The 277,395-nt window shown below is 39.4% G+C and overlaps 2 protein-coding genes, 1 long non-coding RNA gene, 2 other non-coding genes and 2 pseudogenes across 20 annotated transcripts; 2 read left to right on the top strand and 5 right to left on the bottom strand.

Annotated features, from left to right (window-relative positions):
- Nucleotides 1–9,568: 9,568 nt before the first annotated feature.
- Nucleotides 9,569–9,675, bottom strand: LOC138443046 (U6 spliceosomal RNA). Its single transcript, XR_011257972.1, has one exon. It is a non-coding gene; the product is annotated as a U6 spliceosomal RNA (small nuclear RNA).
- Nucleotides 9,676–14,271: 4,596 nt separating this feature from the next.
- On the top strand, nucleotides 14,272–14,342 carry TRNAG-GCC (transfer RNA glycine (anticodon GCC)). Its single transcript has one exon. It is a non-coding gene; the product is annotated as a tRNA-Gly (tRNA).
- An 18,909-nt stretch (nucleotides 14,343–33,251) lies between these two features.
- Nucleotides 33,252–85,079, bottom strand: RHOH (ras homolog family member H). 4 transcript variants are annotated; one of them, XM_069593984.1, is made up of 3 exons: nucleotides 84,738–85,079; nucleotides 37,918–38,044; nucleotides 33,252–37,618 (listed from the first exon to the last, which is right to left on the bottom strand). In XM_069593984.1, exon 3 carries the CDS (start codon nucleotides 37,400–37,402, stop codon nucleotides 36,827–36,829), a length of 576 nt encoding a protein of 191 aa, XP_069450085.1. In that variant the 5' UTR covers nucleotides 37,403–37,618; nucleotides 37,918–38,044; nucleotides 84,738–85,079; the 3' UTR covers nucleotides 33,252–36,826. The 4 variants fall into 4 exon arrangements, with proteins under 4 accessions (XP_069450085.1, XP_069450082.1, XP_069450084.1 ...); XM_069593981.1 differs by lacking the exon at nucleotides 84,738–85,079 and adding an exon at nucleotides 78,313–78,990; XM_069593983.1 differs by lacking the exon at nucleotides 84,738–85,079 and adding an exon at nucleotides 60,403–60,700.
- Nucleotides 85,080–126,477: 41,398 nt separating this feature from the next.
- Nucleotides 126,478–230,928, bottom strand: N4BP2 (NEDD4 binding protein 2). 11 transcript variants are annotated; one of them, XM_069593917.1, is made up of 21 exons: nucleotides 230,818–230,928; nucleotides 204,016–204,162; nucleotides 200,185–200,521; nucleotides 194,723–194,786; nucleotides 185,515–185,597; nucleotides 183,536–183,875; nucleotides 178,460–179,597; nucleotides 175,043–175,167; nucleotides 172,740–172,828; nucleotides 169,245–169,321; nucleotides 164,864–165,016; nucleotides 160,803–163,177; nucleotides 160,105–160,190; nucleotides 159,549–159,594; nucleotides 158,012–158,208; nucleotides 151,918–152,036; nucleotides 145,794–145,932; nucleotides 140,957–141,145; nucleotides 139,840–140,008; nucleotides 131,538–131,661; nucleotides 126,478–129,854 (listed from the first exon to the last, which is right to left on the bottom strand). In XM_069593917.1, exons 6-21 carry the CDS (start codon nucleotides 183,759–183,761, stop codon nucleotides 129,809–129,811), a joined length of 5,298 nt encoding a protein of 1,765 aa, XP_069450018.1. In that variant the 5' UTR covers nucleotides 183,762–183,875; nucleotides 185,515–185,597; nucleotides 194,723–194,786; nucleotides 200,185–200,521; nucleotides 204,016–204,162; nucleotides 230,818–230,928; the 3' UTR covers nucleotides 126,478–129,808. The 11 variants fall into 11 exon arrangements, with proteins under 11 accessions (XP_069450018.1, XP_069450023.1, XP_069450021.1 ...); XM_069593922.1 differs by lacking the exons at nucleotides 204,016–204,162; nucleotides 230,818–230,928 and adding an exon at nucleotides 180,992–181,084 and having other exon boundaries at nucleotides 200,185–200,555; XM_069593920.1 differs by lacking the exons at nucleotides 200,185–200,521; nucleotides 204,016–204,162; nucleotides 230,818–230,928 and adding exons at nucleotides 180,992–181,084; nucleotides 199,450–200,150.
- LOC138442506 (uncharacterized) lies at nucleotides 198,770–267,293 on the top strand. Of its 3 annotated transcripts, none has more exons than XR_011257755.1 (3): nucleotides 198,770–198,965; nucleotides 225,893–226,030; nucleotides 267,047–267,293. It is a non-coding gene; the product is annotated as an uncharacterized lncRNA (long non-coding RNA). The 3 variants fall into 3 exon arrangements; XR_011257754.1 differs by lacking the exons at nucleotides 198,770–198,965; nucleotides 267,047–267,293 and adding exons at nucleotides 198,968–199,071; nucleotides 226,200–227,009; XR_011257756.1 differs by lacking the exons at nucleotides 198,770–198,965; nucleotides 267,047–267,293 and adding exons at nucleotides 200,259–200,608; nucleotides 226,200–227,743.
- On the bottom strand, nucleotides 220,614–221,982 carry LOC138442830 (nucleosome assembly protein 1-like 1 pseudogene; annotated as a pseudogene).
- Nucleotides 267,294–267,434: 141 nt separating the features above from the next.
- Nucleotides 267,435–275,457, bottom strand: LOC138442829 (ATP-dependent RNA helicase DHX29 pseudogene; annotated as a pseudogene).
- Between the last annotated feature and the right edge of the window lie 1,938 nt (nucleotides 275,458–277,395).

The raw sequence follows: 277,395 nt of genomic DNA, 5'->3' as shown, positions 1-277,395 counted from the left end.
TCTGAAAAATTAAAAATATAATACTAGAAATAATCACAGCAAAAATATTATCAAATTTTATCTAGACAATATTATAGTAGATATTACAATACATCTAATTAAAGACTCTAAATCTGAGGTCTGTACTCATTTTGTGTATGTGTGTTTTGAAAGGGAGATTAACAAGTGTTAGATGTTAAAGAAATTCAGGCTTCAAGTGAAAAAATTTTTCCTGACAAAATCAGGAAAATTGAAAAAAATAAATAAAAAGGGACTAAGTTTCTCAGTCTGTGACTCAATGCTCTTTTATGCTGCGTCCATGTATCTTAAATCCCTAAAGTCCTCTTGGTGTGCCTTGGGAAATACCAACTAACAGGAAAGTGGAGAATGCTCATTTAGATGGAAAAACAATTTTGTACAATTGTCCCTTGGCCCCCAAAGAAAAGAAAGTCAATTTCATTGCTTTTCAGCCTCTGAAGGTTCTCCGTGCACACAATGGTTTATCTAGAGGGTGCAATCTTTCAAAAGTAAGACAAACCAGAGCCTGAAGCATGAGGGAACGCTGCTTTTTGGGCAGGTGTATCCGGTAGAGAAACAAACACCTCTCTGTGGTTAGGCCGCCTAGTGTTCTAGAGTTCAGCACATTCACAAATCAGCCTGCCAAGGAGGGGGCTGTACCGCTCTCATCGACAGCCTGGGGCCGGTGTGAGAACCTCCTAGCCTCTCTGGGTTGGGTAGGCCACGATGATAGGGAGCTGAGCCACACTGATGGGAGAGGGAGGCCCAAACCACCCTCCAAGCTCTGCATTGGTCCTTTTCCAGCCAGAGCCTCCAAGTTATTCACATAGACAGCAGAAGAAATCCTACTGCAACAGATTACAGCTTTCCTGCAGTTTAAACACATTTTAGAAAATCATAGCCCTACTCTTCAGACTTTAACCCAAAGAGAAGAGACCAAAATCTGACCACTTGGGATTGGAAAGTGCTTGAAACCCAGAAAGGAGGTGGAGAGGACTTGTCCCCAGCCCTTCTTTCTGATCCTGAGCTCCTGAATCAATTTCCATTATGCATAATTTGTATTTGGTTTATTACCTGGTTTGCAAACTTAATTAGATCTGGAAATAGAGATGGCTTGGAATGCCATAGTGGAGAAACCTGGGAGGCTTCCATTTATCATCACAAAGTCTCAGTATTCTGCCCACTTTGCAGATGGGAACATAGAGTCACAACTGAAATTTCAGAACTGAAATGAAGTCTGATAGTGAGTCAAAGGCTGATTCCTCAATCTGTACTTCCTTACACCTCTGGATCTTTAGCATATTATGCTTTTGTATAAGTTACCATCCAAGTAGAGGTAAGTAATAGAGGAGGAGGAGGAATAATTAACATTTTTGAGTGCTAAACACCTTATATACCTCATTCCATTTAATGCTAAAACCTCTGTGAGATGAATATATATATTTATATTTTTATATATATTTATATTTTTCATCCCCTATCTGCCAACAAGAAAATTGAAACACAAAAAGATTAATGGTCAAAGATCACCCAAAATGAGGTTTCAAGCCCAAGCATTAGAGCTCTGACCCCAGTGGTCACACTTATAACCACTATACTGCCTTTTGAGTCAGACATAACTGAGTTCAAATTCAGGCTCTATCTGATAGTAGCTGTGCAGATTTGGGGAATTCACTCAACCATTCTGACCACTGTTTTCTTTTCTGTAAAGTGAGGATTAAAATAGTACCTATCACTTAAAGCTGATAAGAAGAGTAGTTAAATGAGGTAATGCAGGCACCATGCTTTGCATGGTGCCCAGAACACAGGAAGAGCTCAATAAATGCTCAGCATTATTAGCAACGAAATCGTGGTCCAAAAAGGGTTCATCCACTTCCTATTTACTTCTCTGATGGCTGCCCTCCTTACAGTTGCTACCTACTGTTGACTTAAGCAGAGCCTTCCGTTTTACCTCAGTTACCCCATGCAGCTTTCTGGGGAGGGAAAGTTCACCAGAGGAACACTCATCCAGCCTCTGCAAAGAGCCTTTCCCCTTTGAAGCCGTTTGCAGAGAATCATGGTGGACCGCAGAAAGCACTTTCAGAACCATCAAGGGTTTTTAAAGGCAGTGACAAACCCCAGGAGATAGATGGCATCATAGAGCTGTTTGTCCTAAAAGGTAATACGCCTGGTGTGGGGGCCTCTGAGAATAGGTGGATGTGTGCTAAAGCTCTGTGTGTGCCCAGGATGTTCAGAGAATGAGCCCACTGTAAGAGTCAGCAGAGGAATGATCGTTCTCTGATGAAAACCATAAAGTCTGCAGAGTTACTACATATGATGGTTTTAGAAGATACAGATGTAGAGGATGGACTTGTGAACAGAGTCAGGGAAGGAGAGAACAAGAAGAATGAAGAAAGTGGCATCGACACATATACATTATGATGTGTAAGGTGGACGGCCGGCGAGAAGCCACTGTGCAGCGCAGGGAGCCCAGCCTGGTCCTCTGCGATGACCTGGAGGGACGGGATGGGGGAGGGGAAGGAGGCAAGGGCGGGGAGGGAGGGAATGTGTGTCTAATTATGGCTGATTCGCACTGTTGTATGGCAGAGACCAACGTAACATTGTGAAAGTTTAAAAAAATATTCTTTACAGTGGAAAAAAAAAAAACCATGTCTGTGTATTCTTTGGCACTCCTCATATAAAGAGTTAGAATTTAATTACCTTACCCTTGAATATGGGCTGTACTTAAGGACACTGTGATTTCTGAGGCTAGTTTATAAAAGGTGTTTTAGCTTGGTTCTCCCTCGGGGCGCTTCCTCTTCAAGCTCAGTGCCATGTTTTGAGGAAGCCCAGGTGGCAATGGAGAGGCCAAGAAAAGATCTTCCTGTCCTCAGCTTCAGTTGAAGCCCTAGACAACAGACGGTCTTTGAGATGCCTCCAAGTCCAGTCACCATCCGACTTCAAGTATGTGAGAGGCCCCAAGTGAAAACCAGCTCCTAAGCCCAGTATATTGTAATAAATAACTGAAATGCTACAATATAGTTCAGAAAGCTTTAACTGTGGGTCATGGTTAGCTACCATAAGCTTTACTTTTTCTTTCTTAGAAACTATTAGTTTAGCACTTATTCTCATAACGATAATAATTAATTTTTGTTGGATATTTATCGAGTATTTTTATGACCCACAGTAATTATTTTTATCAATTTTTTAAAATCTAACTTTAATAATAATAACTGGATACATTAGTCACGTTATGTGAGTTCTCCTGAGGGAAGTGCAGCTAGGTAGGCATTCCTCGGAATAAACCTGAGGACTATTCTTTAGCACCCTATGCCATCAAAAATGGGGAAGCTTTAGGGTTAACTGACCCTTGAAGTCCTCTTTGAAGCAGCACTGAAGCGAGCTGACAAGCAGAACCTTGATCCTTTGACAGTCCCAACATGTCAGGGTGTGAAATAACATAACGATGCAGAGGCTGTCTGCAAACCATCAGCCAACTGCCAAGTGTTTTCTAGGAGCTGACTTGGTCTTAACTCTTGTGCATGTAAAACTTCCAGCTCTCAGAATCTACCAAAAAAAAGTGGATATCTCTATAAATGTTAACACACACGCTTTTTTTTTTTTTTTTTTACACACAGTGTTTTAAACCCCATCTACACAAGGTACTGAGGAAATAAAGAAACAATGCCTGTTTTCAAGACTATATTGCCTAATAGGGAAAGTATTAGCTATTCTAATACTAGAATAGCTACACATGCAGGCCTCAGTGGGAACACAGGCAAAGCACATTAGCCCACTCTGGGATTCAGATCAGCTTCTTGGAAGTGGAGTTTCTTGAGCTAAGGCTTAAGGAATGACTCAGTTAACTCAGGATACTGTAACAAAATACCAGATTTTGGGTGTCTTCAACAGCAGACTTGTATGTCTCACAATTCTGTAAACTGCAAAGTCCGAGTTGAAAGTGCCTGCAGATTCAAACTCCGGTGAAAGCCCTATTTCCTGGCTCGTACAAGGCTGCCTTCTCAGGGTGTCTTCACACGGTGCAGGATTGGGGGCGCTCTCCTCTGTCCCTTCTAATAAGAGCACTATTCCCAGCACAGGGCTCCATCTTCTGGAGTTCATTAAGCCTAATTGCTTCCCAAAGGCCCCACTTCAATGTGAATACCATCACACTGGAGAGTATGGCTTCAACATATGATTTTAGGGGGAACACAAACATTCTGTCCATAGCAAGGGAAGTGTGAGTCCAGGCAGAGCAAGATGGGCATTCCGAGAGGCAGGAGCAGCATCAACAAAGAAGCAGAAGTGTGAAGTGACATGCAGGATGCAGTCAACTCTGAGCAGTTTGGTGTTATCAATCGCTCCAAACTCTCCCTCCCCTACCACACACAGAATCCTTTCTTCAAACAAAAAAATTGCATGTGGGAACCCAGCAGATAAAACAGATACAATCAGGGGCTGTAGGGGATACCTCTCCTGAGAGGGGGCTGATAGGGCACGTCTCACAAGGCCTAAGACTCCACAGGGAGGCGAAGTGGGGTGGGTGGTGGTGGTGGAGGCAGGCGCTGGAGTAGATCTAGAGATCTGTAGCACAGCGGCCCGGGCTCGGATGGCCTAACACACTCAGCCTTGTGGGAATGTGGTGGGGTACCACTGAGGAGGTTTTTCTAAGGAGTGTGTGCTCAGATTTGTGCTTGGGGAAAGGCAGTGGCAGCATAAGGAAGAAGTGCCTCAGTCTAGAGAAAATGTCATCAAGGCTTGAACTAGGACTGAGGCCATGCCAAGAGGGTAGGTCACTGGAGTCCTTCACTGATCCTACTTCTCAGAAGATAATTTTCCACTAGTAGGATTTTTCTTTAATATTCATTATTTGGCTGTGTCGGTCATAGTTGTGGCATGCGGGACCCTCATTGCACATGCGGGGTCTTTCACTGTGGTGTACAGACTCCAGTTGTGGCACACAGGCTCCAGAGTGTACAGGCTCAGTAGTTGCAGTACGCGGGCTTAGCTGCTCCACAGCATGTGGGATCTTAGTTTTCCGACTAGGGATCAAACTTTCGTCCCCAGTATTGTGAGGCAGATTCTCAATCACTGGACTACCAGGGAAGTCCCTCCACTAGTAGGTTTTATAGAGGGAGGCCTGGCTGCCTGAGGTGGATGTCAGCCCCTAGAGCCTGACATAGCCCTTCATTCCTACCAACTGCTCTCTAGCTGCCACTTACCCATGCAATCCCCACAGCCCAACTGAATTGATGCCTATTTTACAGGTAAAGGCTGAGACATTTGCGGCTGGTATGGTGAATTTTATGTGTCAGGGTGGCCAGGCTATCTAGTGGTACCTAGAAATTTGGTCAAACACTAGTTTGGATGTTCCACAATTGCATGAGCCAATTTCTTAAAATCTCTTTCCATTTTCCATTATATGTATACTACTGTTACTATTATTGATATATATACTATTGGTTTCTCAGAGGAACCCTGACAATTACAATGGCTTATCCCATCATCCAATTACCCCATTGTCCAGATAGAGGCAGGAATAAAATGCTGATTTGTAACAACTTATTAATTCAAGGTCATCACAATTTCTCCCGTGAAAATGAGTTCAAAAGGTGGAGAGGTCCTGCCCTTAACTGGCATTCCTGATAACTTCAGCAACCTGCTCAAAATCTTCAGTGATTCTCTGTAGTCTTCCAATAAAGCTCCAATTACATGGTCTAACGTTAGGAGTCTCTGTGTCCAGAATTCAGTCTCCATTCCCAATCCTACCTCTCATGACCTGATAAATTGATTATTATGCATTATATCCACCCCCACAAAAATAACACTGTTCATCCACACCCTTTGCCTTATAATTTGTAGTCCCCCCTGTGGGGAGAGTGAGAGATTCCTGATCCACTGAGCTGGGGCTTGTCCACATGACTTGCTTTGCCCAGTGAAATGTAATCAGACATGACATACCCATCCTAGCAGAAACTTGAAATGCTTGTGTGGTTTGGCAGAACCGAGGGCAGATGGTCTCTAGGAAGCTGGGGATGGAGAGTATAAAGTTCTCTCACAAAGATCATTTTACTTTTCAAGTAACAAAAGTAACAGCTGCCTCTTATGCAACTTTTTCTGCAAGTCTAGATTTTCTGCTCTGTTGCAGTGTGAAATTGTTTCATTTTAAGCAGTAAGCAGCCTCTTATTTTCATGAGGGTTTATTCAGTCACTTAGTATTTGGGATGTTTACCTGACAGACCAATGGATTTTTTTGGATCTTAACTCAGTTTTTGGGGGGTGGGGGGTGGGGGGTGGGGGAGGGAGATGTCTTTAAATGGTGCCTTGTTTTATTTTTACCATGTACCAGTGTAGGAAAAAAAATATCTTAACAGCTGGAACCAACTCCCAATTTGCATATAAAGTACCTCTGCTTAGGACAATAGCTTTATAGGTCCTTTGGGATGGAAAATGAGTCTCCCTCAGTCATGGGAGAACAGGTGAGTGGAAATAAAAGATGGCTAAAATGTTCTGCTTTAAAAACAAATAAGAAAGAGGGCAGAGCAGGGAGGCAGAGGCAGACAGCTGAAATTAAAGAAAGTGGAAAGAAAGAAAGAAAGAAGAGAAAGTTTAAGCAAAGGGCAAGAGGCTTGGTCGAAGCAGAGACCTCCAGTTATCTTCAAAACCCAGTTCTTCCCTCCTGGCATAGTAACAGAATCCCAGCTGCGCTCGTGACCACCCTACCTGGGACTACATCTCCCAGGTTCCATTGCAGCCAATGTGACCACGTGACTACATTCTAACCAATGAAATGAGAATGGAAGTGATGCGCGCATCTACTTGCCCTGGAGGAAATCCTTGGCCTCCGTTCACTCCTCTTCTCTGTCCCATGGGCTGTTTGTAGCTGTGGTTTGACCTGGCTTTGTCTATACCGAAGAGGATAGAGTCACTCCCAGGGGACGGCAAAGCAACAAGACAGAAGGGAAGCAAAGCAGACACAGCCTAGAGAGAAAGCGGAGTGTTTTTTGGTGGGAGAGTCAGCAGGGGTTGTGAGGGAAGGATCTTGTTTCAACAGCTTAGCCTAAATCTTAACTAATACGATGGCAAAATCACTAAGGGACTTTCAAAAAATGGAGCTAGCTATTATTCAGTTTCTTTAAATCTGCATTTTTCTGTGCTATAAACCCTCCATCTTTTGACCTTTGGCAAAATACGTTACAATGTGTGAGTAAGAGCCTTAGTAGAAATAGGGAAAGTATCTGGGTCCCGTAGTTGGGCTGACAGAGTACAGACAAGGAAGAGAACGCATGCAGGATGGCCCAGGGACCAGAAGAATTCCCCAGAAGCAGGAGCTCAAGCCAGACTGCCATGACAGTGCAAGCCCACCCGAATTCCCAACATCTCGGGGAGGGCCTGGGCATCACACAGGGTACGGAATGCAGTGATGATTCAATTCAACCTGGGACCTAGGGGTCAGGATAACTCCTACAAACACCTGGACTGAAACAGTAATTAATCCATAAGGCAGGAATATGTAGTGATTAACAGTACAGATTCTACAGTCAGACTGAATGAGCTTCAATTTCTCTTCTCCCAACTACAACTATGTGACTTTGGGGAAGTAACTTAAAATGCTAGCCTCAGTTTCCTTATCTGTAATTTGAGTATAATAAAAACAGTCTTCTCATAGAGTTATTATAGAGCATTAAAAGGAATAATGTACATAAAACACTCAGCAGAGTGTGTAAGATATGATGAAGGAACGATATTGACTGTCCTTTATTATTAATATTAATTTCATCATGATATTCATAAAGATCCTAGCTATTAATCAAGGCTTAGAGAAAAATCACTAACTTTGAGACTTCTCTGGCAAAGTCATAAGCTCAAATGTTTCTGACACAACCCAAGGACAGTGGGTGGAGCAGGGCATCACTCCAGCATGTAAGCTGTCTCAGGACCAAGTGTTTCCCATTGTTCAGCTGAGAAAACAAACAAGTTGAGAAGAGTGCCTGAGGTAGCAAGTTAGTGACAGGACTAACACTAAAACTGGGGTCTCACACTATCATTTGTGGTCTAAGGCATTTCAGCAAAGCCAGGCTGAACAAAATAAGAACACTGTTACCGGCAGGCTCAGGTGCTCTGGGACCTGTCCCCACACCTTGCTCCTCCTTACCATGGTGTCCGCACCTCAGTGAGCCACCACCATCACTCAGGAACTCAGGCAGGAAAGCCACAGTGGTTCTGTACTTCCTGTTTTCCCTCACCCCCTGCTTCTAATCAGCCCTGGGGTGGTGTCTATTTCAGCTCTGAAGTCACTCTCAAATCCATCCACTTTCTCTACCTTCACTTCCAGTGTACTTCAAATCACCTACAGTAGCCTCTTAATTGGCATCTGCCCTTGTTTCTTCATTTTCCTCTCCTCTTGGAAGTCATAGGGATTTTTTTAAAACCCAAATATCATTATCCCTGTCCTGCCTAATACCTTCTGTCGGCCTCCCATTGCCCCGGGGTGAGGTTCAGCCAGCCTACCTTGTTAGTGTCAGTTTAAAACACCCCACCCCGCGACCCCCGCTCTCAAAGCCCAAACCACACCAGACAGTTTTTTTGTTTCTAGAACAGAGTACAGAGCCCCCAGCCCTTGAATGCTATTTCCTCTGCTTAGGACACTGTTTCCTTCTCTACCTCCTTTCATCTACTAACTCATTCACTCAAAAACATTTTTTTATCAAGCTCCTACTATAGGTCAAAGCACTGTTCTAGGCCACAGAGATAAATAATCTTTTTTGTGCCATGATCTCTATTAGAACTCTGGTGATACCAATGGACCATTTTCTCAGGCTAATGCTTTTTTCTTTTTTTAGGATGATGAATTCTATATAAATATCACTTTATATCACTGTTTACTTAGTTCACTTGAACCTCACCACTTTGACTAGATAAGGTAGATATTATTGTACTTCCTCTTTTTCCCAACATATTACAAACAGTTGAAAAGATTACAGTGAACGTTGATAGGGGAGGCAGAATAATGGCTCCCCTAAAATGTCCATGGAATCTGTGTATATGCTATGTTATATAACAACTAACAACAAAAAACTTCCAAATAAAATGAAGGACTTTAGGGAGATTATCCCTATAGGGAGGTTATCCCTATAGGGAGAGTGCATTAGATTATCCAGGTAAGTCCAATGTAATCAAATGTGCCCTTAAAAGTGGAGAAAAAAAGGAAAGTGGGAGAGTTAGAGAAGATGGAAGGAGGAGTAGGAGAGATCTGAGGCTTAAGAGGGACTTGACCTGCCGTTGAGGGTTTTAAAGATGGAAGAAGAGAGCTGTTATATATGTTGAATTGTGTCCCAGGCTGTGTGCTTAGTGGCTAAGTTGTGTCCAGTTCTTTGTGACCCCATGGGCTGTAGCCCACCAAGTTCCTCTGTCCATGGGGGTTTTCCAGGCAAGAGTACTGGATTAGGTTGCCGTGCCCTCTTCCAGGGGATCTTCCCAACCCAGGGATCAAACCCATGTCTCTCGCATTGCAGGCAGATTCTTCAGCATCTGAGCCAACAGGAAGGACCAGGCTAACGCTTTTTATTTTATTTTTTATTTATTTATTTTTTAAAATATGGAACGCTTCACGAATTTGCGTGTCATCCTTGCGCAGGGGCCATGCTAATCTTCTCTGTATCATTCCAATTTTAGTATATGTGCTGCCGAAGTGAGCACTTTTTTTTTTTTTAAATAACGCTTTTTAAATTCATAGAACAAATAGAAGGGATTATAAAAGAAGCCAAATGTATTAAAATAGTTATTAAAATGTTTAAAAATTCTGATACAGTAACATATATGTTTCTTTATTATTGCGTTAAATAACAAGATCCAGCAGTGGGTCTAGAAAATGCTTTAACTTATTAGTGGTCAGCGTAAATGACATTTCAAGATATCTGTAAAAGGGCAGTGGTTGACAAAGTCTCAAGCACAGTTCAAGGACTGTGGTTTGTTGCCTACATTCACAACGAAAGGAAATGCTACATTTCAGTTAGGGGTTAGTGAAAATAAAGGTATAATTTTTGTTTTATTTAAATTCATAGACTCCAAATGCTAGGCACAGTTTCCAGAGGGTCCCCAAGTTTAGGTTCAACCCAGGGAATATAGTAAGAAAAATAGGAGCTTGCATTCTAATCAGGGGAAATTGATAATAAACACAATAACTTCAGATGATAATGAGTTATTTAAAGAAAATAAAATCATTCGGACTGTAATGAATTTAAAGAAAAAGTGACAGAGATTGAGCAGTAAGTAGGGTGGTTGATTGTGTGTGTATGTGTGTGTGTGTGCACTCAGCCTTGTCTGACTTTTTGCGACTCCCATTAAGGTGATTGGGAAAGGCCTCCCTTGGGCTTCCCTGGTGGCTCAGTGGTAAAGAATCCACCTATCAATGCAGGAGACGAGAGTTCAATCCCTGATCTGGGAAGACCCCACATGCTATTGAGCCTATGTTCTAGAGCCGGGGAACAACAACTACTGAGCCCACACACGGTAACTACTGAAGTCTATGCACCCTAGAGCTGGTGCTCCTCAGCAAGAGAAGCCACCACAATGAGAAGCCCCGCGCTATCCGCCCAGACAGCAGCCCCTTTACTCCACCGCTAGAGAAAAGTCCATACAGGAACAAAGACCCAGCACGGCCAAAAATAAATGAATTATATTTTTAAAAAAGAGAAAAGGCCTCTCGAGGAGGTGACTTCAGCTGAAAACCAAAGAAGGACCTGGAAGTCCTCATGAAAAGCCAGGGTTGAGGAGCAAAAAGAGGGGGACAGTAAGAGACAGGCCAGGCGTGGCAGTGGAGGGAGATGATGTCCAAACAGGCGCATATAAGTCTCAAAGGCCAGAGAGGGAGGTCCTTGAGCAACTGCTTCAGTCCTTCTGAAAACTGGGAAGCCATTGACACGGCATCTGGGGTTATTTTTGGCGCTCTTGCGGTAACAGGAGTGAAAGAACCTAATGAACAGCTCACTGGAATCTTCTCATGGCTCATATATAATCTCGTTTAACTCTTCAAGTGCACACTGTTCAGATGCTTAAGGTCATCAGCTTAACCTGGGATTCTGACGAAGCCCTTTCCCTTGATCACCACCTTTTTCTATCTCTTTTCTATGGAGAAAGCATAAATTCTTTCAAATCAAAGTCACCTCCTTCCCCCGTGGCTCCCAGGACATGCCTGTCTGCAATCTTTTCCCCTTTGCAGAACAGTGTCTCCTGGGAGGAGAAGTTAAAAATCTAAATGCAGAAGCTAAAAGCTGCAGGGCCTGGGGGAAGCCACTTAGCCCTAAGTTCCTAGATGTTAAAACCAGCATAACCATGGCAACCCACTCCCAGGGCCTTCATTAAAGAATCTGACAGTGAAAATCAGACTAAATCAATGTAAGGAGGAGAATGTTCTGTTCTCTCTAAGTGCAGCTGGTTCGCACCCTGAGGAGCTAAAAGCATTCTCCCCCGCCCCCTGCAGCAGGGCAGCCCACCACCCACTAGGGACTCCCCATCTGTAAGACAGAAATTTCAGAGAACACTCCTGTGCACTCCTGGGCCTGTCCCTTTCCCCAGAGAAGGTTCTCTTGCAGAAGATGTGTCCACCTTTCTAAAGAAGCCCCAATGCAGCCAGGTAGCATCTCCTGCACATTTTCAAGGAAGAGAGAAAAAGAGAGAATTGGGGCAGAGAGTGAGAGTTCAGTCAAACCTTCTCTATTTTCACTCTCATCCTTGTTTTTCTCTCTGCTTTTCCACTTCTCCAACTTGACCTCAGAGCCTTCCCTTGATGCCTCTCAGGATCACCCTCTGGTTGGTGCTTTGGCCTAAAGTATTTGTAATACAGGTTCTCCCTGCTCCATCCAGTTGTATCGGGGCAATTGGAGCCCTGCCTCCTCCACCTGTTGTCTCGAGGATGAGAAAAAACATCGGCAGCTCTGTGCCTGGTCAACTCACTAAGACTTGACTGGCCTGGGAAATATTCCAACTTCAAGTGGTACTGGGAGCATGGGAAGTACATTCCATGCACTGTGGACAGCCTTTGTCAGACCAAGTAGTACATTTTCTTACCTCCTTAATGTCTCTGTCACCAGCAAGACTGAGGATACCCCAGAAATGACAGAGATGAATTTTTCACTGAGTCTCCATATGGCCCTCTCACATGCTGAGTACATTACCTCATTTCAATTCAATTACATTATGAGATGGGCATTATCATTATCTTAGTCAATAAAAAATTATTATTTTATAGAACCACAATCGGATATTTTAAAAGTTTAATAACATCTTTAAAGTCATTTAGGGAGACTTCCCTGGTGGTCCAGAGGTTAAGACTTTGCCCTCTAATGCAGGAGATGAAGGTTTGATCCCTGGTCAGGGAACTAAGATCCCACATATCTCATGGCCAAAAAACTAAAAGCATAAAACAGGAGCAATACTGTAACAAATTCAATACAGGCTTTGAAAATGGTTCACATATAATAAGTCTAAAAAAAAAAAAAGACTTGATTTAAAAATAAATTCGTTTAGGGTTTTAATTAACTCAGGTCATCTGACTCCATGATTTTTACTTCCCCAGATATTGTCTCCTGGTCAGAGAATGGATCTAGAACATTACAGTACTGATTAAACCAAAGTCTACTCTGGGCCCAGAATTGACTTGTCAACATGAGGTGACATGGGAAGTGTTGTGTCATGGGGAGTCTTACGCATATACTGTAAATGGTCACAGATACCTCTGTGAATGGAAAGTATTAACTGCCCCTAAGGTAGCTGCAGGCACCTCATGGAAATGAGGGCTCTGACTGACTCATTCGCACTGCAGATACCTAATGGTGGCAGCAGCCTCCTTTTTTGATGTGGCTTCCTTCTCAAGCTCATCTTGCCGAACTGCTAGAGAGACATGAAATTCCTTCCATGGGACTGATTCCTTCTCATCTTGGCTGCAGCATGCTGGGAGGAGGAAGAACAGAGAATGAAGGAGAGTGAGCGGGTGAGCTTCTGGCTGCAGCTGGTAAGGAAAACGGGCTTCCCCAGCCGGCACAACCTGACAGTCTGCAGTCTCTTTTGATAGATGGAAAATATGCAAAGGGTTGGATCAGTACAGTTCAGTTGCTCAGTCGTGTCCGACTCTGCGACCTCATGAATCACAGCACACCAGGCCTCCCTGTCCATCACCAACTCCCGGAGTTCACTCAAACTCATGCCCATCGAGACGCTGATGCCATCCAGCCATCTCATCCTCTGTCGTCCCCTTCTCCTCCTGCCCCAAATCCCTCCCAGCATCAGAGTCTTTTCCAATGAGTCAACTCTTCACATGAGGTGGCCAAAGTACTTTAGCATCAGTCCTCAGGGTGCGGCATATATGAAAAGGCAGAGAGAGAGCCAGTTATATTAATCAATCTGTAGCATTTAATCTGTCAGTAAAGAATCTGCCTGCAATGTGGGAGACCTGGGTTCAATACCTGGGTTGGGAAGATTCCCTGGAGGAGGGCAAGGCAACCCACTCCAGTATTCTTGCCTGGAAAATCCCCATGGACAGAGAAGCCTGATGGGCTACAGTCCTTGGGTGCAAACCTTTGGACACGACTGAGTGATTAAGCACAGCTCAGCACAGCATTTAATCACATGAATTAAATGTTTGTTTACATATTGTCTCCCACTTTTGACAGGAAGACCCTTTAGGGAAGGGACTGTGTTTTCTTTATTTTTGTTTTTCAAAGCCTTAACTTGGAAGACATGGAAATTTTGCTGAATGAATATGGGCCCGGAGTCCAGACAGCCCTGGTTCAAATCTTCTCAGCCAAGTACTGCGGAAACAACTGCAAATTATTTACCTAAAGGTTGCAAACGGCCGACAAACCACATCCAACTCAGACATGATGTGTTTGGCCCACAGAGTGTTGACCCACCACTGTCTTGAAAGTTGTAAATTAGTTGGTAGTACATAAAACTCAGAAGATTTCCTATATAAAGATCTGGATTTCTAACTTCTGCTGAAAACTTGGAAGACAGCATGTGGTCGATTGGTTGCAAAGATGGCCCCGATTCTTCACCCCTCCCTTTGACCACACGGTTTGCAGCGTCACTTTACAGCACTTCCCATAAACAGTTGACATCTATGTCCCCACATTTTGCCTCCGGATCAAGCCTTGTGACTTGCCGTGGCCAACAGAATATGACAGAAATGAGTTATGGAGACATCTAATCCAAACACTCTGATCTCATGTGGACCCCTGAAATGCAAGATCCTCCCAATTCTTTTATTGAAATATGCCAGTAAGAATTTTGAGGCTTGCATTGGTGGTTCAGTGGAAGAATTCTTGCCTGCCATGTGGGAGGCCTGGGTTCGATTCCCAGCTGATGCATTGCACTGTGTTTTGGGGCTTCTCTGGTGGCTCAGTTGGTAAAGAAACTGCCTGCAGTGCAAGAGACCTCGGTTCAGTTCCTGGGTTGGGAAGATCCCCTGGAGAAGGAAATGGCTGCCCACTCCACTATTCTTGCCTGGAGAATCCCATGGACAGAGGGGCCTGGTGGGCTACAGTCCATGGGGGTGCAAAGAGTCAGACACCACTGAGTAACTATACACACAAGAATATGATCATTTTGCTGGAAATTTGCAGGCATCATTCTCCATAACTGTGAATGCACATCCTATTTTTAGTAAGGGAAAATGGATCTACGTATGCCATACCTGAGAATAACAGTCGTCACTTATTAATCTTCTCTAGTCCCATGAGAAGGAAACTTCCACTGCAGTGCCAGAGATCTTGGGCAGTCTAAAGTGTTATTTCCCAGGAATCTCCTGAGGTTCTTTGGCAACAGCTATCTTAAGCTAGCTATGCTTATTCCTTTTCGTAAATCCTAATGGCTCTTGGTTAATAATAAACTATCTTAAAATTGTCTAAAATAATAATATGACAGAAATGAGCATGCCAGTCCTAAGCCTGGACCTAAGAGGCCTTGGACATAGCTCTCTCTTTCTTGCAAACGTGCCAAGACCCCTGTGAACAAGCTCAGGCTCACTCACAGGAAAGTAAGAGATCATATCAAACAAACACGAGTTATCTCAGTTGTCCCAGCCAAGGCCCAAGACATGCAAGAGAGCCTATTCAAGATCAGCAAACAACTCACAGCTGATCCAAAAGATGACCTCGCATGCATGAGTGAATCCAGCCAAGACTAAAGAACTACCTACCTATTATTGAAGGTAAATAATAAATGCTTATTGTGCAAGTCACTGAGTCTGGGGGTAGTTTGTCAGGTAGCAATAGCTAACTGCCATACCTGGCCGTGAGGGGCCTGCTGGCCCCCATGACCATACTTAACTGGGGGGAGCAGCCCCCTTGAGAGGAGGCTGGAGTGCTGCGACTCCTCATTGCTCCTGCCATTGTACCCTCTTGTCTTTCTGACACAGAAGCTGAGTGAAAGTTGACACTAATTGTCATTCTTTTTTTGTTTTAATGAGTCATATGCTCTTTTATAGGTCTGTTTTCTCAAAGTACAGGACAACGAGAGTCATGGCATAATAACAGTAGGATTACTAAATTTTATTGTTGGTAACTGTATATTGTCACCCTATTTATTTAACTTATATGCAGAGTACTTCATGTGAAATGCCAGGCTGGATGAAGCACAAGCTGGAATCAAGACTGCCGGGAGAAATATCAATAACTTCAGATATGCAGATGATACCACCCTTATGGCAGAAAGTAAAGAGGAACTAAAGAACCTCTTGATGAAGGAGAAAGAGGAGAGTGAAAAAGCTTAAAACTCAACATTCAAAAACTAAGATCACGGCATCTGGTCCCACCACTTCATGGGATATAGATGGGGAAACAATGGGAACAGTGAAAGTCTATTTTCTTGGGTTCCAAAATCACTGCAGATGGTGACTGCAGCCATGAAATTAAAAGATATTTGCTCCTTGGAAGAAAAGCTATGACAAACCTAAAAAGCAGAGACACTTTGCTGACAAAGGTCTATACAGTCAAAGCTTTGGTTTTTCCAGTAGTCATATATGGATGTGAGAATTGGACCATAAAGAAGGCTGAAACCAAAGAATTGATGCTTTGGAACTGTGGTGTTGGAGAAGGCTCTTGAAAGCCCCTTGGATAGCAAGGATTTCAAACCAGTCCATCCTAAAGGAAATCAGTTCTGAATGTTCATTGGATGGACTGATGCTGACGCTGAAGCTCCAATACTTTGGCCACCTGATTTGAAGAGCCAACTCACTGAAAAAGACCCTGATGCTGGGAAGGATAAAAAGTAGAAGGAGAAGGGGATGACAGAGGATGAGATGGACATGAGTTTGAGCAAGCTCCGGGAGATGGTGGAAGACAGGGCAGCATGGCATGCTGCAGTCCATGGGGTCTCAAAGAGTTGGACACAACTGAGTGACTGAACAACAACAGCATTGTTGGTAACACTGATTGAACAGTTACATGTGCTGTAGTGCGTGACATCATTTAATCTCTGTACCACACTATGAAGTAGATGTTATTGTTCCCATTTTAAAGATGAAGAAACAGAGGTTGAGAGCTTAAGTGACTTAACTGTTTGAGTCACAAGAAGGCCTGACAAAGTCATGTCTTAAACATTCCCCTGATCACATTGTCTTTACCTGTGATGTTTAACAAGAATGGTCATCTTAAACTTTAAGTTGTTTGTGTTGACTAATTGAGAGGTCTTAACTCTGCAAGGAGATCCAACCAGTCCATTCTGAAGGAGATCAGCCCTGGGATTTCTTTGGAAGGAATGATGCTGAAGCTGAACTCCAGTACTTTGGCCACCTCATGCCAAATGAGTTGACTCTTTGGAAAAGACTCTGATGCTGGGAGGGATTGGGGGCAGGAGGAGAAGGGGACGACAAAGGATGAGATGGCTGGATGGCATCACTGACTCCATAGACGTGAGTCTGAGTGAACTCCGGGAGTTGGTGATGGACAGGGAGGCCTGGAGTGCTGCGATTCATGGGGTTGCAAGGAGTTGGACACGACTGAGCAACTGAACTGAATTGAACTGAACTCTCACTAGTAACATCTCATTATCATTCTTAAGTGGTTGTTTTTCTCATCATTCGGTTAATAGCAAACCAAGAGTTCTTATAACCATGACTATCAAAACAGATTGAGAGAGCTTTATATTCCAAGCAAAACTAGTGGAGGGAAAAGCGTCATCTTACACCCACTCCCTACGAGTACCTTAGTTTGAGCTCTTGATTGAAACTCTATAGGCTTCAGTTTTCTCTGTAAAATGAGATTAAAAACACATGCCTTGGGCTTCCCAGGTGACGCTAGTGATAAAGAACCCGCTCACCAAAGCAAGAGACTTAAGAGAGATGGGTTTGATCCCTGGGTCAGGAAGATCTCCTGTAGAAGGGCATGGCAACCCACTCCAGTGTTCTTGCCTGGAGAATCCCACGGCTAGAGGAGCCTGGTAGGTTACAGTCCACGAGGTCGCAAAGGGCTAGACATGACTGAAGTGACTTAGCACACACAGATGCCTTGGTGGATTCTTTAAGAAACAAGTTTAGCAGAACAGACAATGATTTGGTACATAAATGCTGGAGCTAGATTGACAAAGTTTAAATCCCAGATTTCCCACTTATTAACTAAATCCATGAGTAGTGCCTAGATAGATGCAAACTGTCTCTAATAGATGTTCAGTGAAATTACTTTAGTCCCTTTCTCCTGAAAGAATTATTTATAAACTTTACTTGGTTCTGGAAAATTATTATCAATTAAAGCTAATTTTAAAGCAGATTATTTATTTGGAAATATCCTAAGAACTGATAGGGACCAAAATAATGTGAATTTGTTGAGTACTAAACAACTTTGATAAGAATTATAAAATATTTATACCTTCTGATCAAGGTAAAAACACCTTCTGAAGATACTTCAGAAAAATAGCATAGGCAAAAACACTTTAGATATTTACAGCATCTACACATGCAATGGAATATTTAACCTTAAAATAAATATCACTGTGGGAAAACATGAAAATTTGTTCAGAAAATAGTGTTAAATGAAAAATATGCATGCACAAAATAATAAATACACATTAATTGCAATTCTACAAAAATACAGTACACATTGAAAACACTTGGAAGAGGATATTGAATAATACAAATAGTCCTTTCAGTTAAAATTTTAATAAAATTATCAAGTATACTCTAATTCTAAAGTTTGGAAAATACAGATCATTATGCTGCTGCTGTTGCTGCTAAGTCGCTTCAGTCATATCCGACTCTGTGCGACCCCATAGATGGCAGCCCACAAGGCTCTGCCATCCCTGGGATTCTCCAGGCAAGAACACTGGAGATCATTATGCTATCTCATCATAAAAAGTGTAAGTATTTTAGGCTATTACTCAAAGTGAATAATCACAATATGTTATTTTATTGGTATTTATCAATAAATGTAGTTGAATATTGATATGTTTTATTGGGAGACATAAGAAAAAGCTATTATAGATGCAAAATTTTTATTCTTTCAAAACCTGCAATCTGAACATTTACACTAGGACTCATTCTTTCATTCCTACTCCCAAACCACATTCATTCCTTCTTGTTGTTAAAAACCAAACAGAACAAAGCAAAATTCCAACACTATATTACAGACTATAACAGGGAAATAAAAGGTTCATCCTCACCAGTGACAATATGCTGTGTTCAGCTCACCGGGCAACAGTATTGCCCGGTGGCCTGAACACAGCATGATCCCTGTTCTCCGGGTTCCAAGTTGTCTGATGGAACATTCACACCCAGGGTGTCATGGTCACAGTCAGCTTTCAGCAAGCCCTCATCTGGTTGCATGTGGAAAGGAAGATCTCCCTCCTCCTGGGCACCAGTGAGGAGTAGAAGCCACTCCATCCATCAGACATTCCTCTAAAGGAGGGTTTAGATGCATCTGCAATGCAGAGACCTGGATTCGATCCCTGGGTTGGGAAGATCCCCTGGAGAAGGGAAAGGCTACCCACTCCAATATTCTGGCCTGGAGAATTTCATGGACTGCATAGTCCATGGGGTCGCAAAGAGTTGGACACTACTGAGCGACCCTCACTTTCACTTTCACAACGGAGGAAGGGAGCTACTGACTAAAGACAACGTAATTGATGAGCTGGTGGAACTCAGTTTTCTTCCTGAATCTTGTAGTTTGAGTATGGACTCTGGTTTTCCATGGTGTAAGATGGATGATTCTTTCTGCCCTTTCTTGCTTCATAGGTGATGGTGGTGATGATGATGCTGGTAAGAGCAGCTAATGAGAGCCTGCTATGTGCCAGACCCTATGTTAAGCTTTTAATCTTCATTTATCTCACTTCATCCTTGCAAAAACCCATGAGAATGGTATTGGTATTATCCCCAATTTTATATTTGAGAAAACAGGAATTTGGAGAAGCTACATAATTTGCCTTTGTTCACACAGCTAACAAATGGCCATGAAAGAACTTAAACTCAGATCCATCAGATGATGCTAAAACCTGGCCTTTGACCTTCCTACCATACGCTCTTGATGTAAATTTATGAAACATCTTAGGGAAGCATGTTAAAAATCCAAAAAGGCTAGAAGAGATATGTTAGAAGATTAGTGAAAGGACATTTTATGTTATTATTTTTGGTAGGTAGTATAGGTTCCAAAACAAACTTCATTTCTGAAACACTCTTTCCTACTTGTTGGGAAGAAAGACCAAAAAAAGTTTTGATTTTTTAAAACATTGGTCTTAACTCATAAAATTTACAGTCATGCTATATCAGCTCAGAGCACCAGAAGGGACTTTCAGGGTTACAGGAACGAGTCACCTCCTTTCATAACTGAAGACACTGCAGCTGGCACAACAGATGGTCATGACCACACAGCGCTTTAGTCCAGGCTTAATTTTACGAGGCCTCGGGTAATTCTCTCCTGGCCCCTTCCACAGAGCTTTAATCTCTGTTCAGATGATTCTTGGAAGCACTGAAAAAGTCACCTGCCCTCTCTCCGTCTCTGTCTCCCCCCACCTCCCCCGTCCCCCATCAACCGCATCCTCAGTCCCTCGGTCAGGTCATCTGTCGAGCTGTTTGCACTTGCTGGGCTGCCTGCCTTCACAGTGCTCCCCACGCAGGTGCAGGAAGGGCTGCAGGTGAGAGCTTTGATTCGGTGGCGAGAGGCTCCCCCAGACCTCAGCTATTCTCAGCTCGCCACATTCCAGGTAGTCTCATCACTCTGCTGCAGACAGTGGGTCTCCCCCACCCTCTGGCCACCAACAACTGCAGCTGAGATGTCTGCAGACCTGCATCTCCAAACTTTGCAAGGGTTCATGCAGTAGCAAAGGAATGAAATATAACTATACAAAATACAGAGATCTGTAGAAATACAGCTGATGAAGGCCCATTCTTTGACATTTCAGTGAGATCCAATCGAAAAATTCAGTTCGACCCAATTGAACACATTCTAATCAAGCTTTTGCCAATGCCTTTCAGATGAAATGGCTGTTGATAAGGTTACTATTACGTTAATAAATCCAACAGCCAGTTCTCAGTTCTCTTCCAGTTGAAACCCAGTAGAAATGGCAACCCACTCCAGTGTTCTTGCCTGGAGAATCCCAGGGACAGGGGAGCTTGGTGGGCTGCCGTCTATGGGGTCGCATAGAGTTGGACACGACTGAAGCAACTTAGCAGCAGCATCTGACACAGCTGAAGAAAGGGTAAGTGACCAGGTAATATTGTCACTTGGCTGAGAGGTTATCAATGCCCCAGTGACAAAGTTTTAGTAGTTAACATCAAAGCGGACCCATATTTTTTGTAGTTGTTGAACATTTGTTTGTGCTGAAGTGGTGTGGACATACCCCTCTGTGAAATAAGTTCAGTTCTTTTTATTAGCCTTTAGGAAGTACCACATCTTTCAAGTCACATAAATCTCTCAACAGAAATCTGTTAAAGTCTAAGAGGATGTAATATTAAAACTACTACTCACACACCTGCCATTTGGTGAGAGTCCGCTATGCATCAGGGGTTACATAGTCCAGTAGTTAAGATCACAGACTTCCTGGAACCTTCTGAAGCCTCACCACCTAGGTTCAACTTTTGGCTCTGAGGCTAACCGGCTTAGGGAACAAGAACATGTAAGACTACCTCGAGCAGTTGCCTAAGTTGTTCACTGCACAAAAGTACTGAGCCAATAAGTGAGTGGTAGCTGCAGTTATACCCACAGTCCTTTCGCCAAGCCCTGTGTCCAGTGTGAGGTTATGTCCACCTGAAGGAGGGGGCTCTGCTTGCAGAAGTGTGTGCCTGTGAGACCTCTAATATACACAAAGGTGTCAGATGGCCTAGCAGCAACCCTGAAATTGGGTTCTCAAGGAGGCAATTCTGAAATTGGGACCTCTGTGGTCAATTAATTTCACTGTGGGATAGGTTACATTTAGAGCCTCAGTGCCGAGAATACCACCTGGCGCACGGCACTCAACAATGTTTGCTGGGTGAATTAAACAATGAGAATTATTTCATGAAAAAGTTGTAAAAGTAACGAACAATAATCACTGTAGAAACCTCAAAAAAAAGTCAAAACTATTTTCTAATAATAGTAAGGACTGACAGACCTATTTCTCTCATTCTCTGCAAGTATTCAGAGTTCATCGATGTGGCTCAGATTTTACATTGCAACTCACTTTTAAGAAACTATGACATCAATTTTTGGAGTACTTTCAAAGAAAAAACATCCACAATGATCTAAAAAGCCTATTAAAGTGCTTCTCTTTGTTCACATGAAGCTGAATTTTCTTCATATACTGCATCCGAAACAACACATTACAAGTTGTGCCATATTGAATGCAGAAGCAGACTGAGACGCAGCTATCATAAAACTAACTTTATGAAGTTAGACACTAAAGCAAACTGCAAAAATGCAAAACAATGGTACACTTCTCATTAAAATTTGTGTTTAGGAAAATATTTTTGAGTCAAGAATGTTTCATTTACGTTAATGGTGAACAGATTTATCGTTACTTTAAGTGAATATATAAATATTTTGTCATTTATCCATTGTAATTTTAGTTTGGTTAACAGTAATAACTACAACTCACATCAACAAAAACTCTTTAGATTTTTCAGTGATTTTTAAGAGTGTAAAGTGATCCCAAGACAAAAAAAGAGAGTTTGAGAATTGCAGATTTAAAGCAAACTAGGTTATCAGAATCATCTAGAGAACTTGGTAAAAATACAGAATCTGGGCCCCACCCATCTAGATTCTAATTCTGTAGGGCTAGAATAGAGCTCTGAGAATTTGTATTTTACAAGAACTCTCCCAGTAATTCTGATTATCAGTCATTGGTAAAAACAATAAATATATTGAAAGTTTGAGAAAATACAGCCTCAGTGGAGGCGTGCACTACAATTGTCAGAGAAGGCTTGTTATCCAACAGATGTTTACCAAGCACATACTAACTTCCAGGCAATATTGAGATCGCTGGCCAGACACAAACCATGTCCTGAAGAAACTCACTGACCAATGGGAGAGGTGAAGAGGGAAGGCAAGAGTTCCTGTACACAGTCACGGGGTATGTGATGGGGGAAATGGGGTGCCGTGGGAATGCAGAAGCAGGGCACACCACATCAGAGGGCTGGCCTTAAATGATGGGAAGGTTCTGGAAAGCTGAGGGGAAAGGGGTAACAAGGACCTAAGTTAAGATAAAAACCCAGAGGCTGATGGTCATGATGTTCATGCAGCGGGCAGTACATTGGCCAATCCAGCTGAATTGCAGGACTAGCTAGAGAAGAGAGCAAGATAAGGCCAGGGAGGCTGGGTGGGCCAGACAACGGAGGAGTTTGACACCAATGAGCTGCTTGGAGTTTGGTGGAGATATAATGAAAGATATACTTTAGGATTGTAACTCTGGTGACATGTGGAGGATGAGGGGATGAAGAGTGATATTGCCTACTAGTTGGTGATTAGAATAATGTGATTCTGGGGGCCATTCAAGCCAGGTAAGACATTCAGTGGCAGTGTTCACGCTCAAGGTCTAAAAGAAATTAGATCATCTCCTGAAAATCAGACAGTGCGATAAAATAAATTTAATATACCCTCCCTGAACTTTCTACATCCTTTTCATGTGAATCATTTGATAGCAGCAGCTCTTGAAATTTTAGGCTCATTAGACTCCTTTGAGAATCTGATGAAAGCTTTCGACGCTCTCTCCACGGTGGGGGAGGCGGGGAATGAATTTAAGCAAAAAGTTATGTGTGACTAGACAGGATTTTCTCCAATCTCATGTTCCTTTACCCTCTTATCTTTTTCTTCTTCTCCTTTCTGAAAGAGGTGCTGTTCGATAAGAAGGGGAAAAAAAGATTCTTTCAGCAGAATAAGGCACCAGAGTTTTCCTGTAAGAGGCAGTATTAGTAGCATAAATGTTGAGGGTAGAAAGTTCACTTTGAAGTCCAGGAAGCCTCTTCCTGGGGAGCCAAAAGAAGCAAAACAAGGGGGAAACAGAGAAGGAGCCCAAGTTTGGTGAAAGAGGAGGGGGAGAACTCAGTTATACAGGGTTTGACCGATGCCTCATGGAGGAAGTACAGACTACACGATGAGCAGAGGGACCGCCTAGAAGTAAGGCTTTCTTTCTGGAAACGCACTGTGTCTTTACACCCGCCAGACATGGCAGCCGTAACCCAGGGCAGGTTTTACATCTTAAGTCAGTTTCTTGTAAGCCTCATCTTTCGCAGCATTTGGGAACCATCGTCCCCCCAGTCAGAGCTGCTGGTCACAGTCGCGTAGGCTGTTCACTGAACAAAACTCTAGGGAGAGGGGACAATGGAGACTGAAGGCCCACACGGACTGAGTTCGCCGAGCTCAGGGGCCATGTGCACCCAGAGCAGGCGCCATTTTCTAGTGCTCACACGGGTGCTCTGCCGGCTGGTTTCGCTGTACCACCTGCATAACGCGCTGTCTCTTCTGCTGCCTCCTCCTCTTCTATGGGGAGAGGGGACTACGGCAGAGACCGGTCAGTGTACAAGTCTCCACAGTATTATGTGGTCTGGGAACGTTGGCCAGACTCCTATCTCCCCTCCTCCCATTCCCTTGACTCCACCCTTTCATCTCACCCTCATGCCTTTTCCAGGGCCTCTTACACACAGACTCTACTCTCTCAGAAAAAATAAATTGAGGCTGAAGGAGAAACATTATTCACTACATGACAAGTGTGCTTCTTCTACCAAGAGCACAAAGAACAAAACAGACCTCCCTCCTCCCCTCAACCCAAACCTCGAGGAGCGAAGAGAAAAGCTGTGAAAAAGGACAGCCCATAAACGGTGCCTGAGTAACAGCCGCAGAATTGAAACCACAGGAGACCGCTGCCTTCTCCCACAGCTGTGGGGTGAGCCGGCTTGGCTGGCTTCCAGATCACACACCTGCTGTAAGTCTTTCAGCCAGAATTGGCCCCAAGCGGATTCGATTCGAGCTTAATGCCCTCCCCTTGACCTTAGGGGGAGATTTCAAGGTGTGGGAAATTGAGTTACCCCATCAGTCAGCAAGCCTGGCTGACTTTCCCCACTGCAGGCTGTTCCCTCCTGCCCCTGAGGGACTGGGCTTTTTGCTGCCCTGGGTAGTTCCTTTCCTGAGCCCCCTGGTAGAGTTTGTGCCTCTAGTCTCATTCCCACCAGAGCAAGCCAAGACCCAGAGCTTGACTTGGAGCAGAGGAGCAACTTGGTAGCACAGGCCTTTTGACTTCAAGGAGACCCAGAGTCCACAGTCATCATCTTAACTCAATACTGACCAGGGGAATTTTTGCAGAAACTTATGCCTGTGGCTGGCAATTTGTTATGTAAGTGAATATTGAAACGTCTCCAGTTAATAATGTTTGGGTAACAAAAGACATATTGATACATATTAATACGTCTCTGGTCAATAATGTGATAACAATGATGAACACTTACGGGGCACATGTTCCTTACCAAACACTTTCCATCCAACGCCTCACCTAATTCCCACAACCTGAGGTGCTATGCTCTCCATTTCATAGATGAAATGAAACTCAGAAATATTACAAAGCTTGCTCAAGGTCACAGGTTCCTGCCAACTCCACCAACCCATCAAAACTGTCTCCTCCTTCCTTAGATACAATCATGTGGCAAACTGCTGTCGGCTTTCTTCAAGGGAAGAAGTCTCTAGGAGTCCATTTCAAAGAGTCACACTTGATAGGAATGGCCAGATAATCAGACTAGAAAAGGGAAGAAAAGAATGTATGGCTAAATGTCAACCACACAGTTGTCTAACGGTCAACAGGCGATGGGGGAAGGAAGTGCGAGGGTGACTGGTTTCCCAGAACAAGTCTCAATCCCATTACAGTCTATCAGAAAGTTGTGTAGGTGTTTTATCAGGAGCATTGATTTTCTCCCAAGTAAGAGGTCACACACAGAAAGAATCTGTCCCAGACCAGGTCTAAGACAATTTTTCTTTCCAGTGATATTATGAAGGACATCACGTTATCTTTATGTACTCCAGGACTATTGAAATTTAATTATGTAAAAATAACATATGATCATGGTGTTACAGTAAACCTGAGAAAGTCAGGATCAACCTGTATGCCCGGCCTGTAACAGGTGCTTGATAAATGTTTATTGAGAGAATGAATGGGCAAATGAATGAACTTTTCCAAACAGAGAAGGGACAAGTGAACTGGATCAAAGTTACTCAAAGTTGTGATCCAAAGACCAAGCAGGGTAGGTCTGCAAACTCTTACTGGACCACAGTAAGATGAGCAGAGAAATCAAGAGTATGTATTTAGAAAGTTTTTTAGCAATTCGATAATGTCTATCGAATCTACAAATAAAAATAGGACTTGAATTTTGTCTTTTTTTACTTCATTTTTTCCTATTAAATCTTTGTCTTTTCTTCTTCTTCCACAAATTCATTGAACTTTTAAGCAGTATTGGTCGGCAATGATTGGAAATAAAGAAAAAGAAAAGGTCTTTTACCAAGGTGGTCTAATCAGAAGATCACAGACCCACTGGAAAGGCCAGATGATTTTCTTACATGACAAGTTCCATTCTGAAAACCTGGAAGAGTTGAGACCCTGAATCTGTCCTATACAAACCTCCAGCCAGTCAGCTTTAACAGCAGACTTACCCAAGGTGGCTGTTATTCTTTGGAGGGGAGGGAAATAGAGGTGTCCACTCTAGAGTCCTCATCAAACAGCTTCTCAAAGCTCAGAGGCTCAGTGGCTCTCAAGCTGTCCTCCCTACCCCACCCCCAAACTTCAGAATGAACCAGGGAGAATCAGAGACGTTAGCATCAAAGCAGAGCAAAATCCGAAGCTCTGTGTTGTGGCAGGATGGGGGTTTTCTTCCCCCCTCCCTCTCTTTCCTTCCTCCTCAAGATCCCCTCCCAGCCCTTCCTGGGAGGAAGTCTGGTAAAATGGAAGAAAGTGACTGCGAGAGCCTAACATCAAATACTTCTGACAGGTGTCAATAGTAACCAAGGAAAGGTGTGTTTGTTTCATAGCTGTTTCACTCTGAAGGGCTTAAGCCTCCACTGGAGACCTTCTACATGGAGCCCAAGCCTGCAGGAAGGGCAGAGAAAGTAGAAAAAGATGGGATGACAGGGAGGGGAAAGATGGTCAGAGAAGACCAGAGAAAAAAGAGCTGGATGGATGGTCGTCAAACTCTGTGATGAACTTACAGGTAGCCTGATAGGAAAGCAAGAACTCTCTGGACTTCATACCTGTCATACTAAGATTTTTCTTTCTAGGACTGGAGTTCCTACAGCACCCCCTCCCCAGTTACGTAACAGGAGCTAGAGGGTGAAACCGAACAGGTGGAACCATTCTTGGAAGTGCAGTGTCAGGAACATAAGCTTGCCCCACGTAGCCTGGACTGAATCTTGACTCTTACACAGGCTAGGTGTCTGTCCTTGGGTAAGTCTCCTCATCTGTAAAATGGGGATCATGATATTAACTTCATCTTGGGTGCTTACAAGAAAATTAATTAACATACATAAAGCACATAGTGCCAGATATATCTGTGGTTTTTACTACAGCTTTAAGCAAGGACACACATACACACACATACACATACACACTTCCCAAAGTTCAATAGATGCCCAGAGATGCAATTAACCAATATATGGTTTCAGGTTCCTGGGAAAAATCTAAAATAGTTACCATTCTGCTTTACATACAACAGCATAGGAGTACGTATATTCATTAATGTGCTGGCATTGAAAGCTGTTCCCAATATAGTAATATTTAAAAGGTAGATTGAAAATCAGATTGTACCTTATGATCCCATTTTTGCAAAGATACACACACACATATATAAGAAAAATTCCGGAGGGGTAAATACCAAAAAAAATGGTTTAACAGTGATAATCAGTGTTATCAATAATAATTAAAACAGTGATTTTAATTATTGTCTTTTGCTTTTTTCTAATTTTTTAATTTTTTAAATATAAATGTATTTATTTTAATTGGAGGTTAATTACTTTACAATATTGTATTGGTTTCTAACTTTTTTAAACAACAAGGATGCAATACGTGTATAATCTGGGAAGACAGGCATAGAAATACATATCTTGGCTTCCCTGGTGGCTCAGTGGTAAAGAATCTGCCTGCCAATGCAGGAGACACAGATTCCATCCCTAATCCAGGAAGATCCCACATGCTGCAGAAAAGCAAAGTCCATGTGCACAACTATTGAGCCTGTGCTCTAGAATCCAGGAGCTGAAACTACTGAGCCCACATGCCACAAATACTGAAGCCCACTGGCCGGAGAGTCCCTGCTCCACGACGAGAGAAGCACCGCAGTGAGCAGTCGGTGCGGCACAACTAGAGAGTAACCCCCACTCTCCACAGCTAGAGAGAAGCCCGCGCAGCAACGAAGACGCAGTGCAGTCAAAACTAAGTAAAGCTTGTATTAAACAAAAGAAATACATATCTATGTGAAGAATTGCTTTCCTTTATGACTCTTTTAACCTGTCCTGACCAGGCTGGTTTACTGATTTCCCTTCTGAGCATTTGGGTGGAGGAAGGGAGAGTGTGTCTCTGGTTTCCCCTGAACCCATGAAAGCCCAGCTCTGAGTTGTTCAGGGCTCATAGCTCTGGTTGTTGAGCTTGTTAACAACATGCAAGGCAGCGCTGCTGACTGGCTGCTGTGTCTTATACCTTCTTGCTCCTCTACTGTTTCTGGTTTCACGTGTTGGCCTTTCCCTCTGACATTTTCCTTCTTTTTTTTTTTTAATCACCTGCCAATGTCCCTGACATTTTAAGCAAAGGGTAAATCTTTAAAATTTCATCACTGAAACCTGAAACAAATAAACACAGAGTCCAAATCTCAAAGGTAGAGCTTGGGAGGTCTGAGGCCTGAGGGAAGATGGAAGAGCTCCTCAGAGCCAAGACCTGACCTCTAAGTCTCAGCTTTGCCTGCAGCTCTGTGTCTTGGGCATCTACGAGAGTCAGTTTCTTCATCTGCAAAGTGATAAGCTTGGGCCAAATCTTCCCTGAGATCTCCTCCAACTCCAAAAATGTGAGTCTAGTAATAGCACATTAATAATAATATAACAATTATAATATAATATATAAAGTGATACTATACAATAAAATAATTAAAATAATAAGACAAAAATAATAGAGAACACAAGAAAATGTTCCAACCATATTGCTTTAGATATTAGACCCTCAACAAAAGCATATACACTAACAGGAGGAGAGAAAAAAAAGTTAGTGTGAGTTTGCATGCAAGTACAGAGAATTAGTGCAAATATGGTTTGGACCTGGACAGATAATTTCCTTCTTTCAGACTTTTCAATTTGTTGCTCAGAGGCAACCACATAGAAGTGGGCTCAATTTTTTTTAATGTGTTCTGATAATAAAAATGATACTATCAGCGAGCTGGGCTTAGAAGGGATCTCACTTCCGGACAGTAACTGTGCATGGCCTAGACACATCACATCACCTTCCTGGCTCTCATTTCTCTCACTTCTTCACAGGGTCGTCTTGAGCCTCAGATGAAATCCTGATAGAGTGGAAAAAAATGGGAGTTTGGAACCAAGAGATCTAAGCACAATCCTGATTTTGCCAAGCATTAGCTAGATGCACATAGATGCGGTCATTTAACCTTCCCCTATAATCAAAAACCACCACCACCACCATAGTCAAAGCTATGGTTTTTCTAGTATCATGTATGGATGACAGAGTTGGACCATAAAGAAGGCTGAGTCCTGAAGAACTGATGCTTTTGAACTGTGATGCTGGAGAAGACTCTTGAAAGTCCCTTGGATTGCAAGGAGATCAAATCAGTCAGTCTTGAAGAAAATCAACCCTGAATATTTACTGGAAGGACAGATGCTGAAGCTGAAGTTCCAATACTTTGGCTACCTGATGCGAAGAGTTGACTCATTGGAAAAGACTCTGATGCTGGGAAATATTGAGGGCAAGAGAAGGGGGCAGCAGAGGATGAGATGGTTAGCTGGCATCACCGACTCAATGGGCATGAATCTGAGCAAACTCCAGGAGATAGTGGATGACAGAGGAGCCTGGTGTGCTGCAATCCATGGGGTTGCAGAGTCAGACACAATTTAGCAACTGAAAAACAGCAACAACCTTCCTGAGTCTTAGCTTCCTGGCCTGTAAAATGGGCCAAATAATAACACACAGCATTATTGTGAGGTCCTGGGAGAAAATGTACACAAAGTTAGAGAATGCTAAGCAAACACTGGCGATTAGTACCGTAAGACATGGAAAGGCACTTTGGACCCATTTAAAGTGCTCCATGAATGAATGTGTGGGATGGTGATCATGGAGACTGATTCACTCAGGAAATAGAGGTCAGGGTCTACTATTAGCATGGCCCCATTTCAGCTGCTGGAGCAGCTAGAGGTGGGTGACAGGGGTACCTGGCTGCAGAGAGAAATGAGGAGGAGGAGGAGAAAACGGGGAGGGAGATATATATTTGAGAAGTACATATATGCAGTGATTTATTGAAGACTTTCTGAAAACTTAAAAAAAAAATGGCTTCAATCAAAATCCTCAGTAAGCCTTTAGTTCCCTGAAATGACGGCTTTACCATCCAACAACTGCCCTTCGGTTAATTCCAGTGACTCACTCGTAAATTACACCCCTGCCGGTTTCCCTCTGCATGAAAGTTCCACAGACAGAAGACAGATTGGGCATCTTGCTATGCTTTGTTTACACAACACGGCCATAAAGGGCAAGTACTCCAACTGCATCAGTAGATGGGCTCTACTGTGCTGTAATCTTGCTCTTTCTTAAGCCTGTGCCATCACACACCCACCAACTCTTGGAATAGGTCCACAGAGTACAGCAGGCAAGCTCTTGGCCCTCCTTTGTGGCCTGTCTCTTCTATGAGTTCTAAGTCATTTCCTTCCTTGTTTTCAGAATCCGTTGGAAACCACTTGCCCATGTAAGCCCCCAGCATCAACCTGCTTCTGTAAACCGTGTCACTTTTCTGAGCCAGTCTGCTAATTCATCTCTTGGAACAGCCCTAACTCCAGCAGGGTTGGAACTGCCAGATGGGCTGGAATCCCCAGTTAAGTCCGTCACTTCTGGAGGGAACTGGGTGTTGAACACTGATTACTGTGAAAAACATGAGTGTCCCTTTTTTGAGGCCAGCAAAGTTAAGTTTGCTCTCTTTTTCAGAGGGGTGGTTTATTTTTAAAAAAATGCAGTCTGTCTACATCAGCCAGGCTTCTCCTCACTTCAGAGAATAAACTACCACATGTCCTCTCTCTCTTTTCCTAATTTGTTTCTTTATAGCATTGATCACACATCCACATTTATCAGATTTGTTTATGTAGTTATTATCTGCACATACGCAGCTATCCCTCCCTAACTAGATCCTAAACTCCACAGAAGCAGTAGCTTTGGCTATTTTCAGTCTTGGTGCTAAGAAGGTCATGGTCCAATGGGAGCATGGAAACATAAACACATAATTATGAAATAACATTATAAATCCAGTAATGGAGAAATGCTCAGATCTATATCTCTTTTAGTGATGGAGTTCTCTACTTTCTTTGACTCACCCCTTTTAAAGAACATCAAGTTTTAGTTGCTCGGTTATGTCCAGTTATTTGTGACCCCATGGACTGTAGCCTGCCAGGCTCCTCTATCCATGGACTTCTCCAAGCAAGAATACTGGAGTGGGTAGCCATTCTCTTCTCCAGGGGATCTTCCCGATCCAGGAATCAAACTCGGGTCTCCTGCATCGCAGGCAGATTCTTAACTGTCTGAGCCATCGGGGAAGCATAAGGAGCCTAGTAAATGATGAATGAATGAATAAGGGATTGAAGGCTCTGTTGATCCCTTCAGTAAGGCACTAGAAAGTCATCTGTTTTGTGCTAAGAAAGAATACTGCAAATTACAAAGTACAGGAAACCTGGATTGAAAAGTGAGCTTATGAAAAATGCACAAGTGAAACAAAACCTCTTACTCATGAATCTGAGAGAAAGAGAATCCAAAGGGTGGTATTGAGAATGAGGTGGACCTTGTCTGCCACAAGCTCATGGAGCTTTGGTGAGGTCATTTAACAGCCCAGGATTATAATGTCTTCGTCCACTGAAGAGCAGGATCCTCCCAGCTCTGAGATACACAATATGCCAACCGAACGATACAGCTGCCATTTGTTGAAAACTTCTTATGTGCCAGTCATACTGCAGCCTTTACCTGTATTCATTCTTCTCTTTAATCCTTGCCGCCTTCTGATACTATTTTCCCCATTTTACAGATGAGGACATTGATGCACAGAAGGGGAGTTAACTTGCATAAGGCTGCAAGGCTAGTGAGTGGCAGAGCTAGAATTCAAATTCTGGTAATTTGACTGTACAACCTGAACTTTGAAAAAAAAAAAAACAAATGAATCTGTTTAAATTATGAAATACAGCAGGCACACAAGAGTGCATAAAACACATAGGAAGAGTTTTGAGTGCTCACTGACTGCCAGCACATAGAGATGACCTTGAATATTTGGTGAGTATACCAGCCAAAATCCCATAGGAAACCAAATTTATTCCAGATGGTTCAGATGAAGAGATGTGAATGAAAGCACTACTGGGAGAGGTCTGGATTAAGGCAATATCTCAAGACTAGTACCAGCGGGACCTCCTACAGGACTGAGAGACAGAGAGAGGAAATTCAGTCCAGAGGCCCTGTGGAGATATGGAGAAGCTGCTCAGCAGGTGGGAGGGACTCTATGGACAAGCATCACCCAGGCAGGAAACGAATAGGAAAAAAACACCCAACTATTTCATCCTGCCCTCTGACTTCCAGACAGAGTCTCCTAGCAGCTGCATCCAAGTGAAAGCCAGCCAGGAAGAGACCCTGGGTGATGCAGTCCAATGATTGGCCTCTCAGCCACAGGGGAGGGCAGTCAAGGGTGAAAAATGGAGATGGGGGAGTAGGGACAACCAGCAGAGACCACCACAAGCATGTGATAGGAACAATCTGAGCTTTCTCCTAGGAAAAGTGACAAAAGGATGCTCACAAAGGAAGACTGCCGAGCCCTAACCATCAGCATGTAACAAGGGCCACTTTCACCATCTTAGCTAAGGCAGCAAGTGTAATGAACATTAAATGCAATGCACCATATAATGTTTAACTGGTGGAGTTTAGTTACACCAAAATCACACTTTGAAAAGTAAAGATGCAAGGAAAATATCTGTGTGTGTTAGTCTGAGCCTCGGTTTCTCATCAAAAGACAGAGAATAATATCTACCTTATGAGTAGTTCTGAGGATTTAATTAGATGGTGTATGTCAAGCTTGGCCTAGCACAAACTTGGAACCAGTAGGAATCAAATATAGTTTGTTGCTATTATCATTATGTGCCATTTTGCTAATCTTACCCTATTTAGCCCTGCTACAAACAGCACCCGCTTCTGTGTAATTTCCCATTATGTGGCCCAGTATCAACAAGTCCTAGAATATTCTGATCGGACCTAGATTCTTCAGCCCGTGTATCTGCATAGAGATCCACCCAAACCATGAAAACACAGCCATGAACCATAGTTCACAGACATAATACATTTCCACAGTCACTACTGTATGAATTCTCAGAGAAATCCAGGAATTAGTATCTCTTTTAATTTAGAGAAACTGAGGCTGAAAGACACATGACCCAGACTTTGTGACTCCAAAATATGTCACAACCATCTACCTCTTAACTCCCACGTTATGGTGGTCTATCTACCATTAGGGATTAAGTTCTATGTCAGGACATGGACACCTTTGTAAATGATGGTGCTCCGTGACTTAGATGGGCCCCTTTCTCATTGCCAAGAAGAAAAATAAAAAGGTAGGGCAAAGATCAGACTTGGAACGCTTTATTAAAAATCAGTTTTAAAATACAGGCCACTTGACTGGTAGGGCTGGGGCGTACAAGGTTACATGAGATCACACGTGGTAAAGACATACAGTCAGGCTGCTCTCAACACAGCGGTTTTGAGCACAGCTTTGAAGTTCAGCAAACACACTCGAGACTCTGGTGCTGCCACTCACCTGCTCTGGGGCCTCGGACTCATCAGTCAGTGTGCTGGGCCTCGGTTTCCCCACATAAGATGGTACTCACACCACGTGGTGAGATAACAAACACTCGAGTGTTTAGCACAGGACCTAGCATTTCCAAAGCCCTCAACAAATTATAACTGTTGGAATGCTTTCTACTTTCTTGTCACTCAGCCTAATTTCATTGCACTAGCTTCTACCACCCCGTTTTGTCAGTATAAAGTAAAAGAAAATGAGTTATTCAACCACTCAAACCAACCCTTCAGTGTAAACAAGAGCATATTTAATGTTGCTACTTGGGATGGTTAAGAATTAACAATTTGAAAAATTAATTTAAGAAAAAGAAAGCACTGCAAGTTTTGAAGTGTAAGAAACATACTGGAGTCCAGGCAGGAGAAAGAGATATACAGTCACATAGAACATTCTCGCAGAATACACTGCATGAATTCTACCAAAATGACCTATTTTCACTTCTTTCCCTCCCCCACCCCCACCCCCACAAGGCGGGGTTCCTTCCCATGACCACTTTCAACACAAGTGCCCAATTCTTGTCCTTCTCTCCAGTTCAACATGACTGCGTTCAACTGCAATTCTTTGCCTGAGCTAGGCCCTGGGAACCCTAAGGAGGTGGCTCTGACTTCAAGCACTGTCATCAGGTAGGGGAGACAGACACCAGTTGGCCTCAGTTTCTTTCAGGTCCCACCACTGGGGAGGATTTCCACATAGATTCCTATTCTCAGATGAGAGGGTTCCCAGAGGGAGTCCTTGAGTTTGGCAGGGGACTCATCTATGCGCCCAGGCGAAGGCAAAGTCATTAGACTGTGTCTCTCTGGACTTCCCTTCCCCCACTGCTTCCACGGTGGAATCATCTCCTGTTCCCTCACTTAGAGTCAGTTGCCCTTCCCATTTTCAGATCCCTACCTCCGCCACCTGCCATCCCACCAATCTCCCTTCAACAAGAGAGAAAGAAAAGCTTGAAGATAGCCAATTTTGTCATTAGAAATTTATTCCTGCTATCACAGTAAATGGGGCTTCCCTGGTGGCTCATAAGATAAAGAATCTGCCTGCAGTGTGGGAAACACAGCTTGGATCCCTGGGTGGGAAGATCCCCTAGAGAAGGAAATGGTAACCCACTCCAGCATTCTTGCCTGGAGAATCCCATGGACAGAGGAGTCCGGCGGCTACAGTTCATAAGGTTGCACAGGGTTGGACACGACTGAAATGACTTAGCATGCATGCACAGTGCTCTTAGGCTTCTCTGGTGGCTCAGAAGGTAAAGAATCTGCCTGCAATTCGGGAGACCCAGGTTGGATCCCTGGGCGGGGAGATCCATGGAGAAGGGAATGGTACCCCACTCTAGTATTCTTGCCTGGAGAATCCCATGGACAGAGGAGCCTGGCAGACTACAGTCTATGGGGTTGGAGAGAGTTGGACACGACTGAGCAATACCTCCTATCCTAAAGACTGGCCCTGAAGGCAAACCTGCATGAGTTATTCAAGACCATTTGTGATTGTTGGAGAAGAGGAGGGATGTCAACAAGCATATCAGGAGGAAATGTGCTCCCGTCACTGCCCCTCCCTGGGCAGCTTTGAAGGCCTCCACTCCCTGGATGCCCAACATAGAAAGTTGGATAGAGTAGCTCTCATGTCATGGGAAACAGGTAACACAGAGGCAAGGACAGGCCATGGGACTGGAAAGCTGACACTGTCGGGTACCCGCAGATGTGTCTGCCCCAGGGAACTGAGGGAACCTCAGACTCAAAGACTCAGACCCCGGGTCCAGTTGTCTTACTGGAGGTGGATGAGAGAAGAGGAAAAAGAGAGAAGGCAGTGTAAAGATGAGCACACTTTTGATTTTGACACTGATTAGTGCTATAAATAATTGACCACATAAGGAAACTAGAAAATTGGTTTGGTTAGGTCAGTGTAAGTCTAATCATAGTCATTTATGCCAGCTGCCTTACCAGTGGTGTGTGACGGTGTGTTGCACCATAACAACGATGGACTTTAATAATCGTGGTTCAGAGTAGTTCTAGGTTTTATTTGATTAAGTAAGTAACTGCAACATGTGGGTTCCAGGCTTCACAATTTCTTAAGTTACATAGTCCTCTATTTTCAGCTTTAAGAGATGGTTAATACCGTTGCTTTTAAGCTATCAGATAGAATGGTGGGGGGATGTTCCATTGATTCAGTCTTTCCCCTGATAACTTTTTATTACAATTGCTACACAGTTTTCCTGTTACCTGTCCTTGGAATTTGTGTTTTTTTTTCTACTCAGATGTTTCATACTCAAGAAATAGTAAAAGCTATAAATTCCCTTTTTCCCTTTAAACACATATCAATTCATGTAGACACTGCCCCAATTATTCTGATTAGACCCTAAAATTAATTAATTATGTTGCCATGCTAGCTCGGTTTAGAGCTCAAACGACAAATCTTGCTAAATTACTGTTATGGAGAACTTTGAGCCTGCTCTTTTATACGACCTACAATAAGTTAGGAAGCAGGCAAAGTGCAGCAGTCTCTGAAATGAAAGTAAGACTTCCCCACATCTGTTCCAAGCTCTGCTGCTATCACTTACGGCAGTCTGATTCTCTATCTGATAAGTTTTCCTTCAATCTGTTTCAGTGAATGACAGAATACTTAGTGCATAATTGAAATTCTTTGGGTGAAAGGCAATACTATAAGAAATAGTTTTCTTCAATAATTACAGAGACATAAAATGACAGTCATTTAAAAATCATTAGGCAGTATTATAGTAATCTTATGTCATTTAACTGTATTTTATATATACAACTCTGAATAACAAATGAGTGGAAAATTAATTGCAAGGATCAGTTTACAGTGATTTTAAAATTGGTTACCTAATAAAATCTAACAGGCAAGTGTGATTTCAACAAAATTACTACTTCAGGTGAAAATGCTAATACTATGAACATACGTCAGAGCCCTGTAAGGTCATTTCACTCACACATCAGTTTGTGAGTAGGGAGGAAAAGACTTTCCAAGTGTGAAAACTAATTATATACAAATGCTGTTCATTTGTTATTATTTAAATAAACTGTATCTTTAAATATGGTATTCTTTGGAAAACTCACTTCATTGTCCAAAAGTGTGGAGACCACTTTGGTTTTTGAATCAAAGATGAAATAGTCATTACAGTGTCCCAAGGAATCTCCTAATTGTACTGGGCAAAGAGTTCATTCGTAGAGTGCATATTATAAAAATATCCAGTGGCCAAGTCCCATCAACAACTGTACCCTGTAGAAAAGCCAGTCAGGCCATGCCAGGAAAGAGCATCAGTCCTTTGCTGGCTTGCCTGCTCTCTCTGTCCCAGCTGGTCTTTGTGGTGAGTAAGTGGGATGAAGTCTCTGGGGTTTAGAGGATCTTGCACTCGTTGATAGAGAAGAACCTCCTTCTGTTGCGTCTCCTGGCTTGGTTGACAGCAGTTCGGACGGCACATTCAAATACCTGCTGGACGCCCCGGTTGCTGAGGGCCGAGCACTCCAGGTAGCCTTTGGCTCTCACATCCTGGGCCAGTCTCTTTCCTTCGATGGCATTGACGCAGGAGGCCCGATGGGGCCCCACCTCCCGCTGGTCTGTCTGGGTGGCCACCACCAGCACGGGGGTGCAGGGCAGGTTGCTCCTGACTTCACCGATCCACTTGTTCTTCAGGTTCAGGAAGGAGTTGTGGTTGGCCACGGAATAGCACATCAGCACCACGTCTGCCTGCTGGTAGGACAGAGGGCGAATGCTCCTGAAGGCATCATTGCCGGCCGTGTCCCAGAGGCCCAGGCTGATTTGGATCCCATCCATGAAGACGTCTACACCTGTATTTTCATATACTGTAGGCTTATAGGCCTCAGGGAAAGTTTCCGAGGTGAAACGTACCAGCAGAGACGTTTTCCCCACAGCAGAGTCTCCCACCAACACACACTTGATGGAACTCAGCATCTTCGCAGCCCCAACTCCTAGTTACAAGTTCAGAATCCTGAGGAAGACAGCCCTCAGTGGGCTACTGAGACAAATGCCATTCGACACGGGGAAGGAGAGCCAGACGGCTTTGTGTTCTCAGGACCTCTGACAGCTGCTTGCAGGATGTTACTTTTTCTGGGCCATCCAAGGGAGACACACAGTCTACTCTGAAAGTATCCAAAGGCTGGTGTTCAACTGGAACAAGGAAGAGAAGTGGAGAAATTGAGTCTTTTTTCCCTTTTTTGATGACAGGGATCTCCCTCATTGACAAACAGATTAATGAGGGATCCCATCTCTGTGGAGCCACCCGACCCTGCTTGTCTAAGCCACTCTTACCCCAGCAGAGAAAACTTGAATCTGTTATACCCCAGCACTGGAACCCACAACTCCACCCAGTCAAAAAGCAGAAGCTGATTTGATCTCTAAAATCAGCCCAGCGATAAAAATACAAGCAGCTGCTCTGGCAGCAACATGAAAAAGACCTCAGTAACAACCTGGTGTGAATGAGACGTGTTCAAACAGCGTTCTCTCTCTCTGGCCTTCTGCTCCAAGAAGTGGGGACCACAGCTGACAGAGGTCTCCGCCGCTTCAGTTTCTAATGGATCCCAGTCACTTTGGAAACTGCAAAAGAGAGCAATGTGATGAGCCTCAGATACTATGAGCACTTCCTTTCATTCATTGATTCATCAGCCAGTGTTTGATTTATGAGGGAATTTGTATTGAGGTCAGAAGAAATCACCAAAACTTTTAAAATTTGCTGTGTTTTTTCCCTTGAGGTGTTTCCAAAAACTGGCTACAAATGTAATGGAAAGGGCACTGTCCTTGGCATTTTCTGCATCTCAAGTCAGACTCCATTATCTATGCAATGATATGGCTTTGCTTAATCTGTAGCCCCAGTTTAGTCATCTGCAAGATTGTGATAAATGTAGGAACCACTTCTCAGAGATCTTGTGGGGATAAAATTGTTTCTCTCTTTTCTGGACAGCTACCTATATATCAGGAACTCTGCTAGGCTTCTGGTTAAACAAAATAACTTGCTTAAAAGCAGCTGTATTCGGTGCCTGTCACTTAAACAAGGCCACATAAATATGGCAGCATCTAAATTTCATGAAAGGGTCAAATAAATTCTCATTCACTGCAGATGAAAGAGCTCCAGACGATGAGATCACCCTGGAGACAGTATCCTGTCTGCTGAAGGACATCATCACAAGGCCAGCCCGGCTTCAGATGAGGGAAAGGTCTTTTGGGCCAAACTTCAAAGTAAAGGTTATTAATACAATCTGGGCTTATAACCTCCTCTACTGGCAGTCTTCATGACAGGTCACATGTAAAGTAATGTGAAACAGATCTATAGGATATGTCTGCTTCAAAACATAATTTTTAAAAATCACTCCTCTAAATTCAGACATTCCCCTCCAAGACATTTTTATCCTTGTCCACCTACAGTCTCTGTTTAATAAGACATAATAACCTTTACAGTTTTCCCTGGTAGCTCAACTGGGAAAGAATCTGCCAACAATGAAGGAGACCCCGGTTTGATTCCTGGGTCAGGAAGATCCCCCGAAGAAGGTATAGCTACACACTCCAGTATTCTTGGGCTTCCCTGGTGGCTCAGATAGTAAAGAATCCACCTGCAGTGTGAGAGATCTGGGTTCAATCTCTGAGTTGGGAAGATGCCCTGGAGGAGGGCATGGCAACCCACTCCAGTGTTCTTGCCTAGAGAATCCCCGTGAACAGAGGAGACTAGTGGGATACAGTCCATGGGGTCGCAAAGAGTCAGACGTGACTGAGTGACTAAGCATAGCACAGCAGCCTTTACAAATGAGTTGATCACATAAAAAATTCACATGATTTTCACATATTCATTTTTACCACACATAAGCTGGGTAACATTGCACAAGTTACTTAACCTCTCTGAGCCTTGGTTTCTTCATAAAGATGAAAATAAGAAAGGCAATTTCTTGATGGAATTATTATAACAGTTCAGTATAGGGAGAGTCTGCCTTAGCACAGAACATGGCACATGGAATCTATGGGCAGGCACCATATTTTCCAACTTCTACTACTGCTTATTTAAAATGCCAAATATTGAATGTCCAAGTGTAGGGGATGGGATGTCAGATATTCAGCCAGACTTTGAAGACTCCACATCAGGTCATTCTCATACACCATGGTCCTGGACACTTCTTTGTCATCAGACCTTTGAGTAAGGTCCCCTTAGGAGCTCCTTGGGTCTCAGACTTTAGCTCCTTAAACCTATGGATGATTTAAATGAAGCAGTTGTGACCTCCTCATTACTGAGTCCAGTGTCGAGACTTAAGACATGTTTCAAGTTTGATGTCGACCCCAGTGTAGTAGGACAAGGACCAAGAAAAATATGCTTGTGTCAGGTATTTTGGTTATTAAATAATTTCTAAGAGATTGAATAAAGTCAAATTTCCTGAGTATATATCTACAAAAGGAAGTTGCTGAGGCAAAATTGTTAAGAATGCAGGCGCTAAAATCAGGTAGATACGGAACTGAATCTGAACTGACCAACTGATTACCATGAACTGAGAAGAGTTTCTTAACCTCCCTAAGCCTCAATTTCCCTCTTTGTAAAATGTGATGTGATAATATCTACCGAGTTGTTAAGAGTATTAAACGTGCTTAAACATACAAAATCCTTAGCATAGTACATCATGTAAACACACTGCAAGTACATAGTCACCGCATAGAAAACACAATAAACAGTCCTTATTACTAAAATTATTGTTAAACAGGAATTACCAAGTATAATTATCAGTTCAGTTCAGTCGCTCAGTCACGTCCGACTCCGTGACCCCATGAACTGCAGCACGTCAGGCTTCCCTGTTCATCACCAGCTCCTGAAGCTCAAACTCATATCCATTGAGTCAGTGATGCCGTCCAATCATCTCATCAAATATAATAATAGGCAATTTTATCTCATCAGTGGGGAATTCAAAGTAGCACTAAAAAGGTTTCTGTGGCAAAGGGTGCTCTAAGAGTCTTATACCCAGCTGTGACTACAATACATATATATTCTACAATATTCTTCTTGTAGCATATTGGAAAAGACCCTGACGCTGGGAAAGATTGAAGGCAGGAGGAGAAGGAGACAACAGAGGATGGAATGGTTGGATGGCATCACCAACTCAATGGATATGAGTTTGACCTAGCTCCAGGAGCTGGTGATGGACAGGGAAGCCTCACATGCTGCAGTACATGGAGTCGCAAAGAGTTAAACATGACTTAGCGACTGAACTGAACTGAGCATAAAAATAAACTATGATATGAACAAAGAAATTTGTGCCTCAGCTTGGCCACTCAGAGAGCTCCGAAGACTCAGACTGGAGAAAAAAGCTCTATTCAGTCAAGTGACCTTTATTCCCAGGCAGTTCTGGCACTAAGAGGCACATCAAACCAGCTCTCAGGGCTTCAGTTTCCCAAATCATAAAGTGATTGGACAAGATTAGCTCTCTGCAGGACTATGGAAACTGAGGTCAAAGGCGAAAGCTTTATAGCCTGCAGTACACTTACAATTGCATAACTCTCCACTTTATTCCAGAGCAGCACTGTAGCAGCAAAGACAGATGACAAAACTTGATGACACATGTAGCCTTTGGCAGATGGCTAAACATGGGTCTAGGAGAGGAGTAGTGGGAGGAGTTATGGTCTACACTGGAGCAACATCCTATACAGACATGATAGATCACCTTCAGATGATGCCCACACAGAACCACTACAGGTCACTACATAATGTGTGGAAGTTTGACTGGCTCGATTTCAGTGGAATTTCACCTGAAGAGAAAGTTTCTCCCCAAAGGAGCTCTGGATGAAGAAAAATAGAAGCAGGTTTTCAATGATATTTCACTAGTGGCTAATTGGCAGGGGTGCTCCAATTATATGTCAGTCAATACGGCTGCTGCTACTGCTGCTAAGTTGCTTCAGTCATGTCTGACTCTGTGCGACCCCATAGATGGTAGCCCACAAGGCTCACCCATCCCTGGGATTCTCCAGGCAAGAACACTGGAGTGGGTTGCCACTTCCTTCTCCAATGCATGAAAGTGAAAAGTGAAAGTGAAGTCGCTCAGTCTGTCCGACTCTTAGCGACCCCATGGACTGCAGCCTACCAGGCTCCTCCATCCATGGGATTTGCCAGGCAAGAGTGCTGGAGTGGGTTGCCATTGCCTTCTCCCAATCAATACGGAGGAGTTACCAAAAGCAACTTCAGATAGCATCGTGAGTGACCCTTCTAGGACTTAAGTCAGATTGGAATTAACGAACCTTCAAGTCCAGAGCTTCTCGGGTCTCAGTAACCTCCCTCTCTCCTCTTTCCAAAGTTTCACAGAAAAGATGCCCTCCCAAGAGCCCCATGGTTCACACACAGAGATAGGAAAAGGGCAGGGAGGCTTCATCTTGCAAAGGCAATAGCGTCTATCATAGCAAAGGCAGCTGCTGCTGCTAAGTCGCTTCAGTTGTGTCCGACTCTGAGAGGCAGACAAAAGGGAGGGCTTGGAGATGAAGCGTCCTGGTCCATTCCATCTTCTGGAGGGCTGTCTAGTAGGAAACCCTCGTTTCGCTTTAGCCTCAGTTCTCATCCCAACTACCCACTCTCCATTATCATTCTTTCTTCAGACACATACTCTGTTTTCCAGGGAAGACTCACTCCTCCAACTTCTACCTCTTCTTAAAAAATCTTCTTTGATCACCTGACCAGCTGCTAGATCAGATATCCCCTCTGTGTTGCCATAATACCCCCCTGTGCCTCCACCATCACTCTGCTCACATGGTTGGTCCTCCTGCACGTCTTCCTCACCTGAAAAACTGGAATGAGAGCTTTCTCACAGGGAGTTCATAAGGACCAGATGGAAATGATAACAAGCAATAGTCGATGCTTGTACTTTTATAAGACTTTGTACATCCAAGAATACCTCTTGATTGTCTTATGAGAAAGTTCCTTCATAATGATAGAGCATAAAAAATAATAATCTAAAAAAGAAAACCAATGATAGACAATATAAAGTATTGCTTAGAAAAACAAAATAAAACTAAGATGAAATCATGACTCATTGACTAATAATTGTTACTGCACATTTTAGGTTATCTGGGCTTTGATTGAGGTGGCTTACTTCAAAATGCTGATGTACTCGGTCGCTCAGTCGTGTCCAAATCTTTGCGACCCAGTAGCCTGCCAGGCTCCTCTGTCCATGGGAATTCTCCAGGCAGAAATACCGGAGTGGGTTGCCATGCCCTCCTCCAGGGGATCTTCCCAACCCAGGGATCAAACCCAGGTCTCCCACACTGCAGATGGATTCTTTACCATCTGAGCCACCAGGGAAGCCAAAATACTGATAAAAACTCTTTTTTTTTTTAAAGATGAATCCATGGCAGCCATCAGCTGAGGATGGCCTGTCAATTACAGAGAATACATCTGAATGTCATCCTTCTTAAAAGAGTTCTGGGCAAAGGACCTGCTCTGGCAGCAGCCAATTCATTCATTAAGGAAATTGCTTCTGCCATGAATCCAGCACGCAGATGATTAGGAAATCATCATGCTTCTCAGTAACTCATCTCCTGCCAGCGCCTTCGCTCCATGTCCCTCGCCAGCCCACAGCCTGGCAGGGACCGCACAGCAAGAGCAGGCCCTGCTGGGGGTGGATGAATGAATCCAAGTATGGGGAGTTAGCAGTGGGGGCTGGTGCTTCATTTCATTTTGTTTTCTTCTGGGAAAAGAGAATGAATTCAAAAATTTTAAGTAACTTCATAGAGGAAAAAGAGAGTCACTTTTAAACTTTCTCAATCCAAATTCTCACTCGGTTTTCATTCACTGGTAAATATATACTTTATATATCTTCTAAACATTGTTTTCAACCTAAAATTTTTTCTATGTTCAACAGTCTACACACTTGCCAGGTTTTAACTAAATAGTTCTCCATTGTTTCAACAATTCATAGCTACACAGCCACTCCCCACTACTAGCAGTCTCTGAATTAGTTTCAGCATTTCACAGTCATGAACAAGTGTTACTTTGTATATTAAATATGTATGCATTTATGGAAATAATGTTTATGTGGAACAATTTTCTTGGGGAATATATTCATAAATGTGGCATTAATGGATCAATGAGTTCATTTTGTGACTTTTATTTACATCATTAAACATCTTCTAGGGGCTGTATATAGTATTCATCAGCTGTTTTATTCCTTTTTTTTTTTTTTAAGGCAGTTGTCTGGGGCTTCTTGTGGCAGGCACTGTATCAATCCTAATAGCATGATAGTGAGCAAGCTGGCTGCTGTCTTCATGGAGATCTACATTTCAGAACTGCAGAGACTTCAGGGGGTTGAGAATCCTGCCTACAGTCACTCTTCAAAGCAATGGCAGAGACAAAGTTAGACCTAAATAGAGGATGACCCCAAAGCTGCAGCAGCTCCATGTGTCACCCACACCTCACAATTCCCATTGCCCAATCCAAGGCATTGCAATTAAAACCAAGTTTCCTAAGCAATCCCAGTTTCAAGACAGTTTTTCTGGCCATCCTTCCAGCCAGGTCCCTACTCCAGTTCTACTCCTACAGATGAGGAGCTCTTGATATTTACAAGAAGTGTGCTGTGTCTTGATCCGGAAGCTAGTTCCACAAGTGTGTTCAGCTTGTGAAAATTTCTCCGGCTGCAGACCTACGATATGTTTACTTTTCCGTACAAAGGTTAAACTTCAGTAAAAAAGTATTTTTTAAAAAGTAAGGTTACTGCTGAATCCCCTGGTGGTACAATGGTTAAGAATCTGCCTTGCAGTATAGGAGAGATAGGTTCAATCCCTGACCCGGAAGGATCCTACATGCCTTGAGACAACTAAGCCAGTGTGCCACAATTACTGAGACTGTATGCTGTAACTACTGAAGACTGGGCACTTAGAGGCTGTGCTCTGCAACAAGAGAAGCCACCACAATGAGAAGGCCATGCCCCCCCGCCACTGGAGAGGAACCCCTGCTCACCACACTCAAGAAAGCCCACACACAGCAACAAAAACCCAGCACAGCCAAAAATAAATAAATAAATATTTTTAAATATAAATAAATAAAAATAAGGTTACGCCTTTACAAGAGATTATCTTCTGGAGGAGTATTTTATCATAAATTTTTCATCTTGCAAGATGTTCATTTCACTAAATCTCTACTACTACTGTCTTAGTAGTAGTAGTAGTTACCTGCTAAGTCGTGTCTGACTCTTTGCGACCCCATGGACTGTAGCTCACCAGGCTCCTCTGTCTGTGGGATTCTCCAGGCAAGAATACTGGAGTGGGTTGCCATTTCCTTCTCCAGAGGATCTTCCCAACCCAGAGATCCAACCCAGGTCTCTGGCATTGCAGGCAGATTCTTTACCATTTGAGCTGCAGGGAAGTCGTAATTCTCAACTGTACTTCAGTAATTCCACTTTGTGTATTTCCAATTGCCACAAATAAGGATTAAATTCCTCTTCCAAGTCACAAAAGGAAATCACTTTCAAATCAGTTTATTTTTATACACAGATAATCTGTATTCCAAATGGATTTTATTTTGAAACTTTGCTTGCAAGAAGATAGTTTGTGGCTTTTATTATGTGTTCTCCAGAATGTATTTAAGCAGTATTTACATTTCCAAACTTAAAGCCTATGTAATCCCATTGCAGTTTAATTAAAATGGATTGTCACCAATCCCTGAGTCCTCTTCAAACCCAGAGCCCTGTCCCTCTGACCCCATACCAAGCAGGGACCATGGCACCCTTCCCCTCTTCTGTCCCACCCACCCTGCCCTGAATGGCCCATGCCACTCATAGGAACATAACAATTGGATTCTCACCACAGGTCTAGAGTTTTCAATTTGGTCCAAGTTTAGACTCAAAAACAAGGCAAGCCAGCCAGGCAACTGTCCAGAGCACCCTTAAAAACACTAGAATCTCATCTCAAAATTTACATGATGGGAAAGTGTAGTTACTGCAACCTCTCTTAAAGCAGTTGGAAGGAATTTTCTGAAAAACTGCTTGGAGTTGAGGGTGGAACCCCTACAAGACATGCTCAAGGAAAGGTCACCTGGTCTCTACTGTTGCTGTTTAGTCCCTAAGTTTGTCTGACTTTGTGACCCCATGGACTGTAGCCCACCAGACTCTTCTGTCCATGGGATTTCCCAGGCAGAACACTGGAATGGGTTGCCATTTCCTTCTCCAGGGGAATCTTCCCAACCCAGGGATCAAATCTGCATCTCCTGCTTGGCAGGCAGGTTCTTTAGCACTGAGCCACTTGGGAAGCCCAAAGGCTTTCTAAGAGATCCAAATTTCATTTACTGAAGGACTCATGTTTTCTCAGTTGGGCATGCACATATGGGGCCCAAGGTGAACTATTCAAGCAAAAAAAAAAAAAAAAAAAAAGGAAAGAGGCAGGTACAAGTATGTTTAACCATTCTAGAAAGTAACAATGCTGTAAAGCACAGTTGTCAAAGCATGGCTAAACTGCAGGTCAAACTCACCATCTGCTTTTGTATGGCCCACGAGTTAAGAATGGTTTTTACATTTTTTAATGGTTAAAAAATATTAAAAGAACAATACTTCATGACATGTGCATATCATATGAAGTTCAAAGTTCCGTGTCCATAAATAACTTTGTATTGGAACATAGCCATGCTCTTTCATTTACAAATTTTCTATGCCTTCTTTCTTGCTACAATTCAATGTTACAATGGAAATTTTATGGCCCACAAAGCCTAAAATATTTACTATCTGACCTTTTACAGAAAAAGTTTGACAACTCTTGCTAAATAAAAAGAGGCAATTCAGAGTAAGAAGGAGAGCACAGACTCCTGAATTCAGGCAAGCTTGTGTTTCACTTCAACATCTGCTGCTTCCTGTGTGATCTTGGGTGAATTATTTAGCTTCTCTAAGCTTTAGTTCCTTTGTAAATAGAGGCAGTATAGCACAGTGATTAAGACGATGGACTCCACCCATTCAGCCTTCAAAGTCGCTAAGCCTTAGCTTCTCTAACTGTAAACAGGCAATACTGACAGTACCTGTCATACACTGTATGGGATTAAATGGATTAGGGACCCCACTCCAGTACTCTTGCCTGGCAAATCCCACGGACAGAAGAGCCTGGTGGGCTGCGGTCCATGGGGTCGCTAAGAGTCGGACACGACTGAGCAACTTCACTTTCACTTTTCACTTTCATGCATTGGAGAAGGAAATGGCAACCCACTCCAGTGTTCTTGCCTGGAGAATCCCAGGGACGGGGGAGCCTGGTGGGCTGCCGTCTATGGGGTCGCACAGAGTCGGACACGACTGAAGCGACTTAGCAAGCACATAGAAGGGTACCTGGCACAGAGTGCTATAGAAGTATTTACTGTTATTATTATTTATCCTGAATGGTTGTTGTAAAATTATTAGAGATAGTTGGCAGGCAGGCCCAAAGTAAGATGATTGTGAGGCCCGAGAGGGGGTCTGGAGGGAGCCCGTGGCAAACAGGAAAGGCTGGAGGAGAGACTAGTTTGTGAGACAAGGGGAAAGTGAGGTATTTCAGACTGGGCTGCCAGAGAGGTTCCAGGAGAGCTGAGGGGGCTGTGGCCACATCACAAGGAATGAGAATGTATGGGCAGGGAAGGATGGCAGCAAGGAGAGTTCCTATTCTTCCACTAACTTTGACACAAAATATTTAGTTACACACATATTCTCATCTATGTTGTTTATAATGGGGAAAAATTATTCAAGAATAGGTGGTTTGGGACTTCCCTGGCAGTCCAGGGGTTAAGAATCTGCCTTGCAGTGCAGGGAATGTGGGTTCAATCCCTGGTCAGGAAACTAAGATCCCATATGCCGTGAGCAACCAAGTCCGCACACAGCAACTAGTGAAGCCCACGCGCCACAACTAGAGAGTTTGTGTGCTGCAACAAAGACCCCAAATGTCACAACCAAGACCCGATGCAGCCAAACAAATAAACGTGCTTTTTAAAAAATAGAACAGGCGGTTCTTGGATAAACTAATTAGTTTATTCCTACAATCCACATCCTTTAAAATAGCAGAGTATAAGTGCATTAACTGACACAGGAAAAGGGTCCCTAAGCTGAACGACATAAAGTTAGTGTTTGTCACTCAGTCCGACTCTGTGTGACCCCATAGACTGTGGCCCACCAGGCTCCTCTGTCCATGGAATTCTCTAGGCAAGAATACTGGAGTGGGTAGCCATTCCTTTCTCCAGGGGATCTTCCTGACACAGAGATCGAAACTTTGTCTCCTGTGTCTCCTGTATTGACAGGTGGGTTCTTTACCACTAGCACCACCTGGGAAACCCCCACCCCCATGGAAGCAGCTTTCAAAATATGAACAGTATGATTCCAAAATATGCACAGTTATGAAAAACTGTATGAAAAGCAGTATATACCAACATGTTAAGATGAAATGTCTATATTCCTGGAATTATAGCTGATTCTCATTTTCTTCTCCTTGCTTCTGTGCATTTTAAAATAAAATTAAACATGAGTTATGTGTAAAGTTTTGAAGTGCTTTGTATGTGTTCCTTTGTTTTTTAGGTTTTAGGCTTGAAAGGGCGGAAAAGACTGATCTGAGGTCCCTTGAGGCAAGAGAATGTTTATGACTCCCATTAGTGTCTGAAGACAAGAATTCTCTATATCTGAACAGCCGAATTTGTTTAAAATTCCTAGAAGCACTATCTCTGGCTTCTGGTTTTTTGTTTGTTTTTCTTTCCAGGATAGGAAAGAAGACGAGCTAAGCTGCGTGTGCTATGCCCATTCTCGAAAATGCCCTAAGCCACCCGTCTCTCTTTTTCTCCTTATGAGAGAATTTTTAAAAGTATATGTGCGCGTGTGTGCTCAGTCACGCAGTCATGTCCGTCTCTTTGTGACTCCATGGAAGGTAACCCATGGACGTCCACGGGATTCTCCAGGCAAGAATACTGGAGTGGGTTGCCATGCCCTCCTCCAGGGGATCTTCCCAACCCAGGGATCGAACCCAAGTCACTTACATCTTTCACTTTGGCAGGCAGGTTCTTTACCACTAAGCGCGAACTGGGAAGCCCCTTATATATGTACGAAATACATGTGTGTGTTAGCTGCCCAGTCATGTTATATGTATGTGTGTGTGTGTGTGTTAGTTGCTCAGTCGTGTCTGACTCTGCAACCCCACAGACTATAGCCTACCAGGCTCCTCTATCCATGGAATTCTCCAGGCAAGAATACTGGAGTAGGGTACCATTCCCTTCTCCAGGGAACTTCTCGATCCAGGGATCAAACTCGGGTCTCCTGCATTGCAGGAAGATTCTTTACTGTCTGAATCACCAGGGAATCCCATGTATGTGTATTTTTGGTAGCACCATGTGGCTTGTGGGATGTTAGGATTATAGGTCCCCAATCAGGAATTAAACATGGGCCCTCAGCAAGTTCTGAGAGCTCGAAGTCCTAACCACTGGACCACCAGGGAAATTCCATCCTTCCTGTATTTTTTAAATATTTAAAGAAGTTTGAATATGGCCTGGGTGTTTGATGACATTAAGGAACTCTTGCTAATTTTGTTAGGTGATAATCACATTGAGGTTGTATACATTTTTTTTAAGTTCTTATCTGACAGGTGAGATGAATATGATGTCTGGAATTTATTTTAGATTATCCCAGAAAAGGGCAAAAAAGTAAGGATGATGGATGAAATAAGACTGGGACAGTATTGAGAACTGTTAAAATATTGAGAACTGCCTGCCAAAGTGAAAGATGTAAGTGACTTGGGTTCGAATGATGGTATATGGGGGTAGTTTTAGTCTATTCTCACTATCTTTATATATGTTCAAAATTTTTCATGATAAAAGTTTTAAAGGATAGGATCTTTTGTTTTCTATAGCATTTTGTCCAAGCTGTGGTTTCATTCTCATATTTAGCTTTAGAGAGAATACAGAAAAGCATCACTAAAAAATAAAAAGTATACTTTGTGCCACAGTGACTTATTCAAGTATTTGAAGGAAAATTGACTCATCAAATAACAGATTACATAAACGTAGGCAGTGCAGAGGTTTAGAACCTGCCTCCTGGTGGAAGGGAGACAGAGGAGGAAAAGCCATGCCCAGGTGAGCATTCCCAGCCAAGTCATAAAAAGAGAGCCTTCAACTTCAAGTACAAGCTCCACCTGCATCTCAGTACATCATCACCACCTGTCTCTGGGAAGTAAAGGCCATGTCTAGAAAATACTCTAGCCAAAGGATACTCTTGGAGTTACTTTGAGGTTACCTGTACTTCCTAACTGGTATAACTATGTTCACCAACTTCCCTTGGCCCTCCTTGCTCCAGTTCTGCAGAATTAGCTCTTTGCAAAAGTGCAAACAGTAATAATGAAAATAACTTTTAAAAAGAAAGAAACTCAAGAGTGAAAATGGACTACTCACATAAAACCAGATGACAAATCAAAGTAACTCTGAATGTGAGGCAGACCCTCCCTGCTGGGGTCTTTTTTGTCTGAAAAGGTGAAGGGGCAGTGAGGAGTTTCTACTTTTAGATTTTATGTTTCCTCCTTAAAGTGGTTCTGATCATTACTTACTTGGAAAATATGAAAGCTACCTGATATCTAAGTAGACTCCACCAAGCCCAAAATACCTCCCAGCTCTAAAGCATCATCTGTAACAAAGAAAACCCTCACATCCTTGGGTTCCCCCATCCCCCACCCCGGAACTACCACCACCACCACCATCACCACCACCTCCATCATTCAACACACATATTCAAACCATTAGTGGTAACAAATTTCCTCCCTTATTTGCTGATCCAAGCAGACTGAAGATGTCCTCCTCACTCTGACTTACTTTTCCCCTCATTTTCTCTGGATCATCTCTGCATTCTTTTTTTTCCCCTGATAAAAAAGTAGTTCATCCACATTATGGAACATTTGAAAAGTACTGAACCATCTAAATGATCTAAAGGAGAAAAGCAACTACCACCTAAAACCAAAAGCTGCAAGAAATTAGTGTACCTTTTCCTGTTTCGTTTTTTCAGTGTGCTTTTTTTTTTTTCAAATCTAATATCATACTTTATATTCAGCTGGGCATTTTGCTTTTTATTTAACATTTACATTGTTAATATTTCTTATGTTAAGATTCTTCAAACATAATTTTAATGACTGTCATACTTCATTATACAACTGTAGCATTATTTATTTAAGCAATTGACTATTATTTAAATTGTTTCTAATTTTTACTGTAGTAACACTGAGTAAACATTTAAAAATAAATTTGTACAAATATACAATTATTTCTTTAGTATAAATAGATATGAGCACAATTACTAGAATAATAAAGATGAAAAACTTGGATCAATTTGTACCCTATAGCCGTATATGAATACGTTCATTTCATCACACAACCATCACTGGGGGTAGTAGTTGCCAGTTAGATCTGTTTTCATTTGCATTCCATTTATGGCTAGTGAAAATTAATATTCATCTTTTATTGACCACACATTTTTCTCCTTTCATAAGTCACTTACTTTGCCTACTTTTCTAGTAAGGTAGCCATCATTTCTTAAATGATGATTTTTAAAAATCTTTTTGAGATTAAGGATATTAATCCTTTCTTGTTTAAATACATATATAGCAATTTTTCATTATATGTTTTTGTGTCCATGAATTCTGAGAACTTCCCAAACTCCTGAGCAACCACTAAATAGAATGTGAAATAGTATGTCCTCTGATTGTGGAAAGAAACTTAGCACGATTAGATACCTGAAAGGTCATCTAGTTCAACCCACTCATTTTCCCATGAGGAAACCAAGGCCCTGAGACAAGTGGTTCAGTTACTGGAGGCTGACTTGAAGCCCAGAAACCGAATCACTGAGTCAGCACTCTTTCCATCTACACTGTACTTTTCCAAATATGTATATCTACATTTTATATCCCATACTTAATTTCAGTCTTAAAATGTAAACCCATATAGATAGATCTATAATTCAAATAGGTGGCTTTTTACTCAAAAGATAACTGCCAGTTTTAATATAAAACTCATTTCAAACAGATGTTCTCTTCCTCATCAACTTTCTTTGAGAGACTGATCATCTCTCTTCCGGGGCAATAATTAAGGCTTCTAGCATCTTCTAGAATTAGGGTAAACCCTTAATTTACAGATTGTTCAAACTATAAAAGAAGGTATTTTGTCTTGGAAATTTATCCCAGAGCACTGCATGGAATGAGGTGACTTAGTTTCAGTTTCAAAGTATAAAATGGGTAATATTACATCATTTGCACAGAGCCTGGGTTGTGGAGTCCAGGTCTTGGTTAGATTTTCATCTTCATTGCCAGCTAATAGTATAACCTCCAGCATGTCACATAACCAGAACTGTTTAAGATGTGGATAATAGTGCAGAGTTCAAAGGATTTTTTAAGGCAATTAAAAAATTCTATCTCCCATGCCTAGCGGCACACCTGACTATTAGGTAAATAAATGTGAAGTGAAAGTTACTCAGTCGTGTCTGACTCTTTGTGACCCCATGGATTATACAGTCCATGGAATTCTCCAGGCCAGAAAACTGGAGAGGGTAGCCATTCCTTTCTCCACGGGATCTTCCCAACCAAGGGATCAAACTCAGGTCTCCTGAATTGCAGGCAGATTCTTTACTAGCTGAGCCACCAAGGAAGCCCAAGAACACTGGAGTGGGTAGCTTATCCCTTCTCCAGTAGATCTTCTTGATCCAGGAATCGAACCAGGGTCTCCTGCATTGCCGGCAGATTCTTTACCAACTGAGCTACTAGGGAAGCCATTAGGTGAATAAGGATAACAATAATCTCATGGTATTTAGCATTGGTCAGATACTGTTTGAAGTACTTTATGAAAATTAACTCATTCGTCATCACAATAATATTATGTGTAAGGTACCACTGTGGTTATTCTACAGCTGGGGAAACTAAAGCACAGAGAAGTAAGGTAATTTGCCCAAGAGAACAAGCTAGTGAGGAGGGCTTGCCTCCAAGTCCATTCATAGAGCTGTCTCTACCTCCCCTCCCTCTGTCTCTCATTTGGGGCAAGTCTGTCTTTGCCATCTCGATGAAACTAAGCAATCTGCTATGACCTGATGTTGGTGTGCCCCTAAAATTCAGATTGAATTAACTGACACCTAACCCCCATGATGATAGTCATACGAGGTAGGGACTTTGGGAGGTGACTAGGCCATGTGAGTGGAACCCTCATCAATGGAATTACTGGCATTATTAAAGAGCCCCAGAGAGCTCATTTGTCCCTTCCACCATATGAGGACACACTGAGAAGGCACCGTCTAAGAATCAGGAAGCAAGCCCTCATTAGACATCATATCCACGAGAGACATCATCTTAGACTGTTCAACCTGTGAAATATAAATTTCTCTTGTTTACAAACTGCATAGTCTGTGGCATTTTGTTATAGCAGTTCAAATAGACTAAGATACAATCCTAAAATAAAAGCAGGAGGTGAGGTGGTAGACTCAGAAAGATATTTTTCAGCTGGTGGGTGATTTCTTTCTTACTATGAGCCTGGTTTCTAACAACATATGAAAGATTTCTCCCTTAAGCAGTCACTTTCACACACCACTGGAAGATGTACGGAAGAACACCATCTTTGTAGAAGGCAATTTGACAGAATCCAGCAGCACATTTATTGTTTTTGACACTTGGAGCTGATCATTTTTTAACCTCTTTCATCTACATGGCAAAATTCATTTCAAAATAATGTATAAGAGTCAGGAACAATCACTTTTTCCCTGATTCATTCTTTAACTTTAAAATAAACAAGTAACAGTTTACAACAAAGATAAATTTCAATTTTTAAAGTATTATCAAGTGCAGTAAAATATTTTGTGTATGAACTAAAACTTGTAATTATTAATCAAAAATATTATACTCTGCGATTTGTGCTCTACTCACTGTTTTAAATCTAAACACAAAACTCTAAAAAGTCACAGAGAATAGCAGAATTAAAGTTAATCAAGTTCTGTTTCATATTCATATTCATCATTGTGCTATCATTCTTTAGTTCTCATCTACTGTTTAGGAGTTAGGAATACACAGTGCCACAGGCAACCACAATATATCCTTGAAGTCAGATCTAATGGAATCCATACACTCCCCTAAGCACTAACTCTGTCACTGCCAGTGCGTGGTGATAACAAAAAGCAGACCCACATTGATTTTATTATTGTCTTTAAATTCTTGATAGATGATTCACTCCCTTATTGCCTATTCCTGGGGTGGACCCCTTCCACCCCCATGTCCTTGGTATGTCCCTGCCAGTAGCTATCAAAATTTTAAATGCATGTACCTTTTAACGCAACAATTCTAATTCTTTAAATGCATTGTTTTGTTGTGCCTATACAAGTAGTGAAGATATATGTGCAAGAATTTTATTGCAGCATTATTCACAATAGCAAAAAAAAAGAAAAAAAAAGAACTGAGAATAACTAAAAGTTCCATCATAAGTCAGTGGTTAAATTAATTCTGCCATATCCATTCGATGAAATCCAATACAGCATTAAAAAGAATTAGGATAGGAGTGGGGGTGAAACAGGTGAAGGGGATTAAGAGGTGCAAACCTCTAGTTATAAAATAAATCACAGGAATGTGATACTAAGTAGAACAATGGTCAACAATATTGTAATATGGTCAACTTTATATGGGGACAGATGGTTACCAGACTTGACTCATGGTGGGGATCACTTCACAATGTACGCAAATATCAAATCACTATGTAGTACACTTGAAATTAACATAATATTGTGCTGCTGCTGCTAAGTCGCTTCAGTCGTGTCCGACTCTGTGCGACCCAATAGACGGCAGCCCACCAGACTCCCCTGTCCCTGGGATTCTCCAGGCAAGAACACTGGAGTGGGTTGCCATTTCCTTCTCCAATGCATGAAGGTGAAAAGTGAAAGTGAAGTTGCTCAGTCGTGTCCAACTCTTCGTGACCCCATGGACTGTAGCCTACCAGGCTCCTCTGTCCATGGGATTTTCCAGGCGAGTGTACTGGAGTGGGGTGCCACTGCCTTCTCCCAACATAATATTGTACTTCAACTATATTTTGATTTTAAAAAAGAATTAGGTTTTCCTTGTATGTACTGCACAAGAAGAATACCCATGAGATATTACTAACTTTAAAAAAAGCAGTTGAACAATTCATTAAAGAATCTCATTTATATAAAAAAAGAAATCTACAAGTCTGGTCTGAAGCCCCTGAGTGTCCAGAATGGCCAGAACGGCATTAGGATAGGAGTAGTGGTGAAAGAGGTGAAGCGAATTAAGAGGCACAAACCTCTTACAAGGTACCATGGGTACAACGGGTCTATTCAGAGGAAAAGTATCTGTGCGGTGGTGGACACAATGAGGCTTACTATGAATTCCAGTCATCCAATACATGTCCCTCTACAGATAAACTGTACTAAGGGCATAGCAGTTACTCCCTGGTGGTAGTTTAGTCACTAAGTCATGTCCGACTCTTGCGACCCCATGGGCAGAGGAGTCTGGCAGGCTAGAGTCCTTAGGATTCTTCAGGCAAGAATACTGGAGTGGGTTTCCATTTCCTTCTCCAAGGGATCTTCCCAAGTAATCGAACCCAGGTCTCCTGCATTGTAGGCAGATTCTTTACCAACTGAGCTACAAGGGAAGCCCAGTTACTCCCTAAGTTGTCTAAAGGAGAAGAGGAACAAAGAGGAATAACCTAAGAACACAGGTTTGTACAGCCTGTCTTAGGTTTTTTAAAATCCCCTTTCGGGATATCGATGTTTATACTTCCCATACTGATTATATTGCAGCTATAATACACAACAGTGGGATTAACTGTCTCCTTAGATGCTCAACTTCTGATGGAGGTCTCACAGAATCTGGGAGAAACAACTTCCTAAGGAACCTGAAACTATCAAGATAGTCCAGAGCAAAATTATTCTTTTAACTGTTTATTGCTTTTGCATACATAATGTTCTATTAAGTTCCAAATCCATAGAAGTCTGAAAACAGATGACAGGATATCTGACTTTAATTGCCTTTAAATTAGGAATTCTTTTCAAGAGCTTAATGGGGACAGAAGATAATAAAGAAAATGTTAATATAGTTTAGCTTAGGCCTAGAGGTTTTTTGTTTTTGAAAAAAGTTTTTTCCTATTTTGTTAATGACTCTGACCCTCACTTCTTTGTTAAGGTTTTCTCTATAGAAGAAATGAATTCTTAGGAAGAAGTAATGAGATGGCCATGGAAAGGTAGCCGGTATGGCTGTTCTTCATCATAATAAGGCCCCATATAACTGAGATCTTAGAGAAAAAAATTCTAAATTAGAGAGAAAAGAAGCAACCTTCTGCATACAAATGATCTCATGCACAGCTTCCTCCCAGAAAAAAAATTAAAGTTTAAATGGACAAATGCCATAATAAATGCAAAATGCCAAGAGAATGCTGAGGCCAGAGTGCTTAAATCTTCCAGGATGGTGAGGGTGGAAGAGGCAGAAAGGAGTGACATTTGAGATAGGTCTTGCAGAATGGGGGAGAAAATGGGATTGGTGGACAGCATCCAGAGAGAAGAAGTGGCCAGTGTCCAGGTGTGCACAGAAGGGTTTGTGTAACTGGAGGGCAGAAAGTCAGCTTTTGAGACTGAAGCACAGGAGGGACACCATTTTTAAAGGGACACTGAAGCCAATTTGTAAATGGCTCATTTCTGCATGGCAAGTATAAAATAACCTCCTTCCACCATCTCTCATTACCTTTCTTCTCTTCCTCAGCCCCACTTCACCAAGCCATTGCTGCCTCCAGATTGTGTAACAGCCCCCAACTCTCCCTGCGTTTCCTGACTTCCCTTGTGGTTCAGTTGGTAAAGAATCTGCCTGAAATGTGGGAGACCTGGGTTTGAATCCTAGGTTGGGAAGATCCCCTGGAGAAAGGAAAGGCTACCCACTCCAGTATTTTGGCCTGGAAAATTCCATGGACTGTAAAGTCCAAGGGGTCGCAAAGAGTCAGACACAACTGAACAACTTTTACTTTCACTTTCAATCTTAAGTGTGCTACTCTGGTCTCCTGAAATACCTTCTTCCCTGCTCTGACTCTTCCTGGTAAAATTCTGCCTGTCCCAGAGCCCAGCTCAGATGCCACCTCCTCTGGGAGGCCTTCCTGAAACTCCTCACAGGCATTATTTTTCTCCCTTATCTGAGCTCACGTGTAATCTTTGAGTGTAATCTTATGTTTACCTTTTGAATACTTAATACATGTCTACTGTAAAATTCAAAGAGGACAAAAGTGAAAAATACATCTCCCTCCTCTGCCTGCCCTCCAGGGCCTCAGGCCATTTTCCCAGAGACAACTACTATATGAAGTTTTTTATGCATTTTCTCAAAGCTATTACATTATGACATGTATTCACAAACATACATGTATGAATGAATATGTGTAATGATGACACACATTCGCTCTTTTTTTTAATATACAAACTATAGCATACTGGTCTTTACTCCCTGGTGCTTTTCTCAATTAATTTTTTCTTTATCAGCAGATTTTCAGGCAATACCTCAAAGATATGGTGGATTTGGATTCTAGACCACCACAGTAAGCAAATATTGCAATAAAGTGAGTCATATGAGTTTTTTGGTTTCCCACTGCATATTAAAGTTACACTTCAGTTCAGTTCAGTCACTCAGTATGTCCAACTCTTTGCAACCCCATGAACTGCATAACGCCAGGCCTCCCTGTCCATCACCAACTCCCAGAGTTCACTCAAACTCATACTGTAAGTCTGTTAAGTATGCAATAGCATTATGTCTAAAAGTAATGCACATGCCTTAACCAAAAAATAATTTATTGCTAAAAGATGCTAACTATCATCTGAGCCCTCATCAAGTCATAAACTTTCTATTGATGGAGAGTCTTCCCTCATCATTGATGGCTGCTGAGTGATTGGCGTGGTAGTTGCTGAAGGTGGGGGCAGTTGTGGCAGTTTCTTAAAATAAGACAAAAATGAATTCTGCCACATGGATGGGCTTTTCCTTTCATGAACAATCTCTTTGTACCACGCAACGCTGTTTTACCTACAGTAGAACTTCTCTCAAAGTTGGAATCAATGCTTTTAAACCCTGCTGTTGGTTTGAGAGCAAATGTTAGTAGAGAAGAGCATGGAGGAGCAGATGTTTCAAACTTCCTGCCTCTGATACCCTTTCTCGACTTTTCTTCTCACTTGTCTTTGACTGTCTTTCCTTTTCCACCTCCTACCTTGACACAGAGGCTTGCATGCTCAATTATATCCAACTCTTTTGTGACCCCATGGACTATATATAGCCCACCAGGCTCCTCTGTCCATGGAATTTTCCGGGCAAGACTACTGGAGTGGGCTGCTGCTTCCTTCTTCATGGGATCTTTCTGACTCAGTGATCAACCTTGTGTCTCCTGAGTCTCCTGCACTGGCAGGCAGATTCTTTGGGAAACCACCCGTGATGCAGAGGCACGGGCACTAAAAAGCCTTCAGCCCTGGCACATTTGCCAAACAAAGCATGGGGGGCCCTGACAGGTGTCCGATTTCAAGACAGTGTTCAGTTGCGCCCATCTTAGCAGTACACAAGATAGCAAGAGAATTTGCACTTCTTTCCCTGGGAACATGTACCCGTCCAATTTAGTGTCCACTGGCCTAACCTGTGACAGAAGAACATGTTAACATTTTGCACTCTGGAGAGTTTCAGAGACCGACTGGAGAAAATGCCCAGCCCATTTACAGACCACGGCAGCAGACCAACTAGGTAGGCAAGGCGTCAGAAAGGCTCAAAGGGGAATGTCACTTAGACCCCACAAAATCCCTCAGTTCTCTAAGGCCTCCTCACGGCTTTTCTTAGCACAAAAAGCAGCCATTGGCCACGTCACTCATTTGCCTCCCAAATCTCCACACTGAGAAGTTCCCAGGCCCTGTAAAAGTGGTCCCTACAACAGTAAAATGATCAGGTCCTAGCAGGGAATGGGACTGGGTAACCATCCTCTCTTGGCATGGTAACTCGTGGCTCTCTCTAGATTATCCAGAGCGCCTACCTGGAGTTTGGTGTTCATCCTTTAGGCCAACTCTCCCACCTCCACACAGGTATTATCAAATGCATGAGAGGAGGCCTCATCCTAAATCTGTTTCTAATAGCAAGGACTTCCAGAAAATACTCCCTGTAGAATGGACTTGCCATTTCTACTCATTTTCGCCCTCATTTGTTTTAACTTCTTAAATACAAGACAACTTGCCACAAAGGATAACTTTTCAAAGGAGGAATACACACATGTTTTTAATATTGAATTCCTTATAATTTTAGAAAAATATGTATATGACAACACTGATACATGAAAAAAAAAAGCAAGTTCAAAACAGTGTATACAACATGATCCTGATTTTTCAGTAAAATTAGAGAAAGGAATAAGAAGCTAAATCCACGTTAGCGATGTGATTGGTACAATCACAGATTTTTGTGTGCTTATCTATGTTTTCCAAATTTCCTTTTAAAACATATACTGCTTCCAAGGACTTTCCAGGTAGTCTAGTGGTTAAAACTCTGAACTTCCATTGCAGGGGATGCGGGACTGATCCTTGGTCAGGGAACTAAGATCCTACATGCCACATGGCATAGTAAAAAAAAAAACAAAAGAACATATATAACATATAACTCTATAACAAGAGGGAGTTTGTAAAAGTAACTCATGACTCTGTAAAAGAAAATATAAATGCATCTTGCAAATATAAATGCATCTTCCTGGATAGAAATAGCATTCTACATACAGATACTGTAGTTACTTTCAAGAAAGTATGACACAGGAGACCCAGATCCTGGGTCAGAATCAGACTAATGAAATGACCTGGACCAGTCCAGGACCTCCCCCAACCTCCCACCACAGTCACCTCATCTGCCAGATGAGCAGGTCTCACTGAGCCTGTAAGTTTCTTTCTTACTCAGTCTGGAACTCCTCATCCCTCTTTCAGATACCACTCAAGTGAAAACAAAGCAAGCAAACAAACACACACTTTGGAATATTCCAGTGAAGTGTGGATTGTGCCCAGACTGCCTTGCTGAACATGGTAGAAAAATCTCTCAGCGGGGGGACTCAGATTCTAGGGAAAGAGGCTTTTTGTGTAATAGAGATGATTACCACTGTTAGGATTTTTGGGAATGTATTTCCTTTTGTTACTGAGTATCAGAAAGGTCAAGGGCATGCTTTAGCCTAAGGCTCACTTCATCTCTATGGTCTTGTGAAAGTGAAGTCTTTCAGTAGTGTCTGACTCTTTGTGACCCTATGGACTGTAGCCTACCAGGCTCTTCCATCCGTGGGATTTTCTAGACAAGATTACTGGAGTGGGTTGCCATTTCCTTCTCCAGGGGATCTTCCCGACCCAGGGATCAAACCCGGGTCTTCTGGATGCAGGCAGATGCTTTACCGTCTGAGCCACCAGGGAAGAACATGGTCTTGTGAAAGGATCCTAAAAGAGGAAGTCTGTTAGCTATGATTCTCTGTCCTTTGACAATGCATGGAAGGTCACTGCCACAGTACAGTTCTCAGACTTGCTTGTTTTGTACATTTCCATGGGTCACCAACTCTTTTTTCTGGTCAATATCTCGTCGTATAAATCCATCTTCTCAGAAGATGACTGTCTAGTCACCTAGACTAGGCTACTCAAGTCTTGCCTTAATGATACAAGCCTAGGGGTTCATGTTTGGGAATGCATGTAAGAATTAAAGATTTTAAAATTTAAAAAATAAAAAACAAACAAACAAAAAAAAGAGACAATAGGAAGTTTCCAAAAGAAACCCCACGATATCAGCATTAGCCAATGTCTCAAATTCATAATTCCAAAGTGAACTGAAATGCAACAGAGGGTAATCCCCTAAATTCATTCCATCTTCCTCTAACCACCTCTTCACTTGTACATTATGTCTGTATCTTACAACACTCACATATCTCATGCAGACATCCATCAGAACACTTCTTTGGGGTTTATTATGCCCAAAGTGCTTACCTTGTAAGATTAAATTCACAAACCTCCTCATGAACTCTTCAGTATTCCATTTCCTATGAAGCTGGACTAGCCCGGTGCACGTGTGCGTGTATGTGTGCAATCAGGAACTAGAAGAGTGAGGCTCGTGCTTGCTATTTTTTTAAAACTTTTTGTTGCACCAATCAGCTTGTGGGATTTTAGTTCCCCAACCAAGGACTGAACCCCAGCCCTTGGCAGTGAGAGCACAAGTCCTAATCACTGGTCTGCAAGGGAATTCCCCACACTTGTTATTTTTCTAAAGTCAAGTCCCAGGAAACTCGACTACCACACAGTTAACAGTAGGTAATTTCTTTTTTTCTTTTTGCATCATGGGGCACAGAAAGAGACAGAGGACTTCCTTTCTGTGCCACATGCAAGATCTGTTATCCCATCTTCTCCTTTTAATGATATTCTCCAGGCTGAATTCCAGTGTCTTTTCAACTATGAGTCATCACTGCTTCTCGTGCATAGAACTGTTCCGTTCTGGGCTTCTCATTTTTAAGGAGGACAGTAATTCAGAAGCATGTTTTAAGATCTCCCCAGCACAATTCTCCATCTGGGATCATCCAGAGGCCCAGCTCAGTGAGCCACAAGGAGATGGCAAAGGAAGCAGCTTCCCAGTCTATCAGTAGTAGCTGCCATCCTGATGATAAGGATCCCCTGCAAGAAAGTCTGACGCATGGGCTTCCCAATCAGCTGGTACAGCAGGCACAGTCCGTGCCCTTCAGGGGACAGCCTTACCAGAAGGTACCGCCTCCACAGGGGACATCTGGGTGAGGGAATTCCCCTCCCTGCTGCACATCCTCCCACCATTGAAACAGCCCTTTCTCCAGAGGTTCAGTGCTTCATTGGAATGTAAATATCCTTGGCAGGTAAAGGCCTTTTTACAGTTTTCATATTTATAAGAATGTGTTCAAGTCTTATTCTATCGTCAAAGCCACTTTTGGTTGGAGGAGGAGAAATTTTCACAAAAAAGCAAAAACTCTATACAAAGAGAGGTAAGACACTGGAAGATATCTTGTATTGGTCATTCCCATTCTCTGGGTCATTCCCTTCTACATCCAGGCGCTTCCTAAACTGGAATAGCCCTGGTGGCCTACCAGTCTCCGGTATTGTCTGCAGACTGATAATCTGAAGTGTCATTGATCTCAATTCTCAATAACACCATTCATGTGCTCACTCCTCCAATATGTACTGCACTCTAACTACGTGCTGGGCATTGTACTAAATGCTGCATGGGGAATAGAGAAAGCTGAGGAATTCTAATTCATCTCAAAATCAAGCGTCCAATCTGTAGATGAGGATCACTGGGTTTATAATACTGATCTGTATTATCAGTTCAGTTCAGTCGCTCAGTCGTGTCCAACTCTTTGCGACCCCGTGAATCGCAGCACACCAGGCCTCCCTGCCCATCACCAACTCCCAGAGTTTACTCAAACTCATGTCCATCGAGTCAGCGATGCCATCCAGCCATCTCATCCTCTGTTGTCCCCTTCTCCTCCTGCCACCAATCCCTCCCAGCATCAGGGTCTTTTCCAATGAGTCAACTTTTCGCATGAGATGGCCAAAGTACTGGAGTTTCAGTATAATATAATACTGACTACAATATTAAAGAAACACTTGGTGTCTATTCACTGCACTTGCCCCAGAGTGATGTGATACACCATTAGCCCTGGGAAGTATCATTATTCTCAATTTATGATTAAAATTTTTTTTTCCTTTGGTCATGCCACGTAGGATCTTAATTTCCCAACTAGGGATTGAACCCAGAGCCACAGCAGTGAAGCACCAAGTCCTAACCACTGCACCACCAGGGAATTCCCTCAGTTTACAGATAAACTGATCAATGTCCAGGAGGTAAAGTCAGAGATCCCCAAATGTGAGCATCCTCAAAATTAGAGGTTGTTTAAAATGTTTTCCTGGGCACCTCACGGGGACATTCACATCCAATAGGTCTGGGAAGAACCAGAGAAGCTATTTTCAAAGTACAAGGATGACTCAGAAGCAGTCAAATTGGAGAAACACTGTTATGCAACTAAGTACAGCATTCCCATACAGCTTTTCATTTTACCTTCACCATCTGGAAAATAGAATTATTATATTAATATCCCCAGTTTACATGTGAAGCAGCTTTGGCTCACACATACACACACACACAAAATTGTCCCCCCCAAAACAAAACCCTAGTCTAGAGGTGAAAGCTCTAATCAGGAGTCAGGATATTTGGGTTCAATTTCACCTCTGTCATTAGCCTTGTAACCAGAAGTACCCACTCACCTCTAGGTGCTTCTTTCATTGAGTATAAGATGGAGGGTTTCATTCCAGCTTGAAATGTTATAAAATGTAGATACTACTCCTATTCCAACTCCTTAAGTAGATACCTTTTAAATAATACCTTTTAAGTAATACCTTTTAAATAAGTATACCTAAGTAACTATTTCTCTTCAGGGGAATGCTGAGGGAAACTCAGTAAAACAAAGATATATTGCCCCTGAAGCATCAGGTGGATAAACCAAGACATCCACAGTTCCACTTATTGACTGCCATGGTGCCTGAGGCAAGCACCTTCATATCTGACCTCGTTTTATCCTCATGACAGTCCCACAAGGAAAATTTTACAAATGTGATGACTGAGAGCCAGAGAAATTAAATAACTTGACCCTGGTCAACTCCAAAACCCTGAGCTTTACACCCTGCCTCCACACCTCCAATTCTCTCATACAGAGAAGATCAGGAAATGGAAGGCAGAATCGAGCTAGTGAACTGTTTCCAGCTCCTAAATCTGGCCTTTAGGCTTGTATCTTATAAGTGAATTCCAACGATGTTGGTTATTTACGTTAAAACACAAATAGTGTACAGCGGGTTTTAGAACTGCAAAGAAAACCATGTCCAGCTACTTACTGGCTCTCATCTATTGATGTTTGTCACTTTTAGCTATTATAATCAGCGTTTACCAATTGCTTTCTAGATGCATAGCACTACAGTGGACATTGTGAGAGACTCCCTGCTCTCCTGGAATTTAGCCCATTGTGAAGACAAGATAGAGATGCTCGAGTCAGGTAAGTAACATTAAAAGACATTATGTGTGTGTGTGCTAGGCCACTTCAGTTGTGTCTGACTCTTTGCAACCTCATGGACTGTAGCCCACCAGGCGCCTCTCTCCATGGGATTCTCTAGGCAAGTGTTGCCAGTTCCTTCTCCAGGGGATCTTCCCGATCCAGAGTCAGAACCTGAGTCTCTTATGCCTCCTGCATTGGCAGGCGAGTTCTTTACCACTACACTTAATTACTTAATTGGGGCTTCCCAGGTGGCACAGTGCTAAAGAATTCTCCTGCCAGTGTAGGAGATGTAAGACACAGTTTCGTTCCCTGGGTCAAGAAGATCCACTGCAGTAGGAAATGGCAACCTGCTCCAGTATTCTTGTCTGGAAAATTCCATGGACAGCGGAGCCTAGTAGGCTATAGTCCATGGGGCCGAAAGAGTTGGACAGGACTGAGCACACATATGCACGCATGCACGTGCACGTGCACACACACACACAATTAATTAAGTGCACCAAAGAGTGAAACAGATCATAAACACTATAGGATTTTAAAAGAATAGGAATTATTAAAAAAAAAAAAAAGGAAGGGGAAAAAAGAAAAAAGGATGGAAATGTGCATGGGCTGGGGGCACTGTAAACAACATGCAAAGGGAAAGGATATATATATATATGGTGGTGGTGGTTGGTGGTTTAGTCGCTAAGTCATGTTGGACTCTTGTGATCCAGAGTACTGTAGCCTGCCAGGCTCCCCTGTCCATGGGATTCTCCAGGCAAGAATACCTGAGAGGGTTGCCATTTCCTTCTCCAGGAGATCTCAACCCAGGAATTGAACCTGGGCCTCCTGCATTGTAGGCAGATGACTTACCAACTGAGCTATGAGGGAAGCCCATATATATATATATATATATATATATATATATATATATATATATATATATATATATAATAATATATTAGGCTTGCGACCTCATGGACTGTAGCCCACCAGGCTCCTCTCTCCATGGGATTCTCTAGGCAAGTGTTGCTATTTCCTTCTCATTATGGGTGATTCATGTTGTTGTATGGCAAAAGCCAACACGACATTGTAAAGCAATTACCCTCCAATTTTTAACTTTTTTAATTAAAAAAAAAAAGAACTTGCAAGAAAGCAGGACTTACACTAGGTTTTGAGGAGAAGTATTAAAAAGGTTGGCGATGAAGGAAAAGGTCTTCTAGGCAAGTGGAACTGCCTAAGGACTCCCAGGGGAAGTGACTTAGACTAGAGTCTCAAGGGGAGAGGATTTGGAAGGGTAACAAGAAAGGGACTGGCCTGTGCAAAAGCACAGAGGACTGAGAGCAAAGATGTGCTTCAGAACAAAGTGGATCAGCATGCCTGGACCCTAGACCAGAGTTGAGGAAATGATAGGAAAAGAGAATGAGAAGGTAGACCTTATGCCTGTAAGAAACTGAAAGCTACTGAAGGCTTTTGGGTGGGGAAATAAGTTCAAATTAATGCCTAGGGTGATTGGTCCAGCTTTAAAACAAGTAAAATGGTTTTTTCCACTCAATATACAATATATATATATGGGGGGGTCTATACAAAGATGAATACAACACAGTTCCCATTCTTAGGAAACTGCCAATCCAGTGAGAGAAGATCACCAATTACAAGATAATGTAAGTTGTTCCTTAATTGAATTTATGACATTATCTGCGGCAGGCATTGTTAGTTTTCTACTCAATATCCGAGCCTCTCTTTGTCGTTAATAATAGAATCCAGGACTTCCCTGGTGGCCCAATGGCTAAGACTCCACACTCCCAATGCAAGGGGCCCGGGTTCAATCTCTAGTTAGGAAATTAGGCTCCATATGCTACAAATAAAGACCCCACATACCACAAGGAAGATCAAAGAACCTGCGTGTCGGAACTAAGACCTGGTGCAGCCAAATATATCAATAATATTTCCTTAAAAATAGAATTCAATTTTGTTGCAAGACAATGTGCAAGACCTTAGGCAATGGACCATGCTTGGCCTAAGCCACCATTTCTCAACCTTTTTTTCATTATCATTTGCCTCAGAGCATTTTTAGACACTTTTTTCCTAATCATGTCACTTACTAAAATTTAATATCATAAATGTACTCTATGTATTGCATGCATATCTGTGCTTTATATATAAAAAGAGTAATATCTTTTTTCTGCCCCTCCTCCTCACCAATAAACAATTCTCCCCCATAGGAGTTATTATCATCATCATCCCATCTACCCTCACCCCATCCCTACCCATACCTCCTCCTACTACCTTCCTCACTTGCCTCCCTGTTGGAAATGCATAGCCTAAGACAATTATGTAACAATTCTACTTCCTGTTTCCTCACCTTTCTCACAACTGGGCTGGGCAAGTAACCCAATCCTAGCAATGACAAGATAGTTGATATCTGTTTAGCAGATCTCTGGGAAAACTCTTGTTGTCCTAGAAAATGCAACAGCCAATGCCAGATCAGCCTACTTTTACCTTCACCCAGCTCTACGATTTAATGGAGGCATAAGCCTGGAAGCTGCGGGAGCCATCTTGCAGCTATGATGACACACAGGAAAACTGCAGAGGCACTGTCACTGAGCCACTGAACCAGGGGCAGGAACACAGACCTCCAGACTTCTGGCTATGAGGGAGAAATGAATCCAGATTTTTTGAAAGCTATTGTCAGGTATCGTGCAACTTGCAGCTGAAAGCTCTGCTAACTGATATGTTGTGTGTCTCGTGAACCATAACTTGTCTAACATAACCATGAATTACTGTTAAACCAAAGCCAGAGAGAAGCACAAACAAAAGCAAACAAAAATGTGATCAGAAATATTATGCAGTCAAACAGATTTCGTTTATGTTTTAAAGGAAAATGCTTTCCTTCACTTATCAACTTTTCAAATAAATGTTAAAGCATTTGAAATAATATTTAGCATTTGAAACTAATAAACTTTAAGATATTTGTTACTGTGCAGAAAAATGGTCATGAAAGACTACAAGATAATTTTGCTACTTTATAGCAAATGATTTGCCTAGTAGGTATCTTTCAAAATATTTGAAAGTCAATTATTTCTAAATTAAATATTTACGATACATAAGGAATATATGCTTCTTAAAGGATCTCTCTGGGAATCTTTTCCCATGTTAAAAAATTTTTAGATAAACATCTATATTCACTATTTGAATATCATGTATTTTACTTAAATTCTGATACTAGTTAAAGCTAATTCTCTTATTTTAATAACATAAACCTATTTAATAACTCCAACATCTCTCATAAAAGTGATTTTCAAGGTTCAAGATAAAAGAAACTTGAAATCCCTTTAAAGCTAAAGATCATTTAAATCTTAAAATTTAATTATAGGCTTAGGACTATCAAGCATTAGGTTTTCTTCAAGATGTCAAAATAATTCTCACATCAAAATCATTTTACTAGTTTCACTATTAACCTCACACCATAAATTGACTTTCTTTTGGAAGATTTTTTCCTTTTTATTATAAAAATAATATATGCAAATCACAGAAAATATAGGAAACATAAAAACCATATAGAATTTTATCATATACTAGATGATAACTTTTAACATACTGGTTTATCTACTTCACATTCTGAATTCATGTAAGAATATATAAGCCCTTTAAAATAAAAATATATGATTTTAAACTCTGATTTTTTTCTCACCTATTAAACATTCTTCAAAAAATTATTGTGTTGAAAAGCTATGCTTTTATAGTAAAACACTTGCTGTTTTCTTAGGATCAATTCTTAGAAGCAGTCACAGGATAAGAACATTTTAAGGCTATTCCTTCAGACTGCCCAGTTACTTGCAATTTTTCTTAAAAGAATGGCCTTTCCATAGCTACCTAAAGTAATTTAAAATAATAATTTAGAACATAGCATATTACATAGTGAGTAGAAGGATCATTCAACTCTTTTTCCCTGACTGGAGATATTATTTATAAATTGTACTTTGGCCTTTATTTTATAGAAAAAGGAAAAACTTGATAATAATTTAAAAGTTCATCAAACTCTTGAACAAACTCTGATGAACTCGAAGCGTTCATCAAACTCTTTGAAGGCAAGTGAATTTGCTTTGTTATTTACCCTACATTTTTGTAATTACTTTGTTAAAGATCTAGTATGTAAGAATCATTAAGCACTCTCAAAATTAGCAAAAGAAACAAACAATTATAATCAGTAGGTAAAATAATGAAATACATACCTGTTGAGAAATAAAACCAGTCATGACCAAATATATAAAGGAGCACTAACACTGAAAACTCCAAACAGGGTAAATGTAGAAAAAATTTTAAATATGATCACTTCAGCCCTCCAAAGAAAAGAACAATAAATCCGAGGGAGCTTCAAGATAATATAACTTCATAAGATTGACTGGTCACAGGTCAGAAGAAAGAGTTGAACATGAGCTTAAGCTGAAAAGGCTAGTGGCTTTTTTTCATGAGTGCAATTGCACAGTTTAGTTTCTAAACTGAAAACCACAAGAGTCTAGCCCCTGTTGGAAGACAAAACTTTTGTTTTTCCTTCCACATTTGTATGTGTTGGGTCTTTCCTGGATGACATATCAAATGGGTAGCCCTTGGGGAAATCCAAAACTATCGGTTTGGGTTTTCAACGTTTGGTCCAAGTTTTACATAGAACTTCCCTGTCACGATGCCAAAACTGCCTGTGTATTTTCATGGCTCTAGTATTTAATAGAAACATTGCCATATTCTATATCTTGAAATCTCTTTTCCTGAGATGTAGAGAACAAGAAGGAAGAAAAGATACCTATGGGAGTCAGCAAAGTTGTTTGCCCATCATTAATTCAAGTGATCCATTTAATCATCAGCTATATTTCTCTTATGGTAAGAAGCAATGTTTAAGCGCCTTTCTATAGTTTCTGCACATTTTGGAGGGAAAGCACTAGCATGACGGTGTTTTTAATATGTGAAAACCTAAATACTCATAAATAAAATATATACATGTGTATTTAGGTTAAAAGCATATGCTACATTTGTTACAAATACGTGTTACCATTTTCTTTCTCCAAGGGACCTTCCCAACCCAGGGATCGAACCCATGTCTCCTGCAATGGCAGGCAGATTCTTTACCTCTGAGCCACCAGGGAAGCCCATTATAAAGTTAACATCATTACAGATATTTCTAATATTACCAGATAGTTTGGGTATAGGAATAGAGTGACAATATCACTTGTCATATCAACAAATGTAGGAAATTGTGGTACTGTCAACATGTAAAGTTTTTCTGCCTTTCCCCTCCTATTTCCTGTATATACGTCCAACACCCTCTTCTACTTCCTTATTACAGCCAGAGGAAGAGAGAGAGTGAGTAAATGACTATCGATATAAATTACAGCAAGTTACAGTCCAAAGTTACTGGAGCTTGAGGAAAGTCAGGTTTTATCCCCCAAAAAAGTATACCAAAAGGGATTTCTGAACTCTTTAAGGGTATTTGCAGCAGAGGACAATGGTCTTACATTATTTAAATTTGAATCCCAATACATGGCCCTCCTTTGTTAGAAGGATTAATCACAGGCATTCTTATGCTTCTCAGTCATGGTTGAGATCATTTTTAGCTCAAGATTGGAACAAAGACAGGTAGAATTTTTTGTGGCAACTGAGAAAAAGCTTCATGATAAGATATGTGTATCTATTTTTATTTTTATTTTTAGTGCTCAAGAAGGAGGCAGCTAGAATAGCACAAGGGAAAACAAAGGAAAAGTAGGGATTCTACTTTTCAAAGGAACCTCTGAAAAGAAAGGGAAAGTATGGAGAAAAAGACAAATGTCAGTCAGTTTCCCACATCAGCAATTAGGTTGCTAGGCAGAATGCTGAAGCAGGGGAAGCAATCTGCAGGAGAAAAGGGGAAGAAGAGTTTGCCAGTGGCCTTTGGAGCACATGGGATATTTCTGTTTTCTGAGCTGTAACTGAGAATTCTATGATGCAATATTATTTAAATGCATTAAATGTATTAGGGCCTTCCCAGGTAGCTCAGTAGGTTAAAAAAATCCACCTGCAATGCAGGAGAGGCAGGAGACTTGGGTTCAATCTCTCGGTAGGGAAGATTCCCTGGAGGAGGGCATGGCAACCCACTCCAGTATTCTTGCCTAGAGAATCCTATGGACAGGGGAGCCTGGCAGGCTACAGTCCATAGAGTCACAAAGAGTCACACACAACTGAAGCGACTGACCAGGCACACATGCAAGAGTATTAAATTAAAATACACTTAATGAGGACTTCCCTGGCAGTACAGTGGCTAAGACTCTATGCTCCCAATGCAGAGGGCATGGCTTCAATCCCTAGTCAGGGAACTTGTATCCTGCACACTATGGGCATGACCAAAAATAATAATAATAAAATACACAGAATACATCAAAAACACATTGAATACACTGAGTTGAAATTGGCAGGAGCTGTAGTCATGGGTTTACAATAATTAAAATGGTTGTAGAAGGTGAAGTACACTAATTACTTAAATATATATTGGTATTTGTTACAGACTTTCCTATTCTATCTCAAAGAAAGATGTATAATCCTTACATTATGCCAAACCAAGAGAAGCCTGATTCAATATCACAATTTCACTAATTTCACAATTTGTTAAGCCAATTGTACATAGTTTTTCTCTGGAGGGTTGAAGACGGTGCAATTCCCCTCCCCATACTCTATCTCCCCCAGTCTCTTAACATGACATGACAGTATGATTTTATCACTTTCAACAGAGTTGACCAGTTTAAAGAGATGACTTTGGGGTAAATCTCCCTACCCTGCCTAAGTCCCTATCACTGTCCAAGTGGACAGTACATTAACAAAGGCATGAACTTTCAACTGAAAACACCTACTTCCCCAAATTGCATGTCAGGCACCCATTAATGGAAGATGGCCAACTGGGCTTCTGTGGTCTACAGGCTACACAGGAAAAGTACTATCTCCAAAATCAGGGCCCTAACAGATGTTCAGCTTCAGATAGGAAAACCAACATTTCACACTCTGAAGTAATCACATTACACACAAGCTAATAATGCCTTTCACCGCTAAAAGTAGCCTGGCTGGGTATCCAGTACTCACTGAGCACCACTCGCTACACTCTGGAGTTGGCTAGATCGGTATTTACAACCTGCCTGTATTTCTTATGCCAAGTAGGTACCACACGACAGTCAGTAAGACATTAAAGTAGGATCTTAGAGACTATTTTCCTGAATGGCTACTGATCTTGGCCTCACATAAGATAATTAAGAATTAAGGACTTAGAACATTGGTCATATATACTCTGACAAGAACCACCTCTAGCCCCACATGTTTACCCAGCTTAAGGATCCAGTGCTATAAAACTACACATGTACCTGCCCTCTTGTCCTCTTTTTACTATCAATTTTTCTCTCTAGCAGCTAAGTCCAATGTCAGCAATGACCAGGACTTTCACAACTTCTGAAAGGCCTCCTCTGCTGTGTTGACAGTCTCTGAGGCAGGATTTCTTAATATGAGGCATCTGGACTACTGATCTTCCATAGATGCACTCTGAATGTTAGCTGCTCAGTCATGTCCGACTCTTTGCAACCCCATGGACTGTAGCCCGCCAGGCTCCTCTGTCCATGGAATTCTCCAAACAAGAATACTAGGGTGGGTTGCCATTCCCTTCTACAGGAGATCTTCCCGACCCAGGGATCAAACCTGGCTCTCCTGCATTGCAGGCAGATTCTTTACCATCTGAGTCACTGGGGATGCACTCTAGAGGATATCCCTAAATCTCCCAAAAGTGTATGACAAATATGTAGTTTCTATACATGGGCTTTTTTCTCAGGGATATGGTCTTTGGTTCTCATCAGATTCTAAAAGGAATTTATGAACATCCTGAGAGACTAGTGCCCCGATGATAGGGAATGTGAAATTTTTTTTTTAACTGAAGAATTTTCAGCATAAAGTAGAAAAAAAACAAAAATATTAAAGATGATTTGAGAGCTTATTACTGTCACTAAAGTTTTAAAGCCAGGTTAAATCAATAATCTCAGTATGAATGGCTTCTGCTACTGCAATGTCATTTACTTCAATATGTTTATTTTGTGATACATACATTGTTATTATGGCACATATCTGATGTTATTCCTTTGAGGGCTATAGTTTTCTATATAAAATACATTTCATCAAACATCAAGCTTTACTTCTTTAATGTGATATTATTATACACTAAAGCTCAAACATTTTCTAAACACAGCAATGTGTATTCTCCTCCAGGTTTATGCTTGATGATCACTTCCCAATAATTTGAAATAGAATATTCATGGGTCTTCAACTCTCCATTTGACCATTTTTCTCTGTGCTTCCTTCTTGTAGTTCCCCTGTTCATAGCTACTTTCAGTTGGTCCAAATGCCTGTAAAAGGGAATTTTATGGCATAATCTACATTCCCCTTTAGGGAGTATCAAGAGTGTGGTCTCATGTTTTTAGTTTGTTTCTATAGATTCAACACAATAGCTTGTCCCTTTGGGGCTTTCTCTGTTGTCACACCCTTTTTTGATCCTAAGCCTCAAGGTATTAGTAGGCTTGCTCCCAAACACACACACACACACACACACACACACACACACGCATGCACATTCTCTAAGCCAACCCAAACTATCACCTTTAATCTATTAGCATTCTCAAAGTATTATCTACAGACCATTTGTTTCAGAATCTTTATGAGGCCAGAGGACTAGTTAAAAATATTCCTGCCAACCTCCAGACCAATTGGATCGTAATCCATGGAGGTAAAAGCTGCTTTTGTTAATACATCCCCCATCCATCCAGCTGAGATTAGAGAACCCATGATTTACAAGAATCATTTTCTTCCTGACTTGAGCCCTATTGTTTTGAGATCTAAATGGAGCTACTTTCATATTCATCTGACTTGCCTCTGAGATCAGCATCTCTTAAGAAATCTTCTTCCCTCTCTCTTGCCTTTGACAGTAGCTTTTCTGTGGGCTCTTCCTCAATCTCCACAGGCAGCCAGTGGCTTCTTTCTTCCAGAGCTGCCCTAAGGAAACCTTCTTAGCATCCACCACTTCAGACTGCCTGGATCCTAACACCATTTACAATACCTCACCTGGGGTTCATAGTACATATTTGCATGTCAAAAGCAAGCCCCATCTGGCCCACAAAACTCCTCTTGGCCTTGCCCTTAAATATTCAGTTCAGTTCAGTCACTCAGTCGTGTCCAACTCTTTGCGAACCCATGAATCGCAGCACGCCAGGCCCCCCTGTCCATCTCCAACTCCCGGAGTTCACTCAGACTCACATCCATCAAGTCAGTGATGCCATCCAGCCATCTCAACCTCTGTCGTCCTCTTCTCCTCCTCCCCCCAATCCTTCCCAGCATCAGAGTCTTTTCCAATGAATTAAGACTACTTAAAACCGCTTATTTACAGTCTTTCTCCGCATTTTTAAGGCACACACCACTCCTACAATACATGAACTAAAAACAAAATTCTAGTATCTCACCATTCTAACACAAATGCTTTATTTTTTTAAAGTTCACATTTCATCCTCATTCATAACAAAACCAGAATGTGACATGAAAATTGTAATCCTGATTTTCTAATCTAACACCATATCAAATATATTTTCATAACTACTGTTAATGATGACCTTTAAGACTGCCAGATCACTTTTGGTTATTATTTAGGCTATTTTTGGATCATTCTGTCATAATAACAATACAGTGTCATAATAACAATACATAATGAATAATACAGTTCATGCATGTTACTTTTTTCCTTCTTTGACTTATTTATTTAGAATAAATTCCCAGAGGTAGAATTAATGGATCAAAGTGTATGAGCATTTGGATAGCTCTTGCCACATATTGCCAAGTTGCCAGGGTTGTATTTTATACATTTCCTAAGCAACATGCTGGTAAATGTTTATTTAATAGATTTTTCTCAAAGGAAAAGAAAAAAGGGTGGAGAGTTTGATTTATAACATTCGCCAATTTTGTGGTATAAATACCCCTATCGGGTCCAGTTTCAAGTTATGAACATGGTATCACTGAATACAGATGTTTCATAGCATCATTATATGATATATCGATATAATCTATATATATCACATCATTATAATATTTCTATCACACAGATAAATTGGAGATGATAACTTCAAAAGCACAGATGACAAAAATATTGTAAATAATCAGGAGTAATAAGTTTTTTGAGTATTACATTTATTTTTAATATAATTTATTGAACTGGGATTTATAGAATTTAATTTTTAATAGTGATTGTTTAACATCTGGTTTGCAAATTTTCTGGAATAACACAATCAGTTCTTGTAAGCAAGTACAGGCTCCCACATATTCCTGACTATCATCTCACTAGATATTTAGCAAAAGCACACCTTTTTTTTTCATGGAAGCCATTGAAAATTCACCTGATTCCATCTGTGCCACAAGCAATAGCCATGCTTTTAAGTTAGCAAATTATGATAATGCATAATGAATAAAACATAATCCCCAAAAAAAAAGAGAGAGAAAAGAACAGGAGGTCTACGTGAGCAAATTCATTCTGCCCACTCTCCCCCAATTTGGGTAATACTCTCTTCATCCATTCATTTTACTGGTGTTTTTCCATGGGTCACCTATTAAAAAGCACTCAATCATTTATTTACTCGAACAGTGACTGAATGGATGACTATATGTAGTTCTCATGGCACATATTTTGAGAACCATATTGATGTTACCTAACCACTGTCTTTGTTGGTTTTCTTTTCTATGAAATGGGGAAGAGGTCACTGCTGACTTCAGTTTTACAGGAAACTAATGTAGTGATTAGAATACTTCAACTTATGCTCAAAGAAGCAATCAAGCATTCCGTAATGCTTTGAAATTTTTTCCAAAGTAATTCATTAGTATTGTGTTTTACTGGAAGAGAGAAGTGGGAGAGTGATTTGGCACTATCTCACGTGAAAGCCGCATTGGAGAAGGCAATGGCAACCCACTCCAGTATTCTTGGCTGGAGAATCCCAGGGACAGGGGAGCCTGGTGGGCTGCTGTCTATGGGGTCGCACAGAGTCGGACACGACTGAAGTGACTTAGCAGCAGCAGCAGCAGCAGCATGTGAAAGCAAATTCCTGTCTTTGGGCTTTCCATGAGTGACACTGAATAGCCTCTACATGTCTGTAATACTTCAGGATTTTTGAAGTAGCACCCTACATTTCCAAATTAACATGTAAATATGGTTAGCAAAAACTCTAAACATACATACTTGACCAAATCATCCCACTTCCAGAAATTCTAAGAAATAAAATTCAAAACAAAGGAAAATGCTTTTGTGTGATATTAATAAGGGCTTCCCTGGTGGCTTGGATGGTAAAGAATCTGCCTGCAATGCAGGAGACCTGGGTTCAATCCCTGGGTCAGGAAGATCCTCTGAAGAAGAGAATGGTTACCCACTCTAGTAATCTTGCCTGGAGAATTCCATGGGCAGAAGAGCATGGCAGGCTATATAGTCTATGGGGTCACAAAGAGTCGGACATGACTAAACAACTAACACACACGCACGTTACTAGCAATTGAGGGAAGATGGTTTTACCTCTTTTCAGCACTTACTCAACTTACCATCTCAGTGCTGGGGCTCTGGTAGGAGAGTTTTGGATCAATGGCTCCCAAATGCTCACCTCAGAACAACTGTCTCTAAGTCACTTGAGTGGGGAAAAAAATGTGTATTTTTATCACACAGATTCCTGGACCCCACTCCAGGACTGGGGTGTGATACAAGAGAACTGCTGTTTTTGAAAATCTTCTCAAAGGGTTTTGATGTCCAGCCAACTTGAGGAACTATGATTCCAGGCCAGAACCAGACAAATCAAACGGTTTCTGAACAATGATCCAAATCTGGGAACAGTATGATGACTTTCTACACGAAGCATCAAGAAGTTGCTTAAGGCATTCAAGCAGCAGTTGGAGTCAAATGACTGAAAAGCCTCAGAGGAGGAGCCTTAATTCTGGCACCTTCCACGTCCCTCTGTTCATCCTTTCCATCTCTGACCCCCACCCCGCACTGTCCAGCCCAGCATTCGATACTGTGAGGCTGCTTTGTAGCATGTTCCACTTTGGTATCCCTCCGAACTTGTGTCCTCCCTTTGCATACACAAAGCCCCCAAATTTCCACCCTGAGAATACAGTGGAGCTCTATTTTAAAAAAATAATATTATGATAAAACTTTTATTACTTTTATTATGATAAAAGTAATCTACATGTGCAGTTGAGAATCTCCTGCATAATGAGCATACTGGCCATATCCGCATTTTTAAAGGGTGTTTTCTAAAGCCAAAAGAATCTCTGATCTGCAGAGCAGAATGGGAAAGCAGGATGCTTTTTAATCTTGGCTTGTGTCCAGATCCAAGCATCCAGAATTTAAATAAGCACTATGGGCATTCATTGTCAAAATGGTCCAGATTCCTAAATAGAAATGGATTTTTAGCAGTGTCTTCCCAGCATTAAAATTAAAATATATCATAAAATACATAATTTCACTTAAACAGCCCAAGCAAGTTACTCATTTATCTCTAATTCCAAGTACTCTATAATTCCACCCAAAGCATTCAGTGAGCATCAACCATAGATGTCCACAAATAGTATAGCAGTCACTCAGAGAGTTGTCTTCTAAGTCTGAGCATTTGCTAGGGAAAGGCTTAAAAAATCTATTTCTAATCTTGTTTCCCTCTTCTCATGTACATTACCACTACAACACATCTAACCCTGTGCCTTGTCTATTCTTGGTGCTAAAAAAATGTTAAATCTCAGCTTCTACCTATCCACTCCCACTTCCCTTTGAAAGGAATACTGGCATTAAAAAAGTAACTTTACAGATACGTTGTTCCTAAGCCAGGGACCATGCCATCTTCATTCTAGTGTCCCCATTCTTGATAAGAATTGTAATAGCTACACTTACTGAGAGTTTATTTTATCCCAGGCACTAGGCTAAATGCTTTGGATGTTTTTATCTCTTTTATCCCTACAACCAACCTCTGAAGTAGATATTTTAATTCATTGTTAGAGCTACTTTACCTTTTTTTTTTTTTTTAATGAGGATTAAAGAAGTTAACTAATGTGTCCGAGGTTCTCACAGGTGGGAAGCAACAGCACCAGGATTCGACATAAGGCAATCTGGCTCCAAAGTCAGGGTTTGTATACTGGAAGGTGCTTTTGTTATTATGTGGATGCAGATATTTCATAGTCCAGGGGAAAAAAGTATTCAGAATCCTTAGGGAAAGAATAGCAGCATATCCACAACTTATCATTCAGACACACAAAGGAGGTAACAGATAGTTCATGAGATTTGGGGTCTGACTGTTGAAGAATGGAGACTTGCTCATAATTAGTCAATCAGCTTGTCTGCCCAAGAGGAAGTCTACTTCAATTACTAAATGACTGCAGGGTCTCCTTAGCAGGTAGTAACCAAAAATGGAGGTCGGATAGGTACCGTAAGCTACACAAATCTTTCTCTGCATTAACAATGTACAAGGGGAAAACAGTAGAGGGAAGGCAAGTGGAGAATCATAGATGTGGGAGATACATGAGGAAGCCCAGAGCATGAAGAAGCAAGGATCCCAAGGCCACCTCGCACATGGAATTGTCAGAGCTATGAGTGCTGAGAAAGAAGTGCCCAAAGGCCTAAGAAGACCAGACAGCCACTGACTAGAGGACTCTTCTCCTCAGCAGCCTTGCCTCTCTAGGTCTTCCATAACCCATCTACACCTTCATTTTTCAACCTTATTTCCTACCAAAGTGTAAAACAAGCTTTCATCTTTTCCCAGGTCAATTTCCTTAAGTGGGATGGTCATCTTCTAGTCAGTCTCACCTTTGTGCTTTTGCCCACACAATTTTTCCAGTGTGAATTAACCCCCTTTCCATCTATTCAATCTCTCATCTTTCCAAGTCCTGTGTCTTTCAGACTACTCGAGCTTTCCCTCAAATCTCATTCTCAGAACTCCTATAACTCTTACAGCCTATGGTCATTCCATCTATTCCTTAATTCCCATCTTGCACTGCTCCCTGGATTTTAGTTCTTATCACATCTACTAGATCCTTCAAAATAGAGAATTTTTTACATTTCTCTTACATCCTTCACAACATCCGTTTAGAATCAACAAGTAATAATCAACTACTTGCTGCTTTCTTGAATATTTCAATATTAGCTTTAATTTAGTAAAGAAACCCAAACCAGTGATTTCTCTAACTTTATTTAGTTACAATCCAGGCTACCAAGTGGTACCTCACAGCTTATCTCCAAATCAGGCCACTTCAAAAAACTAAATTTGATTTCATTTAAAAATATGTACTTACACATCAAATATCACTTTTAAAAAGGGACTTTAGCATTGAGAATAGGTGAAACCAACAAGCTAGGAATTTCAGATATGAATCTGTATCATTTGGATTTTGGTTCTGTTTCTTTCTGAATTAGAAAATTTTTAAACTCATATTTGTACAGTTTAGAGGATCTTTGGATTTACTTCATCAAACAGGATGACATTTAAACTACCAAAATATTTGAGCTCAATCATAGCCAATTATAAGCATATGAATTCTCTAGGAGACTATCCGGAAAACCAAAAAGCCAACTATTATAATGTTTAATGTTTCAGAAACTAAATGCATCCTGTTAGACTTGGGCAGGCATGGGGAGTAGCTGGATATCTGACTAACTCTCTTTGCTGGAGTAACACGGTTCTATACTTCACAACAGGTTGAACAGAGTAATCACTATGTTGAATCTATACTAAAAGCTAAATAAATCAGAAAGATTTCTTTTGACAGTGAAGAAATAGTTTTAAAGAAGTCAAAGTCATACCTGTTGTAGAATGCCGAAGAAATTTCTTGACACCAAAATGACTGACTCCGGAAGTCAAATTTGTTCAGTGCAGGTAAGTAAAAACAAAAGCAGCCCAATTTCCTTCTAGGATTTATCTTTCCTTCCTCCCCAAGAGTATAACATTCTTGCATTGGAAGACCTAAAATTTTGAGAGCTGGGCTGGTAGAGAATCAAACCCAAGATGATTGGGTTTGGTGTGAGCAGTGACTGAGGCAGCAGGACCGATCCGAATGTGACAAAAGAGATTAGCAAGTTCCTGTGCATAAGTCAATTTCCTGTAGCTGGCTTCTCCGAAGAGAGGGTTTCATTTGTGTGGGTTAGTGATGTGTGTCTGTGTGTGTGCACGTGTGTTTTCCTCCATGACAATATGAAAACTTCCCCAGATGAGAGACAGAATAAGACCTTTGCTGCATAGCAGATTTGTGTTGAATTTCTCACTTCTGGAGGGACCATTTCCCTCTCCCCCTCCCCCAATTTCCCACCAGCAAACCACCTACTTAAAATTGTGGAAAGGAAAAGTAAAAAACCAAGATGATTCCTTAAGGAAGTGAAACAAACCAAGGAAAAAAAAAAAGGCCACAGGGCCACTCCGCAGACTGGTCTCGGTTCATTGAAGCTTAGGAAAAAGCACCTTAGATCTTCACGTCAACTTGGTGAACATACTGACTATGGAGGGAAAGCGGTAGGTGGGTGATTCACTTTGTTTTATTAATAACTACCAAACAGCAATCTGGAAAGGACAGACTCAGCCTTAGCAAGAGCTCAGACATCCCCTCCATACATTTACCCTTGGATGGACCCACACCTGTGTTATGAGATACGTGACTAAGAGTTGTTTTCAGACTCCTCAGAGTTTCATTACTTGCCTCCAAATCCAAATTTACACATCTGTCCTCCAGTGCAATCCAGGTGTAGAGACCATCTGCACATACTTAGATTATGACTGAGTTGCCTGTAGCAATACATTTAACTTTCATGATGTGGTCACAGTCTGCCCCCTACACCCATCTCAAATCCCTAACTAATCATAAACGCTGCCTCCCAGGGTGAAGTCTTGGTCAAAATGCCTATATGCCAAAAGGATAAAATCAACTCCACTCAAGTTAACAAGCATTTATAGAGCCCCTACTGTGTGCAAAGTCCAGTGCTAGGGTAGGGGAGGGTACACCAAAATGGAATCTCTCACTCATAATGGTCAAAGTTAACTGAAGGGGAAAGACAGGGACATAAAGGAAATGCTGTGAGTCAGGATCTATTTCTAAATCTCACTCCAGGACTTCCCAGGCAGTCCAGTGGTTAGGACTCTGCATTTCCACTGCAGGGACACAGGTTCAATCACTGGTTAGGGAACTAAGATCCCACATGCCGCAAGGCATGGCCAAAAGAAAAAAAAAAAAAATCTCACTCGAAAAATCCTGGGACACCAGAGTCAGTTGAAAGGAAAGTGTGTACAACCTTTTAGCCAGTTAGGATAGCTACTGAATGTTAACATGGATTCTTTTGTAATATTCCAGGGGGCCTCGACTGACTTTCAGAGAGCCACTCAGATCTGCGTGCATCATCTGAGAGCCACCCTCACACCCTCAGTGTTGCAGACACGGAATTCTGTTACGTGCCTGATACTGTGAACTGAAGAGAAACACAAAGGCTGAGACAGACATATTCCCTGTGCTCTCAGCACCTACATCCTAGTCAGAGGAGACAGAAACATCCATACAAATGCAATCATTACGGATTGTAATAACTATTGCAAAGGAATCAGAAAAGAAGGTGAACTAGAGAGCAAGACAAGATGCACATCCCAGGAGTGGCCTCTTTGTGTATCTGACAATCAAAGTGAGACTTGAAGTTGTGAATCTCAACCCTGACTGAGAAGCTTTTGAAAAATACCAGTACCTAGGGAATTCCCTGGCACTTCAGTGGTTAGGCCTTGGCACTCCCACTGCAAGGGGGCATGGGTTCAATCCCTGGTCGGGGAACTAAGAACTCTAATGTGGCACCAACGGGCAAAAAAATACATATGTATATCAGTACCTAGGCCCCATCCCCAGAGATTCCAGTTTGATTTGTCTGATTTGGGGCTTGGGCATCAATATAAACTCCCCCCATTATTATAATGTAAAGTTACCTCTCTATTGCTGAAAAAGAGGAGCAGAAGGAAAGTAGGGAGTAGCACTACTTTCTAGTACTTAGTACTCTACTAAGGGGAGTAGAAGGAAGGACATTTCAAGCAGAGCCAATAATATGTGTAAAGGCCCTGAGGTGGGAAAATGCTTGGCATGTTTAAGGAAGTAAAAGAGGACTGATGTATCTGGTGTGTAATGATGACAGGACTAAGTGGTGAAAAATGAGCATTCTCAGAGATGCTCAGACAACTACTGAGTCCATAGGAGACTCATTAACCCCTGAAACCAGGCATCAATTTCTAAGGTACAATAAGAACTCAGTCTGGGAGGTGAGATCCTTGGGCCCTCTGATAAGCACATACTTCATCTTAGAAAAATTTCCCAGAAAAATCAGATCACCATCATAATGTTACTAGGTAAGCAGAACATATGGCTGGTGGACACTTTATTTACCTCTAGTTTGGGTGAACTCCAGGAGTTAGTGATGGACAGGGAGGCCTGGCATGCTGCGATTCATGGGGTCGCAAAGAGTTGGACACGCCTGAGCGACTGAACTGAAGTGAATTGGGTTATCAAAAGACTTAGGGCAGCAATATAAAAATACATATACCTTAGCAAAATAAAGCAAATTAAAAACAAGAAAGATGAAGCCAAAATTAAGCTAAAGCCAGGGGTAAGGTTGAATGAGAAAATGAAAATACCATGTAGTTCTAAGCATTTAGGCAACTGGTGTGAAGCAGTAAACACTACCACACAAAAAACTGAGCACATTGCTCAGGATGAGGAGGGCTCCCTGGCTCTTTGGTGCTGAGACGGTGCTAGGAGAAACTTGGCATCTGCATTCTCATGGAAGGACATGACAACCGAAGTGAAACACCACCCTTAGACTAAACCCAGCCAGCCACAAGCTCGAGAGACGGCTCCTCACATTTTTCCTCAGTGTAAAATAGGCTGATTTCATCTCATGAAAAACTTGACTAAAAGCAATCCCAGGGGCACATCAGAGAGGGTCCTGCTTCGATATGCAAATTTAATGCAGAGATGAAAACAGATTTCAGAAATGCTTTTGCAAATGCAGGATAAAACTGTTTTCTCATCTGAGTGTCTAAAAAATTGCAGGCAGCAAAGAGCTGAAAATTGGTAGTACTTCCAGGAAGAGATCCAGTGGTTTTCTCAGTGCCCCAGAGCCCCTTGAAAAAGCAGAGGAGTGTCCTTGAGCAAGGACAGCTGCCTCCAAGGTTAGCCCTGCTTCACCTCCATGAGAAGGCAAGCCTTTACCCTTTGGGAAACAAAGCAAAAGGCACCACAGTGTGGTTTGTAATTTCAGGGCGTTGGGCCTTGGGCATTTTCTTCACAAAAGAACATACATATTCCAGGGCAGGGCAATCGGGGTGTGTCTGAAGGCCCCAAAGCTCCCATCCACTCTGGCTGGCGCTGGGAAAAGTACTGCCAGTTGGCTGTAAGATGTTCCTTTCCTTCTCGGCTCCCCGGCTTCCCCCCACCACCACCCCCCACTGCCTCTTCTGATGGCCTTGCTCTCTCTGTGTAGGCAATTGTAGTTTCAGATGTTCTCATAGAGTCAGGGTTTGTGCAGCCTCTTGCTCTGACAGTGAGAAATGGTTTTTCCTTTTGCCTCTTATATATCTTTAGTCTTCACTAAACATATTTATATATATATAACAATATATAAAACTCTTCATATATTTTAATGTCAGAGGAGGTTTTCTCAAGGGGAGTGGGAGAAGGTTGGGAGACAGCTATCTAACCTTCTCCCTTTTCTGGAAATCTTTCTTTCTCTCTCACTCTAGCTCACTCGCTCTCGTTCTTTTAACGGACAGGGGTAGTGGTGAGGGGAGGAAGCAAATAACCTAAAATACATGTACATGCTACATGCTTAGACACACACACACACACACCCCTGTGGGTATGTAAGTTCTGAGGCTGTATAGGGCCTCAGAACAGAGATGAGGCCCAGCATTGGGACAGAGATGAGGGGAAACCCTGGGGAATTCAGAGTGGTGGGAAGGAAGGAAATCCTGGGTGTGGAGTTCCCAGTAGGATCTGGCTTCTCATAAGCCATATTCGGGAAGCTTCCATGACAAGCACTTACCACACTGTGAGTTGGACTAGTGTTCTCCCATAAGCTCCCACAGCACCTTCTGTTAACTGTCAAGCACTCACCAAACAGCCCTGTTACATCCAGCACAGAGTCCTTGAGGCCCAGAGCCTGGCCTTGCTTATTGGCGCATCTCAGGCACCTCATAGTCAGCCACTGACAAACCATTTGCTGATCCATGGGTTGATTCTCTCATCTAATCCTCACAACAGTCTTACATGGTAATCATTTTTTAATATATTTTTACAGCTAAGAAGACCTCAGCAGGCTAAGCAATTTGCATGAAAGTACATGACCACAAAAGCAGAACGAAGACCCCCGCCCAACCCATCCACCCATTGTGGCTCTTCACCCTGCCGACTCCCAAGGGGGAGAGTGGGGCTGTGGAGACAGGGAAGCAGCCTAAGCCCTAAGCCACAGGTCCATTTTCTGTTTTCTGAGCACCCTTCCTCTGAGATTCTCCGCCAAATACAGTTGGCTAAAGATAAAGACTTGCTTTCTCAAAAACATTTTCATCTGAAATGTCCTGGGCTTTCTTGGTGGCCCAGTGGTTAAGAGTCCGCCTGCCAATGCAGGGGATATGGGTTCAATTCCTTGTCCAGGAAGATTCCACATGCCATGAGGCAACAAAGTCACTGCACCACAGCTATTGAGCCTGTGCTCTAGAGCCCGGGAACTGCAAACCATTGAAGCCTGAGCACTCTAGAGCCTGTATCAGCAACAAAAGAAACCACTGCAACGAGGAGCCCATGCACCACAACTGGAGAGTAGCCCCTACTCTCTGCAACTAGAGAAAGCCCACACACAGCAGTGAAGACCAAGTGCAGCCAAAAATTACTTATTTTTAAAAAGAGATGTCTTCTGATATGGCAGACCAATAGCTTGGTTTCTCTTTAATAGTCTCCTTGAATGAGCACGTTTTTTATTGAGGGTTTTAAAATAATATAACAACTGAGTACTCTGATCTCACACATAAGTAATATTTTTGTCCATTGCAAAGGTCTCTGCCTTTTATACCAGAGAGAACTCTTAGTGACAGTGTTAATTGTAATGAATAGTAAACCTTGGAAACTGTGATATCAATCATTTACCAAATTATTTTTCACCCTGAGTGAGTAAGATGCCTGTTCCTTCTTCTTACTGTTAATGAAATTATTTAGATTTAGTGAGTAGCTTTTAATGTTTACACAGACCTTCATTCACAATATGCCACCCAATAAAATAAAATATTTCAGTGGATTCTGAAGATGTACCAACTTTGACTGTTTGGAGTTTCAAACCTAGGGCATTAGACAGACTGTAATTATCTTTACCCAGCTCCCCACTATGTGATAAGCAACTGTATTAAACCAAAACATGCATTCCTTCTGATTGAGAAATTTTATGATGGGAATTGTAAAATGTTAGCTCTATAGAAGAGAAAAAGGTTAAGTAGTATGTGTCACTTTCAGTGTAAAAATACACTTATATAAAATACCCATTAAATTCTAAATATTAAAATATCTTAGGAATGCTTCAGGCTAGAAATCACATGAATGATTACCTCCTTATGCACTTTGAATCATTATAAACATCAGCCTCCCTAACCAGATAAGAGTATCATTTCAAACATCTTTTAGCTTCCCTCTTTTAGCCATAGCTATAAAAAAACCATTTCCCTTGCTGTGATTCTCATCATCTATTTTCTCTTTAACTGTTTTACTGTAACATAATGTATTGCTTTTTGTTTCAGTGAATGTCAGGTTCTCAGGATTCTCAACTGTCATTTTAATCCTGGTTTGTTTGCTGTGTATAACTGTGTTTATCGAGCAAACATTTACATCCTGGTTCTTTTTATTGCAGAGCCATAATTCATAACAATGCAGGGTCTTGTTGCAAAAGATGATAGCATTCAACGCAATCATTCAAGCTGTGGTGTAACTTCTTTTTTTTTTTAAGTGTCATAATAGAGTTAATATCGTCTAATGCCCGTTACCCCTCAAAGCCATCCCTGGTTAGTTAATATACTTTTGCAACCCTGCTGACATCAGGCAAGGCACTTTTAGGACCTTTTTAGAACTTTTAGAGACAGCTTAATAAACTATAAGAGGAAAAACCAGTAGTGTTACATTCTGTTCACAACTTGCCTTTGACTCAAAGTATAATCTGGTTTGTTCACCTACCTTATTCACTGGATACAGGTCCAAAGCAAAATCATATCCACCCAAAAAGGACAAAGATGGGCTGTCATTGACGAAATTTGAAAGAATGTGCCTCAGGCTTTGAGAGCAAATCCTGGAGAGGAGACTGCAAAGTAATATGAGTAAAAGGAGTGTCTTTGGGTCAAATGCATGAACTCCCAGGGGAGTTCCTCTCTAATGTAGAATATCTGATTCATTTAAAAAAAGAAAAAGGCCATCACTGCTTTTTCTCACATTCATATTTTACTCGTTGTCTTGATAGGGATCTTCAGTTTGAGCACACACATCACAGGGTAACTGCATCTCCGCACACCTGCTCACAGTGGGGGTTGCAGACGTTTCAGTTAAAAGGCAGGGCCATGACTACTAACTTGCCATCTTTTCAAAATAACAGATCTCCTGCACAATTCTAGAGGGATCAGGTTAAAACTTGAACCCAGAACAATCTGAAATTCTGGAGAGCTATAAATTTGGATTCAGATAAAGTAAGATTCAAATCTCAGTCCCACTTATGAGCAAGGAGGAGGCCCTGATCTTCCCAACTGAGAAATAGCTATAATTACACCTCCCTGGGAAAGATTTTGTAAAATGACCATAGAGTCTTTGGAATATAGTAGACACTCAGTACATGGTGTCTATTCATAACCTATCCTGTTTCGGACTTTCACCTTCTGGAGTTTTTTCCCTCAATTCCTACTCCCTCTTCAAATGATAACTTGACTTTCAGAATTTGAGAAGCTTTGCCAATGCCAGATTCTGGTTGAATAAAGTTGTACAAGCTTATACATCATGCACAGGATTCTAAGTCCTATGTTGATTGTCTCAACAGTTTTACATGGTCTAGAAAATTTTAAAACAAATTGTTACTGGTAATTTATTCCTTTTGCACAATTTGAACAATCACGGAATCTTCAGAAACGTCTTCTGAAGTCGTCTGCTCACCACCCTACAAACATCTTAAGATAAATGAGAATTTATTGTTTCCTTTCTCACTCAACAAATATTTATTGAACCCTTGCTGTAATATTTATTGAACTCTGTGTTAGGCAACAGGGAGACAGCCGTGAACAATAACAACCACAAAAATAAAACAGCCTGCTCTCGTATATCTACTGGAAAGAAAAGTGATGAACGAGATAATTCAGTTATATGAAATGTTACAGAGTGCTAACTACCAAAAAGGAAAATAAGGCAGGGAAGGACAGGAAGCTTGGGTGGGATGCATATTCAAACAGAATGGCTCAGGAAAACCCTGGGTGGGAAGATAAGGGAAGTAAAGTCTTTCAAGATTCAATAACCACTTTAATGAGTAGTGGTCCTTAACATCAGCATACATCCCTAGATTTGATGATCATTGGCCTTCTCAGTGATGCAAGATCTGCTTCCTCTTCTACTCAAACTTGGGAGAGAGGAGCCAAGCACCCAGCTCAGTGGGGCAGCTCCCCTTCCTCCCTTGACTAAAAGGGAAACTTGTGCATGCTCACCTGTCAGCCCCAGGCCTTCATTTAATCGCTCACTTCTCCTCCTTTCCTGGTCCTTTCTGACTCTCTCTTCTCTGAATCTTTGTAAGTCATTTTCATGATGGACTGCTGATAACTCCAAAGATACATGTCCAGAACTAAATACCTAGTGGAAGATTCCAGAGTAGTAAGAGTTTTTTCAGATACAGCTCAATGCTGCCTTGTCCTTCAACTTGCTATTATTCTCTCTTCCCTTGATCTTTTTAACCAAGTCATAACAAGTCACACTGGCTTGCCATTTATTGCACATTTAACATGTGCCAATCAAGTACTTTATATGCATTTTCCTAATCATCCCAATAATTATGAGGTAGGTAGCATTATTATCTTCATTTGCAGAGGAGGAAACTGAGGCAGAGAGAGGTCATGAATCTTGTTCAAGATCTCAGAGCAGTGGATTCCATATTCCATCTGCATTTCTTTATGATGGTAGCCTGTTGAATTTTGCCAATATCTTTGGTAACCTAACTACAGGATACAGTTATATCATTTAAATGTTATTTATTGGGTCTCTCACACCAGATGGGTACATCAACATCCCAAACCTGTTTGCCTGATCCTGAATTACCACATGGCTTGTTGATGAAGATTGATTTTAAATTTCAAAAGCTGTCATTATGCTCATTCAAAAAATATATTGTTTTTTCCTACTTTTAAAGAATAATTCTTTGACCCTTTTTTGTCTTTTTTTCCTATGATGACTCAATGTATAGGCGTGAATGTTAGACATTTTTGTTTTTAGGTCCTATTTTTGTTAGTTAGTGCCACTATACCAATAAGTAAGAGGAATTTCACCCACTACTGAAAGTTGTGCTGACAACATGAAGGACATGTGTAAAAATGGCTCTCATATGTTCTCCTGAATAAAGTTCTGGAAGCCGTTACAGATATATGCTGATTTATAGAAGAGGCAATTCACTAGTCTTAAAAGCACATAAAACTAAAATTTATGTGGCTTGTCAGGGTACATTGAGTCAAAAAAAAGATGACCATTGATGCTTTAATTACATATAGCAGTCTAAACTTTTTTTGCACAAATACCAGGAATGTGTGCAGATTTTTGGCCTTGGATGAATGTTGTTTTTTTGTTTTTTAAGATGCTGTTTACAGTATTACAAATGGTTAAGAAAACCAGTTCATGATCTCTTTAAGCTCACCAGAAAGTAGCAATACTTCTTAAGCCAATGTTTACTTTAACAGAAAATTTATATTTGTCTTGTTTGGTAAACCTGGAATAATGTGGCCTGAGCTTTGGGAAGCCAGATTCAAATGAGCTTAGCTCTTCTTCCTTAACAGTTAACTTCCTGCGTTGGAAATACCCACTTGCTTAAATGATAAATGTTGACTCAATGAAGGAAAATTATGAATTCCATTCACTTTATTACTGACACAGCCTTCATGGAGAGAACTAGCTTGAAACATATGTGCAAAAGTTTTCATTTAAAATATTTATCAGGCCAATAGATCAAACAAAGCATCATGTCATTCAGCTGAGACTTGATAACAGTTGGCATTGCTTATTAGAAACAATGGTTATGGGTGCAATGAAAGAGAGGCTGGTGTAGGCAGTAGAGGCAACCACTTGCTTCTGCAAGACACTGATTTCATCTCTTGACTGATGGTGACTCAGTCCTAAGAAGCAAGCAATTTCAGCTCACTATGAATCAAAAAGTGCTTAATAACATGGAAATGTGCACACAATATATTGTTAATTCAAAGAAAAACAGGACAAAACTTGAACTTGAATTCAACAAATATACACACATATGCAAATATTAATAGAGTAACCCTCTAGGTGACAGGACACCACTAATTTTTATGTTTTCCTTTTCTGTATTTCTCAAATTTTCTATATTATGAAAACCAACTATATGAGCCATATAGAAAAGTACTGTTTTTTTTAATTGCATTGAGGAAGTCTACCTAACCTTTCTCCATAAACCCTTGTTACTGCTTCTGTGGCAATATGTTTTGCATAATAACCAGTGATTTTATAGCAGTTGATTCTCAGAGGAGAATCTCTGAACCAAAGCTGAACCTTGCAAAGTCATCTTCCTCATTGCTCAGCCTATACAGGGTCACATTTAAATGATTCCAACCAAATGCAAATTCTACTTCCACATAGACTCAAAAACAAGGGAATCTAAAGGCTTTCGCATTAAACCTCTTAGAAATCCTAAATTTCCCTTAAAATAGGAATCAAAGCTGGGAAAGAGCCTAGGCTATTTAGTAACTTTATCTTCTCATGGGAAAGATAGAGGAGTACTCAGAAATAAAAGTGAGGTTTCCGGGAAATTTATTCAGTGTCTGAGCTCAAAAAGAAAGAGGTAGTGGGAAATGCTTGGTGCTTATGAAAGGTAAACATGTTTGTGACAAGGGCAGTCAACGATTGCAAGATTTGGTTTCAAACTAAACCTGCTGTTTTCTTATGACTATTATTACCTAAACTATTATAGCTGCATTTTTTTAACCATTTTGGAGAAAAGAGATTATTTTTGTAAATTCTCCTTAATGAGTGCTTTCTGTTTAAATGACACCTAGAATTATACATAAAATTTCAAGATTCAGTTCAGTTCAGTCGCTCAGCCGTGTCCGACTCTTTGCAACCCATGAATTACAGCACTAGTCCTAAACAAATGTTTATTTCCTTTACTTTTTTTTTTAACCACATAAACCTTTAAAAAGGCAAAATTTCTATTAAAATATTTTTTCCAAATAACAATTTTAAGTTCTCAAAGATTTATTGGAAATAGAATGATTTTTATAATTCTCAACAAAGCTATTTCTAGGGTATGTTTATTATTCAAAACATAAAATAAGATTGTTTTGCTCTCTATAATTCCTATCCTTTAAAATAATCTTCAAAATGAAAATAATGAGTTTTTTTTAATGCTTTGCTTTGGAAGAAAAACGCTATTTTCTTATAACTTCGAATCTTTGTCTTTCAGATTCAACTTACAACTTACAAACTATTTTTATGTACATTACTGAATTTGGTCCTCACAAGATCACTGTAAAATAGCAAAACCAGTATTAATATTATTCTCAGGAATCTCATTTTATAAATGAGAAGACTGAAACTAAAAAAGATTAAACAATTTGTATAAGACCACGCAGCCAGTCAGTAAGAGAACTCTGTAGATCAATTTATTTCTATATTATTTTCCCTGCCAAAAAGCAAATTACTTTTACCGATTCATTAAAACATAATGAAATTGTTGAAATTGTTGTTCAGTCATATCTAACTCTTTGTGACCCCATGGACTGCATCATGTCAGGCTTCCCTGTCCTTCACGTTGAAGAGAGACATGCAAAAAAAATCCAGAAAATCTGTTATTTTTATATGGTCATAGATTTACTAGTATAAAGAAGAAGATACAAAAATAAAGTATCTGTGCAATGCAATCCTAATTTTATATGCAAAAATTATTCATATGTCTAAAAGACTGAAAATAATTATATCAAAAATTAATAGTGATTATCTCTGAATCATGAAATTGGAATTTTTTCACTTATTTTTCTCTAATTTTTTGTATTCTTCAAATTTTTAGCCATAAGTAAGGATTAACTCTATAATCTGTCAAACAAACATTACCAGCTTTCTTTAATAGTGATCTAAACATACTGTTTATTCTCATCAGTGATTCTCTATGTGGTTTCACTTCAGTTTTTTGATTTGCTAGGAATTTTTAATTTAAAAAAAAGGCACATGTGGTTTCAGTTTTTTTTTTTTTTTAAGTAATGTGAAATCACAGTGCCACATTCTGAAGAGCTGGTTCTCTCTTCTAGCCCATGTAGCAATATAGGGCAGGTTTTTGAGATCATAACCTGAAAAACAATTCTGTAGTTTTCTTCACGTCTGCAATAAGTCCCAAAGTTTACTGTTAACTTCGATGACTACCTTCCCAATAGCCATTTCTTCTTCCCTGGTAGAAGAATCTCCATTTGGTGACAGGCAAAGTGTCCCAAATCAGGGGATGAATCATGATGTCCAGTCTAAGGTAGTGTGAGAGATTCCTCTGGTTCCTGGCTTCCCAACCTCCCTTGCAGCTATGGGTAGCCATGTGACCCAGTTCTACTCAATGAAATACTCAGGAAAGTTTTTTTGGCTGTTCCAGTAAAAAGTATTCTTCACTAGTTAGAACAGTGGGAAACATCCAAAAAATACCTGTGCTCCTTTCATGTTTCGACTGTTGTCATATGAGAATTTGATCTTCTGAGGGCTACAGCAGTGATCTCAGGACAAGAGGGAAAGCCCAAAACACTGAAGAGACACAGAGCCAGAACACTGTTGACCCACTTGCTACCTCTTAATTTTTATTATTTGAGATAATTAAATGCATGTATTATCTACGCCACAGTTTGTTATTCTAATACTTGCAACTGAATGTCTTCTAATGATGTAGTAACATACAAAAATTTTCCAATGGAAGCTATCAGCATCTTACAAAGTGTAAAAAAATTAGCCAATACCCAAACTAAATGGCCAACAGTACAGAATGTCATAGAGAAATGACTAGATATTCATCATATGTCATATATGTCTCAATAAATCTGGAAAAGAAAAACAGTGGTTAGGTATATTATTTTACTGGGCTATTACAAAGTTAGTTAAAAGCAACATGTGGGAAAATCATGTGGTTACATGATGTAAGATTATGTGGGGGGAAAAAGAAAAACAGGACTTGGAATTGTATATACGCTATGATTACAATAATGTTTTTAAAGATTGTGAAGAAACAACCCCAAATAACTATCAGGAATTGTCTTGAGGGATAAAATTACCAATAGATTGTTTTTATCCATTCCTCTATTTTTTAAATACTGGGCCTCACAGGTTACAATCTTTACATTAAAAAATATAAAATAAACTCACATAGACAGGCATACCTTGGAGATATTACGAGTTTGGTTCCAGACCATCACAACAGAGCAAATATCACAATACAGTCACACACTATGGTTTTTTCCAGTAGTCATGTATGGATGTGAGGGTTGGACTATAAAGAAAGCTGAGCACTGAAGAAGTCATGCTTTTGAACTGTGGCGTTGGAGAAGACTCTTGAGTCCCTTAGACTGCAAGGAGATCCAACAAGTCCATCCTTAAGGAGATCAGTCCTGGGTGTTCATTGGAAGGACTGATGTTGAAGCTGAGACTCCAATACTTTAGTCACCTGATGCAAAGAGCTGACTCATTTGAAAAGACCCTGATGCTGGGAAGGATTGAGGGCAGGAGAAGAAGGGGACGACAGAGGATGAGATGGTTGGATGGTATCACCGACTCAATGGACATGAGTTTGGGTAAACTCTGGGAGTTGGTGATGGACAGGGAGCCCTGGCGTGCTGCGGTCCATGGGGTCACAAAGAGTCAGATATGACTGAGAGACTGAACTGAACTGAACGTGCATATAAATGTTATGTTTATAATATAGTCTATTAAGTGTGCAATAACATTGTCTCTAGAAAACAATGTACATAGCTTAATTTAAAAATACTTTCTGGGACTTCCCTGGCGTTTTAGTGGTTGAGACTCCATGCTTCTACTACAAGGGGCATGGGTTCTATCCTTGGTCAGAGAACTAAGATCCCACATGCCATGCAGAGCAGCCAAGAAACAAATTAATAAAATAAAATAAAAATACTTTTTTGCTAAAAAATGCTAACCATCATCTAAACCTTCAGCAAGTCATAGTGGTAACATCACAGATCACTGTAATCAATATAACAATGAAAAGTTTGAAATATTGTAAAAATTACCAAAATGTGACTCAGACACATGAAGTAAGCAAACGCTGTTGAAAAATGGCACCAACAGACTAGCTTAATGCAGGGTTTTCACAAACCTTCAATTTATTTTTTAAAAAATGCAGTACCTTTGAAGGACAGTAAAATGAAGTGTAATAAAATGAGGTATGACAGTATATACCCCTGGAAAAATTTGTATCAATATAAGAATATGTTTGACTCCCTATTGTCAAACTTGAACTTGCCAGTTTGCCTTTCAAAGCCCTTCCAAACACGGCCCCTGCCTATTCCTCTAGCCCCATCCCCCACTACACATCCAGTTCCAGCTACAGTTAACACTAATTCATGGCTGGTCTTGCCTTTTGTGCAAGGTAAACATTGCCAGATGTGGCAGAGACTGCTGATTATTCCCTCAAATCCCTTTCTTCAATAGAGAATGATTTTCAACTGAGCACACCACAGCCGAAGATAAAGGCAACATGTCCTAGCCTTCCTTTCAGCTGGTCATAGTTACATGACTTTGTTCTGGCTACTGAGGTGAGCGCAAGCTCCAAGAATGTTCTTATTAGGAGAGGTGCTCTCTTCTTTGTCCTTTCCTTCTTAGATCCTTAAGTTTGGGCAGCCAACTTGGACTATGGAGAGAAAGCCCTGAGCTGAGCTTGGAGGAACCAGAAGGCTAGGTCCCCGATGAGCCTGGTACTGCCACTCCAGCACTGGAGTGCCTACCGCTCGGTTTCATTTCCACAGGAGAGACAAATAGAGAATCTGCATATCCCACTATTGTTTTTGAGTTTTCTGTCACATACAATCTATCCTAACTGATATATTAATTCATGATATAAGCTCCTGACAAAAATGGTTCTAGAAGAGGAATGACAACAATATCATTGAATTACTATCCAGAAGACATGAACTGAAAGTTGGAGGTTTGGGACAAGCATGCAAAGGAAAACAAAAGGCTGAAGAAGGGGATGGCTGGTGGTAGGACTAGAAATATGGGGAAAAGCCAGGGCCACCAATGACTATTTGGGGGAGAAGATAAGGGTAAAGAGTTGACTAAAGTAATTTTAAGAATAAGATGACTAGTAGTAAACATTAAGCCACCTAGTATTCTCTGCTACAATGTAATTCCTTAATGTCATCACCAAATTCTCAGTAAAAATCTAGTATACACAGTAGCCTGGTATGAACAGGGGTTTTTGGAAATCAAGGCAAAGGGTTCAAGGCAGAAAAAAACAACAGCAGAAATGAAAAAAACCAAAAGGCTGTTCATTCAGTGGAAGCTGGAAATGAGAGCTTATAACAAAGCATAAGCTTTCCAAATCCCCAGAAAAACAGGTATAAGTGTTATATTTCCCATTCAATATGGAATGATTTTTAGGGTCAATATTTTGCATATACTAGCAAATTTTAATGACATGTTTACATATACCTTGCATATCATTTTTCATTGTACCAGAAACAGTCATGCTAGACATACTGTTTTGCAACATATTTTCTTTTGGTTTGGCTTTTAACCAATCAATATGCCACAGACATCTTTTCAAATAGATTCACCTCATCCTTTAATAAAAGCATAGTATTCCTTCATACGAAAGTACCATAATTAATTAAACTACTCCATGTTTTTTGTTGCTGTTGCAAACAGTGCTGTATTTGTGCAAAACATGTAACACTTGAACGCAACTGTGCATGAGCAATTAAGTATTCCTGTGGAATAAATGACAGGAAGAGACTCTGCAGGCTTGCTGGACAGATATATTTTTATTATAGCTGCTGCTGCTGCTGCTGCTGCTAAGTCGCTTCAGTCATATCTGACTCTGTGCGACCCCATAGACGGCAGCCCACCAGGCTCCCCCGTCCCTGGGATTCTCCAGGCAAGAACACTGGAGTGGAAAAAAAAAAAAACAAAGAACACTGGAGTAGGTTTCCATTTCCTTCTCCAATGCATGAAAGTGAAAAGTGAAAGTGAAGTCCCTCAGTCATGTCCGACTCTTAGTGACCCCATGGACTGCAGCCCACCAGGCCCTCTGTCCATGGGATTTTCCAGGCAAGAGTACTGGACTGGGGTGCCATTGCCTTCTCTGTTTATTATAGAAGATACTATCAAATTACATTCCAGAGAAGTCCACCAATGATGAACGAGAGCACCTATTTCCTTGTACTCTCACCACACTAGGTATTATAAATCTTTTTAGCTACCGTCAGCTGAAAAGTGGTATCATGCTAATTAATTAGTGAGATTCAACATCTTCTCACGTATTTACTGGTCATTTCTATTTCTTTTCTGAAATGCATGTCTATGTCCTCTGCTCATTTTCCTATATTGATTTATTGTTTTCATATTAATTTACAAAAATTATTTATATGCTAAAGATGTCAATAACTTGTCCCTGTATATTTTACAAAAGTATCTCTAGGTCTGTTATTCATTTTTTAGTTTTATTTATGGTGCCTTTGGCTGTGCCCAAGTTTTTCATTTCCAAGACTGATTAGACTATTTACCACTCCAAAATGTAAACAGTATTTTCCTATAGTTATGATTTATCATTCTTTCAAAATTATATGACAATAATGTAATAGTTAAGAGTACAATCCTTTGTACCAACCTTCCTGAGTTCAAGACCCTGATTATGCTGTGTAAACTCAGGAAAGTTATTTAATTTCTATGTGCCTTGGTTACCTCAACTGGTAAATGCAGATAATACTAGTATCTATGTCACAGGACTTGATGAACAATGATTTAGTACATACCAGATGCTTGGGACACTCCTTGCAACATATAAAGTTTCAATCAACATTAGCTACTATTATTTTGCTGTGTCTTGATAACAAGAGTTTTCCAAAATGTTTTAATATCTGATAATATAATATACAATATAAATATATAATATATATATAATATAAATGCTCCAGAATGCATCCAATCCTTATAGATGGTCTTAACCTTTCTGCCACCTGCCTAGATTAGTAAAATGAAACTCTGCAACTGAAGATAGAAAACTGAAGACTGCAAATGAGAAAATCAATGTCACACACAAATCAAATAGAAGGAGCAGCTGCAAAAGCTCAACAAGTCAGAATCAAATAGAAGAGCCTACGGCAGGAATTACACATTTTAACTATGAGTCTTGCCCTGACAGGCAGGACTCTCAAACAGCAACTGCACAAACCAGTTTTACCTCATCTGAGACAAATGTGCCCTTAACATGCAATGGAACCTTATTTCCTATACATTTAGCTAATATACTGAGCAAGTCTCAGGGATGATCCTGTCTGCAAACCTTTCAAAACCTTTCTTTAGCTTGAGCAACTTTATGTTATTTAGAGAGTTTAATCACTGTCCTTGTTACAATTTGTAGCTAAAGATCAAGCTTGTTCCTTGATTTTACAGTGATAAAGTGTGCCCACGTTTGTTAATAATCACGAAAATCTACTAAAAAGGCACATGTTCCCAAGTACCAGGTCCCATTAGTTTTTCTTGTAATGCCTTTATCTCTCCCATATCTGTGAGTATCTTTTTCATGCCTAAAGTTGAATTATTTTTTCTTTTTCTTGGTGAGTCTTGCCAGAATTTTCTCTATAACATTTATGTATCATAAGGAACAGCTTTTGGTTTAACTTACCAACTCTTGCTATATTTTTATTTTCTATTTTATTCATTTCTGATTTTATCTATTTCATTGTATTGACACTGGCAGGCAACAGAAAAATAGACTGTTTTTTTCAGTTGTACTCATTTCTGAGTAAACAATTCACTCTCCTGTTACTTTATTTTTTCTTTGTTTTCTTAAGTTGCTTAAAGTTAAATGCTTAAACTCTTTTTCTGTTACTCTCACTTCACAATAAAAACATTTAGCTATGGCAATTTTATTTGAATTTCAAAGGACAGGGTGACCCCAACAGACATCTAGGCTACATGTGATTTATAAAAGTAAAACCTGCTCTCACACACAAAAAAAAGACCTGTGTGCGGACTGGAAAAAAAATTAATAGAACTATAAGTAACCTTGAGGTGAGCCAAGATCCTACACAATACAAATGAGAGCTCAGATGACAGACAGAGATAATTTGTCTGACATTAAATTAAAGTCAGATATCTTCATACTAAGTCTGTGCTCTAGTTGAGCAAGAAGTCTTAAGAAGCAAAGCAAGGAACAACTATGGGCTTTCTGTCCCTTCCTTCTCTCTGCACGATAGCAGATCACCTAAAAGTCCCCAATGGACCTAGGAAACCATTTCCTTTCATAAGCACCCTAAGTCCATACTGTGCAAATTCTGTTTTCAAAGTTGAGCTTCAGTTGGTCACTGCCCCAGGACTCCTCCTCCCCTCCTGGAGAAAAATCCTAGAAGACAGAACACTGCCTGTTGGTGACATCTACTTTGACTTCAAAGTTTAGATGCAAACACAAGGAGCTTGAATAATTAAGGAAAATTCGGTGGAAAAAGCCATGTCACAGTTAATGGGGCCATTATTATAGTGCCTCTTGTCATATTTTCTCTCCAGTCACCACAGAGTGATCTCATTGCCTTAATCCTGCAGTTAAGGAGCTCAGGGTAGGCTCTGCCTACCAGAACCCTCACCTTGAGAGGGTTTTATTGTTGAAATTATACACTCTCCACTCCTGGGAAGATAAATAAGATCTAATTGTCCAAAAAACAGGACAACATATTATGCTAAGTAATCCATATTACAGAATATGTTTATAACCATTCTCATGACTTTTAATGATGTTAAAAAAAGATGCATGGTTTCCCATTGTAAAATGCAAGATACACAAATATATGCAAGGTGTGATTTCAACTATTTAAATATTTAATTTATATACACAGCAGAAAGTTGGAAGAAGAAAATCACCAAAATGCTAGCAGATCTTTGTTTTGAATAGGATTAATGGAGAGTTTTAAAATTCTTTTTTTAATTATAATTTTTTGTTGTTGTAAAATATTTTTTCAACTTTATTGAAATATAATTTACATACAAGATGCGCCCATTTTATTTTATTTTTATTTTTTTGCTTAAAATTTTTAAAATTGTCTATCAGGTGAGTTTGACAGAAGTATTGTTAACTTTGTGAGAAAAACATGCTAGTAATATCTGGTGGCTCATAGCCAACTTTCAGTGATTATAGTCTCTTCATATAATTATTCATGGTAATCCCTTTTATATAAGCATCTTAAAAACCTGCTTCTGTCACTAACCAAGCCTGACCAGTTAGAAGAGTTTTAAAAGGACAACAAATCTTTTTAAATTACAGAAGTAATACACATCTGTGAAAAATTCAAACAAGATGAACCCATTTTAAATGTGTAATCAGTGAGTTTTGGCAGGTATCTACGTCTGTGTAATCATCTCTGCAGTCAATATGAAGAACATTTCTGTCACCCTCCCCAAATCTCCCTCTGCCCATTGCAATCATCTCTCTCTACCCAACCCCAGACATCCAGTGATCAGATTTCACTGTAGATCAGTGTTGCCTACTGTAGAGCTTCATATAAATGGAATCATATGGTATGTATCCTGTGTATGGCTTCTTTAATTCAGCGTTATGTTTTTGATATCCATCCATGTTTCTGTGTGTATCAATAGTTCATCCCTTCTGTTGTGGGGTAGTATCTCATTATTGAATATACCACAGTTTATCCATTCACCTGTTGATGGACATTTGTTTCCACCTTCCAGTTTTGAACATTCCCATACAAGTCTTTGTGGATATGTATGCACTTTCCTTGGACAGATAACTTGGAGTGAAATCTTATAGATTCAATGCAATCCCTATCAAGCTACCAGCGGTATTTTCACAGAGCTAGAACAAATAATTTCACAATTTGTATGGAAATACAAAAAACCTCGAATAGCCAAAGCAACCTAATTATAATTTAAAGTGAGAAACTTTACAAGAACTCTACAAACATAAGTTCATTTGCTTGTTTTTGGCCGTGCTAGGGCTTTCTCTAGTTGTGGCGAGCAGGGGCTACTCTTCATTGTGGTGTGAGGGCTGCTCCGTGCAGTGGCTTCCCTTCCCGGGGAGCGCAGGCTCTAGGGCATGCGGGCTTTAGTAGTTGTGGTACTCGGGCTTTAGAGCACAGGCTTAGTAGTTGTAGTACCCAGGTTTTGTTGCTCCTCAGCATGTAGAATCTTCTCAGACCAGGAACTGAACTTGTCCCCTGCATTGGCAGATGAATTCTTAACCACTGGACCACTAGGGAAGTCCTTTTAATTTTTTCAGTTTCTCACAAGTTTCATTGCTTTTATAACCATAAATAAGAACAGTTTATGTGTAAAATTTCAAATCTATACCTTCCATTTCTTGAAATTAGTTCTGGGAAAAAGAAAAGGAAGATGAGGCGAGGGGAGGAAGTTACAACACAGAGAAAAGGAAATATTGTTGGTTTGCTAATAGGAATGATATTCAGAGTATTTAACTGGAGTCCAGCCCAGGCACCAGGCAGTGAGAACCCAATTTGACAGTAACTAACTGATCCACTCATACTGATGTATTCTCACTAAAGTAGCCTGATTTCAGGCTACTTTACAAGGCAAGGTGTTATTGGGAATATTCTGACCATCATGTTATTTGTATACATTTTCTCCTTGAACAGAGCACATTTAGTTCCAGCTCCATCTGCAAAACCCCGCTTAGGTGTCCATTTTCCATGAACCCTTTCAAGGTTGTCCTGGAGTAAATTTATGCTTCTCTATAGCCTTTCCCCATAGTATTTATCACAATAGTGGTACCCCATAGTATAGCAATTCTGTGTACTACTCTCTTTTCTTATTCCATATCTCCACATTGCTTAACATGGTAGAGATATCACATTGAGTCCTCATCCAGCTACTTTCTAAGCAAGGACCCTTTGTTGTCATAAGGTACCTTCCAAAGAGGTCCCAGAGTTACAGCAGCCAACTTCATCTTGCAATTTGGGGTTGTGGACTTGTTCACACCCAGGATCTGAGCAATCTACTGAGGTGGGATAACAGACAGGTTTGCTAAACTGCCCTCTCCTCTGAGAAGATGAGGGGCTCATGGGGAAGCTGGCCTGATTGCAAGGGATGCCCTCTACTGATGGTGAGAGCAGAACTAGATATATGTAGCAACTGGGGTGGGGAGTGGGGAAGAAAATAGACATCAGGGAAGTATCAACTGTACCTATTCCCAGAGATATGTACAGGGGGAACTTGGTGGTGCTTTTGTAAAAAGACAAAAAAATTCTTAGCTTTGAAATATCATAGATTCAACATAATCATTTTTTTCATTTTGTCATCAAACATCAATACCCACTATGTGCTGGATGTTGGGAGATTATAATATATATTGTGGAGAAGGTTGTGTTGAAATGGTCACTCTCACAGACTTAAACAAACATAGCTGAACTGAATTGATCTAAACTCAATAGTTTGCTAGGGCTCCCATAACAAAGGACCATAGACTGAGTGGCTTAAACAACAGAAGTTTATCCTCTCAAGGTCTGGAGCCCAGAAGTCCAAAATCTAGGTGTCAGCAGGGTTGATTTCTTCTGAGGCTGCCCCTCTCCTCTTGATTACAGAGGGCCCTCTCCTCCCTGTGTTTCTTTTTTTTTTTTTTTACTTTAATTTACAATACTGTATTGGTTTTGCCATACGTTGACATGAATCCACCACGGGTGTACATACGTTCCCAAACATGAACCCCCCTCCCACCTCCCTCCCCATAACATCTCTGTAGGTCATCCCCATGCACCAGCCCCAAGCATGCTGTATCCTGCATCGGACATAGACTGGCGATTCGATTCTTACATGATAGTATACATGATAGAATGCCATTCTCCCAAATCATCCCACCCTCTCCCTCTCCCTCTGAGTCCAAAAGTCCGTTATACACAGCTGTGTCTTTTTCCCTGTCTTGCATACAGGGTCGTCATTGCCATCTTTCTAAATTCCATATATATGTGTTAGTATACTGTATTGGTGTTTTTCTTTCTGGCTTACTTCACTCTGTATAATCGGCTCCAGTTTCATCCATCTCATCAGAACTGATTCAAATGTATTCTTTTTAACAGCTGAGTAATACTCCATTGTGTATATGTACCACAGATTTCTTATCCATTCATCTGCTGATGGACATCTAGGTTGTTTCCATGTCCTGGCTATTATAAACAGTGCTGCGATGAACATTGGGGTACATGTGTCTCTCTCAATTCTGGTTTCCTCGGTGTGTATGCCCAGCAGTGGGATTGCTGGGTCATAAGGTAGTTCTATTTGCAATTTTTTAAGGAATCTCCACACTGTTCTCCAAATGGCTGTACTAGTTTGCATTCCCACCAACAGTGTAGGAGGGTTCCCTTTTCTCCACACCCTCTCCAGCATTTATTGCTTGCAGATTTTTGGATCGCAGCCATTCTGACTGGTGTGAAGTGGTACCTCATTGTGGTTTTGATTTGCATTTCTCTAATAATGAGTGATGTTGAGCATCTTTTTCATGTATTTGTTAGCCATCCGTATGTCTTCTTTGGAGAAATGTCTATTTAGTTCTTTGGCCCATTTTTTGATTGGGTCGTTTATTTTTCTGGAATTGAGCTGCATAAGTTGCTTGTATATTTTTGAGATTAGTTGTTTGTCAGTTGCTTCATTTGCTATTATTTTCTCCCATTCACAAGGCTGTCTTTTCACTTTGCTTATATTTTCCTTTGTTGTGCAGAAGCTTTTAATTTTAATTAGATCCCATTTGTTTATTTTTGCTTTTATTTCCAGTATTCTGGGAGGTGGATCATAGAGGATCCTGCTGTGATTTATGTCGGAGAGTGTTTTGCCTGTATTCTCCTCTAGGAGTTTTATAGTTTCTGGTCTTACATTTAGATCTTTAATCCATTTTGAGTTTATTTTTGTGTATGGTGTTAGAAAGTGATCTAGTTTCATTCTTTTACAAGTGGTTGACCAGTTTTCCCAGCACCACTTGTTAAAAGAGATTGTCTTTACTCCATTGTATATTCTTGCCTCCTTTGTCAAAGATAAGGTGTCCATATGTGTGTGGATTTATCTCTGGGCTTTCTATTTTGTTCCATTGATCTATATTTCTGTCTTTGTGCCAGTACCATACTGTCCTGATGACTGTGGCTTTGTAGTAGAGCCTGAAGTCAGGCAAGTTGATTCCTCCAGTTCCATTCTTCTTTCTCAAGATTGCTTTGGCTATTCTAGGTTTTTTGTATTTCCATACAAATCTTGAAATTATTTGTTCTAGTTCTGTGAAAAATACCGCTGGTAGCTTAATAGGGATTGTGTTGAATTTGTAAATTGCTTTGGGTAGTATACTCATTTTCACTATATTGATTCTTCCAATCCATGAACATGGTATATTTCTCCATCTATTAGTGTCCTCTTTGATTTCTTTCACCAGTGTTTTATAGTTTTCTATGTATAGGTCTTTAGTTTCTTTAGGTAGATATATTCCTAGGTATTTTATTCTTTTCGTTGCAATGGTGAATGGAATTGTTTCCTTAATTTCTTTTTCTACTTTCTCATTATTCGTGTATAGGAATGCAAGGGATTTCTGTGTGTTGATTTTATATCCTGCAATTTTAGTATATTCATTGATTAGCTCTAGTAATTTTCTGGTGGAGTCTTTAGGGTTTTCTATGTAGAGGATCATGCCATCTGCAAACAGTGAAAGTTTTACTTCTTCTTTTCCAATTTGGATTCCTTTTATTTCTTTTTCTGCTCTGATTGCTGTGGCCATAACTTCCAAAACTATGTTGAATAGTAGCAGTGAAAGTGGGCACCCTTGTCTTGTTCCTGACTTTAGGGGAAATGCTTTCAATTTTTCACCATTGAGGATCATGTTTGCTGTGGGTTTGTCATAGATAGCTTTTATTATGTTGAGGTATGTTCCTTCTATTCCTGCTTTCTGGAGAGTTTTTATCATAAATGGATGTTGAATTTTGTCAAAGGCCTTCTCTGCATCTATTGAGATAATCATATGGTTTTTATTTTTCAATTTGTTAATGTGGTGAATTACATTGATTGATTTGCAGATATTGAAGAATCCTTGCATCCCTGGGATAAAGCCCACTTGATCATGGTGTATGATCTTTTTAATGTGTTGTTGGACTCTGATTGCTAGAATTTTGTTGAGGATTTTTGCATCTATGTTCATCAGTGATATTGGCCTATAGTTTTCTTTTTTTGTAGTATCTTTGTCAGGTTTTGGTATTAGGGTGATGGTGGCCTCATAGAATGAGTTTGGAAGTTTACCTTCCTCTGCAATTTTCTGGAAGAGTTTGAGGTGGATAGGTGTTAGCTCTTCTCGAAATTTTTGGTAGAATTCAGCTGTGAAGCCGTCTGGACCTGGGCTTTTGTTTGCTCCTGTGTTTCTTTATATTACATTCCCTCTGCATATCTCTGTGTCCAACTTCCTCTCCAAAGAATCCCATTTTAACTCAGTTACCTCTGTGAAAACACCACCTCCAAATACAATCACACTGTGTGATACTGGGGCTTAGAACTTAAACGTGTGAATCTTGGGAGAATACTATTCAACCCGTAATACCCAGCCACATCTTAGGCGACAATCCAGAGATAAACTCAAACGCCATCAGATAGCCTTGATGGTCTGTCAGGAGGTCGGACCCCTGCATTTGCAGTGCCTTCATTATCTCTGCTCCTTGCTCTTAATATAAACTTACTCCCTTCTGAAATGCTCTGTGTCTGGAATTCTTTTCCAACCCAGGCTTGGACTGCCTCTCTGGCTGTGTTGCATGGGGACTAGCACCCAGACTAGAGGCAACGATAGCAGGGACCCCAATCACAGCAGCAGTAGGTAAATTACAAGATGCACTCTCATCTTGCCAAAGGGCTAGCAGCCTTCTCATGCAGCTTAAATCCTATTTTCCTGGCTCTTTTCCCTGGCAGCAGAGAAAGGCCCACAGCATACAAGGACAGTGTAGCATGCTCTGGCACTTCATTTTGGAGGGCTTTGCCAGGGTCAGAAGACAGACTGAGAAAAGTGGAAGCCCAGTCCTTTATGTATGCAGCTCAGCAAGACAGGCCAACATATCCAGATGCCTCTGCCAAACCCCAGCGTAAATGAGAAAATCATTAACTTGCACACCAAGTAAAATATGCCAGTCTGAGTCCACTGAAATAGGGAAGCTGAATCCTCAAACAAGTTCCAAAAAACAATTAAATCTCTCAATTGTCAACATGGAAAATATGTATTTTATATTATTTGTGTGGAGTCCTACCCCTAGGCCACAGGTGCTAGGGCCTTGAACCAAGGCCACAGACCAGAACCAAGGTCACCTCCAAAGATGACTAAGCCCCCTTTGTAACCTTGCCAAAAGTCCCCCTGATCCTTCCCGGCCAGCTTTCTGACCCCATATTAGGCAAAAATGCCCACTCAGTACTCACCTTACAGTGCCCTAACCAACCTTCCAGGAGTTTTCTTTGTCTTGAGGCTATAAAAATTGGCCAAGAAAAGCGTCTGCTCTGCCTGGTCTGTCAGGAGGTCGGACCCCTGCATTTGCAGTACCTTCATTATCTCTGCTCCTCACTCTTAATATAAACTTACTCCCTTCTGAACTGCTCTGTGTCTGGAATTCTTTTCCAACCCAGGCTCGGACTGCCATGACAACCTATTTCTTAGTTTCAATCCCTTTCCAAACGCCAAAGAGGAACCAAAGTAGGAAAGACATCATTGAACAAAAGGAGAATATCTGAAATACAGTTGCACTGTGTTAAATGACCCATGACACATTAACTCAATCATTTAAGTTAATGCATAACTCAATATAGCTATTGAACAGGAAATGGTCTCATTGGTAGCATCTAGCCAAAAAGATACAGCTGAAAATATATAGAGCATCAACAATTTCCAATCAGAACATAAAAAAATGGATGAGGTCTGCTGAGCTCCTTATTAGAAGTCTCAGTTCAGTTCAGTTCAGTTGCTCAGGCGTGTCCAACTCTTTGCAACCCCATGGACTGCAGTACACCAGTCTTCCCTGTTCATCACCAACTCCTGAAGCCTATTCAAACTCATGTCCATCAATTCGGTGATGCCATCCAACCATCTTATCCTCTGTCATCCCCTTCTCCTCCTGCCTTCAATCTTTCCCAGCATCAGGGTCTTTTCCAATAAGTCAGTTCTTCGCATCAGGTAGCCAAAGTATTGGAGTTTCAGCTTCAGCAACAGTCCCTCCAATGAATATTCAGGACTACATAGTTCATTTATATTGGGATGGTATATCTAAGTGTGTTCAATGAGTAAGATTAGAGTGAAGACTCCAAGTAATCTAGTTGCTAAAATGTGGTATAAAAAAGTTACAGGGGTTCCCTTTAAATCTCAAACCTATCTGATTAGTGTTCTGAGCCTCCCCAAAAGTAGAAAACAAAGGAAAAACACATAAAGCATTATTTACCAGCATGCTCTTGATGAAACCATGTAGGATTCATGGGCTAAATTCTGACCCCTAGTGGTAAAGTTTTAATAGGGTCCTCAAATATACCATACTCGATTTTGAATTACTGCTACCATTGTGGAGAGAAACCGTCTTTAAAGGATTAAGAGGAAGACTGTCACCCACAATCTCAGGCACTGGCCTCTTTGACTCTAGGTCATTCAGTATGTTAGCAAACTCCTTGGCTGACTTATATTTCAACACTGATTTCAGCCTCATGCAAACAAGCATTACCCAAGAACTCCAGACAAAGCAAGTCCTTCAGTTTATTTTCAGACTCTTTTCCTCTCCCCAACCACTTCAGAGTACTAGTGATTAGTAGAAAACCCAAAAACAAGCACGCAGAGGAAGGAAAGAAAGATGTAGATATTTAATAACCATGTAAGTGCTGACAAGTGCAGACATAACACTAAATAAGGTGTTTCTAAGAATAGAAAGCAATAATGATACTCCAAGGGGATGATAACATTTAAACATCAGAAAGTAATTCTTCCACTATCATTTATAACCAATTAAATCTAAACTTTTTGGAACCATAAAGTGGATCTAACTATTAAAACATTGGCCCTATAGGTCAAAAATTATATTGACACAATATTCTTATTAAAATAATAGAGCAAATATAAAATTTGAGAAGAAACAACTTCTTTTTCAAGAAAACCCAAACTATATTCCCTTAAAATAATAGGGTGATCACTTTGACTCAAGCCTATTTCTGTTAGTATAGGCAATAAAATGGCAAATCCCTCAATCTTAATTATGAGTTCCATAGAACCAGTGCTGCTTGAGAAGCTCATGGCATCTAGTCTATATCACAGTTCCTTCCACTGTTCTAAATTTTTTCTTCATAACCTACATATTCATTCGACATCACCACACCCACTCTACAAACTTTTATCTCTACTACCTGAACTTTCTTATATTTGTACATATGTAGGTAGATATATATATATATTTGGCCACATAGCACAGCATGTAGGACCTCAGTTTCCTGACCAGGGATATAACCTTTGCCCCCCTTCATTGGAAGCATGGACCACGGGACCACCAGGGAAATCTCATCAGTGTACTTTTTCTCTTTGTTTACCGTTCCCCTCTACCTCACCCAGCAACCAAAGTTAACTACCTACTGTTTATCTTTACATAGCCTTCTTCCTGTTCATATAATCATAAGTACACACACATATCCAAGTTGCCATTAACTGTTTTACAAAAATAGAATTATATACCCTTTTCTGATTTTACTGTTTGTTCGCTTAACAATACATCGTGGGATGCCCTAACTGGTAAGGATCTGTGGAATATTTTATTTTCCAAAAATAGTCACAATGGTATGTCCTGTTCCACATGCTCTTCCACGACCTTACCGCTGTCCCATAAAAATGTGCAGTCTATTTCCCCTTCTCTTGAACCAGCTGTGCCTGTGAGCATCTTGACAAATGCGGCAGAAGCTGATACAGTGTGACTTTTAAGCCTAAGTTAGAAAAGATGACACATCTTCCACCTATTTTCTCTTCTTTTCCTTCCTTTCCCTGTCTCCCTGTCTCTCTCTCAACCAGTACCATTTTGTGAGGGAGCCCAGGCTACCCTGGGAGGCCATGTGAGAACGGAGGAGCCTGGTGGGCTACAGTCCACGGTGTCGCAGAGTCGGACAAGACTGAGCTCACTCATGTTTCTGTAGCGTGGCTGTAACAGTTAGTCAAAGCAGTGCCTTCTCAAGGACACTTTGTTTCCAGTTTTGGTCACTATGTGTGTGTTAGTTGCTCAGTCTGGCAGACTCTGGGACCCCATGAACTTCAGCTCACCAGGCTCCTCTGTCCATGGAATTCTCCAGACAAGAATACTGGAGTGGGTTGCCAGTCCCTTCTCCAGATCTTTCCAACCCAGAGATCAAACTCAGGTCTCCTGCATTTCAGGGGGATTCTTTACCATGTGAGCCACCAGGAAGCTCAACTTTGGTCACTATGAACATTACTACATAAATATCTTTGAATATACAATATTTCTTGAGATTTTTAAGTTTTATGCCCATAAGAACTGTAGAGTAGAATTGCTAGGTTAAATGTGTATTTTAGTTTTTACTAGGGTTTTTTTTTTTAACCCTCTGGTTCATAAGGGGTTAATTTTGGGAGGGGTGCTTTTGATTTATCTTTTCTACTGTTTTCTACATTTCACCAAATTAAGTCTTTATTTTTATTAATTCCCTCTTTTACTGTCTTCTTGGTTCTTTTTCTAATTTTTAAAGATGAATACTGAGTTCTTATATTTCTAATCTTTGCACACAGATTTCATTGGGTCTTGTCGGTTTTGTTTTGTTGGGTTTCCTTTCTCACTCTAGAGTTCACAATTTCAATTTTAGTTTCTAGTTCTGTACAAAGATTATTTAGAAGGGTGGGTGCGAGCATGCTAAGTCACTTCAGTATTGTTCAACTCTGTGATCCCAAGGACTGTAGCCCGCCAGGTTCTTCTGTCCATGAGATTTTCCAGGCAAGAATACTGGAGTGGGTTGCCATGCCCTCCTCCAGGGGATCTTCCTGAACCAGGGATCAAATCCACATCTGTCTCCTGCATTGGCAGGCAGGTTTTTTACCAGTAGCATCACCTGGGAAACCCATTTAGGAGGGTAGTCTTTCTTTTTTGGGTGGACCGTTTTCCATTTTAATATTTTTTCATTGAGGTATAGTTGACATTCACTATTACATTAGTTTCAAGGATACATCACAATGATTTGACCTGTATCTCGTGAAATGATTACAGGATGATAGTCTTACATTTCAAATAATTAAGTTATCTTTTAAAAGTTTATTTTAATTCCATTAATTTACTTCTAGGACTTTCCTGGTGATCCAGTGGTTAAGAATTCACTTACCAATGCAGGAGACATGAGTTCAACCACGGTCTGGAAAGATTCCACATACCTGGAAGCAGCTAAGCCCGCACGGCACAACTGCTGAGCCTGCTTGCCCTGGTACTGGTGCACAGCAACAAGAGAAAGCACCACAAGAGAAGCCAGGGCACTGCAACGAGAGGGTAGGCGGCTTGCTGAAACTAGAGAAAGACTGCAGGCAGCAACGAAGACCCAGTGCAGCCAAAACTAAATAAACAAACAAATAACTTACTTCTAATTTCATCAGATAATGTGACCTGTAAAAATCTCTACTTTTACATTTTCTTGTTGGTTTTGTGTGTGTGTGTGTGTGTGTGTGTGTGTGTGTGTGGCAGTTTATGGTCAGGTTTTGTATATGGTCAATGGCCATTTGGAAATTACATGTGTTCTCTGAAGAATACAAGATTTATACATATTTAATAATGCATATATGTTGATTATATTAGTTTTTGTATGGTCTTATTTTTTTGTCTACTAGATTTGTCTAGTTCTGAAAAATGTAAAATAAAAATCTACTCTAATTTTATTTTTATGAAGTTGTCCTATTCTCTATGTGGAGGGAAAGAAAGGAAAAGCAAAGAAAGAAGGAGGGTAACAGATGAGGCCTAGCACTGGCAAAGATATCAAGGAGGGTTTTGGTGAAAGAGGGAGAATAAGAAATATAGGGCAGAGGCTTTGGGATATCTATGGGATATGAGAGAAGGGGAGACAGAAAGAAATTCTGTAATTCTGGTAATGTATAGGGAACCAGTGATCGAAACCGCCCGCCCTGGCCAGACACAATGGTAAGCACTTACATATGTTATCTTACAACAGGAGGTCCTGGTAAAGAACACAGAACTAACAAGCTACCACCAACCAGAAGAATTTGGGAAAGGTCAAAAAGAGTGAGGAGACGCCAGTCCATCTATCCTACCAACCTCCCAGAATCCTTCTCGCTGGAATCCATCTTGGCAGAGCGATGGGTGAGTTTCCAGGAAGGACCCTGAGTGAGAAATGATTGGCCACAGACAACCCGGAAAGTAATCGCCATCACCATAAAACCCGAGACCATGAGCCACGTGGCAGAGTAGTTCTCCTGGGTTCCTTTAGTCTCCTATTCTCTGTCCAGGCACCCTTTCCCAATAAAGTCTCTTGCTTTGTCAGCACATGTGTCTCCTCGGACAGTTCGTTCCAAGTGTTAGACAAGAGTCCACTCTTAGGCCCCGTAAGGGGTGCCCCTTCTGCACAGGAATGCAGACTTAGAGAAGTGCTCATACAAGTTACATAACACATTATATAAAATGCTAGTGATGGTCTTGTAAGTTCTTTGAAGAATACAAATAAAAATTAGAATTACTTTTACTATCTTCTGTACGTGATACCCTCTTGAAAAGGAGTAGAACCCTATGGTCCTTGCTCCCCCATGTCTTCTGCCTGCCTTTGTCTGGGTTAAACTTTAGTCAAAGAATAAGATCAGAGAAATGAGAAACAAAGAAAAACAGTCAAAAGAGACTAAATAGTAATAGTGTAGCCATTAAGCACAGTCAGGGACCTTTAGTTCTTTCTCAAGGGCTAAAGATAATATTCTGAGCCATATCCTGTGAACTGTCTTGTAGATACTAAAACACCAAGTGGAGAACTTAACTACATGAGGATCAGACTATACCCAGGATATGAGCTGCCACAATTCCGAGAAATGGCCACAAGGAAATGGGAACAAATGGACCCTGGAACCGATGATTAACTGTATCTAAAACAATCAAGATGATGCTGGTCAGACCACTGATGACCAATTTGAAAATGACTGCCAGAGCTGACTGCTGTTTCTACACGTAGCCCCCCATGCCACCCCCACTCTGTCAGGGGAGGGGGAGTCGGCCTTTGCACAGATGTCTGCTACCCTCCCCCTTCCAATTGCTGGCATCTGAAACAAAGCAAACTTTCCTTTCCACAAACTTGACCTGTTTATTGGCTTTTGGGCGGCAAGTAGCCAGACCCTACATAACACATTCCTTTGGTAACACTCTGAGGCTGAGTCATTAAAGTCCCAGGTTCTATTCTGTTCACTCTATGTGTGAGTTTGCATTTGTGTGTGTGTGTGTGTGTGTGTGCATGCTTGTGTATGTACATAGAAAAAGAGATACAGTATATAAGTGGATTTATCTTGTTTTTCAGTTGCTAAGTTGTGTCTAACTCTGCGACCCCATGGACTGCAACACACAATATAAGTGAATCTACATATATTCTTTTCAAAAAACAAAATTCTGTAAAGCAATTCAGTTCAGTTCTGTTGCTCAGTCGTGTCCGACTCTTTGTGACCCCATGAATCGCAGCACGCCAGGTCTCCCTGTCCATCACCATCTCCCGGATTTCACTCAGACTCACGTCCATCGAGTCCGTGATGCCATCCAGCTATCTCATCCTCCGTTGTCCCCTTCCCCTCCTGCCCCCAATCCCTCCCAGCATCAGAGTCTTTTCCAATGAGTCAACCCTTCGCATGAGGTGGCCAAAGTACTGGAGCTTCATCTTTCAATTGAAATTTTAAAAATTTTTAAAAAACACAAATGGGATCATACTGTAAAGTACCCTTTTGCACCTTGCTTTTTTCCCCCTTAAATATACAGATGTATTTATTTATATCCTGTCTGTTTTCTGAAAAGATCTGAGTTAGTTCACAGTGAAATCACAGGCACATGATGGAAAACTGTTAACATTACTCCAAGGATGAGAACAAGAAATACAAGGGCTAAGGGAGGCAGTATATTCAGAAAGTCTAGAATGAATTCATTTCATGAGTGTAATAAAAAATTAATAAGGTGCTTTAAAAACAGATTCTTAAGTAACCAAATGCCAGACATTATTTTTAAAGGAGAGAAATTAATTTTACCAAAGGCAGAACAATAAGAAGAAAAACTTAGCCAAGACCTTCAAAAGACGGTACTTTTTACCATACATCTCAACCTGCTCCAGAGTCTGAGCAGAGATTCAAGAGAGTGTCATTAATTCTCAATTGTTTATACAAACAGGGAAGCTGAGAGAATCCAAAATAGCAAGTGATTTTTAAAGTATATTTCATTGGTTTTCATATATTCAGTGGATAAATGAACAAGAAAGAGTGGCTTCAAACACAACCATGAAATCCTACTGCAAAGAATTATTTCAGAAAGACCCTCCCCACAAAAAAAAAGAAAAAGAAAGACCCAAGAAACCATCCATTTCCCACAATCCTCTCAGCTCCTCCTGATGACCCCATCCATCTCATCTCTCTACTTGGTGCAAAACAGCAGATCAAAGTTGAATAATCCTTACAAATCTTTCTGCAAAGCATGGCTGTGTTGAGTCAGATCCTATCAGTGTGAAGGATGGGGACCATGCAAATAAAGAAAATATTTTCTAATCCATCCATATTTTCAGCAGACTGGCTTTCAATCTTCCTTTACCCTCCACTGCCTGTCATCTTCCTGGGAAACATGTACGTTAAATGGATGATCCAGGAATTTGATGTTAGTTCTATGACCTCCACTCTGATAACCATCATCTCCATTCTCAGCCACAAATCAAACTCTGTTGGCAACAAATATTTGCATCCCTCATATCTTGTTCTCTGAAATTTCTCTCCCTACCTGCATGTCCTTCCACTTTCCCTCACATGCTCTGAGTCTGTTCTTTTATCTTCACTATTCACCTCCATTTCCCCAGTCTACCAGTCCCCTCTGGGTGCCACTCGACTCCTCACCCAGTCTGTATCACAGTCGGCCATTTTGACTTCATGTATACAGCATCCTAAATTCTTTCTCCTTTCCTTCCCACACTGATCCCCTACCATACCTGCTTACCAACCAGACTCTACTTAACCCAAAGTATGTTTCTGTTTCTCCTCAACTCCTAAGAATTTCTAGAAAAAAATCACTTAATCAGTACAATATACAAATACCAGGTTTGGGGGATATTCAGATCTCAATCTGAAACCTGGTTCTGCTATTTATTACCTGGGAAAGTTTGGGCAAGTGACATAACCTCTCTGAACATCTGTTTTCTAATCTGTAAAATGGAGTGCATCCATTACAATGCTTTCAGCTTAAAAGAAAACGAACCAACCTATGTTGCTTCCCATAACAAGGTGGTTAAGATCTGTTCTACTGTAAATCAACTACACTCCAATAAAAATTATTTTTAAAAATTCTACCATTATTTCCTTATCATTTAGATTCTAAAGTGTACCAAAATATATTAAAAGTTTTGTTTTGCTGGAAAAAAAATAAAAAGACTGGGGACTTCCCTGGTGGTCCAGTGGGTAGGAATTCACCTGCCAATGCAGTGGACAAAGGTTTGATTCCTGGTCTGGAAAGATTCCATATGCCTCATGGCAACTAAGACGATGTGCCACAACTACTGAAACCCACATACCTAGAGCCTGTGCTCTACAACAAGAGAAGCCTCCAAAATGAGAAGCCTCCACAACACAACTAGAGAGTAACCCTCACTTGCTGCCACTAGAGAAAGTCTACAGGGAGCAACAAAGACCCAGCAATGCCAAAAATTAACTTTAAAAAAAAAAAGATTTATTCTGGGGCTAATTCAGTGGTTCGGTGATATCATCAAAAACAAAGGTTCTTGTAAATGGCATTTGCAGCAACATGGATGGCCAGAGAGTGTCATACTGAGTGAAGTAAGTCAGAGAAGTATCATATGACATCCCTTATATGTGGAATCTTAAAAAAAAAATACATGATACAAATGAACTTACTTACAAAACAGAGACTAACAGACTTAAAAAACAAACTTATGGTTGCGGGGGGAAGAGATAGTTAGGGAGTTTGGGAAGATCATGTACACACTGCTATATTCAAAATAGATAATCAACAAGGACCTATTATAGCATATGGAACTCTACTCAATGTTATGTGCCAGTGTGTATGGGAGGGGGTTTAGGGGAGAATGGATACATGTATATTCCTTTGCTGTTCACCTGAAACTACCACAACATTGTTCATTGGCTATACCCCAATACAAAATAAAAAGTTTGAAGTTTGAAAAACAAGAGAACAAAGTCTTTCCTCTTTAAGCTCTACCATGCTTAACTCATGGAGTTTAGCCTTGGGTATATCCACCCTCTAACCAGTCACCGACAAAGGGAAATGGGAGTGCAGTGATTGCCTTTTCCTCCGATCATGATTCACCCTCTCAGGCTACAAAGGGGTCAGTCTTTCCTGAGCACATTGCCACCAGATACCTGAATAAAGACAGTCAGGATAATGAGAACAAAGAATAGCTGTTAGGCTAACAACTTCTGCCATGTAGGTAATGATACCTGTCTTGAGCATGGTTATAATGTTGGCTACATCTGCAAAGTACCTAATGGTGCCTAGAACAAGGTAGACATGATATTCTTTAAAGAAATCTACCGATTCTTTGATAAACTTTCCTTCAAAAAGCAGAGCTAATTCCCCTACCTTTGAATGGATTCTATTTTTAGTGACTTGCTTCTAACAAATAGAATTTGGCAAAGATAATGGTGTTGAGACTCACAGACATAGAGAACAGACTTGTACTTGTCAAGGGGCAGGGCTGGGAGAGAGATGGATTCGGGGGTTAGCAGATGCAAACTATTACATGTAGAATGGATAAACAAGGTCCTGTTGTATGGCACAGGGAACGATGTTCACTATCCTGTAGTAGACCTAACGGAAAAGAAAAATATAATGACATGAGACTTCCAACAGTATAGTTGTATTAGTCACTCAGCCGTGTCCAACCCTTTGTGACCCCATGAATGGCAGACCACCAGGCTCCTCTGTCCATGGAATTCTCCAGGCAAGAATATTGAAGTGGGTTGCCATTCCTCCTCCAGGGGATCTTTCCCACCAGGGATTGAACCTCAGTCTCCTGCATTTCCTGCCTTGCAGGCAGAGTCTTTACCATCAGAGCCACTAGGGAAGCCCAAGACTTCCAACACTAAGTCATAGAAGTCATTGTTGCTTCTGTTTGTTCACATGGATCGTCCACTCTGGGCACAGTGGCCATGTTATAAGGGCATTTAAGCAGCCGGTGGAGAGGCTTGCATGGGGAGAAATTGAGGATTTTTGCCAAGAAACCAGCACCAACTCACCATATGAATAAGCCACCACCTTGGAAGTGGATTTGCAAGCCCCAAACAAGCCTTCAAATAATTGATGCCCCAATCAACATGCTGGCTTCAACCTCATGACAGACTCCAACCTAGAACCCCCAAGATAGACCATTCCCATAATCCTAGGAAACTCTAAGGATAATAAGTGTTTTTGCTGTTTTGCCACTAAGTCTTAGAATAATTTCTTAGGCAGGGATAAACAACTAATACTAATTTTGGTACCAAAAAGGGGTTCTGCTATAACAAAAATCTAAAATGTAAGAGTAGTTTTGGAACTTAGCATCTGGAAGAAGTTGGAAGAACTTTGAGAAAATTAGTGAGAAGTTAAAGGGTCCTGAAGAGACTGTTAGTGAAGCCTGTTGAACTCTGAGGAGACTGCCAGAGAGGGCAGGAAGGTTCACAACTTCCTATGCCAGTCCAGGTAACGTGTATCTTGGTGTTCTCCTTGATAAATTTGAAGTCTGAGCTTCTTGGACCATTGTTAGTAGGTAATATGCATCACAGTTAAACACACAGGCTTTGAAACCAGACTGCCTTAGTGTGAATCCCAGTCCCATTACCTCTTGTCTGTGTAATCTTAGGCAAGTCACTTAACCTCTTTGTTCCTCAGTTTCCCTCACTGGATTGTTATAAGAATTAAGTAAGCTACTCTATATAAATTTAAAAGAGCATAGGGAAGAAGAGGAGAAGGAAATGGCAACCCACTCCAGTACTCTTGCCTGGAAAATTCCATGGATGGAGGAGCCTGGTAGGCTACAGTCCATGGGGTTGCAGAGAGTCAGACACGACTGAGTGACTTCACTTTCTTTCTTTCTATAGTTCCTTTTGGAGAGGAAATGGCAACCCACTCCAGTGTTCTTGCCTGAAGAATCCTGTGGACAGAGGGGTTTGGTGGGCTACAGTCTATGGGGTTGCAGAGAGTTGGACACAACTAAGCAACTAACATACACACACATAGGGGAGAGGGGAGGAGAGGGTGAGATATATGGAGAGAGTAAAATGAAACCTACCTTACCATATGTAAACTAGATAGCCAATGGGAATTTGCTGTATGTCTCAGAAAACCCAAACAGGGGCTCTGTGTCAACCTAGAAGGGTGGGATGGGGAGAGAGATGGGAGGGAGGTTCAAGAGGGAGGAGACATATGTATACCTATGGCTGATTCATGTTGAGGTTTGACAGAAAACAACAAAATTCTGTAAAGCAATTATCCTTCAATTAAAAAAAAAAAAAAGAGTGCCTATTTCTTTCTGAGTCCCAAGGCAGAGTTAATTATGTTTGAGAACCTGCAAACCAGGATTGTAACAGAAGCCAAGAAACACTACCTTGAGTAAACTGTTCATGAGAGGCTATTCAACTAGGGTAGCATTTCTTAAGGTATGGCCTACCTGCATTATAATCATCTGTGCTATTTAAAATTCAGAGCCTAGCTTCCTGATTCAGGAAGTCTGAAGGAAGGCAAAACTCTGTATTTTCACTGAGCATTTTGTGGATAATTACTGTGTATCTAAGGGGCTTCCCTAGCATCTCAGACAGTAAATAATCCGCCTCCAATGCGGGAGACCCAGGTTTGATACCTGGGTCAAGATCCCATGGAGAAGGGCATGGCAACCCACTCCAGTATTCTCGCCTTCGGGAATCCCATGTACAGAGGAGCCTGGTGGGATACAGTCCATTAGGTCACAAAGTCTGACATGACTGAAGTGACTTGGCACGCATTGTGTATCTAAACTTTGAGAAGCTACTTTGGGGAAAGGGAGTCCAGGTAAATGGCCTAAAGATTAATCTCATTGAACCCTACTGTTATACTTTTTAAAATTAAGGCAAAGTTTTCCATTCTTCTCCATAATTTATCCATTTTTAATATACAAGGTACATTATATAATAATGTGCATTATTTGCCATCAAGTAAAATTAATGCTCCTGAAAGACATGCTAAATTTACCCTGGGTTTGTGGTAACCCCTGGCATATCTCTACATACCTTAGTTGACACACAAGGCTTTTGTGATAAACACATTGACCTACTTTATTTCTCATGCATGATTTGACAAATACCATCAGTGTTGTAAATATGAACACTTGACCATTCCGCCTCCAGCTCCACTTTGAGACTTTTAGTAGTAGAGGCTGGAAAGTCTAAAGCTACATTTCCTAAACCCCTCTTGCTTGTAAAATTCTGAATATAAAAGAGTTTCCACCAATTAGATATACTCTTATGAATCTGGAAGGCAGAAGTAAGTTGAAAGCCATCTATTTATTGCTATTGCTCATTCTGCTAAAAAGTCAAGTTATGGGTTCAGTTCAGCTCAGTCGCTCAGTTGTGTCTGACTCTGCGACCCCATGAATTGCAGCACACCAGGCCTCCCTGTCCATCACCAACTCCCAGAGTTCACTCAAACTCACATCCATCGAGTCGGTGATGCCATCCAGCTATCTCATCCTCTGTCGTCCCCTTTTCCTCCTGCCCCCAATCCCTCCCAGCATCAGAGTCTTTTCCAATGAGTCAACTCTTCGCATGAGGTGGCCAAAGTACTGGAGTTTCAGCTTCAGCATCAGTTCTTCCAATGAACACCCAGGACTGATCTCCTTTAGGATGGACTGGTTAGATCTCCTTGCATTCCAATAGACTCTCAAGAGTCTTCTCCAACACTACAGTTCAAAAGCATCAATTCTTCAGCAAAAGCCTTCCTCAGCGATCAATGCAAAGAAATAGAGGAAAACAACAGAATGGGAAAGACTAGAGATCTCTTCAAGAAAATTAGAGATACCAAAGGAACATTTCATGCAAAGATGGGCTCGATAAAGGACAGAAATGGTAGGGACCTAACAGAAGCAGAAGATATTACGAAGAGGTGGCAAGAATACACAGAAGAACTATACAAAAAAGATCTTCACAACCAAGATAATCACGATGGTGTGATCACTCACCTAGAGCCAGACATCCTGGAATGTGAAGTCAAGTGGGCCTTAGAAAGCATCACTACAAACAAAGCTAGTGGAGGTGATGGAATTCCAGTTGAGCTATTTCAAATCCTGAAAGATGATGCTGTGAAAGTGCTGCACTCAATATGCCAGCAAATTTGGAAAACTCAGCAGTGGCCACAGGACTGGAAAAGGTCAGTTTTCATTCCAATCCCAAAGAGAGGCAATGCCAAAGAATGCTCAAGTTATGGGTAGATAGTGTCAAATTGAGCTGAACTGTAGAATATCTGCTGTGGTCACAGACAGTTGCCTGGTGTGGAGGAAAAGACCACACATTTGATGAGCAGAAGTAAAGTATTCTATGTGAATGATAAAGGAGACACACAGAAAAGAAACACACAGCAAGACTGGGTTTTCCTAACGCAACCACAGTAACATCACCTCTAAAAATAGGTTCTTTAATATAATTAAGTATAATTAAGTACTTTTCCAATCAATCTTCACATTGCCAATTGTCTTGTTATTGTCATAAAAATTTTTAGTTTTTTTTTTTTTTCTGAACCAGCACCCAAATAAGGACTACAAACTGTAACTGGCCAATGTGCATCTTAAATCTCAATGTATAGGTTCCCTTTCCATTTGTGGGGAGGTTGTCCCTCCATAATTTTTGAAGAAACTGTTAGTTTCCCAGTCTGTATTTTGGTGGTTGCATCCACAATGTTGACACATCCCTCTATAATTTCTATAAACTGAGTGTTGGATCTACAGGCTTGAACCAGTATCTGGGTTTGTTTTTGGCAATATATGGTAATTTGCACTTATTTTTGAGCACCTGATTCTAAGTATTAGATATCTTTATGGGATAGTGAAGTGAAGTCGCTCAGTCGTGTCCGACTCTTTGGGACCCTATGGACTGTAGCCTATCAGATTCCTTAGTCCACGGAATTTTCTAGGCAAGAGTACGGGAGTGGGTTGCCATTTCCTTCTCCAGGGGATCTTCCCAACCCAGGAATCGAACCCAGGTCTCCCGCACTGCAGGCAGACACTTTACCGTCTGAGCCACCAAGGAAGCCACCAAAACAAACAAAACCAGAACATTCTGCATTCAATCAGATGGGACCACAACTATAGAGTTAACGGGGATAAACAAACTGACCCATCATTTGGATATCAAAAGCAGGAAATCTTTTCTTACGGTATTATCCAATTGATCTTTTATTTTACTATACTCTAAAGAGATAGTATTACCAAGACCCACCTAAAAAGAAGCCAATTCATTAGCTTATTATGATAGTTTCAAGTAAAATGTGTCTTGTTTTTCTCTTGATAAACTATAAGTCTGAGCTTCCTAGACTCCCTTGATTGTTGATTTTAGCTTATATAAAGCTGAGAGTAGGAAACTTTCCAAAGCCATTTGGATAATGGTTTCCATAACTGGTCAAAATTACATGTGTAACCATACCCAAAAGTCTACTTTCACTGCTGACTACTACGGCCAAGCACAGGTCTCTCAAGAGAAAAATGTTTTACTGTTTTCCTTGTTTCTGGGAAGCATGACATTTCCAATAAAATTTAAAGAGCTTAAGATCCTGGATAAGTTTTTTTCATTTTACTAACTGGGCTAAGGAATTTGAGCAACCTCACTGTATTATTAGTCAGGGTTCAGGTCACAGAAGAAAAACAATTCCAGGTATTTTTTTCAGAAAGAAATCTCAATTACTGTAACCATTGGCGCCACCATACAACGTTAGCATTAGCAGAAGATGTCTAAGCATAAGTTTCTAGAAACAAGCAGACTTTGACCTCCTCCCACTCCCCACCCAACAAGTTATGTATTTAGTGGATTTCAAAGCAGAGTGTTGAGTTAGTCGTTCTCCCTAGTTCATGGCACACTACCATCTTTGATCTGTGTAAGACCCCTACATATTATTGATTTAATTCTTTTTTTTTTAGTTTTTTTTTAATTTTAAAATCTTTAATTCTTACATGTGTTCCCAAACATGAACCCCCCTCCCACCTCCCTCCCCATAACATCTCTGTAGGTCATCCCCATGCACCAGCCCCAAGCATGCTGTATCCTGCATCAGACATAGACTGGCGATTCAATTCTTACATGATAGTATACATGATAGAATGCCATTCTCCCAAATCATCCCACCCTCTCCCTCTCCCTCTGAGTCCAAAAGTCCGTTACACACAGCTGTGTCTTTTTCCCTGTCTTGCATACAGGGTCGTCATTGCCATCTTTCTAAATTCCATATATATGTGTTAGTATACTGTATTGGTGTTTTTCTTTCTGGCTTACTTCACTCTGTATAATCGGCTCCAGTTTCATCCATCTCATCAGAACTGATTCAAATGAATTCTTTTTAACAGCTGAGTAATACTCCGTTGTGTATATGTACCACAGCTTTCTTATCCATTCCTGCTGCTTTCTTCATTTCCATATCCTTTCCTCACCGCCAGGCAAACTTTGTATTTCCATGTGTATCACTGTTAGCTGTTGTTGTAAAAGATGGATTGTTGCTTATATGTATTTTTAATTTACACTGTATTGTGTAATACTGTTTAAACAGTACTGTGATGCATAGCTTTTTTTCACACTCTACTGTTCTTAACATATGTCCACATTGCTGTGTGTACATCATGCCCACTGCTTTTAAATCCTTCACAGTACTTAATAGTGTATTACCCATCACTTTCACATTCCCCCGGTGACAAAGACCCAAATTACCTCCAAATTTCAGCATTCTTGTGAACTTGTGGAGAAATCCCTTTGGGATACACCCAGAAGTATGATTGCTGTGCCACAGATATATAAACATTTTAACTCAACCAAGCACTACCAGAATGTTCTTCGGGTCTTTCATCAGTGGTGCATGAGAGTAACATGTAGCATTATCCAGGTTTCCATTTTGCCAAACGAGTAAGTATGAGAGACTATCTCATTTTTAACGTATTAACTGTAGTTCTCTTAGTAGAAATAAATTTGAGCATCTGTTTATTGGCTTTACACTTCTGTAAAATGACCTTACCATTTTCTCTGACCATTTTCTATTAGATTTATTTTCACCAGAGTTCCTCTTATATTTGGAAACTAGTTCCTTGTCACTCAGACATTGCAAATATTTTCTATTGTCACTCATTATGTTCTTCAGTTCAGTTCAGTCATTTAGTCATGTTCAACTCTTTGAGATTCCAGGCACTGCAGCACGCCAGGCTTCTCTGTCCATCACCAATTCAAACGCATGTCCATTGCATTAGCGATGCCATCCAACCATCTCATCCTCTGTCACCCCCTTCTCCTCCTGCCTTCAATCTTTCCCAGCAGCAGGGTCTTTTCTAATGAGTCAGCTCTTCGCATCAGCTGGCCAAAGTAGTGCAGCTGTAGCATCAGTCCTTCCAATGAATATTCAGGACTGATTTCCTTTAAGATTGACTGGTTTGATCTCCTTGCAGTCCAAGGGACTCTCAAGAGTCTTCTTCAACACCACAGTTCAAAGCATCAATTCTTCAGCACTCAGACTTCTTTATGGTCCAGCTTTCACATCCATACATGACTACTGGAAAAACAATAGCTTTGACTATATTTTCCTTTGTCGGCAAAGTAATGTCTCTGCTTTTTATATGCTATCTAGGTTGGTCATAGCTTTCCTTCCAAGGAGTATGCACCTCTTAATTTCATAGCTGTAGTCACCATCTACAGCGATTTTGGAGTCCAAGAAAATAAAGTCTCTCACTGTTTCCATTGTTTCCCCATCTATTGCCATGAAGTGATGGGACCAGATGCCATCATCTTCATTGTTGGAATGTTGAAATTTTAAGCCAGCTTTTTCACTTTCTTTCACCTTCATCAAGAGGCTCTTTAGTTCCTCTTCGCTTTCTGCCATAAGGGTGGTATCATCTGCGTATCTGAGGTTATTGATTTTTCTCCCAGCAATCTTGATTCCAGCTTGTGCTTCATCCAGCCCAGCACTTCACATGGTATACTCTGAATGTAAGTTAAATAATCAGGGTGACAATAGACAGCTTTGACGTACTCCTTTCCAAATTTGGAACCAGTCCACTGTTACATGTCTGGATCTAACTTTGTTTCTTGACCTGCATACAGATTTCTCAGGAGGCAGGTAAGGTAGTCTGGTATTCCCATCTCTTTAAGAATTTTACAGTTTGTTGTGATCCAAAGGCTTTAGCCTAGTCAATGAAGCAGAAGTAGATGTTTTTCTGGAATTCTCTTGTTTTTCTGTGATCCAACAGATGTTGCCAATTTGATCTCTGGCTCTTCTGCGTTTTCTAAATCCAGCTTGAACATCTGAAGTTCTTGGTTCTTGTACTGTTGAAGCCTCGCTTGGAGAATGATGTTCTTCATTAAGCAGAAAACTTTAATTTTTTTTATCAAATGCACTATATTTTGGCCTTGCAACTTTTGTTTCTGGGGCTTTAAATTCTTTCCCATCTCTACGTCACAAAGATGTTTTCTAAACTATGATATTTAATGAAACCTCATATGCACCATATGAAGATGCATACTGATTTCAGAGATGCTTAACTGTAGAAAACAATGGCCAATGGCAATTATAAATATTGTCTATGGTAAGGCTCATCCCATTTTCAGAAATAATAAATCAGGATTCTTAAAATTGATATCATGCACAATATTATAGCTTCAACTGTCACAACTGTCTTTAATCTTTCTGGAGCCCACATATGTATATTGTTAGACAGGAATTCAGTTTTATTTTAACTCATATAGATACAGTTTCCCAATCTCAGAAGGCAAGATTATAGTATTTTACATTTAAGTATATTTGTGCTTTTAACATAATACTCTTTATCAGACTAAGTAATTCTTCCCTATTCTTAATTATCTGAAATATTTACCATGATAAGTATTGAATTTTATCACATCTCATTTCTATATCTAGGAAATTAATCATAAAATTTTTCCTTTTTTTCTCTCCCTTCTGTTAATGTGATAAATTATATCCTTGTATTCCTGAAAAATTCACTTAGTTGTGATATATTAACCTTTTTATATACCAACCACTGGATTTATTTTTCTAACATTTTGTTAAAATTTCTGCATATATGGTCCTTAAGAACACAGGACCGTGTTTTATGGTCTTTTATGATTTTTACGATTATGTTTTAATCAATTTTTTACAACAAAGATAGTTTGTACACATCTGTTTCTGCTCTCTTGTCTCTACTAGTCATCACTCTTGCCATATATGACAGAGCAACAGCTAATGTCATGCTCGATGGTAAAATCTCACACTGCCAAAGGCTGGAGTTCAATCAGCAGTCACAGAACTAAGATCCTACAAGTCAAACATATGTGGCAAAAAATAAAGAAAAAAAGAATAAGACAACACTGCCTACTCTCACCACTCCTACTCAACACAGTAACTAAAGTCTTAGCCAGAGCAAGTATGCAAGAAAAAGAAATAAAAGGCAACCAAATCAGAAAGAAGTTAAATTGTCTGTTTGCAGATGATATCATCTTACATATTGAAAATTCTAAAGACTCCAACAAAAACTGTTAGAACTAATAAACAAATTCAGCAAAGTTGTAGGATACAATATCAACATACAAAAAGCAGCTGTGTTTCTCTATACTAACAATGAACTATCTCACCAAAAAATAAAACAACCCCTTTTACAGACCTCTCTGGTGGCACAGTAGACAGGAATCTGCCTGCCAATGCATGGGACATGGGTTCAATTCCTGGTCTGCGAAGATTCCACATGATGCGAAGCAACTAAGCCCTGGGCCACACAGCTTCTGAGCTCATGAGCAGCAACTACTGAGCCTATGTGCTGCAACTACTAAAGCCCATGGGCCTAGAGCCTGTGCTCTGCAAGAAGAGAGGTCACCAAAATGAGAAGACCACACACCACAATGAAGAGTGGCCCCCACTTGTCACACACAACTAGAAAAAGCCCGTACAGAGCAATGAAGACCCGGTGCAACCAAAGAGAACACAGAAACAAAAATCCATTTACAATAGCATCAGAAACAATAAATACCTAAGAATAAATTTAATCAAGGAAGTGAAAGGTATGTACAATGAAAACTGTATGAGGCTGATGAAAGAAACTGAAGATACAAGTGGAGAGATTATCTCATGCTCATGGATCAGAAGAGTTAACATTAAAATGTCCATATTATCCAAAATTATCTATAGATTCAATGTAAGGAAGTAAGCGTCAGTCACCCAGTCATGTCCGAATCTCTTCTATCCCATGGATTGTAGCCCACCAGGCTTCTCTGTCCATGGGATTCTCCAGGCAAGAATACTGGAGTGGGTTGCCATTCCCTTCTCCAGGGGATCTTCCCAATCCAGGGATCGAACCCAGGTCTCCCACATTGCAGGCAGATTCTTTACCGTCTGAGCTACAGGGATGAATCAATGTAGATTCAATGTAACCCCCATCAAAATTTCAGTGGAATTTTTCATAGAAACAGAACAATCCTAAAATTTGTATGGAACCACAAAAGATCTTGAAGAGCCAAAGTTATCTTAAGAAAGAACAAAGCTGGAGACATCACACTTCCTGATTTAAAACAATAACAAAGCAATAGTAATCATCAGAACAGACACAGACCAACAGAACTGAACAGAGAGCCCAAAAATAAACCCAATGATACCTGACAAGAATAGGCAAGGGGAAAGGGACACTCTCTTCAATAAATGGTGCTGGAAAAACTGGATATTCACTTGCAAAACAATGAAATTGAACTCCTATCTTAACACCAGTCACATAATTAAATTTAAATCAAGATTACCCAGAGAAGTGCTCCAGAACCTATGAATGGTGTAACCGTATGGTTATACATGGAGAAGAGTCATGAATTTGCAGTGTTTAACCTTTTTCCTACACAATCATTTAAAAAAAAAAATCAAGAGAATAAAGTTCAAGTTTACCACCTCCAAAAAGAATGATGTATTTCCCCTCTACGCTTTCACGATTTTTTATACACAGCTTCTAATTCTCAGGACATTTACATATTTATATCCTCTACCCTAGTTTGGGCTTCCCAGGTGGAACTAGTGGTAATGAACCCGTCTGTTAATGCAGGAGACCTCTAAGAGATGCGGGTTCAATCTCTGGGTTGGGAAGATCCCCTGGAGGAGGGCATGGCAACCTACTGTAGTATTCTTGCCTGAAGAATGCCATGGACAGAGGAGCCTGGCAAACTACAGTCCATAGGGTCGCAAAGAGTTGGACATGACTGAAGTGACTAAGCACGTACACACACACTCGTTTACTTGGCTTTACATCACTTGTACCAAGTACTGAGCTTGTATACGTGGATGAATTACAGAATGTTTAAGAAAACACAAATGTCACTATACAAATATATTAACTAAACAGTATCACTAGAAATAACTTACACACTTAATCTAGTTGCCACAATTGAGTTATTAGATCAAAAGTGATTGCATTAGCAGTTATCAACTGAAAACCCATTCCATCAGCAATATTGGTTACTATGAGTATTTAAGTTAAAATACATACAACTGTGAGCCTGTTATTCCTAGCACATAGTAATCAACAAAGACTTGTTGAAAAAAATTTATAAGAACTAATTTTCATATTATTTGCATTCAATAATCAAAAATAATGTGGCATAGATTACACTTCATTCCCTTAATATATTTTTCTTCCTCCAAGAGAATGCCCAAATTTTAGCAGAACATATGGTAGCATGAAACAAAGACAGCTTCCCAGCCTCTTCTGCAGCTAGATATGCCCATGCAACTCAGTTCTGGCCAGTGTAAGACGTAAGTGAAAGTGTCCTATGGCAGCTTCCACAATTCTTATGCAAAACACCACTGGCATTTGCCTACTGCTCCCTTCTTGTCTTTCGTCCAAGAGAATATAGATGAGATGATTAGAGCTGTAGCCACCCACACTGCTTCAGGGAAACGAGAGCCCTCCTTGGATCGGCTACAGTGATGAGCTAAAAGGATCCTAGATCCTCAAAAACTTCATGGAAACGAGCATGCCCATCAGTCCTGGACTCTCTTTATATTTCTGAAATTTTAAAATCAACTTTATCTTTGCCATTGGAAAAACCCATAATAGCAGCTTTATTTATCCTCCTAGATAAAGGAGGAAGGCAGATTTATAAATGACAGACTTTCACAGACATACACTGTGGAGCCACATGTCTCTCAGTTGGGGATAACAGGATATTATCTCTTTTTCAGCAATTATTCTTACTCTTAAGACAGACACAGTTGCTCTGTACTAGGAGTCAGAGAATCCAGGTTGAAGTCTTACCTCTGCCACTAACTAGGCAAGTCTATCTAAGCTTTTGTAGGACACCTATGTAATAAAATTCCCTTGAGTCTTAAAATATAATGTATTTGAAAAGTGTCCCACCATATAAATTACCATACACAAAATAGTTGACAAAATACCTATAGAGCTCTAGAAGCTCTTTCTTGCTCACTTTGTATGTCCAATAAATACTTATTGAATCAATATTTTTAACTCCTTGCTAAATGCATAAATTATTGTTTTGAGTTTAATAAATTTCAAAAGACTTTAATATTAATTGAATTATTACTTGAATCCTTTAGAGACACAATTCTTAATTGTGACATCAGTCAAAAGACATAATGGTACAAAAACATAAACCTAGCTAATCCATTTATCTGGTTCAAAAGCAGACCCCTGTTTGCTACAGTAGTAGTAGTTAGTTGCTCAGTGGTGTCCAACTCTGTGTGACCCCATGGACTGTAGCCCACCAGGCTCCTCTGTCCATGGGATTCCCCAGGCAAGAATACTGGAGTGGGTTGCCATTCCCTTCTCCAGAGAATCTTCCCAACCCAGGGATAGAACCTGGGTCTCCTGCACTGCAGGCAGATTCTTTACCATTTGAGCTACAGGGAAGTCCTTTTTCGCAACAGCAAAATAGTTTAAATTAGAAAAAAACTTGTGGTATAAAAATAAAAAAATTTTGACACTTTTCCCTTTAAATTACAAGTTCAGTTCAGTTCAGTCGTGTGCAACTCTTTGTGACCCCATAGACTGCAGCATACCAGGCTTCCCTATCTATCACCAACTCCCAGAGCTTGCTCAAACTCATGTCAATCAAGTTGGTGATGCCATCCAACCATCTCATCCTCTGCCATCCCTTTCTCCTCCTGCCCTCAATCTTTCCCAGCATCAGGGTCTATTCCAATGAGTCAGTTCTTTGCATCATGTGGCCAAAGTATTGGAGTTTCAGCTTCAGCATCAGTCCTTCCAATGAATATTCAGAACTGATTTTCTTCAGAATGGGCTGGTTGGATCACCTTGCAGTCCAAGGGACTCTCAAGAGACTTCTCCAACAACACAGTTCAAAAGCATCAATTCTTTGGTGCTCAGCTTTCTTTATAGTCCAACTCTCACATCCATACATGACTACTGGAAAAACCATAGCTTTGACAAGATGGACCTTTGTTGGCAAAGTAAAGTCTCTGCTTTTAAATACGCTGTCTAGCTTGGTCATAGCTTTTCTTCCAAGAAGCAAGCATCTTTTAATTTCATGGCTGCAGTCACCATCTGCAGTGATTTTGGAGCCCAAAAGAATAATGCCACTGTTTCCCCATCTATTTGCCATGAAGTGATAGGATAGGATGCCATGATCTTAGTTTTTTGAATGTGGAGTTTTAAGCCAGCGTTTTCATTCTCCTCTTTCACCTTCATCAAGAGGCTCTTTAGTTCTTCTTCTCTTTCTACCATAAGGGTGGTGTGGTGTCATCCTGGAGGAAACTTCTTCATGTCGAGGATGGGGGTGGAGTGGAGTGACAGAAGTCCTCTGTCTGATCCTTTTGTCTGTCCCACTGGTCTTTACTGGTCCCTAAGCCTGTATGCTTTTGCAAATGAAAGTTAGGAACACTCCTTTGGTTTTCCTTTCTGCTGATCAAATCCTTCCCCTGAAGTAATGGAAGAAAGGCCTAACTGCTTGAATGGAGGGGAGGAGGAGGGAAGCGGAGATTGTGACCATGTGAAATATTAAATATTAAGTTACACATAAAAATGTACTTTAATATTTAAACCACTAACCCCACCACACCAAATGAAGGATATCCTCACACTGAGCAGTGGTTAAAGTGTTTTATTAAATTAAGTATGTAATTTGCAAATGGTTTCATAAGAAATTTTAAAAGCAAAGTTATAAAACAGTTTCAATAAAAAAGTACAGTTAACAGCAAAATTACATTTTCTTTATAGTACAAATAAAAGGATTTTGTTTCTAATAGACTGTTTGAAGATCTTATATTCTCCGACTGACAGTTGCAATATTATATTTTAATGAGAAATCTCATGGTTAATTCTCAATCATATGTTAATAAATGGGTTCATCATTTGGACCATTAAAGTCATTTTCTCAACTTTAAGGAAAACAATAAAATTTGTCATCATATAATGTGAAGTTATAAAAAGCTCTTCAGAATGTAGATGTATTCTAGCCTTATTTCTCTAATAAATTTTGCAAAGAGACATTAAGTAACACTATAAACATGAATTACATTAAAAATAAGCACCATTTACATACATTCTACCTAAACTTACTTTACGTTTTAAATGACAAGGTTTTTTGGCCACACAAAACATTTAAATCTGTTTTCTTTACCATGTAAATAAAAATAAGCAATATTTAACCACAACACAGAAAAATTATCAAACTTCACCTCAACTGCACAATGAAAAAGCAATTGGAAAAAACAGCACACATTATTTTTGTGTCTTTTTTATACATTTTGTCATTTTCTTAAATTGAGAGCAGTTAAAACATTGTCAGAGCAATTTCCTGAGTTTCAAAGTTTCCAATTTCCAGCTCAGAAACAACCAATCTTGCTATTATACATGTCTTTTTTTCTAAGCATACGAAACACTTCAATTTTAAAAGGACAAAATAAAGGATTGGAAACAATCCAACAGAATTATTTAGCTTTCTCTCCAAAATGTGTTATAATACACCAGACACTTTAAAGTGTTAAGTCGGGGTTTCTACTATACAGTATGTCCCACATTTGAAGGCCTTAGAATTGCAGGCAGTACTGAAACACTAATACACTGAAGAAACCTCAACTTGAAATAATATAGAGATACATGAACAGCCAATAAATGTAAGACAAAATACTTCCATTTCTCATGTTTAAGGAAGGAAATGAACAGACTGAAAATACTGTTAAAAGTTCCCTCTGTCCAACCCCACTTTCCCTGTGGTTTCCATATTAGTGCTCATCTTCCCCTGGGAGACACTGGTAAGAGACTATTGAAAGAATATAATTGTTATTAAAATCTTCCAAAATTACAGACCTGTTGTACTTTTAAAATATTAATAACTTTGCAAAAAGCCATTCTAGTAAGTCATATATTAGCACAAATATACCAAAACATACACAAAAAGTCTGATAAGTCCCACATTATCTTTAGTTTTGACACACAGGATTTAGAAATGAGTAAAAGAGAAAAATTTGATAATCCTCAAACTCTGTTTACCTTTGGCATACAGGATTTAGAAACAGGCAAAACAAGAAAAGAGCCATTATAAAAATTTCTTTCAAAATTACATGTTGCTTAAACTATGCTAGATAGTGGGATAGAAGCCAGTCTGGTACTAAACAACTTTACAAAAACATTTATAATGTTCAAAATGTCTCCATATATTTATGAATGATGATTAAGAAGAAATGCCCTAGATTTACCAAAATAAAGCATAAAATTAGAGTTGGTACAGTTCAAAACATAGGTTCTTTCATTTGATTTCTGCCCACAAAATACCTCACCTCTTGTTCTTTTTGACTGCTCCCATATTAATAATTATAATAACTAATATTGAAGTAAAGTCTAGTTGAAGCACTCAAAAGCGATGTCTTTTTTTAAACTGGGATGAGGAAATATAAAAACACAGAAAATGAGTATGCAGCTGCACACACTCGAATAATCCTAGGTTTTAGTACTGTTATACACATTTCTTAAATCATATCAATTTATACACAGAAAGGTTTTATTTCATTAACAGTTGTAGTTTTATAAGTAGAGTTGTTGAAAGGAATTGTTTTATTTTTAATGTATACAACTCTTCTAGACCTCACAAAAAACATATGCCAAACTGTTGGCATTTTTTTTTAACAAATTACCACAAACAATGTGAATAATACTTCAACACCAGTTACTATTTCTAAGTAACAAACATATATTTTTATGGAAATAAATTCAATGATATGGCTCTTCTTTTACAAGCATGCTTTCATGATATATAAAAACATGTTTCTAAATTTTATTTTCATTAAAATGTCTGTTCTTCTGGGAAATCTTTCAGGAATAGCGCAATCCTAAATCCTATCACCTAGTCCAAATAATTTTTAAGCTTATCAAAAATCAATACAGTTGTTTGCTAAAACTATGTATGTTGAAAATACCCTTCATATCCAAAGTCAGATTTATTTAAGCCAGCGTCTCATATTGGAAAATTATACTTTATCGCACTAAACTTGTGTAAAGGAAGTTATAACCGAAAAGTATACCAACAGGGCTTTTTAAGCTGACCAAGAAAAAAGATATCAGTGAAAGTTTCCTTTCAGAAAGTTGGTTCTTTTTAAAAATAAAGGTAAAAAACTTTTAAATTGTAAGAATTTCTTTTATGATTGTATCAAAAATGTTTTCTATATCTGTTTTAAGTTAATAGGATTTTGACCTACTCTAGTTTAGAAATTACATGCCTCAAATACAAAATATAGCTCTTTAGTACTGTCTTCAATAAATATCATTTACACAGGCAGTGCTATAAGACTCGGAGCAGTTCTAGAAGACAGCAGCACTCCTTCTTTGAAAACTTGTCTGCCTATGGAAGGTATAAAACTGTAACATAATCTCAGACCCCAACTTCACTTCTAGGAAATGTACACACCCAGAAAGAAGGAACAAAAGTAAGTGACCACAACCTGTAGAGTGTGGCAAAATGATTTTTCGTGTTGTTTTGAAATCAAGAAGCACTGAAAGGTTTCTGTTAGATCTCCTTTCTTTCTGTACTACTACTACTAGATCTCAAAGCACTTTAAATACCTCTCATTGAAGCCTTTAAGACTTTACGAAACGTCAAACAACAATTAATATAAAGGTAACATTTTCTGTCTGAGAAAGTATCAGAGCATTTCAATCTCTAAAATCACAGCTGATAATTTTCTTAGACATCTGGTAATCAATAAAAATTCTCTTTAATATCTTTAATAGATAACATATTTGGCATTTGATTCAGTAAAAATTAAACTTCTCTATAATTTTGAAAAACATCATGTTTTTCTGTTTATAACTGGACATCACTACTAGTAAAACATACATTTACGTAAAATTGACTAAATCACTGCAAATAAAACTAATTTTAAGCTACAAACCTTCACACTTTTTAGTCAAGGATGTTTATTTTACTTTAGCATGACTTTCAAGCACCCTGGTTTAATTTCAGAGAATCTGCAAAAATGAAAAAAGAGTTAAAGATAAAAATTTCAAATTGATTAAGAACTATATCTTGTAACCAATTCTAAGTGCCTATGCTAAACATAATATTCACTATCAAAGGACTAATATCTTGTGTTCTTTTTAATCTACTGTCAAAATAATACATGACTAAGGCTGGGGACTACTGCTAACAGCAGTTATTACAATTTAAGATTTTTAAAAATTCTCAAGCCTGATTTTGATGTTAATGAATAACAGTAAGCTGTATGAAGGATATGATGATGTCTGAATTACATTCTCTCTCTGCGTTATAAACTACCAAGAAGAAATTTCCATAGGTAAGTCTGATTTATCAGAACATGAAACTCCCTCAGTGTGAAAATTTAATTTAAAGAAACACCATCAGTCTCTAAAATAGACGATTAATTCCAATATGATAATGTTCTAGCCTATTTCTTTTGTAAAAGTAACCCTAAAATGTCAGCTGTTTTCATGCTCAGAATTAATGCGACCACTTTCTATAACATAGCCAACATTTTATCACATGACATAAACAAAACAGGCTGTAATAACTGAAACTAGAAGTAAGGGAAGAGGGTACTGGGATTCCTCAGGGAAGCTATCCATCAACAAAATCTTTCTTCTTGAACTTTTCTTGCCATTGGTGTTACTGAATAATAATCACTTAATGAAAAAGGATATTTCATATTTGCCAGCTAAGACTAATAGTGGCACTTAATTTATGAAGATGTATAAATTCATAAGTGACTAGAGATTTCCACTAAAGTTTAAATACATACAAATTATAACCAAATTTTAGCAGGAGCTCCAAATTCTTCCAAAATCCACAAACATGTACTTCTTTTCAAAAGAATTAAACAATAACCTTAGGGTGGGAGGAAAAGGCGATGACAGAGGGTGAGATGGTTGGATGGCATCACCGACTCAATGGACATGAGTTTGAGTAAACTCCGGGAGTTGGTGATGGACAGGGAGGCCTGGTGTACTGCAGTCCATGGGGTCGCAAAGACTCCGACACAACTAAGCGACTGAACTGAACTAAACTGATGATATGTATAATTTAACTATCTTGAATAACATAAAAAAAGAATATATTTATTTTCTTTTAAATTTTAAATCTATGATAGACATAGTTTTTTTCAAATGATTACTTCAACAACAAACAATTTTTCTTTCATTTCTGGTTTACTGCTGCTGCTGCTGCTGCTGCTGCTGCTGCTGCTGCTAAGTCACTTCAGTCGTGTCTGACTCTGTGCGACCCCATAGACGGCCTCCTACCAGGCTCCTCTGTCCCTGGGATTCTCCAGGCAAGAACCTGGAGTGGGTTGCCATTTCCTTCTCCAATGCATGAAAGTGAAAAGTGAAAGTGAAGTCACTCAGTAGTGTCCAACTCTTAGTGACCTCATGGACTGCAGCCTACCAGGCTCCTCCGTCCACAGGATTTTCCAGGCAAGAGTACTGGAGTGGAGTGCCATTGCCTTCTCCATTCTAGTTTACTAGACATCATAAATCCAGGAGGGATGTTACATATCATAATTTAATCATGAATTTGTGGCTAAAATCAGATGGTTAAATTTAGTAAACTATCTTAACAAATTGTTCTGAGCATATTATTAGTGTATACTATCTGCATATGGGCAACTGCCATTATCGATAACAGAAATCTATACTCACCTAAAGTTATGGCTTGTGAGGTATTTAATGACGGCTGGTTTGATGCGCGCGACTCCTCCCTGGCTGTGGTTTCCTCTCCCCGTTATCACAGAGAGATAGGGCTTACCACCATTCTGCTTAAATTCTGTTACAACAGAAATTGGAACAGTTAAAATTTATCTATCTTACATTCGCAACGGAAAACAAACCTTTACTCAAACACATATGAAATTGTTTTCATGAGGATTTAAAGATTTATTACTTCAAAAAGTCCTACACTGATGTTTTTAAATGTATGTTTCATCTATACTTTTAAGTATAGAAGCTTCATAGCAATTGATCCACCTAAAGACTTGAGTGGAACTTCTCCTGTGGGGAGAGAGACATGCATGTGCTACCAGAATTTCTCTCTGAAATAATGATGACAACAATAATATTAATGATACACACATGGATTCAGGCATCACTTTAAGTGGCTTATATTTATTAACTAAGAATCTTTATAACAACTCTACTAAATACTCTGAAGCCAGACAGCTTTGATCTTTATTATAAGCGGCTCTGCCACTGACTGTGTATTGGGACCATGGACAAGTTTCTTAGCCTATCTGTGCCTATTTTCTTGTCAGTAAGATGGGGTATGAGGCAACTGCTTTATAGGCTATAACTCTCAGGAATAGCCATTAGCAAACCCACTAATTATAGCATGGACTGCAGTCTTACTGTTAAAGATAATCAATTATTAACTTAAGAAAGTCTTTCAAATAGATGATTTTAAAATATAGAATGAACCTGAGCCTCTTAAAAGACCATAGCTCCTGCTTTGGAAATGAGCCTGTGAAAATAAAGTATATAAATCTGAAAGTAACAGCTACAATAAAATAGCAACAACAAAAAACCTGTTTATAATATGAATTGATTTCACAATTCAGTAAATATTTGCTCCTCAGTTTCAAATAGCACAAGTTATGACCTTTAGCATAAAATACATATACCCATAAATATTCCATACTCTGTTCATTCAGTTGCCATAAAACTCTGCTGCTGCTGCTGCTAAGTCACTTCAGTCGTGTCTGACTCTGCAACCCCACAGACGGCAGCCCACCAGGCTCCCCCATCCCTGGGATTCTCCAGGCAAGAACACTGTAGTGGACTGCCATTTCCTTCTCCAATGCATGAAAGTGAAAAGTGAAAGTGAAGTTGCTCAGTCGTGTCCGACTCTTAGTGACCCCATGGACTGCAGCCCACCAGGCTCCTCTGCCCCTGGGATTTTCCAGGCAGGAGCACTGGAGTGGGGCGCCATCGCCTTCTCCGGCCATAAGACTCTAGCAGATCCACAAACATTGTTTTCAAGTCTCATATCTCCAAGGCAATATTTAGTCTGGAATTAAAGTGGACATGTTGCTCTTATATTTATAATTCCTATTTAAACTCATCTAAAGCATTTCTCAGATTTCTTATCATTTCAACTATAAATATTTCAGTACATATTTTAAAAGATAAAGACTCTCTAAAAAAACATAACCACAACGCTTTACTGTCTGAGCCACCAGGAAGAGTCAATCATATCTTATAAAGTTAAAAACAGTTCCTTAAAGTTTCTAGAAATGGCTAAAAATTTCCCCCAATAGTCTCAAAAACTGATTTGTTTGAATCAGGGTTGAAACATGTCCACATATTGTATTTGGTTGGTATATTTCATAGGGCATCCCTGGTGGCTCAGATGGTAGAGAATCTGCCTGCAATGCAGGAGACCAGGATTTGATCCCTGGGTATTTGGTTGATATACCTCTTAACTTATAAAAGGTTCTTCTTCCCCCTGTGTGATGGGGTTTTTCAATTTGTTGGAAAAATGAGATTGTTTATCCTAAATATTTACAGTCTGGATTTCGTATCCCCATGGTGTCATCTAACATGTTCCTCTATTGCCTACAAATCTGAACAAAGCAGTTCAGTTCAGTTGCTCAGTCGTGTCCGACTCTTTGCGACCCCGTGAACTGCAACACGCCAGGCCTCCCTGTCCATCACCAAAGCAGTAGTCAGATCTAAAGTCAGATCTATCTGCTTCTAGTTATTTGGGGGCAGAAAGCTTCATGGGTAGTTGTGGTATATATATATTTCAATCAGAAGACACAAAAGGGTCAGATCTCTTTTTTTAATAATTCATCCCTAATTTTGACCATCATCTTTTACAACTACAAGCAATGCAGGACAGAGCCACATATTGTTCCCCTGGACACTTTTCTGTTCAAAAAATACTACCACCTGGTGGTGACCAACCATAATTACAGGTCACCACAGGTAGCGTGCACAGATGGGCTTTGGCTTCCAGAAAGAGTTTGTATCTTGGGTCTGGCCAAGTATAACCTTAAACAAGTTATTTAACTCTTTTATTCTCATAATTTTTTCTACTGAAATAAAATTCACCTAACATAAAATTTACGATGTTAAAATGTACAATTCAGTGTGTTTTAGTACATTACAATGTTGTGCAACCATCAACATGATCTAATTCCAGAACATTCCATCATCTCAAAAAGAAATTCTGTGCCAGTTAGCAGTCAGTCTCCATCCCTGGCTTTCCAGTCCAAGAAAACAAAAATGAACTTTCTGTTTCTATGGATTCTATTCTAGACAATTTATATAAATGGAAATCATATAATATGCGTCCCTTGGTGTCTGGCTTCTTTCACACTGCATAATACTTACAAGGTTCATCTGTGTTGCAGCATGTGTCAGCATTTCATTCCTTTTTATGGCTTAATTATATTCCACTGTATCGATATTGGAGAAAGCAATGGCACCCCACTCCAGCAGTCTTGCCTGGAAGGCTGCAGTCCATGGGGTCGCTGAGGGTCGGACATGACTGAGCGACTTCAATTTTACTTTTCACTTTCACTCTTCACTTTCATGCATTGGGGAAGGAAATGGCAACCCACTCCAGTGTTATTGCCTGGAGAATCCCAGGGATGGGGGAGCCTGGTGGACTGCCATCTATGGGGTCGCACAGAGTCGGACACGACTGAAGTGACTTAGCAGTATCGATATACCACATTTTTTTCCATTCACCAGTGGATAGACATCTGGGTTGTTTCCACCTTTGGGCTATTATAAACATACATAAGTTTCTGTGTGGATGAATTGTGTTTTCAATTCTTTTGTGTACAAGCCTGGGACCAGAACTGCTGGGTCACATGGTAACTCTATGCTTAACCTTTCAAGGAATGTCAACCTTTTCCACAGGTTGCACCATTTAACATTCCCATCAGCAATATATGAGGGTTCCAATTCTCTGTATCCTTAGTAACACTTACTATTTTCCACTTTATTAAACTTACTAAGTCATCAGTTTCCTTATCTATAACATGAGAGGAATATCTACTCTTTATTCAGTCACTTACTCAAAAGGTTTTTAAAGTGTTGAATGGAAAGCAGAATATACAATAATGATTCAATAATTATCTCCGATTAAATTATTGGCCAAAAAGATGGGCATTTAATAATCAATTATAGGGGCTTCCCTAGTGGTTCAGTGGTTAGGAATCCACCTGCCAGTGCAGGGGGCCTAGGTTTGATTCCCAGTCAAGAAAGATGCCACATGCCGTGGAGCAACTACGCCCGTGCATCACAGCTACTGAAGTCTGCACACCTAGAGCCTGTGCCCCACAGAAGAGAAGCCACGCCAATGCAAAGACAATGAGAAGCCTGCACACAACAATGAAGAGCAACCCTGACTCGTCGCAACTAGAGAAAGCTCGCATGCACCTATGAAGACTCAGCACAGCCCACAGGCAAAAAGCCAACTAAATAAGAAGCTTTTTATAAATGCTGTGATACACAGGAGTACTAGCAGAAGTTTTTAACAGGCAGCCTAATTTAGTCTGAAAGTCAACAAGCGGTAACATAGATAAACATAAAGAAATGGAAGAGCAGCAAAACACAAGACAAGGATAAAGACACAGGGTAGAAAAAACTATGTAGGGATGTGGGGATTTATGCTAAATGAAACATGGCAACCTTATCACAGTGCTAATTATGTAACTAGTCATTCACTATCATCTATTCTACTAGATAGCAAACTCCATGAAGACGGTAATTGTGTGTCTTTTTCACTGCTTTATGTTTCATGTCAAGAATATATAAGATCATCAAGTTTTTATTGAGTAAATGATGTATTCATCCTCTACAGACAAAATATTCCCTTATAATACTTCTATATAGGAATTTTTGTTTTCTCTAGATTAAATAATGTATTTATCTCTTTTAATCTTCGTTGCTGTTTTCTAGATTTTCTCTAAGATTTTCAAAATTATATTTAAAAAACAAGTGGGGGAGGAAAATCCTCTACTCTATCAAAGAATGTCTGCTAATAAACCTTCCTTCCTTGTATGAAGGAATACAAATTATAAAAACACCATTATGGAACCACCAAGAATACACAGAAGAACTGTACAAAAAGGATCTTCACGACACAGATAATTACAATGATGTGATCATTCACCTAGAGCCAGACATCCTAGAATGTGAAGTCAAGTGGGCCTTAGGAAGCATCACTACGAACAAAGCTAGTGGAGGTGATGGAATTCCAGTTGAGCTATTTCAAATCCTGAAAGATGATGCTGTGAAAGTGCTACTACATTCAATATGCCAGCAAATTCGGAAAACTCAGCAGTGGCCACAAGACTGGAAAAGGTCAGTTTTCATTCCAATTCCAAAGAAAGGCAATGACAAAGAATGTCCAAACTACCACACAATTGCACTCATCTCACACGCTAGTAAAGTAATGCTCAAAATTCTCCAAGTCAGGCTTCAGCAATATGTGAACCATGAACTTCCAAATATTCAAGCTGGTTTTAGAAAAGGCAGAGGAACCAGAGATCAAATTGCCAACATCCACTGGATCATCAAAAAAGCAAGAGAAATTCCAGAAAAACATCTACTTCTGCTTTATTGACTATGCCAAAGCCTTTGACTGTGTGGATCACAATAAACTGTGGAAAATTCTGAGAGAGATGGGAATACCAGACCACCTGATCTGCCTCTTGAGAAACCTATATGCAGGTCAGGAAGCAACAGCTAGAACTGGACATGGAACAACAGACTGGTTCCAAATAGGAAAAGGAGTATGTCAAGGTTGTATATTGTCACCCTGTTCATTTAACTTATATGCAGAGTACATCACGAGAAACGCTGGGCTGGAGGAAGCACAAGCTGGAATCAAGATTGCCAGGAGAAATATCAATAATCTCAGATATGTAGATGACACCACCCTTATGGCAGAAAGTGAAGAGGAACTAAAGAGCCTCTTGATAAAAGTGAAAGAGGAGAGTGAAAATGTTGGCTTAAAGCTCAACATTCAGAAAACTAATATCATGGCATCTAGTCCCATCACTTCATAGAAAATAGATGGGGAAACAGTGGACACAGTGGCTGACTTTATTTTTCTGGGCTCTAAAATCACTGCGGATGGTGATTGCAGCCATGAAATTAAAAGACGCTTGCTCCTTAGAAGGAAAGTTATGAAAAAAAAAAAAGAAGAAAAGTTATGACCAACCTTGACAGCATATTAAAAAGCAGAGACATTACTTTGCCAACAAAGGTCCGTCTAGCCAAGGCTATGGTTTTTCCAGTGGTCATGTATGGATATGAGAGTTGGACTATAAAGAAGGCTGAGCTTCTTTATAAAAAAGAATTGACTATAGAGAAGAACTGATGCTTTTGAACTGTGATGTTGGAGAAGACTCTTGAGAGTCGCTTGGACTGCAAGGAGATCCAACCAGTCCATCCCAAAGGAGATCAGTCCTGGGTGTTCATTGGAAGGACTGATGCTAAAGCTGAAACTCCAATACTTTGGCCACCTGATGCGAATAGCTGACTCATTTGAAAAGACCCTCATGCTGGGAAAGATTGAGGGCAGGAGGAGAAGGGGACGACATAGGATGAGATGGTTGGATGGCATCACCGACTTGATGGACATGGCTTTGGGTGGACTCTGGGAGTTGGTGATGGACAGGGAGGCCTGGCGTGCTGCGGTTCATGGGGTCGCAAAGAGTTGGACACGACTGAGTGACTGAACTGAACTGATGGAACCACCAATAAAATAACTGATTCAGACAAGGACCATAAATGGATGCTAAAATCGTAAGGCAAAATGAGAACAGCTGTATGAAAACAGTTATTCACACAGTCACAAAGAATCAATCACCAAAATTTGCTAACTGACTACAAAGGGAGAAAAGGTATATTTACAAAGCAAAATCTGATATGATAGAGTTCTATATCTCAGCTAAGAAATCAAACTTAACACCACCAATAAGGGAAAACTGACCATATATGTCTTCTAATGAGTTCACCAAGGATGACCTAACATCACCTATGCAGCATTTTTACCAAGAAAATTTTAAAGCGAATCTAGCCATGAAGAAACAATCAGACAAATTTAAATTGTTCGACAATTTACCGAACGACTGACTTGGAATCTTTAAAAATGTCAATGACATGGAAAACAAAAATTAGACAAAGGAACTACTCTGTATCACAGGAGGCTACTGACTTGGGACCATCAACTAGAACATGGGATGCATGACTGAATCCTGGATTGGGGGTAGAAAATGGCACATAAGACCTTTCCATACAACTAGAAAACACTAAGTATGGCCTGTATATTAGACAACACTTTGTTAACAATGTTAAATGTCTTAAAAGTCATCATGTGTTGTGATTGTGTCAGAAAATGAATTTGTCCTCAAGTGATAAACATGCTGAGGTGTTCAAAAACAAAGCACCACAATCTTTAAAACTTATTCTCAAATGGTTCAGCAGAAAGCTATTTTAGAGAGAGAAAAATGCGGCCAAATGTTGACTGGTCAGTCTACAATTCATTCAACTTCTCTGTGTGTTTTAAATTTTTCAATATAAAAAGCTAAGGAAAAAAGATAGTGAAAAGAGTAGACATATATATTGATATGCAAAATAAAAATGCCCATCAACAGAGAGATGGGCACATTATGACATGGTCACATAATACTATACAGCAGTTATAATTTTTAAAAAAAACAATCCATTAAGATGAGTAGATCTTGAAAACTAGATTGGGTGAAAATAAGGCACTTGGCTGATGATACAGTGTGACTCCATATATGTTGATTTTTTAAAACTCACAAAAGGAACAAATAGACTGATGATGAATGCAAACTGAAGGGTGTTGATTTCCACCAGGAAGGTAAGAGAAAAAAAATAAAGCAGCACATACAGGAAAATGTTACCACTTGTTACTGTATACACATGGGTACAGAGGTGTTCTTATTTTACTCTGCAACCTTTTCAACATGGTCTGCATGATAAAAACATGAATTCTCAACCTTTTATATCAATTATATTTAATCAAGTATTGAACTAATAACACGACTGTGTTGAACTGATAAACTTATATAACATATAGTATACAACTTTCTAAAATATATATAAACGAATTAACCGGAATACAGCTATCAATGACAGAGCAGTATGATGGAACCACAGGGAATAGCTGAGGCATGGATTTTATGTCTCCACAATAAAATAGAAGATAAAAAGAAAGTCAAGTTGAGAATTCAAAATATTCTAGCAGTGGTAAAAGGAGATGATTCCCTACTATTAGTCTGGGTACTACAAAGATTGAATTTTCCTAAGTGCTACCATCTGGTGATGAAAAGGAAACAAGATAATAAACCAACAAGATACTTTAATGTATATGAAGTACATAATACGATTTTAAGAGGCAAGCAGCAGCTTTCCTATTGACCTGCAAAGACTAAACACAAGCAGAAAGGGAGAAGGGCATACCATTATAATGCAAACACTCAGAAATCCTGAATTTATGATAATTCTATAAAAATCCTATTTACTTCTATATTTTATTAAATCCTTATTTACTTCTGTATTTTATTAAATATCTGTTGAGCAACTGACATCTAATAAGTATCTAATAGCTCTAGTAAATGTCTATGAACAAAGATGTGTAATATTACTGAAAGGTCCAGAGAATTCTCAGATTACATCAAGCCCTCCCTTTGAGGCCCAAAAGTTGGTCTGACATATATACATGCCCAGTATAACAAAGGAATACAAACATGACTGAAGCAGGAAAATAAAAATGCTAATGGACAAGGCAGTTAGAATTCTTTCCCAAGGTTTTCTTGAAGAATAAGTCTAATACAAACATCCAGCAGTGTGGCACACATATCCTTAGCCTGCACATTCAGACTCCCTTGAATTTGCAAGTTATATCAATATAAACAAAGATATACTTTCTATTGAAATTGTGTAATAACTACAGTCCTACCTTCAGTTTTCTGCTGTAAAACTGTCGTCAAATGTTCTATAGCCTCATCCACATGCAGCCCATGGAGATCTAGAACATTCTGCGGCAATAGGGAGGCATTGACTTTCTCAAATATCTCCACGGCAGCAAGGTGATTAGCTTCTTTCATCTTCTGCTCATGGAGACTACCCTTTAAATATAAACATATCACCAGTGATCACTTTTCATATCTGCTACTTAGTAGGCAATGAGAAAATAAATAGTGCCCCCAGTAAAAAGAAGAAAAAAAAAAGGAAAAATTAATCTAAAATTTTTAATGCAATAGGCTAATATGCAAAAACACACCAAAAATTTAGGTGGATTTCAGTGAACTAATAACATAGTTCTTAAACTACTGGATCGTCATTTCTAACACATTCTCTGATCCAAAAATCATCGAAGAGGGACACAAATAAACAACATCCATCTCAAGAAGGAATCCAGTGGTTTACCTTTTGATAATCCTGAGTCTCAACCCTCTTAACAACTTGAAGTTACCCCTGAAGCCATCCCTTAAGGTCTGCTATTGTTGTTCACTAGGTAATACCAGTTTGATACTTTTTCTGCTCAGTCATAAAAAAGTAAGCTACGTGGAACCACAAGAAAACAAAAAGTCAATCAATCAGGTTTCCTTTAATAATATGCCGAATGGGGTCACAATGAATCAGACACGACTCAAGTGACAGAGCACATGCATGCCAAATGAGCCTAGGCAGAAATTCTACTTCCCTGAAAGATATTAATGTAACTTTCTTTTCCTGACTATGACAAGTGATACCTAACTAAAAATTCAAGCATGACAGAAAGCACACTTTCTCTGTAATCCCACCTGGGAAGGTAAATACTAACATTCCTCTGTGTTTCCTCCATAAAATTTGTAACTGTTTAGAAGTAGTAGTCAATGAGAGAACCCAACCTAAAAGAGATTAGGGACTATTGGAATTCTCAGACCATACAGTTCTTATGGAATAGGCTACTTTACATCACTTATAGAATATAATCTACATTCCCCAGAATAACTTCATCTAGTCACAGTACGAGTATTACCTCCTTCAAGATTATTCAGACATCATAGATGACAAAGACAAAAAGAACTGACCTGCTGGGCATAAAATGTGGCAACATTTTTCTTCCCCATCCGATAAGCTTCTTTTGCCTTGCTGTAGCATTCCATCCTCTTCTGCTGGTGCAGGAAAGCCTCTGCCCTGTAGTCATCATACTCTGGGTACTCAAAGTCCTGGAAAGATGGTTCACTTGGTGTATCTTCAGTTTCTTTCAATTTCTTTGCCTGTAAGGTGTTACACAATAAGTACAACCCAAAGAAAAGAACACACAATCTTTACCTTCAAAATCTGTACATGAAAACTGGGCTCTACTAATTTTTATCTTTCTTCTTAAAAAAACAGACAATATTTCCCTACCGTCTTCCTAGTAAGTCATGCACTTGTCAACCATCATTAACTTTTTCATACCATTGTAACCACTCTTATCCAAGGAGATGTTAAAAAGTTCTCTAAAACTATTGAAATAAAAAAATCAAGCCAAAAGAGAGAAAATAAAATATTCAAAGAATAACATTCATTTATCTAATGCAATATTTTCCAAATTTTAGTTTGCAAACCCATTCATAGGGTCAGTCCAATCACTGAAGGAAGTAATGGCAAATTTCAATTTATATTTTTAAAAAACCAATCAATAAAATAATTCAATAATATTCTTTTGAAAACAGAAGAGCATGTGGAGTGACCATGCCTGATAGTAGCTAAAAATCATAAGGAGGTTCATAGGGCAATTTCAATCAATTCAACCAACTAGCCACTATGGTGGTGTTGACTTTTTGAGCTTTCTGAAATATGATCAAGTAGCTGTTAGCCATATGGAAACTTAAAGAAACTAAACTAAATAACTCTAATTTAAAACATAAGATCATGAAAATAATTATGCAAATTAGCCTCAACACTAAACCAAATAAAAAAGAATAACATAAATGTATCACCACATTCCTAACTCATTACTAGAGTCAAAAATCTGTAAATATATTTTTATTTTTGCAATCAATACCCACGACTCTCCCTTACCTAAGAATATTCATAGGCCCTACATCCTTATGACATGCTCACTAATAATCATACTACTGTTTAACTATTTCATATTAATGTTTAAATAGTCTATAAGTATATAGCTTGTATCCTGGATAAAACCAAAGATTTTGCAGAGAAGGGATTAAAAAAAAGAAAACACTTTTTATGACCTTTGAAAAGCCATAGTGCCTAATATTACAAATATAAATATTTGCCCTAAAAGTCTCTATTGGTATTTATACTAAAAAATGCAAATCACATTTGGTTCTCTGGGAAGAGACCCTTCATTTCTTATTTTTAAAAAAGAAAAAAAAACAGGGAATTCCCAGACTGTCCAATAGTTAGAAATCTGTGCCTTCACTGCCTAGGCCCGGGTTTGATCCCTGTTCATGGAACTAACATCCCACAAGCCATGTGGCAAGGCCCAAAAAAAGAAAGGAAAAAAAAAAGGTATATAATGAGAGCTACTCTCATTTTAAAATGAAACCAAACTTTATTTTTATATCCCTTTCATAGTGATATGGTTTACTATAACTTTACTAACTAGGGCCAAGTGAAACATGCTTCCTAAGAATTCACAAGCCTGGTGGGCTGCAGTCCATGGGGTCTCGAAGAGTCGGACATGACTGAGCGACTTCACTTTCACTTTTCACTTTCATGCATTGGAGAAGGAAATGGCAACCCACTCCAGTGTTCTTGCCTGGAGAATCCCAGGGATGGGGGAGCCTGGTGGGCTGCCGTCTATGGGGTCGCACAGAGTCGGGCATGACTGTAGCGACTTAGCAGCAGCAGCAGCAGCATTCTCTTGAAAGCATGATGTACTGTAATATTAAAACCATTTCCAAAGGTAACAAACTTGCAAATTTCATTAACAACTGAAGGGAAAAGGTACTAGTATTAAGAAAACACAGTTTTAGATAAATGTTAGTTTCTTGAACAAAACTGGGAAACCAAAATGCTACCGGGGTCATGATACTCTCTTTTAGTATCTCTGGTCCTTTGAGGTCCTGGGATATCAAAGACAGACTGTTCTGCCCACAAATCTTAACAGCATTTTTATCAGTGTTGTGACATCTGCCTACATTTTTTTGAGAAAGACTAAGTATAACTTATCTCCAGTATACCTTATTCAAATTTATGTTTTGGCCAACATGTACACAACTCACAAACTCTTTCTTGATTCCAACATCTTCTAACCATCTCCCACTTTCAGCAAGCACACTTCCCAATCACTTCCTCTACTGCCATAATGACCAAGAGTGCCTTGCTCTATTATCAGGAGAAAAAGTAATCTTTATTCCCAGTCTGGCACTGAAGGTCTCACCATCATCTTGCACTCTTTGAATCTTGTAACATATTACACCTATGCGTGATGAACACAGGCATCAGTTGTGCCACATACTTCCTGCTCCGTGTACACACTAACAGATAACATACTATTCCTATCCATGACACACACAGCCATCAGTGGTACCACATACTTCCTGCTCCGTGTACATACTACCAGATCACATGAACATCAAAATTACCCAAGTCCTATCAGCTAAATTCTGGTGAAATAGTCAAAGAAAAAAAGGAGCACACAAGTTTATCCATAAGTGGTCTTATCAACAAGTAAAGCAGGATGATTGAGTACTGTTTAAAAAAAAAGTCTAAAACTAATGCAAGATTAATATATAAAATCAATTGTATTTCTATTTGCAGTGGATAAGCCAAAAATAAAATTAAGAAAACAATTTCATTTACAGTGGCATCAAAAAAATAAAATACCTCAAAATAAATTTAACAAAACTCATGTATAACTTATATTCGAAACTACAACACACTGTTGAATGAACTTAAGAGGAACTAAATAAATTGAAAGGTACTTCCACATTCACAAATTGGAAGAGAGCATTGTTAAGATGGCAATACACCTCAAATTGACCTGCAGACTCAGTACAATCCCCATGAAAATTCCAACTGGCTTCTTTGCAGAAACTGACAAGCTGATCCTAAAAGTCACACAGAAATGCAAGGGGACCAGAATAGCCAAAATAATCTTAGGCAGAAAAAAGAACATAGTTGAAAACTCACATTTCTCAATTTCAAAACTTACTATAAAGTTACAGCAGTCAAGACTATGACTATGGTACAGGCATAATGACAGACATACAAAACAATGGAATGAAACTGAGAGTCTAGTAAAAAATTTACAGTCAATTCATTTCCAACTAGGGTGCTAAGAAAATTCAATGTGGGAAAAATAATCTTTGCAACAAGTGGTACTGTGATAACTGAATATCCATATGCAAAAGAATAAACCTGAACCCCTATCTCACACCACATACAAAGATCTAAATGTAAGCACTAAAACTATAAAAGAATTTAAAACTATAAGAAAACTTGGGTGTAAGTTTGATGACTTTGGATTAGGCAATAGTTTCTTAGGTGTGACATGAAAAGTACATCCAACAAAAGAAGTAAATTGAAAAAAAAAAAAAGAAGTGAATTGCATGTGATCAATTTTTAAACTTTTGTGCTTCAAAGTACATCAGCAAAAAAGTGAAAAGACAACCCTTGAAATGGGAAGAAGTCTGCAAGTCATATGTCTGAAAAGGGACTTGCATGTAGACTATATAAAAACTCATACAACTAAAGAAATTTTTTTTAATTGTAATGGGCTACGGATATTAATAGACACTTCTTCAAAGAAGATATAATACAAATGGCCAATAAGCACATCAAAAGATGCTCAACATCACCAGCCATCAGGGAAATGCAAATCAAAATCACAATGAGATACCACTTCTATATTAACTATGTCTTTTATTTCTTATATTCTGATGCTTTGACATGAGGCCTTGCTAATCCCTAGAGACAAAGCCCCCACCTTGGGGTTAGTTAATTCCTAGAGATTGGAAACAATTCACTTGCTGGCACACTTTACACATGCAAACCATCCAATCTAGAACCCATACCCACAACCACTTCTATTATGGGCTCTCACTCTCTGGCCACCATTCACATACCCTAATCACTGAAGCCAGGTACCAGAAAACTAGGAACAGTTCCTATGCCCCTGAGTCTGCTGAAAGTATTCAAACTAGCCAATCCTGAACCTAGTTATCACCCTGTTTTGCCAAGTCTTTCCCACAGAAACCACAAAAAAAGGCTCTTGGGCACATTTCCCCCTTCTCTCCTTGACCCTGGTGCTTCCTCATGGGGCTCTGGGTGGTAGGCCATACCTCTTGCTTCTGTAACTATAATAAACTTCTTCCTTCATGTCATTTCCATACCTGGTGTCTTACCATACCTGATTAAAACAAATCCCAGGTATCCATCAAACAACTTCAATTCTACTCAGATGGCTTTAATCAAAAAGACAAGATGATTACAAAGTGTCATAGAGGATGCAGAGAAATTCTAACCCTCATACACTGCTGATGGAAACGTAAAAGAATGTAACCATCTGGGGAAAATGCTTGGCAGTTCCTCAAATGGCTAAACGTTTCTGGGCTTCCCAAGTGGCTCTGCCTGCAATCAGGGCGACCCAGGTCTGACACAGTTATACTCTAAGACCCATCATACTGCATTCCATAGTTATTCAATTAAACCTCATACGTTTCATGTGTAGCCTACACAAGAAAAGTAACAGAAATTCAAACGTTTGTCATATACAATGACACTGAAGAAAAAATATAATCCGCTATAAATTCATTATTTTGAGCGGATATTATTAACCAAATATGCTATTATTGGTTAAATTTTCAGTCTACAAAAAATGGTGAGAAATAAACATTCATCTAACAAATCAATTATATTTCATACATAATTATTTTTACCATTATTGTAAAACACTAAGAAGCTCTATACCTTTTTCTCCTTAGACTTCTGTGCAGTATGAGAAGTGATGTTCTCATTTTGGTGAACAAATTCTTGTGCTACCACTGTTTTTACAGGGTCTCCTTCAAGAACACAATTTAGAAATTGCACTGTGTGTTCTAATGAATAGCTGTAGAGAGTTAAAGTATAAATATGAGGTCAGTGAATTAAAATAAAAGTTATGTGGAAACATTAACAAAGGCAACCTTTAAAACATCTTAGAAGAATACGAAAAATTGGCTCACTTCTTAGTTTTAAACATCAAAATTAAATGCTCGTTCTGCATCTCAAGACTCAAGAATGAACAGAAAGTGTAAAGTTAAGAGGCTCTCAAAAATTAATTTTTTAAATGAATACCCCAAAGTAACATATTAATAATTAATTCATATTCTTATATTTTATTCCAGGTAGATTTTCCACAACTCTTTCTTTCCTCTTATCACACATACTTAGTCCCCTCTGAATTCACACGTTTCAGTTTCCTTCATACATGAAAAACAGACAATAGATCTTTACGCTAAGATCGTATTCTGTCAAATTTCACATTTTACTTAAACCATAGGGTTCCAGTCAAAGAAATTCTAAGCAGAGATATGGAAAGGAAAAAGTAAAAAACTATCCTACCTCCCAACACTACACCATTTAGGCGTATTTTCATGGTGATACTACATTATGTGGAATATGAAATGCTACAAAAATTGACAAAAGCCTGAAACACATGTTCCCATAACCAAAGAAACTCTTTCCAAAGCAAATTATAAATGATTTTATACTTATTACTTTTCATGATTCTGATCTCTTCCAAAGGCTAGATAATGAAGAGCTGACCACAAAGACTATTTTTGAAATGCAATACTTATGCAAAATACTGTGATATTTTGCTATTCTTCAATTTATTAAAGCAACCCCTGAAGGGGAATCATTTGGGACTACCAATTCCACTTGAGCACTCTCATCTTACTGCCTAACATATACTCAACAAATAGGAGTTTCTTGGAGGCTAGAAATTGCCAGAAATTGTCCACATCCTAACCAGTCCTTAAAATCACCTAGTTTGCCCACTTTTAGGGCTAGAAGCCAGGCTTCCCTGGTGGCTCAGACAGTAAAGCGTCTGTCTACAATGTGGGAGACCGGGGTTGGGAAGATCCCCTGGAGAAGGAAATGGCAATCCATTCCAGTACTATTGCCTGGGAAATCTCATGGACAGAGGAGCCTGGTAGGCTACAGTCTAGAGGTCGCAAAGAGTTGGACACGACTGAGTGATTTCACCTTCACTTTCAGGGCTAGAAGCCAGTCTCCACCACAGGTGTTGTTAGGAGTATATGGTTCTGGAAGATTACACTGCAGGCATATAATGCAGTAAGTAACTGACTGAACCTTCTCCAAGCCAGGCTTCAGCGATACATGAACCGTGAACTTCCAGATGTTCAAGCTGGTTTTAGATAAGGCAGAGGAACCAGAGATCAAATTGCCAACATCTGCTGGATGATCGAAAAAGCAAGAGAGTTCCAGAAAAAACATCTATTTCTGCTTTACTGACTATGCCAAAGCCTTTGACTGTGTGGATCACAATAAACTGTGGAAAATTCTGAAAGAGACCACCTGACCTGCCTCTTGAGAAACCTATATGCAGGTCAGGAAGCAACAGTTAGAACTGGACATGGAACAACAGACTGGTTCCAAATGGGAAAAGGAGTACGTCAAGGCTGTATACTGTCACCCTGTTCATTTAACTTATATGCAGAGTACATCACGAGAAACGCTGGGCTGGAGGAAGCACAAGCTGGAATCAAGATTGCCAGGAGAGATATCAATAATCTCAGATATGTAGATGACACCACCCTTATGGCAGAAAGTGAAGAGGAACTAAAGAGCCTCTTGATGAAAGTGAAAGAGGAGAGTGAAAAATTTGGCTTAAAGCTCAACATTCAGAAAACAAAGATCATGGCATCTGGTCCCATCACTTCATGGGAAATAGATGGGGAAACAGTGGAAACAGTGTCAGGCTTTATTTTCTTGGGCTCCAGAATCACTGCAGATGGTGACTGCAGCCATGAAATTAAAAGACGCTTACTCCTTGGAAAGAAAGTTATGACCAACCTAGATAGTATATTCAAAAGCAGAGACATTACATGGCCAACAAAGGTCTATCTAGACAAGACTATGGTTTTTCCAGTGGTCATGTATGGATGTGAGAGTTGGACTGTGAAGAAAGCTGAGTGCCGAAGAATTGATGCTTTTGAACTGTGGTGTTGGAGAAGACTCTTGAGAGTCCCATGGCCTGCAAGGAGGTCCAACCAGTCCATCCTACAGGAGATCAGTCCTGGGTGTTCATTGGAAGGACTGATGCTAAAGCTGAAACTCCAATACTTTGGCCACCTCATGCGAAGAGTTGACTCATTGGAAAAGACCCTGATGCTGGGAGGGATTGGGGGCAGAAGGAGAAGGGGATGACAGAGGATGAGGTGGCTGGATGGCATCACCGACTCGATGGATATGAGTCTGAGTGAACTCCGGGAGTTGGTGATGGACAGGGAGGCCTGGCGTGCTGCGATTCATGGGGTCGCAAAGAGTCGGACACGACTGAGCGACTGAACTGAACTGAACCCTTCTTATCAGGGTGAAGCTAACACTACTGCTGAGACAAGTATCCAGCTGTTGGCAGACAAATGGAGGATCACTGAATATCATAATACCTACCCTTGGGACCTGACTGATCAATCATTCTGAGGACTGAAAGGAAGTACTCAGTCCTCTAACCTCACCTGGGACCCACAACTCTGGGTAGTTTCACATCAGACCTTCTTGCCCTAGGTTCCCACAGAAGAGAGTTGCCATATGCTAGCACCAACCCTCCTAACTCCCAATGCCTGGGGTATTTTAACACATAATTCTAAGAAAACAGCTGCTCAGGTAACAAAAATAAATAGAAAATTGGTGGGCTGAAATAATACCACGAAAAACTTCATTCAAGTGACATATTTAGAACTCTGCATACTCAGCAGAGAATATTCTTTTTAAAAAGCACCTTCATGTAATATTTATAACTGATCATGTATTAAACCATAAAGAAAATTTCAAATTCCCAAAAGCAGGACTCTTTCAGGCTGCATTCTTATGCCTCAACACAACACAACAAAATAAACAGTAACCACCACCACCGCTACCATCACCACCAAACTATCAATCCATTTAGAAAATTTCAAACTCTTGGATGAATGAGAAAATCAAACTGAATTAGATTTTTACAGAAAAAAATGAAAGTACTATATATCAAAATCAAAATATCACATATATATATATCAAAAACATAAAATAGAGAAAAATTTATACCCTTAAATATATTTGTTATCAAATACTGAAAGGAAACAAACTAACCAAAGAATTGAAGATATGTCAACAAATTTAAAGAGAAAGGAATCAACACAAATAGAAAGCAATTATCAAAAATAAAAGCAAAAATAAATGATTAGAGAATACAAAACAGACTTTGATCAATAAACCAAGAGCTTGCTCTTTAAAAGGGCCATTCTGACAAACAGCAAAAACAAAGAAAACAGAAAAGAAAAACCTTAGGAAAGGAAAGAAGGATATGATCAAATACAAAAGAATAGTTTTAATTATCACAGAATATTATATATAACAATAATAACCCTGAAAATCAAGGTAAAACAAATGGTTTTCTAGAAGACAAACCACCAGAAAAGACTCACAGGAACAAAAAAAAAAAAACAGGCAAATATTTGAATAAAGCAATACCCTTAAAAGGTAGTGAAAAGTTCTAAAAGACTTCCCTAAAAAGGCACAACCCCAGAATCTTCAAGGTACCAATTTATTTAAATTTTCCAGAGCAAGTTGCTCAGTCGTGTCTGACTCCGTGACCCCATGAACTGTGTCCCTCTAGATTCCTCTGTCCTCTGGAATTTTCCAGGAAGGAATACTGAAGTGGGTTGCCATTTCCTTCTCCAGGGGATCCTCTTGACCCAGGGACTAAACCTGCGTCTCCCGCAGCTAGATTCTTTACCATTGAGCCACCAAAAAGCACTTTTATTAAGCCAAATACCAAATAAAACCCTAAAACCAAATCTGACAAAGACAGCAAAGGAACAGAAAATTACAGACTAATCTCACTTAACAACTGTTGCAAAAAGCTGAAATCAACTCTGATATTGCATTAAAGGAAAAAAACAAAAATATGAGAGAATTTTTATTCTAGAAATTACTGGTGATTGACATGAAATATACTAGTAAACTAAAGAAAAAAATCTGTATTAGATTCTCCAAAGAGTCTAAAAAGGCACCTATTTAAAACAACTCTTGCTAAAATAAAAATTTAAGGAATACATTAAGATCAAAACTATGTATTACTCAAACCAGAAGCATTCCCAACATAGCAAACATCAAAACACACTATTACACTACAATATTGAAAATAAAATTTAGGATCAAATGGCTCAATGGAATCAAAGAGTCAATAAAAGAAAATGTATATTTGAGAATGTGAGAAATATTAGTGGCTATATTTTATATCAGTGTGTAAAGATGATCTATCTACCCAGTTTATCATTCGGAAAAAAATTAAGTTAAATCTCTACTTCATACTAAACACACAAAAATGTTACGTAAATTTTTTAAATTTCACTATTAAAAATACTGAACGATAGTCAAAGATCCTGTGTGCTACAGCTAAGATTTGGTGCAGTCAAATATATAAATTAAGAAAAATAAATTAAGGGCTTCACTGGTGGCTCAGTGGTAGAGTCCACCTGCCAACGCAAGGAGACATGGGTTCGATCCCTGGTCTGGGAGGATCCCACATGCCTCAGAGCAACTAAGCCCATGTGCCACAACTATTGAGCCTGTGCTCTAGAGCCCAAGAATCACAACTACCGAAGACTGTGCTCCACAACAAGAAAAGCCACCGCAATGCGAAGCCTGCATGCCACAAGTAGAGAGCAGTCCCTGTTTGCCACAACTAGAGAAAAGCTTGAGCAGCAACAAAGACACAGGACAGCCAAAAATAAATAAATAAACAAAATTATATATTAAAAAGTTTCTTTTAAAAAAAAGCAAATTTAAAAATAAATACTGGAATAAATATGGAATAAATAAATTCTATAATGTTGGGGTGGGGCAGATTTCTCAAAAAGAGTTAAAACTCCAAACCAATAAGAAAAACAATTTTCTGATAAAACATGAATTAAAAAATGTTTATGACCAATGAGATTTTATCAAGAAAATTTATTATAATCTATATTAACAAAGATAACTACACATAATATACAAAGAATTCTCATAAATGTAGAAAGAAATACAAAGAGCCAAAAGAAGACAGGTAAAAAGAAGCAATTTAATAGAAAAAGAAATCAATGGGAAAAAAGCTCAACCTCACTAATAATAAAAATTTAAGCAACAATGAAATATTTTTCCCACCAGACTGGCAAAAAATTAAAGATTCTTAATGTTCAGGGCAAGTTACACAATCAGTGCATATAAGTAATACGGAAAGCCCTTATAAAAGGAAATTTGGCATTAGCTATAAACATTTTAGTGTATCTACTCTGAATCAGCAATTTCACTTTTAGAAACTAGCTTAGGATAACATTCACCCATGCACACAAAAATGTATGTTCAATGTTGCTCAGTGCAACATGGTTTCCAACTTTTCTTATAGTCAAAAAGCCTGTAAACAGAGCATGTTTAAACAAAGGACAGTACTTTAAGACATCACTTTCAGAGTACTATGGAATACTCTATAGACATTAAAAAGAAAAGAGTATTTATTCTGTCACAAAGTATGGACAGAAAAAATAAATAACAGCAAGACTACAAAATAGTATATAAAACACAATCTATATATATATATATAGTCAACAAAATAAATAGGTACACATGTGTACGCATATTTAGTATATGAACACGAGAAAAAATTGAGGAGGAATATGAACCAATTGACAAAAATTCCTCACTTTCTACATTACTGCATTTAAATGGTTTATAATATACCTCTATTATTTTTGTTATCAGAAAAAATAAAAATAAGGGATTAAAATGTATGACATACACTTTCAATCACATCACAACAGAAACTGCAGACAATCCTTCTAGTACTCACTTGTGGTCCTTGAAAATGTCCACCAGGAAATTTTGGTTAATGGCTGGAAATATCTTAAAGAGTTGCTTCTCCTTTAGCTTAGTGGCACAATCTTTCTCAAACATAAGTGTCTCCCTTTTCTAAAACAGACAAAAAAGACAAAACTCATTCTTACTATGGAATTTACAATACTAGTTATGCTGATCCAAAACCACGCTTATTTCATTGCAAAAACACTAATAATTTAAAAGTAACCACAGACTTTCTTCATTGATTAAAGGCTGAAAATAGAAATATAAGCATTCTTGCACTGTTTATTTATATCCCATTTTTTACTAAGTATTCGAAGCTGCTTACTAATACACACACATAATCACACATATACATATATATGTGTGTGCATGTGTGTATATATATATATATATATATATATATATACTATCACATATGACACATGTGCTGTGTCGCTCAGTCGTGTCCAACTCTTTGTGACCCTATGGACTGTAGCCCGCCAGGATCCTCTGTTCATGGGATTCTCCAGGAAAGAATACTGGAGTGGGTTGCCACACCCTCCTCCAGAGGATCGTCCCAACACAGGGATTGAACACAGGTCTCCCACATTGCAGATGGATTCTTTACCGTCTGAGCCACCAGGGAAGCCCACATTCGATCATATATTACACATATAAAAAGGGTGAAGTATATACATATAAACAGGATATAAATAAATGAAGAAATCAGAGAGTAGAGAAAATAAAAGTAAGAATACAGGATAAAACTAACAAGAAAATTAGTATAAATAAATGCATGCTACAAAATCCTGTACAATTCCTAAAGGTGGGTCACAGATTCAGTTCTGAGCTTCTCAATGGCCAAAGCAAACGAGAAAACAAAGATTCTCAGTGTCCATGAAACAAAAAATCAGCTGCTCAGGAGAAGAACAGCTTTTTCTGGTACTGAGACCTGAAAGAAATTTCTCGCATGGGTCCTCATAAAAGGGACACTCTGTGATGCTGTGAACAACGTCCTTAAAAACACATTCTCCTCAATGGGCAGAAACTACAACGTACAAATGAGGTGCAAATTCAGGCTGACAGAAAAATCCACATTAAAAATTTTTTTTCACAAACATATTTATTCCAAAGGAATTGTATGAGAATTGCTAAGTGTTATTTTTTCAAAGTTGTATTTGGATTGTTTAAATTGCCAAACCAAACAGGCTTTTCTAACATGTGCTAATTTAATTCTAATTAAGGATTATAGTAATCATTTGTAAAGGGATTTCTAACTCTAAGACAATTTGTTAACATTGTGATTTAACTATGTAATATTTTTGTTTATTCCAAAAGTTCTAGTGTCTAAAAAATAACTTCCTATAAAAGTTCAAAGGGTATCTGAAAATGTAAAAATTACAATAATTTGGGACAGTCCTAGAATAGCTATTGGTTTTGAAACCTAGCCATATTTAGGCCATTTATAATACCAAACAACAACAGAAAAAGAATCACAACAGGCAACAACCTGACCAGTCAAAAAGACTGGTGAAGCTGAATGTATCACCTACCACAAGAGTGATGAAAACAAGCCACCTCAAGAATTTTAAATATTTCACATCTTATTTTAAGATATACATTATAATCTGATCTTACTAAAAAATTCAGTGATTTTTTTTTTTAAAAAAAACCTCAGTGATCAGATTTACTAGCATCTGCCAGGTCATAGAGTATCTCTAAACTACAAGTTCTAAGGTCTTATGAATTAACTGAAAACAGCAAGGAGATTAAATCAGTCAATCCTAAAGGAAGTCAACCCTGAATATTCATTGGAAGGACTGATGCTGAAGCTGAAGCTCCAAGACTTTGGCCACCTGATGCAAAGAGTCAGCTCACTGGAAAAGACCCTGATGCTGGGAAAGATGGAGGGCAGAAGGAGAAGGGGGAGATAGAGGATGAGATCGTTGGATCGCATCAGCGACTCACTGGACAAGAGTTTGAGCAAATTCCAAGAGATAGTGAAGGACAAGGAAGCTCGGTGTGCTGCAGTTCATGAAGTCCCAGAGTCGGACATGACTTAGCGACTGAACAACAACAATCATCTTACAATTAATTATCCTCTTCATGCATTATGCCTAATTTTTATTTTGTATTCTTTGCTTTAAAAGAATGTAAAGTGTATTTCTCCTTTGGAAAATTCTGAGAAATTACTGAGAAATTTTTCCAGAAATTCTCTTACTGAGCCTCTACTTAAGCAAGAATATCTTTAGGATCAAAAGAGTATAGCTTCTATTATCAAATTCACAAAAAGACAAGAAAAATCACTGACAGAAAAAAAATTAAGTTGGAAACTCAAAGAAACTTATTTGTTCATCATTATGTGAAGTGAAGTGAAATGAAAGTCGCTCAGTTGTGTCTGACTCTTTGTGACGGCAGGAACTACACACAGTCCATGGAATTCTCTAGGCCAGAGTACTGGAGTGGGTAGACTGTTTCTCCAGGAGATCTTCCCAACCCAGGTATACTAAGAAATAAAAAGGCAGGCTAGAACCATAAACAAAAGTTTCAGCAGCAGAAAACACCATTTCAACAAAAAGTGCCTCATCATTTGAGCGTAAGTTCTAGGCTTTCCTTATATGTAAATTGAAGAGGATATCTGAAACAACACTAAATTATAAGATCCTACTGAAGAGACTGTTCCTTGGATTATATAAACACGTAAAGTTGGTAACGGTAGCATATTTCCAAATTAATTAACAAGTGAGGAAAATAAATATGAAAGTAGAAAAATCCCATCATTCTTTCTACACCCCCATTCTATCAATATATATTTCAACCAATATAAAGATGTTTCTTTGAGCAGTCAAATAAGTAGGAAAAAGAGGGGGAAAGGTTGTAAGATCACCAACTAAGAATTTTTTTTTTTTTCCTAGAGAACTGAACTAATAATCTCTAAGGTCTTTTCCCTTTTGATGAAGAAGCTGAAGTTGAACGGTTCCATGAAGACCTACAAGACCTTTTAGAACTAACACCCAAAAAAGATGTCCTTTTCATTATAGGGGACTGGAATGCACAGTAGGAAGTCAAGAAACACCTGGATTGACAGGCAAATTTGGCCTTGGAATACGGAATGAAGCAGGGCAAAGACTAATAGAGTTTTGCCAAGAAAATGCACTGGTCATAGCAAACACCCTCTTCCAACAACACAAGAAAAAACTCTACACATGGACATCACCAGATGGTCAACACCGAAATCAGATTGATTATATTTTTTGCAGCCAAAGATGGAGAAGCTCTATACAGTCAACAAAAACAAGACCAGGACCTGACTGTGGCTCAGATCATGAACTCCTTATTGCCAAATTCAGACTTAAATTGAAGAAAGCAGGGAAAACCACTAGACCATTCAGGTATGACCTAAATCAAATCCCTTATGATTATACAGTGGAAATGAGAAATAGATTTAAGGGACTAGATCTGATAGATAGAGTGCCTGATGAACTATGGACGGAGGTTCCTGACATTGTACAGGAAACAGGGATCAAGACCATCCCCATGGAAAAGAAATGCCAAAAAGCAAAATGGCTGTCTGGGGAGGCCTTACAAATGGCTGTGAAAAGAAAACAGGCGAAAAGCAAAGGAGAAAAGGAAAGATATAAGCATCTGAATGCAGAGTTCCAAAGAATAGCAAAAAGATAAGAAAGCCTTCTTCAGCGATCAATGCAAAGGAACAGAGGGAAACAACAGAATGGGAGACTAGAGATCTCTTCAAGAAAATTAGATACCAAGGAAACATTTCATGCAAAGATGGGCTCGATAAAGGACAGAAATGGTAGGGACCTAACAGAAGCAGAAGATTTTAAGAAGAGGTGGCAGGAATACACCACAGGAAGAACTATACAAAAAAGACCTTCACGACCAAGATAATCATGATGGTGTGATCACTCACTTAGAGCCAGACATCCTGGAATGTGAAGTCAAGTGGGCCTTAGAAAGCATCACTACAAACAAAGCTAGTGGAGGTGATGGAATTCCAGTTGAGCTATTTCAAATCCTGAAAGATGATGCTGTGAAAGTGCTACACTCAATAGGCCAGCAAATTTGGAAAACTCAGCAGTGGCCACAGGACTGGAAAAGGTCAGTTTTCATTCCAATGCCAAAGAAAGGCAATGCCAAAGAATGCTCAAACTACTGCACAATTGCACTCATCTCACATGCTAGTAAAGTAATGCTCAAAATTCTCCCAGCCAGGCTTCAGCAATACCTGAACCAAGAACTTCCTGATGTTCAAGCTGGTTTTAGAAAAGGCAGAGGAACCAGAGATCAAATTGCCAACATCCACTGGATAATCGAAAAAGCAAGAGAGTTCCAGAAAAACATCTATTTCTGCTTTATTGACTATGCCAAAGCCTTTGACTGTGTGGATCACAATAAACTGTGGAAAATTCTGAAAGAGATGGGAATACCAGACCACCACCTGATCTGCCTCTTGAGAAACCTATATGCAGGTCAGGAAGCAACAGCTAGAACTGGACATGGAACAACAGACTGGTTCCAAATAGGAAAAGGAGTACGTCGAGGCTGTATATTGTCACCCTGCTTATTTAACTTCTGTGCAGAGTACATCATGAGAAACGCTGAGCTGGAAGAAACACAAGCTGGAATCAAGACTGCCGGGAGAAAACAATAACCTCAGATATGCAGATGACATCACCCTATGGCAGAAAGTGAAGAGGAACTAAAAAGCCTCTTGATGAAAGTGAAAGAGGAGAGTGAAAAAGTTGGCTTAAAGCTCAACATTCAGAAAAGGAAGATCATGGCATCTGATCCCATCACTTCATGGGAAATAGATGGGGAAACAGTGGAAACAGGGTCAGACTTCATTTTTTTGGGCTCCAACATCACTGCAGATGGTGACTGCAGCCATGAAATTAAAAGACGCTTACTCCTTGGAAGAAAAGTTATGACCAACCTAGACAGCATATCCAAAAGCAGAGGCATTACTTTGCCAACTAAGGTCCGTCTAGTCAAGGCTATGGTTTTTCCAGTAGTCATGTATGGATGTGAGAGTTGGACTGTGAAGAAGGCTGAGTGCCGAAGAATTGATGCTTTTGAACTGTGGTGTTGGAGAAGACTCTTGCGAGTCCCTTGGACTGCAAAGAGATCCAACCAGTCCATTCTGAAGGAGATCAGCCCTGGGATTTCTTTGGAAGGACTGATGCTAAAGCTGAAACTCCAGTACTTTGGCCACCTCATTTGAAGCATTGACTCATTGGAAAAGACTCTGATGCTGGGAGGGATTGGGGGCAGGAGGAGAAGGGGATGACAGAGGATGAGATGGCTGGATGGCATCACTGACTCTACGGACCTGAGTCTGAGTGAACTCTGGGAGTTGGTGATGGACAGGGAGGCCTGGTATGCTGCGATTCATGGGGTCGCAAAGAGTCGGACACGACTAAGCAACTAAACTGACTGAATACTAATTTTCAGAATTCCAAAAAAAGTTAAGAAAAAGAAATGCAAAGGAAACCAAATTATCTTATGAATTCAGATAGTTCAGTTCAGTTCAGTCATATAGTTAGATAGTCTGAAAAAGAAAAAAAATTAAATTCAGAGCAAAGTGAAGTATCTGTTTGAACTTGTCTTATTGAAAAATTAGATAGGAAAAGAAGAGTACTTAATTTAAGATTAGAAAGTTTCTAAAATTTTCCTCTCAAAAATTTTGCTTCAAATATGAACTCTTCAATAGCAAAACAGTCATTTCTTATTCTAACTTATGAATGAAATTATCTTCAAATGAAATATTTCTTTCATGTTTTTCTAGAATGAAAAAATTTACATAAGCAAAATTATAGACAAGAAATATACATCTGCAAAATTAAATCCAAAACAACAGATTTAACATAACTGGCTTACTGTTACAGAATGTCAACTAATTTTGTAGAAGTAAAAACCTTTAACTTCAAACTACATTTAAAACATTTTTCAATTTTAACACTAACTTCAATCAGGTTAAAATAGATTCCAGACTACAGAAAGTAGAATCAAATGAAAATCACAAACTAAACATATAATCAAACTAGAGTAAGAAACAAAAGCTTAATATTTATATTAACTCATACCAAATCATGCTTTTCCTGTAAGGCAATTTCTTCTGACATTATTTCTCTGAGTGATACTTTTTTAGTTTGAATGTTCCAGTGATCCAATAAGGGTAGCATTTCAGATGCTGCTAAAGTCTTCAGTAATTTTTTGCCTGTTCTCTGAGATGATTTTTGTTCTGAATTATCAAGACCAACATGCCCAGCCAGGGAAGGATCTACAAAAGCAGTTATCAATAGTGTCAGACCGTGAATAACAAATGTACAAATTAACAATTATTCTGATGTAAATATATACCTCAGACAGACCCAGAAAACATGACTTTTTACTCTTTGCTTATAATACAGTTTGCAAATTTCAAAATATATCTTCACATAATTGTAAGTATGAAATATGTATAAATGTAGGAATAATTCAAATGAGCAACAATCTGAGTATCATTGTAAATCAACCCAATGCTTCCCACTCTTTTTCATATCCCTTCAACAGAGAAAACAGTAACACACGTATACATTGATAAACAGAGGAAGCTGCAGCCAGCCAGGAGCGACCAGCTAGAGCAGCTGGTCAGCTCTGCCTGGCCACTCTAAGAACTGAAAGGATTAATATTTTTGCAAATCTGTAACCCACTGAAGGCACACAATAAACACTGAACATTGATACTCAAGATAAAGAAGGAACTGAACATTCTAAGAAGTTCATAACAGTAATATTTAATGTATATTTCAGCTTTTCTAAGAGCAACACATTCTGATATATACTTTTGCTCTCCTGGAAAGTGAAGAAAAAGCTAATACTGTCATCTGAATAACTGATACTATTTGGGAACCTCCAGCTCTCAAATAACTTTGGTTCTTGAAGCTACAATACAGGTCTAGATTAAAGTTAAGAATCTTCACTCTAACCATCTTCAGTCTGGAGTCCTAGTATGAAGTGGACAGAAGCATCTAGAGAAACTCAAGCACAAAAGCAGGACCTAGAACAGGCCTGCCACTGTGCACTAACCACTTAAGACACTGCATCTAAGAAATCTTCTGGAATTAAATATTTTCAGTTTGACAGATATACCCAGAAAGCAGGCTGACTTTTATGCTCTAATCATATTAACATCAATAAAAGTTTAATAGCCAAAGTAATATTTCAATGATGCTATCAAAGATAGGAATATTATATTGCTCTCAAATCAGAACAGTTTTCTATCATTCAGAACAAAATCATTAACAGGAAACATTCTGAATATACGCATTAGAGCACACCTAGGTGCTTCATAGCCTCATAGTTGAAAAACAAATTTTTCAATTGAAGTATAGTTGATCTATAATGTTGTGTTAGTTTTCAGTTATAACCTGAAAGTTAAATAATACAGGGACTTTTTTCCTCTTTAAGTTTTATTTTATATCAATATTAAATGTTCAATTTTTTTAAACTTATCTACAAATCAAAATTCTTTGGTAACATACTTTGTGGAAGTATATTTAAAATGAGCTGAAATTCATACACACACATCAAGTTTCAACATCAAGGTAAGAACATCAGAAGTGAAACTATGTGATTTACCTTGCATTAACTTGCCAAAAGATACCTCTTCTTGTCTTTGTCGCTCCTAAACACAAAGGCAGAATAGGGGATTGGCAAAAAAGGGTGCATTAGAAAACAAGCTTATGTTATTTTTCTCAGTAATCATTTCTCCTTATAAGACTATCAATCATTCTTGCTAAATCTAATAAATCCAGATAAATATAAATTATGACTATATCTATGTATCTTTTCTACTTAGAGAGCTCTTATGCTGTAATTTTTTAAAAACTGTTTATGAAACTATTTAGCATTTCAAGTCTTTAAGGAGCAAAAAACTATTTATGATTTTTTTTTCCTAAAATAAAAAATCAATCATATTGAGCTCCATCATTTGTTATATAGTTTGGTCAGTCTGGATATAATCTAAAATACTGGAAAGAGAAAAAATATCAGTAATCTGTTAACTGGTAAAATTCATTCTCTCTCAAAAGAAAAATTCAACAGAATCTTTCATATAACATAACAGATTGTAATGAAGAGCAAAGGTGACAAAATGGACACAAAAGGAGCTCTTTATAAAAAGAAGCCTACCAACCATTACAGATTCTTTCCATTTCTCATGAATCACTTTAGCCAGATTCAGATCTATATGAACCACACAATCCTCAACTGTTAGGGACCCTTATGAGGAGAGGAAAAAAAGAAAAGAAAATATGACCATTACTCATTATACATTTGCAGAAAACATACTCAACTACCTTACACATCATAAAAAAAAAAATCTATATTTTTAATTACTAACCTATGTCTCTAGTTTTAAAACTCTTGGAATATTTTTATGTAACATGTCATTGTATTCACACTTCTTGGCAGATGCAATTATACAATGCTTCATATATTTAAGTTATTCATGTCCATTACACTAAATATATTTAATATGTTCACTTCCATTAAGACTTTCCAATAAGTGTGTCCTAAGGAATTATCTTGCCTTACGTGTATCTGGAGTAGCATCAAGGGATTAAAAAGATGTATCTGTGCAAACAAGTATGAGGTAAATACCAGAGAAAATTTTCAATATATGCATGGGATGAATACAAACCCTATACTCTCTGTTTCTTAAAATTATGTATTTAAAAATCCTCTACAAACACATGGTGCCAGAAACAATAATGCAGTCAACAGACTTTTACATTTGTTAACATACAAAATAATTTTAAAATTGAACTAAAACTATCTATATTCTAGTCACAGAAAAATGCACATATAGGTAATAAGTTACTTTTTCCTTACCTGAATCAATACCAACAGGGCCAAATAATTCATTGAGCTGAAAAGCCAGTTCAGGGGGCAATGCCAATTCAAGACAGTCTATGGTCAGAGATTTGGTTGTCACTGGAGTGGGATTCAGTGCCTCAGCTTTATCTTCTCCAGTAACTCCAGCTGACAAAGCACTCCCTGCCATCAGAATTGTCTCCATTTCCTGTTCCTCTTCAATCATAAATTCTTCTGTGCTTGGAAATTTCACATTGTCCTTTGGAAGAGTTTCATTTTTATTTATTTCAAAAGAGTTAGTAAAATAAGTTTCTTCATGTAATTCAAGATTTGAAGCACTTGATACAGAGTTCAAAATGTCAGACAAATTCAAAGAAGAAGGTATATTATCTCCAGTCTCTGCAACTTCTGAATTCTTTTCCATTTCACTCACAGTTTTAGTGGTAGTAGATTTTAGAGCATCTGGAAAAAACTGCTTCACATTATATAAACCTGAAAGTTCTGTTTGACTATTAGGAAGTACTTCATTACTATTATTTAGCTCTACAGTAGGAAGTATACTTGTTATTAATCCAGGTTTTTCAGTAGTTATAGCTCTTATTTCTGCCTCCTCTAAGTTTTCCTTTTTGGAATCACAGGTAGACTGTACACCAGTGTTATTGCTTTCAATTCCATGGCTAAATTCTGGTACAGAAAAATTAGAATCCTCTAAGCTTCCTCTTTGGCTAATAATTTCCTTCAAATTCAGTCCCAGAGAAAATGGCCCAATTTGTGCTTCATCGTATGATTTTTTTATATTCTCAAATTCAGTATCCTCACACAATTTGGTTTCAGAATCCAATAAAAGGCTTGTGGCCCAAATAATATCTTTGTTACACCTCTCATATAAGTCTTTTAGGGCTTCTAATGAAAAAGACCCAAATAGTTTACAAAGAATGTTAAGATTTTCAGATTCATCAGCACTGGTAAGCTCACTTTCTTCCACATATGTGCTTTTGTCATACATTACCCTATATGGAATTGTTTCTTGAACATCCAATTTTGTGTTAATATTCGAAGTTTTGGGTTTAAATCCATCTAATCTTCCTGTTAATACTCTCAGAGATTCGGAAACACTAATTTTATTTTTTTCTACTTTCCATAAGAGAGCAAAATCCTGTGGTTCAGTCTGGGTACACATGCCTATTCCTATTCCAGGGGCTCCTTTAGTCTTTTCTTCTGAAAATTCAGCTAAAGTTTGTGGTCCTACTTCTCCCTGGACAGTTGGCACACTATTGATGTAAGGAAGAGACAATGCGTGTTCCCTATGAATCTTTTTACTTGGACAAGTCTTACGCTCATAGGTCATTTCATTGGGCAACATTTCAGAACTTCGAGTACAAGTACCCAATGTTTTTAGCTCTTCAGGGCTTGTGCCCCAACAGGCCTCATGTGAAGAGTATAAGGATATTTCATTCATACTGTTGTTGGTTCCAAATTCTAGGTTGGGTTCATTTAAGCCAGCCTTTGGCATTCTTGATCTGTGCTCTCTCTGAGCTAATGAATCAAGGGAAGGCCAGTCACCCACAATGTTGAATGAATCTCTTTCAGTGTTTTTATAAGTATCATATTTACAGCTGTTGAAAGATTCCAAGGCATCATCACACTGTGAAATGTTGTCATCCTCTACATTTTCATATGGAGATTCTTGTGCCTGGATACAATCTACACTCACAGATAAACTATTATCTAATATTTTATGTGACTGAAGGCGATTATACTTTTTGTCATTTTGTACAGATGAGGCTTTTTCCATTTTTCGGTTCCTTTTTGTCCTCTGACCAATACTCTTATCAACTGGCCAGTCACCAACAAAAGACAGCTCGTGTTTTGGAAACTTTTCCAAAGTTGATTTGCTTTTTTGTTTTCCAAAGGCTTTTTTCTTTACTGCCGCTCTTTCTTCCAATATTTCACTAGATAAAGATTTTTCATTTTGATGGGGTACAGGATTTGAAAGACCACAGTCCCCTTGATTATTTTCACCATAACAACTACTTGGTGACATTCTCTCTAACAAACTATCTGCATTGGTTTCATTACATTCTTTTTCAAGAGCCATTTCTACTGGCCCTTCTTTTTCACTTTTGTCTGTAACTTGTACTTCGCTTTCAGAATCAGGAAAGTAAGTGTTTGGAGATTCCTGAATGAAAGCATTCTGAATATTGGGATTCATATCACTTATTTCTTTTTTTCCTTTGTTTAAATCAGCGTTAGGGAGATATGCAATATTCTCAGGTAACATATTTTCTTTGGTCACATCAAGTTTATTCTCTTCAGTTAACTCTAGATGCTTCAAAGACGAGGATAAAACATTTTCTTCTTTCTCAGAAGTAATATCTTCATTGTCTCTTGGGCTGTAAGATTTTTTTTTAAGTATTATAACGAAATCTCTTACTGTTATAATTAGTAATATTAATACTGTTAATATATTTAAACTAAAGAACATTAATATTATGATTTAAACTAAAGAATCTTGCAATTGAAAGACAAGATACCTGATCTTTTCCTAATACATGATGAACACACCCCTTTATTGTAATCCCAACACCTAGCACATCGCCTGGCATACAAGAAGCACTCAAACTGTTTTTTGAATTAAATAATTAACAGGAGATTTTCAGTTAAGGTGTTTATTATGCATTAAATATTAAAGTTAAGATTCTAAATTTGTTCACAGAACAGGACACCTCCCGGGCTCCTTTCCAACTTACTTAAGCTTAATGCATGTGAAACTAGGTCTGCCTCTGTACCACCTGTCATTTGCTACCAAGGAAAATGCTTAAGATTGATTTACAAAGTCACAAAGAGTCAATCAACATGATTTGCACAATTAAGTCAAATGAGAGATAGGGAGGACAGCTCTCATTTGAGATGTCACTTGCTAAATTTTTTTTTAAACCACACTCAATGTTATTTTCAGACTCAGAGCACTTTTGCCAAATCATTATATTAATACTTTCAACCTCAGTGCATTTTCCTTATTTGTCAACTCATCTTCCTTTCTATATTGCAGGAGTTCTCAAAGGCCCACCTCTCCCATGAAGCCTTCCTAAGTGAAATCACACCTGACCAGTTTTCTACATCCAGATGTTATTATAAGTCCATTACAAGTATTAATTCATAATCCTTATGAGATCCTTATAAGCAAAGTGTTATTGCCATTTTGCAAATGAGGAGCTGAAATATAGAGAGATCTTATAATCTGTCAAGATTAAGCTTTGGGATATGAAGCCAGGAAACACAGCTAAGGAGCCCATATTCTTATCCATTTTGCAACACTGCAGCATTTACGAATCTTTTCCTAACTCCTTTTCAACAGAGCCTCTCATCCCCTACCATCAAAAAATGTGAGCATTCAGACCTCTCTATATATTTAAGGCTCTTCTTTCCTCACCTACTTATTCAATTGTTTATTTGCCCTAAATATTTTTTAACAGAATCAGTGCTATCCTGAACTACAAACTTCCAAAGGCTATGACTTGTATTATTTAATCAAAGTATACCATGAATAATAAATTTTTATGATAGCTTGAAAGTATTTTTATTAATATCTAAGAGAATTAAGAAGTAATGTAACTACAAAATAAAAGCAGAGGGTAGATAAGGTAACAGATAAATACTGCAACAGCAAGTTAAATAAAGAAGGCAAGAATATTCATAGCATAAAGATGGACCTACATAAATCAGAAGACAATGAAACTCCCACATATGTCATCACTCACATAAACTTTTACTTCTCTTGCTAACCATAAGTATCCTGCTCTAGGTAAAACTATACCTAAACCTTATAAACAACAAATGCCTAACTTATTTTTACATTTATTTCACAGTGATTTTAGAAGTTTCAAAATTTTTTTTTTTTTTAATATATTTTTTTTGGGCTTATGGGATCTAGTTCCCTGACCAGGTATCAAACCTCGGCCCACCGCAGTGACAGCAGAGTCCTAACCACTGGACCACCAGGGAATTCCTTCGAAATTATCACACTTTTAAAATTAGGTTTTCAAATTGAACTCTGGTACATAGAGACTTTAACCTACCTAGTACTTCTGTCACAAGAATATGCACACAACTCAACACGTTCAATTTTTTCTGGAACCGAAGAACTCATGATTATTGGCACTGAAACAAAACGTTGATAGTGTTCCAACATTCTTGTTATTTTTTCTTTGCTTATCCCATGAATATTACGCCTAAAAATTCCAGGGGGGGAAAAGGGAAGGAGGAACATCACTAATGACATTTTTTTTAATCGGCTCGTACAATGTCAAAAAAACAAACATTTCTAATATGTAAAAATGTCGAAACTGGTTTATTATGACACAATTAAACTATTTAATTTTAATTTTCATTTTATTCAGGATGTCTTAAATTACTATTTTCTTAATCATGCCACACAATCTTTTCCAAACATCCTTTATCAAGTTGGAAAAAAGCAAGCAAATCTTAACAACTTTAAAAGAACTTATTCACAAGTGCTATTAAAAAAAAGTCATAAGAATATGGCCATCGTTTTAATTAACTAATTACTAACTAGTGACTAAAAAAATTCTACTCAGAGGCTCTTACTTACATCAGTACAGCAGACAAGATGTCCCAAAGGACTCTCCTATTACAATAAAATTGGATCCCAAATAAATTATACACACACTTTAATACATCTTAAGTTTAAGCAAAGAGAAAAAAAATTCCTATTTGAAGTTTCTGGATGTCCAAATATGAAATCGGCTATATTTGTGCTTTCACTCATTGTAGCTTATTTCTTTGTTTTTGTTTATAAGCTTGTATACTTAGCTGAATCTAATATATGGGAATCCTTAGGCCTGAAACTGAGGGTGCTTTCATTCATACAGCATCAGGAGTTGCATCTGCCAAGAGGCAAGATGGTATGCTTTAGTTCTTTAAGAGTTTTATCTTAACGAAAACATCTCAGTTGCAACTCTCCTATCTCAGGTTGGATCCAAGGTTTAGTGTCTTGATCCTGGGGGTAGTATCAGCATTTGCCAGCTGGGCAAATCTGGCTTTCATATTTACATACCTCCATCTTGTCTGGTTTCAGATCACAAAGAAGCAAAGAGATAGAAAATATGAAAGAGAGGTTAAGAGACGTAGACACAGAGGACAGACCAAAAAGGTCTAGTATGTATCTAAGTCCCAGAAAGAGAAGAGAGGACACGTGGGACAGAAACAATTAAAAGAAAAATGGTTAAAGAATTTTCCAGAACTGATGAAAGACATCAATCTCCTAATCTCACAAGTTCAACAAATCCCAAGCAAGATAAATAAGAAATCCACAACTAGAAACACAGTACTGAAATTGTCACTCACCAAAGATAGAAATCGTATTAAAAGCAACTAGAAATTTGATAAACAAATTATCTACAAAGAAAACAACCATTAGAATTATACCTGACAACAACAGTAATGGAATCCAGAAGACAGTTAAATGTTAGCAATAACAGAAACTGTAAATCTAGAATATATACACTCAGCAAAAGCTTACAAGAATGAGCACAATAAAAGAACTTCCAGATTAAAAAAAAAAAGTTTGACATAAAGCATGCCTAAATTGTAAAGGAAATTCTAAAAGATGAATGTCAGGCAGAAGAAAATTCTCAGATGAAAGGCCTATGATGAAAGAAAAATTAAGCACAAAGCAATAACTAAATTATTAGTGAAAACGAATACTACCTGTACATTCTAGACAGTCAGAGCCTGTAAGCTGGAAGGGAGGTAAATTATCAGAGTTAATATGTTTGAAAGTTCTTGTATGTGGGAGGAGGAAGGCTAAGAAAATGGTTTAACTTAAAAGTCTGCACAATAAAACTTTTAATGTATCCACTAACAGACTTAAAATAGTATATGTAATCTCCAAACTAGTAGAGAAGGAAAAAATGAGCAAGCAAATCTGCATTCAATTTTTAAAAATCTGAAGTAAGACAAGATAGGAGGGAAAAGTCAAATATTTAATTTTCTGTGATAGGAAAAAAAATCACAAAAAATGTGAGATAAATAAAAAGTACATAGAATGAGACAGTAAGAAAGAAGACCAATTATATGAATAACCAAAATAACTTAAAATACCAGTTAAAAGCTAAAGACAGAGTGAATTTTTTAAAATCCAGCCATACTAGTTATAAGAGATACACCTAAACATAAAGATACTGAAAGGTTGAAAGGAAAAGTATAGAAAAATTAATAACACTCAAATACCAACTAAAAAAAGCTGGTATATTTCTACTTATATTAGACAATTAGATTTTATGACAAAAAGTAATACTAATAAAGGAGAAAAGCTTCAGTTAGAGTGATACAAAGATCTTAAGATTATATGGACTTCAAAAAATATCCTCAGCATATTTACAACAAAATTAGAATTATAGGGAAAGACTAGTATAATCAACATAATGGTGGTAGAGGAAGATTTCAACACACCTCTCACAGTAATTTTTCTCATCCCTCTCTTAAAGATTAACCCATTAAGCAAAATTCTCAAAAAAGTAAAATTATATATAATGTGAGCAAATGAATAAGCACGATTTAATGATATAGTAATATACTGTAACCATTATAAATTCTTATCAAGCAAATATGAACATTATAACAAACTGATAATGAACTAGTAAAACACATCTTTAAAAATATCAGAGAATTAGTTTGATACAAACCACACAATCTTATCTACTGCAGTGAAGTTGAAAATCAATTTTTTGAGAAGATAAATTTTATATTCATCTACTCAAAAATTCAAAATATAGTTCTAAGTAACCCAAAGGTTAAAGAATAAAAGGAACAGTAATGCAAACTAGAAAATAAATGATTAAAAGAAGATATTACACAGTAAAATTCTAGGAGCAGCTAACATGGTAGTTAAGGAAATATATAGCATTAAATGCTCATACTAGAAAATGACCTGAACTTTCAGTTCAAGTCTTACAAAAATAACAATAAACAAAACAATAGTTTTTTTTTAAGCAAAGAAAGTAGAATAAAAGAGAAGCAGAAATGAATCAAACATAAAACAAACTTATAATAGAAAGCTCAACAAAGCAGAGATGTTTATTTGAAAATGCTAATAAAAAATCTGATCTCTGGTGAGAATAAACAAGAAAAAAAGAAGATACATGTAAACATATTAGGATTAAAAAGGGGAACTAAGTATAGATGTAGCAGAGATTTAAACTTGAAGAGAATATCAACTGTCTTAATAAAAAGTCTTAATAAATTTGAAAACTTTGGTATAATGGACAAATTCCAACTGAAACTTCTTACAGAGAAAATACACAATACAGACAGTTTCATAAGTAAATCCTATCAAACATTCAAACTTACATAACTCAGAAAAAAGAGAAAATACTTCCCAACTAACTCTATGAACCTAAAACCATCATACCAAAACCAGGCAAGACAGGGCAAAAAATAAAAACTGTAAGTCAATCTCACTCATTCATGCAGATGCAAAAATCCTAAACAAAATATTAGAAAACCAAATCTAGTAATGTATCAAGGGGATAATAAAAAGGAATAAAATACTGATACATGCTACAACATGGGTGAACCTTGAAAACATTATGTTAAGTGAAGCTGCCAGACACAAAAGTTCACATGTGATTCCACTTACATGAAATGTTCAGAACAGGTAAATTAACAGAGACAGAAAAGCAGATTAGTGATTGCCAAGGGGTAAAGTGGAACTGGGAGAGACTAGCAGTAGCAGGTACAGGGTTTCTTTTTGAGGTGATGAAAACATTCATTAATTAGATAGTGGTGATGGTTGCACAATGTTGTAAATATCCTGAAGACAAGATGTCCTTCAGTTAGTACTGAAATCAGTTCAAATTACCAAGAAGAAAATACCCTGACCCCTATGGGAATACAAAGCACAAAACAAAACACACTGTCCATGTCCTGAATAACATTTTCATCCAAATTAAACAATTAAAGAAAAAAGTATAATCTTGTACTTTTACAAGATTATAAAGCAGAGCGAGTAGTGAAAAACCCGAACAGCTAACATTTGCTACCCTTTCTGTTTACACGTCTCACTTCCCTCCAGCACGGTAAGTTACCAGGCAGCTACAATTTGTTCCTTCCAAGTGGCACACAGCTCAGGTTTGCCAAACCCTAGTCTCTTCTAGTTTCAGATACTGACATATTTTTAATAAGTAACAAAGTACTGGCTATATAAGACAACTGGAATTTTTCTGGTTATTAACCCAATTTCAGAATAAAAAGATACAAATTCTTCATAAACTGAAAAAGAGAACCTACAGGCAATAAAAAATTTGTCAGTTTTTAAGTGGCAAAGCCACAATCTAATCCATTTTGTTTTATTCATTATTTATAAGAGGAAAATAATCTAGATGGACTTTCTATCACTCTCACAAAACTAAAACATTTTATATAAGCTCCAACTTTTACCTTGCAAGTTCCTTCGGTTTGAATTTCCACCATGTATCCGGTTCCCGGAAAAGGACTTTATATTTATGTTTTTGAGACTACACACAAAAAAGATAAATGCATTTTTAAATAATTACTTTCATGAAATTAAATTTTTCCCAAATTCACAGCATGTTAAAACTCAAAGAATATAAAAGATTATCTATCTTGATGAGTGTGTTACCTGGCAAGATGAAGTCTCTTTGATCCAACAACGAACTTCTAGAAATTTATGCTACTGATAAAAACTTATGTCAGGGTGCAAAATTATATATACAGCAGAATATCTAATTCATCATTATTTGCAATAGCAAAAGAATACACACAACTCAGTGTCTATTAATATTGAACTGGCTAAATAAAGGAGGATATAGTCATACAATGAAAATACATACAATGGCTTTTAAAATCCTCTATGTGTTATTGAGAGAATGTTCTTAATGTAAATGTTAAGAAAGTAATATATAGAATTTTCACTAAAATAAAAAAAGATTAATCTGCATATTATAGAAAACTTCTGGAAAGAGTCTCAAAAATACTATGAAAAGCATCTACCTCAAGGGAACAGGACTTTAGGCTTTCTTTTTTATGGCTTGAATACCTATCAGAATATATACATGACTTTTATAATTTTAAAACTATTTTAAATGACAACGCATTCTTTTTTTTTTTTTTTTTTGGCCACATTGCACAGCTTGAGGGATCTTAGTTTCCCAACCAGGGATTGAACACGTACCCTCGTCAGTGAAAGCAAAAAGTCCTAACTACTGGTCTGCCAGGGAATCATGGAATTCCCAATGACAGCTATTGGGAAACTATTTTTCAAAACTCTAGTATTTTGGTACCACAATGCCAAAAAAAAAAAAGAGAGAGAGAGAGAGAGAAACTATTCTACTGAACTTTTTCCATCTCAACTGATGTCAATCTTCAGTTACACAGGCCAAAACCCAACTTGATGCCATACTTAATGCCTCTCTTTCTTTCACATCCGTATCAATCCAATAAGAAATTCAATTGGCTCTACTTTAAAAATATATCCAGAATTTAGTCTCTACTCACCATGACCTTCACTGCTACCATGTTGGTCTGAACCATGTCATCTCTTACTTTAACTACCACGAAAGCCCTTTGTCTCCTTCCTGCTTCCATTCTCCCCGACTCCCAAGTCTGTTCTCAACACTGCCCTACAGTGATTCTTTTAACAGTCAGATCATGTCACTACTCTACTCAAAACCCTGTTATGAACTAATGAATTTATTCCCTCAAATCTTGTATGTAGAAACTCCTATTCCACCATGTGACTGCTTTTAGAGATAGGACCTTTATGGAAGTAATTTAGGGTTAAATGAAGTCAAAAGTTTAGGGCACTGATCTGGTAAGATTAGTGTCCCTATAAGAGGGGACACCAGAGAACTTGCTCTCTCTACCATGTGAGAACACAGCAAGACAGCCACGCAAGAAGAGAACTCTCAACAGAACTTGATCCTCCTGGACCTTGATCTGGGACATCTAGTCTCCAAAACTGTGAGAAAATAAAATTCCTCTTGTTTAAGCTATCCAGTCTATGGTAATTTTTATGGCAACCTGAGCAGACTAATGTATCTTCCATGTCACTCAAGGTAAAATCCTAAGTCCTCACAGAGACCTACGCATAAGCCCTTACCTAAGTCTGCCCTGCCATCTCCCTGGCCACCATTACATCTCTGACCTCACCTCCCACTATTGAGCCCTTCAGTTTTATGACAAGATGCCAATATTGGTCATTAGTATTTTCTGTCATTCTGACAGAAAAGCCCGGGGGGGGGGGGGGGGCGGGAAAGAAAAGTCCAAAGATCAACCCAGACACCAAGGTAGGTAGTGACATGATACCCTGTAATGAGCCTGCTCACTTCCATCTCCTCACCTCAGCACCAAATTTCTATAACTTATTCAATGGCCGGCAATAGTCCAGGTCTCTAATTACCTAAAGGGGTATATTTAGCTCTTAGAATCAAATTAATTTTAAATGCACACATACAAACAGAGAAAAAGAGACTAAGCATTTAAAGACTTTTTCAACTCCCATATCAATGGACAAATCTTAACAATAAGTTACATTACTTAAGAGGATTCTGACTTAGATCAACCAATATGATTTAGCCAGTAGAAACTAAGCTACTTGACTGCTCCCTATTTATCCCTAACTTACTATTTTAGCTACTTTTGTGAATGACAGTCAAGATGGTAATAGACTATTATCTCCAATCTATCCCTCTCTTCTATACCTTTCATTATCTTAACAACAAACGAAGCAAAAGGTGATCCTCTTCTCTACAGTAATTCATGCATCTACTTCTTTATGAAGACAAAAGCATTTGGCATCTAAGATAAACAGGAGTCCTTCATATCTCTAAGTAGAGTTGGAAAGAGTCAAGGAATCAGTATTGGAAAAAGGATTTATATTTTTAATTATTATATAATAAATAAGGGAAAAGATAACATTATAGAAGGCTGAAGTCTAAATGAAAATCAGAAACATATAATTTGGGGACTTCTTTTTTTTCTACATAGGAAAATAAAGTATCAAAAAATTTTCTAAGATGACAGCAGGGAGCTAAGAAAAACTTACAGAGGAGTCAAGTAAGGTTAAGGGGGAAGTACGTCCCTGTGGTAAATATATTAGTCTAGAAATTAGGAACTCCTAAGGCCAGAAAGTGAACTGAATTTCAGCTCCCAAAGAAGTCTGTTTCCTCTACCACGGTGCATAGAAGTAAAATCTCACTTGCTTTCAAAGGAAACATAATTTTCTTTAGCAAAGTAAAGAATCACACCTTCAAAACAGTATAAACACACTAGGCACAGTAAAGGGGGTATAAGCTGGATGTGTTAAAAATACAGAATAGCAAGTATAACATTCATTAACTAAAGAAACAAGCTGAGCTTTAATGTGCCAGACATGTGCTAACCTTGGGAGAATAAAACAAATAATACACATACTCACAAAAGCTTCACTCATCAATTTACTCAACAAATATATATTCAGTATACGCCAGTGCTATACTTTGTAGATTCAATGATGAATAAAACAATAGCCCTACCCGCAAGAAAAACAGATGGCTTAAAGCCAAATTCAGCCCACCAGCCAATATTTGAACAGATTAGGAACTAAGGATATATATATATATTTATGTTTAAAGGATTGTTTAAAAAGAATATGCAACAGACTATGGCCTGCAAAACCTAAAATATTGACTATCTGGTGTTTTCTAGACAAAAATTAGTCAACTCATGACCTAGATAAAAACAATGTACTTAGTGCTATAACAGAAATAAGCCAGGGTGCCATGAAAGAAGAGTGCCCAAGTCAGCTTTTTAGTAATGAATGAATGCTAACTTACTAAAAAGTCAGGACTGTTTGCTTGAATTCACTTAAGTATTAGTATGCCCCCAAAATTCCAAACCCACTATTAAAGACTTATGACAATTTATGGTACAAACCAAAGCAACATATGGCTTCATTTCCCATGCCTGTAGGTTTGTATTATCTATTATTACAGGAGACACCTTCTTCTCAAATGCTTCTTTTGCTGCAAAACAGAAAATGAGAAATCACTTTTAATAACACTATGTTTTAAAAATCTAATCTCATTGATTAGATTTGAAATTTCATAATTTGAAAATCATAGATATGTGCTAATTTTACTCACAATTCTACTTCTAAATACGCTGAAGAAGGAAATGGCAACCCACTCCAGTATTCTTGACTGGAAAATCCCATGGACAGAGGAGCCTGACGGGCTACAGTCCATAGGGTCACAAGAGTCAGATACAACTTAGCAACTAAACCACCAGTACTTCTAAATACTATTTTGAGTATATGAAAAACTAAAGTACAGGAAAATGCTGAATAATAAATCTTAAATACTAAAATTATAATCAGAAATTAAATAAAAACTGTCTGGTCTAAGTTTGATGTGTATATTAAATGTATAGTCAGCATAAATAGGGGGGAAGTTTTCATTAAAACCAATAAAAAGACAATAATCCAATTTAAAAATGGCAAAAGATCTAAACAGAAAGCTCTCCAAAGGAGATAAACAAGTAGCCAATAAACAGACAAAAAAATGGTCAACATCATTAGCCCTCAGGGAAATGCAAATCAAAACCACAATGAGATACCACTTAACACCCACCATTAGGATAGCCATAGTTCAAAAGATCAGATTAAAAAAATTTTTTTAATTAAAAAAAAGACAAGTGTTAGTAAAGATGAAGAGAAGTTGGAACTCTCATAAACTGCTACTGAGAATGTAAAATGGTGCTCTTGCTTTGGAAAATAGCTTGGCAGTTCCTAGAAAGGTAAAACATAGACAGGTATATTCAAAGCAACATTATTCATAATAGCCGAAAAATGAAAACAATACAAATGTCCATCAACTAATGAATGGATAATGAAATGTGGCATATCCACATAATGGAATATTATTCAGCCATATAAAAGAATGAACTACTGATACTTTCTACAACACAGATGAACCTTGAAAACATTATGCTAAGTGAAAAAAAGCCATTCGCAAAAGACCACATATTATATGATTCTACTTGGATAAAATGTCCAGAATAGATAAACCTATGGAAACTGAAGCAGTGGTTGCCTGGGGTTGGGAGAGAGTTAAGGAGAAATGAGGAGGGACTGCTAATGGGTACGGGGTCTTTCTGAAGTGATAAAAATGTTCTAAATTTGATTGTGGTGATGGTTGTACAACAAGGAATATGTTTAAAACTATCTGACTCTTATCTCACTCAATAAACCTTTTTTAAAAAGTTCTGCCAATTAATTTCAAATTATTATTGCTGCAGTTGTTACAGAAAGGCAAGTTGAACTACTACTGATAAGCACTCTTCATTCTCATTTAACCTTTATAAGAATTCTGGGGGTTTAGTACGATTAAACTCTTTTACAGATGAGGACACAGGATCCTGGAGAGTACAAATAACTTGCTTAAGATCACACAGCTGGTAACTGGCAAATCCAAGACTGCACTTGATCACATCAGACTGTTTTATTTTTGTGTTGGTATTTTCATATTCCTGATTTTCACTTTAATATTTAGTTCAAGAAAGAACATAGAAAATTTTAACCATGTCTAAAGATGACAGACTCAAGAATAGCCTTCATAGTGCATTTATCACAAAAGAAAGGCTAAGTAAAATACTGTCTATATGTCTTAACAAGAATTTCCCATATAAAATTCAAACTATTCATAACTAAACATTTCATGATAAAACCATCTTCAGTGAATAGTTGCACAACCTTCCTGCTGGTTTAGTTTGAGGGAACTCATTTTCCACTCTCACACAATCCTATACAAAAATTAAGCCAATCTAGGGAAGACTAGTGGTTAACAATGCAAATTCTATTTTAGGAAACTGGAACCAGAGCGTGCCAGACAACTGTAACCATCTTGAGCTATTTCCAGACCAATGTAGAAAATCTGACTTACTTCTGACAAGATCTCCACTGACTAAATAAAACTTAAACATTCCAGGCAATGTTCTAAGCCATTTTACAAAAATTAACTCATTTAATCCTCATCACAGATCTATGAGACTACCTCCTCCACTTATTATGGAATAAGAATTGCTATAGTTATAATTTTATCTATATTATATAGTTTTAATTTAGAATGAAAGTTAATTACAACTTAAAAGTTGTATGTCACTCAAAATAAAAACACTCGACAGATTTTTTCCTTTATATTGCTCTTAATATTACCCATCACCTGATGTCTAATCCTTACCACGATTCTGGTTCCATTCATGTGCTTCTCCTAAGTATCTTACATCAAACTGGTATTGTCCATTTATGTAAAAATAATCATCAGTACTAAGAATGACTCCACTTGGATTATCCTCTTGCAAAGTCCTGTGAATGATAAATATAATTACTTTCATTAATTTTTCTTATAAATTCTCTCTCCTGATTTTTGCAAGGTCATAATCCAAATTAAAAACTCAAGTATCATTATGTAAAAGAATAAAGACACTTTATTTCTCAAACAAATCACACTGAAAATCTCTAAGCAGAAGTCTGACTCCCAAGGAAACCGACCTGAGGCAAGTCTACTTTGCTTTATGTAAATTATTATTTCAGAAACTTTAAAAATATATTATGAAGTCCTTTGTCCTTACTATAAAGGTATGAAGGTTAACACAATTTTAAATATCAAGAAAACCAGTAACTAACAATGCTTCAAAATTCTTATCAATCACATGCATCTCCCTCATCTGGTCATGAGATACACACAGATCTACCTTACTCGCTCTAAGCTGAAGGTCACTTCCAGGTAGGCAAGTACCTTGATATTTAATTCTACTTCAAAAGTAGAGGAAACTCTTAGACTATTAATTTAATCAGCTCAATTATACAAAGTTAAGGACTTCTCTGGTGGTCCAATGGTTAAGAATCCACCTGTCAATGCAGGGGACATGGGTTCAATACTTGGTCTGGTCCAGGAAGATTCCATGTGCCGCAACTTAGGGCAACTAAGCCCATGTGCCACAACTACCAAAGTCCCAAGGCCCTAGAGCCCATGCTCTGCAATAAGAAGTCACTGCAATGAGAAGCCCATGCACCGCAACTAGAGTAGCCCCCACTCACTGCAACTGCGGAAACCCAGAGCGCAGCAATGAAGACCCAATGCAGCCAAAAATAAATTTTTTTTTAATTTAAGAAATAAATAATACAAAGATAAAATAATTTTATAGGGGTTTTCTGACTCCTCTCTTTCTTTTGGCCACATTTGCTTGCAGGATCTTAGCTCACCAACCAGAAACAGAATCCAAAGCGTGAAGTCTTAACTACTAGACCATCAGGAAAGTACCCCATCTCTCTTTCTTGACTCTGGAATTTATCTTCTATATAATTGAGATACATGTAAAAAATAAGCAAAGAGAATCCGCAGAGACACAACAGTGCTACCCTCTTGACCTATACGTATATGTACAACTGATCCACTTTGCTGTACAGAAGAAACTAACAGAAAATTGTAAAAAACAACTATATGCCAATAAAAATCTATTTTATTTTATTGATTTTATTGTATTGGAGTATAATTTATTTACACTGTTGTATTAGTTTCAGGTGTACAACAAAGTGAATCAGTTATGCATATATATATACACTCTTAGATTCTTTTTCTCATATTAAAATATATCTCTTGAATTTGATTTTTATTAGTATCTACTAAGCAAAAATGGGATTCCCTGATAGCTCAGTTGGTAAAGAATCTGCCTGGAATGCAGGAGACCCCTATTTGATTCCTGGGTTGGAATCCGCTAGAAAAGGGATAGGCTACCCACTCCAGTATTCTTGGGCTTCCCTTGTGGTTCAGCTGGTGAAGAATCCACCTGCAGTGCAGGAGACCCCTGTTTGATTTCTGGGTTGGGAAGATCCCCTGGAGAAGGGAAAGGCTACCCACTCCAGTATTCTGGCCTGGAGAGTTCCATGGACTCTATAGTCCATGGGGTTGCAGAGTTGGACACAACTGAGCTACTTTCACTCTCACTTTAAGAGAAAGAGGTGCTGTTTTAATCCCTGAGCATCCATCCCATAAATTGCACTCACTCACACTGCAGCTCACTTGATCTCACTTTCTAAGATTCCTATATTTATCTTCTCTTTTATCTCTAAGCTTTCCCCTCTGACACTTCACATCTATCTCAGCTATCTTTTTAATTTTTAACCACACTTTAAAGATCCCTTTTCAACAGTTACCCAACTTCTCTCCTTAACTGCTTTAGTATAAATGCTTTTTTAATGTCTTAAGGTCTTCCACCTTTCCAGGGCAACAAAACTATTTTTCAAGACAGCCATTCGTGGCCTTCTTTCCAATAAATCTGAAAGTCTTTTTTCATCTGTCATTTTCCTTGGGCACAACAGCTTAACACTGTTGTGCCACTCTCTCTGAGAAAACTCAGCTACCTATCTCTGCCCTGCCCAGTTATTTCTCTCTTTTCATTCAAATTTTAGCAAGCTCCAACTCTGTGACAAGCATTTCATTCTCTTCCTAATCTCTAACTGTAGCTGCTTCTGGCTCTCAGGCCTCTGAAACCTACTTCTTCAAACTTGTGTCACAGTTCTATTATCTTTTAAGGTGCCCACTTTTGTTTCAATCCTTCACAAAATGAAGTATCATAATTGACTGTAATATCTATAATATTATTTCCTATTATTTGGTCATTAAGTCAAAGAGAAAGGCTATGTCTATAGAAGAATATATTTATAAATATATGAGTAGAATATGTGGAAATTTATTGGAAGATAAATCCAGACTTAGAAAGGACATTAAAAAAACAACTGAAAATGAGCTTATCAAGGTATACATGAATATTCCCAAAGACTAGACACACCTAGAATCAAATAGAAAAGACTCAGCTGAGAACAGCAAACCATGAGAGAAAACAGATAAAACTTAAAAGGAAAAGGGAAAAACTGGCAAAAAAAAAAAAATTAGATGTAAATATTCTGGAATTTAAAGAAAGGATTGAAGAAACTTTGAAAACAACACCCTTTAACAAGTATCACTGAAAGTATAACAATGCCTCTAACCCTGACTCTGGTCTCTGAGACCAAGACATTCACAACATATCTTAACTACAAAAAGCACATAGATGGGATATATGAGATAAAACAACTGAGGGTACCACACTTTGCAAGAAAAAAAAAAAAATCACTGAAAATTTGAAGTTCCCTGATTACCAATGGTTCATCGTATGTTCTCTTCCTTCATATTATACATTTCTAAACCTTATTTAACAACATGCTACAATTCCAAATTTCCAACTACCAGCAGAATTCTTAAGACTTCCTTGAATTCAAAATCAATTATGGCCCTTTATCTATATAACCAAAGCTGAATTCATCTTTCTCCCACTTAAATTAGTTCTCTTCCACATGAACTTATTTCTTTTGATTTCACAAGCTCACAATCTTGAAATCAGCTTTAATTTTTTTCTTCTATTCTGTCTCTCAAAATGATATTCTAAGACAAAAGAATTCAATAAAAACTTCTGGAGAAACCAGTGCTATTAGCTACAAAATTAGAAAAAATTAGTAAACATCTCTATGAAGTAAAAACATTTCACATAGTCAAGCTATTATAAATATTCAAGTTCACACATTATACTCATATTTTAAACTCAATTAAACCTCATACCTTGCCAAAAAAGATTTTCCAGATCCTGGAAGGCCTCTGAGAAGAACGAGAACTAGTCCAACATAAGATGACGTCTTCTTTCTTACCACCTGAGAAACTGGAGTTTCTTGTACCTGGTAAGCACTTGTTCCCTCTTTACTTCTCCATACCTTTGTCGGGGAAGTATGAGAAATAACTGGGGGTGGAAATGTATAGTTGACAGGCCTCCAGTGCGCAGCTGTGGTTACAACAGGAGCTACAAAGCCATGGTTTGCTTGAAAGAGGTCAAAAGCAGGAATCATTGGATTCCACATTGGTGGAGGGGGAGGAGGAGGCAGCAGCAGAGGGAGAGGGGTTAGTACTGGGCAGTAATTCACATCCTTCCCCTTTGGCGGCAGTTCCGTATGTTTGTGTGGCTGGAAACTGAATTCTTCAGAAGGTACAAAAACGTCAGGGACAGACGTGGATTTCTGATCTCCACCTGTACCTATTAAACCAAGCCCTGGATTTTGGACAGCAAGGTTTAGAGGAGCCTGAAGCTCATTGGCATCCAAATCTACAGGAGCTTGAGAGAACTGAGTCTTAACACACTCAGATTCCGAAAGCTCTTTCTGAATTTGGTTGCTGCCATCCATCAAAGTGTCATTATCTGCATTTAAAGAACCACTGAGAAGAGAATCTTCCAATGCCAACGTGTTATCTTTTGTAAAACTTTTGGACCCATTTGAAACTGAACGTGAAGTTAAGGAATTTGAACTTAATGCAGAGACAGAATGCTCTAAATTTTCACTGTTCAAATCCATATTTTGGGTAGAAAGAATGGGAGTCATATTACTTGAATCTGAACTTACAAATGAACTCGGGTCACTAAAATTATTAACATCTTGCAAAGGCAAAAATGAGTATGCTTGGTTATCAGAAGAGTTCAATTTCTCAAAAGCATTTTGTATTAAGGAATCTAAGTCTTCAGTTAGCTGCATGTCCAAAAATGAATCCATTTTTGAATCTTCACTCTCTTCTTCTGGAGGACACTTTTCCATTATTTCACATTCCACTGCATTTACTTGTTTCTCAGAAGCAACGAAGTTTGTTGAAGCTGATTCTTCTATCTTAGCATCAGTGGCTGATAATTCTAATAGACAATCCATGGCATTTTCAACTGTACAACAATAAGAACAACAATAACAACAATAAAATATATCTATATGGATTGAAAATAGTAAAACATAATTAAAATTCACATAAAATTATACTGACTTTACATTGAATGAAATGTCAAGAAATTTATAAATATTCAAGTCATTTTTAACTTAACACTTTACTAATATATAATTCTGTATAGTGAAAGGTTTAAATAATGGAGACATGCAATGTTGTTACTTTCAGACAAACAGTAATAAACTAGGCCAATAAACTGCCATCAAGTAGACATTCTCTGATGAATTTATTGAGTAAAAGAAAAATTATCTGGAACTGTATACTTAAGGGTTGTTTATAAAGATCCTAAAACCAGTTGATTTAATCCACAAATACTTACCTACTACATGTTGCTTTAAGTATGAAGTATTTTTATTTATTAATAAGTATTCTAATAAACCTAATTTGTTTATATGGTCCATACTATGAATTTGACTTAATGCAAAAAATGTGCATGAGCATGTACTACATATCAGACATACTTTGTACAAAAATGAACAATAGTTTTTACTACACTCAAAGGATTTTCGCAGTCTAATGGAAGCAACTGAAGATGTTAGAAGACAATTATACTATAATATAGATTAAATACTGCACACTCTTAATAATATACAAATGCTTAAGCAGCCTTATAGGAAAGCAAGGAAAGATTTCACATGAGGTGATATGAAAACTGGGAGTTGAAGATCAAAAAGATACTTGTCAATACAGAAGCAAAAGGCAAACCCAGTCCTGAAAACACACAGCATGTTTAAGCTATTGAGTTTGTTGGAATGTGAGTACACAGTAATATGGCAGATAAGAGAAGGAGATAAAACTGGAAAGGGAAATCAAGTAAAATTGGGAAGGGTCCTCTAATTTCATGGTAAGAAATACTAATTTTATTTTCCAAGGGAACTTGAAGGGAAACTACCTGTCATAGCATTTGGGCTAGATGCTTTGTCGTCTCACTGAAGCTTCAAATTATACTACAGGCTATAGTATTCCCAGCACAGAGACAAAGAAAATGAAGTTTAGAAAGTACATTAACTTAGCCCAAGCCACACAGATAATAAGTGACAGAGTCAGGACTAGTGTGTCGACTCCAATGCTGAGCTCCTTCCATTACAACATAAATACAGAGAAATTAGAATTGTTAAGGATCTGAAATCTGAGGCTTTTTCATATTATTTCTGTGTATTAACTTAAGGAAGATAAATGTGGAAACGGCACAGCACAGTAGGTAGAAGCTCTGGTCAGGAATCAGAATGACATTTAAATCCCTACTTGCTGGCATGAACACTCTTGAACAAGTTAGTTAACTTTCCTAAGCCTTGATTTTCTCATTTGCAATGTGTGGATAACAAAAGTACCTACCTCATAGGGTTGTTGTGAGGATTAAATGAGATAATCCATGAAAAAGGGCTGTACACAAGGACTGGCACCTAGTAAGCACCCAATTAGTGTTCCCTTAAGAAGAAAAACAAAGAGGGATTGGAGGGGGCAAGCCTGGCAGAGAGACCAGTTAGAAGACTATAGCAATAAACATGGAAAAAAGGGGGGGAAAAAAAAAAAGGGAAAAAGGCAAATATAAGAAGAATTTTTAAGAAAAAACTACATGATAGAAAAATCACAAAAGATCAACCAAGAAAATTAATGTGTATATAATGAAAAACAGTATATGTAAAAAGAAGTAAAAGATCACTATATACATAAAACACAGAAGTTTTTACAGTGTTGAGAAAAATTAAAACAATGGTATAAAACAATGAAAAACACACGAACAATTCATACAATATAAGAACTAATAAACAATCATATATAAAAATGTTAACATTTCCCTTTATCTAAAAAAAGAAAACCATTAAAGAAAAGGTAAAATCTTATTCCTAAAATCTTAAAAGAATACCACTCAATGCTGACAAGGCTGTAATGAAACCCTTATACAGTGCTAGTGTCATTACAAATTGGCACATTTATTTTATAAGGTAAATTATTTTTTAATTAATTTTTATTGGAGTATAGTATAGTTGATTTATAATGTTGGGTTATAGTTTTTGCTGTACAGCAAAGTGCATCAGATATACATATACATATATCCACTCTGTATTTTAATTCTTTTCTAATACAGGTCATTACAGAGTATTGAGAAGAGTTCCCTGTGCTATACAGTAGGTCTTTATTAGTTATCTACTTTATATGTAGTAGTGTGTATATGTCAATCTCAGTCTCCGAATTTATCCATCCCCCCGCTTTCACCCCTGGTAGCCATATGCCACACCTCTTTAGTAGGCAATTCAGCAATATGTTTCCAAGAGCCAAAAACTGTCCTTACCCTGTGATAGAAGAAAATAAAACTTCGGAATCGGGAAAAAGCCAAAAGATGGAAAAGGTTATTCATACAAAGATGTTCTTTGCAATATTAATTATTCATGTAAAACATAGCTATCATTAAATAAATTAGAGCATAATAACCCAATAGAATATTAGAAAGCTATTAAAAAATATAAAGACTGCAGCCAACTGAAAAAAATGCTTATATTAGGTTAAGTTTTAAAAGTAGAATATATAACATCATAACTGTTATTATTCAAACTACTCAAAACATCAGTATTTATGAACAGGTATAGAGAAGATCCTGGAAAAATGTTTTTTGTTAGGATGTAAGGGTAACATACTGATATTTTCCTTGTACTTCTTCATTGCTATTAGTGTACGTGCAAAAATAAATTTTAAACACACCAAAATTAGGAAATATATGTTGAAGCCACAGTAAAATTGTAAACACTATTGTTTCTGAGCATCATGTAGACTCCTGAAAACTGGTTTTCTGCATACATAAAAGGATAGATAAGATAGGTTCACATCACAGACTGTGGAATGTAAAAAAAAAAAAAAATTGAAGTTTACTCCATTACCAAAATTCCCCAAACCTAGAACAATTTTACTTATACTAATCACGGCCAATAGCAATACTAAAAATCAATATTTAACTTACTCATCCATTTAAATTTGATAGTTTCCCCTGTCTGCAAACATACATCTAAACAATTTATTACACGTCATCAATAATTTACTGCACTGAAGACTTTATCAAAACAAAACAAAAACTCAATCCTTACTGGGAAAAAAAAGAAAAAGTCCTATGAGGTACATACTATTATTTTTCTCTTTAACAGCTAAGAAAACTGAAACCCAGAGAGGTTAAGAGGTAGAACTGGAAAATCAACCTAAAGCCAGTTTTAAATCACACTGGTCTATTAGCCTCAACTCTTAATCAGCTCTCATTTCCATAATTATAATTACCTTTTCACTCAATAAATATTTACTAAGGTCCGAGCGAGTCATTCGGTACTTAGGTGCTGGAGATACAGCAGTACAACAAAACAGTTTTTTAAAATCCCTCTCTTTATAGAGTACTCTAGGTCAACAGCTCTCAACTGGGAATGATTTTGCCCCCCAGGGAACACAAGATGATATATAGAGGCATTTTTAACTGTTACAGCTGCAGGGGTGGGGTAGGGGATGTGCCACTGGCATCTGATGGGTACAGGCTAGAGATATTGCTGAACATCCTATGATGCCCAGGAAAGACACTCACAACAAAGAATTATCTGGTCCAAAATGTCAATAGTGCCAACCTTTTCGAGTGGGAAGATAAAAAGAAATAAAACGTAAAAGATGAAATCTACACATACATCTTATACCTAGAACTATACATTTCTTGAAAGAAGAAACGATGTTTTATTCTTCTTTATATCCCTCATAATACTACACTTAGTACCTTACCCACAGCAGATTTTCAAAAAATAATGAACGAAATAGAAATAACGTAGTCATTTTCTATATTACTACTGGTCATGGCATAGTACATAAAACCTTTTTATAAAATGCAAAGGGTTCAAACTGAACTTTTCTCACCTTTGAAATCACACTCAGAAAGCATCAAATACACTACATCAGGATCCAGGTCAGAAAACATCTCTGAGACACTGGTGAAGAGTTCTTCCTGATCAACCTTTGTCTCATACACGGAAGGGAGAGTAGCAGTTGGCTCCTCATGACTAGCAACACTGGATACAACTTCCTTAGAGTTTGTGGTCTTCCGAAAAGGATTTCCCCCAAGATTTTTCCTTCTCCTTGGCATTCTGACTTCCAAAACTAAAATGTTTCCCTTTTCTTATTTAAGATGTTTGATATTTAAGTCATACCTCAAAGAAAATAGGGTTAAATATCTTGCACAATCCAGTAGTAAAAGGACCTAAAATAGAAAGCAAGTTGAAACACTCAGACTATAGTTATAGTTCCAGATCTAAAATTGGAATGACATCTTTATTTAACTCTAAAAAAGTACCATCAACTCTGGTGGGCAGCAAAGCCCAAGAGCAGTCAAACAATTTCCCTCTCCAAAATATTCAAGTTTTTCAGGATTGAACATGTTAAAAATTAAGATATTAACAAATGTAATATAGTTTCAGAATGTTGAGTACACTATTTTAGCACAATTACTTCATTTAAAAAAACAACACCACAGTATTCATAATGAGTATGCCTACTGAACACCTATTTGGATGTCTAATAGGCATCATAAACTTCACATGTCCAAAACTGAGCTCCTTATCACATACTTCACACTTGTTCTTCGGCTTTCCCATCTCAATTAAGGTGACTCTGTCCTTCCAACTGCTCAGGTCAAAAATCTTGGAATAATTCTTGACTCCTCTCATCCCACATCCAATTAGTAAGCCAATTTTGTCAATGCAACCCTCAAAATGTATCCAGAATATGATAATTCCTCACCATTTCCATGGCTACCACAACCTTGCCTGGATTAGTATAAAAGTCTCTTAACCTCCTTGCTTCCACCCTTGCCCCTTCAGTCTACTGAGCACAACAACTAGAGTGACTCAGTTAAACCACAGGTCAGATCACACCTCTCTTCTGCTAAACTATCCCCTAGCTTCCCATTACACTCAGGATAAAAGTCAGAACCCTTAAAATGGCCTATAACCCAGACATTTTTTACTTTGGTACAGTCATCCCTATTCCTCTTTCCCTTGCTCACGTCACTCGAGCCATACTTCACCTCCTTGTCCTTCAAACATCAGTCATGCTCCATCTTAGAACTTTTATATTTGGTCCCTTCTACCTAAACTTATTATCCCAGGTATCTAAAAGATGTATTTCCTATCATTACTCAATTGTTACCTTCTCAGGAAGTCAGTTGTCCGACACCACTTATCCTTCTTTCCTTACTTGAATTCTCTCCATAAAACTTACCTTCTAAAATAGTGTATGTGCTTCATCCACTTGTTTTATTTTTTACCCATATTCCAGTAAAACGTAAGCTCCACAAGGGCAAGGACTCATAGATCTGGAGAACTCTGACAATCTACTTGCTTTCTAATGAACAATTCAAATGTAACATTATCTAAAACCAACTGTCTGATATTTTCTCTGAAACCTGCTCTAAACATTTGGTCTGGCTATAGTCATCCTCCATCTGTATTCCTGTCTCCTAAATGGTCTCCCTGTTTCTACACCTCTTGTCCCCTACAGTCTATTTTCAATCAACCAGCCAAAATGATCTTCACACAACATAAGTCAGAACGAGTTACAGCATGCTTTAAATTCTCAACTGGCTCTCCATATCACTCAGAGTGAAAGCTAAATTTCTTACTATGGCCCACTTCCACTTTTAGCTTTTAATATACTTTTTCCCAAGATATTTGCATTGCTAACTCTTTCACCCCTTCAAATCTTTGTTCAAGTACCACATTCAATGATTTCTTCCTTGATTATCTAATTTAAAGTCATATTCCCCACTTTTTCTTTCCCAATTTCCCTTTTCTGTTAACCACCCATTGCCCTTAACACCTTCTACATTCCATAAAATTTACCTTTTAATTAAATTTATTGTGTCATAGCTCTCTCCATCTTCCAGGACTGCAATGTCAATATGGCAGCCACCAGCCACATGTGCCTATTTAAATTTAAATTAGTTAAAATTAAGTATAATTACATTTTATTTATAAATATCAGATAAAGTAGATTTTAGAGCAAAAAAAAAAAATCAGCAAAGATAGAGAACACTATATAATCATAAAGGATCAGTCTGACAAGAATTCAGAGCAACCCTAAATGTGTAGGCACCAAACAGAGCTACTAAATTAAGTGAAACAAAAATTGACAAAACTGAAAGGAGAAATAGACTAGCTTATAATTATAGTTAGAGACTTCAACACCCCTCTCTCAATAAGAGTCAATAGACATAAGATCAGCAAGGATACAGAATAACACCATCATTTAAGGATCTAATCAACACTTACACACTCCATTCAACAACAACAGCAGAATGCATATCCTTTTCAAGAACCCAAATAACATATACCAAAATAGACCATATCCTAGACTATAAAACAAACCTCAACAAACTTGAAAGAACTGAAATCATATAAAGTATGTTCTCTGACCACAATGAAATCAAACTCAAAATCAATAACAAAAAGATAATACAAAAATCTCCAAACACTTGAAACATAAGTAAAATACTAAATAATCTATGGGTCAAAGAGGAAGTCTCAAGGAAAATTTTAAAATACACAAAAATGAATGAAAATGAAAATATACCATATCAAAATTTGTAAGACACAGCTAAAGCAGCAATGGCAAAACTATAAATTCATACATTAGAAAAGACTAAAACTCTCAAATCAATAATTTAACTTTCCACTACAAGAACCTAGAGAAAGAACAACAAAATAAACCCAAAGCCAGTAGAAGGAAGAGAATAATAAAGACCACAGCAGAAATGAATAAAACTGAAAAGAGAAAAACAATCACTCTAGACCCTGCAGACATCAAAAGACTAAGAGAATACTATGAACCAGTGTACATACAGAAGTCTGACATCTTATAGGAAATATTTATTTCTCAAAAAACACAAATTATCATAACTCACCCAACAAGAAATAGATAAAAAGAAATTTCAGGCCTAAATACCTTCAATGGAGAAGTCTACCATATATGGTCTCTTTCCAAAATAGAAGGAACACTTCTTAATTCACTTTATCAAGTCAGTACTGTTACCCTGATACCAAAATCAGACAAGGCAGTACCAGAAAAAAAAAAAAACTACAAACCAATATCCTTCATGAATACAGACATAAAAATCCTTAAAAAATATTACAAACAGAAATGAGCAATTTATTTTAAAAGAATTATACACCATTATTAAATGAGGTTTATCCCAGAGATACATGGTTTCTTCAATATTCAAAAATCAGTATAACCCATTATATTAATAGGCTAATGAAGAAAACCTTAGTTGCATGAATAAATGAAGGGAAAAAGTGACAAAATTCAATACTCATTCAGGATAAAAACTACCCCCAAAATAGGAATATGTGAGAACTTCCTCAAAACCCTACAGATTATATTTCATTTACTAGTAAAATACTGTATGGTTTCATCCTAAGATTGAGAACAAAGCAAGGATGTCCACTCTCACCACTCTTATGAAATACAACGCTAGAAGTTCTAGCCTATGAAGTAAAGGAAGGAAAGGAAATAAAAGATATACAGATTCAAAAGGAAAAAATAAAACTTTCCTATTTGTAGATGACACAGCTATCTATGTGGAAAATCCCAAGGAATCAATAAAATCTTCAACATGAGTTCAGCAAAGGATACAAGACACAAAATACACAAAAGCAACTGTATTTATATATCCTACCAATGAATATATGAACACTGTAATTAAAAATACAATATTATTTACAAATGCTCAAATAATAAAATATTCTGAATAAACCTAACAAAACATATATAAGACATATGCTAGAAATACAAAATAGTGATGACAATTTTTGAAAAAGTAGATAAATGGATTTATGAGCTGTTAGACTCAATATAGTAAAGATGTCAACTTTTCTCAAATTGACTTACAGGTTTAGCACAATTCCTATCAAAACTCCAGGAAGATTTTTTCTGGATATAGACAAGATTATTCCTAAATTTAAATGGAAAGACAAAGGAACTAGAATAGTTTAAACAATTTTGAAAGAGTAAAAGGATTCAGTTGACTCCATTTTAAGACTTACTATAAAGCTACACTTATCAAAACTGTATGGTATCAGTGGGAGGACAGGCATACAGATCTGACAACAGATTATAGATTAGGAAACAGAAGAGACCAACATGAATATGCCCAACTGACATCTGACAAAAATGCAAAAGCAATTCAATGGAGAAAATATAACCTTTCAACAAATGGAACTGGAACAAACAGACACCACAGATAGAAAGAGAAAAACCTTGGCCTAAGTCTCACACTTTATTTAAAAAAAAAAAAAAACTCAAAATGGATCAAGGACTTAAATCCATAGTACTATAAAACTTTTAGGAAAAAAAAGAAAATCTTAAGGATCTAGGGCTAGGCAAAAACACCAAAAGTATGCTCCATAAAAGGAAAAACTGATTAAACTATACTTTATCCAAACTTAAAACTTTTACTCTGTGAACAATCCTGTTAAGAGTATAAAAAGAAAAATGACAGGCTGAAAGAAAATATTTGCATACCATGTATCATACACAAAAGACTAGTATCCAAAATATATAAACAAACTTTATCAGAACTCAAAGTAAAAACAAACAAAAACCAAGTAAGTCAACTAGAAATGGGGGGCGGGGGCAGTGGATATCACCAAAAGGATATACAAATGGCACACAGGTAGAATTTCAACATCATTAGCCATTAAGTAAATGCAATTTAAAACTACAATGAGATATTATAATACTTACACATCTATTAGGTTGGCAAATATAAATAATAATAACAATAGGAAATCCTGTCAAGGATACAGAGAAATAGAATGGCTCATATGCTGCTGATAGGAATGTAAAATGAAAAAACCACTCTGGACAGCAGTCTGGCAGTTTCTTAAACTAAATCTGGAACTACCATACAATTAAGTAATTGCACTTACGGACATTTCTAAGAAATGGAAAATTATGTTTACCCAAAAACCTGCACATAAGTATTTGTAGCAGCTTTATTCATTATAATCAGAAACCAGAAATCAGATGTCCTTCAATGGGTACACAGTTAAACACACTATGTCACTTCCATCCCATGAAGTTAATAGTCAGCAATAAAAAGAAACCTACTATTGGCACACAAGACCTGGATGAAATTGCCGAGAATTAGGCTGAATAAAAAAAGCCCATCCAAAAGGCTATGTATTGAATGATCCCCATTTGCTTAACATTCTTGAAATGACAGAAATACAGAAATAGAGAATATTAACAGTTGCCAAAGGTTAAGGAGGAGGAAGGAAGAGGGAGTAGTGGATGTGGCTATGAAAAGGAAATTTGAGGGATTTTTGTGGTGATGGAAATGTCCTATATCTTGACTGTATTAATATCAATACCCTGGTTGAGATAATGTAAGTCATTTTGCACATGTTTCTTTCATTGGGGGAACTGGGTGAAGAGCACAGGAGATTTCTCTGTATTATTTATTACAACTGCATGTGACTCTCAGTTCAGTAGCTCAGTCGTGTCTGACTCTTTGCAATCCCATGGACAGCAGCACAACTGGCTTCCCTGCCCATCACCAATTACCAGAGTTTGCTCAAACTCAAGTCCATCACATCGGTGATGTCATCCAACCATCTCATCTTCTGTTGTCCTTTTCTCCTCCTGCCTTCAATCTTTCCCAGGATCAGGGTCTTTTCAAATGAGTCATTTCTTCGCATCAGGTGGCCAAAGTACTGAAGTTTCAGCTTCAGCATCAGTCCCTCCAATGAACACCCAGGACTGGTCTCCTTTAGGATGGACTGGTTGGATCTCCTTGCAGTCCAAGGGACTCTCAAGAGTCTTCTCCAACACCACAGTTCAAAAACATCAATTCTCCAGCGCTCAGCTTTCTTTATAGTCCAACTCTCACATCCATACATGACTACTGGAAAAACCACAGCCTTGAGTAGACGGACCTTTGTTGGCCAAATAATGTCTCTGCTTTTTAATATGCTGTCAAGGTTGGTCATAACTTTCCTTCTAAGGAGTAAGCGTCTTTTAATTTCATGGCTGCAGTCACCATCTGCAGTGATTTTGGAGCCCAAGAAAATAAAGTCTCTGTTTCCATTGTTTCCCCATCTACGTGCCATGAAGTGATGGGACCAGATGCCATGACCTTCGTTTTCTGAATGTTGAGCTTTAAGCCAACTTCTTCACTCTCCTCTTTCACTTTCATCAAGAGGCTCTTTAGTTCCTCTTCACTTTCTGCCATAAGGGTGGTGTCATCCGCATATCTGAGGTTATTGATATTTCTCCCAGCAATCTTGATTTCAGCTTGTTTTTCATCCAGCCCAGCATTTCACATGATGTACTCTGCATATAAGTTAAATAAGCAAGGTGACAATATACAGCCTTGATGTATTCCTCTCCTGGTTTGGAATCAGTCTGTTGTTCCATGTCCAGTTCTAACTGTTGCTTTCTGACCTGCATACAGATTTCTCAGGAGGCAGGGAAGGTGGTCTGGTATTCCCATCTCTTTCAGAATTTTCCAGTTTATTGTGATCCACATAGTCCAAAGCTTTGGCATAGTCAATAAAGCAGAAGAAGATGTTTTTCTGGAACTCTTGCTTTTTTGATGATCCAACAGATGTTGGCAATTTGATCTCTGGTTCCTCTGCCTTTTCTAAACCCAGCTTGAACATCTGGAAGTTCATGGTTCCCGTGCTGTTGAAGCCTGGCTTGGAGAATTCTGAGCATTACTTTGCTAGCATGTGAGATGAGTGCAATTGTGTGGTAGTTTGAACATTCTTTGGCATTGCCTTTCTTTGGGACTGGAATGAAAACTGATCTTTTCCAGTCCTGTGGCCATTGCTGAGTTTTCCAAATTTGCTGGCATATTGAGTACAGCACTTTCACAGCATCATCTTCTAGGATTTGAAACAGCTCAACTGGAATTTGACCACCTCCCCTAGCTTTGTTCATAGTGTTGCTTCCTAAGGCCCACTTGACTTCACACTCCAGGATGTCTGGCTCCAGGTGAGTGATCATACCATCATGATTATCTGGGTGATGAAGACCTTTTTTATATAGTTCTTCTGTGTATTCTTATCACCTCTTCTTAATATCGTCTGCTTCTGTTAGGTCCATACCATTTCTGTCCTTTACTCTATCCATCTCTGCATGAAATGTTCCCTTGGTATCTCTAATTTTCCTGAAGAGATCTCTAGTCTTTCCCATTCTATTGTTTTCCTCTATTTCTTTACAGGATCACTGAGGAAGTCTTTCTTATCTCTCCTTGCTACTCTTTAGAACTCTGCATTCAAATGGGTATGTCTTTACAATCTCAAAATGTTGTGTAAATCAACAAAAGTTATGTGACTCTATAATCTCAAAAAGTTTAATTTTGAAAAAGAGTACGTAAAACTAAAAATTCAGTTTCTCAGTCATACTTATTACATTTCAAGAGCTCAATAGCTACATGTGGTTGACGACTATCACATCCCATGTGAACTTTTCCATAAGCACTGTTCTAGACTATAAGTTCCATGAGGCAAATGAATATCTCGTTTTAGAAAGTTAAGAAGTTTTATTTACAGAAAGTACAAACTGAAGGCCATAAAGAAAAAGAAGTACTAAACACATCTAGCCACATTTATATATAAAATATTTCTAGATCAAGAAAAAAGTTAAAATATGTGAGGTGAGGTGAAGTTGTTCAGTCATGTCCGACTCTTGTGACCCCATAGATTGCAGCCTACCAGGCTCCTCCGTCCATGGGATTTTCCAGGCAAGAGTACTAGAGTGGGTTGCCATTTCTTTCTCCAGAGGATCTTCCCAACCCAGGGATTGAACCCGGGTCTCCCACATTGTAGGCAGACGCTTTACCGTCTGAGCCACCAGGGAAGCCTTAAAATATGTATAACATATAGTAACTGTTTTCAATTTCTTCCCCTTCATCCTTTCTTAAACATGATTTTGCCCCACCATTTCTACCACTATACTAAAAATTGCTCATATCTAAATCACCAGTAACCAATGTGGATGATAAAAGTCAAAGATAAAAGGTCTAATCCACCAGGGAGGGACGGAAGTCACTCAGTCCTGTCCGACTCTTAGCAACCCCATGGACTGCAGCCCACCAGACTCCTCCATCCATGGGATTTTCCAGGCAAGAGTACTGGAGTGGGGTGCCATTGCCTTCTCCAAATCCACCAGGAAGATAAAGCAATTCTAAGTTTGTATTCAAATAGTAAAAGCCCTCTGTCTGTAACTATTATAACAAGGAGGTTCCCACCTCAGCCACTACTCCGCTCCTCACACACATATAGAGGAGAGGAAGGAGAAAGAAAAAGGGAGAGAAAAAGCAGTAATAACATAAAAGATTTGAGTCATGTAAGTATAACTTGACTTAGTATCTAAATAACACCAAATCCAATAACCACAGAATATTATTTTCAAGGTCACATAGAATTATGCTAGAATCAATAGCAAAAATGTAACCAGAAAACCAAATTATATGAAAATTAAGAAACATACATCAATGTATCAAAGATGAACTCATTATGCAAATTACATATTAATACTGATTTTAAAAGAATTATTAACTATAAAATATTTTAAACAAATAAAAACATTATACATCCATATTTGTAGATACAATTAAAGTCATGCATAGAAGAGCATACAAATGCATATATTAGAAAAGAAAGGCTAAAAATAATCAATGATCTAAAGTAGATTTATTGAATTTTTATAGCTCCAGAAACTATATGCAAAATATCCTATCTACTCTGTACACCCCAATATGACTGATTGTACATAAACTGTATCCGTGCCCTACTCAATCATTTCTTTCCTACCAACTACCTCCCACCAAAAAGTCTATCCTCTCCTAACTTTAAAAATTCTAATTCTAAAAAGTTCAAATTCCTGTACTGGAAAAACTGTTTGCAATCTGATTTCTCAATGCATCCTGAATTATTAACTCAGAATTCTTAACTGAGTTAATAGGAGAATTCTTAACTCAGACTATCCAAACTCCCAGTATTTCCTAAGCAGTTTGTTTCTTAAAGCAGTTTACATTTACTGTTTCAACTTGCCACTTTCTGCGGACTTCTTGATCCAGTGTAATCTGTCCCCTGCATCTAGTAGTATTTCTCTGGCTGCCCCTTCTCAGTTTCCATCATTGATCTCTCTTCTGTTTGTTCTTTCAAGTATAATTGCTACCCTGGGTTCCATTCCCAACCATCTGCTCCACCACTTTTTTCTAGGTCCATCCAAACCCACTGCTTCAATACCTACGACTCTAGCTAAGAACTCTCTCCCAACTCCAACATAGTTAACTGCCTTGAGGTAGGAGATAAGATAGGCCCTTGGGCTGGATAGTTGGTGTTTGTCAAGCAGAGTAAAACTGAAGCTCTGTTTCCCCCAGACAAACCAATGATAAAAGCTACCAGCAAAAGCTGAGCTCTGTTGAAGTGAACAGATAAGATAACCACTCCTGAGTCAAGGAAAACTTCCCTGTCTGCACATGAGAAGGAAGGCTCCTTGAGGGGTCAAAAAAGGAGAGAGCACCACCCCTTAATAAGTGTGGACACACCCCCACAGACCTCTGAGGTGGAATCCAACTTAGCAAAAAGTTGCACACACATGTTGGAGAAGGTCCTAGGACAAGTCAGATGGGAAAAAGAAACAAGATAATTCACCAAAGGTAAACAAAGACCTTGAAAGACTATCCTATATAAGTGATTTAAATCACCTCTTCACTGTGCTCCTTCTCACACACTTACTCTGCCAATGTGTATTTCTGCCTTGTGTGTGTGTGCGCGCTCGGTCTTACTTCAGTCTTCTATCAACAAGTTTAAAATAAATAAGTGTGCTCTCCCACTGGTAGCGCTGTGTCTCTAATAATAAACTTTTATCTGTTTTTTTGTTGTTGTTTTTTTTACAGTTTTTGCCTCCTTGAAATATTCTTGCTTTCACACAGGAGCAAGAGTCAGGGCCATTTTGCTTCTAGACAGCAACCCCTGGTGGTCTAGTGGTTTTCTAGCCTGGTTTCCATCAGGCTGCTGCTGCTGCTGCTGAGTCGCTTCAGTCGTGTCCAGCTCTGTGCAACCCCACAGACGGCAGCCCACCAGGCTCCCCCGTCCCTGGGATTCTCCAGGCAAGAACACTGGAGTGGGTTGCCATTTCCTTCTCCAATGCATGAAAGTGAAAAGCGAAAGTGAAGTTGCTCAGTCGTGCCCAACTCTTAGCGACCCCATGGACTGCAGCCTACCAGGCTCCTCTGTCCATGGGATTTTCCAGGCAAGAGTACTGGAGTGGGGTCTCATCCAGGCTGCTGCTGCTGCTGCTGCTGCTAAGTCACTTCAGTTGTGTCCAACTCTGTGCGACCCCATAGACGGCAGCCTATCAGGCTCCCCCGTCCCTGGGATTCTCCAGGCAAGAACACTGGAGTGGGTTGCCATTTCCACATTCAACTCTTAGGCAGGGAACTAAGATCTCTCTTCAGGACTATTCACTGATGCCTCTGTGAGTTCAGCCTCACAGACATATCTACTTGGACACTACTTAGGCACTTCAGTCCTGAGAGTTCCAACTTAAAATGCTTCAGTGACTCTACAGCTCTCAAGACCGAGTTACAACTTTCCAATTGTAAAGCATTCAAGGACTTCTATGATTTGACCTCTTACCTACCCCTACCCATCTCTTCCTCTAGTCTTCCTCAGGTACTCTCTGCTTCTCCTATATCTAATTATTTGTTTCCCAAAGTAGACCACTTCACATCTCTGTGCCTCACACATGTTCCTGCAAAAGTCCCTCTACCCCATCCTACCCAACCCTTATATCTTGGCTCAAGTAACTTTCTTTCAAGAAAGTTTTCCACTATCCCAAAGTCTAATTTACACAGAGCTGCTACTGCACCTTAAATATACCTCTATCTTAGCATCTGCGTACTTATTCGTTTAGACTGCTAGTCTATAAGCATCTCACAATGTTATTATTTAGCAAACAAGAGCTTAATAAATATTTGTTATATACCAGCACAAACCAAAAAGTCAATTTAGTTCTTTAAAATATTGGACTTACCATTTCAGTAGCTTGACTACTCAGGTCCATAATACAGGGCATCTCTTTCCCATGAATAAAATATCTAGGAAAACAAATTTGAAATTAGAAGGGTGGTTAAGATTCAGAATGAATATTCTTTGCCCAGAACTCCTTCTCCCTTACTCCACCAGGGGCCTAATTTCTGCTAACAGACCCCTGGCCAAATAAGTAAGCACATCACATGATTTAGGCTGAACTAGGCATATACCTCATCCCCTCAGCTACAGGAATTGGTCAAGCGACAGGCACGTGACCAAATCTACCTAGAGCCTCTGATGGGAGTGGCCAAGTCTGTGCTCAGGAACCAGGTCCCAACATATGGAGAAGCAGGAGGAGAGATGGTGCCAGCGTCACAGATGATAAGCACAGAAAGAACTGGGAATTCCCTGAAAGCCCAGTGGTTAGGACTCTGCGCTTTCACTGCCAACTCTGACCCTGGTCAGGGAACTAAGATCTGCATCTTTATATGTAAAGATATATTTAATTAAAGCTGTAAAAGGACCTACATAGTATGCCTTTCCTACTTAGAAAACTTGCATCTATCAGATAGGTCTTTCTCTTCCCTACTAGGTAAACCCCAATATTACTATTTAATTCCCTTTAATACAATCTACACAAACCGCATCTCTTTTCTTTCATGGCTATAGCATGTGGGTTCTTAGTTTAAGGATGTGGGATCAACCCATGCCCCCTGCAGTGGAAGGGAGAAGTCTTAGCCACTGGAAAGCCAGGGAAATTCCTCATGTCATGGTTTAAGGTAGTCAATTTACTTCTTTTGTTATATTCTAACCAGGACGGGGTGAGATGACAATGAGCAATTACAATAATGTAGAATGCTAGGGAAAGTAGAGGACTGGCTTCCCAGGAGAGGCATCACCTCTATGGAGATCTGAAAGATATGTATGAGCTAACAAAACCAAAGGGGAGGGAAGCAGGGAGCAAGGGAAGGCATTCCAGACAGAGGAAAGCTTCTGTACTCAAGTAGACTTAACAAACTTGGCATCTTGAGAGAGAAATGAAGTAACTGAATATGACTAACATATTGAGGGCAAAAGGAAAAAGTGACAGAGGATGAAGAAGTTAACAGATGCCAGATCATGATCCTGAAAGCCAAATTAAGAAGTTCAGACTTTATCCTGAAGGCAATTAAAAGCCACACACACACAAAATGTTTTGACCTGAGGAGTTAAGGGTTTAAATGTGTTAGATTACTCCAGCTACAGTGGGATAAAGTGGATGGAAGGCAAGACTGCAAGCAGGGATAACCATTTAGGAGGCTACTGTGGCAATCCAAGTAAGAGATGATGCTAACCACTGAGTAGGATGGTAGCCTGGAAATGGAAAAAAGATACAGATTCAAGAGATATCAGGGAGACGGGGCTTCCCTGGCAGTCCAGTAGTTAAGACTCCAAGCTGCCACTGCAGGGAACATGAAGGTCAGCGAATGAAGATCCTGTAGGCCTCACAATGTGGCCAAAAAAGGAGAGATACTAAGGAGCAAAAATCCAACAGGGCTCAGTGATCTATTAGAAAATGAAAAGAAGGAAAGGAACAGCCCAGGTTTCTACCAAGTTATTATTAGCAGTGCCTACTATTTATCAAATTCTTAGCACATATGCATTATCTCATATAATCTTCCCCTAGGAAGAAGAGGTAGCTTGTTTCATATTTTTGTTTTGAGGCTGGGAAAGGGAAGGTTGATAATAACTATAGTTTGGGATATGCTCAGTCTGAGTCACCTGTGAGAGAATACAAATGAATGTGTTATGAAGGTAGATGATAACCTGAGTCAATTTATCAAGAAATAGCTCTGGGTTGGAGATATAAGAATTATCTACATATAGACAGTAACTGGGAGAAATATTTTTTAAGAGTAAATATCTTCTTTAACTCTGAACTTCTACTGCTGGGGGCTTGGGTTCAATCCCTGGTTGGGGAACTAAGATTCCACATGCCATGCAGCAAGGTCAAAAAAAGAATAGAAAAAAAAAAATCTCCTTTATTCATGCCAATATTTATTTAATACCTACACAACTATAGCTTTGGAACTAGAATTAAGGGGGAAAAAATGAGTAAAATTCAGTGAAACTCACAGCTACTATAGGGAGGAGGTAACTCCATATAGCAGTACGTGGATAGTGGAAATACTACGTTAAAGGTTCAGAGGTAATATGATGAGTATGTGATTATCTCTGCTGGGGGAAGAAAGCAAAGCAAACTTGACAACATATACCACCTAAATTTTGAAGTAGGTCAGCAGAGAGTTTAAGAGGAGGAAGGCAGGGAGAACAGTGAAGACACTACACCCAGAAGAAACAAATTCGAAGACAAAAGAAAAATTTTTTTAAAAGACAGCCTGCTTCAGAACAGAAAAATTAAATTATTCACGTCAGTCTCCTAAGCTAATTCTTAAATTTAATAAATAGAGTGAACATATTTTTAAAAATTTTAAAGACACATGGGGAAAGTTCATTCTAATATACTATATCATATTAAAGTAACATTGTAAGATTAAATGATACAGCTACAAAAATCCAATAAAAGATGGAAGGATCATTATTAAAAGTTAAGAGTCCAGATATAATCCTAATGACATTTGGCTTACTCATTGTCTGGCATTGTAAATATATATTTTTAAAAAATTCAATCTCTTTAATTCCTAATAAAACTACCACCACAGGCATTTAATAATGTGATCTGCTAAGATCCAATGTTTGATCTAAAAAAACTGAAATTCTTCCCAAGACTTACAATGTGAGTTTGCATATAAAAAGCTGAATAGAAGAAAGGCAAAGATGGTAGCTCTTTTCTAAAATTCACATTAACTTATAAATGGTTACTGCTTTGCATATCAAAAGATGCATAACCATAGATAATCATGAAGAAAAGGGAGATTTTAAGAGAAAATCCTCACACAGTATTTAAAAAATGCCCCTTGAGTGATACTATTTATTTAGCCTCTATTGTGTACAGATACTATGCCTACTTCAATAAAGAGAAAACATTCCATAACTTAAGCCCACTTTTTCAATGAAGTCCAGTATTTAGTCCTCTTTACTACCCCCTTCAAAGCAGCTAAAGTCAACAGGTGCACAAATTGACATTCGTTAAGTACTAAATGTGATTTGTCCCGGGTTTGGTTTTATATGTCTTTTTTCATGAACTAAAGTGCAGTATTCTTATAGAAAAGCAGCCATTTCTTTCCTATTCTTTTCACCATCTCCATCACTGTAGCCCCCACACCCCGCCGTCCTAGCACAGCCACTTGAATAATAAAGCTCTGGCAAAGGAACAAAAAAATGTTTATTTAATTTGACCTTGCAAAACGGGCAAAGTTAGAAAATTGAACCACGCTGTTTATCAAAACACAAACACATGACGTTTACCTTTCTTAACGCTTTTAAGAATTCTTTCATTGAAAATTGAAAGATGAGGGTTAAAAAGAGTTACAAAAGAGAGCCAGGCGTTTGAGAGAAAAACAATGGAAATAATAAAAACAGAATGAAAAGGATGCTGTTGAGATGAAAAAAAAAAAAAAACCATTTTTTTAAGTGGGGGGCGAGAGGCAGCTGCAAATCAGTCACTGTTTTCTGAGAAGGCAGGTTCATCTCCAAGATTTTCTTCTCTGAGCTCAACCAATCTCCACCTTTTCTGAGTTATCCAGTCTCCAGGCAAGCAGCGCCTCTTGATTGGCTTAAAGATGCCGAGTAGAAAAACCAGCCAATCCTGCCTTGAAGTCAGAACTGTGCTATGGAGACATTACAACCACTGCATGGCGAGAATGTGTACAAACCTGTCCGTGCCACAAATATCAGATTCTAGTTCTAAAGATTGTTGCAGAAAAGAAGATTCTTCCAAGCCAACACTGAGCGTGATCTGGCATTTACATTTTTTTAAATTACTCTATCTCTCTTTCTGAGAGACAAAAGAAAAATTTTTTTTAAAAAAAAAAAAGGTACCACGTTTTAACCAAAAGAGCTTAAGCAATAAACTGCCCCGGGTCGGATGACTTACTCTACCCAAGAGGGATTTTCAAAGGGACCTCTCCGGAGAGTCCGGATCACAGTAGGGCTCAAGGAGGGAGTCAGTGAGGATCAAAGTTGCCGCGGGGGAGGGTGGTAGGACGACGATCAAAGAGACACAGATACCAGTAACCGGGAATGCCTCCCCACAGTACCCAAAATCAGAACTTGCGGAGTGAGAGGCTGTGTTTGAAACTGAAGTGAGTAAATAAAACGGCTGTGCTAGGGCTACGTGCTCCGGAGGGTGGCCCCAAGTTCCAAGAAGGTTCCGCCTGGGAAAGCCGAAGGAGCTCGGAGGGCCGCCAGGTCAGGTCCCAACGGGAACTAACAGGGAAGCCCCGAGGGGGGAGAGGGGTGTGTCAAAGGCCCGGAGGCCCGCTGGGGCTGGGAGGCCAGAAAGCGGCCACTGCCTCCGCCTTCGCCTTCGCCTTCGCCCGACCTCGGGCGGCGAGCCAGGGCCCGCCTCTCACCGACGCCTCACTTCCCTTCCGCCAGGGCGACCGGGCCCGCGGGCCGGACTAGAGACGGCCGCGCCGGACCTCCACGTCCGGGGGTTGCGGTTTCGGTCGCAGCGCCTCCCGCTGCTGCCTCAGGCCCTCCGCTCGGGTTTGGGGACCCCGGTATCCCCTTCTTCCCGACCCTCAGCCCAGCCCCGCCGCTCCGCCTTCCACCCGCCGCCTTTACCTGCTCCAGAAGCAGGCGGAGGGAGTCGAGGCCGGGGCCGCGTCGTCGAGTGTGCGACGCGGGTCCGCAGCCCTTTCCCGCCGCCACCACAGCGCTCTCCGGCGCGGCGCAGGGCTGGCGCGCGCGACGGCCGCCGGGGGGAGACGCGCGGCCGGCGCCTGGCGGGGAGACACTGCCGCTCTCCGTCCGGCCGGGGAAGAGCAGCCTCACAGCAGCTAGCCGCGAGAGGGCGGGTGGGCGGCCGAATGGGGAGGGGTCTCGGAGAGCAGGGAAGGGCTGCCACGTCGCCCAGGTGGATCGCTGCTCTCCGCCTCCCCCGCCCCCGCCGGCTTCGGGCCGCGACCTCTGGTTCGTCCTCGGGCTCAGGTGGGGCGCGTGGGCCCGCCCTGCCTTGGCGGCCCCGGTGACCCCGGCCCGCAGGCTCCCGCCTCTCCGTCTCCCCTCAGTGAGCCGGTCCCGGCCTGGCCCGTTCTGCCGCATCGGGCCCGCCTTCCCCCGCCTCGAGCGAAAGCCTGACGTGTTTCCCCCTTCCCTCGTCGTGGGGTCACATGGAGGAGCAAGCCCTTTCCAATGTGTCGGGTTTTCGAGGAAGGCGGGAGTCGTTGTGAGCTAGTGAACGTAGCAATAGGAGCCTGAAATTTCTCCGGAAATAAACCGCGATAACCACAGCCGTGCCTAAGCCTCTTTCACTCTCTCCCAATACCCCAAAGCAAAAATAGAAACACAAGGCCGTACTCGCTGGTCGGGGCGGGCCCGCCAGGTCGCGGGTCCCGGCAGCAAGTTGGGAACGACCGCGAGGTGGACCAGGCGGCCTCGGCGTAGCCTAACTGGGCAGTTGACTCTGGGCGAGCGAGGCCACGGCGGCGGCTGGCGCGCGAACCCCGCCTCCGCGCGCGCCGCGCTGTCCGCGGGAGGTTTCCGGGCGCGCGGCCCGCTGCCCCTCTGCGCGCTCGGGAGTCGGACGCGGCGTGGTCGCTTTGGAGCCGGGAGACAAAGAGGTCGGCGGCGGTCGCGGCAGGGACGGAGGTCTGCGTAGTACCAACCGGCGCGGCCCATGTGCCTTCTGAACAAGCTGACGGAAGCACAAAAACACAGAGCCTGTTTGCAACATAGGACCGCAGGCGCTGACCTTTGCCCTGCTTAGAGCTTCAGTGTTCAGGTGCCGAGAAAAAGCAACGAGGTTTTCTTCGCTTTTGCGATCACTGTGTTATTAGACTATCACCCAAGCCTGCTCCATTTTTTTTTCCCCTCCTAAATTCTACCTTCCTTGGTTTCCTGCTTTTCCTGCTTATGTGTTCTATCGTGAAATGTTCCGTGTTTTCAGGTACACGAATTTTCCCCCCCTTGTTTTCTGATAGAGGTGATTATAGTTATATTAGTTTTTTGCCCCTCCCTCTGTTCCCCTCCCTTTGCAATTACTTTTTGTTCCGTCATCAGAGTTTTTCGTAGAGAAATGAAATAGTCCCCTGACAGACATGGAAAAGACAGTCTGTCGATGTTGTTATAGTAATTGCTTTAAACTGAATGGAAATTCGGGGGGAAATGTAAGTGAATTTTTTATCTTCATTTAGGTCTAATTGGAACATTTAACTCATGAAAACATTCTAGGGTTTTTTGGGTTTTTTTTAAGAATCTCGAAATATTTAAGCAGAGATCTCGGGATGGTCAATCTTCTAATGAAACCAACCACACGGAAGGAGGTTTACCCCTTGTGTGATTTTTGTATTTTTGAAAAGTTTCCTTGAGCCCCTGTTTAGAAATTACAATGCAAATACCTCTGTTATTGCTTTTATTAATTTCGAAACACAAAAATGTTAACAAAGTATTCCAAATCGCAAGATCTATATAACCTTAACATTATGTTGCCTCCTAACAGCCATTAAAAGAGACTAATAACAGTGTTATATGCCACTTGAGGAATGAAAGAATCCTAGTAATTATAAACTTCAAACAAATCTAGAAAGTTAATTTTGTTCATATGAAATATGTTCAGCACGATACTAAAAACTGGCATTTAAATTCTTGTTTTTTCCTTTGATCATTGTTAAGGATTTATCACATTCTTAGGTCTGAACAATAAGAAGTAAAGTATTCTTAACACTGGAAAACATATTTCAAGCCAGCAAGACATCGCCCAGGAAGAAAGGGGGGGGAAAGTGTTTGCTTAGTATATCAATGAAAGAAAAATATAAATAAAAGTTCTGAAAATCAGACTCTAATAGGGAACAAAGCAATCTTTACTCAACATTCACAATGCTAGCCTTCCTTTGTGAATATTTATAAAGATTCCCTCCTTCCTTATTGGTTTAAATTCTAAGCCAATAGGAAAAGTACAACACATCTTTTAAAGAGTGAGACATAAGCATTAGGTTAAAACATTGGATAAACGGATTGTTTATCATACTATTCTCATTTCAGATCGTGTATCTTTCAATTCTAAAGAAGAAATTTAAGAATCTTTGAATTATTGAGTATTTTGATGTAACTTAAATAGCAAGGTGCTACTCCTGGTCACATTCTGCTCCCTGTAATCTTCCTGTTGGTTTTGTTACAATATTTAATTATCTTAAAATGCCAGGTGAATATGAAGAATGGCAAAATGCTACTGCTTACTTAACCTTTTAAATAAATAAGATTAACCCTGGCATTTCTTTAGATGAAAGACCAGCCTTTAAGGAAATAATAAAATTTACATTTTCAAAAAATTTCTCAGATTTTTGTAATAAATATTTGTAATTTATTATAAACAAATATTTTATATTTACCCAAAGCATCTTTGGTCTGTTTAATGGCTAAATTCTAAGCATGCTTATATTTAGAACTTAAGTGTGATTTCATCTCAGTCACAATGCCACCTTTGCATTTCTATGCTTTGAATTTGACTGGGAGCATTCTGCTTAATGACAATTATTTGCATATTTATGGTCTTCCCTGGTGGCTCAGATGGTAAAGAATCTGCCTGCCTTGTGAGAGGCCTGGGTTCGATCCCTGGGTGGGGAGGATCCCCTGGAGGAGGGCGTGGCAACCCGCTCCAGTATACTTGCCTGGAGAATCTCCCTGGCAGGCTACAGTCCATGGGGTTGCAAAGAGTCAGATACGACTAAGCACAACACAGCACAGCATATTTATAATCTCCCTTAGTAGGTCATCAATTTCTTGAAGACAGGTTCTGTTTCCCATTCAGCCTTGTATTCCTCATTACCAAACAGCACTCTTATACAGAGCACCCCTTGGACATTTGATGAGTAAAAGAATGAGCATTACTCCACAGCACAGTGTATGGCAAATCAAAAGAAAGTCAGTCTCAGAAATTTTTTTTTTTCCTTTTTTATGTAATGGCTGACAAATACTTGTTTTCATTCCCAATTAAACAGAATAACATTTTGCAAGAATTTTACTAACAAGTAAAAACCAACATATGCTGGAACTCCTGTTTTTACATTTTAAATCTGATAGAAACTGGATAGTGAGTTATATTGCCATTATCTAAAGTAAATAATATCAATGGGCTTATCTTTACAAAAAAATTCCTTTACCACACTAAACAGGAGCTACAAGTTTTGTGACCTTGGGAAAATTACTTTAAACCCTCTAAAACTCAGTTTTCGCATCTCTCAAATACATTCATTCATATCTATTTTATGATTAATTAAAATAATGAAAGCATGTAAAGTAAAAGCTCAGTAGATGATAGGTATTACTTGCAGATATTGGTGGATTCAATCATGAAAAGAAGTAATTTTCTTTGTGCAATTATTTATGTATAAAAAGGCAGTCATAAAGTGCTGCTTTAAAAATAGTGAGGAAACCTATCTTAAAGGAAGGAATAAAATACTAAGAACTAAAGAGATGACTTTAAGAATTGAAATTTGCCAAGAGAATAGATGTTAAGTGGTCTCAGCACACACAGACAACTATGAGAAGTAAAGGGATGTATTAATTGTGATAACGCATTTCATAATGTACATACACCTATATCAAATTATGTTGTACACTTTCTGTACAATTTTTTCAGTAATACTATACCTCAAGCTATAGTAAGTGGGGAGGTAAGAAGGGTAGGGGAGAAATCAGTCTCTGTTGAAAAAATAACAATAACCGACAAAACAGAAAAACCAAATCCCTTAGTGTAGCTTCCAAATCCTGCCCTTCCTACAGAAATGGACTTCAAGACCTCAAGCCTAGATCCACTGAGGGATGGTCTCAAGAACTGTATCTTTGCTTTACCTAGTTTCTCCATAAGGGGATGGCCAAAGTACCAGTCAGGCAGTCTCCAGACTTAACAGGGAAAGGTAGAAAAGGAATTGGCAAAAGAGAATATTAAAACAAATAAAACACTTAAGAGAACAAGAACTACAGGATAGATGGCAAAGATAGCTTACTTGTGCCTGGGATAATCCTTATGTAAATGTGATGGTAACCACAGTACTGTGTCTTTGTGAGTAATTTTCATAGGAAGCCATGCTTCAGTCCAGAAGCATATGTATTGTGGTAACTCTAGCTTTGTGTAACTGTGAAATTTCATATCATTTACCAGTAAGGAAATGTTACATCCTATAATCATACCTGTTGACGTCTTTCTGTCAGTTGCATTACTTTTCCACTTGTGACAATCACACACATCCTACTTCCAATGATGTTGAGTCATTGGGTAACCTCATCATTCATTTTCACTTCTGGGCTTCCCAGGAGGCTCCATGGTAAAGAATCCGCCTGCAAGGTTGGCAGAGAAGACATGAGTTTGATCCCTGGGTGAGGAAGATCCCCTGGGGGAGGAAATGGCAATTCACTCCAGAGTTCTTGTCTAGAGAATCCCATGGACAGAGGAGCCTGATGAGTTATGATCCATGTGGTCACATGATGGGTTAAGATCCATGTGGTCACATCCTTTACAAATCTAGTTTAAATGTCTTTTCTCTTGTAGTTTTCCAAGGCACCTCAAATGTAATGAACTACTTCCTCTAAGACCATAGCAATTTGTATATATCTCTCTTATTCAGTCCCAATGATGACTGTTGGTATATATCTTCAAACTGCAAACTGCAAACTTTTCCCCTAGATAAGAAATAACTCCAGTGACTAGAAAATGTCTTCTAAACATTGAAATGTATAGACCCCTTTTAGTGTACCTCCTAGCTCACAATTTCCCCTTTAGCTTTACTTGCCCTCATTCCATAGGGTGGACTTCAGGGTATTAAAAAATGACTTCGCTTCCCTGGCCATACTTAATGAACCAGGGGTAGGTGTCTTAATCTAATAGCCCCTTCCTGGAAAATTTTTACGGTTGAGACAAAATCAAAAATTAGCATTAGTAAAATCAAAGGAAAAATTATGAATAAAAATAGTGCAATTCATATCAGAGACAAAGGACTGTTTCCTCTAATAAATAAACACTTGGAAATCAATTTTTAAAAGACCAATAACTCAACAGAAAAGAAAACTGGGCAAAGCATAAAGAAGGCTCCCCAAAATGTATATATTATATGTATATGTATTATGTACTGTGCTGCTGCTGCTGCTGCTGCTACTAAGTCACTTCAGTCGTGTCCAACTCTGTGCGACCCCATGGAGAGCAGCCCACCAGGCTCCTCCGTCCCTGGGATTCTCCAGGCAAGAATACTGGAGATTATGTACTATATGCACATTATAAACATACTATAAACTTCTGATTTTCTATTGCAGCATTAAATTCCAAGTTTTGGAATTCTATAAAAGAATGATGGCATTCTCTGAGTGCTGATTCTGTAAAATCTCCAGGATAAATTGCTCAGTGAAAAAAGTTTATGCTATGCTGCCATCATATTAAAAAAAATGGGAATAGGAGAATAGATAGACAAATGTTATCACATATACATAAAATTTCTCTGGAAGGAGATGCAGCAAACTTGAGAAAGGGAACTGAGTAGCCAGAGGGAAGAGGCTAGAAAGAGTTTTCACTGTATCTTTTTTGAACCAAAAGAATCTATCTGCTATTCAAGAAAATAAGTAGGAGTAAGATATTTGGGATCCCAGAGAGATGCAGTTTCTTTGTGCAACTAAGCCAATGTGGGGTTAACTCAGGAGTTGAGGGCAACTATATTCTGCATGAAGCCTGGTGAGCAAAGGAAGCTGACCTAGAAAGAAGACTGAAGCGGATAAGCAGACAAGAGGAATTGGATATGCAGAGAAGAGGGATTGGAGAGAAAATATTGTCTGGGCTCGCAACAATTTGGTTCTAGTCTTTCCTGGAGCCAGCTGCATCCCTCCACTTGGTTTCTTTTAAAACATTCCTATATTCCTTTTTTTTCTTCCAGTTTTATTGAGATATAATTATACACGTTTAAAGTGTACAGCATAATGGCTTACATCTGAAATGATTACCACAGAAAATATAACATTCATCATCTCCTATAGATACAAAATAAAAGAAAAAAATATTTTTTCCTTGTGATGAGAACTTAGGATTTACTTTCGTAACAACTATTATATATAACAGACACCAATGTTAATTATATTAATCATGTTGTACGTCATATCCATTGTATTTATCTTACAAATTTGTACCTTTGGACCACCTTCATCCAGTTCTTCCTTCCCCCAACCCCTGCCTTTGGTAACCGCAAATTAGATCTTATTTTCTATGAGTTTGTTTGTTGAAGTATAATTGTGTATGTGTGTGTCTGACTCTTTGCGACCCCGTGGACTGTGGCCCGCCAGGCTCCTCTGTCCTTGATATTGTCCAGGCAAGAATCCTGGAGTGGGTTGCCATTTCCTACTCCAGGGGATCTTACTGACCCAGAGATAGAACCCACGTTTCCTGCATTGGCAGGCAGATTCTTTATCACTAGTGCCACCTGGGAAGCCCCATAATTGCCTTAATAACACTGTTAGTTCCTCATGCACAACATAATGGTATATTTCTTTACATTACAAAATGCTCACCACAGTAATTCTAGTTACCATCGATCACCACACAAAGATATTACAGTATTGAGTGTATTCTCCGTACTTAAATTTTATCTCCGTGACTCACTTATTTTGCACCTGGAAGTTTGTATCTCTGAATCTCCCTCACCTATTTCACTTACCCGCCCCCACCCCCATCCTCAATCCCTCAGACAATCACCTATTGCTCTCTGTATCGATGAGTGTTTCTGTTTTGTTGTATTTGTTAATTTGTTTTGCTTTTTGGATTCCACATATAAGTGAAGTCATATCTAACTTACTGCACTTAGCATAATACCCTCAAGGCCCATCCACGTTGTAGGAAATGACAAGAATTCACTTTTCTTTCTGGGTAACATTCCATTGTACGTATACAAACACATGTAGTGTATCCATTCATCTATCCATGAATACTTAGGTTGCTTCCATACTTGGCTTTTGTGAATAATACTGCAATTAACATAGGGGTGATGCATTTTCTTGAATTAGGATTTTTGTTTTCTTTGGCAAAATACCCAGAAGTGTGTAATTGCTGGATCATGTGATAGTTCTATTTTTAATTTTTGGGGGAACCTCCATACTGTGTTCCATAGTGGCTGCACCAATTTACATTCCCAATTACCCTTTTCTTCACATTCTTGCCAATATTTGTTATTTGTTCTTTTTGATAATAGCCATTCTGAGAGGTGTGAGGTGAAGTCTCACTGTGGTTCTGACTTGCATTTCCCTGATGATTAGTGATGTTGAGCATCTTTTCATGTACTTCCTGGTCATCTGTCTTTGGGAAAATGTCTGCTCGGGTCCTCTGCCCGTTTTTTAATCAGGTTGTTTGGTTTTTTGATGTTGAGTTTTATGAACTCTTTGAATATTGTGCATATTAACCCCTTATCAGATATATTGTTTACAAATGACTTCTCCCATTCAGTAGCTGACCTTTTCTTCTTATTGATAATTCCCTTCACTGTGCAAAAACTTTTTAGTTTGATATAGTCCCATTTGTTTATTTTTGCTTTGTTTCCCTTGCCTGAGAAGGCAGATACAAAAAAATATTTCTAAGACAATGTCAAAGATCATATTGCATATGTTTTCTTCTGGGAATTTTATGGTTTCGGGTGTTAAGTATTTAATCCATTTTGAGGGTTTTTTTTTTAATGTGGTGTGATAAAGCAGATCATTTTTATTATTTTGCAAGTAGCTGTCCCATTTTCCCAACACCATTTACTGAAGAAGTTGTCACTTCCCCATTATATATTCTTGTCTCTTTTGTTGTAGATGAATTAATCATCTAAGTGTGGGCTCATTTCTGAGCTCTCTGATTCTGTTCCACTGATCTATGCATCTGTTTTTGTGCCAATATACTGTTGACTATTCTGTTTCTTTACTATATATTTATCGTTTGAAATCAGGGAATGTGATACCTTCAACTTTCCTATATTCTTATAATAAATCTCCTTTTTTTGTCCTAAGCTAACCTAAGTTGTTTTCTGATCCAAACAGTTTAACTATTATCGTGGCATCAAAAAGAGTTTAACTATTGTAGTAGGTTTTCTGTAAATTCTTGTTAAAATGAAATGTGAAGTTCTTTATAATGAAATCCATTTGGGCTCTCAAAGTTTATACTGTTTTCTTTAAATCTCTCAAATTGAAAGAGGATAAGTGAACAAGTTCAGGGCATTCTGAAAGACCTTCACCCTAAGCTAAAGTGGTGTTTGCTGATGGAAAATATAAACTAGGCCTGAAGCCAAGTAACACATTCCACCTGCTAGACTTTCCTCTCAGTTCCCTGCCTGAGAACTGAGACTTCTCAGTTAGTGTTTCTTGATAGCCTGCCTGAAAGATAAGATCTTAACTTTTTCTAGTTAGGATGGAGTTTGAAGATTGTGGAACATTTTTAGGCTGATTTATATTTGGATAGAAAAGGCACTGGGGAACAGGGCAAGAGCATCAATCCTATGGTGAAGAGACATGGGTGTCATTATTTGAGCATATTCAAATATGAGTTTCCAAGACTTAGGGCTAGTTAATACATTGACACTTACCCTTCCAGAAAGCAGTGTCCATTTGTTTGTTCACATTTTCAAATCTATAGGTTCAAATCTGTAGAACTATCATTTTACTATTTATTTTATATCATTCTTCCTAGTACTGCAAAACTAGGAAATACTTCAGAAAATTCATAGAAGGCCCAGAATGCATTTATAGAGCAACTGCTAGAGTTCAACAGCTTGCAAATGAGGCTAAATACAGTTTATCTGAGCATGGTGACATAATACACATTCCAGGGATGGCAACATAGACGCTTCACACCTGTTTATGTACCATTTATATAGGGTGAATTTAAACAGGATGATGAAATTATCTCTCATGTAAAATGTCAAAATAATTACATATAAGTACTAAGATGTAGAAGAGCACAGTTTATTTCCATCATTAAAATCCCATTGAAAAGTTAAATACCATTATTTAACTACCAGGAACTATTCTTTATTCTTTCTCAATATTTCTTGAGAATCTATTATCAGGGATATTGTAAAAGTGTAAGACACAGGCCCTGTCCTTAAGGAGTTTTGTTGTAATTTTGCTGAGGTAAGACATACAGGTATAAAGCATCATCATTGTTATTTTCCACTAAGAGGAGTAGGATGATGACATGGAAAATCATATGGGCTTACTTTATTTTTTATTATTAAAGAGCAACTTTGAAAGTCTACAGTTGAAACCACCACAGGAATTGAAGGTTGTGATCCCAAGCATCTTGGTTCCTCACCCCATCCTGTCCCCAGTGTGACTCGCAGAGGGCATTCCCAGACTGACACATGGATGGCTGTCTGTAAACGTCTACTGGCAATATGGGCTTTTAAACTTGGTTCCCATTTTCAGTTCTGCCATGTCATTAATATGAGCTCTACAGAGACATTTAACTGTCCCAACCTCAGTTTCCTCAAATAGTAAAGTGAGGATAAGGATGATAACCTTGGAGGACCATTTTAAGAATTAAATGAGACAATATGAATGAAAATAGCTAAGTAAATCCTTAATATATATCAGGTGCTTGATAAATATTAGTTTATTCTTTAACTGAACTTGAAAGGATTTTCTATTTTTCTCATTTTGATCCATTTATAATGAGTTTCAGTGAATTTTAAAATTGAAGTCAGCATACATAAATGAAAATTTAAAAAATTTTTAAACCAAAAAAGGAAGAAAAAAATTTAATATAAATAAATTTTTAAAATAAAATTGTAGTTAGCTAAAAATTTCAATCATCTTGAGAACCGAAACTCTAACCACTTTAAGACTTAAAACAATATCTAGAGTTTTAATCAAGAGAAGGAAAAATAAATAAATATCATCTTTTTCCTAGAAAAACCATTATCATTCCTAGGAAAAGGTTGTCATTCCAACTTGCTCTCTGAATGTAATATCACCTAACATAAGTGACTTTTCCATGTATAAAATACTTTCAGAGTTTACCTGGAGTTCTATACAGAATGTATGTGAGTATTTCAAAATATACCCTATATTGGACATTTGTTCATGGAATTTCTCATTATTTGCTTTGATGGATCACTCAAAAAGCCTGTTCCAAATTAGGATAATTTGTAGGATGATGTCAATGAGTTTCTTCATTTTCTTTTGACTGATTCCAAAATATAGAAGAATTTGATTTGCATAGAACATAGAAATGGGAAGTAAAGTAACAGTAATTTCTCAGAAATTAACCAACATTGATCAGAGTAACCCTGCTCAGTACACAAATTCCCCAGTCTGCTTCCACTTAATTCAATAAATATATATTCCTGTGATTGATGTTGGAGTCTTCAGGGAGCTCAGTAAATAGCATTGCTCTCCTCTGTCTAAATTGAGAATAAAGGTCAAGTGTAAGATATATAAGGGATCAAATATCTCCTTGAACTGATAAGGACCAACTGCAAGCTGCAGCTCATGAGAAACAAACTGACCTGTCATGCAAACCTCTCAATTAGGTAGAATTCCCTACTCTGTTGCACAGACTGCACAGGGCCACAAAGGGTCTTGCACGGCATTTCTGCCTTTATGGCTACCTTCTATCATTTAAAAAAAAAAAAAAAAAAACATGTTTTATGACTGTACTGATATAGTTCAGTTCAGTCACTCAGTCATGTCCGACTCTTTGTAACCCCATGAACCATAGCATGCCAGGCCTGCCTGTCCACCACCGCCTCCCAGAGTTTACCCAAACTCATGTCCATTGAGTCAGTGATGCCATCCAACCATCTCATCCTCTGTCAGCCCCTTCTCCTCTGCCTTTGATCTTTCCCCACATCAGGGTCTTCAAATGAGTCAGCTCTTTACATCACATGGCCAAAATATTGGAGTTTCAGCTTCAACATCAGTCCTTCCAGTGAATACCCAGGACTGATTTCCTTTAGGATGGACTTGTTGGATCTCCTTGCAGTCCAAGGGACTCCACTGATATAGATAAAAATATATTAATACTATGTATTAAAACATTTTCATTGGCTTACAAGTTCATTTTTTTTCCTTCTCATTTTAAATTGAAAAAACATTTTCAGGGCCCCTGAAACTATCCTGACTCCTAGACACTGGGCCCACTGTGCCTAATGGAGAAATTAGCCCTAAGCAACACACTGGATGAAGTAAATCTTAAATCCTGGAAGAAGCACGTACTCTCTGAGCAGCCTTACTTTCAGGAGAGAAGACAAGAAATCAGGCAACCATGCTTCAGTCATTCTTCCTGGATTTACCTATCAGATGTTACTTTCTCCACTCCCGGATGGGTAAAGGAATAGGAAGCTAGGAGTTACATCTTTCTCAGTTCAGTTCATATCAAAGATAATGTTGGTAGAGAAAAGCAGACCTCTCTTAGCAAGCATTTTCTTACTACTGAAATGATTATGTTCACTTACTATAATTTGATAATCCTGGCCTTTATGATTACCCATCTAGGACTTTCCTAGTGGTCCAGTGGTTAAGAGTTCACTTGCCAGGGTTGGATCCCTGGTCTGGGAAGATTCTACATGCCTCCAAGGCAGCTAGTGGTCCACAAGTACTGAGCCCTCCCACCTAGACCCTGTGTTCCACCACACGAAAAGCCACTGTGGTGAAAAGCCTTCGCACTGCAAGGAAGAGTAGCCTCCCACCACCACCGAAACTAGAGAAAGCCTGAGCACAGCAATGAAGACCCGTGCAGCCAAAAATAAATACATTTTTTAAAATAAAAACTAGAAGATTACCCATCTAATTCTTCTTGCTCCAGATTTCATTTTACTAGGAAACTTTCTGATTATAACTATGTGTGCATGCATGCTAAGTTGATTCAGTCATGCCTGACACTTTGCAACCCACTGGACTGCAGCCCGCTAGGCTCCTCTGTCCAAGAGATTCTCCAGGCAAGAATTCTGCAGTGGGTTGCCATGCCCTCCTCCAGGGGATCTTGCCGACCCAAGGATTGAACCTGCATCTCCTGCATTGGCAGAAGGGTTCTTTATGACAAGCGCCACCTGGGAAGACCAATTATAGCTATATGGCCTCCCATATTTTCCTAACAAGAAAGAGTGTATCAAGCAGCTGATAAGGCATACAACCTGCACTCTGGTTACAGTTATCATTGTAAATTAAAGCATCCTGGTTTACATATTATTCTCACATGAAATTTGTTGGCATGAGAATTCATGGATTTAACTCATTCATTTAACTGACTTGACTGTGTCGTTGAACTAGAAAAGTTGAGGTTCAAAATCTGAACCACTGGGAATTCCCTGGCAGTCCAGTGGTTAGGACTCCGAGCTTCAACTGCAGGGCACACAGTTTCCATCCCTACTCAGGAAACTAAGATCCCTCATGCCTCTCGACGTGGCCAAAAATATCTGAATCACCAATGGTTTAATCTAAGGCAACCCTACAGGACTCCACCTCAGTAGTCAGCAAGTTTTTGTGAGCTGCAGTTCAATTTCCCCATTCTCTAATCACAACATCCTTCACACTACTAATAATAGTGTATTCTTAAATTATAATAAATGGGGGGTGGAGGAAGAAATACTCTGGCAAATTTTTCCACAACTATTGTTTTCCTCCAGTTCTATGCAATGTCATGGGATTGAGAATGCTTGCTTTTCTTCATGGCATATAATTAGGGGAAAATTATTACCAGTTCTGTGTGAAACAAATCATATTCTTTACAACAAATCATCCACAGGAAATTTTCATTTGGTCTTAACTACCTCCATGGCCAGACAAGATGTCAACCTGGATCAAGATAAGGAAGAACTGGTGACGCAGCAAAATTTATAATGGAATATGTCAGCAGTTATATATCTCTCATTAAACATATATTGAGAGCCAGTGATATGCCAGTCAGTATGTGCCTAATATAATTGGAGGCTGCAAAGGATTATCTAGCTGCATGTCCAGGAAGAAAAGGAAACAGATTTTTGTGAATATATATTAGTTTCTGACTCAGTGACTGGTATTATTGTCCCCATTTTCACAGGAAAGGGAGGCACAGAGAGAGGTAATTTTCCTAAGTTCGTATCTAGAAATTGTGATATAATCATGATGCAATCATGACTGAAACCCAAGCCTGTTCAGTTCACTAAATATATGAGTCATTACTGTATGGCAGACCTTGTGATGGGGATAGGAGCTTCCCCAGTGGCTCAGCAGGTAAAGAATCTGCCTGCAATGCAAGAGACACGGGTTCGATCCCTGGACTGGGAAAATCCCCTGGAGGAGGGCACAGCAACACACTCCAGTATTCTTGCCTGGAGAATCCCATGGACAGAGGAGCCTAGCGGGTTACAGTCCATGGGGTCACGGAGTCCCACACGAGTGAAACGACTGAGCTCGCATGCACACACGCACGCAGGTGATGGGTATTGAGGATACAGCAGTGGTCTTCCCTTGAAGAACTCCATCAGCTTCCTGCCAGCAGGCCAGTAAACCTACCTACATGGCCACTCATGCTTTCTGCTAGCCCTCCTGGTTCCATGGGAGCGGCATAGCTTTACCTCCTAAGGCTACTTTTCCCCTTGTTTTCCAGACCCCATCATTCATCTTAATTTATGTTTTACCTTTTTGGTTTGAAATAGTTTTGGACTTACAGAAAATTACAAAAATAGAACAGAGTTCATATGTAGCCTTCACCCAAGCTTCCTCCAATATTAACAATCTAAATAACCATAGTTCAATGAACAAAAGTGGACATTAACGCTGCTACAGTACTGTTAACTAAACTGTGTGTCTGTGTGCTCAGTCAGTGGTGTCCAGCTCCTTTGCAAGTCCACACTGTAGCCCGCCAGGCTCCTCTGTTGATGGAATTCTCCAGGCAAGAATACTGGAGTGGGTTCAGTTCAGTTCAGTTCAGTCACTCAGTTGTGTCCGACTCTGCAACCCCATGAATCGCAGCACTCCAGGCCTCCCTGTCCCTGACCAACTCCCGGAGTTCACTCAGACTCACGTCCATTGAGTCGGTGATGCCATCCAGCCATCTCATCCTCTGTCGTCCCCTTCTCCTCCTGCCCTCAATCCCTCCCAGCATCAGAGGCTTTTCCAATGAGTCAACTCTTCGCATGAGGTGGCCCAAGTACTGGAGTTTCAGCTTTAGCATCATTCCTTCCAAAGAAATCCCAGGGCTGATCTCCTTCAGAATGGACTGGTTGGATCTCCTTGCAGTCGAAGGGACTTTCAAGAGTCTTCTCCAACACCACAGTTCAAAAGCATCAATTCTTTGGCACTCAGCCTTCTTCACAGTCCAACTCTCACATCCATACATGACCACAGGAAAAACCATAGCCTTGACTAGACAGACCTTAGTCGGCAAAGTAATGTCTCTGCTTTTGAATATGCTATCTAGGCTGGTCATAACTTTTCTTCCAAGGAGTAAGCGTCTTTTAATTTCATGGCTGCAATCACCATCTGCAGTGATTAGCCATTCCTTTCTCCAGGGAATCTTCCCGATCAAAATTGAACCTGGGTCTCCTGCATTGTAGGCAGATTCTTTACCCTCTGAGCCAACAGGGAAGGGGTTTCTGTGATATTTTCTAATAACTAGATTAAAGTTGTGCATTTGGGGCAAAAATACCACATAGATGAGGTTCCCTGGTGGCTCAGCTATAAAGAATCCACCTGCAATGCAGGAGACCCAGGTTCCATCCCTGGGTTGGAAGATCCCCTAGAGAAGGAAATGGCAACCCACTGTAGTATTCTTGCCTGGGAAATCCCATGGACAGAGGAAACTTGTGGGCTATAGTCCATGGGGTCACAAAGAGCTGTACACAACTTAGTGGCTTAACAACAACCACTACCACATAGGCCATAGTATGTTCTAAACACCTATCAGAAGATGCATGATATCAGTACATCTTATTACTGGTGGTATTAATCTTGATCACTTGGTTAATATCTACCAGGTAGTAAAGTTGCCATTTTCTTTCCTTTATATTGATAAATATCTTGAGGAAGTTACTTTGAGACTATGCAAAAATCCCATCTTTCCTCAAACTTTCACCATCTGACTTTACCATCTATCGGTGGGTCTTGCCTGCAACAATTATTACTGTTGTATTTGTCTAATATAGACTGGCTATTTCCCTCATTCATTCTACACCTATTAATTGAAAATTTTCTGCAAGGAATAGTTGTTCCTTCTTTCTAATTTATCTAATTATATTTATGTCAATATGAACTCATGGATATTTATTTTACTTTATGGGTTATATTCAATATTATCATTATTTGTTTCTCAAGTTATTCAACTTTTGTCATTGGGCGCTCCTTCAGGCTAGTTTCTGTGTCCTTTTGATATGTCCACTTCCTTTTTCAAGCACTCCCTTATTTTCTGGTATTACAAGATATCCCAGACTCATCCTGCACCAGCCCTAGAATTAAGTACTTCCCCGAGGAGCCCCAGGTTCCTGTTATTAAAGAATGTTACTTAGGAATTCATCTGGATGCTAGATGTGCTCATTGCTACTGGATATTATTGCTCCTAGGCCCTTCTAGTGAACAGAGCTAAGGGAGCCTATGTATGTGTATTAATGCACACTCTTTTATATTTCTATCTATGTATGAGTTTATTTGACATGAGTTTATTCTGACATCATCTAGTGTCAGAAAATTCTAGCCTTTCCCCGCTCCTTATTTATAATGTTTTTCTCCAGCAGAGAGGAAGCCTGGCTCTCATTGTCTACAATAGAGACATTTGTTGAATCCTAGTGTACACATAAAGTAATTAGAAAATGCTAACCCATGAGAAGTATGAGAGAGATTTAATAAGTAGAATGCAGTATTTGTGCATTTTTTTTTGTCTTCAGTCTTGGAGTATCTATATACTGTTCACTTGTATTTTAAATATCTTTTTATTGCCTTCTTATCAGCATTTAAACACCTCAGCCCTCTCCTATATGAAAAAGACTATTTCTCATCCTTCATTCTCCTTCTATTTTGTCCTTAGTTCCGAAAGCACTTGAATAATTCTATATTCCCTATCATCAATTCCTCTTATCTTCACTCTTGAAGTCACTGCACTCTGACTTCCATCTTCACTACTCCCCAGAATCTTCTCCTACTTCAGTCACTTCTTACCTCTGTGTTCCTATAATCAGAAGTCAGTTTTTTGCTTGACATCTCAAAAAAACACAAAAAACAATACGCTGTTGAGCTCTTTCTTTGACAACGATGGTAAGGAGTCTTCAGTATTCCTGCCACTTATCTGGCTGATCCTTGTTGTTCTTTACAAGTTCCTCTTCTTTCTTTTTCCCCCTCTTATTTATTTACTTATGGCTGCACTGGGTCTTTTTTTCTTTTTAGATCTTAAACATTGGTGCTTCCCTGATTCTTTTAGCATCCTCTTCCATACTTACTGTCTGGCTCCTGAATAATCTCAATATATCTAATGATTTATAATTACTATCTGTATGAAAATGACTCTAAAATTTAGAACTGCAATTTGGACATTCCCAGGGAGTATCAGTATTATATATCCAAATGCTTATTAGACAGTCTTCATCTGAATATATCATAGGAACTTCAGATTCAACATGTTCAATTATCAGCCTGACTTTAGACCTGTTTCTCTTCAATAAGCCTATTTTCAAAATCTTGAAAAGTCTCTTTCCCTTCACTTAGTCCAAGTCTTCAGATATAAAGAAATTAATCCTTTTCATGATTTGTTTTAAATATTTTTATTAACCATTTTTTATTGAAGTGTAATTAATTTACAAAGTTGTGTTAGTTTCAGGTGTACAGTAAAGTGATTCTCATATATAGGTGTATATATATATATTCTTTTTCAGATTATTTTCCATTATAGGTCAAGATATTGAATATGGTTCCTTGTCTATACAACAGGTCTTTGTTTACCTATTTTATATATAGAAGTATGTATATGTTGATCACAAACTCCTAGTTTATGCCCCCCCATCCCTTTTGGTAATAATAAGTCTATTTTCTTTTTTCTTATTCTCTCTCTCTTTTCTTTTTTTTTAATGCACTGCTCAGCTTGCAGGATTTTAGTTCCCCTAACAGGGATGGAACCCATGCTCCCTGCAGTGGATTGAAGTCTTAACCACTGGATCACCAGGGAATTCTCATAAGTTTGTTTTCTATGTCTGTGAGTCTATTTCTGCTTTGTAAATTAGTTTATTTATATAATTTTTCAGATTCCACATAGGTATAAGTGATTTCATATGATATGTGTAATTATCTGTGTTTCATACTTTGTTCAATGATAATTCTGAAATATGACACATATTGCTAAAAACAACACAATTTCTAGTATTTAAATCATATTAGTCTAAAATTTAAACAAAAAACTGTTATAGCAATGAACTCCTTGCATCTAAACTTTATCTCCTGGAGAAGGAAATGGCAACCCACCCCAGTATTCTTGCCTGGGAAATCCCATGGACAGAGGAGCCAGGAGGGCTATAGTCCATGGAGTCACAAAAGAGTCAGACACAACTTTATCGTTATTCAGTTGCTAAGTCGTATCTGACTCTTTGTGACCCCATGGACTGCAGCATGCCAGGCTTCCCTGTCCATCACTATCTCCTGGAGTTTGCTCACACTCACGTCCATTGAGTTGGTGATGCCATCTAACCATCTCATCCTCTGTCACCCCCTTCTCCTCCTGCCTTCAATCTTAGTATCTAAACAACAACATGTTCCATTTAGATTGTATTCCTTTCAGTTCCAAAAGTTAGACATTTATATATTTCAATTTTGTTTAAAGTAGCAACTAATGAGGAAAATCCATCTCTAGTATTCCTTTAATTATATGTCCCAAAGTTTCCAAAGCCAAAGATATTTGGACTTCATTTGTGATTTTTATCTCTTTATTACATTCTTTGTACTTCTCATTGATAAAGTTCCAAGTCCCGGACATTTCAGCTCCTGTAAGTCCCAGTTCTCTCTGGTCTTGCACTACTGCTCTCTTCCAGGAACCTTCATCTCTTTCTTTGATCACTGCAACTGACTCCTAACTGATTTCACTTCTTCAGTCTTGCTTACCCACATACAACTAGCCATAACACAAACAGAGCACTCTTTCTAAAATGTAAATCTGCTTTGATCACTTTCCAATTAGAACTCTCCCTTTTGTGCTTCATGACATCATGAAGAAAGTGAGGGGGAAAAAAAAACCCACAGGAGACCTTTTTTGCAAATCATATATCTGATAAGGGACTTGTAGCTAGAAGGTACAAAAAACAATTACAACTCAATAATAAAAAGATAATTCAATTTTAAAATGGGCAAAGGGGACTACACTGTTAGTCCAGTGGTTAAGAAACTGCCTTACAATGCTGGGGACTCAGGTTCAACCCCTGGTTGGGGAACTAAGATCCCACATGCCACAGGGCAACTAAAGCTGAACACCTCAAGGAAAAGCCTGCATGCAGCAATGAAAACCCAGCACATTTAAAATTTTAAAAATAAAATAAATGGTCAAAGAATCTAAGCAGACACTGCTCCCATGTTGGCCAATAAACATATGAAAAGGTACTCAACAACATTAACTATCAAGGGAATTGTATTAACCCTGTGTTTCTGATGCTTTGACATTTTGGGCCCTTGCTGATCCTGAAGAACTGCCCCTCCTGGGGTTAGCCAATATTTATAGATAGTAAGACATGCCTTTCATCTGCAGACTAAATAATCTACAGCCTAAACCCTCAATCATCTCCTTTATCAGATTCTTATACTCCAGGCTACTATTTCTCTGGAGGTCCCGGTCCAGGAACCAGACAAACTAGGAGCAGCCCCTCTACCCTGGGGCCTATGGAAATTATCCACCTAGCCAATCTTACTCCACCTCACCTGTTCATTCTCACAGAAATCACAGTAAAAGTTCTTGCCTACATTCCCCTCCTCGCCTGACTCAACTTGGTGGCTCCTTCTGCCATGACATGGCTTGCCCCCTCCTCTTGAGATCTCTGAGCGTTACAGCTATCTTTTCAATGACAGTCTGACCTGTTGACCTTTCATACCTGAATAATAATAAACCTATGTTTTAAAACAAAAATACAAACTGAAAACAAAATGAAATGCCTTGTCACACCCACTAGGATGGCGGTTATCAAAAAGATGGACAACAGCATATGCTGGCAAAGGTGTGAAGAAATTAGAATCCTCATACATTGCTAGTAGGAATGTAAAATGCTGCAGCTGAATGGAAAACAGCCTGGCAGTTCCTCAAAAAGTTAAACATACAGTTATGACATGACCCAGAAATCTACTCCTAAGTATATAGAAAATATGCCCACACAAAATCTTGTACATGAATGTTTACAGCAACATTATTCACAGTAGCCAAAAAGTAGAAACAAGCCAAATGTCTATCAGCTGATAGGTAAAATGTGTATCTATGCAATGGAATATTATTCATCCATAAAAAGGAACGGGAGCTTCCCAAGGGGTGCTAGTGGTAAAGAATCTGCCTGCTAATGCAGGAGATGCGGGTTTAATCCTCGGGTTGGGAACATCCCCTGGAGGAGGACATGGCAACCCACTCCAGTATTGTTGCCTGGAGAATCCATGGACAGAGAGACTGGCAGGCTACAGTCCATACTGTCCCAAAGAGTTGGACACGACTGAAGCAACTTAGCACACATGCACACACTAATGGTAAGGATTTGGTGCTTTTATTATAATACTGCCATGGCCCAGGTTCAATCCCTGGTCACAGAATTGAGATCCTGCAAGCCACACTGCACTGTGTAGTCAGAAAGTAAATAAATAAAATGTTTCTTAAAAAAAAAAAAAGAGTATTGATACATAGTGCAACATAAATGAATCTTGAAAACATGATAAGTAAAAGAAACCAGTCACAAAGTACCACATATATGATTCCATTTGCATGAAAGGCCAGAATAGGTAAATATAGAGAGAGAAAAAGTAGATTGGTGGTTGCCTAGGGACAGGAAGTAAGGAATAACAACTAAGCCTTTCTTTTTGGGGTAATAATGGAAATATTCTAAAATTGATTGTAGAAAGAAGTGTACAATTCTGTGAATATACTAAAAACCATTTGTTGAACACTTTAAATAGGTGATTTGCATGGTTTATGAATTATATTTCAATAAAGTTTTGAAAAAGGAAAACTTTTCAATAGCTTCCCACTGCCCTTAAAATAAAATCTAAATCACTAAGATTAATAGGCAATAAGGAATCTGGCTCCAGCTAATTTTTCTAACGGCATCACTCACAAGGCCTTTTCATCAGTCATTACCTTCCTCTTTTACTCTAATTCTAGCCATACTGAATTTTTTTTTTGGTCATCTCCTTAAATATGTTTGATAGTTTTAAAATATGTCTACAAGATCTTTGACACTCATCCTGTTAAAAAGTTGAAGCATGCTTCTCCTCCCCTTAAATATAGAGTAGACTTAGGGACTCACTTCTAATGAGCAGAAAGTGGTAGAAGTGATTTTGCCTGGCTTCTAAGACTAGGTCATTAGGCACTGTGGCCTCTTGCTCTCTTTGGGGGAAGTTGCCATATTTCAAAGATACTCAAGCAGCCCCTTGGAGAGACTCATGCATAATAATGGGGAACTGAGGCCTTCTGCCAACAGCCATGTGAGTGAGCCATTTGGGGAGCAGATCCTCCAGTTAAACTTTAGCGACCCTCCAGATGACTGCAACCCCAGCCAATATCTTAATGTAACTTCATGAGTGACGCTGAGCCACAACTACATGATTAAGTCACTTCCAAATTCCTGACCACAGAAACTGTGAAATAATTTTTTAAAATTTGATCATTTTATTTTAGTCTGCAAAAAAAAAAATCAAGCCAAAAAACAAACAAACAAACAAAAACCCTTAAAACAGGCTTTTCAGATTATGTAAATTCCTCCTTTCCAAGGAAGCAGAGGGTAGACCAGTGTAGGTTATCCCTGGGGCCACGTACATCCTGCTACAGCTGCTCACCCTTTGTTGGGTTTTGAGCCTTCTTTGAGTCATAGTCTGAATCATTTTCCTCGTCTCCTTCTTCTCCTCTTTCCTCATCTTCTTCTCTAGTGTTTTATCATAATCATCGTCTTCTTCTTCTTCAGTAACTTCTCCAGTCAAGTATAATACTGATCGTGGGATTATATATTCATGTAAAAAATGATGACTTTTAAAGTGTGCAGGAAGAATAGCTTCAGCAGCAGCATCAGATCACCACTTTCAGGAACTTCAGGAGGGACAAACAAATGCAAGAAAGAATATTAGACACCGTTTTGGTCATAGTACAAACAGACCCAAGTCGCTTGTTTCTGCTTCTTGCTGCTGCTGCTAAGTCGCTTCAGTTGTGTCCGACTCTGTGTGACCCCATAGACAGCAGCCCACCAGGCTCCCCCGTCCATGGGATTCTCCAGGCAAGAACACTGGAGTGGGTTGCCATTTCCTTCTCCAATGCATGAAAGTGAAAAGTGAAAGTGAAGTCATTCAGTCGTGCCCGACTCTTAGTGACCCCATGGACTGCAGCCCACCAGGCTCCTCTGTCCATGGGATTTTCCAGGCAAGAGTACTGGAGTGGGTTCTGCTTCTTAGTGGGTTTCAAAATGACAGTTCTTTCCTTTTTTCCAGTCTACGTGGCATCTTGAATAACCCATAATATCTGGTCCATCAAAAGAAAAGGGATCCGAGTCATCTGGTTCTGACCTCTTATTATCTGTCTTAGTCAACACTTCACTTGTGAGATATTCACTGGGTTAAAAGTGAAATTTGAAGACAAAATACATAGGCTGGGCTGTACCTAAGGACTTCACTTGAGTACTCTGCAAGTGCTTCAGCGTAGGTTTATCATTTTCCTGAAACTACCACTGAGCAAATCAACACTTAAAAAACAGTCAACCAAAATTCAGGAATTCCCCTGAGGTCCTCTTTCTCTTTATCCTTTTTCTCATCTTCAATCTTGGCCTTTACTGTTAGCCCCTCCAGAATTTTATCTTCCTCATCTGGTTTCCATTCACATTCTTCTTATATAGGTTCATAAATGATCTCAAATGGTTTATCAGATAGAGGCTGATAGAGAACAGCATACTTTCCTTCAAGATCATAAATTTCCTCACAGAATTTGGCTTCTATCTGGACACATTTAACTTGTATCTTGTTAAGATATCTCATGTTAAGAGATAACTAATACAACATGGCATGCTACCTGTCACCTCAAAGCCAAACATCATGAGATGTTTACTTCATTAATATCCAGTCATTCTTAGCTTTATCACTTTCAAAATCATTTTTAACGGGCTTTTTAACTACTGATTCGTTCCCTCTGCTATTTGCTACCATAGCATACATCCATGCTGCTGCTGCTGCTAAGTCATGCCAGTCGTGCCCAACCCTGTGTGACCCCATAGACAGCAGCCCTCCCAGCTCCAGCATCCCTGGGATTCTCCAGGCAAGAACACTGGAGTGGGTTGCCGTTTCTTTCTCCAATGCATGAAAGTGAAAAGTGAAAGTGAAGTCGCCCAGTCATGTCCAAGTCTTTGCGACCCCATGGACTGCAGCCTACCAGGCTGCAGGTAAGAGTACTGGAGTAGGTTGCCATTGCCTTCTCTGATACATCCATGAGTTAAATCATTTATACACCCTGGCAGACTTAAGTTTAATGAAGTCCCATATGGGATCTCTCTTGTCAATATTATGTCACTAGCATCTGCCACAATGCCTGATACATGGTAAACTATAAATAAATATTTGAGGAATGAATAGTTAAATGAATGAATGATTGGATGAAGATATATAAGGAGATAATGTAATGAGACAAAGAACCCATGTGTGCAAAAGCTGCTATGAGAGTAGAGGAATGGCATTTAATTCACACCACTCCCTTATGGTGTGAATTTTTGGCAAGTTACTAATCTCTCTCTAAAGGACAGCTTCCTTATGCATAAAATTAGGGTATAGCTCCTGCCTCATAGTGTTGTTGTATTTATAAACTAATACCTAGTAGAAAAAAAATGATAATAACACTTGGGAATTTAGAAAAGAGCTTCATGAGAAATGAATATCTCAGTAGAATCTTTTTTTTTAAAGATTTATTTATTTATTGGCTGTGCTGGGTAGACATTGCTGCACTCAGGCTTTCTCTAGTTGTGGCAAGTGGGGACTACTCTTTGTTGTGGTATGCTGGCTTCTCATAGCTGTGACTTCTCTTCTTGCAAAGCATGGGCTCTAGGCTCAAGGCTTTTGGTGCTGCATGTGAGCTCAGTAGTTGTGGCACATGAGCTTAGTTGCTCTGCAGCATGTGAGATCTTCCCAGACCAGGGATGGAACCAATATCCCTTGCATTACAAGGAGGATTCTTAACCACCGGACCAGCAGGGAAGGCCCTGGGTAGAGTCTTAAAGCATGAATAAAAATTAGGCAAAAAAGGTAGGGGGAGGAGGTCAGAAATCTACGCAGAGAGAAAAGCAGAAACAGTTTCAGAGGTTAGAAGTAGCAAAGTGCATGTAGAAAACTCCATGCAATTCAGTATCACCAGAGCATAAAATGCAATGAAGGGAAGTGGCAGAATGTGAGGCTAGAGATGGGAGGTAGGGCTAGTAACATGAAAGACTTCCTCTGTTATACTATGCTTTGGGAATTCTGAAAAAAATTAGGACCATTGAAAGAGAGTGGTTATATTTGCATTTTGAATATACTATTCCAATTAACTTTAAAATCAATAACCTTCACACCCACTGAAATGCCTATAATAAAAAAGATGGACAATAATAAGTGTTGACAAGGATTCAGAGAAATTGAAACTGGCATGCATTGCCATTGAGAATGTGCAATAGGCAGCTGCTTTGGAAAGCAAGCAAGCAGGTCCTCAAAAAGTTATCAGAGTTACCACATGGTCCAGCTCTTCTACTCCCAGGAATGCACCCCAGAGAAATGAAAACAATCCATCCTCTCAAAAACATGTGCATGAACATTGGTAGCAATATTATTCATAACAGACAAAAAGTGGAAACAACCCAACATCCAGAATTGAAGAATGGATAGATAAAATGTGGTACAGCCATACAATTGAATCACAAAATTCGCCCATAAAAAGAAAGGAAATATTAATTCGTGCTCCAACATAGATGAACCTTGAAAACATTATGCTAAATGAAAGAAGCCAGGCATAAAAGGCCACATGTTATGATTTAATTTATAAGTAAAGTTTAAAATAAGAGATAAAATGTAGATTAGCGGTTGATAGGACTTTTTCTAGGTTAGGGTGGAATAGGGAGTGACTGCTACTGCATAAGGAGTTTCTTTTCCAGAATACAAAAATGTTCCGAACTTAGATTATGGTGATGGTTGAACAATTCTGTGATTATACTAAAACCATTGTATACTTGGAATGGGTGAATTTTATGGTAATGTGAATGATATCTCAAAATATGTCTTTTTATTAAAAAGCCAATACTCTTTCCAACCTATTATTTTGTTACCTGGCTATTACTATTATTATTATATTATAGGTTTCTCTTATATGAATGTGACAAAACATATATGCTATGAAAGCCATACATTTTGTTTTACAATACTGCCTTTTGTAGCATTGAATTTTTACTTCTTTAAAATTTCCAATAAAGAAATAGTTTTAAGAGTTCCTAATCACATACTTAAACTTTACTATAATTTCTATCATATTGAAATTGTATCATTTCCAGGGCACACTGCAACTATAAGGAACATTGGAAGTGGATTTTCCTTGTATAGTTGGTACTTTAAACCAAACCTAAAATATATAAATTAATGATCTGGGAGCAAAAGAAATAGTCTTAGAGGAATATAAATATATGTTATTGTTTTGAGTTGAGAAAAAACATAAATTTTCTTTATGTGAGAAATTATTTGCTATAGCACAGGGAATATAGTCAATATTTTATAATAACTATGAGTATATTCTTTAAGAATTGTGAAATTTATATAATATTGTAAATCAACTATACTCCCCACCAAAAGTAAAAAAAAAAAGAGTTCTTTGCTACAAAAAAAAAATCACCACATAATTTTTTTTCCCCACTTAAGGTTATCTTACACCACAAATCCTGAAAGATAGTTTCTGACTTTCAACAAAAGGGAGATGACTGCAAAGATTCCTGCCCTCTGATGTGTATGCCTTGTATATAATCCCCTCCCCTTGAGTGTGGACCCAGTGAATATGACAGAGTATTATTCCTGTGATTAGATTACTAATCTGTGGCCTTTTGGTTACACCAACAAAAAGATTATATTTGGTATGTGTGTGTGTGACTCTTTGTGACCTTATGGACTGTGTCCCTCCAGGCTCCTCTGTCCATGGGATTCTCCAGGCAAGAATACTGGAGTGGGCTGCCATGCCCTCTTCCATGGTATCTCCCCAACCCAGGGATCAAACCTGTGTCTCCTGGGTCTGCTACTTTGGCAATGTACAACACCTTGATTTCAGCCTGCTAAGGCCTTGACCAGTTCAGTTCAGTGGCTCAGTCCTGTCCAACTCTTTGCAATCCCATGGACTGCAGCACACCAGGCTTCCCTGTCCATTGCCAACTCCTGGAGCTTACTCATATTCATGTCCATTGAGTCGGTAATGCCATCCAACCATCTCATTCTCTGTTGTCCCCTTCTCCTCTCACCTTCCATCTTTCCCAGCATCAGGGTCTTTTCAAATGAGTTCAGCTCTTCACATCAGGTGGCCAAAGTACTGAAGTTTTAGCTTCAGCATCAGTCCTTCCAATGAATATTCAGGACTGATTTCCTTCAGGATGGACTGGTTGGATCTCCTTGCAGTCCAAGGGACTCTCAAGAGTCTTCTCCAATACCACAGTTCAAAAGCATCAATTCTGGTCAAGCATCAAGGCCTTGACCAGAGGACTCAGCAAACTCAGACAAGACTCCTAACCCATGTGTGTTGTTTTAAACTACAAGTTTGTGATAATTTTTTATGCAGCAATACAACTAATATAGAAGAGATAAGACATGAGCCACCTCTTCCCTTAGAGTCTCTCTTCCTCTTTTTTCAATCGTGGTATTCAACATCTTACCCTGCTTTCTTTTTTTTTTTTTTCAGCCATGCGGCATGCAAGATCCTAGTTTCCTGACCAGGGATCAAACTCTTCCCCACTGCAAAGGAAGCACAGAGTCCTAACTACTGGACCACCAGGAAATTCCCTGCCATCTTATCCATTTTTAAGAGTGCAGTTCAGTAGTAAGTTTATTCACATTGTTGTTATACAGATCTCCAGAACTTTTTCATCTTGCAATTCTGAAACTCTATTCCCATTAAACAACTCCCCTTTTCCTCTCCTCAGCCTCTAATAACCACCATTCTACCTTCTGTTTCTATGAATTTGACTACTTTGGATACCTCATTCAAGTGACTGCTGCTGCTGCTGCTGCTGCTAAGTCGCTTCAGTCGTGACCAACTCTGTGTGACCCCATAGATGGCAGCCCACCAGGCTCCCCTGTCCCTGGGATTCTCCAGGCAAGAACACTGGAGTGGGTTGCCATGTCCTTCTCCAACGCGTGAAAGTGAAAAGTGAAAGTGAAGTTGCTCAGTCGTGTCCGACTCTCAGCGACCCCATGGACTATAGCCCACCAGACTCCTCAATCCACGAGATTGTGCAGGCAAGAGTACTGGAGCGGGGTGCCATTGCCTTCTCCCCATTCAAGTGGAATCATACAATATTTGTCTTTTTGCAACTAGCACATTTCAACTAGCAAATTCCTCAGGTTTCACCCATGTTGTAGTGTGTGACAGGAGTTCTTTCCTTTTTAAGGCTAAATATTTTATTGTGCATATGAGACAGCAGAGAGCAAGGCACAACCTTTAAAAGAATGACAGAACCAGAGGACATGACATAAACTGGTTAGAACCAACTAAGTCCAAGATGGCAAATGAGTCGACCTCCACTAGACCTTGAGCCTCAGTATACATTCATTGTAACACATCAGGATACTAAATGACACACCCACAGGTGTCATGACAGTTCCAAGGCCACCATAAAAGGTCAAATAGTAGGTGGTAGCCCAATTCTTGGAAATCCCCACCCCTTCCCTAACATAGCTAGAATACTCCTCCCCACCTCTATAAAAACTGATGACCCATACCCTGGTGCTTTCTGAGATGGCCACACTCCATCTATGGAGTGTGTATATCTCCCTGAATAGACTTTTCTTTCACTTTACTGTGGTTCAGTCTTGAATTCTTTTCTATTCTCAAAGCCAAGAACCCACACTTGACAGAGGTCCCAGGGACTTGACCATCCTCTTGTGCCCCACTTTCTTTCCTGCAACATACCCACCACATTTTGTTTATGTGTCCATCTGTCGATAAACATTTAGTTTGCTTCCACCTCTTGACTATTGTAAATAATGGTGCAGTGAACATAGGTATGTAAATATCTCTATGAGATCCTGTTTTCAATTCTTTTGGATATATACCCAGAAGTTGGATTGCTGGATTATACAGTAGTTCTATTTTTAATTTTTTGAGAAACTACCATTATTTTCCACGACAGTTGTACCACTTTATATTCCCACCAATAGCACAGTGTTCAAATCTCTCCACATCTTCCCTAACGCTTTCTGGGGAGTTTGTTTCCTCTTTTGCTTTTTTGGGTGCCACATTCCTCAGCCTGTAGAATCCTAGCTGCCTAACCAGGTAGGAATCCCATGCTCCCCGAAGTGGAAGCAGAGTCCTAACCACTGAACTGCCAGAGAATTCCTATTTTCTGTTTTGTTAATAATGGCCATCCTAATGGGTGTGAAGTGATATCTTAGTCTTGTTTTGATTTGTATTTCCCTGGATTAGAGATGTTGAGACTCTTTTCATGTGTGTGTTGCTTATTTTATATCACCTTTGGAGAAAGGTCTGTTCAAATCCTTCACCCATTTTTAAATAAATAGCTAATTTTATTTATTTGGCTGTGCCAGGTCTTAGTTTGGGCACCCAGGATCTTTAATCTTCATTTCAGCATGTGGGATCTAGGTCCCTAACCAGGAATCAAACCCGGGCCTCCTGCATTGGGAGTGCAGAGTCTTAGCCACTGGACTACCAGGGAAGTCCCCTTTGCCCATTTTTTAATCAAGTTAGATTCTTTATTGTTGAATTGTAGGAGTTCTTTATGGAGTCTGAATATTAACCCCTTGTCAGATATGTGATTTACAAATATTATCTTTCATTTAGAAAGTTGTCTTTTTACTCCGTTGACTGTGTCCTTTGAGGCATAAAAGTTTTAGTCTGAAGTAGTCCCATTTGTTTTGGAGAAGGAAATGGCAATGCACTCCAGTGTTTTTGCCTGAGAAACCCCATGGAAGGGGAGCCTGGCAAGCTGCAGTATATGGGGTCGCAAAATTAGACACGACTTAGAAACTAAACCACCATCACCCAGTCCCATTTGTTTATTTTGCCTTTATTGCTCGTGTTTTTGCTGTTATATCCAAGAGACCACTCATTCCCAAGTCCAATGTCATGAAAACTGACTCTTAAATCCCAAGAACGTTCTCCAGAGATTCCCTAGCAGGCCAGTGGTTAGGACTCCACGCTTTCACTGACGTGGCCCAGGTTAAGTCCCTAGTTGGGGAACTAAGATCCTGCAAGCCACTCAGCATGACAAAAAAAAGAGAAACCACACACACACACACACACACACACACACAAAATGCTCTCCAGATTCAGATTTTTGAAACTACCTGTGATGAAAGCCAAGTTTGTTCTTTCCAATCCAATACTTTCGTAAAATAAAATAAAAAATTACTAGAAGGTGAATTTAAAAAGAACGAAGACATCAAAAATGCAAGCTGATATTTTTATAAATAAATGAAACAAATTATCCTGTCAAATTGCCATAAAAGTTTCTAAATGCTTGTCCTCAGTTTCCATGATTATCTGGACACATACAGGTAATACTAGCTCAAGAATTCACTCCAGTCCACAGTGCACACTCTGAGACTTTGAGTAGCACTTCTCTAGATCTTCCTCAACGGTATGATATGGCAAATAAAGTAAAATATCCACTGTGTCTTTATGTAGCCATAGTGCCTCTATCGCTTATACACAGAGCATCTCCAAATAGTTAAGATTTCCTGTACACACACAAGGGCAAGAATGCCTTCAACCTGACCAATCTTCACTGTGACAATGTACAGTGGTCTAAATGACTCCCCTCCATCACCAAAGTTAGTCAAAACAAGAACTCAAAAGAATAAAGAAAAGTTACTCTCACTGTATCCTAGTTCCCTGTAGCAGCCCAAACACCTTTATCCTCCATCCCCCACTTAGCCAACCAAAATCCTACAATTAGCAAAGAAGGATCCTTTTCTGTGTGTAAAAGGTGTAGAACTACTCAAAGAATTTTTACTTCTTTTACTTTATCTCAAGGTTTTAGGAGAGAAATCAACACAAGAGGTTAGAGGAAATGCTTCTGACCCTGTTGATGTCACATCGTCTCAGTCAGAACAGCTGTGGAATTCACTATTGTGGCAGTGCCACACCGGTCCTTTTTGCAGCATGTGTCAATAGAGCTCAGCCATCTCAAATGTACTGGGAGAAAGTCAGTTTGACCCAGTCCTGTATTTCCTAGAAAGAGACCAACACTTGCTATGAACAGACTCAGGAATATCTGCAAGGAGAACACGATCTTACAAAGGCAAAGCGATTGGAAGTGTTACTGTGGAATCTGTCCTAAAGCTGAAAGAGGGCACAAGAATAGGCTACTTTTACTTGGATTGTATGCTTATTTGTAGTGGCTTATGGGGGTGAGGGTGGGGCTTCCCAGGTGGCTCTAATGGTAAAGAATCCACCTGCCAAGGCAAGAGATGAAAGAGGCATGGGTTCGATCCCTGGTCTGGAAGATCCCCTAGAGTAGGAAATGGTGACCCATTCCAGTATTCTTGCCTGGAAAAATTCCATAGACAGAGGAGCCTGCTGGGCTATGGTCCTCCATGGGGTCGCAAAGAGTCAGACAGACTGAGGGACTGAGCGCACACACACATGGGGGCAAGGGTACCTGAGGAAGAATGTGATATTCCTCTGGGGTCAGGATTTAAGGTGGAGCAAGTAAGTCACTCCTCTAGGGGGTAAAACGTAAGTGATGCCCAGAAAACTCAGTAATCAAGATGAATACTATTTAATATAATACTTAAAAAATAAAACCTGGTGCAAAAACTCCCATTAAAAAAAAAAACAACAAAATACCACATTGTTAAAGATAGGATCAATATTACTGATTTACTCTTGTTTCAGGCACCAGTATAGATAGGCATATCACTGCTTGGCACTACCACTGAACAAAGATTACCTGAAGACAGAGCTGCTTTTCGAAAACTATTTCTTTTTGGTTTTTCTGTTTTGTTTTTGTTTCTCAAGAAAATCTGAATAGTCATGATCAAAGCAACTTCTTGGAAGTCACCTCCACAATTCTCAGGATTAAGATAGCTGATCATTGACCTTTCTAACCCCTTCTTTTGAAAAGTCTCCTACAGAGAATCCCCTGGCGGTCCAGTGCCTAGGACTCTGTGCTTTCACTGCAGAGGCCCCAGTGTCAGTCTTTGATGGGGGCACTAAGTTCCCGCAAGCCACGCACTGGGGCCAAAAAAGAAAAACCAGAAATATAAACCTCATCTTCAGTAAAACTAGGAAGTATTTGTATCCCCAAACCCCAACATAGACAAAAAGCAGGTGGAATAGTCAGCAGAATTTTGAAGACTACTCTCAAGAAGCAAGACTACCTCGGGAAAGATTGAAACCTGTAGTACCCTGGAAGGTAGTGGTAGGAATAGGGCATTGAAAGCAGTGAGTGGTGTCTGAAAAGACTGAAAAAGTAGCGCTACAAACCTCACTCCGTCAGTCAGGACCTCCCCTCCCCCACGCCCGCAGTACTTTCTGGGTGGGAGGAGGCTTTCTGGGGAGCAACAGGCGGGAAGAGGGCAGAGGTGAGGATTTAATGAAAATGAAAGTCTGCATTCTGAACTGAGATTCCCCAGTCCTCTTACCTCACTCAGTGCTACAGCTGCCAACAGCCAGGCTTATCCTTCCCGGCGGATTAGAGGCACTTTTTCTAGATAAACTAAATTGCTACAGAGAAAGTACCTACACACACTGACATTTGGGGGACCACACCCACACCCACAAGCTCGCTGGCTACCTCTTTAATCTAAATATAAGCCCACAAGCTGACAAGACCTACCCACTCACACAGAGCTTCCAATCAAGTTTGCAGCCATTCATTTGAAAATCTGAACAAACATCCAAGGATCACCAGATCTTTGAGGAAAGTTTCCAACAGTACAGACAGAGACCAAAACAAATAAACCCGAGGGGGCAAAGAAGAACTCAGGGGAACAGATAATGCAGAGGTAGCCAAACATTTCAAAAAGTAAATTAACATTCTCAAGGAGATAAGATTTTGTATTCCTGAAATAAGACTGAAATTCTCTCAGGAAGGAAGGAAGGAAAGGGAGAGAGGGAAGGAAATGACAGGGAGAAGGAAGAAACATTAGAAAACAAAAGGTGCTTTTGCAAATTAAAAATGAGGGTGAAGTAAAAAATATAAGAAAATTAAAAGGTTAAGCCAGGAAGTTCAACATTTAACTAAGAGTTCCAAAAAGAGAGAACAGAACAATGTTATCAAAATAGCACAAGAACATTTCCCAGAAATAAAGCCCAAGTGTCCAGTTTAAGAGTATATTGAATATACAGATATGGAATCCTTATGTTGTACACTTAATATAACTAATATAATGTTATGTGTCAATTATATCTCACTTTTTAAGACCACTTTGAGTGCCCATTATAATAAATTTTAAAAATAGCAATTCAAATACATATGAACTTGAAATTTCAGAATGCAACAAGAGATGATTCTAGAAGCTTTCAAAGAAAGATCACATACCAAAAAAAATGGAAATTAAATAGTATTTAATTTCTCAGTAACAATGGATGCTAGAAGACAATGGATAATTGTCATCAAAATTCAGAATTAGAAAACAAATTTTAAACTTAGATATATTTAGAGATGCATAGTATCAAAATGTTTATCTTCTTTTTACCCTTGCTCCAGATGCTATTGGGGGATTCACTCCAGCAAAATAAAAGAGTAAACCAAGAAAGCATAGGTCATCAGATTCAGGACTCTGTATTGTCCAAGGATGACTGCTATGTGATAGGTCTAGAAAGAAATCAGTACAGATCCAAGTCTGAGGCCAGACTTCTCTCTAAGAGGGAGGTCTACATGGAGAGGAAATGACAATGAAGTGTGAAAAATGGAATTCACAGGCACTTTACAGAGGAAGGAAGTGGAAGGAAATTCTTCAAACCTAGCTAGAAGTTCAAAGAAAACTAAGCAGAGGGGTGAAAAAGGTGGGGTGGGTAGAGGTTAATGTCATTATTCCACACTCAGGCTAAGAAGTAAACAGCATAAATGTGTAAAGCATATTAATATGCTGCTGCTGCTGCTGCTAAGTCACTTCAGTCGTGTCCGACTCTGTGCGACCCCATAGATGGCAGCCCACCAGGCTCCCCCGTCCCTGGGATTCTCCAGGCAAGAACACTGGAGTGGGTTGCCATTTCCTTCTCCAATGCATGAAAGTGAAAAGTGAAAGTGAAGTCACTCAGTTGTGTCCCACTCTTAGCGACCCCATGGACTAAGGCCTACCAGGCTCCTCCGTCCATGCGATTTTCCAGGCAAGAGTACTGGAGTGGGATGCCATCGCCTTCTAGTGGTATTGAAAACTGGAAAATTAGGGAGGAATCTCATATTTTCCTAAATACAGAAAAACCTTTAGGCATAAAGATATGCTTTACAGTAACTAATTATAAAACCAAATATTGAAAGCAATCTAAATGTCCTACAAGTGGGGAAAAGTTAAATAAATTGTGACTTATCACTTCATGAAAATTAAATTAATAACACTACAATCATTGCTGCACAGCAACAATTCATTAGAGAACCTGCCTTGAGAGCAGCTTAAGTTGAAAGAACAGAGAAGAGAATGAGAGTTGCTTGTGTGCTACTGATAGGGATAGAATAGGATAGTTATACGGGTAGTTGTAGAAGTCCCAGTAGGGAACTACAGATAGGGAGGGAAACCTAGGAAACTTTGGGAGACCACTGTAAGTTAATGATCACTCAAGCTTTTGGAAGGTGGAATTAAGCAGACTTGCTTAACTCTAAAGCCATAAATAAAAGCATGAGATATGCCCCAGGCCATTAGGTGAAAGAAAAATGTTACCGCTCTTCTCAGTTCAGTTCAGTTCAGTCGCTCAGTTGTGTCCAACTTTTTGCAACTCCATGAACCACAGCATGCCAGGCCTCCCTGTCCTCACCAACTGCTGGAGTCTACCCAAACCCATGTCCATTGAGTCGGTGATGCCATCCAACCATCTCATCCTCTTTTGTCCCCTTCTGCCTTCAATCTTTCCCAGCAACAGGGTCTTTTCAAATGAGTCAGCTCTTCGCAGCAGGTGGCCAAAGTATTGGAGTTTCAGCTTCAGCATCAGTCTTTCCAATGAACACCCAGGACTGATCTCCTTTCGGATGGACTGGTTGGATCTCCTTGCAGTCCAAGGGACTCTCAAGAGTCTTCTCCAACACCACAGTTCAAAAACATCAATTCTTCAGTGCTCAGCTGTCTTTATAGTCCAACTCTCACATCCATACATGACCACTGGAAAAACCATAGCCTTGACTAGACGGACCATTCTTCTAATATGATAATCTGAGTTTGACCTCATAGGGTCAGACACTCTCCTGCCTGATATGAAGAAGTTAGTGATGTATAAGACTCAAGACTATGTCTACTTGAAGAAGGTGGTCTCTTCCCCTCCCCTTTGACTATAAAACTGTAGCCCACTTAATCCTTCGGGTGGGCTTCCCTCATAGCTCAATCGGTAAAGAATCTGCCTGCAATGCAGGAGACTTGGATTCGATTCCTGGATTGGGAAGATCCCCTGGAGAAGGAAATGGCAACCCTCTCCAGTATTCTTGCGTGGAGAATCCCATGGACGGAGGAGCCTGGAGGGCTACAGTCCATGTGGTCTCAAGAGTCGGACACGACTAAGTGACTTTCACTTTCATTAATCCTTGGGGCAGAGCTCCCTCGCCTACCTGCTTGCGTCTCTTACAAGATTTATATTAATAACTCTGTTTCTTGCCTATCACTTTGCCCCTCACTGAATTCCTTCTGCACTGAGACACAAAGAACCTGAGCCTCAATAAATCTAGAGGACAGGTAAGTGATAAAAAGTTTGTGATTTTAAGCCCCAAGTAGGGTTTTGGCTGGGTTCGAGTCCCAATCTGAGGTGAAGGGTTTTATTACTACTGTGAGAAACTAAAATCAAATGCCTACAGAAAGATCAGTCAATCAAGTAAATCCCCACACAGGCAGCCTCAGAGCCCCTACGTGGCTAATATTCAGTATTGTCAGTAGGAAGTAGGAAACAGAAGGTAGATGTTTTGGTAAACCTATATCTGATGGCTTTGGGAAAAAATACAGGCGGGTTAGTAATGCCATGATCTCAAAATTGTACCACCTGGAACGAGACAGATGACAGGAGCAATGTCAGCCTACCTCAGGAGTGACCTCATTCACTGTGCAATGGGAAATCATTGGCGAAAGGTCTTGGATATATCCAAGATCAGAGGAGTCACATTCTCCTTTTCCTAGGACCAGAACCTCAGCCGATCAAAAAAGCTACCCTTCATCCCCAGCAACTCCAGGCATGAAGTCCTGGCTGCTTTTAAATAGGATCAGTGAGGCAAGGAAGCAGGGACCCTGGGTAAACCTCCTGATGACTACAAGCCCCAGAGGCTCCAAAGTCATCTGCCCCAACTCTCTGAGCCTTATGCAATATGACTGTTAGATGGCTTCAACAGCAGGGCCCTTTATGGCTTGAGAAACTGAAAACCTTGGCCCTACATTCCCCATCCCCACCCCCAAAACAAGACAAAACACTCCATGAGTACAGGAGTCTGTATTACATTTTCTTGTCTTAGGTAAGACTATTTTGAGATAGAAACTGCAATCAGAAAGTAAAAGTTCACTGTAAGAATACAGGGGAAATCTGTTGAACCTATAGGTTTGAAACATAGCCAGGGAACCAAGAATGGAAAGCTATCACAAACAAACCCAAATGCCCTCTTAGTCTCTAGTCTGCCTGTCTGTCCCTTTCGTCTTCCTTACACTCCTCCATCCCTCCCTCTCCCTCCCTGTCTCTCTCTGTGTGCCTTTCCTCCCTCCCCACAAGGACTCTCCCTCTGTTCTCTCCTTGGGTGGGCTTCATCCTCTTCCCTCTCCCACCCACTGGCAAACCTGGAGAGACAGTTTTGTCTCCTGCTGAGCTTGCTTTTTCTTATGAGAAACATACCCCTTCCACACTTCCGCCTCCATTTTATTGAATAAAATTCTCTGTGGTTTACAAATATCAAGTACTTCTGACCAATTTTGAACTTGCTGGCTCAATTGGCCTTCTCCAGCAGCAGTCTGGCAAAAATCCCAGTCCTCAATCAATCCAATTGTTCATATTATCCATTTGTGTACCTGTGCTGCTGTGAATACCTGGAGAAAACCAGCACTATGAATTCATGGTTTCTGGTCTCCACTGGGCTCTTATAACACTGTCTAGGAATTCTCTGACTCCCCCATCCTGTTCACACACCCATTTTCACAGATCTTCCTTACTCTTCTCACATCTCCAATCCTACTGCCTCTCCATCACTAGTACCAAATTTCCATGTTGATTACAATAGAAAGAAAATGGAAGTGGTGATAATAGTAGAGTGTGTGAGTGAGTGAAAGTCGCTCAGTCGTGTCCGACTCTTTGCGACCCCATGGCCTGTACAGTCCATGGCATTCTCCAGGCCAGAATACTGGAACGGGTAGTCTTTCCCTTCTCCAGGGGCTCTTCCCAACCCAGCGATCGAACCCAAGTCTTCTGCATTGCAGGCAGATCCTTTACCAGCTGAGCCACAAGAGAACCCCAAATAGTAGAAAGCTGTTAGAAATAACAATGGAGGAGAAACATAATAAAAATAATAAAACTGCTAATTCTTATCAGCTAAACATGCTTTGATCTTCTTTTCCTATTAACAAGACAGACATCTCTTCCCTTCCCTTCAGTACAGTTCAGTACAGTCGCTCAGTCGTGTCCAACTCTTTGTGACCCCATGAATTGCAGCATGCCAGGCCTCCCTGTCCGTCAACAACTCCCAGAGTTCACTCAGACTCACGTCCATTGAGTCGGTGATGCCATCCAGCCATCTCATCCTCTGTCGTCCCCTTCTCCTCCTGCCCTCAATCCCTCCCGGCATCAGAGGCTTTCCCAATGAGTCAGCTCTTTGCATGAGGTGGCCAAAGTACTGGAGTTTCAACTTTAGCATCATTCCTTCCAAAGAAATCCCAAGGCTGATCTCCTTTAGAATGGACTGGTTGGATTTCCTTGCAATCCAAGGGACTCTCAAGAGTCTTCTCCAACACCACAGTTCAAAAGCATCAATTCTTAGGCGCTCAGCTTTCTTCACAGTCCTACTCTCACATGCATACATGACTACTGGAAAAACCATAGCCTTGACTAGACGGACCGTTGTTGGCAAAGTAACGTCTCTGCTTTTCAATATGTTATCTAGGTTGGTCATAACATTCCGTCCAAGAAGTAAGTGTCTTTTAATTTCATGGCTGCAATCACAACCTGCAGTGATTTTGAAACCCCCAAAAATAAAGTCTGACACTGTTTCCACTGTTTCCCCATCTATTTCCCATGAAGTGATGGGACTGGATGCCATGATCTTCATTTTCTGAATGTTGAGCTTTAAGCCAACTTTTTCACTCTCCTCTTTCACTTTCATCAAGAGGCTTTTTAATTCCTCTTCACTTTCTGCCATAAGGGTGGTGTCATCTGCATATCTGAGGTTAATGATATTTCTCCCGGCAATCTTATTCCAGCTTGTGCTTCTTCCAGCCCAGTATTTCTCATGATGTACCCTGCATAGGAGTTAAATAAGCAGGGTGACAATATATAGCCTTGACGTACTCCTTTTCCTGTTTGGAACCAGTCTGTTGTTCCATGTTTAGTTCTAACTGTTGCTTCCTGACCTGCTTTATAGGTTTCTCAAGAGGCAAGTCAGGTGGTCTGGTATTCCCATCTCTTTCAGAATTTTCCACAGTTTATTGTGTTCCACAAAGTCAAAGGTTTTGGCATAGTCAAGAAAGCAGAAATAGATGTTTTTCTGGAACTCTCTTGCTTTTTCGACGATCCAGCGGATGTTGGCAATTTGATCTCTGGTTCCTCCTCCTTTTCTAAAACCAGCTTGAACATCAGGGAGTTCACGGTTCACATATTGCTGAAGCCTGACTTGGAGAATTTTGAGCATTACTTTACTAGCATGTGAGATCAGTGCAATTGTGCAGTAGTTTGAACATTCTTTGGCATTGCCTTTCTTTGGGATTGGAATGAAAACTGACCTTTTCCAGTCCTGTGGCCACTGCTGAGTTTTCCAAATTTGCTGGCATATTGAGTGCAGCACTTTCACAGCATCATCTTTCAGGATTTGAAACAGCTCAACTGGAATTCCATCACCTCCACTAGCTTTGTTCATAGTGATGTTTTCTAAGGTCCACTTGACTTCACATTCCAGGATGTCTGGCTCTAGGTGAGTGATCACAGCATTGTGATTATCTGGGTCGTGAAGATCTTTTTTGTACAGTTCTTCCATGTATTCTTGCCACCTCTTCTTAATATCTTCTGCTTCTGTTAGGTCCCTACCATTTCTGTCCTTTATCGAGCCCATCTTTGCATGAAGTGTTCCCTTGGTATTTCTAACTTTTTGGGAGAGATCTCTAGTCTTTTCCATTCTGTTGTTTTCCTCTATTTCTTTGCATTGATCGCTAAGGAAGGCTTTCTTATCTCTCCTTGCTATTCTTTGGAACTCTGCATTCAGATGCTTATATCTTTCCTTTTCTCCTCTGCTTTTTACTTCTCTTCTTTTCACAGCTATTTGTAAGGCCTCCCCAGACAGCCATTTTGCTTTTTTGCATTTCTTTTCCATGGGGATGATCTTGATCCCTGTCTCCTGTACAATGTCATGAACCTCCGTCCATAGTTCATCAGGCACTCTGTCTATCAGATCTAGTCTCTTAAATCTATTTCTCACTTCCGCTGTATAATCATAAGGGATTTGATTTAGGTCATACCTGAATGGTCTAGTGGTTTTCCCTGCTTTCTTCAATTTAAGTCTGAATTTGGCAATAAGGAGTTCATGATCTGAGCCACAGTCAGCTCCTGGTCTTGTTTTTGTTGACTGTATAGAGCTTCTCCATCTTTGGCTGCAAAGAATATAATCAATCTGATTTCGGTGTTGACCATCTGGTGATGTCCATGTGTAGAGTCTTCTCTTGTGTTGTTGGAAGAGGGTTTTTGCTAGGACCAGTGCGTTCTCTTGGCAAAACTCTATTAGTCTTTGCCCTGCTTCATTCTGTACTCCAAGGCCAAATTTGCCTGTTACTCCAGGTGTTTCTTGACTTCCTACCTTTGCATGCCAGTCCCCTATAATGAAAAGGACATCTTTTTTGGGTGTCAGTTCTAGAAGATCTTGTATAGAACCGTTCAATTTCAGCGTTACTGGTTGGGGCATAGACTTGGATTACCATGATATTGAATGCTTTGCCTTGGAAACGAACAGAGATCATTCTGTCGTTTTTGAGATTGCATCCAAGTACTGCATTTCAGACTCTTTTGTTGACAATGATGGCTATTCCATTTCTTCTAAGGGATTCCTGCCCAAAGTAGTAGATATAATGGTAACCTGAGTTAAATTCACCCATCCCAGTCCATTGTAGTTCGCTGATTCCTAGAATGTCAACGTTCACTCTTGCCATCTCTTGTTTGACCACTTCCAATTTGCCTTGATTCATGGACCTAACATTCCAGGTTCCTATGCAATATTGCTCTTTACAGCATTGGACTTTGTTTCTATCACCAGTCACATCCACAACTGGGTATTGTTTTTGCTTTGTTCCATCCCTTCATTATTTCTGGAGTGATTTCTCCACTGATCTCCAGTAGCGTATTGGGCACCTACTGACCTGGGGAGTTCCTCTTTCAGTATGCTATCATTTTGCCTTCTCATACTGTTCATGGGGTTCTCAAAGCAAGAATACTGAAGTGGTTTGCCATTCCCTTCTCCAATGAACCACATTCTGTCAGACCTCTCCATCATGACCTGCCTCTCTTATATATTATTATACTTGCTGAAGGTCACCCACCAGCGAACCTTTTTTTTTTTTTTTTGGCACCATGCCTAGTTTGTGAGATTTTAATTCCTGGACCAGGGATCAAACTGAGGCCTTTGGCAGTGAGACCACAGAGTGCTAACCACTGATCTGCCAAGGAATTCCCAGCATCCTTTAAAATTTTTAATTTTAATTTTTTTAAAGAAAAGTTTGTATTAAACACAAACTCTTTTAGCCTGTGTACTGGGTGAACTAGACCGATATGGCTTCCCTCGTGGCTCAGCTAGTAAAGAATCCGCCTGCAATGTGGGAGACCTGGGTTCGATCCCTGGATTAGGAAGATCCCCTGGAGAAGGGAAAGGCTACCCATTCCAGTGGCCTGGAGAATTCCATGGACTGTATAGACTATGGGGTCGCAAAGAGTCAGGCACAACTGAGCTACTTTCACCTGTCAACTTTCCCAGAAATCAGACTTTGAGTTAAGAATTAAAATCTGATCTGTTACATAACAGGGAGTACAGGGTGCTATGGAAATAGCAAAGAAATTTAATCTTACATAGGAAGTCAAATAAGATCTTGAGAAAGGTAAAATTGAAAGCTGTCACTTAAGGGTTGTATCAAAATAGTTTAATAAGAAGGAAAAGTTTTAAATGCTCTGCAGCTCTAACCAAAATCTTATCAGAGATTTCTGTGAAACTTGACAAGCTCATTCTAAAATTGATTTGGAAAAGAATAAGATTAAGAAGACCCAAAACAATTTGGAGAGGAATAAGATGGAGAAAGTTGTCTTGTCAAGTCCTATTTTTAAATTATAATAATTAAGACCCATGATCTTGGTACAGAAATAATATCAGATCAATGAAACCCTCTGCATGCTGTGCTTTCCTAGTTATCCTCAAGACACTACCTGACTACAACTGCCCCTAGAGAATCTCTGACTGCCCCTCCCTCACCATCTTGACTAGGTTTCATCCTATGGTGCTTCCACGAGTAAGAAGTAAGCACTCTTACTTCTCCATCACAGAACTTAACACATCCTCTCCAATATCTGTTTCCCTATCTGTCTCTCTATTAGGACAGAGACAATTACTCTTTTCCACTGTTGATCCTTAGCCTCCTAGCCTTCCTTTAAGGGAGGACTTAAAGTGCTACCTCAAAGGTGATATAAAGATACTATCCTGACCATACCTCGCCAGTGTCTTAACTACTGCTGACTTTGCAGCCACTTTCCCTCCTTTATTGTAGATTTCATCAGTTCTGACCATAGTCATTTTCTCCTAAAGCCAGAAAATTTTCCAAATTTTGACATGTAGACAGACATGTCAAAATCCATCAAAAAATTTTTGAGGATTTATTTATTTGGCTGCTCTAGGTCTTAGTTATGGCATGCAAGATCTTTAGTTGGGACATGTGGGATCTCGTTCCCTGACCAAGGATCAAACCCAGGCCCTCTGCGTTGGGAACTCAGAGTCTTAGCCGCTGAACCACCAGGAAGTCCTCATCAAAAATTTGTCTTTGCAGTTTCTTGACATCCCAATCTTTGAACAGACTTCTTTTCTTCACCTCAGTCTCTCATTCAGAGATTTATAAGTATACCTTTAAAATTATGAATTCAACCTTTCTGCTAAAGATATTAATGAGGATCATCCAAATGAAAACAGTCAGAGATTATTTATTCAGAGCTTGTAATGGCAAAGTAGTCAGTCACCATCACTTGCTTTTAGCAAGCAGGAAAACTTATATATATATATATATATATATATATATATATATATATATATATATATATGCTTTTCCATTTAGTTCATTACAGGTTATACAGTTCCCTGGGCTATACAGTAGGATCTTATTGTTTATATATTTTACATATAGTAGTCAGCCAGTTCAGTTGCTCAGTCATGTCTGACTCTTTGCAATCCCATGCACTGCAGCACACCAGGCTTCCCTGTCCATCACCAACTCAAACTCATGTCCATTGAGTCCGTGATTCCATCCAACCATCTCATCCTCTGTCGTCCCCTTCTTCTCCTGCCTTCAGTCTTTTCTATGGTCTTTTCCAATGAGTCGGTTCTTCACATCAGGTGGCCAAAGTATTGGAGTTTCAGCTTCAGCATCAGTCCTTCCAATGAATATTCAGGACTGATTTCCTTTAGGATTGACTGATTGGATCTCCTTACAGTCCAAGGTACTCTCAAGAGTCTTCTCCAACATCATAGTTCAAAAGCATCAATTCTTTGGTGCTCAGCTTTCTTTACAATCCAACCGTGTATCTGCTAATCCCATACTCCTTATTTATCCCTTCCCTCCCCTTCCCCCTTTAGTAACCATAAATTTGTCCTCTCTATCTGTGGGTCTGTTTCTGCTTTGTAATTAAGTTCATTTGTATCATTTTTTAGATTCCACATATAAGTGATATCATATGATATTTGCTTTCTCTGACTTACTTCACTTAGTATGATAATCTTGAGGTCCATCCGTGTTGCTACAAATGGCATTATTTCATTCTTTTTATGGCTGAGTAATATTCTGTTGTATCTATATATCATATCTTATTTACTTATTTATCTGTTAATGAACATTTAGGTTGCTTCCATATCTTGGCTGTTATAAATTGTGCTGCTATGAACACTGAGGTGTATATATCTTTTCAAATTAAAGTTTTCTCTGGACACATGTCCAGTAAGTTCAGGGAGAGTTACCTGCCTAATGATGCCTAATGGAGGATGTTTTTAATTCAAACTAAATTGACTGTACTCTTTATGGAGAGGACTCGAGTACGGTACTCTTTGTGTGCTTTTTGCCACAGCGACCTGGCCAGAGGTCACTTTCTAGCTCTCATGTTCTCAACTTCATTATTGAAAACCCTAGTCAAATTTCAGCTCTCCCATACTAGGTGAATGTGAAGATTCTCACTTAACTCAAAAACAGCTGCTAAAGAACAGCTGATTAAATTAGAGTCTATTTATATTTCTGTGTAGAAAACAAACTTTTCTTCTCATTTTGAAAAGAGTCTATAATTGCAAACAGCATAATACAAATTTTGTTAACTTAAATTCTTTAAAAAAGAATTTATCAGAAATGTGTCAGAGTTGTTCATAGAATCAAAGGGAGAACTGAAGACACGAATACCTGAAAAGATAGCAGCAAGGGCAGCCCCTGGAACCTGGAACTAAATGACCAATACTTTCAAAGGCTGCCTTTCAACAAATATTCACTAAACTCCAACTACACGCCTGGCACCACCCTGAGCCCAGTACAATCAAACACTATCCTTGTCCTTCAAGGGAAGAAAAGGAAGAAGGTCAAGTAAGCCTTTACCAAAGAAGAAAGGCTTGAAATAGGTTTTAAGTTAGAGTCTGCTGGGTGGATCAGGGAGACAAGAGCATGAATAATATGCAAAGATGCCAGAAATGGTGGATGGCATATAGGGGAGACATAGTAGTTAGGGAGGCAGGGAAGGACACTGGAGGACTTTATGTGCAGTCCCTAAAACTAAAGGGACACTCTGGGGGCTGTGGAGGATGGGAGTCAGGAGAAGGGTGAGGAACTCAGTCCTGACCATACCGGACAGGGATGGACCATACCTGGACAGTTGATGAAGCTGCCTCTGTCTGAAGCTTCAGCTACACCAAAGTCACATGAGAGTCTAAATTTAAGATCAAATAAAGTTGGCCTAAGACTAGCTGCGTGGTGGAAAGTGAAAGTGTTAGTCGATGAGTCATGTCCAAGTTTTTGTGACTCCATGGACTGTAGCCCGCCAGGCTCCTTTGTCCATGGAATTCTCCAGGCAAGGATATTGGAGTGGGTAACCATTGCCTTCTCCAGGGTATCTTCCTCACCCAGGGATCGAACCCAGGTCTCCAATATTACAGGCAGATTCTTAACCATCTGAGCCACCAGGGACTCCCTCTGAGCCACCAGGGAAGCCCCACTTGGTGGTGGAATGATTCTAAACAGATCAAAAGACCCAGAGGTTTGATGTAAATTTGGTGAATAAGAATCAAAAATGTAAAAATCTGGACAGCAAAAACAAAAATGTTCTGAGTGAACACCAGAGATAAGAGCTTAATGCTCACAGATGGACTATGTATGAATTGAGTCAGCTCCGCTTTAGAGCTAGATATGTTGCAGACATCTTTTATGTCATGAAGCATTTAGACCTAACCATGGGTGATTAGGAAGAAAAGGAAGAAAATGGAGACATTCACTGTTATTTTCAGTATTTACTAATGCCAGGCATTGTGCTAAGAACTTTAAACACATTATATAATTTAATCTTCAAAATGATCTTATGAGACAGATACTATTATTTTTCTCTCTTTTATAGGGGAGGAAATTAAAACACAGAAATGCTAAGTAGTGAGTAAGCTATGGAAACAGGATTTGTTGGCTGTTTTTAACTTACCATGATGTGAAGAAAATAATCAGTTTTGAAATTTAGAAAGATCTGTCTAGTGACAGCATGAAAGGAATTCAGGAGAATAAGAGTATGGCAGGGACGAGGAGGTAAGCTGAGAGGTATTAATGATGAGTGAAGGCAGGGAGACTAATTAGGAGACTGCTGTGGCGTTCTGGAAAAGAGATGTTTAGGATCTAAACCACAGTGATTGCAGAAGGGATTGAAAAATAGAGTAGAGATTAGAGAAAAAAAGAGAAAATAGAATTATCACTGACCTCAGTGATTTAGTGACCTCAATCCTAGCCCATGAACATGCCATGGCGGGGGGACTGACTCTGTGCTCAGTGAGTGTGTGTGAGCAACCAAGTGTTAGGAATCTCTGTGGCACTTTGGGCCAACTATTATGAGTGAAAGAGACTTGTCATTTTGTTGTCAACCTTCAGACACACATACAGGATATGCAGACAGAGGTTGTGGGGAACAGCTCTTGAGACTGTGAGAGGAGAAACAGAAAGGACATATCCTTGGGCACAGGTCCAGATGAACACTATGCTGAACCTCCAATGTCTTCCTGCTTATCCATGGTAGAGGTTACAGAGGTAGTTACGGCAGTGGTAGCAGATCTGCAGCTTCAACGGTACATATTTGAACCAGGTTCCTTTGGAAATTCAGTGGTCAGGATCCCTCCATGGCTCACCAAGCCACCCAAAAACAGAAAATGGATCAGGCTCCCTGGTTTATATGAGACCATTGTTCTCAGGCCTGAGTAAACCCTTGGGGATATTGGATATATCATGAGTAAGGAAACTCTTAGAAGAAAATAAACTGTCTCTTAACCACAGAATGGAAGCTCCAGCATTTAATTGGAATACTGGGGGATGGGAGGTGGGAGGGAAATGTGACTAGCTTAGTGGAACATCAATAAAAGGTTATATTTTAGGCAGAGAAAACAGCATGCACAAAATTCAGGGTTCAAAGAAAACGCTGATTTGAAACTAATTAAACTAATGATATCCTCCTACTTCCACAAGCAAGTTGTTCCTTCTCTTGTATTGTTTATCTCATCAATAAACAAAGTATAAAATTGGAAGAGTGACATCAGAAAAAGATTTGAAAGCTTAAGTGGGATTATCAGTTGAGGTCTTGCAGGACATGTTAAAATGTCTGTTCATTGTCATCCATTGATTCTGGAAAATTCTGAGTCATTAGCTTTCTGAATATTCTATTTCATTCTATTCTCTGCTTTTGAACCACTGCTAGAAATATATTAGGTCTTCTTGTTCTATTCTGTATGTCTCAAATTTTTATGTTTTGTTTCTCTAGCTCTTTATACCATATTCTGTGTATTTTCCATGTCAATTTAAGTTTCGAAACTCTCTCTTTAGCTGGTTTAATCAGCTGTTAAACTTGTCCATATTTTTAAAAAATTCCAGATACTACATTTTTCTTTTCTAGAAATTCTATTTGTGACTTTCTCCTTCTCTTTCTTCTTCTTCTCCTCTTCCTTATTCTTCTTCCATAGAAGGTTAAGTGTTACTTTTAAAGCTCTTTGTCTTTTTCTAGTCATGTCTTTTTTTTGTCCTAATGCTTTCAATTCCTTATTATATGTGTTTATTATTTTAATGTACACTTCATTTATACTGTCTATTGAATAGCCTAGTTATTTGTGATTCTTGGGGATCTCATTTTGCTGATTATTGTTTCTCTCTTGGCTAGTAGTTTCCCTGTGAGTTTTGTGTAGTAATCTCATGTTCAGCTGGGCATCATCTCTGAGAATCCTTTGACGCCTGAGTTAAGAGTATGTACCTCCAGGGAAGTTTTTGTGTTTTCTAGGAACTCAATAAGAGCAGGCCACTTTCTTCCATCAGCTTCACTGAGGTATAATTTACATACAATAAGGTTCAGTAATTTAAAGTATAGCATTCAATGAGTTTTGAAAAATGTAAACAGTTTTGTAATAATCACCAAAATTAAGATATAGAATATTTCATAGCCTCAGAAAGTTTATTTATGCCTCCTTTCAAGTCAATCTTCTTCCCCCACACCTGACACCCAAGCAACCACTGATGTGCTTTATTTTTTTATTATTACTTTTTAAACTACTTTTTAAAAATATATAATTTTATTGATTTTTAATTTTTGGCTGCACTGGATCTTCACTGCTGCGTGGGTTTTTTCTCTAGTTGTGGCGAGCAGGGGGCTACTCTCCAGTTGTGGTGCTTGGGCTTCTCATTTCTGTGGCTTCTCCTGTTGCAGAGCATGAGCTCTAGGGGTTCAAGGCCTTCAGTAGTTGTGGCTCATGGACTCTAGAGCACAGGCTCAATAGTTGTGGCACATGGTATGTGGGATCTTCCTAGATCAGGGATTGAACCCACGTCTCTTGCACTGGCATGATTTTTTACCACTGAGTCACCAGGGAAGCCCCATTGATTTTTTTATGTCACTATTTTGTTTTAATGATATGACATGAGAATGAAGCTTTATTTTTTGCTTATGGATATCCAACAGTTTCAGCACCATAAGTTGAAAAGATTCTAATTTTCTACTGAATATTGGAATATTGACCTTTGAATGTTGACCATGTATGTGTTGGTCTATTCCTGAACTCTCTAGTCTGTTCTATTTATCTATACATCTGTCCTTTTGGCAATATCACACTCTCTTGATTACTTTAGCTATAATAAATCTCAAAATCAGGTCTCATGAGCTCTTCCAACTTTGTTCTTTTACAAGATTGTTTTGGCTATTCTGGATCCTTTGCATTTCTTTATTAATTTAGAACTTGCTTGTCAGTTTCTACATAAAGTTTACTAAGGGACTTCCTTGGTGTCCAGCAATTAAGACTCTACACTTTCAACACAGGGGGTAGAATCTTCATGCTGTGGGGCCAAAAGAAAAAAAGTTTGCCGAGATTTTGTTTGGTATAACATTGAATCTATAGATCAATTAGGTGAGAGTTAAGTCTTAACAATATAGCTTTTCCTAATTTATTATGAACAAAGTATATCTCTCTATTTACTTAAACAATCTTCAGTTTTTCTTAGAATAATTTTTATAATTTTAAGAATACAAAATCTTGCACATATTTTGTTAAGCACGGAGTCCAAACCACTGGACTGCCAGGGAATTCCCTTTCATGATTTTTATTCTATTGTAAATTATATTTAAATTTTTTAATTTCCAATTGATAATAAGAAATACAACTAATTTTTGTGTACTGACCTTATACCCTGAGAGCTTGTTGAAATCACCTATACTGCTAGTACTTTTTTGTAGATTCCTTAGTATTTTCTGTATAGCTGATTATGTTACTCATAGATCACTTTTTATGTTAAATTCTAACTTGGAGTTCCCAGACAGATACTAACATATTAGTGGTACACATTCAAACTCCAAATCTAAGTGAAATCAGGTCAAGCTAGTAGTTATAAATTAAAACAGAATGCTTCCTTTTTACTTTCCAGATCCCAGACCAAGACAGACAAGCTTTCTTGTCTTTTCCCTATGCCAGAGGAATTTTTCTTACTTCACCTGTCACTTACAGTAGCCTTTGAAAGTCTTGGCTTTATTTACCAGACTTAATTCCAGCTCCCTACCTCATGAGATGTCAAGTCCTTGTTAAAAACCTAAGCCCATTGTTACCATAGTGGGAAAACCACCTCTAACCTTAGGATAGGACTGCCTGAGTAAGAGCTTACTTGCTTAGGACTCTGGTTTTACCTTTGTTTTTGGCTCCCAACTATCAGTTATCCACTGATTGCTACATTACAAACAACACTAAAAATAATGGCTTCATGCAGCTATGATTGATTATATCTCACACTTCAGTGGGTTGAATGAGGGTTCCCCCTGCTCATTTTGCCTGGGGTCAATGATGAATCAGCTGGAGGGTCCAAAATGTTCTCACTTACATGATTAACAGTCAGTGCCGGCTATTGGTTTGTGCATTCCAGGTTTGTTTTTTTTTTTTCCTTTCCTTTCTGGCTGCTCTGAGTCTTTGTTGCTGCATACAGGCTTTCCGTAGTTGTGGCAACCAGGGGCTGTTCTCTAGTTGTGGTGCTTGGGTTTCTCATTGTGGTGGCTTCACTTATGGGAGAGCATGCGCTCTAGGCTTTCAAACTTCAGTAGCTGCAGTACAGGGCTCTAGTTGTGGTGAACAGGCTTAGTTGCCCCGTGGCATGGGATCTTCCTGGACCAAAGATTGAACCCGTGCCTCCTGAACTGGTAGGTGGATTTTTAACCACTGGACTGCCAGGGAAGTCTACGGCTCAACTTCTCATCCTCCACTAGGTTAGACCAATTTTCTTACATGGCAGTCTTAGAGCAGTGTTAAAAAAGTACAAAAAGTATTATAAGATTTAAAACCTAACCTTGGAAGTTGTATAATACGTTTCTACTATATCCTGTTGGTTACATGCCGGAGAAGGCAATGGCAACCCACTCCAGTACTCTTGCCTGGAAAATCTCATGGACAGAGGAGCCTGGTAGACTGCAGTCCATGGGGTCGCTGAGAGTCTGACACGACTGAGTGACGTCACTTTCACTTTCATGTGTTGAAGAAGGAAATGGCAACCCACTCCAGTGTTCTTGCCTGGAGAATCCCAGGGGGACCCTGGTGGGCTGCCGTCTGTGAGGTCACACAGAGTCAGACACGACTGACGCAACATAGCAGCAGCAGCAACAGCAGCAGCAGCAGCATTAGTTACATGGCATTATATAACATAGAATTTGACCAGTCTTTGTCTCTGGTTCCTAGGAGAGAAGCTGTAAATCCTTGGTACTTCCTAAGTACTAATGTTTTTGTTATTTGTGACTTCCTTGCATACCATGCTACGTAAGTAAGTTCAGTCGCTCAGTCGTGTCCGACTCTTTGTGACCCCAATGAATCGCAGCACGCCAGGTCTCCCTGTCCATCACCAAATCCCAGAGTTCACTCAGACTCAAGTCCATCGAGTCCATGATGCCATCCAGCCATCTCATCCTCCGTCGTCCCCTTCTCTTCATGCCCGCAATCCCTCCCAGCATCAGAGTCTTTTCCAATGAGTCAACTCTTCGCATGAGGTGGCCAAAGTACTGGAGTTTCAGCTTTAGCGTCATTCCCTCCAAAGAAATCCCAGGGTTGATCTCCTTCAGAATGGACTGGTTGGATCTCCTTGCAGTCCAAGGGACTCTCAAGAGTCTTCTCCAACACCACAGTTCAAAAGCATCAATTCTTCGGCGCTCAGCGTTCTTCACAGTGCAACTCTCACATCCATACATGACCACAGGAAAAACCATAGCCTTGACTAGACGGACCTTAGTCGGCAAAGTAATGTCTCTGCTTTTGAATATACTATCTAGGTTGGTCATAACTTTTCTTCCAAGGAGTAAGCGTCTTTTCATTTCATGGCTGCAGTCACCATCTGCAGTGATTTTGGAGCCCAAGAAAATAAAGTCTGACACTGTTTCCACTGTTTCCCCATCTATTTCCCATGAAGTGATGGGACCGGATGTCATGATCTTCGTTTTCTGAATGTTGAGCTTTAAGCCAACTTTTTCACTCTCCTCTTTCACTTTCATCAAGAGGCTTTTTAGCTCCTCTTCACTTTCTGCCATAAGCGTGGTGTCATCTGCATATTTGAGGTTATTGATATTTCTCCCGGCAATCTTGATTCCAGCTTGTGCTTCTTCCAGTCCAGCGTTTCTCATGATGTACTCTGCACAGAAGTTAAATAAGCAGGATGACAATATACAGCCTTGACGTACTTCTTTTCCTATTTGGAACCAGTCTGTTGTTCCATGTCCAGTTCTAACTGTTGCTTCCTGACCTGCATACAGATTTCTCAAGAGGCAGGTCAGGTAGTCTGGTATTCCCATCTGTCTCAGAATTTTCCAGTTTATTGTGATCCACCAGTCAAAGGATTTGGCATAGTCAAGAAAGCAGAAATAGATGTTCTTCTGGAACTCTCTTGCTTTTTCCATGATCCAGCAGATGTTGGCAATTTGATCTCTGGTTCCTCTGCCTTTTCTAAAACCAGCTTGAACATCTGGAAGTTCACGGTTCACGTATTGCTGAAGTCTGGCTTGAAGAATTTTGAGCATTACTTTACTAGCATGTGAGATGAGTGCAATTGTGCAGTAGTTTGAGCATTCTTTGGCATTGCCTTTCTTTGGAATTGGAATGAAAACTGACCTTTTCCAGTCCTGTGGCCACTGCTGAGTTTTCCAAATGTGCTGGCATATTGAGTGCAGCACTTTCACAGCATCATCTTTCAGGATTTGAAACAGCTCAACTGGAATTCCATCACCTCCACTAGCTTTTTTTGTAGTGATGCTTTCTAAGGCCCACTTGACTTCACATTCCAGGATGTCTGGCTCTAGATTAGTGATCACATCATCATGATTATCTGGGTCATGAAGATCTTTTTTGTACAGTTCTTCCGTGTATTCTTGCCACCTCTTCTTAATATCTTCTGCTTCTGTTAGGTCCCTACCATTTCTGTCCTTTATCGAGCCCATCTTTGCATGAAATGTTTCCTTGGTATCTCTAATTTTCTTAAAGAGATCTCTAGTCTTTCCCATTCTGTTGTTTTCCTCTATTTCTTTGCATTGATTGCTGAAGAAGGCTTTCTCATCTCTTCTTGCTATTCTTTGGAACTCTGCATTCAGATGCTTATATCTTTCTTTTTCTCCTTTGCTTTTCGCCTCTCTTCTTTTCACAGCTATTTGTAAGGCCTCCCCAGACAGCCATTTTGCTTTTTTGCATTTCTTTTCCACGGGGATGGTCTTGATGCCTGTCTCCTGTACAATGTCATGAACCTCATTCCATAGTTCATCAGGCACTCTATCTATCAGATCTAGGCCCTGAAATCTATTTCTCACTTCCACTGTATAATCATAAGGTATTTGATTTAGGTCATACCTGAATGGTCTAGTGGTTTTCCCTACTTCCTTCAATTTAAGTCTGAATTTGGCAATAAGGAGTTCATGATCTGAGCCACAGTCAGCTCCTGGTCTTGTTTTTGTTGACTGTATAGAGCTTCTCCATCTTTGGCTGCAAAGAATATAATCAATCTGCTTTCGGTGTTGATCATCTGGTGATGTCCATGTGTAGAGTCTTCTCTTGTGTTGTTGGAAGAGGGTTTTTGCTAGGACCAGTGCGTTCTCTTGGCAAAACTTTATTAGTCTTTGCCCTGCTTCATTCTGTATTCCAAGGCCAAATTTGCCTATTACTCCAGGTGTTTCTTGACTTCCTACTTTTGCATTCCAGTCCCCTATAATGAAAAGGACGTCTTTTTTGGGTGTTAGTTCTAAAAGGTCTTGTAGGTCTTCATAGAACCGTTCAACTTCAGCTTCTTCAGCGTTACTGGTTGGGGCATAGACTTGGATAACTGTGATATTGAATGGTTTGCCTTGGAAACGAACAGAGATCATTCTGTCGTTTTTGAGATTGCATCCAAGTACTGCATTTCGGACTCTTTTGTTGACCATGATGGCTACTCCATTTCTTCTGAGGGATTCCTGCCCTCAGTAGTAGATATAATGGTCATCTGAATTAAATTCATCCATTCCAGTCCATTGTAGTTCGCTGATTCCTAGAATGTCGACGTTCACTTTCGCCATCTCGTTTGACCACTTCCAATTTGCCTTGATTCATGGATCTGACATTCTAGATTCCTATGCAATATTGCTCTTTACAGCATCAGATCTTGCTTCTATCACCAGTCACATCCACAACTGGGTATTGTTTTTGCTTTGGCTCCATCCCTTCATTCTTTCTGGAGTTATTTCTCCACTGATCTCCAGTAGCATATTGGGCACCGACTGACCTGGGGAGTTCCTCTTTCAGTATCCTATCATTTTCCCTTTTCATACTGTTCATGGGGTTCTCAAAGCAAGAATACTGAAGTGGCTTGCCATTCCCTTGTCCAGTGGACCACATTCTGTCAGACCTCTCCACCATGACCCGTCCATCTTGGGTTGCCCCGCGGGCATGGCTTAGTTCCATTGAGTTAGACAAGGCTGTGGTCCTAGTGTGATTAGATTGACTAGTTTTCTGTGAGTATGGTTTCAGTGTGTCTGCCCTCTGATGCCCTCTTGCAACACCTACCATCTTACTTGGTTTTCTCTTACCTTGGGAGTGGGGTATCTCTTCACGGCTGCTCCAGCAAAGAAAGCACAGCTACTGCTCCTTACCTTGGACGAGGGGTATCTCCTTACCACCGCCGTTCCTGACCTTCAACGTGGGATAGCTCCTTTAGGCCCTCCTGTGCCTGCTTAGCCGCTGCTCCTCCGGTTGCTCCTCCGCCACTGGCCCTGGCCTTGGGCGTGGGTGGCTCCTCCCCACCGCCCCTGACCTCGGACATGGTGTTATGTGCTCAGTCGTGTCCAACACTATGGACTGTAGCCTACCAGGCTCCTCTGTTCATGGGATTTCTCAGGCAAGAATACTGGACTGGGTTGCCATTTCCTACTCCAGGGGATCTTCTCAACCCAGGGAGCAAACCTGCATCTCCTGTATTGGCAGGCAGATGCTTTACCACTGAGCCACCTGGGAAGCCCCATGTTAGTCTTATCTTTTATCTCATAGCATAGACCATGTTAGTCTATGCTATGAGATAAAATGACTAGGATGAGACTAGTCACGAGAAAGACCCAACTATATGATTAAGTAAAAAGCTGGGACTTTGAGCTAGTGCAGTCTCCAGAAAAGAGAGAGGCGCTGAACATTGAATTTAATCACAAGGCTAATGATTCAGTCAATCATGCTCACATAAAGAAACCACAGTGTAGATTGTAGACATCAAATCCCAGTTGAGCTTCCTGGTTGGTGAATATACTGATTTGCCAAGAGGGTGAGACACCCTGATTCTACAAGGAGAAGTTATGGAAGTGCTGGGTTCAGATCCCTCCCAGACTATGTCTTTTGTGTTTCTTCATTTGGCTGGTTCTGAATTGTATCCTTCATAACAAACTGTCATTGCAAATATAGAGCTTTCTCAAATTTTACGAGTCATACTAATGAATTACTGAATCTGAGAGTTCATGGGAACCCTTCATATTTGTAACTAGTTGGTCAGAAATGCAGATGGCTGGAGGACCCCACTTGCAGCTGTTATCTAAAGCCACGAGTAGTCTTTTGGAGATCATGACCTTTAAGCCGTGGATTCTGACCATAATGCCAAATAATTAGCATTAGAATTGAACTGTATTGAAGCACACCAGTTGGTGTCAGAAGACAAGAGCAGTCTAGATATAAAGGGTGAGGGATAAGATCATCTCTTGCATGCTGCTGCTGCTGCTAAGTCGCTTCAGTTGTATCCGACTCTGTGCGACCCCATGGACTGTAGCCCACCAGGCTCCTCCATCCATGGGATTTTCCAGGCAAGAGTACTGGAGTGGGGTGCCATTGCCTTCTCTGCATCTCTTGTATACACAGCAACAAAATCATACTGCAAGGGAAAAAGCATACTGGGATAAGAGGAATTTATGGCCATTAAACTGCAGATCTTTACTTAAAAGAATGGTTGTTTTATTTTATCCAGCACTTCTAGATGTTTTATAGGAGGATTTTTCCAGTTATCAGTTCACAGTATTACCAAAGAAAGAATCTATCTTTATCAATTACTGTATAGTCTCAAGTGTGGTAGAGGCTAACAAGGAAAGGCTGAAAAGAAAAACCCTGCCGGTAGCCCAGAAAGACTCATTTGAGAAAAATCAAGAGAATAGTTAGAGAAGATGATGGGATAATAAGTACAGTTAAATGTATGAAAAGAGTGAATTATCTAGGAGGCTGGGATGGAGTGTTGACTTTGAGCTAAAAAAAAAGTAGAAAATAAAGAAGATATATAGCCAAAACAAAAAGACTGTAAAATATTCAAGGCCATAAATATACTTTCTGGAAAGAAAATTCCTACAAGAAAGATACTTCTCTATTCAGCAAAAAAAAAAAAAAAAAAGAGAGAGAGAGAGAGAGAAATGATTCGAAATACTGTCTTTTTGGACTTCCCTGGTGGTCCAGGGGTTAATCCACCTGCCAATACAAGGGACACTGGTTGCTGCAGGGCAACTAAGCCCGTGCCGCAACAGCTGAAGCCACATGCTGCAATTACTGAAGCCCACACGTGCTAGATCCTGTGGTCTACAAGAGAAGCCACTGCAAGGAGAAGCCCTCACACCGCTAGAGAGCAGCCCCTGCTCACTGCAACTAGAGAAAGCCATTATGCACGGCAATGCAGATCCAGCATAGTCAAAATAAATGAATAATTAAGTTTTAAAAATCTGTGGGATAGGCCTGAGACACTGCCCAGAGGTAGGGAAGGGTGAAAATCACAGCATGCTGGCAAGGAGTGATGAGAAAAATAAAACTATTATCTGCTGTACATCACTGAGTTTAGCCCATTTGATAAACTGATTAAACAAACAATGATTTTTTTAAAATACTGTCTTTTTTACAATCAGAAATAAAAATTCACTGAAGACTGATATTCTTCAATTTAAAGTCACATACACACAGTCAGTTAATCTATAACATGAAGTGAAGTGAAGTGAGCTCGCTCAGTTGTGTCCGACTGTTTGCTACCCCATGGACTGTAGCCCACCAGGCTCTTCCATCCATGGGATTCTCCAGGCAAGGATACTGGAGTGGGTTGGCATTTCCTTCTCCAGGGGAACCCGGGTCTCCCGCATTGCATGCAGGTGCTTTACCTCTGAGCAACCGGGGAAGCCCCCAAAGAAAGCAAGAATACACAGTGGAGAAAAGACAATCACTTCAGTAAGTGGGAAAACTGGACAGCTGGGAAAACTGGACAGCTACGTGTAAAAGAATGAGATTAGGACATTTACTCACACCATAAACAAAAAATTGTATAAACCCAAAATGGATTAAAGACCTAAATGTAAAACCCGAAGCCATAGAACTGCTAGAGAAAAACATAGGCAGAACTCTCTGTGACATAAATTGGAGCAATATTTTTTTTGGATCTGTCTCTTAAGGCAAAAGAAATAAAAGTAAAAATAAACAAATGGCACCTAATTAAAGGCTTTTGCACAGCAAAGGAAGTCATCAACAAAATGAAAAGACAACCTATGGGAATGGGAGAAAATATTTGCAAATGATAACCAACAAGGGGTTAATATCCAAAATATATAAACAGCTCGTACAGCTGAAAATAAAAAAGAAACAATCCAATGAAAAAAAGTCTTTTGCACAGCAAAGGAAATCATCAACAAATTGAAAAGACAACCTATGGGAATGGGAGAAAATATTTGCAAATGGTATAACCAACAAGGGGTTAATATCCAAAATATATAAACAGCTCGTACAGCTGAAAGTCAAAAGAAACAATCCAGTGAAAAAAATGGGCAGAAGGTTTGGATAGACCTTTTTTCAAAGAAGACATACAGATAGCTAACAGGCACATGAGAAGAAGCTCAACACTGCTAATTATTAAAGAAATGCAAATCAAAACAACAAGATATCACCTCATACCTTCAGAGTGGCTATCATCAAAAAGTTTACAAATAATAAAAGTTGGCAAGGGTGTGGAGAAAAGGGAACGCTTGTACACTGTTGGTGGGAATGTGAATTGATATAGCCACTGTGGAAAACAGTATGGAGGTTCCTCAAGAAACTAAAATGGAACCAGCATATGATCCAGCAATTTCACTCCAACGTGTGTGGGAAAAAATGAGAACATTAATTTGAAAAGATACATAGACCCCAGTGTTCACAGCAGTACTATTTATTAACATGATAACCAACATATGGAAGCAACCCAAGTATCCATTAACAGACAAATGGATTAAAAAAAAGATGAGGTTTATATATATAATGGAATGTTAGCCATAAAATAGACTGAAATTCTGTTACTTACAGCAATGTAGATGGGCCTTGAGAATATTATTCTTAGTGAAATTAATCAGAGAAAGACAAATATTGTATGATATCACTTATGTGGAGTCTAAAAAAATAAACAAATGTACTTAGCAAAACATACATAGAAAACAAACTACTGGTTTCCAGTGAGGGGCCCAAGGAAGAAGGGCAAGATAGGGGTATGGGAATAAGAGATACAAACTATTTAATTCTATATATAAAATGGATAAGCAACAAGGATATATTATATAACACAGAGAATTATAGTCATTACCTTGTAGTAACTTTAAGTGGAGTATAATCTGTAAAAGTACTGAATCATTATGATGTAAATCTGAAACTAATATATTGAAAATCAATTAAAATTCAATTTAAAAAATAAATCAAGGCAAAGATATAGTCCTAAAATTGGAGTAACTCCAGTATTTTGATCATCTGATGTGAACAGCTGACTCATTGGAAAAGTCCCTGATGCTGGGAAAGATTGAGGGCAGAAGGAGAAGAGGGCATCAGAGGATGAGATGGCTGGACAGCATCACCAATGCAATGAACATGAACTTAGAAAAACTCCGGGAGATGGTGAGGGACAGGGAGGCCTGGAGTACAGCAGTCCATGGGGTCACAAAGAGTCAGACATGACTGGGCGACTGAACAACAGCAATCTAGTTATGCAATTTTTTTTTCCTATTGTCAGTTGTTTTGTTATTTTTTCATTTAGTTTTAGGCGGCACAGCACGTGGGATCCTAGTTCCCCAGCCAGGGATGGCTCCTATGCCCCCCTGCAATGGAGGTGCAGAGTCTTAACCACTGGACTTCCAGGGAAGTTCCTTCCTGTTGTTTGTTAGCTTTTAAAAAATTTATTTCAGCTCCACAGTGGGTTTCAGCAATGTCATATAAACTTTTACAATTGTTGTCAAATTCCTGAAGCACCCATCAGGTTTCTTTTGTGTATGTAGTGCAAGATCACAGAGCATCTGAAGATTCCTTGTTCAGTGACAAACCTTTAAAACTTTGCATTGTCAACATTCATCAACAGTTTGCAGAGGGAGCGTTCCAGGAAGCCATTCCTACACTGAGACAATTGGCAATAAGTTAACTGTACATAAAAGTGATTGCAAACCACATAAATGTATTTGCTAAATCCAAGTTACTTTTTTTTTGTTTGTTTGGTTTGGTTTGTCTGGCTTTGTTTTCATTTTGTTTTCTTACTGTGTCATGCAACTTGTGGGATCTTAGTTCCCCACTTGGGGATGGAACTCAGGCCCTCCACAATGAAAGCACAGAGTCCTAACCACTGAACCTCCAGGGAATGCCCCATTGCTAAACCCAAATTAAATGTACCAAATCCAACTTCTCCTCAGCCAGATACCCCAGAACGCCTAAGGACACTCCAGTGTCTCTCAGAAAAGTGGTATGGAAGGGTAGTCACAGTGGATAGAGGTAATCGTCTAAATCTATTGTGGTTAAAAACTGCAAATTTTGCAAACTCTTATGACTGTGTGACTTCACTAGGGTCCTTCCCAGCGGGTACTGAAATTTAAACTTCATTAGTTTCATAGTAAATCCATACCTACCTACCTTTCTGAGTTGTTGACAGCAGTAAACAAGATATTGGGGGTGAAAACTATAAATAACTACACATAGGTAAAATAATGACAATAATGTACTAGCTTCAGTTCAGTTCAGTTCAGTCACTCAGTCGTGTCTGACTCTGCGACCCCATGAATCACAGCATGCCAGGCCTCCCTGTCCATCACCAACTCCCAGAGTTCACTCAGATTCATGGCCATTGAGTCAGTGATGCCATCCAGCCATCTCATCCTCTGTTGTCCCCTTCTCCTCCTGCCCCCAATCCCTCCCAGCATCAGAGTCTTTTCCAATGAGTCAACTCTTCACATGAGGTGGCCAAAGTACTGGAGTTTCAGCTTTAGCATCATTCCTTCCAAAGAACACCCAGGACTGATCTCCTTTAGAATGGACTGGTTGGATCTCCTTGCAGTCCAAGGGACCCTCAAGAGTCTTCTCCAACACCACAGTTCAAAAGCTTAACCTCAGTCTAAGCTTTGTCCACCATATTTATGTCTGGCAATACCTAGTAGACTGATAGGAAGAGCTGAAAGAATCCTATTTGCCAGAAAGCAGAAGGAGTTCCTGGTGAAAAAATTTATCCTAAGTGAAAAGCCAGGATTGACATATTTGGTTCAGTAACAAAGCTCTTGGTGGCTACAGTAAGAGGTGATTATTGTCTAGCCATGAGCCCCATGTCTCATTCCTTTGTGGGAGTCAGTTGAGGGGTGCATCATGAATAAGTATTAAAGTATCTATTTCACTGAAATAACCTTGCAAGTCATTGAGCCAAGGAAATTTTGTTAGAAAACTTACCAAAACTTCAGTCCAGAACTCAAAATTTTAAAATTCAGAGCAATAACCTCACATATTAAAACAGGTCAGTTGATTGAATAATAAAATATCTTTAATTCTGCCTATGCAGTTTCACATCCAAATACAATAAGAAGCTAGTTTTTAAATAATTTTTATATAATTTTATTTATTTATATTTGGCTTGCTGAATCTTTATTGCTGCATGGGCTTTTCTCTAGTTGTGGCGAGCCAGGGCTACTCTAGCTGTGATGGGAGGGCTTCTCATTTCTGTGGCTTCTCTTATTGAGGAGTACAGGCTGTAAGGGGTTCTCAAGGCAATAGCACCCCACTCCAGTACTCTTGCCTGGAAAATCCCGTGGACGGAGGAGCCTGGTAGGCTGCAGTCCATGGGGTCGTGAAGAGTTGGACACGACTGAGCGACTTCACTTTCACTTTTCACTTTCATGCACTGGAGAAGGAAATGGCAACCCACTCCAGTATTCTTGCCTAGAGAATCCCAGGGATGGGGGAGCCTGGTGGGCTGCCGCCTATGGGGTCGCACAGAGTCGGACACGACTGAAGCAACTTAGCAGCAGCAGCAGCAGCAGCAGCAGGCTTCAATAGTTGTGGCTCATGGCCTTAACTGTTATGCGGCATGTGGGATCTTCCCGGATCCAGGATGGAACCCATGTCTCCTGCATTGGCAGGTAGATTCTTTATGACTGAGTCACCAGGGAAGCCCAGGAGGCTATTTATTTACGTGTATTTTATATTGTTATGCATCACTGAAGCAATGACACTTTTATAAAAACTTTTTTTTTTTTGTCAGTTTGTAACACTCTCCCATTTCTCCTGGGTCTTATGTCAAGACAATCCATTTCAGAGTTGATGTGACTGGATAAATACTGGAAAAAGGAAAGAAGAGAGCAACTGATTCTGTATTTAAAATTTTTTTAAATAATATTATAAACATCTAATTCTGCTACATTGTTGACCTTAATTTCTCCTGTGTCTGGAATGGTGTCAGATACAATAGTGAGAAAAGTTTAATACTTTGTTGGGTCCTGTAAAGTGTCTCCTTCTGCTGCTCCTCTACTTCTGTTCATCGCTTGACTAATGTATGGCAAATGTATGACAAATATTCACTTCTAGTGAAACAGCAGAACCATGCCTAGGGAAGACAGCAGTGGTATAGCCCAAGATTAAAATCTATATTGTTAGCTAGTCAGGTATAGACAGATAATCCAGAATTTTTTTAATCAATTGGACAAGTATTTGTTGAGTGCCATCAGGTGCCCGGCACTGTTCTAGGCATTTGAGATACATCATGAACAATATGAACACAGATTTCTGCCCTCACATAGCTTGTAATCTAGCAGAATGTACACAACAGTACCTTGCTTCAAGTTAGTGTCGTCTCCCCAGACTCACAACAGAGTAAGGGTTTGGAAAGGGTCCCTCTAACTCTTTTCACCAGGGCTTCCTAAGTGGCCCAGTGGTAATAAAAGAATCTTTCTTGCAAGTGCAGGAGACTCAGGAGATGTGGGTTCGATCTCTGGGTCAAGAAGATCCCCTGGAGAAGGAAATAGCAACCCATTCCTGTATTCTTGCCTGGGAAATCCCACGGACAGAGGAGTCTGGGAGGCTACAGTCCATGGGATCTCAAAGAATCAGACGAGACTGAGCACGCACTCTTCATGTCAGCTTCTCCAGTGATCAATGGACAGGGGTTCTTCCATCTAAGTCCACAGAACGACCTTATCAATAAAGAAGAACCATCCTCACCCTTGTGTGCTAAGTCACTTCAGTGTCTGATTCTGTGACCCCATGGACTGTAGCCTGCCAGGCTCCTCTTTCCATGGGATTCTCCAGGCAAGAATACTGGAGTATTTCCTCCAGCATTTCCTCCTCCTCCTGGGATAGGCGATCTTCCCAATCCCAGGATTGAACCAGTGTCTTATATGTCTCCTTTGGCAGGCAGGCTCTTTACCACTAGCACCACCTGGGAAGCCCAATCCTCCAATTTAGCCCCATCCTTTCTTTTCATAACCTCTCATGACACTTGCACCCTTTCCCCATGATCTTATGTCTTCTTCTCTACCTCTGGCACAGGCTGTTCCCCTTTAGATGAGACCTGGACTGTGTCAAATCCGATCAGTGGAGTATATACAATCAGACCTTTCATACTGCAAAAACTGAACTCCCTCATGTGTTAATATTCTGAGGGGGTCTCTGTCTCTCCCTCTGCATTCAGTAACACTGCCAAAGGCTCCTTCTGTTCCCCATGGTATGTGCTCTGCCCCAAGAAGGGAACAACATACAGGGAGGAAAAGGATGTCTGTCTTATCACACTAACAGTGAGAGAATCCGAGAGGCAGATAGCGTACCGAAATGAAGTATCTAGAAGATAATGATTTTCTGTTTTATTATATGAAAAAAGATACTGTGTTGCAAAATTTGAACTTATTACTATATATTAAATATTATTTATTAAAATGTGAATGTTTTTTATTTTTAAGATTAAAAAAGTCAAACCTTTGAAAATTACATTTAAATAATTAGTTCTGATGCTAATGGAGAGGCGTTTTTTTCCAACAAATTGGCGGATACCTTGGGAACTTTGTGTTTGTGTCAGGAGAGAAGTGTATAAATATAAAGAATACAGCTTTGGTACTATTTTCAACAAGATAAACCTTTGGAGGAGATCTTTCCTTTCCTTTCTTTTCAATAATCTTTCCTTTCTCTGGAAATTGCTGTTGGTCTCCCAATCCATTAGTGGTGCATGAATATGAATAGAAGTATGTTTTAGACATGACCCTGCCCACCTGGCCTCAGCTGATGAGACCAGTTATGGGCACCTGGAGAGACAAAGCGTAAACAATAAACATAATAAGTAATGAATTATTTAGTATGCTAGATGATAAGGGCTACAGGGAAAAGAAAAAAGAATTAAATGTATTGTCCTTAGCTTTTGCAATTTGAACTGAGAGCTGCTAGTTTAGTCTGGGCTGACCTAAGATGAAGGAGTTGTAAAGAAGATGGATGGTTCTCTTCTGCAAGTCATGTGAACTGAAAAGCAAAGAAAGGAGCCTCTTCAAAGAGCAAAGAATGAAGCAAGTATCAGAGGAAAGTCGATAGCATCCTGATAGCTCCTCAGTTCTTCCATTTCTTTCTTGAGGCCTAGCTGTAATTTTGCTCTTGGGTTCCCTGGGATACCGCCCTGTTTCTCTATCTATCTGTCTGTTTCTCTCTCTAGTTCTTGCTTAAACTAGCTACAGTTAGTTTCTTTCATTCCTTGCAACCAAGTCAACTAACTTACAGCAATAATGATAATATATTAACAGTAGAGCTAACATTTATTAAGCATACACCATGTGCCAGGTACTGTGCTAAGCACTTCAGGTACTTTATCTCATTAGGTGCGGATTTTATCTGTCATGTTTTAAAAATAAATCCATTTTCCAGTCTTAAGCATTCTGAAGCTTTTTTTTGTCTGAACATACTTTCAGAAATTTTGACAAGTATGTGAAATTATGAAGAAAGAGAAAGCCATATCCCATAATCCTATTAACAGGAGACAATAATGGTTAATATTTTTTCCTTGCTTAAACCGAAGAAAATTCTTCACTCCCCACCATCTCCCCAATTTCATTCTGTCTTTTTCCCAGACTTCTGCTTTCCAAATTAGTAAGCTAAGATAGCACAAAAGCATGCAAATATAGTAATAACATAATAACACAGGGAAACTTCAAATCGCCTGTTGAAGTTGGGGACTGTATCTTGTCCACCTCTGCGTCCTCAACGTTTAGTATTAAACCTGCACACAGTATGCGCTAAGTGGGTCAAGGCAGCAAAACCCAATGTGACAGAGGTTCCTAACTAGCCTCTCCAGTTGTATTCAAAGCAAAGTCAAATAAAAACCTCAATACATACAGAGATGAAACTAACTTTCATGGAAAATTCTAGTCTCAGTACACCATGTGCCGGGTACTGTGCCAAGCAGTTCAGGTACTTTATCTGATTAGGTGTAGATTTTATCACATACACGTTTGGTTCAGTCTCTGATTCTACATCCACATTTTGCAAATTCAAGTGTTTTTCAGATTGTCAACACTGAAGCACTAGGGGTTATGTTCAAACACCAAATATTTCCCATTATGTTCACTATCCTCTTCTTCCTAAAGAATGAAAATAAAACTGTTGTATTCTAGTAGTATAGTCAATTGAGTGGAAGGGAGTTTTCTGATTTTCAATTTGTCAAAAAATTCAAATAACAAGAAACTTCCTATCTCCTGAAAATCATAATAAACCTGTATTATTAGAAGGTGAAACAGCTCTTATTAAATTTTCTGCAGATTCACTGTTTAATTTTCTTTAATCCTTGCATAAGTCTATGCATAATTGAACTCAGAAGAGTTTTTCCAAAACAGTATTTATCTAGGTAGTACACATTCCAAAAACTATTCAGTTTTTGGAACTACTTGGAAAATTTCAGAAGGCAAAAGTTACGCAAATTCTTGACACATTCCTTGGACAAGTAAAATGGTGCTGGTACCAGTTCTGATGTGGTTACAGTTCCAGTTATACTAGAAAATTGATGTTCTGTTACTTATTCTTACAATCTGCCAATTATAGTAATGACTTTTGATGGTTCTAAGTCAGAAAATACTGCATTGATGACAATTCTTAGTTAATAAAGTGAGCATAATGAAAAGAACCAATTGATTATTAAAGAACCAGACATTAACTTTAGTCCATTCACTTTTGTACAACCTCATTTAGTGCATTATATATTCTCATCCCTGTACTCCTTTTAAAATTTCAGTTTTGTACTTTTCCGTGTTAGCCAATGAATACTTTGAGCCAAAGCTTGGTGGATCTGTCTGCCAAAAAAAGTTCCATTTCTGCAGTTTCTCCACCTTAGTTGTACAATTATTTAAATATTTGCTTGCATATTATTATTTCTTAAGAATGTGAGAAAATGGGAAAATGAAAACGCAGATTCCATAGATAAATTGAGGCTCATAAACTTAATATAATTAAGAAAAATGCACTTATGGCTTTATAAATGTTCTACAAATGTTTACATTTTACATGTATAAGACATAGAACATTTATATAAATGTACTACATTTATATATATATATATATGTATATATATATATACACACACACACACACACACATATAGACTTGGTAAACTCAGCAGTGACCACAAGACTGGAAAAGATCAGCTTTCATTCCAGTTCCAAAGAAAGGCAGTGCCAAAGGATGTTCAAAGAATGTTCAAACTACTGTACAACTACTGTACAACTGCGTTCATCTCACATGATAGTACAGTTATGCTCAAAATCCTTCAAGCTGGGCTTCAGCAGTATGTGAACCAAGAACTTCCAGGTGTACAAGCAGCATTTAGAAAAGGCAGAGGAACAAGAGATCAAATTGCCAACATCCACTGGATCATACAGAAAGCAAGAAAATTAGGAAAAAGTGCTAATTCTGCTACTTCTTCTGCTTCATTGACTACGCTAAAGTTTTTTCACTGCGTAGATCACAACAAACTGTGGAAAAATCTTAAAGAGATAGGAATAGCAGACCACCTTACCTGTCTCCTGATAAACCTGTATGCAGGTGAAGAAGCAACAGTTAGAACTTCACATGGAACAACTGACTGTTTCAAACTTGGGAAAGGAGTACAACAAGGCTCTATACTGTCACCCTGCTTGTTTAACTTATATGCAGAGAACATCAGGCAAAATGCTGGGCTGGATGAGTCACAGACTGGTATCAAGATTGTTGGGAGAAATATGAACAACCTCAGATATGCAGATGTACCACTCTAATGGCAGAAAGTGAAGAGGAACTAAAGAGCCTCTTGATGAAGGTGAAAAGAGGAGAGTGAAAAAGTTGGCATAAAACTCAACATTCCAGAAATTAAGATCATGACATCCAGTCCCATCTCTTCACGGAAAATAGATGGGGAAAAAGTGGAAACAGTGACAGACTTTATATTCTTGGTCTCCAGAATCACTGTAGATGGGGACTTTAGCCATGAAATTAAAAAACACTCTCTCCTTGGAAGAAAAACTATGACAAACCTAGACAGTGTATTAAAAAACACTGACATCACTTTTTTTAATTTATTTTTTAACTGAAGGATAATTGCTTTACAGAATTTTGTTGTTGTCTGTCAAACCTCAACATGAATCAGCCATGCTGCTGCTGCTAAGTCGCTTCAGTCGTGTCCAACTCTGCGACCCCATAGACGGCAGCCCACCAGGCTCTCCCGTCCCTGGGATTCTCCAGGCAAGAACACTGGGGTGGGTTGCCATTTCCTTCTCCAGTGCATGAAAGTGAAAATTGGAAGTGAAGTCGCTCAGTCGCGTCCAACTCCTTGTGACCCCATGGACTGCAGCCTACCAGGCTCCTCCATCCATGGGATTTTCCAGGCAAGAATACTGGAGTGGGTTGCCATTGCCTTCTCTGAATCAGCCATAGATATACATATATACCCTCCCTTTTGAACCTCCCTCCCATCTCCCTCCCCATTCCACCCCTCTAAGTTGATACAGAGCCCCTGTTTGGGTTTCCTGAGACATATAGCAAATTCCTGTTGGCTATCTATTTTACATATGGTAATGTAAGTTTCCATGTTACTCTGTCCATACATCTCACCCTCTCCTCCCCTCTCTCCTTGTCCATAAGTCTATTCTCTATGTCAGTTTCTCCATTGCTGCCCTGCAAATAAATTCTTCAGAACCATTTTTCTAGATTCTGTATATATGTAAAAAACACTGACATCACTTTTAAAAAACAAAAACATCACTTTGCTGACAAATGTCCATGTAGTCAAAGCTATGATTTTTCCAGTAGTCATGTATGGATGTGAGAGTTGGACCTTAAAAAAGGCAGAGTGCCAAAGAATTGATGCTTTTGAACTGTGATGGTGGAGAAAACTCCTGAGAGTCCCTTGGACGGCAAAGAAATCAAACCAGTCAACTCTGAAGGAAATCAACCCTGAATATTCATTGGAAGGACTGATGCTGAAGCTGAAGCTTCAATAATTTGGCCACCTGATACAGAGTCAACTCACTGGAAAAGACCTTGATGCTGGGAAAGATTAAGGGCAGGGGGAGAGGTGGGCAACATGAATGATTAGATAGTATCACCAACTCAGTGGACATGAATTTGAGCAAACTCCTGGAGAAAGTGAAGGATAGGGAAGCTTGGTGTGCTGCAACCCATGGGTTTGCAAAAAATTGGACATGACTTAGCAAGGGAACAACATATACAGAACAATTATATATAAACATCTATCTATCTATATAACATTTATATATAAATGTTCTACAAATTTTCTCTTTCAAAAATAAGCAAATGTTAGGTCCAAAAATAAGAGTGATGAAATTTGTCTTACAGAAGGTAAAATGCTTTTACTTCTTTACAGCTACTAACCCACTTTAGGACAGATTTTACATATGGCTGGTGTATGAATTTCCTAAGGCTGTTGTAACAAAGTACCATCAGTGCAGTGGCTTGCAACAACAGGAATTCATTCTCCTCTTGTTCTGGAGACCGGAAGTCTGAAATCAAGGTGTCAGGAGGGTGATACTCTTTCTGAAGGCTCAAGGAAGAATATCCCCTTGCCTCTTTCCTTAGTTCTGGTGTTTGCTGGAAATCTTTGGCATTCCTTGGCTTGCAGCTGCTTAACTCCAATCTCTGCCTCTTTAATCCCCTGGCCTTCTTCCCGGCCTGTCTTTTTTATAACACCAGCCATTGGACTTAGGGCCCACCCTAATCCAGTATGACTTGAACTAATTACATCTGCAAAATCCCTACTTCCAAATAAGGTCATGACCTGAAGTTCCAAGTAGACATTAATTTGGAAGGCACTATTCGACCCAGTCTGGGCTTTGGTGGCTCAGTAGTAAAGAATCTGCCTGCCAATGCAGAGATACAAGTTCGATCCCTTGTCCGGGGAAGATCCCCAGAGGAAGAAATGGCAACCCATCCAGTATCCTTGCCTGGAAAATCCCATGTACAGAAGAGGCCGGCAGGCTACAGTCCATGGAGCTGCAAAGAATCAGACACGACTTAGCAACTGAACAACAAAATTGACCCAGTCAAGCTAGTTTCGTGGATCACGGTTAAGATTTCATGAAGTCCAATTGATATTTCTAAATCAGGTCATATTTGGTATTTAAAGTTCAGAAATTTACTCACATTAGTTCAAGTGAGATTTTACTGTAAGGAAACAACGCTTATGTGGAATCCAAGAAAAATTGAACAGTTGGGACAAAAATTAGGACAGCTCTGTTTTCCTTAGCATACTCTTATGTAGAAAGCTGAAGACTTTTACCGTTTCACATTGATATAATTCAGCTAAAAGTTCCATCTGTTGCTGAGTTTTAGTTCACAGCCTCTCATGATATTTTGTTTGGCTCAGCTCAGTCACTTCAGGCTCAGTCAGCTGCGGGGGAGGAGGGGCATGGCGGGGCAGGGTAGTACAGAGAGAGGGAGGGAAAGAGAAAGAGGAAATATATAGGACTACGATAGGAACAACTCTTAAAAGAGTTTGCAGGAGGGAGGCAATGATTATCCTCTCTAACATATTTCCATAAATGAATCTCTTCTGCCTTTACCATAATAAAGTATTTGTCATAAGTTTACTTTCCTATATATTTTAGTCATATAAGACATTAAGAGGCTGGAATGCCAGACCTCATAATAAAAATATACTTTAATGTGATTATTGAAAGTTTAATTACCTTGACAATTCTTTCAATTTTATAATCACTTAGCATCCAAATACTAGCAATTTAAGGAAGGGCTGCAAAGTGGCATTCATGTAAAATATAATTCCAAATAATTTTTCATTTTGCTACCACTATTAGAAAAAAATTATCATGGGGACAGAATTTCTTTGACTCTAGGGGATATAATTTTTTACTATTTTTTAAATTAATTAATTTATTTTTGTCTGTGCTGGGTCTTTGTTGCTTTGCCAAGCTTTCTGTGGTTGTGGCAAGCAGGGGCTTCTCCCTAGTTGTGGTGTGCAGTCTTCTCATTGCCATGGCTTCTCTTGTTACACAGCATGGGCTCTAGGGTACACAGCCTCAGTAGTTGTGGTGAATGGGCTCAGTAGTTGCAGTTCGCAGGCTCTAGAGCACTGGCTCAGTAATTGTGGTGCACGTGCTTAGTTGCTCTGAGGCACGTGAGATCCTTTGGGACCAGGAGATTGAACTGGAATCTCCTGCAGTTAGCAGGTGCATTCTCTACCATTGAACCAACAGGTAAGCCCTGGGGGATAAAATTTCTTTTTAATATTAACGTGCAATATAAAATTTCTTATGCTTGTCTTTTTTCTCTCTGGATTTCAGCTTCCCTGAATAAGATTAATCATAACACTTGGTAACAGAGGAACAAAAGATCAAATTGCCAACGATCATAGGAAAAGCAAGAGAATTCCAGAAAAACATCTATTTCTGCTTCACTGACTACACTAAAGCCTTTGTATGAATCACAACAAACTGGAAAATTCTTTTTTTTTTTTTTTTGGATGATACGAAAGAATTTATTGTAAATGTAGTGGCAAATACACTGAGAATAGCTATCATTAAAAAGAAATTAGAAAATTACACATGTTTAAACTATGTGCTTTTTTCCACCACCTTTACATTATAACTAGTACCAACATTTTAAGTACTAAAATACTTAACAGGATGCTCCATTTTCACATAATTTCATGACTCTCTTCAAAGCAGTTGATCATGAATTGCAGTTTCAATAATTATTCTCTGTTTTTACCAATTCAGTAATGATCTGGAGAATCTTGTCATTTTCAAGAGACATCTTAGGGTTTTCAAATTTTTTTTTCTTAAAACAGAATCAATGAGAACTCGTAGCTGCTTGAAAATGACAGCTATCTTAACAGGTGCCTGAAAATAGATCCAGCCATCAACAGAGATAAGGCGTTCCCAGTGCTGAACTTCTATATCACCTCCAAAAGGTAAAACTGGAAAAGGGGTTATTAGGGTAGTTTCCCTCAAATACACTCGGGCATATCGTATCTTCTACTGGTATAAAATCCATCCATAAATCTGCAAATCTCGATTTACTGAGGATGGATGTACTTGTGCTTTGCCTTGGGCTGTCTCCACAATGCAAGCCAATTTTTCTGTAATATCAACTGATTTTGTATAGATTGTCTTCCCTACGTTGTCATACAGTCCAGCAGTAAGTGCAGCTTTAAGAAGGGCAATTTCTTGGAAGGAAAAGTTCTGTGTGGCTCTGTTTCCTTCAAAGCTATTAGCAGTTGTAGATGATAAAAATCCTGCTGCTTTAACCAACTTGATTACCTCCTGCTTTACATCCTCTAGGGTTAACAGTGATGTTCTATTTAAAAAGTTCTTCTGACAATATGCTATTTCAGAACGATAGCCTCCTTCCTGCCGTGTTTTTATCCATCCCAAGTATGCATTGTAGATCGTCAAATAATCTGAATCTGCCATGGCCAAGGCTGATTTTGCAAGATCTGCTTCATCTTTTCGACCAGTTGGTGTGGTAAAAGGAGACTTCTCTGACATAACTGCAGCTAATGTTGCCACTGGATCCCAGCAGCCAAAAATGGCGCCAAAAATAAACATCTTGCCAGTCTTGACATTCACAGGCAGAGCTGCAAAGTGGTGGCCCAGTGGAGTCAGTTTAGGCTCATTTAGTTCACAAGCTCCAATTTTTCAGAGTAAATTCATTGCATTGCTGATTACTTGAAGTTGAGGAGGATCTAAAGCTTTGGAGAGGAAATCTGCAGGAGAACCAAGATTGCATTTCATAATATGAAGACATAATTCCTCCAAAGGCACGCACAAGATTTCAGGGACAGAATAGTCCATAAAGCCTTCAAATCTTTCTCTTGTGTATATGCGGAAACAGAAGCCATCTCTGACCTGCCCAGCTCTCCCCTGGCACTGCAGAGCACTGGCTTTGCTGACAAATGTCTCGACCAAAGAACTCATCTGACTGCTCTCATGATACTTATTTTCTTTCGTTCTTCCAGTATCAATTACAAATACAACATCTAGAATAGTGATACCTGTCTCTGCGATATTTGTTGCCAAATAATCTCCCTGACTCCTTGAGGAGGAAGTGTGAATGCTGCAGCTCACCTGCCTCCTGAGAAACCTGTATGCAGGTCAAGAAGCAACAGTTAGAACTGGACATGGAACAACGGACTGGTTCCAAATTGGGAAAGGAGTGCCTCAAGGCTGCATATTGTCACTCTGCTTATTTAACTTATATGCAGAGTACATCATGTGAAATGCAGGGCTGGATAAAGCACAAGCTGGAATCAAGATTGCCGGGAGAAATATCAATAACCTCAGATATGAGGATGACACCACTCTTATGGCAGAAAGCAAAAAAGAACTAAAGAGCCTCTTGATGAAGGTGAAAGAGGAGAGTGAAAAAAGCTGGCTTAAAACTCAGCATTGAAACAACGAAGATCATGGCATCTGGTCCCATCACCTCATGGCAAATAGATGGGGAAACAATGGAAACAGTGAGAGACTTTATTTTCTTGGGCTCTAAAATCACTGCAGATGGTGACTGTAGCCACAAAATTAAAAGATGCTTGCTCCTTGGAAGAAAAGTTATGACCAACCTAGATAGCATATTGAAAAGCAGAGACATTACTTTGCCTACAAAGGTCAGTTTAGTCAAAGCTTTGGTTTTTCCAGTAGTCATATATGGATGTGAGAGTTGGATCATAAAGAAAGGTGAGCACCGACAAATTGATGCTTTTGAACTGTTGTGTTGGAGAAGACTCTTGAGCGTCCCATGGACAGCAAGATCAAAGCAGTCAATCCTAAAGGAAATTAGTCCTGAATATTCATTGAAAGGAGTGATGCTGAAACTGAAGTTCCAATAGTTTGGCCACCTGATTCGAAGAACCGACTCTCTAGAAAAGACCCTAATGCTGTGAAAGATTGAAGGCAGGAGGAGAAGCAGATGATAGAGGGCGAGATGTTTGGATGGCATCACCAACTCGATGGACATGAGTTTGAGTAAGCTCCAGGAGTTGGTAAAGGACAGGGAAGCCTGGTGTGCTGCAGTCTACGGGGTCGCAAAGAGTCAGACACGACCTAGCGACTGAATATTACTTGGGTTATAAACACATACCTTATTGGCCCATGGATTGCCCTCATTGATTCATCCATCCATTCACCTATCACATAATGAACATATATGAAGCCACCACTACACCCAAGAAGAAAGCTTTAACAAGATCATATATATCTATATATTCATTTTCCCATGTGGTCTTCCTGTGTTCCCTGCTTTCCCTTGTACTCTAGGGGTAACCAACATCTTGAGCCTTGCTTTTGAACTTTATAAACAGGTTATCATATTATGTCACTAAGATTTACCCAAGTTGTTTATATCTGTAGTTTCTTTTGTATTTGAAAATATTTAGTCTTAGTTTGCTAAATAATACTTAATTTTGATAAAAACAATTTTAAGAAAGCTAATGTAATTAATGATGCAGGTCGGCTTTCACACCTTAAATTGAAAAGAGAGCGCATCAAGCCAAAGATATCAGACAGGATTCAAATAAAGTCCTTAAATTACCATGACAAACAAGTTAATCATTAACATCTTGATCATACTAAGCCAAAATGATTCAGACTTTATATTTTTAGTCATCAGTGAAACATGTAAAATTCATTTCATTCACCACAGATAGATACGGTATTATCCTGTGCCTATATGTATTTGTTCTAGCCAAGCTGTCAGTGATGTCTGGAAAGACTCTAAAATAAAATACCATTTTTTTAGTTTCACACTAATTATGACATGTCATTAAAATTTCTCTGGAACCAGAGGTACATGGAAGTTTCAAATTTGTAATCTGTGTAACCTACTAGGCTTCTCCGTCCATGGGATTCTCCAGGCAAGAATACTGGAGTGGATTGCCATTTCCTTCTCCAGGGGATCTTCCCGACCCAGGGATCGAACCCGGGTCTCCCGCATTGGAGGCAGACGCTTTAACCTCTGAGCCACCAGGAATGCCCTTAGGATAAACTTAGCTAGTTACATTTTAAATTGAAAAACAAATAAAGAATTTCAGATAAATAGAAAACACATGTTTATAAAATCTGCTTTATGTCTTAGATATTTTTCCATTTTTTCTGTTGGTATTTTTACCTTCATTCAGTTTAACTATAAATGGCTTTAGTCTCCTATTACCCCAGTTCATCCTTTGAAACTGCCACTCTGTTCAACCTCTGCAGTATTTAGTGTGAACACAGTTTAACCTCTACCCTCACCTTCTGTCAAGCACTCCTACAAACTCTGCTCTCTAGAACTGCACTGTCCAATATAGCAACCACTAGCCACATATTACTGTTTAGGTGAAAGTGAAGTCGCTCGGTCATGTGCAACTTTTTGTGACCCCATGGACACCAGGCTCCTCCGTCCATGGGATTTTCTAGGCAAAAGTACTGGAGTGGGTTGCCATTTCCTTCTCCAGGAAACTTCCTGACCCAGGGATTGAACCCATGTCTCCCACATTGTAGACAGATGCTTTACTGTCTGATCCACAGGGAAGTCTTAGATTTTTTAAATTAAATTAAAAATTTAGTTCCTCCATTTCATCAACCACTTTTCAGGTGTTTTGTAGTTGCATGTGGTTAGGACCTACTGGACAAAGCAAGTGAGGAACATGTCCATTGTTGTGGTGCCCCAGAGTTTGGATCTAGAATTTCTATGTAGGAAGAATTTATGGTTGGTAAGAGATACCCCTCATCCAAGGTAAGGAGCAGCAGCTATGCTTTGCTGGAGCAGCTGTGAAGAGATACCCCACTCCCAAGGTAAGAGAAAACCAAGTAAGATGGTAGGTGTTGCAAGAGGGCATCAGAGGGCAGACACACTGAAACCATACTCACAGAAAACTAGTCAATCTAATCACACTAGGACCACAGCCTTGTCTAACTCAATGGAACTAAGCCATGCCCGCGGGGCAACCCAAGATGGACGGGTCATGGTGGAGAGGTCTGACAGAATGTGGTCCACTGGACAAGGGAATGGCAAACAACTTCAGTATTCTTGCCTTGAGAACCCAATGAACACTATGAAAAGGGAAAATGATAGGATACCGAAAGAGGAACTCCCCAGGTCAGTCAGTGCCCAATATGCTACTGGAGATCAGTGGAGAAATAACTCCAGAAAGAATGAAGGGATGGAGCCAAGGCAAAAACAATACCCAGTTGTGGATGTGACTGTTGATAGAAGCAAGGTCTGATGCTGTAAAGAGCAATATTGCATAGGAACCTGGAATGTCAGGTCCATGGATCAAGGCAGATTGGAAGTGGTCAAACAAGAGATGGCAAGAGTGAACGTTGACATTCTAGGAATCAGTGAACTAAAATGGACTGGAATGGGTGAATTTAATTCAGATGACCATTATATCTACTACTGTGGGCAGGAATCCCTCAGAAGAAATGGAGTAGCCATCATGGTCAACAAAAGAGTCCGAAATGCAGTACTTGGATGCAATCTCAAAAACGACAGAATGATCTCTGTTCATCTCCAAGGCAAACCATTCAATATCACAGTTATCCAAGTCTATGCCCCAACCAGTAACGCTGAAGAAGCTGAAGTTGAACGGTTCTATGAAGACCTACAAGACCTTTTAGAACTAACACTCAAAACAGATGTCCTTTTCATTATAGGGGACTGGAATGCAAAAGTAGGAAGTCAAGAAACACCTGGAGTAACAAGCAAATTTGGCCTTGGAATGCAGAATGAAGCAGGGCAAAGACTAATAGAGTTTTGCCAAGAAAATGCACTGGTCATAGCAAACACCCTCTTCCAACAACACAAGAGAAGACTCTACACATGGACATCACCAGATGGTCAACACCGAAATCAGATTGATTATATTCTTTGCAGCCAAAGATGGAGAAGCTCTATACAGTCGACAAAAACAAGACCAGGAGCTGACTGTGGCTCAGATCATGAACTCCTTATTGCCAAATTCAGACTTAAATTGAAGGAAGTAGGGAAAACCACTAGACCATTCAGGTATGACCTAAATCAAATCCCTTATGATTATACAGTGGAAGTGAGAAATAGATTTAAGAGACTAGATCTGATAGATAGAGTGCCTGATGAACTATGGACGGAGGTTCCTGACATTGTACAGGAGACAGGGATCAAGACCATCCCCATGGAAAAGAAATGCAAAAAAGCAAAATGGCTGTCTGGGGAGGCCTTACAAATAGCTGAGAAAAGAAGAGAGGTGAAAAGCAAAGGAGAGAAAGAAAAGATATAAGCGTCTGAATGCAGAGTTCCAAAGAATAGCAAGAAGAGATGAGAAAGCCTTCTTCAGCAATCAATGCCAAGAAATAGAGGAAAACAACAGAATGGGAATGACTAGAGATCTCATCAAGAAAATTGGAGATACCAAGGAAACATTTCATGCAAAGATGGGCTTGATAAAGGACAGAAATGGTAGGGACCTAACAGAAGCAGAAGATATTAAGAAGAGGTGGCAAGAATACACAGAAGAACGGTACAAAAAAGATCTTCATGACCAGGATAATCACAATGGTGTGATCACTCATCTAGAGCCAGACATCCTGGAATGTGAAGTCAAGTGGGCCTTAGGAAGCATCACTACGAACAAAGCTAGTGGAGGTGATGGAATTCCAGTTGAGCTATTTCAAATCCTGAAAGATGGTGCTGTGAAAGTGCTGCACTCAATATGCCAGCAAATTTGGAAAACTCAGCAATGGCCACAGGACTGGAAAAGGTCAGTTTTCATTCCAATCCCAAAGAAAGGCAATGCCAAAGAATGCTCCAACTACCACACAATTGCACTGATCTCACATGCTAGTAAAGTAATGCTCAAAATTCTCCAAGCCAGGCTTCAGCAATACGTGAACCGTGAACTTCCAGACATTCATGCTGGTTTTAGAAAAGGCAGAGGAACCAGAGATCAAATTGCCAACATCTGCTGGATCATGGAAAAAGCAAGAGAGTTCCAGAAGAACATCTATTTCTGCTTTATTGACTATGCCAAAGCCTTTGACTGTGTGGATCACAACAAACTATGGAAAATTCTGAAAGAGATGGGAATACCAGACCACCTGACCTGCTTCTTGAGAAACATGTATGCAGGTCAGGAAGCAACAGTTAGAAATGGACATGGAACAACAGACTGGTTCCAAATAGGAAAAGGAGTACATCAAGGCTGTATATTGTCACCCTGCTTATTTAACTTCTATGCAGGGTACATCATGAGAAACGCTGGACTGGAAGAAACATAAGCTGGGATCAAGATTGCAGGGAGAAACATCAATAACCTCAGATATGCAGATGACACCACCCTTATGGCAGAAAGTGAAGAGAAGCTAAAAAGCCTCTTGCTGAAAGTGAAAGAGGAGAGTGAAAAAGTTGGCTTACAGCTCAACATTCAGAAAACTGAGATCATGGTATCCGGTCCCATCACTTCATGGGAAATAGATGGGGAAACAGTGGAAACAGTGTCAGACTTTATTTTTTTGGGCTCCAAAATCACTGCAGATGGTGACTGCAGCCATGAAATTAAAAGACGCTTACTCCTTGGAAGAAAAGTTATGACCAACCTAGATAGTATATTCAAAAGCAGAGACATTACTTTACCAACTAAGGTTAGTCTAGTCAAGGCTATGGTTTTTCCAGTAGTCATGTATGGATGTGAGAGTTGGACTGTGAAGAAGACTGAGCACCGAAGAATTGATGCTTTTGAACTGTGGTGTTGGAGAAGACTCTTGAGAGTCCCTTGGACTGCAAGGAGATCCAACCAGTCCATTCTGAAAGAGATCAGCCCTGGGATTTCTTTGGAAGGAATGATGCTAAAGCTGAAACTCCAGTACTTTGGCCTCCTCATGCGAAGAGTTGACTCATTGGAAAAGACTCTGATGCTGGAGGGATTGCGGGCAGGAGGAGAAGGGGATGACAGAGGATGAGATGGCTGGATGGCATCATGGACTTGATGGACGTGAGTCTGAGTGAACTCCGGGAGTTGGTGATGGACAGGGAGGCCTGGTGTGCTGCGATTCATGGGGTCGCAAAGAGTTGGACACAACTGAGTGACTGATCTGAACTGAAGATGATTGAAATAGGGGGTTGGGAGTTTGTCCTGAAGCTGCATTGGATGTCATTTTGTATATAGACTGCATGTTTGTACATGTGTATATGGGAGGGGGGCTGATGGAAATTATATGAGGGCAGAATAAGGCTCACAAAGTCAAGCCATTGTTTCATACAATTATTGTTCTAATCACACCAAAGTCTTTTCCTCAAAAAGAAATTGCACTTAATTATCTCCAAGCCTTTTTTCACCTTGTGGTTATCTCTATTAGTTATTGCTCTTTCCACAACAACTACTCAGTAACTCACCCTCCAACGCCCCGCCTTAAATACCCCTTCCTTTGGGAAGTTTCCATAGGATTCCTTTCTAAGGCTCTTGAACAGTACAATTTAAATCCCTATTGTAGAATAAATCACAGCCTTGCCTCGAATTATGGTACATATGTCTGTGATTCCTCCATTAGACTCTGATCCTGTCAAAAGCAGGAACTTTGTCTTCTTGTTTTCTAAATATTTGCCCAGTGCCTAGTACAATGCCTTACAGGAGCTCAGTAACTGTTTGCTAAATGAACTTTTGAATAGCTTAGATTCTAAAAGACATCCTGACTAAAGCTATTCCAAACACAGTAGTCCTCTTACCAGTTAAAGATAACTTCATCCTTCGCTACACAGGCTAAAAACTTTGGAGTCACCTTATTTTCTTAACTCCTTTCTTTTTCTTTTTTTTCATCACATCCACTGTTATTACCTAGTCCTACCATCTCTCCTTGGAATTTTTGCAGTGGTCTTATACTTGGTTATCTTACTTCTACATTTGCATCTCATTATTTTCAGCCTAGCAGCTAAAGTTACTCTTTCATTTTACATATATTAAAAAATTATGTAGAGCTTAGTATGTCAAGCCTTTGACTGTGTGGATCACAACAAACTATGGAACATTCTGAGAGAGATGGGAATACCAGACCCTCTGACCTTCCTCTTGAGAAACATGTATGCAGGTCAGGAAGCAACAGTTAGAACTAGACATGGAACAACAGACTGGTTCCAAATAGGAAAAGGAGTACATCAAGGCTGTATATTGTCACCCTGCTTATTTAACTTCTATGCAGAGTACATCATGAGAAACGCTGGACTGGAAGAAACACAAGCTGGAATCAAGATTGGCGGGATAAATATCAGTAACCTCAGAAATGCAGATGACACCACCCTTATGGCAGAAAGTGAAGAGGAGCTAAAAAGCCTCTTGATGAAAGTGAAAGAGGAGAGTGAAAAAGTTGGCTTACAGCTCAACATTCAGAAAACTGAGATCATGGTATCCGGTCCCATCACTTCATGGGAAATAGATGGGGAAACAGTGGAAACAGTGTCAGACTTTATTTTCTTGGGCTCCAAAATCACTGCAGATGGTGATTGCAGCCATGAAATTAAAAGACACTTACTCCTTGGAAAGGAAGTTATGACCAACCTAGATAGCATATTCAAAAGCAGAGACATTACATGGCCAACAAAGGTCCATCTAGTCAAGGCTATGGTTTTTCCTGTGGTCATGTATGCATGTTAGAGTTGGACTGTGAAGAAAGCTGAATACCAAAGAATTGATGCTTTTGAACTGTGGTGTTGGGGAAGACTCTTCAAAGTCGCTTGGACTGCAAGGAAATTCAACTAGTCCATCCTAAAGGAGATCAGTCCTGGGTGTTCATTGGAAGGACTAATGCTGAAACTGAAACTCCAATACTTTGGTCACCTCATGCAAAGAGTTGACTCACTGGGAAAGACCCTGATGCTGGGAGGGACTGGGGGCAGGAGGAGGGGAGACGACAGAGGATGAGATGGCTGGATGGCATCTCCGACTCGATGGACATGAGTTTGGGTAAACTCCGGGAGCTGGTGATGGACAGGGAGGCCTGGCGTGCTGCAATTCATGGGGTCGCAGAGTGGGACACGACTGAGCGACTGAACAGAACTGAACTGAACTAGCTAATCAGCAACTGCGGTGTATTAGATTCTGAGATAATTGCTTCCTTTTATATTACTTGAAAAACAATTCAGTGAGGGCAGCACCTATAATATTTTTAAGATCAAATAAAGGATGTGGAAAAGACCAATTAACATCCATCAAGAATAATTTAAATAATCAGATATCATTTTAAAGTACAGTAGCGATCAGTTTCAAGAACTGAAGACTATTTCAAATTATTTTCTCTTTCTAACTTCATCTTTGGAAATTATATATGTGCTCCAGAGGTTCATTTGCTTCAGTTTTTTATTTTAAACTGCTCAAACACCACTACACTGAGTTTTCCTTTGGCTGAAAGAAAAAGCTATCCTTTGGTATATTAAAAAATTTTTTAATGAGTTACTCCATATTCATAAGACTTAGCTTTCCAATTTGTAAACATGCTTATTTCTGAATTCCAGTCTCAGAAATCCTGATTGGGAGTGCAGTCCAGGAAATTTCGTCTATTCTTTGAGAACTACTCGACTCAGTGCAATTTACATATTTTGCAGTTTTCAAAATATTAATTTTAGACATCTAAAGAGGAGAGGGCAAACTCTGGTGGCTGTCAAAAGAAACAAGAATGAGAAGCACACGTTG

The sequence above is a fragment of the Ovis canadensis genome, chromosome 6, assembly GCF_042477335.2.
Source record: "Ovis canadensis isolate MfBH-ARS-UI-01 breed Bighorn chromosome 6, ARS-UI_OviCan_v2, whole genome shotgun sequence".
NCBI classification, from domain to species: Eukaryota; Metazoa; Chordata; class Mammalia; order Artiodactyla; family Bovidae; genus Ovis; species Ovis canadensis.
The sequence above is the reverse complement of the archived record's forward strand: the minus strand, read 5'-3'. Positions and strand labels throughout refer to the sequence as shown.

Bases quoted from the DNA above. Each gene is read 5' to 3' on its own strand.
- RHOH (XM_069593984.1), bottom strand. From the start codon at position 37,402: ATGCTGAGTTCCATCAAGTGTGTGTTGGTGGGAGACTCTGCTGTGGGG.
- N4BP2 (XM_069593917.1), bottom strand. From the start codon at position 183,761: ATGCCAAGGAGAAGGAAAAATCTTGGGGGAAATCCTTTTCGGAAGACC. The intron at 179,598-183,535 runs GTGAGAAAAGTT...ATTGTTGTACAG, and splicing joins TTCTGAGTGTGATTTCAAAG to TTGAAAATGCCATGGATTGT. The intron at 145,933-151,917 runs GTGAGTACTAGA...AACTCTCTACAG, and splicing joins GACATTTTCAAGGACCACAA to CTATTCATTAGAACACACAG.